This window comes from Strigops habroptila, chromosome 1, assembly GCF_004027225.2.
Source record: "Strigops habroptila isolate Jane chromosome 1, bStrHab1.2.pri, whole genome shotgun sequence".
In the NCBI taxonomy this organism is placed as follows: domain Eukaryota; kingdom Metazoa; phylum Chordata; class Aves; order Psittaciformes; family Psittacidae; genus Strigops; species Strigops habroptila.
In genome coordinates, this window is record NC_044277.2 from 43,536,845 (window position 1) to 43,766,791 (window position 229,947).

General features: G+C 40.1%; 1 protein-coding gene across 3 annotated transcripts; it reads left to right on the forward strand.

Annotated features, from left to right (window-relative positions):
* Positions 1 to 10,053: 10,053 nt before the first annotated feature.
* Positions 10,054 to 199,873, forward strand: NOL4 (nucleolar protein 4). Of its 3 annotated transcripts, XM_030494457.1 has the most exons (12): positions 10,121 to 12,112; positions 46,479 to 46,628; positions 57,997 to 58,108; positions 58,621 to 58,733; positions 62,647 to 62,779; positions 121,504 to 121,787; positions 154,174 to 154,353; positions 155,098 to 155,289; positions 167,237 to 167,350; positions 188,077 to 188,257; positions 191,779 to 191,859; positions 197,929 to 199,873. In XM_030494457.1, exons 1-12 carry the CDS (start codon positions 11,846 to 11,848, stop codon positions 198,120 to 198,122), a joined length of 2,001 nt encoding a protein of 666 aa, XP_030350317.1. In that variant the 5' UTR covers positions 10,121 to 11,845; the 3' UTR covers positions 198,123 to 199,873. The 3 variants fall into 3 exon arrangements, with proteins under 3 accessions (XP_030350324.1, XP_030350317.1, XP_030350334.1); XM_030494464.1 differs by lacking the exon at positions 155,098 to 155,289 and having other exon boundaries at positions 10,054 to 12,112; XM_030494474.1 differs by lacking the exons at positions 10,121 to 12,112; positions 46,479 to 46,628; positions 57,997 to 58,108; positions 58,621 to 58,733; positions 62,647 to 62,779 and adding an exon at positions 100,967 to 101,266.
* The last annotated feature ends 30,074 nt before the right edge of the window (positions 199,874 to 229,947 follow it).

The following is a 229,947-nucleotide window of genomic DNA, read 5'->3' on the forward strand; positions in this document are numbered from 1 at the left end:
GCATTAGCTATTTGGTGCAAGTTTATAGATCACAAAGTTGGAAAGACAATTTGTGATCATCTGTTTTTTTCCCATATTACACAGATTACAGGACTTTCTTAAATTAACTCCTGTAGGAACAAGGGCATTTCTCTGAGGAACTAAATCATTTTCAACTTCAAAATACCTAGTGATGGACAATCCATTCAATCCTTGGTAAATTGTTCTAATAATTTATTACTTTCCATGTTCAAATGTGTCTAGTTTCAAATTTCACTGGTTCTTGTCAGACTTTTCCCCATTTAACTGAAATGCCATATATTATTAAATTCCTACTCTTCTATTTCTACAGGGAGATGGGAAATTTATAAATTACAACCAACTCTCCTCTTAACCTTGTCTTTGTTAAGCTAAATAGATTGATCTACATAAGCCTCTCATTGAAAGACATCCCTTCTCCTTGTTCTTATACCCCTTCTCTGAACCCATGTCTGTTGACCACCAGTCCCTGATGGTGGACCCTAGAAGTGAATGCTGCTTCAGTCACCACTGCACCTCTGTCAATACAGAGGCAGCACAGCTTTACTCTAAGAAATCCTGCACCAGAAACGAGGTGCTGACCCTTTGATTTACATCCTTGGATTGAAAATTTATATTTAGCAGATTATTCACCATCAGTGACATTAGTCACTATTAGTCTTCATTCATTCATTCATTCATTCATTCATTCATTCATTCATTCATTCATTTAGAGAGCCTTTATACATATGGACCAGACCTCAATGTATGTACTGAGCCCTGATGTGAGTCTGGAGATCCTAAGCATATTTATGCTGAGTCTGAAATGGGGCTGATGTGGCAGAAATTGTGTTTAACAGAGAAATGGATCTCTTTGAAGAAGGGGGGCATGTCAACTGTTTCTCTAGATACACTAAACTGTGCCTCAGACATGGAGAACAAAACACAGCAACCCCATTAACAGACTATTTTTTATGTACTCCAAGATCTGTGACAATTGCTTTGTTTCCCAGTCAGAATTTAAGATACTGGGATTTTTCTACAAGACTCCACATCGTCTTTTGGGATGTGTTTCTTTTCCTCTTTGGGAATGGTACCTACCATGGCCAGGACACCCAGCAGTACCAGAGAGTTACAGAGAGAGTGATATCTGGAAAGGTCTTCTACATTTAGTTATCCTTTAAAATACATTTCGAGCTCACCCTTTAAAATGGACCAGTCAGAGAACTTCTTCTGTTATATCTGTGATTTGGGAAGAATTTGAGAAGTGATAGAGTTTGTCTTCAACACACCACGATTATTTCCTGCAGTATGCTTCCAAACCTGCTGTCTGCTTTCTAGGGATACTGCATCTACAGGTGGATTTATTGTATTTTAATTAATTCTCGGAGGCCTGTAGCTAGTGGTGGGCTAAGGGATCACCTTTTTCATGAATCCAGATGCGTAAATCAAAATGATAGAAAAAGCAAGGGAAACAATTGGGCCAGCCAGCAAGAGCCAATATATGATGGACAAGTTTTGGTCTAGCCTGGGGTTATTTTTCAGTTTCCTCTGATTAATTAGCAAAATGAATGCATGAATCAGAAAGTCACTAATATGCCAACAGGGAGCTTTCTGCCCATGCTAAGCACAACAACAGAGTGGGTGGTTACAGAGAGGGGATCTTGCAAGTTTGGAGGCAAAGGCTGAAATAGTCTTTTCCTTCCTATTAGAGACTGGGAAGCACTGTTGCAGTACTTGAACATACAGAGAGAGTACATATCTTTTTAAAAACTCAAACAAACCCCAAAACACAGCAGAAACAGCAGGATAGCAACCTAAGCTACCCTGCCTATGGTCATGCCCACCTCTACCTCCCCAGTCTCTGGCAGGACTAAGAGTAGTGAAGGCAAGGTGTTGCTTATGAAGCTGAGTGCATTACACGATGAGTAAAATTCCCCTACTGAATCACTATTTCTCTAGCATGTAGTATCTGTACAACAAGTTGGTCAGAATTTTAACACTGCATATGGCTTTTTCACACATCAACACATTTTTTATCACATATTTGCTTGAATGGGGATACCTATTTCAGAAAACAAAGTACACCTCTGGTTCAAAAAAATGGCTGTGGGAAGCATAAGGAGCTCCAGTTTTACTTTCTTTCATAAGAACCATTATGCAAGGTTCAGTTGGCAATAAATGAAGATATATAGAGCTTAATGCTGCAAAATTCGGTATGTGTTAAACAGAGTGAGGACTTTGCTAAGGCAGCATTGTTCTCTTTAGGCTACTGGTCATAAATACAAATATTCACTCCATCCTTCAGATTTCAGGCATACTGCTGTCACTATTGAGGTTCTTCGCTAAGCATTTTTTTTCTGTTTCAGAGCCTTGAAGCATTATCCAATGGGATGTTTTCTTCAGATGGTCTTTTCCTTTGGGGAAGAGAGAAATCAAAAATATGTAAGAGAGTATACTGATTCAAGTGAATCATTCAGGTTTTAGCAGCAATGGACAAGCTTCGGAGGTACCTTGGAGACGTGTAAGCATCCAGAAGATAAGACACCAGGATCATTTTTGTTACAGTCATTTTTGCACTGCTTTATATACCAGAGAGTGGTCATTAAATGGCTGGGGACAGCAGATGGAGAAATGCCACCCCTGAAAAAAACCAGGCATTTTTGCTGCCTCATGCTCCATCTCTACCTTTCTTTCCATATCCCATCTCAGAGTTAGGGGCTGTACCACTAATGATGTGGTCCTGATGATGTCCAGCTCCATCTAAAACTTCACTGTCATAGGACTCCTGATTGTGGCTTTTGTTCTGAGTAACAGGAATATGGGATTAAGGAAACACACAGGCACATTGAGGTCTAGATAAACCTGCTTCTAACAGCAAATAACCCACAAGGTCTTGGTATATATAAGTAAGTCCTGCGAGTCTCGCAGATCTCCAGAGACGGAGCACAGAGGGGCAGTCCTGGGCTCATTCCTTCTTTAATTCCTCAGTGTTGGTATCTTTCACACTTAGTGCCTCCTTCCTGCACTGCTTGTGGTAGGACACAGCTGGTTAGAAATCAGAGCGTCACAACTGTTTTCCTGTTGTTGCAAACTACTGCAGACTTTTGTCTCTTTTTGCACATTTCCAGATTGATTGACATAAAGGGAGAGCCCTAGAGCATAGGGGAAATACGGTATATGTGTTTTGTAGACTTGATGACTTAGAGCAGGTGGGACCTGTGAGGAGGTCCTTTTCAGGCCTGCATTGCCAAACTGGGAGACCTGCAGGACACAATGACAACTATCTCCAGCTCCCTATGCTGGGCATTTTATATGTATGCTTGGAAATTTTCTACTTACTTGATTTGTAGCAGTGTCCCGCTGCCCTACAGGTAGCAGGGACCATTCTTGCTTAGGGGTCCTCTCCTCACTCCTGAGGGTGAGGGATAACCCAGTCAGGCATAGCACACAGAGAGTAGCAGACCAACAAACTAACCAACCCAACCAGCCAGGAGAACCCTAAACTAAACCCAAACAGCTTCTCGTGCCTGAACCAATCTCACTTGCTGTAAATTCATGGAGAACTGCACCCCAATTCTATTTATAAACCCCTAGTTGTTTTGAGAATTCTTTTAATTTAATCAGTGTGGTTGGTTGTGTTCACTTTTTGAAATTGATGATCTTTCTTCTGTTGCTATGGTTTGGAATGGGGTTATACTGAGTAAAACTTATTCAGTAGTTTAACAGGAACAGAGAGCAATGTTAGGAGTGTGCAATAGATAGGCTGCATTTGGGGAGCAGGGAAACATCCCATGAAGGCAGATACTATTTATACTGTTCTGACGCTTAAAGTTGACGCTAATGGCCCTGACTTGGTGTTTTGATGAAAACTTAATTCAGGACATTGAAATGGCCTATAAATGTCATCAAGCCAAATGCTATCAGTAATGACAGCTTCTGAAAGGGCATTTTCTTAATGACCATTCTGGGACTCTACACATATAAACCACAAGATGCAAACGATGGTTTAATTTAAAGAGTATGGCTAGCTTGTAGTAAAACCACATTGGCAAAAATTTGGGAAGTACTTTGAGCAGATTTCACCTGTGAAGCAAGGTCAGTGAGGTTAAGGAGATGAAACCCATGAAATAGTGAAGCAAGCAGTATCTGCAATGAGAGTTGACACTCATTTCTTCTGCTTCGGTCCTTAGCTAGCAATCTCTTTAATGTCGTGAAGTATCAGAAGGACCCCATGCTGCTGATGCAGAAGTAAAATTTGGATTTTACATCAGACGCAAAGGAAAAATTTCAATGGTATTTTATGCCAGGGAGAGATTAATGTTGTATTTTGCCACATATTTCAGATTGAGTAATTCTCTTCTTCTTGTTTCCTCCACAGTTTCCTCCTGTTGTAAGCAGAACAGTACCAGCTGCTTAACCATACTCCAGTCCACTGTTGGCTTTGTCTAGTAGTGCCTGACACAGTGACTGCAGAGCTGTATCTGGAACTTTCTGGAAAGATTTCCAATTAGCACATCTTCCTCCATGGCAGTAAAGTTGAGAATGCTAACAGAGATAGGCTGCTAGCATTTTCAGTGCTGCCTTATTAGTCCTGGCTTGGTTTAGACAACAGACTGGGTGATACTCCAGTAGCTAGTGTTGCTCTAGCTGAGAAAGATACTTTACCTGTAGAAAGAATAAAAGATCCTACATGAAAATCAGAAATCCTTTATGCACACCTTCTCTGTTAGGATAAAAGCAAGCAAAGTTGAATGTAAGGCATCATTATAACATTAAAAGGCATTCAATGCCCATATACAAACCTTAACATATTTGAAACATTCTTTTTTTCCGCTGTATGTTAGATCTCTGTTTCCTTTTCCTTTCTTTATTAGTAAGGAAATGAGGACATTTGCATGAAAACAAGTGCTTAGAGTCTAAAAAGTTTGTCTACTCCTGCTTATATTTTCCAGCTCTGAAGGGAGCGGAGCCTTATGTAGAGGGCACCATAATTGCTTCCAACCCAACGAGCTGTGATGAATAAGAAGCAGGAACTTTTTAAACAAAAAGACCCTGGTTTCATACAAGTATTCTCAGTAATAGAGCATACAGTACAAGAAATACGTGAAGTTATGTTTTGCAGAACTGCTACTTAAAGCAAAGCAGCTTTGTAGAATGAAGCCGAGTCTGAATTTTTCTAACTGCAGGAAGGGAAAGTGAGTTTGAATATTTTCCATAAGAGATTCCAAAATGTCTTCAAACAAGATTGTTAGAAGGCAAAGAAGGAATATATCCCAATATTATTCTCATCAGCGTCATCAACATCACTCTATGCGAAAAGATCCTAATCAGAATCATAGCACTATTCTCCTGTTTCTAGAAGAACATAACAAGCTCCTTTCCCCCCAAGATTTAGCAATCTAGTATGCTTTTATAATCCATCTCTGAGTCATTGCCTTGGTCTACCTCCTCTTAATTTTCCAAACTCAGCAGTAACTGATTGAAACCTATTGAAAAAATATAGAGAAGAAAATTGGAATCATAAACAATAGAGAGTTTGTAGGGAACATTTATATTAAACAATAATTAATAGTTTAGGCTTTGCTTCATAATAGCTCACTCAGCAGATAAATCATAACCCAGAAAGCATTCATTTGCTTGCAGTTTTCATACATTAGTACCATCAAGTATCCACTGCTCTAGTTTCTGATCTTCTAAGCAGCAAACACCTTGGAGTGATCATTAAGAACAACTTCCTAGAGCGGTCCTTTGCCAGAAATGTTGGCAGGCGTGACAAAGACTATTTCCTCCTCCCTGAATCTGTGTCACAGCAGAGTCCTACCTCCCCAAATGTGACGGGGTGCTGATTATCCAGCCGCTCAGATGATTTTGTCACGTACCCAAGACCAAAGGAACACAGCACAGACAAGCCCATGCAGTGCATGAACACCGACTTTGGCCTCCACAGGCACTAGGGCTGGCTACGCTCATTGATGCTGCCATCACTGGGCTGTAAAGGACGTGACAAGAGACTTCCACTGAAATTCTCTCCAGAAGAGAGCAAAAGTGCTAGTAGATACACAGTTCGAAGTAAACCACTTGGAGATGCGGTTTCTTTATTCCTCAGTGCATCTTCTCTGAGTTCAGAAAGGATGACTTTCTGTCTGCACAGAAAGCACACTTTCCATCATAACTCATGGACATGGCCAAGTTAGAAGTGTCAAAACATTTTTTTTAACTATGCTGGTGAACAAAAAAACCCAAAAGACTGAAAATTCTTACCTTCAAAGGCTACCCTCAACCATCCAATAATTCCATATCTAGCACCGTGCTGAATTGTGGTGCATGTTTTCTAAATACTCCCCTTTGGCAGAGGTTGGATGATAGATTTCAGTCAAAAATCCTCCCTCTTTTTTTCCAGCAAGTTTCAAAAACTTGACTGTGTCTTCTCAGCTTTTTCTATAGACTCAGTGCTACGTCACCGCAACACTGCAATTTCATCTAGAAGCATTGGTAACTTTAATGGGAGACAGTTTGGCTTATTCAGCCTGGAGAAGAGAAGGCTCAGGGGAGACTTACAGCAGCCTTTCAGTACCTAAAAGGGACCTACAAGAAAGCTGGAGAGGCACTTTTTACACGGGCATGTACTGACAGGACAAGGGGGAATGGCTTTAAGCTGACAGAGGGGAGATTTAGATTAGACATTAGGAAAAAATTCTTCCCTGTGAGGGTGGTGAGGCACTGGCACAGGTTGCCCAGAGAAGTTGTGGCTGCCCCATCCCTGGCAGTGTTCAAGGCCAGGCTGGACGGTCTTTGATCAACCTGGTCTAGTGGAAGGTGTCCCTGCCTGTGGCAGGGAGGATGGAACTAGATGAGCTTTAAGGTCCCTTCCAACCTAAACCATTCTGTGATTATTCTACAATTCTGCCTGAGACATCACTTTCTATTGCCAGTGGACTTGTTAGAGTTGATAATTCAAAAATACAATATTTATAACTTATTCATGATTTATTTTAAACCTCTTTCACAGCCTGATGCACATGAGGCAATTTAAAATCGCCAAAACTCTGTTTTGCAACTAACACTTCATTACAACTGAATGGAAAAGTTCACGCATCTGTTGGTGTTATATTGTTTCGGGCTGGCTGCAGAGCAAACAATCCAGTGAAACGCAGATTTGCCGTAGGAAGGCTGTCTACAAACTGGAGGACAGAAACTTTTGTTTTCTGAAGCAGGCAAGCAAGTTCTGCAGAATGCAGAAGAGCCTCAGCCCATGGCATCGAAGGACGAGCACAGCCCCTCTACCCAAGGATGCTAAGGGAGTTCCATCAGTTCAGCTGAGCGATGAGGTGTCACTAGAAGACTTGATAGGAGAAGGATCTGTGCAAGCCCTTTTCCTTCCAATGAGATTCTAGTCTGTGTTATTAAGCCTTGTTAATTCTGATACCAAAAGAACAGAGTGGTGAACCCAGTCTCATGTAATTTTCTTTATTTAAATATAAAGGACTAATTTCATAGTCTCAGATGATTTAAATCTCAGGTGATTTGAAAATTGGAGATTAAAAATCTGCATTCCAAACTCACCGTGTAAATTCTGCTGAAATTGCTACAGACATGTAATGAGTATAGGTTATGCAAATATATTCCACAATGTATATCAATATGAAAGTGAAGTCATGGGCCATGCAATTGACCTTATTTAGACCACCAGTTTTTTATAGTAAGCATAATTTCTGCATCCTGTGCTAGTCCACTGCCCGGCAAAGTGGGGTTCCGGGATGCTTCTAGGACTTCTGGCCAAAGGATTAATGGAAGCAGTAGTAAAGCGTCCATACCTTCCACTAATGCGAATCAAACCCCCTAACTGTAAAACAAAGAAACAAAGACAGTTGAGTTAGATATTATGTTGGTTTCTGCTCTCCATCCCCACTCCACACCACAGTAGGTTTTCATCCTTTTTTTTTTTTCTCTCTCCCGTCATTAAACAGTTTGAAAACATAATGAATATTTCTGGGGGGTTTTAAGGCATGGTCCAAACTCGACTGAATTTAGGAATTTGTCTCTGCTGAGAAGGCATATTGCTCTTTGCATGATCCAAAGCAGTACTCCCAGCTACGGAATTATTTTCTGATATGCTAACGCACTCCTACTTCTCTCAAGCATTTCACTCATCTATGCCCTAACTGCCTGGATCACCACCCCTGGCTACCTCACATCTTCCTTTCCCCCCTTGCTTTGAGAGCTTAGTTTGGATTCAGGCATAGCACAGTATCAGTGTGACATGGAAGTTGCCGAGACCCTCAGCAGGAGCTGGGTTTGAGAACAATTATCTGACAGGCTTGTTTAGCAGTGTAGCCCAATCTGTGTTATGACCCTTTTTCTAAATGTAGATATAACGGCACATTAAAGCAATGTTACATCTCATACAGCCTGCTGGGTGAGGGTTCAGCGAGGTTCCCCTCGCTTCCCTTCTGCACAGCAGTTCCTTTGTTACCGCCTCTCCTCCAGATCCTGTGATGGACGGGAGTCCCGCGCTCCTCTAACACTAAAATGGGGCTGCCAAGATAATTTACGGGCCCTGCGGCCAACAAAAAGTCTCAGGCCTCCTTGGGTTATCTCTTAAGTCCTGCTTTTCTCCGCCCATTGTGCCAGCTTGTCCTCTCAGATTTTACAGGTGCCAGGAAAGGTTTGGCAACACAAACATCCCTTCAGCGCGCTGCTTTTAAACAACAGCCTTCTCCCGGCTTTGCCTGTGTGTCTGCAGCTGTGTTTCTAGACAGAAAGCAGAAAAGCAAACACAGGACTGGGGGGAGAGAAGAGAAGAGAGGAAAGGAGAGGAGAGGTGATGGTGCCTGCAAGTTGGGTCTGGAGAGAAGATGGAGACTATGTTGAGGTGCCCATGCATGGGGCTGGCCCATCGTGGTCAGGCTGCAGTAGGAAGACCTACTCCTGGCTCTCTCAGCACCTTCCCTTTTTGCACTAGAAATCCAGGCTCAGTGTTAACAGTTTTGCTGGCACTGCAGCCCATGGCAGCCTTTCCCTGTGCGGTGCAAGGTGGTGAAAGTGGAGGACACTCCTCACTGCCCAAGCCTGGGCAGGAAAAATCCACCGCCGCCTTTGCACTGAGTCCTTCCAGGCCCCGCGTGTCTGGAAACCCAGCCACAGGCAGCATTTCTGCAGAGGACACCGAGGGAACGCCTGGGGCACCCCATGGCCCCTTTCCGTTCAGAGCCACTGACGAGAAATGGGCATGTGCCGGGATGCCCTTCGGTTTCGGCCTCCCCCCCCACGCAGCAGCCGCACAAACGCTGACCGAGCCGGGAGGCGGCCGCTCGCTGCGAGGACCCACGGCGCGGTGCCCGCCGCAGCCCCGGGTGCGATGATGCTGCCGCTCCGGCCAGCCGAGCCCCCGCCCTCCCGCGGGGCTCCAACGCGCGGCTGCGCGCCGCGGAGCCGGACTGCGCGGAGGGTCCCGAAGGCGACTGGAGATGCGCTGGGGATGGGAGCAGGGGGGTGCCCGAGGGCAGCGCGGCCCCTCCGCTCCGCGGAGCGGGGCCCGGGCCGGGGGGAGGCGGCTTCGCTCTCCGTTTCCAAAGGGAAGCCCGGCCTGGCGGCGGCCACGTGTCCCCACGGGCCGGTGCGGCGCAAAGTGCGCGGGGCCGCCGCTCCTCCCCCGTTCCGCGGAGGGGCCAACCGGACCGGGGTGAGGGGGGAGGTCCGCCGGGGGGCACGGAGGCCGCCAGCCCCCCGCCGCGGCCCTGCGCGCGTTTCTTGCTCCAATAAGCAATAATTAGGTCCTAAGCTAATGATGTGTCAGCTGATCCGCTCGCTCCGTCTGCGCACGGGAGGTGGGGGGGGGCTGCGCCCGGAGCCATCGCCATGGAAACACTGCCCTTGCCTCTCCCCCCCACCTTCCTCCTCCCCGCGGCCCGCGGCCGGCTCCGCGCCCCTCCGCGCCCGCGGAGGCGGGTGCGCCGCGCGCGCCATCCCGACATGGGACAGCGCTGCCCGTCACCGCGCCGCGCCGCCGTCGCCACAGAAACTTTTGTCCCGGCGGCCAATCAGGGCGCGGGGGGGGGCGCGGAGCGGCGCTGGGCCCGGCCCGGTGCGCCGCCGCCGCCGCCAGCCCGCCGCGGAGCGCAGCGCAGCGCAGCGCGGGGAGCGGCGCAGCCGAGCGGAGCCGAGCGGAGCGGCGGCGACCGGCGGCCGGGCCCGGGTCGGACGAGTGCCCCAGCCGCGGAGGTGCCGGCTGCGGGCGGGGGCGCGGAACCGGGCGCTGGATGGCGGAGGCGCGGGCGGGCGCGGCCGCGGAGAGGCGACGAGAGGAAGCGCCGCGGCGGAGCCTTCCCCCTGCGGAGGGGGTGTCCTGCTCGGCGCGGCGGGGGAGAGCGCGGAAATCTCCGGCGTGAACTGGAACTGTGGCAAAGGGAGGGGGGAAAAATCCAGACTGCTTTATTTTTCCTTCTTCTGCTCCCCCCTTTATAAAAAGGGGCTTCGCTGAGCATCCGCACGCAAACTTACTTGAATGCCTTGTAGCCAGTTTAGCCCAGAGACCAAAGGATACCCCGCGGATGCCCGAGGAGTCCTACATGTGTGAGCACCATCATTACACTGGCAGAGCAACCGAGAGCCGCCTCCTTTCCTTTACCAACATCCTCCTGGGACTGATCTCTCCCTCCTCTGGTCCAATATCCGAGCCTAGCTCCTCGTGTATCTCTGGTCTGGCTTGTTATTTATTTTTTTTTTTCCCTTTTTCTTTTTCTCTCCTCCGTCTGCTGGGATTGCCAAGTAAATAAATAGAGGAAAATTCCTAAAAGGGCATCTGAAAATTCACGGTGGGACTCAATATGAGGAAGTGAAATGCTGACAGACCATTTTCTTTTTTTTTTTTTAATTCTGCTTATTTTGAATTTTAAAATATGTATTTAAAACGCGGATCGGATGTATTAAGCTTAGAAAATAGCAGGTAAGAACTTTCTTTCTTTCCAGTACCTTCATGCCCGGAGCGGGGATATCTAAAGCCAAGCCGCCCAGCCCTGGAATAAAGGGGGAGCAGAGAGCGCAGCTTGCCCTTCAGTGGTTCCTCCATCCTGCGCGGCCAGGCGGCCTCAGGGAGAGGCACAGCCCGCCAGGACAGAGACAGAAAGAGCCTTTCCAGAAGGCAGCCGGGGCGGAGGAGGGTGGGCTCTTTTTTCTTCTTTTTTCTCCCCACCTCCACCTGCACTATCCAGGGTGAATCCGGGTGCAGCTGATGTATGGAAAAGAAGGATACGAGTCGGTATTTTTTTTTTTTTTGTCTCTTCGCTAAGCCGAGGGATAGGATTTTAATTATTTATCCACCCGAACCCTCTCCGGGTAAGACGCTGCTGGAGCCAGTGGGATAGTCCTGCCTTGCACAATTATTAAAGAGACTGATCACGTACAGTGGAAGGATAAGAGGAGCCTCCACCAGACCCGGTTTGCCTCCTGTGAAAATAATCATAATCATAATAATAATGAAGGAGAACATTGCCATACTATTGAATTGATTGCTGCCCCCCCCCCACCCATCCCCCTCCCGGTCGTTCCCCCCCCCCCCCCCCCTCCAACCACCACCACAACAACAACAAAAAATCCGCTGGGATCTGCCTGCACCGGGACCTCCCTCGCTCCGGCTCGGAGGTGGATGCATTTTTCATGAGCGCTGGGTGAACAGGTGCAAAGTGCGGCGGGGCGGCCCGGCCCCGCATCCCGCATCATCCCGCACCCCGCACCCCGGCCCGCTGCGGGCGGCGTGTGCGCGCCTGTGTGTGTCCGTGTGTCCGTCCGTGTGTGTGAGTGTGTGCGCCCCGGCGTGTGCATGTGTGCGTGTTTGTACTAGGAGATTATGGAGAGCAGCGACCGGGACATGTACCGCCAGTTTCAAGACTGGTGTCTCAGGACTTACGGGGACTCAGGAAAAACCAAGACGGTGACCCGTAAAAAATACGACCGGATCGTCCAGCTCCTGAACGGCTCCGAGTCGAGCTCCACGGATAATGCCAAATTCAAATTCTGGGTCAAATCTAAAGGCTTCCAGCTCGGCAACTCGGACGAGGTCAGTGGTGGTGCTGGAGGAGGGAAGCAAGTGCTGTACGTGCCAGTCAAAACCACGGTTAGTAGAGAATTGTCTTCCTTGTTCTATGTCGGCCGCTGCAGCCCGCTCCGGGAGCGAGAGGCACGGGGGGAGCCGCCGCCACAGTTGGCTCCTTCTTCCCTCTTCCCCCAAGTCATCATCACCATGTTGCGTTTGCCTGTCACATTATACACCGCCGGGCTCTTTGTGGGGCCCTTTTATTTAAAGCGATCGTGCGCACAACACACCCAGCCGGGGCCGTGTCGTTCTCCTCCTCGTCCTCCCCGTCCTCCCCCCGTCCTCCTCGGGCCGCCGCGCCGGGTTTGGGGTGGGCTATTGTCCCGCTGCAGCCGCTCCGGCCATTGTGCCGGGCCCCGCCGCCCCGGGCAGCGGCCCCCCGCCGCCGGCGGGGCCGGTCGGGAGCGCCCGGGGGTAGCCTGCCTGGCGCGGAGCCAAGCGCGGCACCGGGCGGCGATCTGGGGCGGGGGGGGTTCCCCGGGATATCATTATATTTCTCCTTTTCCCCCCCATTTTTCTTTATCGTTAGCCCGCAGCCCTTGAGCCGCCGCGACCGTGCCTGCCTGGCTGCGAAGCGCCGGCTGCGATAGAGTACCGGCGGCGGATGGGGAGTGGGGGGGGGGGGGAGGAGGAGAAGGATGCTCAACAAAGGGAGAAAGGGTTCCGCAGGACCGGAGGGAGGGTGGGTTGGGTGACTCTCGCGGAGGTCGCACCGAGTCTCGCAGCCCATAAGGTTTAAAACTCAATGTTAAGGCTGGCGTGGCATCCCCCGGCAGGCGACGGAGCTGCCGAGCCGGGCGCGGGGCTGACAGCCGGGTGGCTGTTCTGCCGGGTGCTGGCAGCAGCGGCAGACCCGCTGCCTGGGTAAGAAGATGGGGACTGTTGGCTGCAAGTAGGTTTCGCCTATTGAACTCTCTTCATGTATCATTATTCTTACTTCTTGTGCTCTGGGTCATGCAAGCTAAGCCTCTTTTGTCTGTGCGCGGGGCGGGTGGGGAGGGGGAGCTCAGAAAGGAAACCCCGCAATTAAGACTATTCCTGCCTGGGCATTGGGCTTGGATGAGGAATATTCTCTCTTATTTTTCATTTCTATCTTTTATTTTTTATTTTGGAGTGGCAGCTCGTTCTGACCTAACGGGAGGATCGCTGGGTGGTGCAGCAAAGGGGGCTTCTTGGAAAGTATTCTGGGCTGGGTTGTGACGTAGGCTGCCAGGGAAATCTGCCACTCTCTGCCTCGCTGAAGTCATAAACCTGGGCATTCCCAGGGGCCGGCTCGTATTTGCCCCCCTTGTCATCAGCACCGTCATGGCTGTGAGGAGACAGAGGTGGGAAATTAATTTTAAAGGAGTTGACAAATAGGAAGATTGAAAGTGAAAGAGAAGCTTTGGACGGAGTTTGTTCCCTCTCTATGGTTTTTATTCACCAAAGCGTTCTAGGTCTGCCTATAGATTCAGGTTATTTGGCAGATGTCTGTTCTAACATCAGGCGACTGACTGCTAATCTCTGACCCCAGAGGGTACTGTAGATGCAATTTATAACAAAAAGGTTGTCTAAAGGAGAAGTCTCCAATTAGGTTGGTATTTTTAAATATCTCTTCTGCTTACCGAAATAGTAATTTTGGAGACCCAGTAGGCAAGATCGTTTATTCCTGAGACTATCCCCTTCTCTGCAAGTTCAATACTGTAACAATATGAGTATTTTTAAAAATTACATTGACTATGCTACTAAATAAAAAGACTAAACTATATTTTACATGATGGAATTTAAAAATTAAGTGCTGTTCTGGGCCTCTGAAACACAAGACTCCATGATGATCAGCTTGTCTGTTTTCTCTCACCTTTTTCAGGCCATGAAAGCCTTCAGTCCCACCCTGCATCCCCTCTTCCATTTTATTTTCAGATAAATAATCAAAATTCTTTCTTTTTTTTTTTTTTTTTCCCCTCAGACATTTCAGTCAGAGGTCGAGCACCTTGCTGGTCTTACCTTTGTTCATTTGGGGGAATCTTACCCTCAATTGTGAATGTCTCTGTATGTCCCTATATGTGTATTTATACTCATGTGGAAGTAGCTATCTTTAGGTAGCTTAAGCAACCAAGCAGGCATCCTGATTTTATTAGGATAAATCAAACAAAATCAAGAAAGGAAAGTTAGCATGACCTAGCTGTGTGCAATTCCTGAATACGTGTGCATTATTTGAACAATGACACATAAACCCTTTCAGAAAAGCCCTTGCACGCAGGTAAAATTTTCTCCCACTCGCCAACATGAATCTGCTGTCCAGCATAAATGAGAAAAGGTGATACTCAGCACTCTCATACAACAGTCAGCTCTGAGAAACAGATGCTGCCCCCCTCCTAAACCCACGAATCTGGGGTCACCATCCCAACACAAAAGGCAGAAGAATAAGTACACCCATAGGGTGGCAATGGTTTGTATGAGCTATTGCCAGGGCAGGGGCAGCGCCTGCCAGGTGGTGAAGGCTCAGAAACAGCCCATTTGAGAGAACAGGGATGCAGCCCTTGGCCTGGAGAAAGCCAGTGGCAGAGCTCCTATTGACTTCAAGAGGCCTGGGATTTCACCCAGCCAGGAATGATAAGTTACAGGGGGAAAGATTGGATTTTCATCAGACAGTAATTGTTGGTAAGCCTTAAAAGCTCATTCTCTTGTTTCTTTAATTCTTACTAATTATTTAAGAGTTTATTAATTTACGACCATTTAGAAACATCCCCACTGTTTTGTTTGTTGGTTGGTTGTTGGCTTGGTTTTGTTTTTTAAATCTCTTGTTGTTATCCCATACATTTGAGCCTGTCCAGTCCACAGAGAGAGCCACAAACAGTAACAGATCCCCAAACTGTGAATCTCCCCCTCATCCTCTCCCTCTTCTTGTCCATCACTTGATCTCACCACAGGTAAAAGTAATTCCAATTTAAAATTAATCACTGCTGGCAGCATGAGCGCTCCAGACTCCATTACTACTCCATTACTACTCTGCAGTAACAGGATGGATGAAATTACAAGTTGGACTCTACACTCACAAGCTGGTCAAAAATAAGCAAATATTCAAATGCTTCATTAGGAATTATTCTCTCCTTGAAGCTTTAAGATTTGCTGCTCAGCTTTGCTGTCAGCCAGAGAGATTTACTCCTGATGGTGCTGTAATCCACTGCTGCTGGTAATTAGACATCATTACTGCTGCGTTAAAGGGAAAGAGAGAAGGAGAGAGGACAGGCTGGGGCTAATTAACTACTTGATTCTAATGAAAGAAAGAGAGCCTGATAGCAACTGGGAGGTTGCACCGGAACAGGCTAGATGTACAACACAGACTTAATTGAAGCAGGGGTGTCTTGCAGCCTCACAGTAGCTAAGGCTTGGTCTACTTTCATATTCTGTGGGCAGTAGCACATGAGGTATTATTCTGTTTTTCCCTTGCCTGGTTGGTAAGGAGCTCAGAATTGCAGGCCTATCTTCGATACCAAGTTTAAGCATGCCTGCTCAAGGAGAATGCATAGATGATTATGTGCTAGCTTAATCTATTTTACGGGTATGGTCTCCTCAAGAGCAACAGGAACAAATCAATTTCTGAATGTTCACATCCTTCTGTGGCCTAGGAGATGCACTTTTGGTCACCAGGCAACAACATCCCCTGCAAAACAGCCATTTTAGGTTCAGAGTGGGACAACACATAGTAAGGTATTCCTATATGCAACCCAGTGAGTATCTCGCTTTTGCAACTTTTCAGATTGCTGCTGCTGTCATCATACTGCTGTCACTTTCTTTCATTAAGCCCAAGCTGTACTTTATGAAAGTAGTGAAATTATGCCTAGCCTAGACACACTGTATGAACATGTTAGGCCAACAAATACGCCAAATGGCTGACAGTATCGACTCTTAATAGTTGGTACTCACAATCCGTAAGGAGGAACTAATATTTCTAGTACAGTATCTTTTCTAACTGTATATGTGATTTTTATGGTGGAGTTTCCTTTTGGTGTATTTTCAGCATAGTTCTTTAACTGGAACTATTTATCGATTGGCAACTTGAAACCAAATTTCTTTTCACCACTTTTCTTTCTCTTGCTTGATGTGTCAGCCATAGACACAAACATGGCTCCTAAAATATGTCTTGATTTAAAAGCAAGTTATAAAATAATGGCCTAAGCTAAATCAGCATATTCTAAGCAGACCTTTCCTTTAAGAAAGAAGGGCCAATATGACTGCAGGATTCCTCTCAAATATAGAATTTACACAGTATTAGCAAACTAATAGAATATAACCTCAAAGGCCAAGTTCAGATCGCTTTTATGTCATTATTAATTTGAAATGACTCCACTGACTTTAATGAAATCACAAGCCTAATGTACGATTTTTCCTGTGCCTTCTTTTATATTTTCCAACTATAAGCATAGAATGAACTTGTATTCAGAAACCAAATTTTATTCAGTTTAGTTATATCTTTAGATCCTCCAGGATGCCAGTACCTCTTGGGTTACTGCTAGCAGACCAGAGAGGCTCTCTGCAGGTGCAGAGCTGTACTACTGAACCTGATTACAGGATTTAGGGCTTAAAATTAAAGGCCAGTCAGTTCCATGGAACAGGCTGTATTCCAGCCCACCTCTTGTTCTGTTAGTGATGAAGAATAGTAGATGGACGTATGAGTTTATGGTTTGTTTGATTTTATATAAATGACTTTGTTTATGAATATGAGAAGAAACAGATCACAGTATAAATAGCTTGTATGTCAAAATATGGTGCTTTATCTTAAATTTTAAATTGTTCATTATTTTAAGCCATTTTACAGTAATCTGAAAATACGCAGCTTTGCTTCATTGCGTTTCTCCCCATTTTTGTAGCCATCAGTATAAAAAAAATGAATAAAAGTGTTTGTCAAATATATATTGGTAGCTCTGTAGCCTACTGAACTGCCAAAACATAATGGTGGTTAGTACCACAGAAAGGTGATACTGAGGGTGAGCTATAATTTATCCCAAGGTACAATTCTGCAGGAGTTTACAGTCCTGTTAAATGCACCTCGGAAGGCTCGGAAGCAGTATTTGAGCTCTGCTGTATCCATCCCATTTTAACTGCCCACCACATGTTCCTTAACCCCTGTTCAGATCTGGAGAGCTTCATCTCCTCCTATTACCCGCAGCCTCTGCCCTGCCATTTGCAGACCTCGCGATGGACTTGGAGAGGCGGGATGCTGGTGAATCAAACAAGCAGTGCTGGAAAATGGTCATAGCAGATGGAACAAAACCTATTTAGCTGGCAACTCCTAACACAGGCATTCAGAGAAATGTTCATAGATAAAGAGAATAACTCTGTCCTGAAATTTAGAAATGTTAAAGCAGCCGTACGTAAGATGCCAACTCCACATGTGTGTGTGAGCGAAAGGCAAAAGGAGAGAAGGATCTGAGATTTCTTGGTAACAATGTTGAGCTAGAATTTTCCAAAGAAACAAGTGCCAAAGACAGCAAATTTTTTAAAAAACTGAACGTTTTAAAGTGGTCCTTCTATAAAACTTGAAAATGTTAATGTTACTTTAGAAACATCAAATAGGGTGCAGCAGTACCCTAACAAAAAGTACTATGGATGTATCCACCCCATATATACACACATGTCATGAGAGACAGGATAACAGATTCAGTGCTATTACCTGGTAAAGGCCAGGCTTGTAGCTCAAAAGGCCAAATCTTCCCAGTGATCCACAATAAAAACTCCCAGTTTAATTTTCATGCTGCTGCGAACCTTTGCTGAGAAGACTGAGGTGACAGTGAACTTGTTTCTTTGCTGTCTTACCCTCAGCCCCTTGTCAGTGACACTGCACTGGATTCACTCACGATGCAGCATGGTAGGGATTCCAGCTCAGACACTTCAGCTCTGATTTTCGTTAGACATACCGGCTGTTGTTTCTGTGGCTACACAGCTATGTGATCTGTGGGAAATAGGCAGGCATTTTCTAGCAGGTTAGTGCTAAAATGGGGTGACAGGCATCAGTACAGCATAATGGGACTTCTTCTGATCTTTGTACAGATCCCTAACTTCTGGGATCACCACCTTAGTCTTGTTCAATGCTCTAAACAGAAAGGAGACACAATCCAGAGAGACTACACACAGATACGCACAGAGAAGCTCCATGTAGAGAGGGCTTATCGTGAACACAGGCCCCTGGGGGAAGAAGGCTAGTGCCAGTGCAGGATGAATGTGGGAGTTCATGATTCAGATTTCATTTTATGCTACAGAAATAAATCAAAATTGGCTGACATTGAACCATGAGTTTTGGTCTGCTGTTGAAAGGAGGCAATGAGCAGCTGTTGCTTTTGGTCTGAAGGAAGCTGTCTGGGTCCTGATCTTTCCCTCCCTGTATGCAGGATACACCTGTTGAGAGTTTGCTGGTAAAAGAGGCATGAAACAAATGAAGTAGATATGGAGAAAGATCACGAGATAGCATGGCAGGAAACACCCTCCAGGAGGATCATACCAGATTCTCTAGCCTCCCATGCACTGCAGAGCATCATAAGGATCTTTTGTTCCTTGTTGAGTAGGTTGACCCTGGTCAACACAGACTCCAAAATAAGTTGAGCTTTGCAGGATGTAAAAGATGTTTTTATCTAGTATATGTCATTTTAAACCTGCCGGCAGACTCTCTCTGACTTTAGAAAACCCAGGAGGTATAAGCTGGTGCATGAGAGTTGTTTGCATTGTCCTGCAGCAGCACTGAAAGTGATCCCTAGCTTTCTTAAATTACCTTTTTGTTCTAGTTAAATAGATGAGCCTCAAAACCTTACATTTCCACTAGTAAGATATTTTTAAATGGTTTATAAACATAAAATATCCAGGTAGGCATTGCCAATATCCATGAAAGACTTGCTACAAGTTATGGCATTGAGCATTCTTTGGGATGCAAATGGATTTTCTTAGCGATGATCAACTTTATCACAGTTGTACAGGCTTCTAACTGCTTATCCAATAACTCTGCAAGCTGCAAAACCTGACAGTTACTGTGTGCCTCTGCAGGGATTACAGCTAGCTGTTGAAATTGAATTGTAGGGTTTGAACCTTTTAGTTGTGTATGTGGATACTCTTCAACTTAAGAGGCTATCTGTAGTGAACATTTTACTTAATAAATCTGATCTATGTTAGAATTAACCTCAAGTAAAGGCTTTTTTCAGAAATAAATATTCTGTGTAGACTTGGAAGGACAATTTTTATTAAATGACCTATTTGAGCCTAGGATGAAACTCATTCAACCTTTCTCACTTGAGAGCCTGTAATTAAACTCTGGGAAATATGAGGTTTTATATATTATATTGCCAGTAAGGTCTGTGTGTTTGAAAGTTTTGTAAATTTTGTTATATTGGAGTCTTTTATACCAGAAGAGATGGATGCTTTAACACTTTGACTGTATTTAGGAAAATTTAAGAGGTGAGATCACTTGCACTTAAATGACTTATGCCTCTAACCGACCATACAATTTTTAAATGAGTATGTCTTGTGATTGCTCTCTTTGTTGCCTCTGGACTTATACAGACCAGTATCAATGCTGCCGCGTGGATTTTGTAGAAAATCTTGTTGAAGGCAGACCCAGAGCTGAAGTAGCTGCCACTAAATCATGACCGATCTGTAGGGTAAAGCAGTATTGTGTTGGCATATGGGAAATCTAACTTGTAAATGGACTAGTGCTCGCTACCCTGAGCTGACAGAAGATGAGTTACAAGCAAGTAATCGTACAAGTGTTTAGCTACAATAAGAGAACAGCTTAAGGTACGGCCAGAGGTTTCAGCAGACAGGAAAGACAAGGGGTGGTGGGCAATGAGATAAAACCCATCCTGGGTTTACATTTTTCAGGTGATAAAACTGAAGAATGGCTAGAAATAGAGAAATAGGAAAAAAAAGCTGATGTTAAATTGCAGTGCATCACTGGGTCTAAGAACACTAAAGAATTTAAGAATAAAGTAACTAAAATATTATCAACAGTTATCGTTTGCAACTATGTATGGCAATGATACTGGAGGATGGCCAAAAATGTACTGGGAAGAGAAAAAACAACGTGGTCAACAGTTAATAGAAAAGACAGACTAGTGAACCGAATTTCAACACCAGAAAAAAAAAATCAGTAATAAAATAATTCAAAATTATTTAAGTTTTTAGGTGTCAGTATGAACTGTACCTGGTTGGTGCAGCTAGTCTGGATTTTCTAAGAGTTAATAATGTTCCTCTAACGTGTCGTGTTCAGAAGAAACCAGAATTGGTTTTCTTTTAAAACCAATTTTCAGGTGAAGCTTTGATCCTGGCTTCCTTCTGAAAGGAAACCAACCTGATACTGACTTTATTAAAGCAGGGTTGGAACTTTGGCTATGATGACAAATTAATGACAAAGGTGAAGAGTTGGGAAACCATAGGAAGTGTTTGAGAACTATACAAATGCAGTCCAATGTGTGTATATACATACACATGCACACCTAAACCTCAGACAAATGAAGGGCTTCAACACTGTATGGGAATACAAATTAGTTAAGTTAAAGAAGAATTGGGAGGCAAAATAGAAATATCATATCAAAGGAAAAAGGAGAAATCATGGCAGGCAGGATTCCCTACAGACCATTGCCAGATAATTTACATTTTATGCCATTGTGACATTAGCTTTTTGAAAAGAAATGAAGAATTCAAGATTTTCAATCCCATTTAAAATGTATAGAATTAGTATAACATTTCGAAAGAAATATTTAGGAATAATTTCAAACAAATCAATAAGCATATGTTCAACAACCATGGCAGGTGTAACAAAAAACAGCATTTGGAAAAGTATAGAGGATAATACTGAAAACTTATTCTTCTCATTAATTAAATAGTACTTCCTTGCCTTTAATAACATGCTTAGTCTATTTTTCTCATCTCTAAAAGGTCATGACAAATGAAAGGGAAGGTAAGTAATTAAAGAAAAGGGATACTTGTAAGAGAAATAGTTTTTAATGGTTATATCACCCAGCAAGATGAGCATTGAGAGAAAATGCACTGCAGAAAACAAACATGTCAAAATGTAGAAAGAAGCTGAGATAACTGGTGTGGTGTAAATAGGGATGACCAGCAGAGAGAGAAAATTCAGCAGCCACCCTTTTAAACCCAATTCCATCTTCTAGGACTCTTTTGACAACCATGTGAAAAGGTAAATTCAAAGCTAGGCCATTGTTTTATAACCTGTACTGTTGAGAATGGGAAGTCTGCATTGTAGCCCCTACAGAAACTGGTAGTTTCAGCTCTCGTAAGGATGTGGTATGCTCCACATCAGTTCAGCTTTGCTGGCTGGACCAGAAATGAGGACAAAGTCACGTTCCTGCCCTTTCTGCTCTGTGCCCTTGGGAGCATGGGCATTGATGATGGCACTTACCTGCTATTGTGCTGTTACCTGGTGTCTTGCAGCATCTCCCCAGGTGTTTTCCTATAGAACGTCTATAAGGGTCAGTCGTGTTCCAGCCCATACAGTCCACACAAGGAAAGACTTGTGGAGCATAGTGAAATACCAGCATCTTCCCATTCCCCTCCCCTTTGTACTGAATTTTAATATTGCTGGTGGTCTCAGCCCCTGTGTTCTTCTTTCAAGAATAGATTATTAAGTTTTAGGTACACATTCTTAGGTTGGCTGAAGCTAGCAGAGGAAAATAATTTGGTCATTACTGCATGATGCACCTGTATGCACTGTATTTTGTTTAGGGATTTATTTACTTATTTAATAATTACTGAGCTGTGAAACATCTATTGCAGACTCCCTTGCAGACTGGGACTAGATGGTTCTTCAGTCAGTTTGACTGTAGGTGTTTCTGTGGCTTGTTGCTGTAGTGGTTTTACTAGCCTGGGAGAAGACTATCAAAGTTTTTGAGCACCAGCACTATGCTGTGTGGACCAGTGCATGAGATGAGTGTGATTTACACAGAACATTTGCAATGAACCGCCTCCGTTTTCCAATTTACTCATGCTGTTTTCACCTCTGTAGTTTTGTCTACTTGTGCTAGATTATTTTTGGTGTATATTTGTTGTAACTATTACCAAACTCTTACTACGGTAGGAAGAGAAAAAACAACAGTATTGTTGAAGAATTAATTACAGATATGAGAGGAAATCAGCTCATTCAAATGATGACAATTTCGGGAAGACTTTGCTTTTGACCAGTCTGACCAGCAAGAGTGGCCATATATGTAATCAAATGACTCGTCCCATTGCATTTCTTAAGAAACTGCAGCAGAAAAGAAAAAAGAATGTAACTCATTCTGTTTTCCCCTCATCTAGACATAGTCATAAATTTTTTTTATGGTGTCTTTTGATAACCTTCATCTTTTTATATTCTGAGACTTCAGCAGAGCCCCACAACCATGGTTGTCATAATACTGAATTTCATTCATAATGAGCAAACAGCCCAGCTTTCTTTTAATGAGTGCTATATTCCAATTCCAGGCATCCGTCTAAACCCTGTAGTTCACACAGACCACATCTATTTACCCTTTTTGTTTCAATTTGGGCTTCTCCCACAAGGAGATTGGACAGTTAAATTCCGTACGGATGCAGCAGCAAAATCCAGAACTTCTTAAAAAGAAGTACGTCGTAAACACATTGCACTTTGACCCTGTGGTTTTCAGAGGACCTACACAAATCCTCTGCTGTGTTTTATCAGTGAACAAGGCCTGGTTATCATTGTTTTGGTGTACCTGAGAGTTGAGTTGGGCATGTGATGAGCTTTCAATGAGTTAAATTTGCACTGAAACAAATTATAAAGCAATATAAATAAAGCTAGGTCTAGAGCTGAATAAAAAATAAGACTTAAAATTAAGACTACTTTATTCCTTTTTAATTGCCCTTCTGCATAGCAAATTCTAGCAGTATTCTTTTCAAATCAGCCCAATTTTGGCAAGATATGTCAGACTTCGAGGAAACTGTGGAACTGAAAAGATTCTTTGAGCTGTATTCCTAATTGAACTTCGTATTTGCAACTTGAACCAAAAGGACTGCTTTCAAAAACCAAGTAGGAAAAAGCATTCCTAAATAGGTGAAAGCGGGTCAAATTTTGTTAATATTACTAAGTAGAACATTTTAATTAACGGAATTCTAATGAACTATGTCTTTTCTCCTACTTATTGAATTTGAGTGAATTTATAGGTAATTACAAGTTATTTTGTTTTTTATTTAATTGTTAATAAAGTCAGGAGCATTTTCACATATAGGCTTCAAAAAATTTAAAAAATCTGGATTATCATGCTTGCTGTAATTTGAAAGCAGGCAAATAAACAAAGTACAATGTAGCTGTAGAAAGCTGGAAGGAGTCAAGCCGGTGAAATCCACGAGGCTTTGAAGGACCAGTGCTGTCATTCTAAACTGCACTGGATGAAATGCCCTCCTGGGACAGTACCAGCAGAAGGTCTGTGAATCATTTTTCAGGCACAAAGATTATGGCCGTGTTTTGAAGACATAATGTAGTCCTTGGGTGATGCTTTAGGCTTTGTAATGGCCAGTGCCCAAGGGAGGAGTCCACCCACAAAGGTTCTGCCATGTGCACTCAGCACCCTGATCAGTTGGTATCAATTGACTGGGTGGCAGTGACTGAATCCTCAGTAGGCTATATTCAGATAAAGTTTTTCTATTTGTAAAGAATAATTTACCTGTAACTGCTATCTGTTTTTGCCACAGTATATTCCAATGTGCTAGACCAGTGTCTAAGAAAGTCTATAGATATGTTTATAAACTGATTGTTTAGGGAGAGAAAAAACAAACTGGAGAACAAGCTTGATTTGAGTCCTTTAAACTCTCTATATATTTAAATCAATTAAAAGTGCATCTCTCATCCTGTCCCCTTCCCAACTAAATGTACACGCACCTTCAGTTACACTGTGGAGGTTGGTTCTTTGCTTGTTTTTAAGTATTCTCCTTTTTTTATGGATATTGCATTAGGACATCTGCTATGGGGAGAATCCAGATCTTTCCCTTTTCCCTATCTTTCTGAACTAGATTTGTGTTAGAGTAATCCTGCTTCAAACAATAGTGGAAGAAAAGTGAAATGAGGGAATAAATGGAGAAAAGTGTTAAAGCCAATCAAGTATAAACAAACTTTGGCTTAATAGCTCCCTACAAGCTCATCCTAAAGCAAGAAAGTCAGCTTTGGGAGAGGTGGAGGCTGGGGGAAGTAAAATAGGCCCCAAACCCACATATTACACATTTCACAACAATAGTAATAATAAAGCTAATGAAGTAAACCAGGTAAAAGAAGGCTGATGCTTCTCGTTAATATGGTAATAAAACTGTTGTTGGTCTTCCAAACCAGTATTTAAGCAGCTAAGCATACCGGTTGGCTACCTATAGGCACAGAACAACGTTAAGATACTAACTACCTAACAATTAAAACTACCTGGAAAATGTGAGGAAGATAAAACACGATGTTTGGGCAGGCATGTTTCACATAAATTTGATTTCAGCAGAATTTGGAATAAATTCTATGTCTATTCCCCAGCATTTATTTCAAATTGGAGTTTATTAGTCAACATTTAATTTAATGAGTATCACAGCATGATATAGCAGAAAGTAGCTAAGCAGAATATTGCTAGATGCTAAAAAGCTCATCGTCATACAAATATGCAAATAATTAATATAGGTACCAGATACACCTCGCAGTTGAATTTGAATGTGTTCGCCATTGTGCCATAGCCCAAATATCTATTTGATGTCTGCAGCACTACGTGTTTTCCTCCATCCTTGTCATTTGTCTTTGCTGCTGCAGATTATTATTTACTAATAAGCAGAGAACAGTTCTTTCTCCTTGTGCTGCCTTTATTTCCAGACCTCGAGGCCTGCTGTTTCTCATTTTGAATTCCAATCCAACGGCAGGTGCCAAGATTCAAATGTACATTATCTACGGGCAGTAGGATCAGCCCGCTTGTGTAACATCAGTTGAAGCGAACCACTCACTGTGCTGGCTGCATTTTAATATTTTTAATTTCTCTTTGGAAGACATGCTATTTTGGGGAGCAAGCAAATGCAGTGTAAGCTGCACACAAGGGGAGATCTACAAATGGGTTTCTAAATCTAGGCTTCTGTAAATTAAAAAAAAAACAAAACCAGAAACAAACCAAAACAAGGAAACTTAGAAGCATGTAACTGGAGAATCTATTAGGCCCAATCCACCCACAACCATCTGGAGCAATAAGTTATCTATCTAATTTATCTAAACAAAACTTTGGACATGACATGAGCAGAAATGAGGTGAGTAAGTTGAGCTGAAATAATTTGTACATTAATCTTTTTAAATGTCCAAAAGGCCAGGAAGGCTGATTTTAAGAATTGCTGAATGAGATTACCATAATAATGTGAAATAGACCATTTTAAAGGGAAAAAAACTGCTCCCACTAAAGTCAATAGCAAAATCTCACTTACTACAATAGTAGTGGGATTGGTCTGCTAAGTAGCAAACCATGCTTTAGAAAAATCAATACTTCAATTTTACAAGGTAATACGGATAGCAGTATACTTGCCTATCATCAGACCTCGTAGTCTGTGGATTTTCTCTCTCTAATAACACGGAGGTTCAGCGCCTATCTTATGAATCATTGAGGGGAAAGACATGAGCCATTTCAAAGCGTTTCCCCTGCCCTAGCCGGGAAAGCTCTCCAGGGGCAGGACGCGCGGTGCGGAGCGGGCCTCCATCAGCGCCGCGCACCGAATGACTGTCTCGCTCAAGGCACAAAATAGCATTAATCGCTGTGCATCTGGCTGTAGCGTTTGATGCCCAGAACTTGAAACCCAACTCCTACTACGTGTCAGCAATAACCAGAAATGCCCGGAAACGGGTCAGGTGCTCATCCCAGACCACACCGCAAAAAAATACCGGTGACATTTTTATTTTGTGTTTTCCTTTTGCCTTTCAAGCGTTGCAGTGAGGTTGTGATTCAAAGCAGAGCTGTATCCCATGCGTTCGTCTTGACACAAAGGATATACATAGATTTTAACAGAGACAGACCATGGGGAAGGGGCTGAGCTTTCCCTCACCGACCCCACAAGGGCTGCCAGACCGCTGTGGTTTTATTCCCTGGAGCTCAAACCAGGGAGTTTCTGGGTCCCTCCGCTCCGCGGCACGCCGTACCCCAGGCATCGGCGTGAGCTGCGGCGGGGAGGGCGGGTGTGCGTGTGTGTCCGTCCCCCGGGGCAACGGGGAGGGAGAGCGGCGGCCGTTTGCCGGCGGGAGCCGCGCTGACCGTGACTCCATGGGACATAATGAGCGCAGCGGCTCCGCAGCCGGCAGACACCGCCGCCACCCCTCCCCCTGCAGCCATATGGTGCCGTAAACAACCGCCGCGCCGTGCGGGGTCCGCGGCTTCTTCTTCTTGTTGTTTCCCCTGCCCGCGTCCCCCGGGGGTGCCGGCCGGTGCTCCGGGGCGCACCTTGACGGGGACGGGGCGGGGGGGAAGCGGAAGGGCCATCTGCCGGGGACACCCCTCGGGGGCCGCGACGCCAGCTGGGTGCAGGGGGTGCCCTGAGGGGCGAGGAGGGGGCCCTCTCCCCTCGCCTCGCCTCCCTCTCCGCGCGGTGCCGGCCCCGCCGCCGCGGCTCTATGAATTGATTCAGGGCCCGGGCTGGCATTGAGGGCACGGGGGAGGGGAGCGGGCGAGGGTGCGGCTGTGCCGCCATGGCCTCCCCCCGCCGGTTCCTATGGTAACAGTGGAATACCTCCGGGACACACACACACACACACACACACACGCACACCCGCTCCTCACTCCCACTCGTGACGGGGGGGGCCCGGCCACCGCGCCCTCGGCACCGCCTTCCCCCCCCGCGCCGCGCCGTTCCCATGGCGACGCGCTGCGGCAGCACCTGTGCGGCCGCCGCCGCCGCCGAGGCGGTGCAGAGAGGCTCCCGCCCGGGCAGCGCCGCCCCCCCCCGCGGCCCGGCCCGGCTCCCGCGGGGCCCGCAGCGGGGCTGAGCCCGCCCGACCTCCGCAGAAAGGGCTGCGCTGGGCAGGGCCGAGCGGGATCCGCCACCCGGCGGGCCGCCGCGGCTCGGCGGATGCCCGCGGCCCCGCTAGGCAGCACCCACGCTGTGAAACATGCGGGCGGAGGATAACGCGAGGTAAAACAGTAGTCCCGGTGGATTCTCAGTGCAACGAATGCCCCGTGCCAGCCCGGTGCGGTGGTTACTGGTTACCCAGAGTAGTGCTGTCGCTGGAGTCGGGTGGGTGATACCGTCCTTTGTCCGGCACAGTGGACGAGGCAGCCCTGGGTGGGTTCCTGTGCCCGCCTGCTCTGTTCCCAGCAGAGGATGGGTGCTGGTGTGGCTATGCAGTGATATACGGCTTGTACCTATTTCATCAGGGCGCTCCTAATGCCCACAGCACACTTGCACTGTGGCCATATGCCCTGCAGACATCACAGGCCTCTGGGAACCAGCGGATTGACTCAGGGAAGCCCTTGTCGTTGGAAACAACCCCCAAATGTCTTAAATAAATGCACCATACTATGATGTGATGCCACATGAAACCCTGCTGGCAGATGTAGGGCAGCCCAGCGGCACGGCAGCTACAAATAGTTGCTGTAAATAGTGACATGTTGTGGTTGGCATGACTTGAAATGCAGGGAATGGAAATAAAACCTTGTGCCACTGTCACTGCTGGTGTTCACCCTCGTGCCCTGCTTTTGCTGGAACCCAGCACTTAAGACACCGCTTGCTCAGCAGCCCTCACGCTGTATTACCGTGTGTATGTAACGATATGGTATGTAGTATAGTATAGTGTATAAAATCATAGAGTCAGAGAATGGTTTGGGTTGGAAAGGAACTTAAAGATCATCTAGTTCCAACCCCCTGCCATGGGCAGGGACACTTTCCGCTAGACCAGGTTGCTCAAAGCCCTGTCCCGACTTTTTTTGTCTCCTTGTTTCCACTTGTAGCTTATAGCCATTCCTTCTCCATTCAGTGTATCTGTTTCAGCTCTGCATATTCACTGAAACAATGAGATCTGTTACGATGACAGTATCCAGATCTCCAGAGGTCCCTTCCAACCCTAATGATTCTGTGATTCTACTGTTTGCATTCATCCTTACCAGGCCTCAGTTGTGCTGGGTATCATGAGTTACAGAGACAGACGCATAAACTCATAGAATCATAGAATTACAGAATGCTTTGGGTTGGAAGGAACCTTCAAGATCATCTAGTTCCAACCCCCTTGCCCTGGGCAGGGAGACTTTCGACTAGACCATGTTGCTCCAAGCCCCTTCCAACCTGTCCTTGAACACTGCCGGGGATGGGGCAGCCACAGCTTCTCTGGGCAACCTGTGCCAGTGTCTCACCACCCTCACAATAAAGGCTTTCTTCCTAGTATCCAGTCTAAATCTACCTTCTTTCAGCTAAGCCATTTATAGGTAACACTGAAAAGTAGTGTTACTCAGCTTTTGGCCCTCGAGGTACTAAATAGGCAATAAAAATGTTGCATATAGTAATGATACAAAAATGTGGTCTTGGGTCCCTAATAAGCAAATATTAATCTGCTGTATTTTGAAGGCAGGTCAGTCCCTCTGAAGAAGACTCCTGAGTGCCTTCCTCCATGTAGCTGAATGGGGCATTCCAGGAATTGGGAAGACAGGGTGGATAGGAGGCATATCCTTAGCCCAGGTACTAGAAGAGGTTTCTCTTTTAGCTGTAATATGGGGAAATTACTTTTTATCAGCTTGCCTAAGTGCTGGGTTGCGTGTCATCGAATACAGCTGGAGGGCTCCCAGTCTTCAGTAGAACACAGCCGAGACCTAAAAGTAGTAAAATACTTTACCAATAACAGCATCACCCATGAAAATAAAAATTGAATGCCTTTGTGAAAAACTAACCAGAAAACCACATCTCTATCCTAAAGATGTTAACGTAAAAAAGAGCAGGAAGCTTTCTCTTTCTTTATAGATGTTAAAATAGCTTCAAAATGGCATGTTATCAACTGTTACAATTTCATTGTGAGTCCCATGGTGTTTGTAATTTTTTCTTAAACAATCCCATCTCCAGTCAAATGCTTGTGATAATTCTACTTTTGTGTTCAAAAAATCAGGCAAAATTCCTTCAGTAATCCCCATAGAAGAGATTGTCAGGCTTAGCAACAACTCCCTGTCAATTCACAGAATCTCTCAAGGCCCATGGGTATTTCATTATTGGCCTTTGGACTGACGAGTGTATAAAATGCTAGTGGTTAGTGTGGTTCTAGACACTGATACTGTTGATTTATAAACCATGAACGGTCTTGCAAGTTGCTGTTTGAGAACTTTTGCCTTGAACTCTGAACGTGTTCCAAGTGGACCTTGTAGACTTAGGAACCAGGAAACAAAATGAGTGTGTTTTTTTGCCTAAATTGTAAGATTTTTCAGGCCAATGCAATGATTTCCGTGCCCTATTTCATTAATTCAAACATCAGCTAAATAATTAATATTAAAACAAAGGCCATAAATGTGAAAGATGAGAAAACAAAGGATATAATTTCAGCAGAATCCTTTCAACAAAATGCATAGTAAGCTCTTTGAAAAAAATTCAGAAGGTGCTCCAAGTAACACAACCAGACTAAAATTTAATTATGGAGATAGGAACACTCAATACATCTTAAATTATATAAAGCTCAGCTTCATTATAGGGGAGTCTAGAAGCTTCAGCTTCTGAAGTTTGCAAATCAGAGTGTAAAAGCTTCATATGAAAAAACGTGTGTGTGTATGCTGCACCATAAAACAAGCTCTGGAGAAGGAGAGCGTTCTAGCACATGGCTTGCTGAAGACCATATTTCCCAGGTGCTTTCTCACCACAACTGGGAGGCATCCCTGCTGCTACAGCACAGGAGCACATGAGGATCGAATGTGAAAGCAATGTCATGCAATTGCAATGGCAATGCCTTTTTGGCCCCGTAATTCAAATAGGTTGACTTCTGTGGGACCAAAAATTGCAAAATAAATTGCCACAATACCTACAGCATCAATAACTTGCAAGAAGTAGTTCAGAGAGTTTATAGTTTGTGTTATACATACCGTCAGTTGAGTTGATCATAATGGTTCCTTCTAAACTGTTATGATCATCAGTACTGTGAAAAGGAGCATGGCCAGCAGGTCGAGGGAGGTGATTCTCCCCCTTTACACCACTGTTGTGAGACCCCACCTACAGTACTGTGCCCAGCTCTGCGGCCACCAACACAAGAGGGCTGTAGACCTACTTGAGTGAGGCCAGAGGAGGCCATGAAGATGCTCAGAGGGCTGGAGCACCTCTCCTATGAACACAGGCTGAGAGAGTTGGGCTTGTTCAGCCTGGAGAAGAGAAGGCTCTGGGGAGACCATTTTGTGGCCTTTCAGTACTTAAAGGGGACTTATAAGAAAGATGGAGAGAGACTTTGTAGCAGGGCCCATACTGACAGGACAAGAGGCAATAAAATTAAACTGGAAGAGGATAGACTTGGATTAGACATTAGGAAGAAACTCTTTACTGTGAGAATAGTGAGTCACTGGCACAGGTTACCCAGAGAAGTTGTGGCTGCCCCATCCCTGGCAGTGTTCAAGGCCAGGTTGGAAGGGGCTTGGAGCAACCTGGTCTAGTGGAAGGTGTCCCTGCCCGTGGCAAGGGGGTTGGAACTAGGTGATCTTGAAGGTCCCTTCCAACCCAAAGCATTCTGTGATTCTATGATTCTAAGGGTCTGTCTCTGTAACTCATGATACCCAGCATAACTGAGGCTGGTAAGGATGAATGCAAACAGTAGAATCACAGAATCATTAGGGTTGGAAGGGACCTCTGGAGATCTAGATACTGTCATCGTAGTAGATCTCATTGCTTCAGTGAATATGCAGAGCTGAAACAGATACACTGAATGGAGAAGGAATGGCTATAAGCTACAAGTGGAAACAAGGAGACAAAAAAAAAAAAGGATAAAAATAAAAATAGCATCTGAGCAGAAAATCTTATAGGAAAAAATGAAATGGAGCAATACTTTTTGCTTCAGCATCCAAAATCTGAAGGTGTTTCAGAAAGACTTTTATCTGTATCATCAGAAATCATAAAACGTGTTTGTGAAAAAGCCTGAAGAAAAAGTATTCCTGACCCCTGGAGGAGAATGCAATGATGGCATTGTGTTGTGAAGTACCCTCAGGTGTCAGGTTACTGTTAAAAATGACTGAACAAGATGGGAAGTGGGCTGTAGTTGTGAATAGATGGATGGGATAAAACCCCAGACACAGAATGAAACCCCATCCTAAATGCATTGTACCAGCTGGTGACAGCTACCTCAAGAGCCTAGTCTTTTTTCTTAAGCAACGTGTAGCCAGCTTGCCATGCCAGTGAAATATTATTGAATCAAATTGAATTTAATTTCACACACCCCCATACATGAAAACCAAACACACACATTCAGCAGACATGCAGCTGTGCCTGATGTCTCCCCAGAAAGCAAATTCCAGGATATATGCAGAATACCCCCAATGAAAACTTATGCTAGAAATGATTTGATTTGATGGGAAATTACTGTGTCATTTCCTTTTAAAGACTGTAGCACTCAAAACACAGTACCATAATAGGCTATTTGCACAGAACAGAACAGGGCTTGTCCTCATGGGCTTTTTAACATCTTCCTGGTGATCCATGCTGATTTGGCAGTTGTAGATGTAGGATTTTGAATTCAGAGCTTTCCTAGTGAGGAGGAATTGGCCTTGTGTGTGGTTTAGGCATCAGGTGTGATTCATCAGTAAAGTAATAGCATATTTCTCATAGAGCAGACAAGGCTTAAATGATGTAGATAAAGTACATATTCGGTCCACATAGCTGACTCCATCTGTTGGTGCAAGTGCTGCAAAGCCTTTTAGGTTTTTTGGAGATAGTGGTTGCTATAAAGTGCAAACAAATGAGTGGGTGCAATGTATTTACAGAAAGATGTGATACAAGAATTCCTACTACACTGGTGTCCTTGATTTTACTAAATGTGTCACGATACACATGATCTCCTTCTGCAGTGTGACTCGGGAAATGTTGTCCGGAAAGAATCAAGCCTCAGGTAATGAAAAGGTGAAGATTTGAGAAAAGCAAATTGCAGCTTCCTGTGGGCACAGCAGCATCTCAGAAGGTGCAGTTTAATGTTGAATTGTTGCAGAAAGAAGCAATATACTGCATTTGCAAATTCAGTCCTTGTTTTGTTCGGCTGAATAAAAATGTTGTTTGTGTTGTCAGCAAGATGCGACTAGATGTTGGCCCTCTTTGTTACATAGATTTGAAGCTTTATACCCCTAGCCATGTCTAACATGTATGTGAAACTGTGGTGTCTGTACCTGTGTCAGCTTTGCTGAGGAACTGAAACTGATGATGGTGCGTCCTGGTCCTTTGCAGGCAGAGCATTGTTTTAGGGAGAATAGGATGATTTGGGAGGCTGAGCCATAGTTTATTAAAATCGATGTGAGTCTTCAATGGGCTTTTTAATTATGTTATTATTTGTGAAGAAAGAATACCCTGGACCTCTTGCAAGGGAAGCTGTTTTTGGCAGGAGCAGAGCAGGAATTGAGAGCTCTGCTGGAAACAAGGCAGTGATATGGCAAAGCCTTAGGGAGGCGATCACCTATTTCTCACTGCCACTGAGAGGCCCTTGCTAACTCTTTCTCAGCAGATATGATCTATTATGGCAGAGAAACTCTATTCCCCAAATGAGTCCTACAGAGTGCTAGTATTGTGTCTTCTCTTCCAAGTGAACATAACTAAGGAACAGCAGCACAGCAGTCTGCAAACCTTTTGTAACAGGTGGTTGGCTTGAGCTCATCCAAAGGTTCTGTATTTACCTCTATTAGTCTGTAAAATAGTCTCTCAGAGGCAGTGATGATAGCTACCTCAGAAGAGTCATTTAAGATGAGACACAAGAAAGTACATCATAAGCCACAGAAGGCAGTCCCTTTTCTGTCAGGGGATGGGCTAAGTGACCATTTGTTTTCTCTTTCATGTCCCTGATTTTGTGCAGTGCTACTCATCTCAAGAGATCCCCCAGCACATTGCAAGTATGTAATGCACATAACTGTGAATTACAGCCAGCTCTGGGTTGGCTGGCTATAGCCATCAGTCAAGCTGCACACAGCATGTGTACGTAATGAGAGGAAGGGAAACATTATTGTCATTATTATTATTACTAAAGACATCTGAGTGCTGTGTCCTGTTATCTTACTACAGGCAGTGTACACAAAGGAGCGAGAAAATGGGCAGGTCACTTCCTATTGGCAAATTATGGTTTTGCTACAGTTTGAACACAGCAGTTTTAACTAAGATTTCGGGAGGCAGAGCCTCAAATTCTGGTAAACCTGATGAATAATATAGTCATTATAGTCCATTTAATACATAATTGAATTCTAATGCTGTGTTTCAGCTTTTCTTCCTGTTCTGCTAAACAGCTGAGAAATTTAAAACTTTGTTCTTTTTATATAAGGCGAGCAAGTGCAAGTAAGGATACATACTCAAAAACATGTTAATATAGTGCTTAGTTCATATTTTGAGCACATGATTGTACTAATAATTACAAAAATTTGTATAGTTTGCACATTAACTGTTGCATATATGAAAGAATAATCATGAACTTTAATTATAGAGAGCAGACTATTTCATCTGCATCTTTCCTTTTCTTTCATCAACTGTGCTTTACGTATACTAACATTAGCATGCGAAGCAAGACTGTATGGTGGTAAATTTATGGGCATGCCTAGATTAAGGCACAGACTTGCAAACATCTGATTAATAGTGAGTCTTCAACTTGCAAATACCCTGATTTCCTGTCTTCTATAATGCATCAGGTGTTGGGTAAATCTGTGTGCCTACTTATTCAAAACACCTATTTTTGCAGTACTGTGGGGGAAATAAGATGTTTTCCTTCATTATTTGACTGTTCCTTTAATTCTGCTAAGAGAAGTGATAGTGGACAGCATCATTGCTGATCAGAACTGGGGTGTACTTCTGATCTTCACTAAAAAAATTAAGAAGCTGGTATTTGTAAAAGCTAGGAAGACAAATTTACCTGATAAAACAGCATTTGCTGTGTTGTGAGTTGTAATTACCATTGTTTTGAACTGTTTGCTGTTTAGGGCATGGTCCAGATTTGATGCAGGAAATGTTCTGAATAAAATTCACATAGCTGCAACTCTAACCCCTTTCTACCAGGAATTTACAGTCCAGACATCTATATCTGTTTTAGTTTCAAAGCAACATAATAAAGGAAAGTAGTTCCATTCACTGTTCTGTTTTATAATCAGTGATACATGTACATGTTAGATGAGACTGCAAAACGTTTATAAGGAAATTCATACAGAGGCATATCTTAAGTACACGCTTTCGAAGAAGGCGACTACTATGAGTAAAGGTCTGAATGAAGGACGCAATAATTGTGAGCCCACTGGATTTCACTGCCAGTGACAGTACAGACAAAGATACTGATTCCCAGCCCTCTACTCCCAGATGAGTAGTGCCTGAGCATGCCTGAGAGGGAACATGCTTACTGTCCCTATGGAAATTGCTAATCATAAATCTATTTAAGCCCTGAAAAAAGTGTTTGGACTGCATGAGGAGCTGCAGATGGACTGACAGAGGAGCAAGGGGGAGAAAAAGTAAAAGGTAACTGTGAAAATGCATTGTATTTTACTTCTTATGTAAGAAGAACCACTATCACTCCCACAGGCATTTAAGCAGAGTATTCTCACTGCTTTCAGAAGGGCATTAAATAAGGCAAGAAAGACTTATGTGCTTATAGTGCTTATTGAAGGAAAGGTTGATAGAGTTTATTCAGAGAAAAACTGAGTTTACTGGGTTTTTAAAGAAGTTCAGGAGACTGTTTTAGATGGTCATATTCTCTTAGTGCATAACCTTGTAGGCCAAATAAGAGTTTGGTGGGCTTTTATAAAGGTTCGTCATGTGTAATATTACCAAGTGTTTTCTGTCACACAAGCAGCTTTAGTGTAATATTTGATACAGAGGAATTTTCCTTCTAAAGGAGATTACCCAAAGGATTCATAAAGGCCCCGTCTTTCCATCGCTGCCACCATTTTCCTCTTAGATTCTTTTTAGATATATATTTCATTTACATCACTGTAGCAAAAAATAATTGGCAAGGTGAAACTGTAGATCAGCATTGAAAATTTCTCCTAAGTAAAATCTGGCTAATATTGACTTCAGTGTACAGTAGGAGCATGTTTGTGCTGAATGGGGATATGAACTCTCCATCTGCAGATGTCAGCCTCATAACTATCGCTCTGGTCAGGACTGAACATATGGTTGAGCAGTGTTTTTCAAAACTTGGATTGGCCTCTTCATGCTGTGGACTTTGTTTATGGTTGAGGAAGGGAGGAAGAAGAAAATGAGAGAAAAATAATGGTGTAAATGATCTGACTATCTGCAACAGTGCTTCCTCACAGAAACACAGGTTTTTGCATCTGGCACTTGTTCTTGCCTAGGTTACCCAGGAGAGAAGAGCGCTGTGGTAGTGCTGAGGTCATTTCATTTTGTAAAACCTGGTCTGTGCACATGCACACAAGCATTTACAGAATCATAGAACGGTTCTATGAATATTAACAAATGCTAACAAATGTAATAAAAAACTCCAATATTCTTTATTTACTTATTTAGTTTAATGATACTTTTGAGTGCACAAAAAGGTGCACTCAAGGTCTGAGATAGAATAAAAAAACTTTTTGGGTTTTTTAATGTATTTTGGAAGGATAACTTCTGCATCTTTCATAATGAATTTTCCTGAAGAACATGTTTAGATGTTTGGTTCATGGCATTTTCTGGCTACACTGAAAGCTTATTGCCAGTATCTGACATGACATTTGCTGCTCTGTTTCAAACCTGGTGGGGAGATTGTGTATGGAATGTTTTGCGTGATTTTTCTAGGTACTGTGCTGCTTCATCTGAAACCAGGCCCTAATTCTCCCTACAGTTCCTACTCATCAGGAATGTAACACCACTACTGCTAAAACCACCTGCAGGCAGAAGTCACTGTGCCAAGCACAGACCTGTGCATTCAGTTTTTTACTGATCTGGCCACTGAGTCCCCAGTGGCCTGTATCCCTCACCAGGTAACATTACCTTTGCAGTTACAACGACCCCCTTCATCATCCCTGCCTGTTTGTCCTTGCAGAAATCTAGAGAGACCTCCATTAGAGGCTCTTAAGTCTGTACACTAGGAGTATTTAGTCTTGGAAATACCTCTTTGCTCCCTGCAACAGCTTTCTTCTAGTGTGGGAGGTATGTTGGTAATGTGGTCGGAGAACCAAGCCATGCATGGAACATGAGGTGCCCTGGAGACTCCTGTCCCCTTTGGCTCTGGAGCTGAGGATAGTTGTCATTCAAACAAGGTTGCAGAACCGGTGCCTGGGTTATAACAGCACCAAGGTTTTGTGTGGGTGATGCAAGGCCACTAACGTTTTCTCATCTGTCCCTGCCATAAACTGCCTATACAGCACCAGTGCAGCTTAAAATCTGATCCCCAGTGTCTTTACTGATGTTACTAATGAGGTTACCAATTAATGGCACCTAATGGCCTGTTGTAGCAGTGGTTTTGGTGACAGAGACAGCTGTCCTCTGGGAACTGTGCTGAGACTGTGAACTCATTTTGTATGAGCAAGTGAACAGCTGTTGCAGAAACATCGAGGGGAGGGATTAGGTCACTCCATCTCCCTTACACCCCAGGGCTATTCCTTGCAGTAGGCAGCAGGTGGAAGGTGTAAGCAACTTTAAGGGACAAAAGCCTTTTCTGGAGTGGCACCCAGAGATCTAGACACAAAGCCACTGTGTCCCATTAGCAGTCTTCTGATTCATCCTGTTCCCCTGACTTTCTGAAGTATTTTACCAATTAATTAAGACTTTGAAGCAATTTATTATTTGTTTGGAAGTCTTGTCACTGAGCTGTGTTGATCTGTGGTGTGGTATCCTCTTAGCACCCAATTGCAGTATGTCACTCTTGGCATGTGCATATCATGACGTTTATTGGAAAAGCTCCCCCTGTGAACACCCTTGCATCAGAGGCTTGTGAGCGTTTGGAATATAATTTTAAAACATACATTTCATTTCTCAGGCAGCACTTTGGGGTGCTGAGTTCTCATTATTTAAGTTTCACTTTAGTCTTAGGTTAGTTTTGGCGTACAGTAGTTGCATTTCATCAGTCTGAAAAAAGGTGGCATTATAGATCTACATTGCATTCCCCTAGTGCTTGAATACCTGTAAAGTATAGCACACTTTATATTTATGTAATTGTTCATTTTTGGAACATGACAGGAATGTCAAGGGTTAACATTTAGTTAGGAGCTTGCCCATTTCTTTTTGCTGAACTGATGAAAATACCAGATATTATAACTTAGAAAAAAAGCCAAAACATACAAAACAGGACTGCTCTAGGAGTCATACTCACTCATTTTAAAATCCTCTACAGTCAAAAATATTTGAAGAGAATTAGTTGTTTTGTCCTGGTAATCTGATTTGGGAAAAGCAAATCTTTTCATGCTCACCAAAGTGTTATACAGATACAGAGAGCTGTCTGTTTTGAGATGAAAGTAAACCGGTATCCTCATTGCTGGTAATGTTGAGAAACAAAGTTTCTGAGTGCTGAGCTGTCAGAGTGGGCAGCTGAAGTCCCTTCTTTTCAGAGTACTCACCAGGAGTAGCTGACCCTTCCAGATTACCTGGGAGACTGAAAAGGCAGTTCCCCAGCTAAGCAGTTAGCTTGGCATTGTAATCTCTGGAAAAGTCTTGCAGTGAGTGTTTATGGCTTGGCAGATAGATACAATTATCCGATAAAATGTATGGAGAGTAGAAAGACATGAAGAAGTGTTTAAGGGGAATGTCATTTCAGTGTTTGTACACTTAGCGGTCACTTGTGCTTCACCGAGTTGTCATCCTTCTATTTTTTGGCTTAGCTTTGTGGTGTATTTACAATTTTTTGAACAACCAAGGAGATCTGTACGCAGAAAGATTACCACCAGCCTCAGAATCACTTCTTTGAAGTTTTGTTGCTGTTTCAGTTAGGAGAAATCCTATTTTATAGCTATCCTAATACTTACCTCTATGTTCAGTTTTACTTTCAGTAAAAGAATAACTTGACTTTAATGGGATGAATTTTCACACACTTTCATCCTGTTTCATGGTAAAACTTGAAGTTCTTGGCAGTTTCTTAAGCTTAAAAACTGCAATTTCTTAGAATTCATGCAATTACAGAAGTCTGGTAGAAGTTCCTCATACCTAGATGAATCATCTAATGAGTCATCAAGAAGGAATAAACACTTTAAAACTTTGATCATGAATGTGAGCTTAAACAAAAACTTCAGTTAAATTTGGCAATGTTACACTCCTTCCCTCTTCAGTTATCCTTAATATCCTACCTGGGCTTATTAGCTTTCAGCTGCTTACCAAATAGAGTTTGAAGTGGGCGAGTGAAATATGCTGGAGATTTCCAGAACTGTAGTGAGCATTTAAAAACAAAAAACAGACTGCAAAGTCAAAACTTACTTGTTTCTAATAGAAAACTAAGCCACTAGAAAAGAGACAGCATCCTTCAGGGAACAGGGTTACAATCTGGTTACCAAAAAAGAAGAGAAACAATTATTGCTTCTTTTAAAATACAGACTTCTGAACAAACTATTTTGAAATAACCTAAGGTCAGAAATTATTTTAGAGATTATTTTTTAAAATTATGAATTCTTTGATAAATTATAGTTAAGTTCAATTTAATTAAAAAGAATTGCAATTTGCTGAATTAATTTTTTGTTGTTCTTGTTAGAAATTGACCAAAATTGTGCACTTTTGATATGTGAACTGCTGTCTCCCCATAGATGCTATATGTGCTCTTCCTCTCTTTCTGTCCGGTTTTAGCTTTGGTTTGATTGGAATTGTCCCATAGTTTTCACTGAATATGCATTTAATTCCTGGGTTAATTGTTTCTATATTAAATATACCAGCTAAACATATTTTTGCAGACAGCATACAGCATTAATTTGCATTCTCTATTGAAAAATAAAGAAAAGGAAAACAGGCCAGCTGTAAAAAGACTGCATCTAATGATAGAAGAATCATCTGTTGTTTTAACAGGCTGAGGAGGCAGGTATTTGGACAGAGCCTTGGACCACATGGTTTAGTGTGAGGTGTCCCTGCCCATGGCAGGGGGGTTGGAACTAGATGATCTTAAGGTCCTTTCCAACTCTTACTATTCTATGATTCTATGATTCTATGATTTGCTGGAGAGGGAGGCAGGTAGAGGGAGTAATGTGGCAAGTGTGGTCTTCATGTAAGAACACGTTTTTGTTTGGTTTCTTTCTGCTCTTCCCAGTCATACCAGGGCCATGTGTGTCCCTGAGCATATTCCTCATTGGTTTGAGTAATGTTCACCACAGTGTGCATGCATGAAAATTCCTATCTTCTTGTCTTGCTAAGGTAGCTATGGCTGCATCTTCAGTGGCATTTAAGTTTGGAGAATGAATGTGCCTTTGAAACAAAGCTCCTGACCATGCTTGCTGTGCTTCATTTCACACTGCAGTGTTTTTTCAGTGTATGAACTAGATTCCTTTCAGTGAAAGAAAGTAGCATTTGTTCCAGGCATGCACTTACTGGGTTGCAACCAGAGGTGGGTGTCCAGTGCAGGGGATCAGGTGGAATCAGCTCCTAGGTGTCAACTGCTTTGCTCTGTAGACCTGATGCTCCTTTGGTGCCCCACTTGCTCAAGGAGATACAGCTCATGGTGTTTGGTTAGCTTGCAGCAACAGACTTCACAAATAACAAAATGTGACCTGTCTTGTGACCGTTTTTGTTCAGAATGGTTGTAAAAATGTTTAAACACCTGAGGAAAAATATAATCAGGTGTTAGTGTGCTGAGGAAAAAGAGCGTTCAGGCCTCAGTTAAGAAGTAACTATGAAGAGTAAACTGTAAGCAGGGCTCTGCCTGTCCTGTATTCCTCACTGGGGTCCTCTCTGGCATTCCTTCAGGGCTCTGATCTTAAGGCAGCTGTTTGAAATTGCCTCTTGCTTCCCATGTCCATGTTTATTTTCAGTAGGAGACACAAGAGTCAGTAGTCCATACTTCTGAAGAAAGATGAAAAAGAAAAGTTTCTGCCCTTTTCTGGTATGGAAAGAGCTTTAAATATTTATCTCAGAGACCACTGGCCAGGTTATTATCCTGTTCATGCTAAAGTGGCCTCTGAAGATACCTTTGAAGATGCCTTGTCTATGATGAAATAATCTTTAGTCCCATTTTACTACACTTCAAGGAAAGAAAGGTGACAGACCTTCTCTTTGCAGTTTGGCAAGTTGGATTTCACAACCCATTCTTTCCAATTGCTAGATCTTAATTTAATAGAGCTAGTGATTCACACCAGGTGGTTACCTCACCTGAAAGGACCCAGTAGGATAGTCCTTTTAGGTAAGGTCTTTTAGACTTATATAGCACTCAGCATTCACTGTTATTGTTTATGGACAGAGATTTGGCTTTGGTGCTTTCCCATCATCTGGACTGGTCCAAGAGGTAAAGAAGAAAGGGACTTCTGCTCCGTATTGATTTGGCCTCTCTAGCTGTTTATTAGGTCTCTTGGACTCCTCTATCAAGACAGTTAGGGGACTTTTCCTCACCTACAGCTTTCCTAACATCCCCAAACTTTGTTGCTTAGTTTTAGTCCCTTATCTCAAATGACATATTGATTTGCCATTTTACTTCACTTTATTATCTTTATTTTCATGATGTATTTCCGCAATTAGTTTGACTCGTTGCTGCCATATCCTAACTTACTGGTTTAGTCCTTGTAGGGTTTGTTGTTCTAAATGTTCGAGAGAGAGGACTTAGCTGGAAATGGTTCTGGTGTGTGTATATTAAGATATCTGCCTTGATATAACTCTGATTTTTCCTGTCTCCATCTGCTGGTAAAAGATGAGATTTGCTGTTCAAACATATAATGAGGAACAGAAACTATAAATTTCAAATAATAAATATCCTTTTCACTGTTACAGACACTTTCCATTAGGAACTGGATAGAAAAGATCAATTTATTTATTTTTAGACTGCTTAATAGTAGCTATCAAATGCTAATAGCTTTTGATCTGTTTTGGATTTGGATTTATACTGCACTGGCAGGAATGAGTTTGTTATTCAAATGGATGTACTGATAACCTGGGGATTCAAATCAGTGTGCTGATGAAATTAGATTTGCTCATTTCTATAGGAGTAAGAGACATTCTGAAATGGTCATCCCTCTTTTTGAATATTAATATTTTTGCAGTTATTGAGCAGGCAGATAATGGAAATAATATATAACCAGATTTTCAATCTGATCATTGATTTTGACTTATTTCTGCGGACAGGTACATAAGGCTCAAGTTATACATAAATTACCATTGGTTCCTCCTAACAGTCACAATACAAAGTTTTCCTGTGTTGAATCCAAAGGAAGTAAAACACCTACATACAATCATGTTAGGAGCTCATGCAGTATGAGCTAACAAAGTGGGGGGTTATGTACAAAATGTTTTGTTCATTTGGAGCACAATGTTTAAGTCATCTTCCCATCCAGGGGAAATGCTTCTTCCAGGCTGCAATAGGTGACACTAGTCAGCAGAGGTGTGGTAACACAAAGGTGCTTTAACTTTGCTGTCGTCTGAACTGGTTGTACAAGAAAAATGTTATGTTCCATATTTTCGCATTAGAAGCAATCTTACATTTGTATGTGATTTATGTTATGTAATGAAATATTTAGGTTGATTGTTATTTCCATCTACTCCTAATGTTTTGTGGCTTTGATGCTTTTACAACAGAGGTTTTTATATATATGACATTTTCCATAAAACCACCAACCAAGCCTTTACTTTTATTTTATATTTCAGTCTATCATGTGTTTATAGGAGTATTCTTCAAACACTGTAAAGATGCTGATAGTTATATTCATTCACGAAGCAAGAGGCTGTTTTATGAGACCTATTTCCCCCAAGAAATTTCAACATGAGATGGTGCAGGTATCCTCAAGCAAGGAATTGCAAGCACTTTTGTTTCAGTGGCTTTAATTTTAAAGGCTTGTATTAGATTTTTTTCTTCTTTGGAAAGTAACTATAAAAATGACAGCCTTTCATTTAATAGATGTTTTCACTGTCTTGACTAAGAGTTTGATCTGTTCACTTCACTGGCAAACTTGTTTCCCTCCTTTACTCCCACAAACCCTGTAGATTCCACCTCGATGCAAGAGACTCTCTCCCCAAGCATCCTTGTTCAAAGGGATCCTTAGCCCTTTCTGAGAGGTGCAGAACTCTCTGTAGAAATCACTTGTGTCCAGAAATTTATTTTTTTTTGTGTAGATATCTAAAAACTAACAATCAACTTTAATCTCAGAGTGCACATGGAATTTGTAGGGCTGATAATGAAAATAAACATTGATTTATTTGCATTCTAAGAACATAGGAAGATCTCTGAATAAGCATGAAACCAAGAGTACACAGGACACCCTGCAATGCAAAGGATAAAATTAAGTAACTGCTCACTGGTAGAGATTGAAACCATTCCAGCAGCTGTAAGGATGAATTGTGTTTTGGCAGTGCCCATCTTTCTCCGGGCCAGAGAGGATCAGTGAAACTGGTTTACGGTGGGGGTATGTCTCAGTGGTGGCTGAAATGAGCAGCATGAAGCTTGGTCTAGGAGATTTAAGAGTCTAGGTCCAATTTTTGAAGTGAAACATTCAGTGAGGCTTCCATTCCTAAGTCATTTTTGAACATGAGGCTTGGACTCTTGCCATGATGAATAAAAGTCCTAAAAATACCTCAGTGATTTATAAATATCCTCCTTGCTATTCCAGAGTTGTTAGAGCCCAAGTCACTTTGAAAGTGGCATTTAAGCTTCTCAGTCCTAGAGTTATCAAGAAGGAACTCAGTTAATATCTAGTCTGTTCGAGACAGGATTTACTGAAACTATTCCTGGCAGATATTTGCCTAACCTGGTCTCAAAATCCTCCTGTGACATACATCCCACAGCCTCCTCAGGCAAACTGTTAATGTACTTGACTATCCACATGAATACTAAGTTTTTCCTAATGTCTAATGTAAATCTCCCATGATGTGGTTTAAGCCTATAACTTGTCCTGTCCCTTGTGGACATTTCATAGCCTTTCAGACATCTGAATAGCATTATTATGTATTCCCTCATTCTCCTCTTTTTAGCCTTAGTTGAGGCTAAAAAAAAGTCCCCTTAGGCACTGTGAAAATTTTTACCCCAAGCCAGCTTATAAAGTAGAGCTGCTTTGTTAATGCCTTTATCAAATAGCAATTTCAGGATAAAAGTGTAGTGTAATGGCATATGGCAGGAAAGCTTGATACAACTGTGTCCACTTCAAAGACTTTATGGTTTAAATGGAGATTTGAGGTTGTATCATTTGCCCAGCTTTTACTTATTGGGATGTCAGTACTGGGATATCAAAAGCCTCAGTACGTAGCTACCTTATTCACATTACTCAGCTGGTGTGTTGCTTCTGCAGCTAAGGCTTACGTCTCTGCACAGCACTGCATGTTGCCAGATGGGCTGAACAGCTTACTCACAGCAACTCAGCACCTTCTGCAGCACTGCAGACTTTCTGAAACAAGGTCTACCTTATTGCCTTATGCAGCACCAAGCAGAACGAAGCTTGTCCTAGTCACGTCCAGGCACCACCAAATAAAGTTATGATGAGGTTAGAAGCATAGATGTTAAATAATAGTACTGTCTTCCCCAAAACCAGTTTGCAGTCTGTGTAAACTATTTTTTTTCCCCTACCCTTTTTGACTGGCAAGATTTGGAAAGTTTATATTCATTTTCTGGCACTTCAATTAGGAGGCATGACAGAGACTTTGTACAGATTTTTCTGCCTTGTATTTTTAGAAGTAGTAGCAATGCTTACTGTTTTATTCAGCTGGATGGAGAAATGCAGCTTCAAGAGCACACCCACATCATGCCTACCTGCCTTTGGGTATCGGTGTTTGGGAAGGGAGGTAGGAGGACCATCAAAAAAGAGTGCTCCACACTATGGCCACCGAAAGCAGCAAAATGAATTCTATTTTTGAGTTTCTTCTCTGAATGTATTCCTAATGTTTGCATGTGTCAGCTCTGCTGAGGTGACATCTCAGGTTTTAAATTAATATTGTTGTAATGTATTTCTCTTTAATTAAAAAAGAGAGCTCCCCCATAGGGAATTTCCTAAAACAAAACTCATTGGTAATAAACGGATTAAATCTTTATCAGTTAATCAACACTATAAACTTCTGAGTGTTTGGAGAGCGATGTGAGATAACACTGTCGTCATAATAGGAGTGTTTGAAATCATTAGGGATCCCACCGTGCCATTTGGGTGCTGAGAAAATAATGATTGAAGATGGGCCCCCTTACAGAGTCACATGTGAATTACTCCAAAGATTAAAGCTGCAAAGATCTGGATTTTATGTTGGAGCCACCTTTAAGGCACTTTTTTTTAATAGTGGGAGTAGTGGTGGGCCATGCCAGACAAATTCTTAATGATGCCAATACCAGAACCTGTCACAATGCTACAGAATTTTTTGAGCTGGTGGTTAGTGAAATTTTAGAGACTGTTCATGGGATGAGTGCTTTGCCACCTTCTCAGAGCAACTGTTCCCAGCTGATCCCTCTGAGGCTTTGACCTGTGATAGAGATCGCACTGCAAATTCCTCATCTTCCTCCACCCTGAATCCTCCACACTGTCAGGACTGTGGCAATCCTCTCATCACACACGTGCAGGAGTTCTGCTCTGGTCCAACTGTCTCCTGGGGATAAAGAGCACAATGTGCTGTGCAGATGGAAGGGACCATGTAGCCTTGGGCAGTGGGCCTCTCTGAAGAGGTTGGGCATACTGGAGCAGGACAAGGTAAAACTTGTCTGGCTGGTAGCATAGCAACACCTCCTAACCTGATATCATTCGGAGCACTGCACATTTAAGAAGTTGTGCTACAGAGGCACTGACATTTTCTCCATCACTGCTGGGAATGTGTCAGATCTCCTCTGTGTCACCCTGGGGGGTTCTTTGGAGTCATTTGGATTATTTAGGTTCTTTCTATGAACTCTATGAAAAATACAAGTAAGTGGGCTGGAATAAAAATAGGGGCAGTGAGAAAAATAAATCGTGTTTGTCCACATCCAGCAAACTTACTGGAATGGGTTAGCAAGAAGTTAGGGGCAGAGGGACAACAACTGGGAGTCATACATAATTATTGACTTTTAATTTCTTATCTTTTGCCTTTATTTGGTCATTGAATCAATAACTGCGTGTGTTTTGTCACAAAAGGATCAATGTAAATCAGTTTTGTTGTGGTATGAATTACAGCAGCAGTAATGGTATTATCAAATGTGTTCAGTTTGGAGTGCCCTTATTGCTTAAAATACACATTGAAGGTCAGGTAACACTGCAGGCTCCAGAGGTCTAAATTAAAATCCTGTGTTGGAGTACATGTGAATTGACCATTTTTATTTCATTCTTTATACACTTAAGATTGTGCTACAAAACGCAGCCTGCTTGATAGATGCCTGCTTGGGGGGAAAAAAAAAGTCCCAATTCCTGCCCCTTCCTTAGAATTGAATCCATAGACAGTTGTAAAACAAACAAAATCCCTCCTTTGGATAGTCCTATTTAAAAGGCAAGAACTGAATTGCACTGATTAATTTCAGTGACACTGGGGACTGTTTCTGTTTAGAACTCTAGCTGCCGTAGCACTATCACTTTTGAAAATCAGATGGTAGGTGTCCTCACTTTTCTGTCACGTGTTCCAACCAGACATCTGTGTGCAAAAATCATAAGTTTTAAAAACATCCCTTTCTTTTCTTCATATTGTGATATGTCTTCATGTAGTATGTTTTCAAGCAAGTTTTGCAGGGGTAAATTGTTTGTAACAACTTCCTTTGTATTCATAATTACAGTCAGCTCTGTCACCTGCGAATTATAACCTTTTAAAAATACCTTTATGAAATGCTAGATGATACAGATTTACTGGGAGGGGAATGAGGCAATAAAAGAGCTGTTGCATTGTTATTAAGAGCCACATAATGCATTTCTGTGACAAGTGTTTGGGACTGCTTCTGCCTTTGAATCTTGTTTGTGCATTTGGGGAAAGAAGCACACCACTTTCTGTTTTTTTTTTTTCAAACACTGGAGTGAAAGATCACTTTCTATCGAGAGGCCAAATGCTCTGGTTTGTCAAAATGGACTGCTTGCAAGGGTCCATATGATCCTCCTGGCCATACGGCTTTCCTACAATACTGTTTCTATCATTCACAGGGTGGGTGACCTTCAGATCTCAGTGGAAGGGTCTTTAACTCCCTGCTAAAAAAGGAAAACACATCCCTTGATTATCATAATTTATGTATTCATCCTGTCCTCCTTACTTTTCTCTTTTTATTTCTTTTCAGGATGGAGTAGGTGTAGATGAGAAGCTGTCTTTACGGCGGGTAGCCGTCGTAGAAGATTTCTTTGACATTATCTATTCCATGCATGTTGAAACTGGGCCTAATGGAGAACAAATCAGAAAACATGCTGGACAAAAGAGAACGTATAAAGCAGTAAGTAAAACAACTAAAACTGAACATCAGTTCTAAAAGCATGAATTGTTTGGGCTTAGTCACATGCCATGTGATTTGTATTTCCAGCTGGATTAGAACTGTAGCCCTCACCCTCAAATTTATTTCAGAGATCTTTCAATAATGCATGAAAACATCGTTTAGAAATCACGTTTTATATGTAATAAGGGGTAGATCTGTTGACTTCAATAGAGATTTTATCATTGGTACAAGCAGAGAATTTATCCTTTCTATGCCGGTTTGACTATTTCTTTAATAACTGTATTAATAGTTATTAAATGGATGAAGTCTTAAAGAAGGCTTAGGAGGTATTGCCACAACTTTGCTAAATGAGGTGCTGTACTTCAGCAGATGAATGAAGTTGCCTGATATAGTTTATTGCTGCAGACTATTTATACTTAATGGTTTAATGGTATGAAAAACTTGTAAGCATCCTGAATTCAAGAGGCCAGAAAGCTACTAGGTACAATGAGAGCAGTATTGCGAGGGCAGCTCTCACACCTGTATAAACTGGCAGAGTAGAGAGATATGATTATTTCTAAGATTTTTAATTGCATGTTGTTGCTTGACCTAACCAGTTCAGCCACTGCCTTAAAATAGCTATAAATAGCTTTGTGGTTACTGGCATAAATAGAACACTTCCTTTTCTTACAGACAGCCAACGAAACATTTACTGCACTTTCCCAAGGTGCTTAAAATGTATGTGCTTGCCAAGATTTGGATGGCCAAACTTCCATGCACTGTGATAGTGCCAGGCACACTCATGGTTGATCCTGATCCTCGTGCCCAGCTGTTTCCAGCTGCTGAAGCACCAGGAGCTCCCCCAGGGCAGCAGGGCAGGGGCTCCCAGCCAGACCCCATCTCACAGCCCTGGCCAGGGTGCAGGCCATCTGAGGCATCTCTCCCCACGGCCCCAGCGGGATGAGGGTGGTGTGGGGCTGTGCGCAGGGCCCTGAGGTGACCTGTCATCCTCAATACAATGTTCTTCACCTTATAAACAACCTGCAGTCATGTCAGTGGTTTTTCGTTAGAGGTCACCAAAATGTGGGGGAAGTCCAGGTTTCTGATTCACATTTTCACTTTTAGCTATAATAGCTATTTTTCCATTACTGTATTTTTCAGGTATATAACAATCTTCACTGTGTATCTATGAATCCCTTCACACATGTTTTATTTATAGGCTATTTCAGATGGTTTTTGTGGGATAAGCTCTCGGCAAAATTTCTTATAATTTGTTCCCAGTGGTATTGACCTTAAGATAGGTATATGAAGACATCAGTCAGCTGGGTGTGCTTCTGTAAGGCTTGGAGTGTTATTTCAGGGTGAACAAACACAAACTGTCTAAATTAATTTTCATCTGTCACCTCGGCCATTTGATGCTTGGTCTTCACTTTTAGAAAGCATTAGAAAAGTAATGCTTTCATTGACCTTTCGCTTTCTATTTTGTTTTACCTCAGTAAGCTGTTTAAAGCTATAGGTCACAAACGTTGTAGAATAATATACAAGTATAAGGAATGTGGCCAACTATAAATACATTACTTCAAGTCATCATCTTATAAATACATGCCAAGTATAATATTTACTACCTTAAGAATCCAATGATTCCAGGTCAGATAAAAAATTTTTCATCACAAACAGCATGAAAGAGAAGTGTATCTTCAAGGAGAACTATTTGTGCAGATTCAATAGCCTACACAGTAGTTTCATTTGATGTCAACTTTTATTGCAATTGAGATCTGAGCTTATTATATTGTTATGAACAGAGGATAAGGATGCCCAAATGTAAGTTTGTGTCATTACCAGACTTTGTGCAATCTTTGTGCACTCATTTCATTGTATATTAGTTTACTAAGGGCATTGAGTCATAGTTCCCAAGGACAGGATTCACATATCCAATTTTTAAAGACTTTGATTGATTAAAAAAAGGAAAGAAGAGTCCAGAACAAACTAGTGTCAACTCTTGATCTCTATCCTGACATGAGAATTAGGTTAAGTAAACAGGCCTCTATCAGAGTAACTGGTAAATCCACGCTCCTTTACTGGACCTGCCCATGAAAATGCCTTCACTAAAAATTATGAGCTGGAGTGTCAATCTGTTCCAGAAAGCCATGCAATCTCTGTGGCATTGAAGGAGAAAAGAGGTGGTATCTTGGGTAACTGTCTCACAGAACATTAGACCCTAAAAGCTTTATAAATCAAACTGAAGTACTTTGGCGGGGTTTAATTTTATTAAGTGAATTGGGAACAAGATTAATTCAGTCTTATTTCTTTATTCACATGTCAAAAGTGAATCATCCTTGAGATCTGTGAATGTATTTATCATACATAAGTATTCACCAAATAGTTTGAGTGAGGAATTTTTACAGGAAGGATGGTTCACGAACTGTGTGCTACAACCGCTATTTGTTATTCATGATTCGTGACATGCTTCACATTGCTTCTGCTCTCTGACTGGATAACTGAAACATTTTAACGTAGAAATGATGGGGAAAAACCACCACAATTTTGGTATAAAATTGCCAAACTTCTGAAGTTTGTAAAATATTGTCATGGATTTTCAGTACCTGAGTATTTCTAAAAAAATTATGGCACAGCCCTAAGAATTGCAACATACTGATTTCAAGTAATTAATTTGCTTATATATGAGTGAGTCTCTGTTTTCAATAGTGAACCTCCTTCCATTCAACATAAGAACAACATTGAACTGTTGGAGCAGGTCCATAGGGGGGTCACACGGTTGATAAGGGGCCTGGAGCACCTCCCGTATGAAGACAGGCTGATAAAGTTGGGGCTGTTCGGCCTGGAGAAGAGAAGGCTGCGTGGAGACCTCATAGCAGCCTTCCAGTATCTGAAGGGGGCCTATAAGGATGCCAGAGAGGGACTCTTCATCAGGGACTGCAGTAAGAGGACAAGGGGTAATGGCTTCAAACTTAAACAGGGGAAGTTCAGGTTAGATATAAGGAAGAAGTTCTTCACTGGGAGGGTGGTGAGGCACTGGAATGGGTTGCCCCAAGAAGTGGTGAGTGCTCCATCCCTGGCGGTGTTCAAGGCCAGGTTGGACAGAGCCTTGGGTGACATGGTCTCGTGTGAGGCATCCCTGCGGTGTGAGGCAGGGGGGTTGGAACTAGATGATCTTTAGGTCCTTTTCAACCCAAACCATTCTGTGATTCTAGGATTCTAGGATTCTAGGATTAGAAGGGTAATGAAATTGTCAAAGGTGACTTAATTAATTACAGTGCATTTATATTGAGTAACAACTTGGAATAGGTAGAGTCTTTTTAATTTTTGTTAGAGTTATCCCAGATCCTGGAGTGCTAAAATACATCAGTAGGTCTCTCTGAAAGTGTGTTCGGAACAGTTTACAAACTCAATTAGTAAATCTGTAATCTGCACTGACTTGTTTATGTTAACTACGTGGAAAGGAATGGCATTTTTACAACTGATTGATTTCTGTGGGACTTCCTATAGTGGTGCTGTACAGGAAGATAAATAGGATGTGGTGCTTGGTAGCTCTAAAAGAGCAGCTTATTGGAAGGGAGTCTTTATATTTTAATTGGGGCAGCAACGTACCAAACTCAAACTTTATGATTTCTTGGCAGAAACCCTATGGATTAATTAGGAAAGCATCTGTACTTCAATATTTAAGTTTAGAATAACGTCCCATTTTCTTCTTTTCACACTAATAAATGAGAAGGGAGTTGTAGAAAGTCCATGTAGACGATGTGGAAGAGTAACCTTGAAAATACGCAAAAAAGAGTGAGCTCCCATTTAACTGGCAGGTTTTGTGCTCCTTTCTGGTGCCCAGCTTGTATACGGCATAAGATTGATGGGCTGTGTTCCTTGCCAGCATAACTGTAGGTAGATCTATACCAGCAAAAAAAAAGTCCTTTTTTATATATATAAAATGAAACCAAGAACTTTAAATCAAGTCTGGAGTACGCCAGATTGAAGGCATATTTAATGTGATGTTTATAATCTCAGCTAGTTTCCCAGTTCCCAGGGAAGTTTACAAACAGGGAAAACACTGAGGACCTTGATCTAGGAGATAACTCCTTCACGAATGCAGGGTATGTGACACAAGGCCTGGCCAAGTCAGTTGTTCAGCAGCGGCACAGGTGACTAGGAAGGTGTGGAAGTGAAAAGAACATGTTCCTTGGTGCCAGGGAAAGTAGTGGTGCCCAAACAGGTCCCTGCTTGTCCTGGATTCCCCCGAGGTCCTTTGCCCTGCTCCACAGAAGGTGTGGTGAAATGTGCTGATGCAAGAATTGGTTAAGTGGTTGGGAGAAAGTACTGAGGATCTTCATAAGGGTTACTCTGCTAGCACTCACTGCTACAGCTCAGTGTCCTAGAGGAATTGCATTGCTTGGGGAGAGTACTTTTCACTCTCTGCCCTCAAGGACTCATTTTTGTATAGGCATCCCACCCTGAAAGGAGAACTGTGGTGTCAAAGTGAAGACGGGGACACACAGGCGAGAAGTATTCAGGAAAAGAATCCATCTGTTGTACTAGGAAAGGTGTGCAACAAGTGCATAGTGGGCTTCCTGTGCCTTTGTAGAGTTGCATGTTTTGATGTAAACTATTCGTCTGTGAGTAAAATTTAAATTCAAGTGCTGAGGGGCATATCAGAGGTGGGAGTAAGTGGGAAAAGTTGTGGCTACAGCAGCAGCATAATGCAACAGGCTCAAGCTGTTAGGACAACTCTTTGTGATTCAGTGCAAACCAGGAAAAAAAACAACCTTATTACATTTTTCCAGAAACTAAAATGGTCTGTGGTGAGACTGAAGATGGAAAACATCTCTGCCTCCTCTCAGGCTTAGCTATGGGCACAGTTAGGCCTGATTTAGTGATCAAGCCCTATGTTACAGAGTAGATTTTATTTTCTTTATTTTCTTTAACATTTTTTAAAAAGATGTTATATTTTCATTCATTTAAACAACAGAGTAAGTGTCTCACCTTTGTGTGTTATGTCTGGACAAAGTTTCCCAGAACTTAGTGCATCATTTACCTGAGAACGGTTTGTGTGAGTCTCACAGCCACTTTAAGCATCTTAAATTCTGTGTGCATATTCATTGAGTATTTTTACCTGTGAAGAATAATCTAATATCTGCCTGTTGAGCCTGTGTAGCTGCCGTGCAAAGCCTTGAAACATTACAGCAGTGAACTTGAGCTGTGAGTGAGGCTTGTGACGTCTGAGCAGGAGAAATGGGTCAGTTAATAAAACTCCCAACCCATGAATGAAAAAAGAGCACTGGGCTGATGAGCTGGAAGAGAAGCAGGCTTGTAAAACATGGGGGAGATATTGATGTGTCAAAGGAAAGTAGCTTGAGGCAAGACTCTGATCAGATAGGTAGTACATAAATATAGAGCATCTGAGGCATCACAGGAGTCTGTTAGATGTGGGGCAATATCTGGGGTCCTGTGCCTCATCCAGCTGTTGCAGTAATAAATGTCTCTTGGTTTGGGACCAGGCTGTTGAGTAGGCTCCCTCTTTCCTGTCACCGTAAGAAAAATCTTTGTCTGATTATGAAACATGGCGTGACTTTTCCCTTCCTAAAACAGGACTGTGCTTGTAAGTCCCCCCTGAGTATCACGGTGAACATGTTTTCCTTGGGAAAGAATTTTTTGACAGGTCTCACTCTGAAATAACATCATCTTCCAGTACAACTTCCCTGATCAAACAGGGTTAAAGCAGGTTTGGGGCCTGGCTGGTTTCCATCCAGGGCACACCTTGTCCTTGGGGAAGCAGAAGAATACAAGGTTTGTGCAGGGTTTTAACACACTTAAATCCTTGCGTCCGCACTATGCCTGTGTGCACGTCAAAACAGCCAAGCCCCATGCACTTTTACTCTCTGAACTTGTTCTTGCTTCTTTGCAAAGGGCGAGTGCTGAGTGTCCTGGCAGTGGTCCCGCTAGCAGGTGTTCCCCATCGCATCCCTCACAGAAAGAGGCTTCTGCAGCTTGGGGAGGGAAGGAAAGGGAGCTGTGAAACAAGTTTAGCATGAGAAGGAACAGCATTTTCCCCAGTATAGCAGGGTAGCAAGCTCTTGATAAAACTCCCAGCAGTAAGATGTCTGCTTTCCTATGTCAGCCTTCTATTCTGACCTCTTGCTGAGGAAAAGAGAGGACTTTCCTTGGCTGGCTTGCCCTTCTGTCATCAAGAAACCAATTTCTGCCACCTGGTTTGATGGCTGTGGGCCCAGGACAGATTACCATCTTCATTTTCTCTCCCTGTCTCTCTCTCTCTCTCCTCTTGGAAGTCTTCTTTGGATCATCTTCCCCCCCCCTTAATTAAAAAAATATACGCACAACAACAGAAAAAAATCTCTATTCTGACACATCATATCTTCCAGACTACACATATATTCTCCATGTTAATTCTTTAGGGGTTAATAGGTTCACTTGCAAAATTTCACTCCCTCTCCTCACACTTGTCTTTCCTGCTCTGCCATATGTGTCCTAAAATCTGCCTTTCAGTTTAGAGCTTGTTAATTTTCCAAATAAAAATGTAGCTCTGAAAGCTACATCATCACAACATCCTGTACTTAAATCATCTGAATACCGGAGAGTGTAAAGGAGACTTTGCCCGTGTTCTCTGCCTGCAGCGCTGGAGTAGGAATGCAATACGCTTCTCACAGACAGCTAGGGCACGCAACACTTAGCTCCAGTGTGAATCACATTACATGCCCAGGTACTGCATTACTTGTCTTGTAGTAGTTGCGCTCTTCATGGGATCCAGTGAAGCCTTTGTTGTTGGGCAATGTTTTGGATGGGTTGATATATGTCAAAATCTATTATATCATAGACTTGTGAAATAAGATCATAAAAGTTTTGACTCTGAAACGCTGAAGTCAACTCTTTATTTTCCTCTGAGTTCATAGTTAAAATGAAATATGTGTAGGTGTGCATGTGACTGTATTCCTAGGAAATGTTTGCTTCTTATCCTATAACTTCTGAAGCTAAAACAAACCCCGTAGGATTTTTGCACGCTTTGCTTAATGCTCCATCTGTCTAGTTTCTTCTTCATATAACTTTTTCCCCTTTACAATGTAAAACACATTCAGCTGTAAGAGCTATACCTAGTACACAATACCTAAATACCAACCTGCTAGAATCTGCTTATTTTCCAATTTGTCTGTTATACAGAATACAGCCAGATATAAGGTAACATGTTTCTATACAACCTCATAGCAGCCTTCCAATATCTGAAGGGGGCCTACAAGGATGCTGGGAAGGGACTCTTCATCAGCGACTGTAGTGCTAGGACAAGGGGGAATGGGTTTAAACTGAAGCAGGGGAAGTTCAGGTTAGATATAAGGAAGAAGTTCCTTACTGTGAGGGTGGTGAGGCACTGGAATGGGTTGCCCCAAGAAGTGGTAAATGCTCCATCCCTGGCGGTGTTCAAGGCCAGGCTGGACAGAGCCTTGGGCCACATGGTCTAGTGTGAGGTGTCCCTGCCCATGGCAGGGAGGTTGGAACTAGATGATCTTAAGGTCCTCTCCAACCCTAACTATTCTATGATTCTATAAGCGACAGAAGACATGCTAATGTGCAATAAAAGCACTAGTAAGAATAAGGAATCTCATACTTACAATGCTTCATATTTGAAACAAGTATACTTTTTTGTTTTTAAAGCAGTCCAAGTAATTTTATCGTTCTGGTAAATCAGCACTGATTGTTCTTTGATTGGTGCAGGCATGTGCATGAGCAGTTTCTTGTAATTCATGCCAAAATTATGCTGGTTTGCATTGTCAACGTGTGGATGTAAATAATGCAATTTTCCCCACTTCAATTCACTTTTCTGGCTTTATTTTTTTCTTAAAACATAGGACTGTGTGCGTTGTTTGGGGCTTTTTGGTGGGTTTTATTTGTGGGGTGTTTTTTGTTTTTTTTTTTTTTTGAATTGCAGTAAAACAATGTTCTTTTATTGCAGCACATTGCTGAATGAAATGGTCTGGCTATATTTTTTGTTAGCTAACAGCCTCGAGAAGAGAGCTAGGAGCAGGGCTGCTGAAGGCAGTGAGAATATATAGCATCATTGAGGACTGAGTCATTATTGCTTTCTTTCAGAGAGAGTAGAGGACAGAAACAATTTTCCCTGATGAAGTCAGACCACTGTCTAAGGTATTTCTGTGTAGTTACATAGAAAGTGTCATAGGTCTCCAGCTTGTGCTCTGAAGTACCCACATGCAAGCCAACTCCATGAGCTACATCAGCCCAACCTTGTGCAGAATCTGGTAAACTGAACTGAGGGGTGAAATGCAGGATTTCGTGTTCAGCCTTGTGCTAATTTGGTTAGAGCACTTCCTGGCTACAGCTGGTGCTAAGCCAGCGGGTTCAAAGCATCACCATAGTGAGCAAGGGGCTGTCTGCATCTTATAAAATAGATGTGCCTTTCTTTAATCAGAAAGGCAAACAGGCATCTGCACTGCTGGGGACATGAGGTTTGGGGGGGTGGTGTTTGTAAGCTTTCTGGCATTGAAAATTAGAAAGAGCTTTTTGTGTATATTTGAGCAGCAAGAATAAGGAAAGCTGAGGATTATGTCCTCTACATATCTCCTTTAATGTCATACCTATTGCTTTATGCCAATTTATACTGGCTAAAGTCTTGAAATGGAAGTGATTGATTCAACTTACAAAGTAAACAAGGGAGGAAGTTGGTGAAAACTGGTGTTATTTAGGGAAGGGCATCCTTAAAACTGTGTTGCAGTGGGAGTTTGGAGACACAAGCATCTGCTATGTGGATGAATTTAGTTATAAAACCCAGTTCCCATATAGTCACTGGAACATACCTATCAAATCTGGGCCTTAGCTTACTTGCTTTCCATGGAGGATTTTCATCTTGTTTGAGCAGAACTGGAATTTTGACAGAGATGCTTGATTAGAATAAATGGAGCATTCCTATCAAATGCAGTCAACTAATGAATCCATGGGTAAGCTCCATTAATTTCAATACAGTGCTAAATGTGTTAAATGTTAAGAGAAAGAAGTTGCTGTGTATGTGCGCTTACCAATTTTCCTAATGCTAAATTCTAGCTGATTTTAAATACTTTTTTTAGATTCCATAAAGCATGAGTATAACCAATGTTTTCATATTTAGAAAGGTAAGTAAGCATCTGTTCTGTGGTATAAAAACCAGGAAAAATATGAAAATGCTTTTTTTTTTTTTTTGGTAGGATCTCCCATTCATAAGTGGCTTCATTTAGTGTCTTCATTTTCAGACAAATTGCTTCAGGCCCAGAGAAAATCTTTTCCAATTTTCATCACAGAACAAATTTTGCTTTTATACTAATCCCCTTCTCCTCCCCAAAATAACATTTCTGTTCTATAGGTAAACAACAACAATAAAGCCTGAACAACAGTACCATAAACAGGATGGTATAATTTGCGTTCTTATTTTATGATGCATCATTTCTATATATTTCCATGATTCACATCACATCAACAAACATGAATTTAAACTCTACCTATTTTCCAAAATACTGCCACTGATAAACTTGGTCCATGGAGTTTTAGGAAATGTAAGTTTCAACACAGGTTAAGTAGGTGACAAGCCAAGGAGAAGAGTGTAAGAGAGTTAAAACTGGCCATTCCTCCTCCTCCTAGCACCTATGTAAGGAGCACAAGTGATTTGTACAGTGTATAATCCCAATTACATCCAATTAAAGTTATCTTGTCCTTGCTGTATGCACACTTTCATACACCCCACCTCCGTCCTTCTGCACTTCCTACAGAGACATGCATCAGTGTAGTGCTTTATAGGAAATGAAATCCTACTGTAGGGTTTACAGTAAGGGGATACAAGCAGATATGAGTTGAGTCTTTTTTTTAGTCTCTCTTGCTGGAACTTTGTCTTTCTTAAAGGATTATCTCCATTGTGAGACAATCACCTCAGTTGGGAAAAGAAAGGCTTTTTTCTTCCTTACAACACTTGCACTGTTCAGTGTATATACAATGTATATAACGAATCACAGAAAAGCCATGGCTTTGTCTTGTAATGTTGTTAAAACATTCAAGTTTGGAGATTCTTCCACCCGTCTGGTAAAGCTGCTCCAGTGCACTGGCCTCTTAGTGAAGAAGTTTTTGCTGATGTCCAGTTTGTATGTCCCAAGCCCCAGTTGATGGCTGTTGTCTCTGGTTATACCCTCTGAAGAGTTTCTCTCCACAGTTTTTTAACTCCCCTTCAGAGAGTCATGGACTGTAATTAGATCTCTCTCTGCCTCATAACCCACATGAAACAAATCCAGCTCCCTCAAACCTTTCTTTCCAAGGTTTCCTTTAGGTTCCAGCTGCCATGGTGGCTGGCCACAGAGCCCTCTTCTGCTTCTCAGCAGTCTTCTTGAACTGCGGAGGGGCAGCGTGGGCACATTATTCCAGCTGCTGTCTTACCAGAACTGAGTAGAGAGGGATAATAACTGTTCTTGATTTGCTGGCCACACACTTGATGCAGCCAGTATGAGGTGTGCTTTATCTGTGATCGAAGAGTATACTGTTGGCTCATTTTCAGCTTGGTACCAACCTTCAGGTCCTTTTCAGCAAGGCAAAATGTCTATAAAGACATATGCATCCTTGCGAGTGGAGGGAACACAATCTTTAAAACCAGCAATAACTGCTTCATTCTCTCCCCTTTCATAAAAGAAAAAAAAATAAATCCCTGTGATGCCTGCTTGAGAATAGGTGGTTGGAAAGAATGATAATGTCAAAATGAGGAAACAACTGAAATCTGTTGTTTCAAGGTATCTCCAGGTAAAGCTGTCTTTAAAATCAAGCAATTCCCAAATTCTATAGCTATTAGTAAAAAGAACATATTTACTCTATAGTATTAAATCACAAGCTTTCCAAGAGTATTTTTACCAAACATTCAAATACAAAGTTAAAATAGTAAGGATACTGTCATTGCTGCTAATATACTGAGTCATCTATCTGTCTATGTATTGTTACAATAAAAATCAATAGAACACGTAAGCCAAACGCTTCCTTTTTTTGGTATTGGTTATAAGAAAAGAGGTCTCTTTTCAGCTTTTTTGAAAAACGTTCCTCAGTGAGGTGCCTGTTATGGGTCAATCTTTTTACTGATAGGAATTTGAAAAAAGCCACCTGTAAACAGAAAACAACCCCCTTTTTGGTGTAAGTGGGATTTTGTTCAGTGTTAACTGTTACTGGCCATTAGATGGTAAGCGGGCAGACTGGATAGATGTTTCTTGAAATCTTACATAGTATGCAGAACATGCTTTCATTGTGCTTCCTGGCATTATAAGATAGTATGCCTTATTTGGAAATCTAATGATCAGTTCTGTTAAATTGTGTTCAATCAGCTTATATAATAACACCTATATTTTGCTATTCATTTCAGATTTCAGAGACCTATGCCTTCCTACCGAGAGAAGCGGTGACACGATTTCTAATGAGCTGCTCAGAGTGCCAGAAAAGAATGCATTTAAACCCAGATGGAGCAGATCATAAAGGTAGTTTTAGTGTCAAATAGTGGGATGTAAAGTCATTTTATTCCTAATACCCATATTATATTTTCCTAGCTAAAGTGAGGGTTCATAAAAATTTGGTAGACTGGAACAGTTCAATAAGTCAGATAATCTCATTTACTTAAGCTGGAAGGTAGTGAATCTTCTGCTTTCACTTAAGGATGGAGTATAGTACCATATGCACCCTCAACAGAAAGATAATTTTATCTGGAGGAAATAATTTATTGTGCTATGGAAATGTTTATATGGGAGCTTAAACATAAGGAATAGAGAGGGTGCATATGCTGTAGTCATTTAGGGTAGAAGAACTCATCAGTTTTCAGGGTTTGAACTTGATTTTCATTTTTCTTTGGGAGACTTCCATCTGTACATCTTACAATCAATCAAAAATGCCAAAGTTAGGACTAAAAGACATAACTGTCTGACTTTGACTGCAGAGTAGGCTGAAGTAGCCTCCACAATTAACATATAATGCATAATAAATATTTTTATTGCAGATAATGGAAAACCTCCAACTTTGGTGACCAGTATGATTGATTACAACATGCCAATTACTATGGCTTATATGAAACACATGAAGCTGCAGCTACTAAATTCACAGCAAGATGAGGTAAAACCTGAAATCTTTTGTGTTTCTGTTCTGTGTTCTTTTGGTACTTGCCTTTGTGATAGCCAGGAAACCAAACATAAGATGATTGTTGATCCCATCTTTACAATTTCGCTGCTAAAATAGTGAGTCTGAAACCAAACCAAGGCTGTTTGCAAGTAATCAGGATGAGAGAAAATGTCATGACTTACCACCCTTCCATGGTTGGGGGTAATATGCTCTACTGCTTCAAATTATCTGAAGGTGCCCTTTTACGGTCTGGACCAGTGGAAGGGGTAATGGGAGCAGCGTGTTCACCTGAGGCTTAGTGTTGTGCTCAGCAGTGACTTTCATTGTCTACTAGAAAGCAATACCATCAACAGCTGAAATGAATGCCATGGTGTTTCTCAAGGTTAGCAGTCAGGTTGCAACACATTATAGTGAGATAGATGGAAGCCCTGGCAACATCAGTTGAAATTTTTAGGGCAAAAAGCCTGATAAATAAGAGTAGAGGTTGCTTTTGAAACTTTGAATAAAAAAAAGGAAGAGAAGTAGGCTGAGAATCAAGCTTCATCAGAGAGAATTGGAGTTGAATGGTATGATTTTCTTCTCAAAAATTATTTTCTTTCTATAATTTATTTTAAGTTTTTCCAGGTCTTAAGAAGTGCTTCATCAGTTGGATGGCACCTACCAAATTATTTGTAATAAACTAATTTTGCTAGAAGTATGTTCATTTACTGCTTGAGCAGCCAGATATTTAGAAGCTCAGCTATGTGCCAACTAAGAAGCAGTCCTGCATGCTGTGTCCTTTTGCCTGACTGCAGGATACTTCTTTAATAAATAAAACCTTCAAAAAAAACCTTAGCAGCTGGATTATGTCAAAGACCCTGACTGACTCCTGACTTCTGTGGAATCAGCCAGATTTGGCTTCTTAATACGTAGATATGGGCTATTGGTGGAGATTTATGAATTATTAACACCCCATAGAGTGGGGATTTCATCACTCTTCTAGAAATATCAGGATTCTTGTTTTGCTTTTGTTTCTGTTTTATTTTGTGGAGAGTGTGGGAAGAGATCCTGGACTCAGACTTCTTCCCGCACAAACACAGCCTGGTCATGTTTCCCTCCTATTGAGTATCTCCTCTGTGTGCTGCCCTTTTTCAGGCATCTGGCAGCAGGGTTTCAAGTAGCAGGAGTGAAGAGGCTTTATCCCTGCAGTAGCCTTTGGAGTTAAAGGATTCCTTGGGTTTTCCACTTCTTCCCTTGAGGATCACTCCTTCCACAACAGGGTCAAACACATGCTGGATCAGGGCCACCTGCCACAGTGCTTCTATAGCCTAAATGTTTTGGTGTAGTCTTTCTGGTCTGATGACTGAAATTTTTGTTAAACCAGCTTTTCATCTAGACGAACCAGTGGCAATGATATGGTAGCACCAGGAAGCACCATTGCTTGGTATTTCCAAGCAATGGCCAACTTGGTTTTGCAGTTCTAATATTACTGTGCCTGAAATGTCTGCAGCAGTGGTTTTATGAAGAGAAACTAATTTCTTGTATGTTTTAGTAATGATGTCTTTGCCAGGGCAGGGTGAGCACAAGGTAAGTTCTCAAGATAATCTTTATGTTTCTCAAGATAATCTTTTCTCAAAGTAGATTTTTTTCCAAGAATTTCTTTTTTTCTCTGGGCTGTACATTTGTTGTGCTAAGAACAAAATGACAATGAAAATGTTGTAGTACAAAGCAGCAAGATTGCTGGTGCATATATTCAAACTATTTCATGCACTTAAAAAACATGCTTGGCTTTGTAGGAAGGCTCTGTTTCCAAGGATTCATCAATCATATCTGTGTTCTTGTGGAGTGGGTGGAATTGAGACACGAGTAAACTTGGATCCCACAACTAGCTAGCACAGTGACTGAAAGCCTCTTAATTGTTATCCTCAATTTGTCATTTTTAAGCTAAGGCCATTGATGAAAGGGAAAGGGCTTCATCTAAAAGGAGAGCTCATCGCTGTGTGATAGACAAGATGCCAGTGGCTCCCAGCTCCTCTCCCTGTGCGTATGTGTCCACACAGATTCAAACAAATGTTTACACAGTTTGGAGAGTGAGGTGAAGATATTCCACAGAGTGCTGTAGGCAAACACAGGCTGCCCATGTGTGTTGTTTTATACCCAGGCAAGTGTTGGATAGCCAGAGCTCCCCTTCTGGGAGCCCATACAGATTGCCTAACCTCAGAATTGGAAAATGTAGGCTGCTGCTGCTTGCTGGTTCCTGCAGGATTCAGTGAGAAATACCACTGCATCTTAACAGAGACACAGCCTTCTAGAAGGTCTGCAGGAGACTGTGTTATGATCTTGCTCTTTGAACAAGCAGTATGTGTTTTCCGTAAACCTCAGAACCATTTTGACATGTGTCTTGGCCCTATCTGTCTGGGTGAGGAGGTAGCATGCACCATGGTCTTGTGTGAGGGCAGTGTTTGAGTATTTGCTGGTGCTGTAACTGTGGTGCTCCTGCCCTGTCTGGGCAAGGCAGACAGATGCCTGCTAGAGAAGCCCTCACTTTTCCATTTCTTATTTTACTAAACTTTGAGAACAAGGTATGTTTGTTTCATTAGTTGTCAATGTCCTGGTGCCACGGTGCTGTACAGCATCGCCTTGCGTGTTGTCCCACTCTCACTTCTAAACAACATTTGGCAGTACTCCATCCTAGTTTAACAAGAGTCATGACTGCAGGGAACTTGCCTTCTGAAAATGAGAGAGACACCCATGCAAGCTGGAAACATCACTGAGACCCAAAAGAGGAACTGATTTAAGGGCCAAGCACTCAGAAAGAAGAAAACAGATACTGTAGTAGTATCTGTGGTAGAAACCAGTTCACAACAGGTGCACAGTAACCCAGAAAAATGGTCAGAATCCTGTCAGTTCTGGTTTTGTTAAAAAAAAAAAAAAAATTAGGAGAGTATTTTAAACTGATCTTCATGGGAAGCAAAATTATTTGCTGTATTTTCCTCTAAAATTCTTTAAAATGCTTTTCTTCATAACAGGAGTAATTATCTCAGGAAAGTTGTTACTGAAAGTATATCACCCTAGGTTGGTATGTTGCCTCAGAAGCTTACAGAGCAAGACTTGTAGGCACTTGATTTTTAATCCATGAGTGGATGCATGAACTTCAGTTGGACTGAAACAAGTGAAGTTTTAAACATGTATGTGAACATATGCTGGACTAGGTCCGAAACTGTTTTGCTTTTATAAATAGGAACAAAACATTTGATTGGGACTTTTACTTTTTGTCCTCTGCTGACATCCTTAGTAAATACTCTAGTTAGACTTGAGGAATAGATCATATTGAAAATGCATGAGATGATAGAATAAATTTGAAGTGATTCTTGTGGTTATATTACTTTAGTTTGCCATTGACTATCATTTGAACATGCTCAGAACTTTAAGCTTTATCATTTTCACTGATGCTTCCTTAAATACAGGAGCAGTGTAAGGGCGACATCGTGTCAAGGGAATTTGATCATGGATTCTTGTTAGGTCAAGTTGCCATTTGGAAATATCTTATTGTGAGTGGTCATCATGGGGTTACCAGCCTTGCTTGGGAAAGGTAGAGGATTCAGGCAGGGAATGTGGAGAGCTCTCCCCAACCAAATTTGAAGAACAAGGACTTACTATGGGGTCTCTAGGTACTAGCCCTCTTTTGCAAAATACTATGGAAACTGTTAAGAGACTGCAGTAATGGAGTATCCTCATGCACTTGTCAGATTATCATACCACATAAACAGTGTCTTTTCCTTGCTCTTCTTTATGTACTCTGTTTGTTTGCTTATATACACAAAGATTTCGCATGATTACACTCCACACCAGGTGTGAGTGAAACAAATGGGAACGAGTGAACTGCACGTGTAATGTGAACAGCGTCTTCTGACACTTTTATTTGCAGGATGAAAGCTCTATAGAAAGTGATGAGTTTGATATGAGTGACTCAACCAGGATGTCAGCTGTGAACTCTGACCTCAGCTCAAATCTGGAAGAGAGAATGCAAAGTCCTCAGAACCTCCAGGGCCAGCAGGATGGTAAGGCTCTCGTTTCATACAGCAAATGCGGTGTTGCCTTGTCTTTATTCCATTCTGTGCCTTCATTTAGTACCTGCTGTGCCTTTTTCTTCATAGGTAATCATTAGGTAATTTGAAATATATGTTCCCTATATCTCAGCATGAAGAGGATGAAGTTGGGGTTTTTTTGGAGGTTAATTTTTCTGTTGCTTAGGTAACAAGTGAGTGCTTAGACCATTCTATGTTAACTATTATTATTTTACTATTTTTATTTGTTTAGTGTGACCATACACAGGCATAAAAGGAGATGAAACAGAAATCTTTTTGAGGCAACCCGGGAGGCTGGGAAAGTTGTTTTCACTCATCGAAATGAGGGAGGGGAGTGACAGAAGTATGGCTTTTTAAGAGCTAGGAACTGAGATGTTTTCAGAAGAAAAGATGAAAAACACAAACTGTGATAGGGAAATAGGGGTAAAAGAAGAGAAAACAGAGTGAGGTGCATTGTAAATTTGAATGTTAATGATTTCTAGGTTAGTTACAACACAAAGTTAATCTGCTGTTGAAAAAGGTGGAAGATTTACTTTGCATAGAAGATGCATAGATGTGAACTCTTTGATTTCAGCCCTTGTTATAGAACAAGCTAGATGAGCCTGGTTAAGAATGAACTTTCTCCTTGGCTATGGAGCTCACAAAGAGCCTGTCCACTACAGACTGCGACAGTGGCTCATAAGCAGCACGTGAAAGTGCAAGACCCAAAATGCAGGTCTATTCTATTGCTATTAGAAACAACACATTGGTATTCTGTACTTGTTACTCCACAGTTTTGTGATCATGTGTGCCAATTCAGAAGTGCTTCTTATATTTCTCCTGAACACTAAATATATGGGATTTGGCAGTTAAGCTGAATTCTTTCCTCTTTATGCATTGTGGTCGATTGCTAGCTGGTAAGCTATTTAGGTGAGGATGGGTGTGCTATGTAGTAGGTGATAGCATCTAGTGATGGGTAGGACCTTTAGCTGTGTTGCTTTCCAGACATTTGTCTGGAAGTGAGGGGAGGGGGATGTCTATGATAATTTGGTAGGCCAGATTCTAACCACAGCTGCCCTTTGTCTGAATGTCCTCAAGCTATCACAAAATTTATGCAACTTTTGAATTCATTTCTATCTAGGTATCTACACTAAAGGAAGATTTCTTATGCACAAGATATAGGAAAAGCCAGTTCACTTTCCTGTGGAAGTTTGACTTTTCAGGACTAATATATTATAATAATACTGCTAAGTTAGCGGTTTCAGGGATATTTTGGCAAGTGCCATTTTTATGTACCTGTCTTTCAGTGCAAAACTGTGCTTTAGAGGTTTTTTGCTTACCTGTGTACTCAATCTGTTTCACATATATAGAGTATTTCATAATAGTAATTGTGTGCATGTATATGTCTGAAATAAAAATTATAGCTCAGGACAGTAACCTGTGAAGAAATGCCTGTCATACATGTCTGAATTCCTGCCACAACCAGATTCATGTGCCACATCTAAGCATATTAGAACATAAATAAAAATGATAAAATGCTGCAAATCTGTTACTTGCTATTTAAAACGCCTGGGAAATAAATGCACTGTGGTCTTTAAACTGCAGGTAGTGTGAGCTTACAGGATTGCTTTATGTCTCTCAGCTTTCCTTCCCTTCCTCCCAGATGGTACTTGCTTACCTTCCTAAGGCAATCCTATTTTTTGCTGCATCTTCTAGCTAAAGCATCTGCTGATGCTTTGAGAGATTTGAAATAGCAGCTCTTCCTGCTTCATGGCTTTCCTGTGCTAGCTGTTGTCAGGTACAAAACCTGAGTGTGGCTAGTTATAGCAACGCTGCTTTTTCAGCTGTGGGAGAAGAGGTTGAAGGAGGAACTGAAAGACATTAGAGAAGCGGGAGGGAGGGAGAAAAAATGATAGGAGACAGTAGGAAAAAAGAAGATTGGAAGAAAATAATGAACACAGGGATAGAGGGATGGAAGCAGGAACAGGAAGGGGAGAAGACAGAAGGGAACCTAAATGAACTTAACAGTACAATCACTTTTGTTGTCACAGTTTTCACTGTAAAATGTTACAAATTTAATACTTAATGATAGCGTGCACACACCAAAATCCTTACCAAAGCATTAATTTGTGTGTCTAAAGTGATTTCTTCCACCTTCCCTCGAACATTCTATATGTCCATGACAGTTTATGTCAGTCACCACATTCAGTCTACAGGTAAAGACACTTGGCATTTCACTCATCTGAAATGTCTTTGCTGAATTCTGGCAGGTGAAAACTTACTGCTGTGTGAGGTTGGGAATGGTGTCTGTGGTGGAAGGGGACAGTACAGGTCTGCTGCTGCCCTCATTGGGAGAGTGACTTGCTAATAAGAATCATTAGGAAAACTGCTGCCTAGGGTGGATTAGTGACAGCTCCAGTGTACCAAAGGTGATGTGTTCTATCACTTTGCTTACCTGGCTTTCCATGTGAGGTGGCATGAGCCTATTTTGGGACATTTATTGGTTGGTGGGTTTTTTTTTTTTGTTTGTTTGTTTTGGGGTTTTTTTTTGTGTGTGTGTGGTTTTGGGTTGTTTTTTTTTCCCTGTGGATTTCAGCTGATGTGGTACTAGGATATAAACAGAGTCTGTGCCCTAGAGGAATGTAATAGTGAGCTGGGCCATTTCAGTGAGGGAGAGATGAAGGCTCCTGTTCCAGTTCAGCTGACCAGAGCATAGTGAAATGCTGACACTATCTATGTAAAAGGAGTACGATGCTTTTCCCTTGGGGGAACTCTCTTCCCTTGGGGCTATACTTGATTGGTATTCAGACAGGCATTTGGCTTTGGGACTTCATTGCAGAGCTCATATTTGGAAATTTGACCTGAGATTTCTCAATGTCTTCCAGTCTAGTACTGTGTGTTCTGTTTCTCATAGTTAGGTTGTTTAAACCTAAATAGAATAAAAGTAAATATGAGAGCAGCACACAATATCAGCGGAAAGCAATGGATTTCTTCACCCAGAAATGTCACAGTAGGTAGGAAAAATGCTGAGAAGGAGGGCATAGAGAGGGAAGGTGTGTGGTTGCTTGCAGTAGAGGGGTGCTGGTACTTCATAGAAGTCCTGTGCTCTGAAAATCTACTGAAGTTTAATGACATTCTTTCTATAAAGCATATTAGGTTGAAAAGGAACAGGGAATTGAGGAAGAAATGAAAAGTGGGGAGGGTGGGTGAATTGTATCCATAGTACTGAAGTTGCCACAATACTACGAAGGACAGTTCCCACTTTAAATTAGCCTTTGTATGCTTTTAAATAACAGGACCTTGAGTCACACCTGCTGGTGAATGGCTGAAAATAGCATCCTGAGCACCTGCAGGGCTGCAGCAATGGGGGAGGAATTGGAAAAGAGTTGCTGCTCTTCCCTGGGGAGTTTGAAAAGGAAAGCAGCTCTAATTTGAATCAGTTCATTCCACAGCTGGGAATGGGCTACAGCTATCTGCTTACCAGTGCCTCAGAGGTGCTTTCCCTAGCAGCCAGGGGATAATTGGGCTGCAAATTGCTGGCGTGTTCCTCTCTTTTGCACCCTCTCCCCTTGCTTGCCCCTATTTTCTTGCTTCCCTATATATGCTACAGCTCCCTTGTCTTAAACTGGTTCATTGGAGCCCTGCTGCATACCACTCATCTGCGAGCAAAGCTCTCACTTGAAAGCTGTCTTTAATTCTTTCTCTTAATAACGCTCTAGGGACTCTGATGTTGCTGGATCAAACCCTTTTGCCCTTGTCTCAGACCACAGACCGCAAGCAAGGTTGGCAAACTGAGCTGGAAATAAAGGAGCTTGTCTTTTCTTTTTAATTAGTGCTTCAACCTGTACGAAACTGATCTTTGTAGTAAAAACTGACCTCTAGATAGGTCTGTCAGAGAGGCAACAAACAAGAGCTTCTACCCTGAGGGAAAATGGGACTCTTGTTGCCCTTGCCTGTTAGCTGGCGCCCTGTGCAGAAGAGCTGAATGTGTTTGCTCCCTCGCTGTGTTGGTTCATTAGTTACCAAGACACCAGAGAGGTGTAGGGAGATGCTCTGATTAGACGAAATTAAGAACATGCACAGCTCGAGAAGTAACAAGATTTAGATATAAATTTTATGGTTTAGATATAAATTTTTTTTTTGTTCTTTTCACTATGTGAGCTGTCAAATAAAAACCAGGGATGAGACTGTTTGACTCTAACTCCGTGCAAGATGCAGAATTCATTTATTTTCAGTATCTCTCACCGTACTGAGGTACACCAAAATATAGCAAAGCTTTGTCTGGGTTTTGGTGGGGATACTATGTTCTCTTCAATCTAGTTTTTAGAAAATGATAGTTACATGTTTATACATATTTATATAGAACTCCCCCTCACAGGCACTGCATGGGGACTGTGATTATAGCAGCTATCTATGACAAAATATGTCATGATTCAACTCTTACGGGGTTTGTGCTATTATCTTAGAGGTGGAGTTTATGAATAAGCTTTTCGTGGTTGTATTTTTTTTCAATTTATAGAAAATCGAGCAATAGTACTGTAATGCAATGGAAGATTATGCCTTCAAATAGTTTGTGGTCATTTGGATGGTGCCAGTTTCTCCTTCCACAGCACATTCGAGTTGCCAGGCTTTTCACAATATAGATGGTCATGTTAACTATTCCCTTCTCTCATTTGGTGTTTGTGGTAGATACAAGTATTGGAGTCAGTCATCTAAATACCTGTTTTCTGCATCTAAGCTACAGTATTTACTCAACAGCTTCACCTGAAACAAGTAAGAGTAGCTGATTAAGTTGTCAAAACTGTGTCTGTGCAAGGGTGCAATTTGCTGTATCCATGCTTGCCATTGGTTTATTCCTGCTGAACTGAGTCTAAGCCAAGTGTTTAATCCATTTTACCATTCTCAACTGGTTGAACTATCATACTTCTTCTGCTTTTGTCTTTATTTCACTAAAACCTGCACTCCCTGTCTTAAAACACTGACTTTTCTTTTCCCACAAAGTAATTTAAGTGTATCAGTTTGAACACCGACTGCAGGCCAAAGTGAAGACAGATTGCTGAAGGAGCATATTGGAGTAAATCATCTCTGCTGTTGCCTATGTTTTGGCCCTGCTCTTGATGTTGAGTAAAGCGAGTGGTAACAAAGCCAGCATAAGAGCAGATGATTCCCAGCGCTAAACCCATGGCAACCTTTTTGCTGCTAATTAAGAATTTTCATTGGAAACGTTATTTTACATTCGTTTACAAAATTAATTTACATTAATGGGTATAGTGCCTTTAATTTCTGTTCAAGCACTGAAAGGTTTTACAAATAAGCTTGTTTTGTAAGAGATCTAAGTCCTTTCAGCTTCAGTAAAGGCAAACCAAAGATTAGCTGAAATGTTTGCAGAGTTTGGGTTTCTTTTCCTTAAAAGCTTGACTTCTTTAGGCTTCAAAATAAAGTAGCTGATGTTTCTGTGGTATATGAGATGGAGTAAAATTACCACATGAAGTCATAAAGCTTTAATAACGATACTAAAAATAAAATAAAAAGCAGCCTGCCAGTATTCCTACATGCAACCTCAGGTACTTTTAGAAAGTCTTTTCATTTTGGGGACCTTCTGTGGCTTGACTGCTTTTATTTGCAATTTGTTGGTTCGTATTAACACAGCCATAATGCCATAAAATTTGCATATTATGTTTATACACTATACAGGGCATTGGACATGCAAAGTTAATAAGCATTTTACTCTAAAGCAAAAGGTAAGTTTTGCTTAAGGAGGGTTTGGGCTGATTAAGAATGAAGGGGGTGGTGCTGTCAGCTTATGAAGAGTGTAGAAAAGCAATTGCTATTTTATTTTTTTTTTTTTTTTTTTTTTCTGGTGAAATGGCAAACTCAAGCCAGGGCCAGGAGAGCTGCCTGAATTTGGTGATATATTCAGACCTTCCAGTCTTGCTCGAGCCAGTGAAACTTGCAACATTTTGGGCAGTAACTTCACTTCTTATGACTAAGGATGAAATGATAAATACTAGTCTTCTGAAAGAGCTCTAAGATACCTGCCTGTTCATGGCAGCGGAAAAGAAGAGAGGAGCACAGTAACAGCCAGGCAACACTAGCAATACATCACGTTATGCACAGCCTTTTGTGATCTTGCTCTAATTTCCCTGAAGAGGAAAGCTCACCTGTGTGGACAGATTTTACATTTCCCCTATTCTGGGAGATAAAGCAGAGGCATCAGAGGCTGAATGAGGGTAACAACCACGTCCCAGAGACGAGGGCTGAGACAAGCTGCAAGAGAGCATGAGGAAGGTCTCTGCTTCAGCTGCCTGACAATCTGTTCTGAGGATAAGTGAAGGTCTCCTGTCTCTGCAGCTGTCGATCTGCCACCTTTTGCAAGCACCAGCTTCATTACTGAATAAAGCAAAAGACAGCACAGTTATATAGGCATGTTTCTGAGTAGGTCTCTGGGCTGCACTGAAGTGTTATCTTACACATGTCAAAATCCCAAAGGTTTCTTTAGACAGGGAGATAGTTATCATACATTGCCCTGAGAAATTAGTGTCCTTTTCACCTAAGCAGAAGTGGATCTGAGAACCTGGCATATAGTACTAGTATTATTTTGCTTCACTGGAGCTACACCTGGGGTGATTTGGCCCATCGCACTGGCTTTGATGTAATATTATTTGCGTAAACCAACATAGTTAAGAAAGGGGAGGACAATGGTGAAACGAGCAGAAAGACAGTTGCAGAACTCTAGTTTCAGTGGCATTTTAATGGCTTCTTTAGACATGATACCTTATAAATGCAAAAGGCACCGTGAGTGATGCTGTAATGACACTTGGGCAGTGTTACTATGTCAGTGATGATGCATTGTGCTGAGCCTGGGCAAGAGCTTGAAATGTTGGTGCAGCTGCATTAGAAACTTTCAATCCTTAACACCATTAAGGAGAGCTGGGTGGGATTTTCAGTAAATCAAGTATTCTAATGTACTGGCTGCTGACAAGGCAGCTGGTATGTGCATTGTCATCAGAATACTGAGCTGATAGATGAGGCTCTTCTATTGTGTGATAGATGAAAATCTTCCTTTGACTCTATACAACACAAATTTGGTAAGAATTAAACATCAGTGTCTCTCCATGGAGAGCACTCCTTCCTTTCTCCAGATTAATGGAAGGATCTTCCAGAACTCTGTGGACCTGCCTAATCAGGCAAGGGTATCAAACCAGGATTTGGACATGAGCACCCCACTCACTGAAGCATAGCAAATTGATTAATTTTATAACTGACTCCTTCATGATGTAGAGTTACTGTATTTTCATTTGCTAGTTGCAAAAATCTTGTGAGTTGGCTATGCTGAATGTCTCCCCCCTCCTCCATTTTACTACTGTGTGGCTTTTCTCATCTCGTAATAACTTGTGGTTTTTTTTTTGACATGTCTTTGTTTGTTTTTTATCTTATACTGTAATTTGCTTTAGAGACTAAAATATTATTAAACATGAATTATGCATTGAGCAGACTCTCTGCTAGAGTCTCACTGGTCTCTTGCAACCAGAGAACAATCCTGTTTCCCGCACCACCCTCCCAGCTGCACAACTGTCACTTTCTATTACGCTCGCCTTGAACAATTGAGTGTGGCTTGTAATGGCAATAATTGCCTCAAAATTGTTTGTCATGTTTGCCTTGTTAGCAACAAACTACTAACTGTTGGTTACAATCAAGTTCTCGGCTATTTCTCCTTAATTACATCGGGGAATACTCACAGCCAATAATAGCTGAGAAATTAGAATTATCTTTTCACAAGTAATGCTTAAAATGCTTGCAGACCATTCACTCTGTTCACAGCCATTCTTTTTTATATCAGCAACCTAGTGGTAAGTGAAGCCTACCCCTGTGTAAATGGCTAGCAGCAGACCTGTATCCTTTTGCACCTTCAAAACAGGTCTGTGGGTTGCATTGGTGGTGTACAGATCCTATCACTTTGGCAATAATGCTGACCAACCAAGCAATTTCTTCCTTACACAGCTACTGAAGAAAGCCAATTTGCTTTCAGTTTTAGTATGCAAGCCCTTGTAACTAAGCTTAGCAGGATTCCTGAAAGTGTTGGTTTGTTTTGGGTTGATTTTCTTTGCTCTTTTCCTTTATCTTAGCATCTCTCAGGCTTTTCCCTTCCTGTTTCTCTGTAGCATTAAAATTAAGGAGGAGTGTTCCAGTATAGGAATTTAGTTTTGCTTTACAGTACAGACCTTTTACCCGGTTTATCCTTGCTTATGTACCAGTTGACTTTAGCAGGGGCTATGTGCATGGATTGCTGATTTAATTTGATCTAATTCCTTACAGTATAGGTAGAGGTTTTTTCATAACTACAGTTAAAAAGCCTGCTAGGCATTGACTCTCCTTTTTTTTTTTTTCCTATCACATTTAACATAGAATAATGTAATAGAGCATTTTTATTTCAGTAAAAGAAATGTAAAACAATGTGCTTTAAAGAAAATTAAATTTAGCCATTAATTTTTCACTGTGTTATATTTTAATTAAGGAAGCTATTAATTTTGTGCTGAACAGGAAATTCCCTGGAGACATTGAGCTGTCTTGGGAAAGATATTTTTTAAATGGAGATTTCTTTAAAGTGTTTCTTGTTCGATAAAACATTTGTAATGCTGAGTGTTTAAAATTAGTAGTAATTTTTTAACCAAATGCAAAATACTTTGATTACAAAAAGAGAGTAGTACTTTTTCAGCATTATAGAGTTTTGTAATATTAACACATAGGAAGTGGTTATATATATTTTCCCGAGATCTGTGAAGTCGCATTTCAAGTAATTGGTTTAATGTTGCCAAGTAGTAACCACATTCGTCATTCTTAGACAGGGGAGCACACTACCGCTGACACTTCTCAATAACAGGACGGAAGAAATGATATAATCATTCTGAAAGTTTCAGGATAGGCTGAAGTCCAATGGTGTCTTCCAAGTATTTGTGAATGCTGATAGCCTGGTTATTGTGAGAAAGATAGAAGTGATGCTTTGAAGGTTGACTGGAGACAGAAAGTTACAAGAGTGGTTGCATTTAGCATCAGCACAGATTAAAATACAGCCTGGCTCTTTTACAAGTTTATTTAGCACTTGCTGACTGGTTAACAGCTTGCTGGGAGATGTGTGAGGTCAAGCAGTCTCTCCACTGCTCCATGCCAGGTGGACACTGAGCAGCCCTGGTCAATAAATGAGCGCCCTTACAGACAGACAGACTTTAGTAGCTACTCAAATCCACTCTGGGAAAAGATGTGGAGGAGCACACCCTATCTGGTTGCCTTTGTGGGCTGTACTGTGTGTGACGCTCAGAAACCAATCCAGAACCTCAATTGTAAGGGCTGAAATTATCATTAGAATAAATTCAGATAAAAGCTAACATCAAGAAAGTATCCAAATTTATATAATTTACAATTTTCAGACTTAGGTGCACAGAAATGAAGAGAAATTGGTGCCTTAAGTCAGCTCAAAGAAGCTTTTCTCCATTTCCGTCAGACAACAACTCATTAGTGTACTGTCTTGCAGGTGGAATGTGGTTTTCCATCAGAAATATGGCCCTGAGACCAGAAGTTCCTGGTTATGGGGATAGTTTCGTCTTTGTATCTTAAGTCCTTCCTCAGTGCTTCAGTTTAATTTCAGAGTATTTACAAGGCTGCTTTCTGGTGAAATGAATCAAGATGTCAGCTTAATGCATCTTTGAGAGAATTAGTGACTGCTTCTACTGAACTTCCAGCAGTCCTGGTGTCCTGTGTGCTTTACTGGGTAGAGCTGGTCCCTAAGCAGAAGGTAGAGTGATCCTTGTTAATAACTGTCCCTGATCTCTGCTACAAACAAAGTGTTAAACTTGTATAAAATGAGTAATTACTTCTGACTGGAAGGTGGAGTTCAAACCTCTGTGTTTAGCTTTTCGTACTCTGAAACTTGGATTTCACGTAAGCATAGACATTGGCAAGGAGATTCAAATGAGATCATAAACCAGAATAAAGCACATGGTTCACTGGCAGCTTTTAGATAAGGCAACAGTCATAGGTACTTTGTCCAATAATTGATTAGGAAATGTTATTTTGTGCTTTGAGAAACAGTGGGATAAAACCATGATATCAACAGACTAGTCTAAATTCCTGGGAGCAATAATTGCTATTACTGGTTTGATGGGAAAAGAAATTAGGAGATACAGACAGAGTTGGTATTTTTTCCCTGCAAAACCAAAATAGAGTGATGACTTTTCAGTCACACAAAGTTACAGTTCCAAAAAGAACCAACATACGAAGCATACTAAAATTTTAATTACTTAATTGGCAAAGACATGCAGGGAATTTGTTAGGTCGCACTGTTTAAGTGTCTCTTGGATGATTATTCTAAGGGAGCTGATGCTGCAGCCTGACAAAGAGACGAGGAAGAGACAGAACTACAGGATGTGGGAACTTTTAATGTGAATTACCTACAACGGGAGAAATAGGCCCACTTCAGCAGGAGGTGGTACAAATAGTGAGAGCAGCCAGGTGGTCTGGAGAGGTAGGAAGTAAACTGAAACAACCAGTGCTGTGAAATCCCTTTTAAAAAGGATGCCCTGTATGTGTATAACCTATATATAATCTTTGAATACTTCACAGGTCTGCATACATTTTCTAAGATTTCTGTCTATCTAAAACCAGATATTATTGTTAATATAATAATACTAATGTAAATTAGTAACTTTTCAAAAATACCCCTGAGTTAACTGTCCAAGGACTGTGTTTTTATCAAAAGTTTGAAAGAACTTCGGCTTTTAGTGATTTGGCGTTTAGAAATTGTATCCAGCATGATCATGTCCAAAATATATGGGTACAATTAAAATCCTGCCAGAATCAATAATAAGAATTTTTGCAAACTCCAGTAGAGACAAAGTTTCATCTTTCATGTTTTCGTAATAGGTCTGGGCGGTTGAACAGATCCTGCAGTAGTTGATGTGGGTGCTGAAATTGCTGCTGGTTCCTTAATTAAACCATCAGTGAAGTTTATGCAGAGATGATAAGCTTTAATTTGGTGAGTTAGCCAAGATCTCTCTGTGTTCCTGTATCTTCCTGTCTTCTTTCTGCTACATTTCTGCAATTCTGTATTAGTTATGTGTGCTCTCTAACCACTGTGCATCTTAGGTTCCTGGGGCAGACTATAATCCCTGGTCATTTCTGATTGTCTGTAGTCAGACTTGCAGTTGCACATATTGTTATATCTTCTTCAGATATGCCCTATTTTAATTAAAAGCGTGGTTGTTACTAAGCCTGTAAGCAAGGACAAAATACTTCCATTCTCTGAATCAGCTACTCGGCAGCATGCTTCCATTTACTCCTTGGGGAAAAAAGGGCCTAAAATGATTGCTTGCTTAAGAAGATGGGGGAAATGGTGGTGACAGCATTAAAAGGCACGCGGCATGGGTAGATTTCAAAGAGTAAGCTGACAGCCTGGCCAGGTTTTCCACAGTAATCTAAAAAAGAGGGTTCAGTGCTAGTTCTTCAATTTATTTTTTTTCTGTTGGCGTTGTGAAGTGCTGATTTCAGGAAAAGCTTATTTAAATGCAGCTTTGTAAAGGAGAGGGTAGACATGGTAAAACTATTATTTTTATGAGAAATAATTCTTCACCACCTAGGAAACAGCATACACTTCTAGCCTTACAGGCAGCTCCAACACTGCCATGGCCATGCAGAAGAACAGGTTCTTTTTAGAAGAGCTTTTACTTCATGGATAATTTATTTGGGTAGGTAGTGGTAGCCCATTAGTCTTTTCTGTTTCTTGGATCCCCTTCCAGTGTGCTATGCAGTTTTGAGTACTCCTGTTGGTAGTCTGTGGGGCAGTACTGTTCAATCTCTGGCTTTTTTTTAGGAAGGCTTTGGTGCTTTCTAGGGCATCTGCTGTTTTTCGTATGAGCCTCTGTGGTAGAAGAGGATACTGCAATATGCCTTCAGTGAGGAGGACAACAGGGGTGTTCCAAATAAGACACTTTGTCCACCAAACTAGCATACTGTAGTAGAACAATAGCCCATTGCTTCTTAGCTGAAGTAGGCTGTAGGGCCTTGTGTTACATGTGATCTGGCTAACAGCTGAGCATTAACAGACTGGCTAGTAAGACCCCAAACTTAACTGATCATCAAGTGCATACGTATGGTGGAGGGACCAGATGTTAGCAGTACTGATATCAGGGATTTTTAATTTGTATATAGATAGAAGGGAAATAATTATTTGGTTTTTAAACTGTTCCTGCCTTGCAGAATGAATTTCTCTGAATAATAATGAGTTTCTTTAAAGATATTCCTGTCTTGTGGGTCAGGAAGCAATCTAGTCTCCCATGCTGTCTGACTACCTCTTGGGAACACTGCAATTAGCTACACTTTGAACCCGAATGAAAAAAATGAAGAGAAAACCACTTTCCTGACTCCTCCATTATTCCTGCTCAGAGTGAAAACTGTCTCCCTTCAGCACCCTTCAAGGCAGGAAAATTTTACTTATTCTGCTTTTCTACATGAGTATGTAGTGGATGCTTTTAGAATTTTGTTTCTGCCTGGCTATACACAGAGATTGTCAACAGAAATCAGTTCTGAGGAAAAATCAGGAGAGTAGAGAGTTAGGAAGGCTGGTTAGGGAGTAGCAAAGATTGAGCTTGCCAGCATGACAAGGTAATTTTTTCCAGCAGCATTTATTAAAATAAAGTTAGCATTGAGTTGTATGTTGGCTCTATTTTATATTTCATTACACAATATGGAACAAGCACAAAGCTAATTCAAGTGTACACAGAAGTATCTATTACAATGAATAGATTTTCTATTTGTAGGCTTTGTAACCATGTTTATAAATCTATATTTCTCTTATCACATATGTCTCTTTCTATAGTCATCTATTCCTAAGTGAACTGAATTGATCACTGAAGAGAGGTAAAGCTTTATGGCATGGGAATCTGTTATTAAGCAGATGATACGTTTTCCTGTGCTCTAATTAGAGACCATCTCAGAGAGTTCAGAAATACCGTGGGCCTGAATTTCTAAAGAGGCAGTTCTGTGAAGGCTAAATCCAACCAGAGCAGTACGTATTCCAATACCCCTTGAAGCTCTGGGGCAGAAAAAAGAGTTTGCATCTCTCACTTTCTTGTTGTTTTGGTGTGGGTGAAAAAGATTTGGTTGAATGTGTTTCAAATAAATCACAAGGTGTGTGCCATCTGAGCCAGCTTGTGTTTTCCTGTTCAATGGGAACAATAGCAAGAAGCAGTGAATGTCGGTGTCTGTAGCTCCTATCAAAATATTATATCTGATGGGCAGCCTTAGATACAACAGCTTAGCAGCACATTCTTCCAGGGAAGCAACATCAAAAAGAAGGTTCCATATATGTATGTATGAATGAAGCCATAGTGAAGTTCTTTCCTCCTTCAAAGTGTTTTCTTGGTACAGGACAGTGCCAATCTTAGGGGCTTCCTCTCAGAGACATTTCCAGACTTTGCAGGACATGTCAGAGACTGAGTAGAGACCATAAGACTGGTATGTACTTGACAGTTGATATTGATGAGTAAATGGTCTTCTGAGGGCTATTCTTTAGGTGGTTTCATTCTTAAGTACAATGATTGGCCATGTCCAAAGAGTTACAGTCCGTGGCTCGATGTCCAAGTGGAAACTAGTAATAAGTGGTGTCCCTCAAGGGTCCATAACGGGACCAATACTATTGAGTACCTTTATCAACAACATAGCGGGATCGAGTGCACCCTCAGCAGATTTGCAGATGACATCAAGCTGAGTGGTACAATTGATTATGCTAGAGGAAAGGGTGCCATCCAGGCTTAAGAAGTGGGCCATGCAAGCCTCATGAACTTCAACAAGGTCAAGTCAAGGTCCTGCACATGGGCTGGGACAATTAGCAACATCAATATAGTCTGGGGGATGAATTAATTGAGAGTGGGAGAAGGACTTGGGGATAATGGTGAATGAAAATTGTGCATGAGCTGGCAATGTTGTGATGGCAACCAGAAAGCCAACTGTGTCCGAGTCTGCATCTCCAGCAGTGTGACCAGTTAGGTTGAGGGAGGTGATTCTCCCCCTCTCCTCTGCTCTCGTGAGACCCCACCTGAAGTACTGTGTTCAGCTGTGGAGCCTCCAGTACAAGAGAGACCTGGACCTGTTGGGGTGGGGTCCAGAGGAGGGCCACAAAGATGGTCAGAAGGATGGAACACTCTCCTGTGAGGAAAGGCAGAGAGAGCTGGGGTCGTTCAGTCTGGAGAAGACCAGGCTCTGAAGAGATCTTAATGCACCTTCCAGTACTTAAACAGAGGTATAAGAAAAGATGGGGGCAAACTTTTCAGAAGGGGCTGTTGTGATACGACAAGGGTGATGGTTTTATATTAAAAGAAGATAGATTCAGACTAGATATAAGGACGAAATTTTTTTACAATGAGGGTGGTGAAACACTGGACACGCTGCCCCAAGAGATTGTAGATGCCTCATCTCTGGAAAGATTCAAGGTCAGTTTGAACAGGGCAACCTGATCTAGTTGAAGATGTCCCTGCTCATTGCAGGGGATTGGACTGGTCCCTTCCAACCCAAACCACCCTATGATTCTGTGATTGCAATAATCAAGGTGAGAACTCCTACACTCCAGCTTATAAGGTCTGTTTTCTTATAAGAAAAGATATTTCTGGGTCATTAGAGTTGGAAGATTATTTATTTTTGCTGCCATGGCAGTTTGGGCAGCCAATAACGTAGCATCTTGAAAGGTTCCAAATTGAAAGTGGGTTGAATAATTTAAGGCTGGATGTTCTTGTTACTGGAAGATGATCAGGAGGCACTTCCTTCCTCCTACCACCTTTCATTTGTCCGCCTTCATTGTTAAAAGTTTTTTTTTTTTATGCTATCATCTAAACATGAAGACGGCTGGAGAAAGGAATGGATTGTGGAGTGAAAAGCTTTGTGCATTGTTGGCAAGGGACAAGGAACAGGTTATTTTCACAGGTTCCTGTACTTGTTGGAGAAGAACACCAAGGCTTTTTTTGGCCTCCACGGTGTGAACATTGCCAGGAGAGGACAGTTTTCATAACAATCCTTAGTTCTCAGTCTAAGGAAGTCTGCACTATTTCTCCTCAATACTTCATATTTGGTTATTTGCCAGCTGAATCTAGGTTGTATCAGAGGAGAATGGTAGTAAAGGAAGGTGTGCTGGTGGTTGAAAGGCACCTAGTTCTGTGAGAACAGACTGGAATAGAACAAATAAAAAGGTAAGTTATCTTCATGCTGATTTCTGGCTTGGATTCTGAGTATGAGAAGAGAAAGTCAGTTTTAGCAGCAAGAAAAACAGTTTTCCAAAGAGTTGTCTGGCAGACAGGAAGAGAGGCAGTAGCGAGGGGCTTGACAGAGGCATAAGTGGTAGTTAGACCTCTAACTCCTGCAGAGACGTAGCAGGAGAGAGAGCCCTCTTCTGCCATTTGTGCCTTTGAAACTGCTGCTCTTGGTGAAGGTTTGCAAGTTCTCTTCTAGTCGCTCTGCAAAGAAGCTGTTTAAAAGAGTATTACTTGCCGGTGTGTGAAAGGAAAATGTCAGTGCTGGCAAATTTAGATGTCTTGCATCACACTCTCAGTGGGCCTACACTGGTTTACAGCAAATGAGGTTGTGACCTTGTTTAAAAACAGCTAGTATTTTCTGTCTGTAATATTGATTTCAGTGACAGTTGATAGTTGTCAGTACATCTCTGTACTGACAATAATATAATCTGGAAATATAATCCTGACTTCATTAATTATTAGGCATAATTTATAAGTCCAAAGTGCAGTGGTAATAAAGAAAACCTGCTGATGTCCGCCTGCTATCCGTTCTTATCTTCAAATGGTGATGTAACTACATAGATGTTGGTGGTAAACACCTGCCTGATTTCAGTACAACAAAATCTGTTTTGGAAAACCAGCAAGTCAGTAACATGGCATAAGTGGTGTGCCATATTATGTTGTCTGTGTTCCAGAAGAGACGCTGTCACCTCTTCCACCCACCCTCTGCATGTGGAGTATCTTTTCAAAGCAATCTGAGGGGTGTTTGCCTGTTGCATTTAAATTGAAGGCTTGATTCACTAGTTTTATTGTTTGAAGTAGGAATACCTAAAGGAAGCGTTTTCAATTGAGAGCATTTGGGGGAATATAACTATCTTTGTTGAGTGTGCCCATCCATACAAGAGTGACAGCCATGTCCGATGACCCAGAGCATCATTAATCCAGAATGTTTAGAGCTATTAGCCAGGATAGCAAAGCTCAGAAAGGTTGCTCTCCCATCTCCGTAGTTAAATTAAAGATGGTGGAACTGGGGAAATGAGGCAAGTACAGTCCTTTGAAAGAAGGATAAGAATGTCTATTGCCTTGAGTCACAGCAATATGTATTATTTAGAAGCTGAAGGTATCAGAAAATATGACCAAAGACCAGAACATAGCTTTCAGACTATGAAAATAAAGAAAACAATATAGTCCAAAAGATATGGTTTAATAAAATGGAGTTATGAATTTGGTGATTGCTGAAATTTATTGATGACTGTAAGTATGTGTCCAGGAACTCTGGTGAATGGGTAAAAAAGAGGGAGGACATTACTGTTATATTGCTCTCATGAGAGTGAACAGATGTGATGGGAGGGTTTTAGCAACTACAAGCTCTAATGGGAGAGAGATCTGTAGAGTAGTGGAAAAAATTCCACCTTAAGTTGAATCTGCACTACTCTTTAATGAAATGTGACCAGCTTTTGGAAGGAAAGGATGTTTTTGGCCCTGAACACTGAAAATGATTTGTATTTGGTTTTTTTTCCTGGATGTTCACACTGATTCAGCACTGACTATATATAGATTTTTTTTTTTTTTTTCTTTTAACAAATCCACTCCTTTCATATAAAAGAGGAGCAGCTTTTACACTAAGCTAGAAATCTGAAGGGAGGGTATTTTAGGATCCACCTACCTCTTGTGAGATAGTCTTTACTACTCTAAATTAGATTCCCTGAACATGCCAGATATGAGTAGAACATATGGATTGGCCAAAGGTATCTGAAATAGGAGCCTTTTTTCTCCGTGCTACAGCTCAGCTCAGCCTGAAGTGTGACAGGCACTTTCAGTGACACTTCCATACAGGAAAGAAGAGGATAGCTGTGAAGACAGGCCAGAAGCTTTCTCTGTGGTAAGAGCTCTGCTGGTTGCATGACATGATTACATAAAAAGCCATAGGGAAGCTGTGAGGTGCTAATGTTTTCAAGGTAGGGCTGTGGCCTTGCTTCTGGATTTTGGATCGTGACATATTTCTCCTTATACCTATATCGATCCTGTGCAGGCAAGCTTTGCCAAAAACTCAAAATGCCAGTAAGTTCCTCTGGTTTGCTTTCAACATGATCATCAATGAACCCTTTAATGTCCTCATTTATTAATTAGTGTTGGAGTGTCATGGATTGCACATCCACATCTTTAGCCCAAATAATTTTTATATAGTTGAAAAGTACTGATGAACCCTGCAACACACAGAGGATTTTGGTAGCAGAATCAGTAGTGGATAGTTTCACTGATTACTCTGATTCCAGATCTTCAATCTGCTGCATGGTCTGCCTTGGACTGGTGTGCCCTGAGGATCACCTGAGCCCAGAGAATGCCTTGAACACACAGCTTTTCATTATTAGTTCTCAAATGGGAGCTGCTAATGCTCTGACACTTGTTTATTTTGGTACAAATTCAAATACTTACGGAAGGGGGTTCAAACTTATTCCATTTCCATTGAGTTTGTCACTCCGTATTGACTTCACACTGAGGTAGAGGCAATCGTGTGCTTAGTTGCTATGAGAGAAGCTCAGTTAAATGAAGCTGTTCCCTATTGTGCAGCTTCCCCCTGCTCTGTTTCCAAAGAGACTGTAACCAGAAACATACAGGAAGAGCTGAAGGTTGTCCAGAAGGGCTGGCTTTCCCCAGCTTCTGGCTCTGAGAAAGCTTTGGATGAGCAGGATAAGGAACAGGAATTTTAGCTGTTTGGTTGAATGTTTGCCTTGGCAGGATGTGTCAAGAATCATCTGAGCTGTAAGCTCATTTCATTTACACATAGTATACTTTCTGGGTTTGGAGAAGAAAGGAAAATACTGTTTTAATAGAGATTAAAGAATGATAAACTGTGTACTTCCACGGTATGTTCAGATCCTGAGAAGTGTTAAATACTGGGAACTAACATACTTTTAGTTTTCAATTTGTAGCTGTTTGCTCAGCAATGCGAAGAATCCTCATAAATAAATTAAACAAATCACCTGGGGTTCGTTTTTGTATTAGGAAAAAAACCCCAAAACATATAACTTTTCTTTGTATTGCTCAACCAACCTTGCAATGGCAGGTTATCTCTGCTGGCACACAGCAGAAAGTTTCTGCAGAGCAATATTGCTTCCAGTGTTATCCAGGTTGCTCAGCCAAATTTATCATTAACAGGTTTGCCAAGACCCTCAGGCAAAGAGATGATTTGATAATGAACAGCCGTCATCCTATCTGAATAGACAGCTATTGGACACAGACTGCCAAGAGATCATCTGCTGAATTCTTTGGAAGTATGAATACCTAGCTGCAAATGTTTTAAACTCTATCTTTTTGAGCTGCTCAGCCTACCATGATCAGTCAAGAATAGCTTCAATGAGTGTGTGCTGGAAGTTCTTCCTCGAGGGAGAGATTTTGCTCTGGCACATACATTTTACATCACTGAGCTCCCCTGTGTGTGCTCAGATCTCTTTGGACTAATTTCCACAGTGTTTCTTTCATTCAAATGATCTTTCTTTGGCCCTGTAGGCCTTCAATTCTTTTTTAAAATCCTGTGGCACAGTAAAGATTCAACCCTTTGAGAGTGTTGTTTTTCTGTTTCATGTACAGAAAATATGTGCAAGGTGTGGAAGGTATTTTCTAGATACCATTTAGGTTATGAACTTACAAAGGTGCTGAGAATTACATTTTTGTGACTAGTTTAGGTCGTGAAAGTTACCTTGGCACAAAGGTCCATCAAAAGGCAACAGATTTCATGCATCAGGTGCACATGATGTCCCTTAAATAAGAATTGACTTTTCTGATTGTACAGTTGATTAATCATTTTTTCACTAGCATATGAGGGATGTCACACCCAAAAATCTGTTGAACATTTTGACTTAGCAGAGTTCTTTTTGATTTAGTAGTTTTGTGAAGATGCAACTTCACAACTATGTTGAGGAAGACAAAGTGATAGCCACTCAACCTAATATCTATCTATCTGAAATAATAGTATGTGTAAGCCAACTAAAATGGAGCCTCTTAATGGGGCAAATGGGATGCCCTTGGGCAATGAGAATTTAATTTTCTTACTGTTTTCTTACTAATGCTGTATGATTTCCAAGCATATCTCCTTAGGAGATAAACCCCCCTCAATTCCCCCTTGGATTCCCTGAGAGAAAAAGATGGTAAATACTATCTGAAAAAGCCATTAAGTAATTTTTAGGCTAAATATCACCAAAGCCTTTGAACTAGTCATGTGGCAAGAGTAAAATAGTCATGACAAAAACTCCAAATATAATGAGCAAAGGGCTTAAACCATTTACAGTTGAGTGTCCCCGTATTCAGGCCTCAAATCTATGTCTTTGATATTTCATTAAGCTAACTTAGCCTGGTTTTTCAGAGGCCATCAAGGCCTGCCCTTTACTACATTGCAGGAAATGTTACCTGTTTTTACACTTGCTGATAAGCTCTGAAATGTGATGGTTTAGCCAAAATGAATGAAGAATCATTAAAATGGTGTTTTTACAGATACCAACAGTGGCTGACTTCTAGGTATGGCTAGCTTAGAGTCATGGCGTAGCTACACCGCACTGTCCCACAGCTCCCCAGTCAGGACTGGGACTGTCCGAGCCATCTGCAGAGTGCTCTGCCTTGCAGGTCTGAGGCCTTCCTACAGCGAGCAGAGTGAGGAGGGATGGTGTGTGGGCGGGTGAGGGCATGGTGCCCCAACTGGGGAAGCAAGGACATGCTTTCCTATCCGTTTTAAGACTTCAGCTGTAAATAGCTCCGTCAAAGTGTTTGGCAAATGTTTGTGAATTAATCTCAGGACATTTTAAAACTGCTTACTCAGATTTGGGGTTTGAATGGCTAGATTTGTAAGCTTATTTGAAGGTGTGGTAGTTTTATGAAAACCAAGGAGAACTGGGTCTCTAAATACTTACATACAGAGTTGTGAAGTAAGATATTTATTACGGCTTTTGTACTGTAATAACATTTTGCTGCAGCTTTGCCCCTGTGTTTTTTTTTCCCTGTTTTGTTTTCTGAAGAGAATATTTAAAACAAAACAAAAAGGAGTAATGTAATCATCAATTACTGTAATAGCCAGAGGTCTACTGATATCAGAATTCTGCCAACATCAATTATTTCTGCAAGTATTAAAAATGTTCATCCAAAAGAAAGTGCTTCTTATTAAACATTGTTTGCTTCGTGAGGTGTATCATTTTAATTCTCTGATTTTAACCTCTTAATGTTGTTTTAATGAAGTACTATTGACTGAAGTAGGGAAGAGTTGCAATGTAGAACTCACAGCTGAAAGAGAAGTGATTTAAAAGATTGCCAACTATATTCACTAAGTAAGTATATTATAATGTAATTCACTGGATAAATATGTTTCTTAGTGGTTAAACCTTGCAGCAAACAATTTTTTAATGAAATTGTTCTACAATTAATGGTTTTTATGGCATTATTGAATTCCATCTGCCCTTGAGGATTATTTTTATATCTCAAAATATAAAACAATCTTCAAACCCTCTTTTTAAATGACCTTAGTAATGATGCTTTTTAAAATTTATAACAACAAGTTGGAAATTAGATTACTGTATTTCCTCTAGGCCTAGTTATTACCACAAGAAAAGGAATGTATTTGTTGGAGAAAAGGGGAACATGTTGCATTAATTACTTTTTCCCAGAGACTTCTCTGCAGTCAGGTGACAAATACTGCTTCTCAGTCAAAACAAACGTAAAATGAACCCACCAAACACAGTGAGTAAGTATAGTCAGCAGTTGTTCTGTGATTCATGGGTTCCTTACGCTAGAGTTTGTACAGAATCAGGCTGGGGGCATGAGAAGATCCATTTGAGACCTGGCTGATGGTTAAACATGGCTTTATCTATTCCCTGCTTGAAAAGTGTTTTTACGTCTTCTTTGTAGTGGCCTAACAAGTCACGGAACAGTAGCCTGTAAAAAGTATCAGGCCCTGCATATTTCATCTGGTGGTGCGCCCCCTATTTGGTATATGACAAGTGGGGATACCTTTTTTAATTCGTTTTTTGAAAGAAGGTAGTATCACATGTAGCTGAAATCAGCTGCTGTGCTACGGATATAAACGAAGCACAGTTCGCACACTTACCAAACTTTTCTGATGCGTACTTAGCTGAAGTGGGTGCTTAGTTGAATTGGGATGGATCTCCAGTGGAAATGATGGTGTGTATTGTGTTGGGTCTCCTAATGTTGTCTGTGTACTGACTACATTTTGACTGCTGTACTGCCCCTGTTCTTAGGCCTAGCACTAGTTGTTACCTCGTGTGTAGTTTCTTCACTCACTGAAGGATGAGGACTGTGATAGTGTGCGGTGACTTCCAGTTAGTTGTGTGTGTGATGTCAGATGACTGGCAGCTAAAGAATGGAAAAATCTATACAGTCTGTCTTTTTCAGGCTGTGTAGTATAACAGAAAAAAATCTCATGGCCACATCTGCCCAACCTTAATATTTATGAAGGTATCCAGAACTGCTTCTTCCTGGTCAGAGTGCTTGGTATGAGTATACATCTTTAATAAGAAGGAAATCATTAGTATGAGAGCAGAACAACTCAGGCTAAATCGTTACACTAAGGGATTTTGGTAAACCCATGTATAAATGGCCACTGTGTACATAAGTCATGCCCAAGATAGCTCTCACTTACTGCCTATATGGATATATTTCTTTTCTCTCCTTCTTCACTCTAAAGAGGGAAATACCACATGAAGAGGGCAATGCTTTCCTTAAGAAAGACCTGTGAAATCAGCTTTTTTAAGAATATCATTGCTTTCTTCATTGAATGGTCAGAGAATCACTCCAGTCCTTTTGTGGCAAATGGAGAAATGGAATATTCAGTCAAGGTGGTGCAGGGAGTGTGTAATCACATGTCCCTGCGCTGGTCTGGATCCAGCATCCCAGCAGGGATTCCCTCCAGGGAGAGCAGGTGGTGGAGCTTCTATGCCCTCCCTGGGGTTTGCAGGGGAAGAGTAATTCTAAGCTGCTGTCAGGGCTCCAAAGAAGTCTTGCCAGTGAAGCTGCATAGAGCAAAAACAGATATACCCAGAGTTGCTGGGAAAAGCAATGACAAAGGGTGCATTCTCCAGACATTTGTCTATCCTATTCATTAGCATCCATTCACCGACCTCATACCTCAGCTCCTGAATGAAGAATTCTATATCTGTTTTTCATCTAGTGTTGAAAGACTTGATTGTGAAAAGCTGGTAGATTGTTATGTTAATTAGTCTTACCATCATTACCATCATCATCTCTCTCTTACTAGTCTCCAGAAAATTGTTCTGATCCCTCATACCAACTTTCGATGACTGTAGCTTTTTGTACCAAACCAACAGTTGCTTCCGTACGGCACTGGGCAACAGGCAAAAATATTGGGACAGTCTGGCTTTCCTCCTGAACATCCCATACTTGAGAGGGAATGAATGCTGAAAATGACTAGTGCGAGGGACAGAAAAGATACAAGACATATCATGAGCATGGCCTATTATGTTTTTCGTTATTTAAGTAAAAGCAGATGTAAGCTATGTGAGGCTAATGGGGCATTACTTACAGGGTCTCAATGTAGCAAACTAATGGAAACATTTTTCTTTTTAGCTCTAAAATGTAGTGTTTAAATGGAATTACATGGCAGAAGGGGTGGAGCCAGCATGGCATTTTTTCCAGATGTTTGAATTCCTAGTTATCCTTGCCCCAGAACTGGTGATTCACCTCTTCAAACCCCTATTCCCTGTATCTGTCAGCAGCATGTGAACACCTTTCACAGCTTCTTTTTTTTTTTTTTTTTTTGTTTTCTGCAAGTAGTTCGTTTGAGGGGAAAGGAAATATCTGGACTAGGAAAAGGCACCTTTACTTCCTTTTTGCCTTGGCTAGAATGTGGCAAATTACCATCCTCTGCCTTCCTTTGCCTCCGAGGAGAGGATGAGAACTCAAATGACAGTTTATTAGCACTCGCTATGCTCACCACTGTCTCAGGGTGGGACCTCAGCCAGAAACACGATTCAGGCATTAGGAGTAAGTGAGAGAGAGATTGTTCACTGCAAGATTCCCAACTCTTTCTCAGTGTCGCAGATATACCCAACAGATTTGACTGGATTCCCAGTGAAAGCACCCTTAGAAACAGAAAAGATTTTTTTTGTTTCATTTTTTGTTTCAGTTCTCCAGAAAATGTGTTTGATTTGTAGGAGAGCTGTAAGCAGAAATGCTTATTCAGGCAAGACCCACAGAAATACCTAAATGAAATACAAAGATCCATTTTGCTAAACAAAATGCAGATTTCAGGATACATCTATACCTATGTGTATTTGTATGATTGCTCTAATAATTTTGAGGATTTTGGGCTTCTAATTTGGGGCACTTTCATATCATGAAAGTGAAACTTATGGATAAATAACTCAAGTTTCTGGAGGTATTTTCACTGTATGTGTGAGATCAGAAATCTTGGCAATATATTTAGCTGCTGTGTTCATATTAAATGTGTTAATTAACTACCAGAGAATCAGTGAACTGGATGTGGACATAATGCTGGAGAAAGCCATCTATGGTACTGGTTTTAATTAACTGAATTGACATTCTGTGTATTTCACTGAAGGCTGGGGGGTCTTTAAATAGAAATGGCCTCAGGCCTGAGCTTAGAGACAGGACGTGGGTTCGTGTGCTGTGAGTTGGGCGAAAGCAAGCCTTGGAAAGGGTTTCGCTCTGGTATTGGAGTAATATAAATATGTGCAGGGAGAAGATGGCTTTTATATATACCGTAGATTCAGTGGCTGGAATATTAATATCCCTGTATCTGAACCTTTACTTCCTATGGCAGCCTAATAAGACACTGACAGTGGCTGTCTGCTTTGTCCTGCGTGAATGTCCTGCATTATGTTGTTTGTGTTGTGCTGGAGGATGCTGAAGTGAGGTTGTCTGACTGCTGTTCCCTTGGGAAGCTCAGGAAGAGATGTACTGATTCTCCCATGAGGCTATCCTCCAGAAACCGTTTTCTACCTAAGTAAATGCCGTCTTCCCGGGGATCTTCTAGAATAGTAACCACTGTATGACTGCCGGTATCTTTTCAATGCTGTGAAAATTGAAAGCCTGAGCTACCGCATCTGTAACATGGAGACACAGTTAGATGCATCCCCTTTTTGATGCTTTATCATTTACTGACTGAACAGCATTGGCTTCCTACCCATTTCTATGTGTAACTTCAGTTGTATACATTTCATACTGATTGGGACTAAGCTTTCTTAGGGACTTTGGTTCTCCTTATTCACCATTAAAAAAAGCTGAGGTCATCTATAAATTATTCTCTGATATTTCTTAGAGATGTGTGCTAAACAGGGGAGGGAAGAGTTTAAGGTATACTGCTGTATTCCTGTGTGGGATTTCTTGCTGGAATACGTATGTGTATCCTAGAAGTCTGTAGTGACTCCAGCACGTCAGATCCATTGATGTGAGCTTTACAAACAGCTTTGTACATTCTTCTGCAGAGAATCTTCATAGAAACCCCTTGTGGTTTGATATCTTGATATGGAAGAGTAGCAGATTTGAACTTCCTGAATCTACAGTTCCTAAATCTTTATATACATAAATTGATCTCATATTTGTACACTTATGGAAAAACGTGAGCTAAAAATCTGTGCTGCTTCTTCAAACTCTGTTCAAACACTAGAAGAAAATTTATGTGCAGAATATGAACTCATTATCACGTTACGTTCTGTGTGCTTCCTTGAACTTTGTTTCATTATTGCACCTTGAAAACTTGCGTTATAAAGCAAATACTAGCACAATATGCTCTAGGTTTAGAGAAGACACAATGAGGAAAGACTAGAATAGAAAGTAATGTGGAATGAAGAGACATTGAAATACACTCTTGGACTCTTCAGTTTTGGAAAAAAAGATGTCTGAGAGAGGGAGATCGACATGGGTCTGTACAGTTGTAAGCAGTATATAGTGGCAAACATGGTATTATTGTATATGTTTCTCACAGTGTAGAAAATTGGGACACTTAAAATGATTGGGCAATGAGATCATAAGAATCGAAACCCATTTTCTGCACACCAGGCATCATTTATTTGTGGTATTATTGCCACAGAATGTTGCAGAAACTGAAAAAAATGAACAGTTCAGGAGTGAACATAGTCCTGAAGCATAGATCAACTGATGGCAATTCAATACAGTTTTTAAAAATCTTTACTCAGAGAAGATCACAAAGTATTGATTGCTGAAAGCTGCAAGGATGCACTAGAAGAAAGATCATTCATATTTTAACTGTTCCTATGGTCCTTTTTGCTTAACATGTGCTTAGAACTTGGATACTTGGCAAGATGAATCTTTGCTTGACCCACTGTGATATTTGTGCTTGTTTTTAGATTTCCTGGCATCACATCTATAGTCAAATACTTGGTGGTATAGACTTAATAGTGCCAAGCAAGCAAAATCCTACAGATGAAGGCAGTGAGGGAATTCTCTTCACCTAACAGAGCATCAGAGGCAATCTGTAGCAAAACAGGGAGAAAAGGCAGCGTTCAGTTGCATGCTATATCGCAGGCCTGCTGTTTGATTTTCATATATAGTGTGCTAATTATCATCATGACCAACATAAACGCTGACTGTAACCTGAATCTCTCTCTTACTTCCCTCAGTTGCCTAATATTCTTTTTGCCATCAGGTGAAGTAGAATTCTTCACTGAGAAGTGTCTGATCATTTTGTAGAAACAGCCCAGTTTCAACCATCCTGAGGCTTTTAGAGTTTTTTACTGCTGACAATTTGCTACTCTTTTTTTTAAGGACAATATTTTATTAAGAAATTAATAAGGTAGGCAAAAATGAAGTAACCTCTGAAAAATAACCTTTTGAGTTGGTAGAAGACAATGGCAAGGCAGCAAAAACTAGCACTACGGAACCAACCAGTTCCAGTGCAAGCCCTGCTCTGGTCATGGGGCAAGGTTCGGGCTGCAGAACTGGGATTCAGTGGGCTTGTGTTTTTTTTCCTAGTTACTTTTGCCCTGGTCAAGTGTCTTGATTTCTCTTTGTCTTGTTTTCCTGTCTGGAGAGTGGAGGTGATAATACTTGCTTTTAAATCCATCTATTTTCTGTCTTGCTTGATAAGCAGTAAGCTTTTAGGCTGGGATTTATTTACTATGTATGGGTACAATGCCTGGCATAATGGTGACCTGATACAAGCCAAGGCATATAAGTGCTAAAGCACTTACATGTGTATGTACATTAAGCAGAAGTAATAGAAAAAAACAAACTAACCAACCAAAGAAAAACTACTTGAGGACAAAGAATAGGGAAGTTCCTGGCTCTTCTGTCCTTTTCTCTCTCTTTACTTCCCCTCTTGTAGTCTGCTGACTCTCACTTTCTTTTCCTTAACCTTTCTCAGATGGCAAGAAGAATCTCTTTAAAACAAAAGCCTGACTCTGGTGGTGTTCTTTAAAAGAAAAAGTTAACTATGAGGGAATCACGGCTTGAACTGCATGTGCCTGCCTCTTCCAAATGCACACTTGGGTGCTCAGGTGTGCTGGACCCACCAGCTTGGCTGCTTGTGCCACCCTCATCTCCCTCGTCTGTGCAAAGAGTGACATGCTTTGACATGTCTTGGAGGCAGAGCTGAGGGGACACCGAGGTGTTACAGGCAGCCCTGCAAGACATGCCTACTGGCAACGTCAAACCACTGTACCAGCTGAGCAAGAACAAACCAGAAGCACACATCCATCATTCTTACCAGGGAACCAGTACCCCAGGACTCTGGCTCTAGGAAGTGATTCTCTGTGCATTCATGACCTTTTAGTGATTTGGTTTCAGGAAATGTGAACAAAAATTAAAAAACGAAATAAAAGGGACTTCATTCTTTCAGTGAAAATCTTTAAGCCAGAGATGTAGGGGGAAAATGTTACCATTCTTATTTCAATGTAATCAAAGCCTTTATGTAATCTGAGCGTTGGTGGGGATCAGTCTTCCTGAATCGTGTTTACTAGTGGGAGTTTCAGAAGTGATGGGTAGGTGGGAACTAACAATAATAGCCCACATATCTCACTGGTACTCTGCATGGATGGGGCTAGGCTGGTGCCAAGACTAGCCATTAATGGTAAACCTCACCAATTTTGTCTTGCATAAGGGACATTAGACTTCCTAGCATTTCTGATTTAGAGGCACCAGCCATGTGATTAGGATGGAAGTAACAATTGAATTCGTCAAGCTTTGGCTAGGACCCCCATCCTACATTCAGTATAACTTTGCATATTTTTCATTTCTTAAATTGGAATGTCGCAGTACCGTTAAAGTCACCCACTGGAGACAGATAAATTATGTGGGACCCACACAAGCTGCTGTGTCTGACTGGGATTCCAGCCCCAGTCCTGGCCATGCACTTCTCACTGAAATCAGTTTTGCACCATGGGACCCTCAAATGGTTTTGTCATTGCGTGGTTAGGCCTTTGATGTTGTTTGTCCAAACTCCTAGTGCAGTCTGTAAATCTCAGCCCAGCTATTCTTTACAGCGAATGTCAATTCATTGGCCCACTCTATCTGAAGCACTTGGACCCTAATGCAAACCTTCATGACATCAGCGAGCAGTGGATTAGATTTTCAGTAAGCAAGGTTAATCAAGGTATTTGGAGGTCACATACGTAGAACTTCTTGGTGTGGTTGTGACTAGAGAATACAATTAAAAGTGTGTCTTTGTCTTTTTTGTGGGGAGCAAACTGTTGCCAGTTAAAGCATTGGTGTTGCGATGTTGCAAGATGTACCATATCCATAGATTGCTGAAATCACTGCAGTAATTCCCACATTTTAAATGGATTTTGCTATATGACTTCTCCTTATTATAAAAGTAGTGTTTAATCTGATAGTGTACTGCAGACCAATTGTGCATCATCACTGGGGAGAAGCAATAGGGGCATTTTCACTTAGGCTGAGACTTAAAGACTATTTAATTTTTTTATTTGATGTCTTAGTGTAGACAGTCCATAGAAGTTCATTCAGATAGTGCTACTCCTTCCTTTTGTGTGACACATGGGAGTTTGATTTTCACAAATTCACTGATGAGATGCTTGTTTTTCTCAAAGCAGAGAGGCAAAAAGATATCAATCACTGTCTTGACATGGTAGTTTTTTCTGCTAACCTCTCTATCCCGCATGGAGAATGCTTTGCTTTGAGCATTAGAATACCCTGTGGATGTGATACCCCTTCCCCTCCCCTCCTACAGTGAATCCTCTTAGATCAGTTTTATGGTGCTATCTCCATTTAGTCCCTATTAGATGTTCCTCAACTATAATATCTATCTGTGAGAATTAGCTAGCAGATGGAGTAAGCAGCCTTTTGTTTATTTGTTTTTCTTATCTGCAGTGCATAAATGATTTACTGCAGGGTAGGTGTCCTTGGAATATTTTCTTCAACTGCCATCTCTTCTGGTGAGAATGTAAGATAACAGTTTAAATGACAAGTTCATAATTCCCTTCTGGAAACTGAGTTTAGCTGTTGCTCCTACCAGGGCCAAAGAATTATTCTTTATATACCTACTGGTGAAACTTAACAGAGCTTTAGAGGTAGGTAGAAACAATGAGAGGAAGTAAAGTTTTCTTCATACTCTTCCTCATGTCCTTTTGACATGCTATTGCTGTAATGTGTCATACAAATCTTCAGAGATGCACCTCGCAGCAAAGCAAAGAACTGATGTGGGTACTCAGGTACAGATCAGCTATGCTTAAACGTCTCAGATCTACCTGTCTAACTGGCTGTTTGAAAAGCATCTGCGTTACAGCTTGCACTTTCTTTAGCTCCACCTTATTCTCCTCCTTAGTTTTCATTCAAGCATCTATGGGTTAATATGAGTAAATTTCTTAGAAATATACTGATGTATACTGAACCAGAATGAAAATTTGAGTATTCAACTCTTTTCCCATATTGTATGTTCCTTGATTATGATGCTTTGTCAAGCCAGAGCTGGCTAGCATATCTTTCTTGCCTCTTTTTATAGTTATGCAAAGAAAAAGAACATAAACTGCTTCACTTTTGATTTTGGTACTACTCTTGGTCTTACGCCAAATATTCATCCTTAGATTTTAAAAGTTAAATAGCTGGGATGCATTTTTGTCACTTTGCTGGGCCATTAGCATGCTATCAGTTTTCTTGTTCCCTCATCTTGATTTCTCTGTGTGTCTCTCAACAAATGGCAGCTCCTAGAAAACATCATCAGCCAATATGGTTTATGAAACTTTGTTATTTACTGAGATCTTTAAGATAGAAATTACTTAAAATATTTTCTCCTGCTCTGAATTCATAAAGCTATTCAGGGAGCATTAACTAGAACTTCCTGCCTGGCATGATTTGGAAACAGGCATTTTGGTCTTTCAAAGCTGCTTGTTTACAGAACTTTCAGTCATCTCATTATGTGTTATTGCATCCTCTTGCCAGCTTTTTTTAATATCAGTATCTTTCTCCTCAACAGTAACTTAAATTGATATATATGGGAAAAGAAGCTGAAAATTCCAAAAAGACCAAATGTTACATCAGGGAAAATCAGACTTCCTGTCACATTGAAACAGACTTAAATGCATGCAAACACAGAAATACACAGTAGGTCATCCGAAGTACTGTAGTGACATGATTTGGTTGTAATAGGAAGGAAATTTGATGCCTTCTAAAATTAAATTTCATTGTTGAAACCATGAGCACTATAAAAAAGCATTTATCATATTGATAATATCTATTGCAAGTTGCATTATGCTGGTTTGGGTTTGGTTTTGGGTTTGGGTATTTTTCTTTGAGGTAGTGGGAGAAGAATTTATTGCATTTAGAAGACATGTTCCAGTAGACTATTTTCTGCTCCTGGACCAGGAAAAAGCAGGTGGGAAAGATATGCACAGACGAGCGAGGACAGCACAAAGTAAGCCCTATGCGCATTTACTGGGTAATCCTTAAAATTAATCAATATCCTGTAATACCATAAATATCAGCAATGAAGCAGAAATTACTTCAAGAAAGCTTATTTAGATTAGGTTTTCTTTTCTTAACTAAAGGTAGTATTTGAATTTCTTCAATGCTTGAACAATAAACACTTGGATTTCCTGGATTTTTAAAATAAGCTGAAAAAGCCAGACTGAATGATGTGGCCAAGAGATGCTGCTTTCTGACCGAAATTATGAACACTAAAAGAATAAATCGACAAACACACTGGTCATCTTAATTTTATTAAGTTTTTTTCCTGTCTGACAAGCCCAACCTGATGCTAGCCTGCCTCATTTGGATAGCTTATGCACGAAGACACGAGGTTGCAGAGCAAAATTCACATGAATAAACAGAAATCAATTAGCTGCTTTAATAGCTGATGTAAATACTACAAGTAACAGATACCGAAAGGAAGTAAATTTAAAGTATATAATTTAACACTATATAACAGGAATAGCACTGAGCTTGGAAAACATAGATTTGGAAATGAGCTCTATTATCTCAGAGTGTGAATAGGTTTTACATTACGGAACATTTTAATTTGTCCAAATTTACATGGTGCTAAATGCAACCTTTTTGTGATAATACCCAGATCATATTTAATTTAAATATTTTAAATGCCTGTGCCTTGAATTTCCTGATTGGGAATATATAGTTTAATGCTCACACTTTTATTCAGGTAGATAAAAATGATCTGACCTTCAAAGCATCTCGCATTGAAATGGAAGAAAGCAAATGTGAATCTTGTAATGTTGCAGCTGGTATCCAGGGAACTGCAAATGAAAAATCAGAGGTCTTCACTGGTCACATCAGTAGAAACTGCCCTAAAGAACAGATTTCTGTATAGAAACGTAACAACACAATGTAGAAATACAACATACTGAGGAAGAGTCAGGAGCTCAAACCCGTTAAGAGTCAAAACTATTAGTCACTGAACTTGTGGCTGGTGTAGGGTACATCTACGTGCTGTTCAGAAAAGGGTCAGGGTCTGCAAGCTTGAGCACTGGAATGCCCAGACAGTCACTCAATTTAATTGTTAGCTCTCTCCCAGGTCTGTGCTGGGCCATTTCAGCTTGCTTGCTCCAGTGCAAATCTGTTGTAAAGGAAGGTAGCCCTTGGCAATGGGGATGAAAATGTAATCCATCTGGGTTTCCTAAAGGCTTTTAACAAAGCCCTTCCTAAAGGCTTTGTAGTATCTAAGTGGTTGAAAAATCAGAAATGGAGAATATGAATAAATGTTTAGTTCTGTCAGTGGAGAGAGGTCACCAGTGGAGTCTGAATGGATTTGCAGTAGGGCTCTTACTGTTCAAAATGTTCATAAATAGTTCAGAAACAGGCTGGAGAGCAAGGTGACGTGTCATTGACAAGACAAAGTTACTGAAGTTCAGAAAACAAATCTTGATTGTAAAGAGTTACAGAATAATCTTATGGTACTGGATGATAAAATGGCACAAGAAATGCAGCTGTGGTGAATTTAAAACAAAAATAATGAAGAAAGACAATCCTCAATTTATATACAGTCTACAAAGGTTGTGAATGGCTGTTACCACCTTGGAAGAGGACCTTAGGGGGACAGTAAATAGATCTATGAAAACATCAGCTCAGAGCTCTGTAATGGTTTACAAACAGATGGAGAGTTAATACTTTTTTGAAGTAGCACTGAAAATACAGGTTAAACAGGATTTGTACATACATGTTAGACCAGCAGTTGGAAAACACAGTGTTATGGATTGGTAGAAGTAGTGCTAAAGATTGGGTTTAACAGGATTTGTACATAGATGTTAAATCAGCTAGGGCAGTTGGAAAAAGTGGACAAGCTTTTTGGCACACAAACCTTGATGAGATTGCAGATTGAAGGAGGACTCTTCAGAGCTTAATATAGAGGTTGGTACTGGATCCACCAGGAAATAAATAGACAACAAACCAGTGAACAGTAGCACCCCCTCTTCATCCCCATCAAGGACAGGATATTAGGATAAATGGACTTTCTCTGACCCTGCATAGCAATTCTTACATTTCTGTCACATCCCTGTGTAAATTTATGCACCTAGAGTGTCATTCTGCCCTCCCTTTCCCAAAAATTGTATAGAAGAAAAGGTACAGGGAAGGGTGATAAGGAAAATCAAACATGAAAATGTCTCCCTGAGAGAAGAAACTACATTGACTATGACTCTTTAACCTGATTTAAGAGGACATGACCGACATTTGTGAAGTCACGAGTGGCATGGAGAAGATTAAGGACAAATTATTTGTTGTCTTTCATAATACAGAATGTATGGGCCATCAGATGGAATTTACAGAGGTTATGATCAGAATAAGTAAAAGAGATTTTTTGTGCATCACGAAGGATGTGGTAGATGCGAAATGCTTATTATAGGTTAAAAAAAAGCTACAAAAATTAATGGAGGGAAAATCCTTGAAGAGCTTTAAAAAGCAAGAATGAGTCTTTAAGCTATTTATTGGCTTTTTGCATTTTTCAGGCCCAGCTGTGGTTCCCAGATCATACACACCATACCTATGCAGTTCACATTCAGGCTTCTCATGGGAACAAGACAACCAAGTCCCTTCAAGTTCTTGGAGATCATGATGCAATGTCATTGTTGTGCTTCTACAGCCACTGCTGTGGAGGATTGCGCTATGTGTGTCTCATCAAGTGGTTAATTTGGGGTTGCCATTCAGATGAGATGGTTAAGTGTTATGAATGTGGACAAAAGTCAGTCTGCTCTTGTTGGTCCAAAGGCCAGAGCCCATTTCCTAGTGTGGTCCACAAGGCTGGTAGGGTAGCCGAAATATATGAAGTCTGGTCTTCAAGGTGTCTGACCTGAAAGTAGCTGGATGGTGGGAGGGTAGGGGGAGGGTAGGCCAGGGTAACATGCTCATTCTGTTCTCCTGCCTGTCACTGTTGGCTGTAGCTGTAGCATGGTGTCAGGGGCAGAAGGGTGTATCTATTCTTACCCTCTTGCAGGAGAGTGATGTCGTGATTTAAGCCCAGCTGGTAACTCAGTACCACGCAGCTGTTTGCTTGCCTCCCCTCCCTGGGAGGGATGGGGAGGAGAATGGGAAGAACATAAATCCCACGGGTTGAGATAAGAACAGTCCAGTATCTAAGGTATAATACAAAACTACTACTGCTACCACCAATAATAATAATGATAAGGGGAATAACAAGGGGAGAGAATATAAAACTAAAAGGGGAAAGGAAAAACAATAGACACACGTGATGCACAATACAATTCCTCACCACTTGCGGAACGATACCCAGCCCAACAGGAGCAGCGATCTGGGCCTTCTGGGAAACTCCCCCCAGTTCATATACTGGGCATGACGTGCTGTGGTATGGAATACCCCTTTGGCTAGTTTGGGTCAGGTGTCCTGTCTCTGATTCCTCCCGGCTTCTTGTGCCCCTCCTCACTGGCAGAGCATGAGACTGAAAAGTCCTTGATTGGGGTAAGCATTACTTAGCAACAACTAAAACATCGGTGTGTTATCAGCATTGTTCTCAGACTAAAGCTGAAAACACAGCACTGCACCAGCTACTAGGAAGAAAATTAACTCTCTCCCATCTGAAACCAGGACAAGTGGTCAGGGCTTCTGCTGGAAATAACAACATGTATTTCAAAGTCATTGTTGTTTTCTGTATATCCTCTTTTTTGAACGAGAATGTCTATCAGTCATAAGTATGGTATAATTTCTTGTTGGTCTCACTCACCAGAGACTGTACTGCCACAAAGGAGCCTGTGTAACTCAGAGTAGTTGAATTTGGAAGGGACCTCTGGAGATTACTCAGTCCCACCCTGTTGCCTGTTTAAGAAAGTTATGAAATTCATTTTTTAGAAGATGTATAAGCAACAGACATTTGAAAGAACATTTTTATCTTTGCGATGCCTCTGCACCACTCCCAATCTCATAAACTAATCTTAAAGATCTAGAAAAAAGAACATCTTGCTGAGAACATCTGACCATATCTTGCGTTTATGATTTCAGTGTAGAAATAATTTAGTTTAATGTTTATATTGCCCATGTCTCACAATGGGGTAGCTTATCTCTTCAATGAGTACTTTTCTAGATTTGGTACCGCATTCCCAAAATGCAAAGCATTTGCTTAAGAAAACAAAATTATATTACAATTTTACATGGACAGGCTGTTTTATTTTTTCTGTATAAATTACATTGGTTATTGGAATGAAATCACAGTCATTTTTATCATTTTGCACATTAAAAAAAATCATATCTCCTGAAATGTGTCATTACTTAAAAAATAATTTGATTCAAAATTCCTGAACACTGATTCTGCTAATGCCTGCTCCTGTTTGTAAGCCTTAAGTAAAGTCAGTGAACTGAAAGGAACCACAGGTACAAAAAGCAATCATCTCAGAGGCAGAAATGCCTACATGATCCAGTGGATAAAATTACAGGAGGAAAATGCTTAATTATATGTTACATTTCCAAAAATAAAATAAGATTGTGTGTAAGAACAATTTTGTTACACTCCTGAAGTGCAAAAGCAAAAATTTTTTTTTCATTTACACATTTAGGTGTATTCTGATTAGTAGCTCTGTGCCATTAGTTCTGTGCTTAGAATATGAAAACTGAGTGTTTGCTGTCAGAAGGTGGTGGTACAGCTTGCACTGGTGTAGGCTTCTTCTTGACTTATCGCTGCACTAGGACTGAAGGTCACTTAGTGTTTTGCATATGGAGTTCATCTGACAAAAGCAGGATCTGAGCTACCAAGATATATTTAAAAAGAGAAAGGAAACGATAGGGAATTAGGGGTTTAAAAACCCCAAATCACAGGTTTGATACTGTAAAATACTGGGCACTGTTGCTCTATTTCAGCAAGACTTACATGTGCTTAAACCTTTTGTTCAGGGCTCAGCATTTAGCACTGTTTAATCTCAAATGAATAGTTCTTAAAAAGAAGATTGATATTTCCTTTCATCCGCAGATTTCAAAGGACTCTGTGAACAGCTATGTACAGAAACTATATAATAAAAATGGGAATTCAGTGGAGATTTCAGAGCTAAGCATAGTAAAGAAAAAGACAGGAAATCGAAACAGAAACCTTCACTTTCTCATGTCAACTTTTCATGTTGGACCTATGCATGGTTTTATTTTCCTCTCTTTTTCCTGTTGTTTATTTTTAATGTGAAATCCTCAGACTCCTCATTTGTGGCCAAAGCTGTGAATTCATGCAGAAATGTAGGATAGGATGTGTCTTCTGAGCTCCCACATGTTGTCTTTAAACTGTGGGTGTCCTGTTGAGAGGAAAAGTGGCTCTTGTGTATTCGCTTCTCATCCCCCTCCCAAGCAAGAGGGTAGATGAAGGGCAAAATTCAGACTCCAACCTTGATAAAGGTAGACTCTACCTTCGAAAAAGGTGGAGCAGGCCAATGAGAGCAGTGGGAGCTGCTTGTTTTTGCTAAGGACCTAGAGCTGGTTACACGAACCTCAGAAGAGTGCTTCTTTGCTCCTAGTGTGTTACATACACACATTGTTCCTTGATTAGAGTAGATTGCTTTAATGCATGTCATCGCCTTTCATTTTAGCTTGTTCCTTGTTCTGGCAAGCTTCACCTGGGTTCACTGAAACAGCTGCCTTTCCCTGGATATACCCAGGGATATGCATATGTAATATGTATGCATATGTAATAGGGTGCTACTTGTTCAGGGTGCTGGCAGGGGAATCCATTCCCTATCCAACAACTAAAGGAACATAGTACTTGTTTTTGGTTGAAAGACTGAAATTCCAGAAACAGTAGATCGGTGTTTATTATTAAATGGAAGTTTTGCACATTAAGAAATAAATGTTTGCCTTTCTAAGGCCAATATTTACTGATTTCTACAGTCATAGTTTGTGAAACAAAAAAAAAGAAACAGAACTTCACTTTCATTAACCATAATAGTGGTTTAGCTATTTTCACAGCATTCATCTTGCTGTTAACTGTTCTTTTCACATTGTGAGGAGACAGCATATGACAGGAAAAATCTGTACCATCATTCAACAGCTGATTATATGCCCCTTTTTCTTAAAACCGATTTGCATGCCTACAAATATCAGCGTTTCCCAGTGGAATTCAAGGTGTAAAATATTGAGTCTTGAGCTGAAAATTATTTAGCTGAAGGTTTTTCCAGTATTTGGGGGTTCTGGTGGGATGTTTTCAAAAGCAAAACCATATGTCGCTTACATGATTTGGCATTTCTCCAGTTGCATAGAACATGAGTGGAAAAGTGGAGAAGAAAAAGGGAAAACCTAACACTAATTAGATGATAACAAATACAGGTGCTTTACTGTGTGCAGCATCTGTGGGACAAGTCAGAGCCAGCAGATTCTGAGGGATACTGTTTCATGCATGTATATTCCCAACACATGCTAAGATCCAAATTAAAGTAAAACTGAATGGGTTGTGTAACACTGAGGTACTTTCCAAGTTACAGAAGTGCAATGCTGCCATAGAAAAGAACTTGTGTGCTTTTGTGTGGTTGGGTTTTGCCTGTGGTCTTCTCACTGTAAATGCAATTAGTGTAGTGTCAGGGAAAAAAACAGTGATTTGATGATAATTTGGAGATCCTGACCCAGGCTTCCTCATGCCACCATTTCCCCGGAGTTCCCAACAATTTGCTTATCCATTCCAGGCAGCAAGGTGCTTCCCTGAGAAGGCATCTTTCCTCTCCAACCAAAGCCTTATTCTCAGCTTTATAAGGCTCCCAGGTTTACTGAGACTAAGTTAGTTGGGACTAACCTGCCAACTATCCTGTATAACTTGCTTCACAGAGAAAGCTGTTACAGAGCTGCATGCTGTTTTGCCCGTCCCCCTGACTTCCCCTACCCGTAGGAGTTCTGGCTACATGCAGCCTCCGGGCTCTTTCTCTTTCATGTGTCAGAGAGCATCATGGAGGTTCTTTTCTATTAAAATTTCCAGAGAGGGAAGTCCTTTTAGATGATGTAGATTTGACTCATCTGCAGCTCTTTTAGTATTCAGATAGGTGAAGCCATTACAGGTACCGAGGGGACTGGTGTATCTTACCTGCTGATGGAGTGTCCTATATGTAGCCATACGTTCTACATGCTCAAGAGCAAAGACGCAAAGGAGGAAGGAGTCTGTTCTGTGCAAACAGACAGTTAAAAGCATGATTAGAGAATGGCCTTACATTCTCAGTTGCTGCCCCTTTAATGTGAAAGCTCACTGAGACATGCTTGTGTCTGAAATAACAGGAGAAGACACAGTCATGCTCCAGCCTCCAGGAATTTACCACAATAATATGTTGTGTGGTTTTGTAAGAGATATTAAAACACAAAGAAAAACCCTTTGCCTGAAAATTTGACGGAACTATTAAAAATGTGTAAATAATTGAAATGCAGGAACTATAAAAGCTTTCTATTATTGTCATTGAGAAATAAAAGTGTTTAAAGCATAAGATCCAAGCATTATTCTGGGGCAGTAAATAGCTGATGTTTACAGTGTGGATCACTCAATTTTCTTTTGCCTGATGAACAGAGCTCCCAAAGCTTATTGTGGCTGTTTTGTCGTTTATGTAAGACACGTGGCTGCTGTGATTTGCTTTTCTCGGTATCCCCTCCCCCACCAGCAGAAACCTTTGAGCTTCAAACACAGACGTTGTGCTGTGCTCTTTGTGTGCATGTATGTGTACGAGTATAAAAACATTAAAGAAAGACCACATGCCTAATATGCTGGGAAAACAAAGCTGAAGCGTGGGGCTCGGCTTGTGACTTACTTTCTTTATTACAGTGAGATGGTAGTGTGGACTAAGCGTAGGACTAATGTGTACGAACAAGTAGTGCTTTAAAAGCAGCCACACTGCTTATAAAATCAGCAATTTAACATAAGCAGGAATGGCATTTTCATTAAATAATGCTATGATCTCTCAACCATATTCTTAAATAGGAATCTCCCCCTAGCAAAATACAGAGCTAATCAACCTCCTATCCTGTCAGTAAACTTGCAGGGGAATTAAATCCTGGAGGAAGAAGCCCATAGCCCTGGAGGAAGGCTGAGTGCATGTTTCACTGTCGTCTTTTCAGCTCATCTCAGTGGTCCCACTGCTAGAATGTGCTCTGTTGTCATGGCAACCCCATCTCCTGCTTCCTACAGGAAAGATTAGCTCGTACTGTGCACTGGAGAGAATTTAGGGGAAGTCAAGCTAATCCCTGGGTGCACTGCAAGAGAAAGGTTGGACCTCGCCTGAGGGATGCTGTATCTGCAATGATAGAATTGGCCTGCCACAGACACTGGTATTTAAGTTGAAGAGCAGAATTCACAGTAAGTGTCAGATCCTCCAGAGAGGAATATTGAATGAGGTTTTCTAAGTCTTGGTGAAGACTGTCCCATGCCAACAGTGGAATGACAGCAGGAGGCTGTGTGTGGAATACCAATATGTTTCACCCATTCAGGTGGTATTTCAAATATAGATTCAAAGCCTCAGTTCCCTGGAAACTAGGTGATAAAATTTTAAAACATCATCGTGAGATGCGCACCTAGAAACCTGAAGCATGTCTCATTTGGTGCATAAAGCTGAACAAGTGACGATGGGCATGCCTTACAAATTGTGTATGCACTGTGCAGCGTGCTTAAGAATTCCTGTGTGCTGAAAAATAAGCGGGAAAGCGTGAGGAAACCGATCTGTGTGTGCTGCAAACTCAACTGCAAAAGTGCTGAACTATCAAATTAAGCATGAAAATTTAAAACTCCTGATTCAACCTTGTTTTTTCTTCATATTAAAACACAAACAGAGAAAACATGAGATTTTTAAAGGTATAGTCATAATACAAGCTTTTCTTTGAGGACAACTCATTTTAATGTAGCTAAATTAAGGTGGTGTGTGACATGATGCAGCGTGTGAAATGTGTGTTTGTTTTCTTGCTGGTAGAGTTAAACAGAGGGTATTCTAGCTGTTCCAGTTCTGGTGATTTTAATGTTATTTTAATGCTCTGGCTTTCTTTGATATGGTCCTGTGTATAGATGCTCAAGACTCCCAGATTTAAACTAGACTGTTTGCAGTAAGATTTCAACTGTCTGCTTTTTATTACTGTCAGCTTCTCCTAAACTTATTTTTTTCTTTCAGCAGTTTATATGTTCAGCCTATGTATTTTTACATTTTTAGTATGCATGCTTTTTCTGTTGAGTTCTTCATGAAAAAAATAACATAATTTTTTAATGATTGTTTAAGATATGACAGTATTCTCTAACTCAGATCTATTATGCATATATGTGTTTGACATGTATAAAATATATGCGTGCTTGTGTGTTTCTGCAATGCATACATGCATATAGATATGCAGATGAATGGGGTCTTTGTTTTAATGAGGCCCTTTGGTGATTCATGATAATATAACACCGAGGAAGTTAAAGACCTGTTTTCACCTTGAAGGATAGGTATTTTTCTCCTATCTATAATGTCCATTGTTGCAAAACCCTAATAAACACAGTCAGTCTGCTTAAAGAAACAGCATATGTTGTTTTTCCGTGTTTGTCTATAGAGTAAAAAGGGAAAGCATCTTGACTGAAATGATGAAAGAGCACTGTGTTGCTTTTGCAGAGACCTAGGTCCATGCAATAGGTAGTGAAAGGGCAGTTGTTTTTTACCCTCCCTCCCAGGGCAGTTCTGAAAGAGTCACACATAAGCTCCAGATTGGTTAGTATAAGAGCAGCCTTCCCTGAAAACTTCCTTTTTTTTTGGCTGGTTTACCAAATAGTAAGTGTGTTGATAGTCAAAGATAATGCCTGTCTTCTTTGTAGTTAAAAAACCCAGTAGCCAGTTAAAAAACCCAGTATATCAATTCTATGGAGGACTATAGAAATAAACACAAAATATATGGAAGCTTTAAGCCATTATTTAGGCTGGCCCTTCAATCTATGGTAGACATATGGGTGACAAGGAATCCACACAAGTGTTAAGCAAAGAGGGGATCGGAGTAAGAGAAAATTCATCAAATAAATGCTTTTAAAAAAGAGCACTAAAAAATTATTCTTTATTAACTGTCAAATTAAATACTGATTAAAAAGTCCCTTCTACAACAAAACAACAGAAGGAAACATTTGTCAGAGGATTCATTGTATCTTTTCACTGCCTCTGTGAGGTTGTGTTCTTGAGGGACACCTTTTAACATAGCTCTTTATACCTTTTAAAAAATTTTGATGGTTATCGGCACACATTTTCTACCTTGTGTTTCCTTTTATTAAATTAAATAACCAAGAAGCTGGATTTTTTTTTTTTTTTTTTTTTTTTTTAATCTGAATGTCAAGATTTGTTTCCTTTTTTTTTTTATCTCCATCGTGTAACTTTTGTGTGGAATAATGTTGGCTGGTCAAACATTGTCTCAGCTTAATTTGTCTCCTGCAAAATGTGTGATTTTAGGAAGTTGGTCCAAGTTTTCTTAGGACTGCATTTTCACAAAGGGACTCGAATTCCTTATCTGCACTTCTAGACAGCTTTAAGCACCAACTGTAAAGAGGACTCACTACCTATGAGGAAGTGCAGTGAGGTTTAAACATGCACCCAAACCTATAACCTGTGTTGCGCTCTCTCCTGAGAAAAGCATGTGAATGCTCCTTGTAGCAGTGGGACTGTATTACACATAGAATCATAGAATCATAGAATAGTTAGGGTTGGAAAGGACCTTAAGATCATCTAGTTCCAACCCCCCTGCCATCGGCAAGTACAACTGGTAGAGACTGCTCTCTCTCAGAAGCCCAGGCCTTGAAACTTGAGGGAGTTCCTGTGTAAGCTCTGTTTTGATTAATTAAAATTGTTTTCCTTGAGCTACCAAAAACTAAAAAGCAGAGGTGACTTTAGTTGCTGTGTACGAAAAAGTTAGAGTTCCCAAGCTCTTAAAGCTAATGGATGTAGCATGTTCTGCCAGGGCTTCTCTACGGCAAGCTCCTGTGGTGAGAACGGTTGGCTTCCCCACAGCAGTGGGTCACTACTGTGCTCAGGCTTTTCTCTTCATTCCATTTCTGCCCAGCTTCCCTGCTCCCTACAGGTATTGCCCTCTTCCTAAACTGCCTTCTCCCTGTGCCACTGTGTCCTAGTGTTGAGGCTTTCTGCTGGCGAGATGTTGAACTGAGTAAAATATTGCTTTCTGATGTATCTTTCCTATGCATAAAAGTAGGATGATTTAATGTATATACTGATTCACCAGATCAAGGTTTTGAATTATGACACCAATCAGAAAAAATATTGTTACTAGTGTGTCTTTCCTTGAAACATTTTTCACTATTGGAAAAATACCCTCCAAAACTTGTACAGAACAGCTTCTGCCTACAACCTCCATTTGGAATTCATGACTAACAATTTGTCCCTCTTTCATTGAGACACTCATTCAAGGAAAAATAGATAAGATGTTCAGCACTTCCTAGGTGGTACACCCCACCTCGCAGAACCTGTCTGTCTTCGAACATTCACAAATATGATAAAATCGTAAACTCAATTCTGTCCCAGCAAGGAGCATGCTGCTTGTATTCTTATTAAATTAATAGCAGAAATCACAAATTTATGCTACATACAATGTATGTATTTCCATATTGGAGATTTATCCTTCACATTTTAGAAGAAAACAGTAATAATGATGATATTTTTTCTTGGTAGCAAGGCATTTTGTTCCCTGAGGCATCTCTGCCTCTTTAATTCCTTTAAAATGTATGTATATATGTCATGTTTCCAAAGAGACTACAAATGGCCAATTTGAAGGTAGCAGAAGTGGCCCTCAATGAAAGAAGTGTATCTTCAGTTGAAACAGGAGGTTTAAATCTGCTAAGATTTTGTTTCTCTTTAAACATAAGCTCAAATATTTTGATTAATATTTGTCTTTTTCTTTTGTTTAAACAAATCTGCAAAGATTTAAAAGATATCTTTCAAGTTGTCAGTTTGCCCTAATTTAAACAGTAATAGCCAGCCACACAGGACTATTTTGATTATTTTAAACCTCCTTTATCTTTGTTTTCTCTTCAAAAGTAAAACTCTGAAGCCACTCATTGTATGTAAATTGCATGAATTTAATGGACTAATTATTTCCCAGGCTGCACACGCTAGCTCTTGTTGATTCTAGTAAGATTAAGATCATATGCATCCAAAGGTAGATTTCAGCCGTGTGTATAATGTTCTCTTGGCCAGCTTTGTACCAGTTAATTAAAAAGTGCTTTCTCACTGCTGTGCTGCTGGCTTTGTGGCTTTCTGTGTAATAAGTTCTTTATATTAGCTGAAGAGCAAACCATCACTGTTAATTTTCAGTAGGGCTGAATACAAAGGGAGAGAGACCAGGATTTCCTCGGCAAGTTCTCTCTTTCTTGTGGTAGTTCAAATACTACATGCTATCTGGCTGACTGCCTTAATTCCAAAAGGGGTGTAATTGTTCTTATTGCAGCTCCATTTTTCTATGCTGTTAGCCATAGCAGACTGAATTTTTTAATCTTCTCAAGGTCTTTTGTGAGGCCATGTCAACAAGTGGCTACAAGGAGCATGAGGGCCGAACATGCATCCTCTGGGGCAATGCTGAGGTTTATTTTGGATTCCAAATATCAAAATATCAGATGTTAATAATATCAATAATATCAAAATTGTAACTGTAGTAGAAAGTAATGCAATGGGAATCCAGGGTTTCTGTTGTTCTGTTGCCAGAAGAGTCCACTTGGATTTTTACAGGCCATACGAGAATGAATGTGAGCTCAAGATTTGAGTGATGAATCTTTTCACACGTAATGCATTTTAATTTCTCATTGCAAATTTATCTTCACAATCGATTAGTTATTGTATTCTGGTGTGGACTGTCTTAACAGTCTGTCTTTAGGTGGATAATTAGTCATTTTGAGTTTGTCATTTCTCTAGTTATTATGGTTGAAATTGTTTTCTGAAACATGCTGAGGAGAAGACAACTACTGTATGTGTGGGTTGATGGCAACAACTGCGGCAATCCTGATTGCATCTGTGATTTGTGAATGCTTTCACCCAGTAGCAAACCAAATGGGACCTGATCAAAACTATGTTTTGGATTCTCAAGTCCAAGGTCAAGAATGCCGTGATAGTCACTAATGTCCTTCCATTCTGCTCTTTGCTACTACATAAACTACTGAAGATTGTTTTTATTGGCTCATATTGTGGTTACCACACAATGTAGAAATAGCATTTAACAGTCTCAGTCCTTTTACTGTCTGCAAATGTGCTGTCAGCATAAGCCCACTTCCAATAGAAAAGCTCAACCTCTGCTCCTCGTGTTTTGTCTTGATTTCCTGCAGCAGCAGCTGCCGTGTGGAGCTTGGCAGGGACTCGTAGTGCAGAAAACTCCAGAAACTGCAGGTCTTAGTGCGGAAGTTAAAAAGAAATGCATTTTGGGAAAACAAAGTGCTTGCGAATTGGGTGATGAGATTTACATAAAAGGGCCTCCACACCAGTGATTTTCACCACATTTGTCAGGTGGCTTTTGCCATTTGTTGGAGATATTTCAAATTAGAGCTGTTTCAGGTGTTCTTCAGCAGAAGAAGATAATGTTGAAATTAAGGCCATTCTGACAAAATTTTAATCTTCAAAGGCTTCTCAAGTTCAGCCTAGGACATTTTTCCTAGGGTCGAGAGATTCAGGTTCAAACCTCTGAATCAAGTAGTGCAGTGACTTAAATTTAGGTATTTTCTGCAGCATTGGTAACTGCTCTGTCTCCATTTATGTGTGGTTTTCTCTTTGCTCTGCTGATAATGTGTATACAACAGGAGAGGCACTGACTCTGTATCCCACTGATCTGAGACTTCAGCTAACATTGGGGAGATGGATCCCATCTCCCCAACTTGAAAAGCTGTATTTATCTGTTTGCATAAAGGGGAATGCCAAGAATGCTCTGTATCACAAACTTTTCTAAAGAGGAAGACAATTTCCTTAGCCTGCCTTCTAAATGCTTCTCTATTGGAGATGCTATACTTGGCACAAGGTAATAAAAAGAGGGTTTTTCTTCTAGAAAGACTGTCCTTTGAGTCTTGCAAAATATTTTCGTTCATGTGTTGGAGAATCAAAGGTGGTTCTTTGTTTAGACAGCTGAAATTTCTTTAAGTACCTGAACTGACATATATGGTATGATCAGTCAGTTTGTATCAATATTTTCCTGTGTGTAGATGAGGCCCTTAATGACATGGTTTAGTGGTGTACTTGGCAGTCCTGGGGTAATGGTCGGACTTGATGATCCTAAAGGTCTTTTCCAACCTAGTTGATTCTATGATTCTATTCTATGTTAGAGCCTGTCACACTCACTAAATAAGGAGTAGTAAAATTATGCTTTCTCCAGATTGTTTTGTAGTTTTTTGACCAATTCAGTGTCTAGCTTATGAATCCTATATGCAGAATAAGGAACAGTCTCAGAAGCTGTCATACCTTGCACACCTCTAGGTGCCATCAGCAGCAAACTTTCCAACCTAAATTTGTGTTTGAAGTGCGATTAATAGGTTTGATCACAGTGTGTTTACCACTGCCAGCTTTCTTTTAGGTTATTGTGGTGGTGTTGGTGTTGCATTCGTTGTATCATTTCTTCTGGTGGCAGCTATTTGCATTTGCAGAAAGGGAAAAATCTGCTGGTGTTCATGAAAAAGGACACACTAGGCATTTCACGCTGTTGGGTACTGGTATTATTGTTTGCTTTTACACTGGATATAAAAGATAACAGCCCACCAGAATTGTAAGAGTTATTATTAATAACATTCTGTTCATGATCAAGATTGGTACCATGTGTTTCCCTTTGAAGCATGCGTAACTTTTCTGCTTGATCCAACGGTAACAACTTTCCACCCAGAAGTAATAAGCTTATTCTATTCTCAAACCCATTATCAGATCCAGGTTCTACTTTTAAAAATTTTAAGCTAAGCTTCGGGCAAAGACATTTCCTTCAGAATGGGTACATCTTTCTTATTTAGGAAGGGAGGTGATCAGTTTCTGAAGATGGTGATAGGAATTGTAAAGCAATGATCTGGGATTGGAAAGAACTTCCCAGCATTCTCTTGTTTTGACAGACAGTTACAGTTTATTTAAGCAGGAGAAAGGCTATCAGCAAGTGTTTGCTTTTTTTCTTCATTGTTTTTTGCATTGTTTATGTTCTGACTTCTCTGGAAGCTTGGGAACAGGTTTGCCATACAGCTGTTTGTTGTACATCTGTTTCTGTTTCTAATGTGCATTTCAATTAGATTAAAGTAGCTATGCAATGATGATCCCTTCAAAATACAAAGTGTATTGTAGGCCAAATAATCTTGTTTACAGATTTTAAAGGGAAAACAAATTATGTGGCAGATTTTGCAATATAATTGTCCTTCACTTTGTTAACTAAAATGACACCAAGCATTTCTGTGCTCTAGGCTCCCACTTCCAGCGTAGCTAGCTATGCAACAGACATCATCACCTGTGGGCAGGATCCTCTGTTTACCAGGAGCAGCCTGTTGCTTTCCACACACAGCACTGTTGGGCCAGCTCAGCAATTGGTTTTATGCTGCTCTTCAGCTTGGGCTTGTTCAGCCTGGAGATGAGAAGGCTCAGAGGACACCTCATAACAGTCTTCCAATACCTAAAGGAGGCCTACAATAAATCTGGAGAGAGACTTTTTACAAGGGCATATAGGGATAGGACAAGGGGGAATGGCTTTAAATCGAAAAAGCATAGATTTAGATTAGACATTATGAAGAAATTCTTTACTCTGAGGATGATGAGATACTGGCACAGGTTGCCCAAAGAAGCTGTGGCTGCCCCGTCCCTGGAAGTGTTCAAGACCAGGTTGGACAGGGCTTTGAGTGGAAGATGGAAGCCCATGTGGAAGGTGTCCCTGCCCATGGCAGGGATGTTGGAACTGGATGATCTCTAAGGTCCCCTCCATCCCAAACCATTCAGTGATTCTATGATTCATTCTCAGCCAGTACCATATTATAAGGAGGCCAAGTATGTATTACAGTTGGATTCTTTGGTATGGTTTTATTCTTTCCCCTTCTAGTGCTCTGACCTTTAACAACAATCTGTACATAAATAGTTGTTGGAATTCTAGTGAGAATAGGGCTGATTCACTGTGATTAAAATATTCTTAAGTTTCATTGGTAATGGTACCTTATAAATACTGTAAAGCACAGGAAAAGCATGTACTGGAAATACGGTGTGTGTGGACTGTCCCATTGCTGGGCTAAGAGGGGTCTTTAAGTGAATTAGAAACATGGACCAGTTTCTTTATTTCTTAAAAAAATTTCTAGTCTGCAAAAAACTGCAGTACAGTTCATGGCTTCTCTCTGGAGAGTGGTATTCTGTTTACTTTCTGGCCTTGTTAAGGAATCTGGTTTTGAGACTAGCTCTCAGTGATGTTTCAGCAAGGGCAAACTGATTGCCTTGACTGAGAAGTAAATTTTTGAAAGTTGTTAAAACAGCATCATGTCCAAGAACCCATAGTGTTCCTCTTGGCATTAACTTCTCAGAAAGGGACTGTAAAATGGTGGTCTTCATGCAAAAGTTTTCAAGCCCGAAGAGTTTTCAAGTTTTCCCATCTTTCAGGTACCCTTTTGTTCAACTCACCCTCTCATACTTGCTCTGTTCTCCACCCAAGCTCAGACCTCTGCATTGCAGTGGGAGAGAGAGTTTGAAACAAGAGATGCATTGCTTAGTCGGGTGGCTTGGCAGTGAAAACTTCAAGTCCACAGCTCTGGTGAGGAAGAACAGTGGATATGCCAGAACTATCTATCAGATCCTCTGGGCTGTGTGAAGTTTCCGGGCATTGAATCTTAGTTACTTGGCTTGCCTGAGATGTTGTGCTGACAGACCATCTAGCAAAATCATTCTTTTTTGTCTTCAGATACCTCTTATTCTAGTTCATTTTTAGATGATGTGTTACCAAATGCTCAGCTGTATTTTGGGAACTGTAAAAAAAATTGTTGCCTTTGATGTCTGTGCTGAAAATAATTTCTGAAAAGGAAAGAGCATGTTTTAATTTTGCCAGTCAGATTGAAGTCAACATGTCTATCTGTAGTGTTATGAGGCAGTTGGGTTTTAAAAGTGGTGGCTTTAATGAAGGCAGAAGAGACCTTGCTGTAGCATTAATAACTCGGGTTGTCTCTGTCTTCTGCATGAAGATAGTGGCAAAGACCTCAAATCATGGATGTTTGTGGACAGAGATTGCAAATCTGCCATTTTTCAAGCAAGGTTATGCTATGTGATTCAGGATTCTGCTGTCTCGGGCCATGTGATTTTTTAGTAGGAAAATATATTACCTGCTGTAAACTTCCAGGCTGATTCTAACGCCTTGTGTATGAAAATGCTGGTACATCTCTCAGTTTTGGCATTCACTACATGAGAGAAACTTTTCAGACCGATCAAACGGAGGCCAGTCATCAGCACTGTTTATTTTCTCCCTTTTTTGGATGCTTATAATTGTAATCAACCTGCTAGGGAGACTCCTGATATGCTTACATCCTTTACCGCTGTGGTAATATTTTTATGTTCGGGTGTTGTCACCTTTTGCATTCTTTTGCTGGTGTTTGGGCTGGTGCTTAGCCTTTGTAGATCCTGAATATTTTTAACTTTCACTTGATACAGTGAAAAAAAATTAGGAAAATGTAATGGATGTAACATTCAAAAATGATTGCTTGACAGATGGAGAAAGGCCATCAAGTCTGTTTTCAAGTGTTGCCTTGTGTGACCAGAATACTGTTGTTACTTGAGCAGTGAGGAGACCACTTACTGTAGTTACCAAAGGCGTGTTCAAATCAGGAAATAGTAGTGTACATGCTGCCATGGCCATCCATAAGCATTTTAAAGTGACAGAATAAAAAGCAAACTGAATTGAAAAGGGACATGTAATTTATATCCCTTGAACATGCTTATTTGCTCAAGTTTGTAATAGCAGCTTTGCAAGCTCTGGAATGCTTTATTGAATTTCTAAACTTATAGTTTATCTGTAACCGAATGGTATGCTTGACTCACTGAGATTCTGTCTCAGCAAAAACATTAATTACATTACAGTCATCAAATAAAGAAACAGCAACTGTAATGGAGTCCTAAACTTGGATATTTAGTGATCTGACTTCTCAGATTCACTAACATTAGAAAAGTGGACGTATCAAGGAAGCTTTAGTTCATCGCTGGTAATGTTAGAACTGCGGTGAAGTACAAAGACTGCAAGTTCCTACTTCGTATTTCACATACTTTTCTTCTAGTTCTTCTCAATTACATGTTTATTACTTATTTTTAAACTCAATTTCAGTATGTGACTATTAGAGGAACTTATTTAACTCTCTGCTCAGTTAAGAATTTTTCCTGAAAGCCTATATGTTAATATGAGTGGGGAGAAGTGATTGGAAAGGATGTGACAGAGCATTCTAGAGTGAAAACCAAATCATTTGAAAAAAAAAACCAGTTGATTTTGCCAACATTATCAAATGAAAACTAGGAAAAAGACTATGAAGATGGTAGGAAATGTTTTCACTTCTAGTTATGAAGCATTTTTCATGACCTAGCTTTTAGTATGCAGTTGTAAATAACAATAAAATGGCTTTAATTTACTTGATACATGTCTTTAAACTATACTTTTCTGTGTAAAAAAAACCAAACCAAAAATAGATTGCATTTTGAAATCCTGAGCTATAGAGCTACAAACCTGATGATGAAGGGTCTAATGCAGGAGAACTATTTGTAGAGATATTGTTTCTGGGAGTTATGCAGTCAACTCAAATTATTGTCATTATTATAGAGGTACCCAAAATATTGGACTGTCAGGGCATTTTGAACTTAGTTTGGGGGCCCAAGTCACAGTTTGGGTTAAAAGTTGCTAAGGACATGTGAAGCTCAAAGCAGTAATTTCTGGTTTCTCTTAAGACTTCTCCCTGCCTCCTCTCCCAGTTTTACTGGCAGAGGGGGTATAACCAGCATTTCTATAGCCTGGCTTGCCTTTATGGAAGAGCAGGCAGCAGTTTGCTGAAGGGCTGCAGAGCTGTCAAACGATCATTTATCTTGTACTCAGGGCCTTAACCTTCCAGAAGGAAGTCCAGAGTGATATCACTGTGTGACCCCACTCAACACACTAAAGCTGGTAGGCTATGTTTTAGACTTTAAAGGGCTTTATGAAAAATGCCAGTATCTGGGGCATCCAGTGTACAGAGAATTTCCTTTGCTGACTCCAACTTGATTTTTTGCTTTTGCCTTCTGGCAGATCCTGATGAAGTAGAATACAACATCACACACATGCACTAGGTCCAGATAAGTTTAAAATTAATTCCTTTCAGCCCCACTTGGGTTTATGTTTAGGTACCAAACAAGCACCTATGTGTTATTCTGTTGTCTGTTGCTGGCATAGCACCAGATTCTTCTTACTGCCAGGAATGGCAGCAGCTGCTCACAGCAGCCTTTAGCTACAGCAGCATAAGCCTCTTCCATGCTGGGCAAGAAAGAGGAGAGGGTAAGATCTTCTAGGTTACCTCTTCTTACTTTAAGGAAAAGGCTTTGTATTTCTCCTTTTCTTAATGTGTTGCAGTCTCAAATGTCTTTGTTGCTGATACGTGATGTACATAGTCGGAATTTTAGTGAACCTCAAAAGTCAGAGTTAGTCTGTCCTGATCCCTGCTCACCTATCTATCTCCCAGCCTTCCTCAGTTCCTAGATTGTATCAATAAAGAGCTCTGAAGTGTGGAGTCCTGTTTGAGATGAGTCTAAGGCAATACCTCTGGCATCACTCATGTTATCAGGCTGAGAACTTGTTCCTGCAATGTTTGAAGTGGAGCTCTAGGCTACATTCTCAATGCCAGATAACATCTTTCCTGCCAGATATGATCCTATATGCAGCATAAAAACTTTAAGAAGAATTGCAGGTTTTCTGTATTAAGGACTGCTTGGTAGAGCCTTTGCCACAAAAAGTGCCCTAGAGGTTTCTCCAGAGTAAAGGGGAAACCAGAGATTTTTTCTCCCCAGAGGCAGTGAGGGCTTTGTGTTTTGAAGTGGAAATGTCAAAGCACAAGTACAAACTAGATGCATAGTGAGATAAGACTATTGTGCACCCAGTGAGCTATTCAGTTGGTTATTTACATGTGCAGTACCCTCCTAATAGCCATTCTGCTTCATCTCCTTGTTGTGTATATGCAGGGACAGTAGCTCTGCAGGCTAAGTAAGCATGCAGTCACTCATGAAGCTTTATAAACGAGCCCTTCTATAACACTGTGACTGACAGGGCAGTATTATTTTGCTGATAGTTGCTGATGTCATGGGGTGGCAGTTGTTCACTGTTCTGTTACTTAATGTTATAACTGAGTAAAATATCTGCCTGTTTTGTGCCTCCAACAAAAGGAGATGTTTATCCAAGGAAAAACTGCAAATTACTTAGGGGTTTGTTCAATAATGAAATAAGATTTACAGCCTGGCTAATGCTGATTCCACTGTGTATGTGCATGTGCATATCAAATTTACTGTACTGTTGTTGACAATGCTACAGATTAGTTTTGTAGTTTGCTTTGTTCCTTTTATTTTTTTTTTCCATAAATGCATACAATGGGTGATCGTATGAAGTAGCTCCTGACCTATTCCTCCACCACCGAAAACAATGAGAGATTCTTTGATTGGCATTGCACTGAAACTGATGGACATTCCAGGTTCAAATTTCAGTGCAGTGAGCTCCAGAGCTGAATTCACAAAAGCCAATCACATCAGGACAGCTACATGTATCAAAAGGAGAAAAAAATGTTAACATTAGTGAGGTTGGCTGAAGAGGACAATTATTATGTATTCTTGTAACGGAGCAAATGCAATCTCATTGCGAATGAAGGGTCTGAGCTCTGTGCACATTGACCTGTCCTGTTCTCTGGAAAGGCTCTTGCCCTCCTCTTAATTCCTGTTCCTTGTTTCCTTGTCAGAGTACTGACATTTTAGTGGAAACTGAAATAGAGGCAGTAACTTTTTGGAGGAGCAGAGATGGATACTTGAGGTTTATACAGGTTCAAAGAGAGACTGGATATTTGCATGGAAAAGAAATCTGTTGAGTGTCAGTATGTTACTAAAAACCACATGCAGATCAGAAAGACCTTGAGCTGAAAATTATTAAGGGCTCAGCAAGCCATCGGTGGAAAAATTGTATTTGCTTGCCTTATTCTCTTCCCTAAACATCTCCTAATAGCCACTCCTGGAGATAGGATATTGGACTAAATGGATTTTTGATCTGACCAACTATGGCTATTCTTATGCTTTATGAAATGGGGAATAATAGAAGCTCTGAAATCACCTTTGTACCGCCATTAATTCAATCCCTGTTCTTTATCATATTGTGAAAGGGAATGGAGAAGATGAATAGATACAGTTGATTTTGACTGGCTTTAAAGTTATGTATTGAACTTGTGCTTGAAACATGACTTGTGATGTAAATGAAGCATAACCAAATACATAACTGTGGCAAATTCGTATTAAACGGTCCTTGTGAAAAATGGTGGGAGTGAAATGTGACCTCGCCTTTTTATCAGTTCATTTAGAAAAGTCTCTATAATTATTTCATACTACAGAAGTTCTATGAGTCAGCACTCTGCACAACCTTTTGTCTGATTCATGGTGTTCCTCTCCTGAAACAGCCTGCTGTCAGTTGCCACCAGGAGAGAGCATTTTTTTCAGTAGCTCTTGCTAGGAAGGTTTACTAGCGTGCCTTGGGTATATGGGGTTAAGAAGGAATGTAACTAACTTAGTTTTAAATATTTGCTTATGTAGCATATTATTTTCATTAAAGTATTTTAATATATCAAAAAACCCCAAAGCAACCAAAACCAACCCACATGCAATATTGAAGCCAAAGGTTAAAGAGGACATCATTGTAACTCAAAACTGGTCTGCAGTCTATCACTCTTCGGTCTGCAAGTGATCCTGTTCAAATGAATCAGATTGCTAAGGGTGTAAGGTGGCATTTAGCAAGACCTGGGCTAGTGGTGTCTGCCCCAAACTGATGAAAGCAAACTTCATGACACAGGACTTTGACAGACAAACTTTATGAGTGGGTTTTATGACAGCCTGCATTTGCGCAGCCAGCAGCTTCAGTCTCACTCATCCCACTCAGCTCATTCACATCTAATCTCCTCCTTTTAGAAAGAACAGTTACCCCACCTTACAGTAACTGCTGCTCTCAGAGATGCTCTGTCAACAGGCAACCCACTCAAAGTGTCATTTAACCTGGGTGCATTGCTGCCTTGGAGTCTGCAGGCATCAATGTCTGTTTTGGGCCCTCTCCATCTTCACTTCTTAGAGCAGAATGAACAAAGTTGCCCCAGCAATTGCCTTGTTCATTTGGTGTGATTAATCAGACTCATTATAATCAGGAATGATTTTGGCTTGTGGGATGCCCTCATGTAGTCAGAATGTCTCAAAAGAGCCAAAGGTGCTCTAAGGTTAATTGCCTTTCCCTCAGCAGGCTATCATCTGCCTTGCTTCATGACAAAAAACAGGAGCTGTGTTAGAGCTGCTTTGGTATCATGTGGCTCTTGCTTCATTCTTAGTGTTGATGAGGGGTTCCTTAGCTCCCTGACTCATCCCCACATCTGTCCTTTCAGCACATCAGAACTTCCATGTGGCTGTATGGTTGTAGGACTGTGCCACACTACTGCTGTAGTGTAGAGCTAAAGGCCAACACTGTGGATTGCTGGCTAGTTAAATATGCAGTAAGTTTCAGGTAGCTGAAATCTCAGCTGTATAAACTATTTAAACATACTCTAAATATTAATTCAATTCTTGCCTGAAAATTAATTGAGAGAGGGAGAGGATTTATTCAGAGATCTGTCTTTATGTAGAATGGCTTGTTGACTCCTTCCCAACTTACCTGCAAGGAATATGAAAAGTCTATGTGATTTATAGCATGAAATTGATTTCTCAGAGTAATGCAAGAGATCCTTTAAAACATCTGGAGATTTTTCTCTCAAGGAGACAAGTGAGAGTTATATATATGTAACTGCATTTGAGATTCACAGTATTTCAATGACACTTATATCAGAGTTCAGATCTTAAATTTGTTCTCTCAGAAAACTGGTGTTTGAGAGACTTGCTATTCCAGCCAGATTTGGTTCACACTTCAACTCACTTTCCTTTAAAAAACCATTCTTATTGAGAATGGTGTTGAGCATTTGACATATCTGGTCTGAAGACAATTCTCTCTGGGCGGAGGAACTCTGTTTTAACTCGTAACAGAAGAATCTCTAATTCGAGCTATATATGTATGCCCATTCATAAATCTATTGTTTGGTAAGAGAATGTAACCTATGAGTTAAGAACTGGCTTCCTGGTCTAAATCGAAATGTTCTTAACTATCAACTGTCATGGAAATCGCCTTGCAGAATCCAAGGTATTAAATACAAAGAAACAGGGTTTTGGCAGAAGTTAAGGGCGTGATAATGCAAATGTCTGTGGCAGAAAATTGAAGTGAAGGATACAACAGTTCTGAGAATCAAAACTCATATTCAGAGCATCTGTTTGCTTGGGCTTTCTTTGGCATTGTCTTTTCTTCTACCATTTCCAAGTTTCCTTCAAAAGGAAACTTCGAAAGGGGGAAAAGCTAACACAGTGGTGACTGCCATGCGCCTGGAGAGTTCTCAGGCAGGAGCCTGGTCTTCTCAAGTGTGCAAAACCAAATCTGGAGTCTCTTTGTGTCCAGCTGGCCTCAAGGGGATCTAGAACCATGAGCTGGAATCTCTAATGGAATGGGATGAATAGTAACAAATTAACTTGAAGTAGAAAACCTACTGCAGTTCTTGTTTTGAGAAATATCCCTAGCACAGAAAGTACTTGGACGGAAGGTGCCCAAAGGGTGTTGGTCAGAGCAGAGTATCAGTGTGGAGCTCTGTGAAAGGCATGAGAAGGAGGTGTTGGCATCAGGATGTTTAAGAAATATTGGTCCATGAGTGGGAATTCCATGCCTAAGCCTTCAGCAAAAGGCAGCTGCTGCCTGATCAAAGGTACCTTCCCTCTGCCTCTTGAGTCTTTCTCTGAGGGGCGATGCTCTTTAATCCCCAGAGGAGGATCTCTGCGTAGGTGAGGCACCAGCTGACTGTTCTCGAGAAGTGAAACGCGTACATGTTTTGCAGTCAGGCTCTCCCTTTTCATGCTTAAGTAAGAAAACCAACTGTAGATGTTCTCCAGTCATCCAGTGTCCTGGGGTAAAGGTTTAAAAAACTGCACGGTTCCAAAGACGTGTCCTGCCCTAAGCAAGCAGCAGCATTTGATGAGGCCATTATTAGCTGCTATAGCTGTTGCATCGATAGTGGCAGCCCTGGGAAGTGAAGAAGATCTGAGGTCATTCCACAGCATCTTTCGTGACTGCCCCAATGCAGGGCAGGGAAGCCCTCTGCTCCTCCCTTCTCTGCTCCCAGCACTTGTGGCATGCTTCCCTGGGGAAATTCCCATAAAACCCACCTTACGGTGGTGATTCAGACAAGAAGTGTGTTTTGAAAAGCACGCTGTCCTTGCACCAGTGGTGCAGTCGGTACCAAGTTCCCAGATGCAGGCTGATCATGTGGAGTTCTATTTTTCCCCTCATCAGGCAGCTGTGGGAAGGGAGCCAGGAGGGACTGCTGACTGATGGCTGTGCTGCAGCAATGCCCAGGGATGGCCGCTGCAGTATGGTCAGCCCCCTGGGTCGGCAGCAGGTTGATGGCTGCTGCCCCACATGCACTGGTATGGGGTGGAGCTGGCCTCCATGGGGTCTCTGGCAAGGATAGGGGCCGAGCTGGGCCCAGGAAGCCCCAAACTGCCACCATGATGTCAGCAGTCCTAAGGGTGCCACCATATTCCCCAGCTGTGCTCCTGCAGCCTCTCCACTGCCCCAGGGGAAGAGCCCCTGGCCTCTTTCCCTCAGTGACTGCCATTAGTGGTGTCCTTGTCACGAAGGAGGAGCTGTTGGCAAACTGCACCAGAGAAGCAGTCACCGGCAGCCATAGCTGGGCAAAGCCTCGGTGCCCCTGGGCCTGTGCACAGCTCTCCTCAAGCTGCCTCTGCAGGCTGGAGGAAAACGTGCTTGCTAAGAGAACAGGCTTTCAGCATTAGTGCTTTATTGTTGCAGAGGTGGTGTGATAAATAAAGGTGAGAAAGCTGCAAGCAAACTGCTGGTCCCTGCCCAGCCAGCACAAGTGCAGCACCGCCGTGCTGGGCGCAGGGAGGAGGTGAGGTTTCACCTCCTGCCCTGGAGAGGCAGTTGCTACAGGGGAGGATGGTCTGAGAGACAGGTCAGACCAGCCGTGCCCCTTGGCAGCCCTGTGGTGACCCTTGCAGTCACTGCGGGCCTAAGAGCAGGATAGCTTGGCCCAGCAGCCAGAAGCAGGACCGGGAGACACTGCAGCCATGGCTGCCCATATCCAAGGGTGAACATGCCTTTCCTCTCCTGGGCCAGACCCTCCTGCCTTTTTCCCCCAGATCAGTAATTCCCGTTGTGGTCTGTGTTTCTCGTACCTCAGAAACTCTTGCTTTAGAGTAGCCTTATTCTTGTCAAAAATAGACCAGCTACCCAGGGATGAGAAACGTACTAAACCTTGTAATTTAGTTACCTTGGTAACATCTGTAAGGAACTACTAGCGCTAAACCACTCTTTTTTTTTTTTTTTTTCCTGATGTCTTTTATGGCAATACATGTTTATATTTACTTGGCAAAAGTGTGATTTATAGCCATTGTAGCTGTTTTCCTGAACATTATCTTGACAGACGATAGTTCTCATTTCTAACAAGCAAGGTTAAATGGCTGTAAAAGCAAGTATTTGTCATCAAGTAGCTAAGCTTTTGCTAAGTAAAGCCAAAGTCATGTAAATACTATATTATTGTTTCAAAGTGTTACGTTTTGATCACATTTACTCAGCATAGGATTTTTTTCAAGGGTTGTATTTTATAGAACAAATTATTAAAAATGTGTTTTGTTTTGTTTTTCTCTTTTGCATTGTAACATTCTCACGCATTTTTAGCTGTCAACCAGTCATCATATGGAGGGGTGGGAGAGGGAGTGGGAAGAAGCATTATTGCTTATGATTACAAATCAAAACTAGCAGCCTTGCTTTGGACTTGGGTTGTTCCTGGATCTGCTCCAAGCACGGGTCTCTTCCCACTCCATTATTCCTATAAAGCCATCTGCATCCTGGTAGCAGCTCCTCATCACTGCACAACCCAAGACACTCAGGTGCCAGCACACAGAAGCTCCCTAGGGATCAGACTTGTGTGCTGCAGGGCAAGCAATGCCCCCAGATTTTAGGTGGCTCTTTGCATCCTCTGGTTACTCACTTGTTTCTCTCTTTGCTCCCAACAGCAGGAATTTTCTGAGCCCTTCAAAGGGAGGGGCATCCCTCAACTCTCTGACCCATTCAGTAACTGATTTAATTAATTGAAACTGACTGTCACTTGTTAAACTGATAATCAAGAAACCAATTATCTGTTAACAGTTCTAAATACAAATCAGCAGTAGCCAAAACGCTTTTCTCTAACTAAAGAATTCTGAATTTCTTTCTGATATCTCAGAACTTTTAAAATGAGTTGTAGATATGGCTATTTTCTTTTTGTGTCTTTTTCTTTGTTTTTTTTTTTTTAAACAGGGCCCTATATTAGAATGCCATTTTCTAGTTCAGAATAATAAACCTGCATATTTATTTCTAGAACTGCTTTTAGAATTTTACCCTTTTAATGTGTTATACTTGTAAAACATGTTTGGGGCATGATAGAATGTTTATTAAGGGTAAATTCTTCTCACCTCATTCATTTATGTCAAAATTCTCAAGCAGCTCCAGGTTTTTAAATCAGAACTTTTCCATAGCTTTATTGCAAGTTGAGTTGGTGTACACGTTTAAAAATCTTATTCTAGGAATGTTTATGTCATTTATTGTATATGAACTTGTAAGAGGTGACGTAAAAGTGGCACATACCAAATATAGCTTTATTTTTTTATTGCAGACAATAATTATAAAGCATTTTATAAAACAACAACAACAACAAAAACGTTCCTTAAATAAAAGCATTCAATTTTTATTATGTATTTTCATGAAACTAGGTTGGTTTTTTTTTACAGGTTTTTAAAACAAAGCAATAAAAAAGAAATGTTCATAATGTGTGCCCAGTCCTGTATATTTTGTGACATAAAAGTGTTGGATGAGTACAGCAGCAAGCCACTGATATATGATGGCTTGTCTATGGCTCTCTAATACTTAATTGAATTAGATCGTTACCCATTTCTACAATATATTCTTCCCTTTTAAAATTCTGATCTGAGGGTGGTGAATAGTTGGTTTTTACTGTATTAATGATGGAGAGTCAACAATTTGATTAATCATGTAGTTTCGAGCGTGGGTATTTCTGAGCACATCCTTTAAAGAGTGTGTCCTGATGTTTTTTGAAATTCCAAGTATGTATAAATGTGTTTGTTTCTTTTCCATGGAATTTGTTTAGAAGGGCCCAAAAGCAGATGGTATATTAAGGTACTAATCTATTAGGGTCCATCGCATCCCATATCTTCAGTTTCAATCTGTACACATTCCTGGCTTCTAACCCCCCAGTTTTGTTTCCAGCTTCACTGTCTGTGACAAGCATAGGCTTGGTAGAGCCCTGGCAGGTGTTTGCACCATTAGCAAACCATGTAGGCTGCCAAAAAAGAGGTCCTATAGAGAACAAGAAGTAGGTAATAAATTGAGGGCCAAATTCTGCTGCCATTTAATCCATTGAAGGATGAATTGTTTTACTACATAGTCTGCTGGCCAAAAGATTATTTAGAAGTAAAGAAGGGCTGAGTAGTAGCACAGGTGGCAAATTCTAGTGCTGACAAACAGGATCCATGAACCCATAAGCATGTGAAGACACATATTAATCCCACATTTCAGCTGTAAAATCTTAGGGTTAACAACAAGACATCCAGGGTTTACAGATGTAAGTTTCAGGTTGATAATTTAATCATTTATTGAGAAGTATTTTAAAATATATTATGATACATGATGAATGAGCAAAGTGAATGAGCATCTGAACTAAATGAAGAGAGGATCTTTGTTTCTGGAGTCAGCTTTTCCAGTGTAATCTCTGCTGCCAGCAGTGAATACATCAGATGTATTTACATCGTATCTGTGCAAGAGGATGTTTATGGATATGACATATGCTTCTCTGCACCCTTAAAACCTGAGAACTAGACTCTCTCTCAGTACCATGTGCATCTCTGTTGATTTCAGAAATATGCAATACTGCAGCATGCTATAAGAATCTAAATAGATCCATAGACATATGGGCAGGCAGATGGATTAAGGCAGACTTTGTCACTTTGTCCCTAAAAATCCTTTGTGATACTTATCTTTTGTGTACACAGTGACACTAAGGTGTCAGCCCAGATAATTTCCCTTAAGTTAGTAATATTTTATGAATTTACATAAAGTTTTTACTTGAAAATGTGGAGGAGTATGTGTGCACATTTTGCAGAAATGTACTGATGCTAGTAATATAAACCATTTTCATTCTATTTTGAAAAACATTGTGAAGGTATAAATGATGTTTGAACTGGACAGAGATGATGATGTGGCGTGTGACTGAAAATATATATTTTTTAATAGATGATTCAGCCGCAGAGAGTTTTAATGGCAATGAGACCGTGGGACACAGTTCCAATGCTTCAGGGGGAACACACTGCAGGGAGATGGCAGAAACCAACAGTAATGGCAAAACAAATCTGGAGCAGGATGAGCAGCCTCTGAACCTGAGTGACAGTCCCCTCTCTGCTCAGCTGACTTCAGAATACAGACTAGATGATCACAGCAGTAATGGAAAGAACAAATACAAGACTCTCCTAATTTCTGATCTCAAGATGGAACGGGAGGCAAGAGAAAATGGAAGCAAGGTAAGATGCTTCCACATGCTCCAGATATAAGTGTGTAGCTTAGAAAAGGAAAAGATTTGTGAGGCCAAACCAAAGGTTATTCCCAGCTAAGCACTTAATGCAATGTGTGTAATGTTTGTCACATCATTACTCTGATGCTATACATAGATTTGTATGCTCTGTTACACATATATGATGCATACGTACATAAAGTGTATGTGGTTGTACATGGGTGAATACATATATATAGGCATGTGTAGCGTGCTGGCACGCTGACAAAAATCAGTGCAGTTCTCCATCAGGCATGAATTTATTGAGAACTGTCTACATTACCCATTTGAAATATATATATATTAAAATATGTATATGATGTGATACATATATATATGTATAATACACTGAGATACATATATCTATGTATAGTTATAGATGACCATCTCATTACATGTATTACATATCAGTAGAATGAATCGTTATGAATGCCAAGTATGTATGCCCAAGCAAATTACTACATGTGAATTATCAGCATCCAAAAGGAACTGATTTGGTTCCTTCCTGATTGTTTATGTTATGCAGGCACCTAACCTGAATTAAAACTGACAAGTTTGCTTTAAGAAGCTGTAATCCCCTGAGGGCTTTTCTCTGTAGTTTCCATTATGTGGCTAAGGAGACGTGAGGGTGTTTATATTGTAGATAAAGACAGATCCCATAGATTGGGCAGCTAGCTTTCTAGGAGGGTGTTTGTCCTGAAGGCATACTGTAAGGAGGGTGGAGAAATGGCCTGTGTCCATGATACATTGATACAGTCCATTGATTTTATTGGTGACAAGTTCCTGTTTTGTATCTGATAACTGCCGACTGGATTACCACTTTTACAGCAGCAATAATAGGATGTTAGTATTGGATCCAAACAGTATTAAGCCTAGTCACTAGCTTCAGGTAGCCCACTACGAAATAACCTGATAACATAGATATACTTTGAATGGCCACTTTTTTTGCAGGGCTTTGAGACAGAAGTGACGAGGAAAAACACTTTTTCACGTTAGGTATATTTTTAGGAATATGCAGAAAGGGATTGTACACGACTCACATGTAGAGAACATTTATTTATGCTAAAGTTTTAACTCCTGTCTTCATTGCCTGTGGAGAAAAAATAAAACCTTGAAATGCTTTTTTAACTGAAGTATCTGGTTGTGATGGGTAGAAGAAAGGGAGACCAAATGAGAGATTGTTAGTGTTTCTTGGCCATTCCAGCTTAGCAAATCATTTATCCCAAAACTTTCTCCATAAAATCTTTATGAAAATCTGTTTATCTGCATGGAATATTTTTGTTTCTACAAATTTTCATTTTACTGAAAATGTTCTCAGAGTATGTATGCACTCCAGTGCTGGGTTTACTCTGTACTTTGGCTGTTACACAGCGAGTCTCAAATTGGCTAGTATGAATGGTATCGTCATTTGCTTAAGGGCACATTGTTCCAATGAACCTTTTATAAGCCAGTCACCCAAATATTGATAGACACACAGGCTCTTTTGCCTGAGGTACATTGCTTCTGCCATTACTTTTGCAAATACACAAATAAGCTTGGTGAAGAAAGTAAGGAGCCTTAATGTGGAACTCATAGATAGCTAAGACAAGAACATAACCTAATGTTACATTTCCAATTTTAATCAGTTCCAAATCAGATGCAAAAAAAAAAAAGTATTAAAAAGTGTTAAAAATCTGTTAAAAATTCATAAAAATGAATTGAGATGACAATCAAAGACATCTCATCTTTGTTATTCTACAAATTTTAAGAGGCCTGAATCATATCCCGAAGTGATACATTCTTTCATCACTCATTGTCATCCTACCCACTCTATACTGCCAACAATATGCAGATTTGTTTCCCCTTTTTGTCCCAGTGAAAACTCATGTTGATGTTTACAGCTCAGTTAAGTGTATGATTTATTAGGTATGCAGTAGATTTTATTAAATATGGAGTGAAGACTTTAGGAAGAACACACTCCTGGGATAATCAAAAATTTGTCAGAGACTTGTAAGATAAGTGTAATGTAAAAGAGTGTTTTTGTGGCCGATTTTGTATTAATTATACACACTTTTTAAATTAAAAAGAAAAAGTTTTAACACAGTTTTAGAAGGAACAAAACCTTTTGATGTATTAGAAGAGAATGGGACTGTAAAGCATCTCAGTGTTCCGTATGCATACATATACACACATATAAATCGTTACTACTGTTTTACCTTAAATGGTATCTTGCATTCTAAAGAGTCAGAGAATGTTTTACAAGCCCTAGGAGGTACTGTTGCCTTCCCCTGGTGGTTCAGGTTACTGGGCCCCTCCAGAGGAGTGTTCTGGAGGTGATTTTGAGCAATGCAGGAGATCAAACTCCTACTTGTGTGCAGTGCTTGCTGGATGCACTTGGGAAAGGCGATCACAAGGAACTAGCCAGGACTCTAACTCTCTGCAAAAAGGAGACACAATAAAGAACAAGTAAGGCTAACAGAGTACTATAGTTTACTGGGAGCCACATCTCACATATCTTTTTTACCCAGAATGCACCAAATATGTGGGTTGTTTTTTGAAGTCATCTTCGTGCTCTCACAGCATCTAACCTCCAGCCATTCACAGTTATAGCATTATTAGACATGATTCGACCTGAATAATGGCATAATTGTTAGTGATGGGTAAGAAAATATGTTTGGCATAAACTCTAATCATGTTTTCATGAGAAGAATAATCTGCAGTGTTCACTGAGTATCAAATTGATGTGCCACTTCTTATAATGTAGTATTCTTACAGTAAGTATCTTTACTGGCAAAGAATTGTGAAAGGTTAAGTGAGAAATCAGTGAAGAAAATATCTGGTTTCTCATTGAAGGGAAATATATTGTAATTACTGGGCTAGCGTTGCAGGAAGCATACATTATGCTTCCTCTAGCTTCTACAATGGCCCATTTAGCCTGCAGAAGATGTTACTTGCTTGAGATGGCCGGGACTCTGTGAAATCCAGAGGCAAAGGGCTGCAGTTGGGAAGATGTGTTGGCTGTCATGTTCCCTCCCTGCTTTGTCTGAGCCTCCTTTTTGGATACTGCATCATATATGTTTTATTAAATTTGAAGCCATAGTTTCTCTGGTCAAGTTGTAGCTATTCTGATCTGTCACTAGGGTTAAAGATATCACATCAGAGCTGAATCTAGCCACAACAAAAGCTTTTTTGGTTTTGTTTTTTTTTTTTTTTGTTGAAAATTGTCAATATAGTAGATCTCTTCCACCAAATCACAGATTTTTAAAGGAGTTTATATTTTCTGGAAACAAGCAGTTTTGTTAAACTATATTATAGGTTTTTGCCTGTACAACACTGTTTACAAGAACAACACTTCATGTGTGTAGTGGTGGGCTCTGCCATTTGACAATACAATTGTGATTGATGATTTTGTACATGCTGCAGAAATAAGATCAGAAGAAGCAGTTGAGATAAAAATGGTAGTTTTCCCATCATATTTTCTTTGTGAATCTGACAGCTAATAGGTAAATGTTTTTTGAAAATGGTTACTTCTTTGTGGAAGTTCAATTTTTAGAATATTCATCCTGTCAATACCTATTTGAAGCAATTATATGCTTATGCTGTATCGAAAGTTTGCTAGATAGTGGCCTCATTCTGTGAGAGAGTCCTGAATATCCAAACAAGGATACTTAACATTTTCCTAAAATCAGGTCTTCCTACACAGAGGAAGTCATTAGGAATTTGTAAGAAATGTATGCTTTTGAGGGAATAATAAATCAAGTTTTCTTGTCTGAAAAGCCTCTGATGAATAACTGGAGGTTAGCTATGGTTATGTGAACAAATTTTAATTCAACTTCTCAAACTACTAGGGTATATTATTTAAAAGAATGTTCAGTTCAGCTACTTTAGAATATGACTTTTAAAATTGATGTTGATAACACTCTTTAAACAAGAATGAAGTTTCAGTGGACAGTGTAACTTTACTCTTTGAATCCTCAGTTTCAAGCAGTGACAATGTGTGGTAACCTCATCTTTGTGTAAAATCACATGTTGGGTGCAGCAGAGGAAGTTGCCAAATTGGAACATAACCTTAAAATCTGGTCCAAAATGTTTTACCATTAACTGAAAAAATGGTATGCGAGAAATAAATGAGTTTTTATAGTCTTAAATACATATATGTAAGTATGTATGTATATGCATATGTATCTATGCATGTGTATATATATATATATGCTTTTTATATATATACTTTTATTAAGCTGATATTAGGGAACAGACCAGTAAGACTCAGATGTTCACAGCAGTAGAACTTCCTACAATTATTCAGGGCTGAAGCCAGTGAAATTGTGTATAGCTGCAAAAATATATACATAAACTTACCTTAACAGGGCTGGGTCTTTGTGCTACAAAAGGCTTATACAATATTCATCTGTAAATTCTCTGCAAATGCAGGTCTATGAATTCAAATAGCTTAGCGCACGTATAAATTATTTTAGATCATTATATACTTATGTGTGAGACTGCCGGGTTTCTCTATGACCATAGTGATGTCTTCTTAGCACTCAGATTTTGATTTCTGATTCTTGTGTTATTGCTTTTTTCCTAGACCATATATTTATTTTGAAAACTCATTATGTAGCCTTATCTCTTCCACATCATTTATTTCATGAAGTATAGCGAGTCCACTCCTTTTAAATGATTTTGTCTCTTATGCATTTGGATAACAAGGTTATTGTCATTCAGTATGGGAAAACAGGTTTTTTGAGCTAACCAGCCATGCTTACAGTATGCCATGCATTTTACCTGGATTAATAAAATGTTCATTATGTCTGTATTGCAAAGGACATTCCTAATATGCAAAACTTCTCTTTGGGATTTCCCAGATAGAATCATGTGCTACTGATCATGAATGCCTAGGAGATACATTAAAGTGAGGTAATAAGGAGGGCACACACCATGAGTCCATTGTGTCCAGATACCTAATAATTTTGGACAATTGGTTAATGTCTTCTTCCTTTCTACCAGACAAAATTTCTGATTGATAGAAAAATTGGACACCTTCAGGCCCTCTGGATGTGTGGTAGGCTAACTTAATATGCATTATGTTTAGCTCAAGTGTGTAATTGGCTGCATGGAGAAGTGCACAAGATAAGTAATTTTTCTCTAAGTCTGAAAAGAAAAGCACAGTTTTAAAGGAGAGAACAGTAAATAATGATTGTTGCACACAGTGACCTTTAATTATAACACTGCATTCTAATGTGCATGTCATTATAGTTTCAGTGGTTCCCAACAAGGCAGAGCTTTCATGTAGTTTCTAAAAGGAAGATCTTTCTGTCACTCCTTCAATGCAGGGCTTTTGAAGTGTTTCTCAAGCTTTTTAATTCAGCCTAATGTAAACAGTGCTATTGTCATGGGCCACTGCCGGGGTCTGTTTACTCCCAACTGTTGCAACTTCAAACTGGTGTTGTAATGGATGCATTTACACTACCACAGGTTAGCCTGGCAGGCTGTCCACTTTTAAGACAAGTCCTGCTCTAAGAAAGTATTTAAAGGCTGTAACCCTTCATGGATCTGAAAACCAGAGCATATGTGAAATCCTGGGTGTTCTAGTTAAAAAGTTAGTCATCTTTGGTGGTTAGTCCAGCTGTAGAATCTTGTAACATTTGCTTTGCTGGAGCTCATCATTACTGAAGGAAATTGTGCACAACTGTCCAAGCATCCTGACCTGAATATACAAATATATGGATAAGCCTCTTGTTATCTGCTGGTGCATCATGAATCCAGTTGGTTTCCAAAAATGCACATGAATTTAGCCATAGACAGACTCCATCTCTGAGGAGTGAGGTGGAGTTTCAATGTGTTTCTTTCTCTCTCTCTCTCCTTTTTAAATATATGATTGTATCTTAGTAAAATATGAAAGGTCATTCCTAATATCACATCTGACATGGTGTCTCTGAGGCATGTGAAGTCCCTGTCTGTCTCGTTCCCCTCTGCCTGAATATTTGTCTGCAGGTTTGCTTGGGGAAATGGTCAGAATACAAGGGAACATATAGCTTCTTCCAAAGCAAGTGGAGTCCTTGGGAATTACAGCAGGCTTTTATATGAATCGATAGTAGCTTACTGAGTCACTTAGGGAGTAATTTCTAAAAAAAGTTCTTAATGAAATGTGTAATGGGTGCACATCTACTTGAAGAAAGAGGTAAAATGCAGACTATAGGTATTTGACATGTTAAAGAACAGTGTTGGAGACACTTATTTGTTCATTGTTTTCTTTTTTTTTTTTTAAATTTCATAACTAAATAATTTCTCATTTCTTTTTTTCTTTCATCTGTTCAAGTGGCATAGATAGGTTTTAGTTGAATTGGAGCATTGTCATATGGTGCTTATATGACATGGTTACCTCCATGAGAGGTAATACACTTCTCCATAAGAGAAGTATGTCCTCCTCTTTTGAGCATACCATTAAACTCTGCATATTTTTTGTCTTTTTTGGTAAAAAGAAAATACCCTTTTGCCCTTTTAGTTGATGCTGCCAAGTACCAAAGTTACAGATAATGAATCTGGATTAGGAGTTAGTTAAGCCTTTCAGAAAGCAACTAATCCTATCCACAGAGCTTGTAACTCATCTCTCTTGCTTGAAGTTGGATTTCACTACGTAGATATGGCATAAGGGGAAACTAGATATATTGGGGGTTTGTTTCAATTTTATATTTTATTTCATTCCATAGTCAAAAAGTGTTAAAACAATGCCATATTTTGTTGACTGCTATTTTGTTAGTGCAAGTATCTTAAGAGTCTGCAGTCCAGGTGTTTGGCAGCCTTATGTTATGGCTTTAATTGTTAAGACTAGGAAGAAGCTTAGCATGAAATTCTATTTGCTACTGTAATGAATAACCTAGGAGGAGGGAAGCAAAATCTGGTGAAAGGTACAGGCAGGACAAGTTACAACAGTTAGCAACATACTAGATTTTGAGCAAACAACAACATAAGAGTGGGGCAGGATGCAAAGCCAACATGATATGCGCCCTGTGGAGCAGCAAGGCATCAGCACAGACTGAACCTGCAGCTCTACCAGGGTTCAGCCTGCTTCCACTGTTCCAACCACAGCACCAAGGAGAGGACAGTGACTTCTTCCAGCCATGCCTGAATTGTTACCTGATGAATTCCATCATTGCTACTTTTCATTAAATCCTTAGAAATAGTTTTTTTTCTGAGGTTCAAAAGTGAAAATGGTTAAAGAAGTGAACTAAAGGTGAAATCCACCACTGCCACCATCATGTGTAGGTGACACAAGGCTACAACATCTTTTGGCTTTCATCTCACACCTTGGGTGTGTGAAGGCAGGCTCAAATGTTCTTTTGAAGTATGTCTCTTTTCTTTCACTGCTGTACTCAGCTTTGTGCAAAGGTAGCAGGCATGCCAGTGTTTTTCACAGCTCTTTGGCAGGTAAATAAAGTACAATGGAAAGAGATAAGCCCCTTCTATGTATGGAGAACATTAATGAAAGGAGAACAATAAGTGTATGCAAGGAGTTTTGTGATCTCCTCATTTTTTCCTACTCACTTACTTATAGAAGTGACACAAACTACCTTGTTTTCTCTTTCCCTACTTCATACATAATTTTTTTTATAGGTTGGTCTCATTGTAAAGAGGTAAAAATGGTATTTTGCTTAACCATTTTATCAAACACCTTGGCTTTACTTTTCCCGGCTTTTGGAAAATGAGAAAACTGAGAAGAGCACAATTTTCTAGCTCCGAAAGTCAGTTTATTGGTTCTTTGGAGAAAGCAGCATAGTTCTATGAAGAATAAAAGGTATTTCTTCTTTTTTTGCTGCTCTTTGATAGGGGAATTGTTATAGGCCACTATGAAGCTTTTTGGTATCAAAAAATTGATGTTAGTTTAATGGTTTAATAAGCCTTTTCCTTGAAAATGAGTTGAATTTATAAAGCACTGTTTTTTCCAGACTTGAATCTTCTGATGTTGCGGGTTACCCATAATAGATGGCTAAATAGAACTTTGTTATGAAAAGAGGCAACTACAGGTGCATGAAAAAATCAGTGCAGTGTTTATCAGAAAATATGAATGCTCTAGCGTTCTCTAACAGTCACATTCATTAAAGTCCTTTGTCTATGATAACATGAGTTCTATGTCTAATTCCTCCCATTGGAAGTACATTTAGTAGCAGGTTTTCATGTTCAGTGAAAGCTCTTGAAAATGAAATTGGTTTCCTGCAGGGCATTCATTACAATGATGTAAATCCAGATCAATTAAATTGAAGTTGATGATGCTACTCCAGATTTACATATCTGTAATGGAGAATACAGTCTGGCTCCATATGCGTATGAAATCCCAACTAATGTAAAACTGGCATGGAAGAGAACAACTTTTAATGTGACTTTTTATAAATGTTGTCAGAAGCTTTTTTTTTAAAGGAACAAGTGCACATTGGACAAGTATCAGACAGTGGTGCTGTTGATTCCAGATTGCATGTGTATAGCTCACAGATCCAGCTGTCTATCCTCATTTACATTCACCTTTGGAGTCATTGGTCCCTCATACTGAAACAGAAGCAGTCATAACTGGAGGAGATGCAGGACTTTGTCCAACTTGATTTTAGTGGCTGGACATCTGTTCAGACAAGAGAGAAAGCTGTCAAGTGCCTCTGCAATCAGTGAGGTAAGGTGTATTAAATGCTATGAAATACTACTTCCCTTCCTGTTTACAGCCCAGAACTTCTTATAACTCAACAGGTTGGTAATCCAAGTCTGTACCTTTCAGGCAAATTCCTGTTGGCTTCAACCAGAGTCTGTTCCTGTCAGACACCTTCAAGGCTGTGCCTTGTTCTCTAACTCTTGCTTTTGTGATGTTGGGTTGTTTTGTTTTGTTTTGGTTTTTTTTTTTTGTCCTTAGGAAGGAAACTGAATTTGTACTGAAGTCCTACCAGACCAAATGGTTCACTGCAGCTTTTTCTTCTACTTCTTTTCTCACCTATGCAGCTCCTCTACCAAATAGAAAAAGACTGAGAGCAAATCTTGCTCTCAGAAGATTAAATACTATTTGATGGTAAATTGAGCAAGATATAATGGGGCAGCAGTGATTGCTACCTACTGCAGTTGTGGTTAGTCTTAATATTATTTACAGCTAATGAACTGTCATTTTTTATTTTTCAGATGCAGAGTTTGAAGACCTGATCCTCAAATCTAATCTGTGATGAATGGCTTGATAATAGGCCACTTTCTATACGTGTTACACTCCTCCAAACCTATATTGTTATTCAAGAAGTTGATGATCCTGAAACGTTACCCCTAATTTTTTCTTCTGGTATTAAATTATTTTCCATATACCAAATCAGCTCCTGAAGAAAGGGAGGAAAGAAGTCAAGATGTTTTTCTTTAATGACTTTTATAACAACATATTGCTGACATTTTAAAATAAATATGATTTTTATTAGTTGTCTTACAGACATCTCACTTTCTAATCTTGTTTTTTGTTGAATGAATACCAGTAGTCAAATGTCTTGCTGAATGCTTGATCCGGTTTCAAACTGTGCTTTTGTGTGCTCTCCATTTTCCCTCTACAGCAGTTGCTGGGAATAATTAGGTACAATAGAACACTGAATGCTTGCTTATTCACATAACTGGATTTGCGAGGTGTTGTGAGAAGTGAATAGGTCAATTTTTTAATGAAGGAAAAAAGAAGTAAAATTCAACTTTAAAACTATTTAGCCATTTTTTTCCCTTTGATCTTTCTTTTTATTTCTAGTCTTTTAACCCTTCTTTTGCTGCTTCAACATTTTCTGTTAATTCTCCTCTGTTCTCCTCCAATTGCTTCCAAAGACTCCTATGAAGACTTATCTGAGTTTTCATTTTTTGGAACAAATAGTTGAGGTAGATAATAATATCAGTTACCAGAAAGAGAACTGTAAGGAATCACCTGAATTACTGAGTCCAGTCCTCTAGAAATGGCAACCTAGGTAATAGACGTTTACTTCAAGAGGATCTGCAACAGTTCAGCTCACTAAACATCACAATGTCCATGAAGTTCCAATTAATAACATTCAGCCTTATATGAAACAACAGTGGTGCAGCTGTAATATGCCACAGGAAAAAAGTGAGGTACTGGAATAATTGTTGGTGTCCTAAATCCCTGCCACAACCAGGGATTTGCTAGGTGGATTTCCCAGATGGTCTCTAGCAGTATCTTATTCCCCGCAGAATAGGGAGTAAAAAAGAACAGCCTCCAATAATCCCTATCGGTCTGCTGAGGTTTTGTCTGCCATATGTTTCATTAAAACATCCTGCCTTATATTTTGCCTCTAAGAGTGACTCATTTTGAATACTTCAAAGAAACAATTAAAAAAGCAGCATCTATATTAGTTATTGAGACAGGGAGGGGATGGTGATCTAGGTAAGCATTGAAAGTTGTGAAATGTGTGCTATGTTTATTAAACATAAAAGACAGCGATCAAATAATTTTGCAAAATGTGTGGTAATGAATAATCCACTGAGTGTTACAAGTATTACAGAACAGTTTCTTGTGCAATCAGCAAAAGATCCTGGAAACTGATATCTGAGAACTATGTAAACAGTCAACACTTACTTTTCACTGGGCACTAATGAAAGAGCATGAAAACATGAGCAAATATGAAAAAATGCAGCCAAAGGTAGGAGTCTGTAACTGGTGTGAGCTTTAATTCCGCCCATGTAAATATGGCATATCATGAAACATTTTAATACTGGATGAATTCCATATGCATCTGTAGCGTTTCTACTAAGCTGCTGCTTACTGAAGCTCACAGTGTTTCTATGAAATACTGCAGCTGCTGCTTGGATCTTGGCATGGTACAACTGAATATTTCTCATATAGATGCTGCTTCTTATCAGCTGCTTTGGTCACAGACTGTCATCTGCAGTGTCCATTCGTACCTATTCAGTCTGTGCCTTCTTAACTCTTCTTATCATGAATATGCCACGAGGTGCTCCCTGGAATCATACAAAGAGTCAGGAGCATATGAAGAACTCACATCTCTTGTTCATGCACATGCGATGACACACACCTAACCTCTGTGTACAGGTCTTCCAGCAGACAAGAAAGTGTGATTGTCTTTCACGTGTATTTTAATTAAAATCAGGATGATATCTTGTTTGTTGCTTCTGACTACATTTTATGTTTGGGTAGAAGTCATGAAGTAATGTTTCCTCCTCTTGTGTTTCCCATGGCATTTGGGAATTGTCTGACTCCATTGGGAAGATCCCTTGAGGAACTGTTCAGAATTTCTGCCCTATACCTTCTGTCATTGAGCCCCTGGGCTGTGCGGTCTCAGGATGGGTAGAAGAATCTGCATGAAAAACAGAGAAAGGTGAGTTGATTTCCTTGGGTGTTACCATGAATGGCCCCAATGTGTCCTGTCCTCAGTCCCCAACTTTATACTACAATCTATATATCAGCTCTCAGAAAGACACATGAATATTCTTTGGGCCTTTTTTACTGAATCAGTGATATATAAGGGGGTTTTCGTCCCCTCTGAATGCATGTATGTTTGTCTCACTTTGTAAAGTTAGTCATATGCTCTTAAAAAATCTTTTACAGGTGGAACCCCGTGGGACTGGACCCGTATCAAAAAATGTATTAGATGATTACTAAAATAAAGGTTTTTAAAATTCCTATTTCACCTAGTGTGTTGCATGTGTGTCACCTCGTACCCCCGTGGCTTCAACGGGACATGTAGGGATGGAGGAATGAGATACAGGCATCTTTTGGAATATGCTTTTTGGGTCATTTGTGCCTTAAAGATGACCGTCTCACCAGGTTGATGCTTCTGTGGTTCATTAGATGCTTTTTAAAATCCACCTCTATACATAATCATTAAGTGGCAATTAAGTACCCACCCTGCCTTCAGGTAACATATAATATTCAGGGTTCTGTAATATTGAAAAAAGATATTGGAAGCCATAGTGGATTTGAACAAGTGACAAAACACTAAGGAGCTGAAAAACTTGCTGTGCAGAGAGGGAATTACCTTGTTAGAGATAAAGCAGTGGCAACTTCATCAGAAATCTCAGTGGCTCTTACCAATTCATAAATTAACTGTTATTTTAGAAGACAAAGTTGTTCAAAGACTCAGAATATAAAACTTTTTTTTTTTAAGTTAGGTTGGAATTGAGATAAAACATTTTTACAATGATTGTAACCAACCATTTGTATTTAAGTAGTTAATTATAACACAAACATTTCTACATAAGGTAGTTGTTCTTTGTATAGATATTTTTTCTAATTAACCTGCAAGTTACTTGGCATGATGTATTATTTAGGAAAACGGTGACAAGTTCCTGTTCAAGAGTTACCAGGTGAAGTTCTCCAGGCATTCTCTTCTGAGCTTAAAATCTATTGATCTATAGAATGTCTTGAATTCTTAAAGAGCCAAAAAGGCTTTTAGCCCCTCAGACTACCAGTACCCTGGCATAAGTTTTGAAAAACCTGGCCTAGATGTCTATATTTCATAGCCATTAGTACTTAGCCCTGCATACATCTGCTTTGGGGTATAAAACCCAGGACAAGACATTTATTTTTACTGCACTAACTATGCCAATTCAAGATCATTCTTTTTAGTATGAGGTAAGTATTTTTTTAAGAATATCTCTAAACTCTGTTGGAATAACTTCTTATCTTTCTTACCATTTCATTTTCTTAATAGGAAATTGGCAGCGAGTGTGCTGCTTTGCTTTTACTCCCTTTCTCCATTGCTATGTTTAGATTTGGACTATTTGTTGGGGTTTTTTTGTTTGTTTGTATTTTCTTTTATGCTCATTTTATAATGATGTTTACAGTGCCAAGAGCTTATATCTAGGGCTATATATGCCAAATAGCAAATAATTAAAAAAAGAAGAATTTAGGCTGTGTGAATCCACTGTTCAACTGTGAGACACTCAGTTATCCCTACTTGGACTATTCTGCCCATGTGAGGTAGGCACTGTCAGTGGTGGCAGGATCTTCAAAACTTTTGCTCCACCTTTTATTGTCTGATCCTAGCTGAAAGTTATGATGTCCTTTAACTGTATATGGTGCTGCAGTGTTAATTATTACATTTGTCATTTGACATCTATAATTCATGACATTAATTTTAGGATATACTATTTCTAATAAGATAATTCTATGCATAATAACTTTCTACAACACAAATGAGTTATTTATACCTTCACCAATATGTTTATTGCCAGAGGTTCCTGTATCTTAATTCTTTGGATTTACATAGCACATTTAGGATTCTGAAAACATCAATAAAAATAACTCAGCTTAACATTGGATCTGTCCCTTGAGGCAAGCATATTCCGTCACCGTCTATTGATTAGTAAATACAGGCGTGTCATAATTTATTGACTTTCCCAAAGCCAAAAGAATCCATAGGAAAGCTGGAGAAGTCATCTGTTTCCTGCATGCTATACCTGAACGTTAACCACAGTACTAATCCTTATCTCCAGACATTACTGTTCAGTTAGAATGAAGAGGCAGAGTCAAGTTCAATTGAATAGCCATTGGAAAGTTTCCTCTGGTTTTATTGGCATAGTTAAAATTCAAAGACCTTAAAAAAAAAAAAATGTTTGTTTTCATTTCTGCTTTGATGGAACCATGATGATGACATTTTTATTGATTGTTGTGATAAATCTATCATGAAAACATATATATATATGCATACACAAGAGATCCTAAGAACTACATTGTTAATACTTATGTGAATAAACCTTAGTTGCCTCAAAGTTAGATGCTTTCCTTAAATTTAAAGCTTCCCTGCGTAGTGTATTTACATAATACAGAAGTTAGCAGCCGTGGCAGTTCATCCTAGTTTTAGATAGTAGAATGGGATGCAGTTGCATAGAGATGGGCATTTGGTACTCTTGTAGAGACCCTTGGATAATCTGTGCCCAGCACACGCCTCTTTGTAAGGATGTGTCTCTCACACTGGCCTTGTGTCATGTTTGCCAGCATTGTACAGTGCTACTATTCCATCCTAAAGTAGCAGTGGGGCTCAATTGCCTTTCACCTAGTCATCAGGTTCCATCTGTATAGGCTTCTCTCTTGACAGTCAGGTAAGTTCGGAGTACTGATGCTGTAGTCCTTTTTATATTCCTGAGGATAGGAGACCAACAGTTGGTCTCTGACTTCTTTAAATGTGTCTCAGAATGCAGCTCTGGCGTTGTAGGCTTGGAATGGATACAGCCATTAATTTGCTGATTGGATCATGGATTGAACTAAGTAATGAGTATGTAGCCGAAACTGAGAGAATTGCAGGATGATGAGGCTATAGAAGTATCAGAGTAATTGTCTAAAGGTATACAGCAGTGTGATTTCTTCTGCTTGATTATGAAAAGTCAAAATTTTCAAATCACTGAAGCACTGGACTTTAAATCTAAGGTTTTCAATTTATGTACAAAACATGCATGTGTGTGTATGCCTCTGTGTACCAGTATCAAGCAAGTTCAACTTCCTCCTTAAATATTACTTTTCACCATATAATCCTTGCTTCACAATGCTTGACTGAGTGCTCTCCCAACCACTAAATTTATGTGCTGCTTAATAGGCCTACGTAATTTCCATGTGTTTCTGGCAAGTGCTTTTGATGGTGTACCTTTATACACACCTTTAAATCACAGATTCTTTTTCCAGCAGCCTGTTTTCTAAAACTGACATGCTTCAGCCCCCAAAGCCATATAACTAATGTTGACACCAACAGATCCTGCAGTAGCTTACACATACCACTCACTGGTGTTACATCAGCTGCGTAATGTGTTTACAATTTACTGGTTTTTTTAAAAAGTGGTTTTTTAAGTGTTAAATGAAACATATAACATAGATAACATAAAAAGATTAAAAAAATTAAGAGCTTTTTTACTTTAAATAGCAAGGAATATACAGAGCTGAGGGCGAAAAGAACATCTGCTAGTGCTCCATCTCCTGCAGTGCTCTGCAAAATCCTTCTGCTGCAGGTCAGAGGCTGGGTGTGCAATAGCCTTCCTCTTCCTTCCTTCTTCTTTGAAATGGGTTTGTCACCAGAAAATGAATTTTCCACCACTGTGCAGCCATTTCACTTCATCTGCCTGTTCATCTCAAATGGCATAGATGACTTCTTTTTATGTTATTACCTCCTGTCTTCTGTGTTAATGGGAACTCTTCCTCAATTAGCTATACAGGTTAATCCAAGACAACTGTGCTGTGATCTGCTACATAATTACTTATAAGGAGAATTCAGCTCAAAAAGTGGATCCACTCTGTGTGGTGGTCTTCTCTTCATACAGGATTATCCCAACAGATGATCTTATAACTTTCAATATCTTTCCTTTTGCTTGTGCCAGAAGCAGGTTTCCCCTGTTGCCTTTGCTGCAATATATAAAGGTAAACACTAACAGAGGAGTCAGAAAAGCTGTCCATTCAAAACACAGTTCACAGTCAGAGTTTTTCGTTACTACTACCTTAGTTCCCTGACCTTTTCTTGTCATTTTTGGTTTCAACAAAGACTCAGAAAGACAATTTATTGACTAGAACAAGTGGTAAGATTGGAAAGAATAAAAGACATTCCCTATCTGATCTCAGGACCACGCATTTTGGGTCATTGCTTTACTTTTAATAAAGTTTCAAATTCTGAAACTGGGAGAAACTGTGGAGAAACTGCTATAATGTTATGGAGACTTAATTTAGCAAATGGCATGCAAAATGAAAAAAGTAGTATTTCCACAAAGCAGATTTGCTGAAGATTTTGTTGATTATGGGACTAGATTGGATGCAATAATATGTTTAAATGTTACTTTTGAAGAAGCTATTCCAAAAGTTTTTCTAAGAAGAGAACAAGGAAGGAAATGATCCTGTGCGAAGCAGTTCAAAAGCGAGACTGGCAGCAGAGCACTGAAGGGAATTATTTCTGCAAATGGCATGTCAGTACTTAGAGCGGCTCTTCCATGAGGGAAGTCAGTCAGGGAGCTGAGGGTGACCATGACCCACGGACAGTGCCCTCTCTGGTGCAGATAGCCAGCCCCACAGCCTACAGGGCAGGGCTGCTGACACTAGCAGGTCCAACGGACAGCCCAGTGACTAGCAGACAAGCAGGAGGGGATGGGCAGGTCCCAGCTCAGTGCAGCAAGGGCAGGCAGAAAGCCAGGAGCAGCTTGAGCAGCCCATGGCATAGCTCAGCAACAGTGGGGCTCCTGGAAAGGGGCACAGATGTGGAAGTCCCAGGAGAGGAAGCTAGGAAAAAATAAGGCCCGGTGCGGCACTCAAGATCCTGACAAGGGTAAGAATTAATGACAGGAAATGTATGAGGCTTTTAAGTGGCAGTGGTAAAAAATGAAATGTTAACTTCAGTGCCCCTTCCTATCTCACATGGGAGGACTTGTATTAACTCTGAAAGGGCAAATTTCCATGGGCTGTGCTCAGGCTACAGCCAGGTATCTTACACAGTAGAGATGTTTACTTCTGTCTGGTAGAAATGCAGAATCCAAGATGTGGGAAAGCAAATGGACAGCATTTAATTTCGAAAATTAATGGGCCTCACTAATCCTATCCTAAAGCCTTTCATCCTTCCAGAAAAAAACCACATGTTCTTAACCTTGAATTAGTTAATTGAGGACAATGTAATTTTCGGTGATCAGATCAACTGAAGCACTAACCAAGGTAAACACCATTTTTGGTGCACAAAGTTAAGGCATAAAGAGTGTTACCATAGCTCCAGTTATGTAAAGCCTGAGAAACATGATCTCTGCAAAACATAAGGCAGCAAAGCCTCAAGTTTGGTCCCATGACCCTCCTGTCAGATGAATATCTTTATAGAGATGTGCCAAACCATGGATTTGCCTGTGGTCATTAGGACTGACCAGTGCTGGTTTTTTTAAGATCAAAAAATTAAAAAATACAAAAATACATTGTAGAAACATTACTCAGGAACTGTCAAGTTGAGACTGATTTATTTGCACACAAACAATAGAAGATAAATAGTCTTCAGGTTTATTTCAAGGCTTTTTATAAAACAGGTATTGAAATACTGACCTTGGAAATAGTAAGTGTAGTCCACAAAGCAAAACCAAGTGATGTAGTGTTTCTTCTTGAGAGTTTTCCAACACTTCAACACCTTTTGTGGTGTGTGTGCAATTACACTATATTCACTTCTTAATTTTGACAAGATTATAAATAAGGATTATTTTCTTATTTAAGATATTAGCATGAACATGTTAGAAAATGTTTTGGGAGAGGTGGTAGAGGAAATGATTCCTTGTGGTTAGTTACTAATGATAAACCTTTGGCGAGGAGTAGTGACAGATCAAAATAGAAGCTTCTCCAGGTCTTTAAAGCCCTGCAACTTCAAGCAATGACTTCGCTCCATCTTCTTTACAAGGTAGAAAATAGACCTGCCAGACTCCAGTGATACTTTTTGTAATGTCACTTTTGGCAAAGCCTCATGAAGAGGAAGGTTGAAGAAAAAATAGCTTCCCTCATCCTCCCTCTGAAGTTTGTCTGAGGGATGGCTTGCAGAGAATTCTTTTGCAAATCAAGAAGTCTGAGGTAGTAAAAAAGGAATGGTCTGGGAAAAAAAGGTTGAAAACTCTCCTGTAGTTTTCTCACACTGATAATGCTATTAAGGAGCATAGTTTATGTGTCCTTTTCCTTGACTTTTGAAAAGCTGAAAGGTAAAAGGTAGAAATTTTTGCTTTCCGCTTTTAAACTTGTGGTTTTGTGGTTTTAAAGAAAGCTATGGTTGTCCTAAAATTCATGTGGAACTTCAGTTAAGCATATCATGCACAATTTATTACCAATTAAAAACTACTGGATGGTACATTTGTCACAGATAACATCTTAAGAGCAGAGCCTTGAAAGGCAGTGCGTTAAAAGGAACATTGCTGTGCGCAGGCTTATTACTTCATCTATTAGTTAACATCACACAGCTTTGTTAAATAAAAGTAGTTACTTGGAAAGTTGAAGCTTTTTAAGAACATCATCTTATCAAATCATTTTCATGAATGTTATTTCATGCCTTCAACAGATTTTGTATAACCATCACTTTCTTGCCTTCTGTCAAGGTGTGAGGTTAAATTATATTAAATAAAAGAAAGCTTATCTCCCAGCCTTATTCAGCATTGTGAATGACATAGTAATGCCACAGAACATATTCATACTCGTACATATATCCAGAAAAATAATAGTACATGCTCAAAGTGCTATGGAAGTGACTAATAAATATGGGATTCTTATCTGTGTGGATACTTCCCACACACCACTTTTTGAATTCATTCTACCTAAAGCAAGAATTTGCAAGATACTTGTTAGATCTTTTCAAAGTCTGACTTTCCATAAAAATACATTTAGATGCTAATTGTTATTCAGAGATTTGATGCCAGACTGTTCCTGTTTTACTCATGTCCCAGGTGAGAAATGTTTTTCTTAAAAACTTGATTACAAAGAAAGCTTTATCAAAAAAAAAAAAAAAAAAACAAACCAAAAAAACCTGGTTTCCTATCCATAGAGTGCAGTTGATTCTATCAGCGTGAAAAGATGTTTGTTGTGCTGATCATTGTCTTGATTTTGTTTCCTAAGGAAGTGGGTTTTGCTCTGTCAGTTTGTCTGTCCCTACATAACTTTTGAAACTGTTGTCCAATTTCAATCTAATTTGGTAAGGTAGGAATCCTGACAATGTTAAGTTGCTACAAGTTCTGTGAAAATCTGCATTCATCTCAAGTAGAAAGGCCCGGGTTACTGCCTTCATGAGGGCCTTTCATTTTGAGAACCAAAAGCTGCTTGGGCAATGAGTAATCTCCAAATGAGTAAGCCCTCAACAAGCCCCTCAGCTCTTGCCCTTTAAGAAGTGGGAGAGATGGGAGTTGAAATGGAGAAGGCACACTGGTGAGGTCTTGGGGATCTAGGGCATATGTCAATAGAATATCAGGTTTATTCAGTTCTACGTTTTCAAGATAAACCTGTATAATATACTGGATATTTCTGTGTAGGAATCACTGAGCAAATGTTAAAGCTACTCCTTTACAGAACTCATAGAGAGGAGCTGTGGCTGCCAGAGTGAGTCACATTGCTGTATTTTGTTTGTTGTTTATGCCACTGTTGAAAGCACTTACTGCATAGAAAAATTCAATCACTTGAACCAATATTATTGCATTAATTTAAAACCAGTAGTACTGAAGTTTCAGAATTTCTTGACATGACTGAAGAGGTCATGTATATCAGAGAAAACAAATTTCTATATCCTTTCATTGCCCGCATGGTGTTACTTTTTAATAATGAAAAACAAAGTTATCAGTGTCCTATGCCACACGTGTATAGATACTTGTGTGCAAATAGAGGCCTACTAGAGTGTTTGTAGGCCCAGGGTCTACAAAAGGAAATTCTGTTGTATTTACTTTGTTGACTAGAAGATTGACATGTAGTTTATCAAATTGGAATGGAAAACAAAACATGCAAAGTAATAGCACAGATGTTGCTGTACCATTACCAACTAGCAAACATTGCTGGTTTATAAATTCTGGCATTGCAAAGCTTGACAGTGTATATACCTTTAAAAATTGCACTGGTACATACGTGTTTCAAGAACCCTTCTATCTGCGGACCATTTTCTGAGTCATAAAGTTTTTGTTTGGATTGTAGCTACAAAATTGATACATTGTAGCCTTTTCAGACTCCCTACAAATTCCTTCTGGTGAGCTCAATCACAGTTTCATTGAGAAATCTTACATTTAGACACTCGTGTCTCCTAATGTCCAGTACCTACCTAGGTAACCAGCTGAGATGCTTTCTAGATGCACATCGGGGGATCTCAAACTCTTGCATGCAAAAATCAGTAAGACAGGAAGAACAGATGAGTTTGTTTACTTTGTGCAGCTATCTTTAAATCCACTGAATTTAGATTGTACCCTAACCCTTAGCACACGCACTGTTAACTTAATCTTAAGGAACCAGGAAAGATCTTGGGATAAAAAGATGTTTTCTTGGTACACAGTGCAAATCCTGGCAGCTAAACCAGCTTCAGGTGTATGAGTACTTATTTGACCCCACATGATCTTCTGCTCTATGTTACCAGCTCTGAGCTGTCCCTGATGTAGCTCACTAGGCAGAAAGCAAGTTTTGTGCAGCAAAGTACCAAGAACTGTGGGGATACCAGCGCCAGCTGCTGATGCTGGATGCAGGCAGCAGGTCTGGCACACTAAGGGAAAGGCTGCACAGATAGTGCAAAAGAGACTATTAGCCTTAGGTTCATTAAATCTGGTGACTCACTAGGGAAGGGGAACTTTTACTAAAGTTATCCTTGCCATTCAGAGTTTAAAATTCCTGCTTGCTGGATTTCTGATCCGTGGCCTGGCTGCACAACAGGGGACAGACAATGCCACTTCCAGTGACAATGACAGAGGGTGTTCAGAGAAAACTCTTCTGTCCCTCACATTCTGTGCATCTTGTATTTGGGTTTAGTAAAATACAACAAATGAGAGGTGTGTGCCCCATTCATACTCCAAAAGGATCTCAGCCTGTAGATCACAGCACTGCGTGTCTTGAACTCAGGTAGAGGTCTGTGGAAGAGGAGAATGGGTGAGCACACGGTGTAGACAGCGGCACCATGAGAAGGGGCCACTTTCACAAAACAGATATATGGAAAACTTATTTTTATTTTATAAATATGTTCTATTTTGTTTTCCTCTTTGTTCTTTCAATTTCATCTATGGAAGCTGTGGATAAAGTAGTAGTCATATAAAATAAGAAAGCAAACACAAACGGACACAAACTTTTAAAGCTTTAGGCCAGTTCAGATCCAGATCTGAACTCTTCAGTTCTCTTCCTGTGATAATCTGACAATATAGGATCAAATCCCTTTTCCCTGAGATTGGGGCTGACAGGAAGATTAAATCATTTAGGTTGGAGCAAGATACAAAGCAGGTTTTATAGCTGTTCCTTGCTCCATAGTCAGATATTGAGTTGTGATATCAATATGAGAAAATGTACTGCCTGCTCTGATTTATTCCATTTCTCTATTATACTTCTAGCTGGTTTTCCTCGCAGAACTCTTCCTCTACAACAATGTGGATTGAATGTGTTTTTTGGAGGAAGTGGAGTTTTGCCAAATAGGGAATTCTTTATTGCTGTATCATGATAAGATCTGAGCCTTGTGCACTGATTTTAGTGAGGTAAAGTGAACGCATGTAACAAAGCGGTCCCTAGAATGTACAATTTAAAATATTTCTCCTAATAGAAGCTAAAAATACTGTTTGTTGTAAATGACTTTAAGCTTTTACAGACCAGGTTTCTTAGATCATCTTGGAAACTTCTTTGCTGCTTGATAACTGCATGGTTCCCTATAGCAGAGCTTTAAGTACCAATGTGACACAAACGTTTTGCAGTAAATAAAGATTATGCAACTATAGGAAATCACAGAGAGTAGTGGGGCATGGAGTCAAGTTCAGAGGAGCAATTTCCTTTCCAAACAGCAGCTGTTCTGGGAGCTATCCTGGAGGAAGCAGGATGATTCTCCTTTCAGAAGCCTGAGAGTTTAACAGGCTGAATGTTAAATCCCAGGGCTCATTTATAACCAGGCCACTCAAAAGTTCTAGCTCACTTTTGTATCAAATATATACTAATGTTTCTACAAGTTAGAAAGTACTGTACCATCTCTAAATTTATGGATTACAATAAGAATTTGATTTCTTCAGGGTGGTATCATGAAAGCTATGGTCCCACAAAGGTACTTAATAATATTTGTAGAGATTTAGGAGGCTACTGTGATCTCTCAGGTTCTTCTGGGAAAGAGCATTTGCTCTTCCACACAGTCTGTTTTTTGCTAGAATTGGTTCACTGAATGGTTTGATCAGGATTTACCTTTCCTTTCGGGAGACATGCTTAATGCTTTTTATAATACTGCCCTCCACCCCTACCCCCAAAATGTCAGACTGTCTTTAGCAGGAGCACAGCCAGCATAGCTTTAAGACTGAAAGGCTCTTTTGGTATTTCTGTTTCCTGGTGCTCTTTTTGTATCAATCCTAAGGATGGTTTGGTCTGGACAACTAATGGCTAGAGATTGCCTTTACAAGGAATTCTTCTGCAGTATTCTCATGGTTGCTGTCATGTGCTAACCTCAAGCAATATGTCTGGCTTACTCATATCATAAATGTTTTATTTCTCCTTCTCTAAATAAGGAGGGTCAAATCAAACCACACACATTTCTTACAAATCAGTCTGAAGATTTATTTGTGGTAGATAAGTAGGGAACTAATCAGTAATCTATTCCATCCAGCTTCAGCTGCTGACATCTCAGCTGCTCTCCTGTCACCTAGACTATTGCAGGCTAGGAAAAGTTCCCCCACCCCTGCCCCAGTTCAGGAGTCCTGCATTCATCTGTGCCCTTTTGATTGGTCTCAAGTTCTAAATCTCCCCACCTGGCCCTTAAGCAATAATTAAGGCAATTAGCCTTTGTCTCCCAGGGCTAGTTGCTAACACTATCCAGCTGATTTACCCCCACAGACATTTTATAAAGCTCAGCAAAGACAGAAAAGGTTGCTACTAAAAACAGATAGTGGTAAGAGGTAGAAAGAAGCAAGAATGAGGTACTCCTTCATTCTCTACTTGTGCCCTATACTGCTCTGTAAGCAATGTGACCGTGCCTCGCAAATGCAACAAATTTATGTTGTGCTTCTTTTGCATTCTTAGCTTTCCCACAGAGCAATCTATCCTTAATATGTGATCTTATTACCAGGATCAGTTGTAAATGGATGTTCATTACCGAACATATTAATTTAGGTTACATACATGTTGTTAATCAATTGGCTTTGTTTTTTTGCAGGAGTCTGTTGTTCAATATGTTACCATTACTATCTTTTTTCCTCTAATTTATACTTCTGAAGATGTAAATGATTGATCAGTCAGACTCATGATCAGAAGAGGGACAGTGACAGGATTGTGTTCTCTCTCCTGTTCTGGCATATGACTGTAGTGACTGAGCAACACAAACTGAAGGAGGGGGGAGCCTAAATTTGTCTCAAACAGTGGAGAGAGGGGAGTTGGAGTTGCTTCTGCCAACTGATTTTTAATCTCCTTCCCAAACGTTTGCACTCTGTCATGCTCAGGCTGGAAAGGAGAAAGGTGGGAGAACCTCTGAAATGTCATTTTGTAGGAACGAAGAGGAAACCAGCACAGGGAATAACTCATGATAAATTCAGAAAGAGCACACCAAGAAAAGTCCATTGTTAAACCATTCTCCTCTCTCATCCTGATCATCATTTTTAGTCCCTCATTATTTCCCACTTTTGTTCTGTTCATTGCATTCTTCTTACTTGTATGAGTTGGAATAAAAAATGCAGCTCATCCTTCCTTATTAGCAAATACAGGTCCACAGCTCAACATATAACCATGTGTTTAAGAAGTCCAGCTGCTATGTAGCCTTAGACAGACTTTATAGAGAGCTGCTGGGTTCCTGAACCTCAAATAGCACTGTTTCGCCAAAGTCTCCTGCAAGGATGGGACAGAGCATGCTTTGTCTCTGTTTCTTTCTCTTTACCTAGTAAAAACAAATGGTCCTCTCCTTTGCTGCTGCTGCTGCTCTTCCAACACACAAACCCTGCCATTGTGATGTATTATTATCCCTACACCTGTCTCTGTTGTTACTCTCTGGAAGTTTCTTTTGAAAATTTGTACAACCTGGAAACCTCTTGCATAGCTTCCATCTCCAGCTTTTCTGGGATACACAGAAACAGGGGAGCATGGCGAAAGTAAGCGTCAAAAAAACCCAGTAATTCTTATCTTCTGGCTTCCTGATATAACTTGTACTCTTTTGCCTCTGAATGTGTTTGCTCCTTGGGAACATTGCTCTGGAGATGAGATAGAAAAAGCATATACCTGAGCTGGTATGGAGGAGGAGAAAACTATCATAGTAAAGAGTGAGAAGAGAAAGGCAGTGGAGTAAAGGGGCAGGTATAAAGTGTTTAGATTGCCTGTGGTTGTAGTTCCCTTAGCAAGGACTTTGCCTGTAACTGACAGTCATAGATTCAAGGGATGTTGTTCACAAATAAGCACATAATTTCCCAATGTAGATTCATGCTTTGAGACTTGAGAAAATAGCCTTATGTTTCATGTTTGTAATTGAAGAAGAAAACAGGTTATTGAACCATTTTGGTGTCACAGCTTAAATTTACAGCAAGAGGGAACAGAGAGCGATTTAGGGAGGAAGATGTGATGGAAATAGTATGAGAGTAAAGAGAACAATGGAAGACAAGAATGAATCAATAAAAGCTAAAAGTATAATGAGTTCAAAGAGAAAGAAAAGAATGAAAGATTTTAGGGGAAAGCAGCCTGGAATAAAATGGTTTAAACTGAACAAAGAGGCATGAACAGAAGGAATAGCAAAGGAGGAAAAAGAACAAAGATTGTGGCAGTTTTCTAATTCATTGTAGATGTGTGGCAAGGGGTCCATGACTAAACTAGTAAATTGCACTGGTTTGTATTCCCTATTTTGTATTCCTCACTGCTAAAGTGAGAAGGGGGATTCTTCTACTCAGGTTGTCCAGTAGCAATATGGTTGGATTAAAACAGAACATCTGATGTTGCCATATTGACAAGAGACCCTACTCTTCTGTATTTACAATAACATTATTTTCCTGCATACAGATACCCTAAGAATCTTGTCAAAAGGACAAAATTTCACCAAAAATAGAAATGGTAGTTTTCTAGTAGAAGTTTTGTTGATACGTTTTGACAAAAGCACAGGAACTACGTGGGGCACTTGCAGGGTTTTGGCTTCGCAGAGCTATGGTAGTACCTGCAAAATACGCTAATGCTGTCATTAAGACACCACTCATGAAGTTTCCTTACCTTTGATAATAAGGTAGATTTTACGTTTTTTTGTAAGGTAGGCTCTTACAAGTGTGTAACATCTTCATTCAGATCCTCTGGTTTCATTATGGGTGTAATGTAGGAAATGTTCATGTCCTCTATTGGCTCATGGTTTGCAGAAATCCAGACGTTTGTGATGATTTCCTGTATAGGAGCCTCTGTTTCTTAAATTCACAGAAACTCTGTCAGATCCTTTTGAAACTTCAAAATAGCGTTGTATGATGCCAAAAATAATTTATGCTTTTATTTGAGTCTGTTGACATTTAGCTTTGACTTTTCAACCGCCACAAAGGATGCTATGTTTTTGGCAAAACCACAGCAGCCACATTTTGCAATATGACTAGTTATTTGGGGTTATATAACTAGGGGGGGTTTCAGTATTTGGTTGAAAATAGCTGTCTTCCTACATCAGTGACAGGAGTTCTAGAAGTCATTAATAAAACAACTTTGTAAAATAATAGCTGTGAGAAGTAGGTAAGTCTCCTGCTCTGTTAGATCAACTCTGCCTTGGTACTCTCGAAAATGGTGGGTTAGGGAGGTTTGGACACACTTACTCTGACCCTCCAAGAATTACCCCCCTCCAGAACAGCGGGGGAAAGGAGCAGGAGCCTTCCTGAAGGTGCTGAATCAGGCAATAGGAGATTGGCTGTGGTCAAATTAGAAAGAAGCTCATTAAACTATTGCCTCTAAATATACTTAATTCTTCTGTTTAATTGAGAATTCTCAGTTGCCTCTCTGTTTTTACTGTCAACTTAATTTCTGAGGTTGTTTCTATTAGGACAAGGTGATGTATTTCAATAATGTTGGTCAAAACCGCTGGGAATAGTCCAAGGGCAGACTATATTTTAACTAAAAGGAGAAAATACACTGCAGGATATGTGTTTTCAGGGGGTCTTTCAATTATCCAAACTTTAATCTATCCAGATAAATCCTGCTGGACTGAAAATGTCTACTTACTGCTAATAATTGTGCTTCTGTTGAAAGGTATATTACTGGCAAACAGATAATATGATATAGACTGACTAATTACTGAGAAAGAATGAGTAGGTAGTCTTAGGAACAGCCACTGTTCTCAGTGACTCTGGAGAAAAGACCATGTCAAAGATACCTCAGGAGAAAAAGCTTTTTATTTCCTAGTTCCTATTGTAAATAACAGTTGTCTTTTTGGAGCTCACATTGTTAACACAGAGCAAACAGAAAAGATCTTTTAATATTTCAGTGTCATACAAGTGTTGTGTAAAAATGTCTTATACAATCTACTCCACAACACTTTACATGTTAGAAAACACACTTCTAAAGTCAAACCTAGGAAACCTTAGATTTCAGCTCTCCATTCTTCCCATAAAAATGCTGCTATCCTTATGCTCCAAATAGCAGAATTATATTCAATGACACCTTCTCATTATCAAAGGTGAAATTTTATGAGGGAGCTGGAATGGCCAATTGTGGTGTAACAATGGGTGGAAACTGGTCATAGTCAGAGACACAGATATGGGTAAGATGAGAAAATGTGAGACAAGTTTATAAAAATGAGGTTAATTGGATCTTTAAATAAATGGTGAAATGCTGGAATTGTATTTGAGACTTCACAGTCTTTTCTGTAATGAGAAAAAGATGATGGGCAGGAAAGTTCCACACACGTGACAGCAGGAAGATTTAAAGGGGCTGTATAAAAAGGATAATGACAGTAAAGTCTGGAAGAGAGAAAGACATAGGAATTAAGAGGGATTGTGGGGAAAAATATGGCTTGTTAATGAAAAATAATAGAAAGCTGAACTTCTGTCTATAAAAACTGAATGAGGATTGCTTAGGGTAATAGCTGAACCTTAGTTTTACAGTTATGCCTACTGCTTTACTGTTTGAACTGTAGGAGAAAAAGATACGAATGTTCGAATTAATAGTTTCATTTCTTTTAATACCAAAAGAGCACATATATGCCAATGTATTTTATCTTTTGTAATGTTATTTATATTACATATGTTACAGATTTAATGTAAAAACCCCCCCTTACTTCCTGTAGGCAAGTTCTGTACAATATGGAAAACTCAGTTTGCTCAGGAAATAAAGTGGGACTCTAAGAAATCAATATTCATTTCAAATATAATTTTAAGGGGAAGTGATAGGACATATATTTTCTCCTAACCTTAAAGGTTTAACCTTTCAAATTTGTTTATATGTCAAGTAAAATGCATGCTTATTACTCACAGTTGGTTCACCAAAATCCAATGTGTTCCACTTGCTTCAACAACCTTCTCGTATGTTGAATCACTTAAAAATGTAAATGTTAAATAAAAAAAAAAATTTTAAAAAATCTAATTTAATTGAAAATTCTGGAAAGAAATGTTTCAATGCATTCAAACCTGTTGTCACCAGAATATTCTAATCCCTTTCTGTATCATAGGCATGCTTTCTAAAAATCTGTATACACAATAGCAGAAAAGCACACCTAATTTGCAGGAGTAATTGCTGGAATTGTAGACTTTTGCTTGTTCAGTGGTACAGGGGAAAAGACTGAGATGTAGAAAGAGAAGGCAGAAAGGGTTGGAGGTGCAACTGAGGGGATGAGCAGAACTCTGTCCACCTTAGATCATTCTTTTATATACTCATTAAAAAAAAAAAAAATTTAATAACTTATAGATGTGGAGGTAGATTTCTGGAGGAGAATCATGTATAGCCAGTAGAATGTTTGTTTCTGCCTACCTCACAACTCTTTCCTTTCCATGCAGTATGGAAACTTGTGCTACTGTCTTGCCAACTCTTCAAGTCTCCCAGCCCACAGGAGTGCTGTGATTTAGGAGCGTCTAATGTAACAACTGAACAAATTACACATTATCCAACTAAATGTAAATGTAAACTGTAATTTAAAGGTGAAAAAAGAAGCTTCATTTAAAAAAAAAAAAAATCTGCTATGTGTCCTTCACAAGCTTTTTTCCCTAAAAAGTGGCGTCTTTTGTCCTCTTTCGGCATTAAAAAAAAATCACTGAGCCAGGATTTTTCCAAGAATCGGTCATTATAAATAACCAGCCTCAGTAATTAACTTTCTGTCACTGAATAATTTTTGGTCCAGTAATCAACAGCCTTGTTTGTACACTTGCTGAGATAGCCAAGAGTCTCTTGCTGTCAGTTGCTTGGAGAAGCCTCCTGCAATGAGCTCATATGGCACCATCCTCCAAACTATGTCTGATGGCCATAAGCGAGTGTCTGAGTCTACCAGGCACTGGGGCACTATGGTAGATTTATATTTATATGTTCTGGATTACTTCTGCTTTATTGCTTACAAAATAACAGCGTGACTTCTGTTGGCAGCTGTAGGGTTTCTGCATTACTGTCTTTTGCATGTATGGGGTATTCTTTTATCTTGCAAATAAACTAATAACCTTTCTCTGCTGTAAGCATAGTAGAAAGCAGTCAAGCAATAAATGAATATGCTTTCCACAGAAAGGCCTTGAATGGAATATGATTTGGAGTTTTGGAAGTTGGTTTTTGAGAAAGTTTCAGACCAAATAAAGAACATCTAGAGCAGGCCAGTAAGAACGATTGTGAAATCAGTACTATGAATCATACATTTCATAGTATGAATTAATTTACTAGGAAGAGAAGATTGAAGCTAGGGGACATGATAACAGTCTTCAAATGTCTGAAAGATTCTTTTAAAAAGGGAACAGAATGCTTTATTCTCCATGTATACCTGTTCTCTATTGTGATACATGGTAGATAGCTGAAAAAGAAACGGCTTAGTATTGTTTGTGAAAGTCAGAGGTGGGTGTTAAGAATATTTTAGTAATTCTGAAATCAGTGAAATTTTGATGCAAATTGTCTGGGCGATGCATGGCATCTCTGTCATAGGAAGTCTTAAGACAACAACCAGACAGACAGTGGTCAGGAATGACCTTCTGACCTTGTTCTGTGGCAGCAAGATGAACTACATGAGACTGTGATGTCTTCCCAGGTCTTTTATTGTATGATTTGACCCTTACCTTACTTCAGGTGACTTTTGTTGCTGACTTGTAATGTATTGGTAAGATGCTGATATTTCATGTCACAAGCTCCTGAAAGCAGATTGTTAGGCAAGAACATTTACTTTCTTTGTTTATAAAGCAGAAGTGTCTAGTATTATTGCAAGGAAGAGATCAGAATAATGAACTCAGAACCTTCAGAAAAAGGCAAGGACAAAGTGGCCAAAATATATCTATCAACATCTCAGTACTTTTTAGACAACTTTATAATCATCTAAGTGTTTGGCGAGGCAATACTCTTGGCCTTAGCCTTGGCCTCATTTGTTCTCCTAGAATAATTTCTTATTTTACATTGCTGTCACTTTCTTTTCCAACACACATTTGTTAAGCACAAAGGTTTCACCCGCGTTCTGTCTACTAATGCTTCCACTCCATGAGTGCTTAAATCTTGCATTGCTGTCAACAGAGACATGTATGCTCCCTCTATCCATTCTGTGTTCATACTCTCCTGTCAGCACAAGGGTTTTCAGGTGGTGAACTGGAGCCAAGGACTGATCCTGGTCTTACCCAGACTGGCAAAATTAAGAAAATCAAACCAAACTCTAACCATTTTAACCAGGCTCACTTCTCCAGTCTGCAAGACCATAAAAATGTATGTGTCAAGGGTTGTACAGGAATCTGAATGATCTGGTTTCTGCCTTTTGAAAGGGAAGTGCAAGACCTAAAATTGGGGAACAGGTACCAAGGAAAAGTTGTCCTCTACTGTCCTACTCCATGTTTGTTTAGCACTGCAGCTGCTTAATAGAGTACCAAAAGAAAATGCTTATCAGCTTTTGCAAAAGTGCAGAGTCAGCATAAGTGAAAGTCTGTTGCTTCTCTGACTCTATATTCATCTATGTAGAAATACAAAAAAGGTAGAAATTTTATTCCGAACAGATTTTGTAACCTCTTTCCTCAGTTTGCTGGCACAACGGCTAGGAAAAAACCCACCTTTTTTCCTGATACTGTACACAGTCTTCAAATCCATGACGATCAAACATGGATTCCTGCCATGCAACTTCCTCAGAGTATGTTGTTCTCCATGGCTCACTTAAGATGCTAAAGTTGTTCTTCAAATAAATATTTCGGAGAAGACTTTGGACAAGCCTCTCTATGCAATGCTTTCTTTGAAAAAAATTACTATTGCATTTTTGAGAGACATAGCTAATCCATTTTGGCCTGAATTTCTTCCCCTCACAAAAGCAGATCTCAATCCTGGTGCGTAATTTATGATCTTGGCATCCAGCCCAAACATATGTACATACTGAAGTCAGTTTTGCATCTGTTTAACTTTATGCACATGAGTAGTCTAATTGGATTTAGTCTGATGAAATTACTCATGAGAAATCAAGTGTTTGCAGAACAAGGGTTTCAGACAGTAGGGTTCTCCAGGGCAGTAGCTTCTAGAGCTTTATATTGTGCCTAGCTCGTGAAATGGCTTTTTGATTATGTAGAACCGCCATGCATGCTGTATAGCTGTAGAACGATGTGAAATGAAGAAGTACAAAAGCACAAGTCTTGCAGTCTAGGTCAGGTCTTCTACTGCATAACACTTGGGCACAAGTACAATGATTGTAACAATTAATTAATTGTAACTTATTAAAAAAAAAGAAAAAATTCTTCTGGGAATCTTTTCAGGATCAAGGAGAATAACTTTTCTCATTCCATTATAACAGGCTACCAAGCTGCAGCTGTTGGCCTTCTGGTAGCCATTGGCCAGATTATATACTGTCGCTTATATATATGCTAGACACTCTGATAAGTTATAACCATCATCTCCTATCAGGATGGAAACATATTCTTTTGGAGCCTGACAATTCAATGGATTCAACACCTCCTGCAAGGAAGAGTTATTTGAATAGGCAGCAGTGTAGATATTCATCATCTTCCCACAACAAAATATCTGTGTCAAGAAAAGGAACAGGGTTTTAAGATGCTCTCCCATGTCTTATCTTCCCGTGCCATCATATGTCTGCCATCCTGAACCCTGGCTAATTTCTTGCCTCCTAACTGTGCTGTCATAGGCTGTAGCAAGAGAAGAGGTGATGCTGAAGTTTGTATCCAGAAGCTGGCTCTTTTCTTTTGATGTTTTCTCATTCTCCCAATGTCTACTATAAGGGTCCAGAGAATGGAGAGTGATCTACAGAGCGAAGAGACTCAAAGGGATAAGAGAGGCAAAAAGATCTGATGTTAGGAGCATTAGAAAAAAAGTGGAACTCCAGGGAAATTGTACTGTGAGAAGACAGTCTGGGGAGGATAGATAAAGAAGGAAGGCTTGGAGTATCAGTGCTGTTAAGGCAAGGCAAGGAAATTTATGGGAGTGACTTTCACAACTGATGGTGTAATGAAGACCAACATAAGATGGAAATTAAAATAGTGAAAGAAAAACTTTGGAGAAAGCATATAAAGCAAGAAGTATACCTGAAAGACAAATAGTTTTGTTGGCCTTTCCCTCCTATCTCACTGTCCAGTGACATTCTGTGATTGGTGAAAACACCCTGAAATAAAGACAATTTTAGGAAGCTCAGTGTGTATGTGAAGTTAATGTTGCACCTAATTCGGAACCCTCTGAAGTTAATAGACTACAGTGTGCTTTAAAGCAATAGAGGAAAATACTGAAATGTTACAGGATTAAAATATTATAAAAGTAAAACTGCTCGGAATTACCTAAATGTGAATCTGATGGCTCTGGAAAAGCTACTCTCTGATACTTTTGCATGATTAGGGGAAAGCTTTGATCTTGAAGTGCTAAGTTGTAGAAGGCTTTTTATAACTGAAGTCTTTTTGTGGCGGGCAGTTTGAAGTGTATGCAGAGGAAACAGGTACCTGAAGTCTTGATGTTGCAAGGAAAAATGCACAGTATTGATTTTTGGTAATTGAAAATTTTTTGGTCCTACAAATGGATACACTTTAATGAGATGGTCATCTGTTTTATCCAGCAAGCTGATTTTCTGCTTAGGGTAAAGTTTGGAGTGCTGATATGCTAAGAGAAAAATGGTTTTATTATATGATTTTCAGAAAAGCATTCAAAATGTTAACATCTCTAATTCATTCTGAGGTTTTGCAAGTGAAACTAGAACATAGCTCTTGATAATATTTCGTATTGATCAGACTAATATCAATGTTTCCTACTTAAATCCTCTTTGCTTTAAAATGTGTAATTTTTAATCCTTTACGGTTTTGTGCAAATCAGCTGCCCCTTATTTACATATTGGCTAATACAAAAAAGTTGGTTTTTGTAAGAAATTCCTGCATGCAGTACTTAAATAAGGCTGTATGGCAAAGATCTCATGTTAATTGTAATTATTGTAGGTAATTCATTTGTTAATTGATTTACAGAATTTGCAGCTGGTCAGGACTTTTTTTTAAAGTCCTGAAATGAATATTATTGTGAATGTTTGCTTTTACAAGGATTATGAGCACTTCGTGTTGAACAAAGAATAAAAGGAAATAATGGAATTCTTTAAATATTTATAAAGCATTTTTGATGAGTAGACCTTATTTCCATGGTGAATTTTTACGAACATACCCTTTTTGTCTATTTTCAGTCCCCTGCACATAGCTATTCAAGCTATGACTCTGGGAAGAATGAGAGTGTAGGCAGAGGTGCTGAAGATCTGTCTCTGAATCGAGGAGATGAGGATGAAGATGACCATGATGAGCAGGAAGATCCTGAGAAGGTTAATGAATCAGATGGGGTAGAAGCTGAGCGACTGAAAGCTTTTAATGTAAGTCCTGTTGCACTCATTGTCTTGTTTAGTTCTACTATTCCTTTGACATTGCTATTTATGGGTAAGTTTGACAATATTAAAGGCACATTAACTGAATTTGCAGGATTTATTTTAATTATTATTTTAATGCACATTAAACTCTTGCCAACAGATGACAGATTTACTGTGTTTTATTTAGACTGTTAAGGCAAAATGCCATCTTTACCAGTGAGGAAAACAAAGCTTTGTTCTGTATGTATGTGTGTGCACACGTGTGTGTGGATGTGTGTGTGTGCATGTTCACCCATTGAATGGAAAGGGGCTGTAGCTAGTATATTAGAAGACCATCCAGTGGTCAACTGTTCTCTATTGCCTTCCCCATATATGTAATTATGCATGAAAACACAAGCAATTGTTCAAACAAACAAAAAGTGAGAGTCAGTTCAATAAAATGATTAGCAATCACAGCTTATTGTTAATAATGAAACTTAAGTAGTGCCTATTTTCACAATCTGTTCTGGTTTATCTCGCAAATTCTGTATCCTATAGACTATTCTTTTCCTGTCTTTTTTTTTTTTTAATCACCCCCCCCCCCCGAAATAACCCTTTATAGAACTGCTTGCTTAATATTTCTGGCTTCCCATTACAAAGCTCTTCAGTGGATAGAAAAAATGTCTTCCTATCAGTAATCAAGACAGGAAGCTAGGAAGAGAAGAGAGCTGCCCTCCAAACCCATCTCCTCTGTCTCCCTCTTGCCAACAGATGTTTGTCAGGCTGTTTGTAGATGAAAACTTGGACCGAATGGTCCCAATCTCTAAGCAGCCCAAAGAAAAGATCCAGGCTATCATTGACTCATGCAGGCGACAATTCCCTGAGTATCAAGAGCGTGCCAGAAAACGCATACGTACTTACCTCAAGTCCTGCAGGCGGATGAAAAGAAGTGGTTTTGAGATGGTGAGTTTTGATTTAAAACCCAGCCCTAGTTTCCATCAAAACCCCATATGTAAATCCATGGCACTATTTTGTTTTCATCTTAGTGTCTTTTTTTTGTTTGTTTATTTTTTCGGTAATACCAGGTCAGAGGTTTCTTTTTCCTTCCTTCATTCTACCTGAATTTATTCCCTTTGTTCACTGGTTTAAAATGCTTTGAGACACTATAGTTCACAAGATGAACTAGTATGGATGTATAGGAAAAGAAGAAGAAAGCCAGGTGTAAGGAAGGAAACCAAATTTTGGCGTATATAGTGACTTATTTTGTGCTTTAGGTTACAGTTAGAGATTTTTGCCTGGAGAAGTCTTTCAGTAGGATGGATTTTTCTTTAAAATGCCTCTGCTAACCGGATTTCTGTGAACTCTGTAAAAATTAGATCCTGCTAGAGAGATGCTATGCTCAAGAGAATGCCCAGTGTAGTAACATCACACTGGCAATGGTTTTGGCTTTAGGTTTTTTTCTTGCTCATGTTAGCCTATTATTTCTCAGTGAAAATTACTTCTTTGAAATCTTTCAGTTGATCATAGGTGTGCAAAACACATTAAATGGTTTTAAAACACAGACATTAAGCTTTCAGTATGAGCATCTCAATGGTTTGGTAATTTTAATTGAACCAAACCCCATGAAAATTATAATAGTATTCAACTGTCATTGTTTTCAGACATTAATATTTTCATATTAGTAGCACAAGAATGGGTAAATAATAAGTCTTCGCATTAATTTGTAGCTTCGTTATCTCTAAACCCCTTTTGTATTTCCCAAAACCCAGGAAAGTCAGAAGAAATTAGGTAGCTACACACCTTATGTTTGATATGTCTTAGCTATAACTCTGGCCTTTAGATTACAGTAAAACCACCTCATCATTACAAATAGACATCATTTAGTGATTAAACATATCATTATTTTTTTTTAATGAATCATCTGCAAACCCATTGATTATACTAAAAAATTACTGGAGATGATTGAATTTTGCTGTTTCTCTCTTTCTCTCTGTCTTTCTCTTTCCTGCAGTCTTTGCAGAATACTTATGATTTCCATATGTTGTTTAAGATGTTAGCTGGCAGTCTTAAGAACAAAGTAGCAGGTTTATTTGTAGGATAAGACTGGATAACACAAAAGAAAAGACAGAAACTAAATTCTTGTATGTGTTTGTGATTCTAATCAACTGCATGGTTTTATTATTTGAAACATTGGGATAACACTGTTTCTAAGCAATGGAAACACAGGTGAAGAGAGACAGGTAGAATAAAGGACATCTGTATAGATAGAAGTGCCAAAGATTGACTGGTGGTGTACATGTCAGATTGTATAGCCTTCCAAAATGAAGGAAGGAAAAACAGAAAGTAAATATTTTCTATGATACACTAAGTAGCATCAAATTGCATCTACTCACTCTAGCTGAAAATAATCCAGCAGTATCAAGTTCAGCTTTCATGATGCCAAATATTTTTATTTTGCTGTACTTCCAATTGAAAATAAAAAAAAAAAAAAGAAAGCTGATGCATGCAAGTCTCCTCACTGTTCCAGTTTATGGCCTCATTACTGTCATTATTCACACCGATGAGCAGTTATGTAAACTGGCTCATTTTTTGTCGTCTGAAAGACTTGCACAACTGTTTTGCAATATGAATAAGGGGCTTACGGTCTGACCCATAAGAGTTAGGTTGGCTTGACTTCAGTTCACATTTGCAAATGTTACTTTCATACTAATAAAGGTTGCAGGAACAAATTTATTCCTGGGAAGGGAAAAGAAGAAGAGATCTAAATAGACAGTCTTTATAGTTCAGAAATATTCCCTGTTTTTATAATGTTCCATGACAGTTTATGATGGGCTTTATTTCCTTTTAAACAAACAAATTACCCTCTAAAAGACTGACTTTGCTGCCCATGAATGGAAGTGACAAGGCACTGGAGCTCATGCCAAAGATTTCAGCCCTCTTGGGCCTGAAGGGAAATCTGTACTGCTTCCTCATTTGAGCCAAAGACTGTCCAAAGCCTTTGTGGCAGCTCCCATTAACTTCCTAAGAGAATAAGTGGTGTTTTATCTGTATGTCTTGAACAATTCTGAAATTAAATATGTATCCATTTGTTGGTGTTAATTATTTTCTGATTTATAAATTACTGTATCAGCATCTCCTGATTATAAGCACTTTTAAAAAATGCTACCATGGACAGAGGCACTTAATTGTATGATTATTTTAATGTACTTACTATTTTGACAGTGGAAAAGAATCACTTTGTCTGGATAATAACGTTTGTTCAAAACAATCATGAAGGGATATGCTGGTGTTGATTTGAATAAGATGCTACCCTCAAATATAGCAAAACAGGATAATGATCTCCTCAGGAGCAATAGTGCTACTGTTGTTATATTGAATAGGATGTCAAATAATAATCTCCACAGGAGATGTCTTTTACTGTAGACATATTAAACACAAGTTCTTCATTTTGTTCAGGTTTAGAATGCTACATTTTGAGCACCTAGTTGCAAGAGAAAAAGAGAATAATCTCATAGCGTATGACAGTTCAGACTGTGTGTGGAACAGTGCAGCTATCTACAGCATCATTGTAAAGTGAAGAGAAAATGTAAACACTAAGTTAAATTAGTGTAAGACAGCATGGTAAAGATGAAAAAAACCATGCCTGAAGCCTGCTTCTGTCAGTTATTTGCCATCTGTAATCCAAATGACAGTTCTTGCGGTATAACAGGCCAATTCCAGCTCTGAGGCAATGAGAAAGGCTCAGTCTCACGAGTGTTCATATTGTTAATTAATGTGTTTCTTAGTATTAATATTTTTAAGAGATTGCTTGTAGTTATTCTGGTTCTAGTTATGACAGATAGTTGTCCATGGACTCCAAGGCAGCTGGCATAGCTTCCTGTTACAAATATTCCTTTGAGGACTTCCCTTTCTACGTTGGAAATGCTTTCCCCATTTGACTGTTCAGCTTTTAATTGTGCCATTTTCCTTCTGACACAAACATATCCCTCAACAAGGCACTGTCAAAATTTTTCTCATGAATTGTAAGATTGTTTTTCTCCTCCCATTGTCTCTTGCTTATGGACTGTTGAGAATGATCTCTTACTAAGTTCTATGATCTTGCTCGGAATCTTTCATTGTGAGGGATCTCTAGGTTGTGCTTCCACCTGTGCTATGCTGTAGCACTTTGTGAATTTCTTATGATGTTCTTAAAGAAATTCTTTCTTTTTCTCTTCATTAGCCCATAAGCCAGAAAAAAAAAAAAAAAAAAAAATTACTTCTTCTTTCTCAAGGACTGATATTAATGAGAATTCTTTTATATACAGTTAGAGTTTTGTGACCTAGATATGCAATACAGGAGAAGTTTTCTCCCTAAAAAGGTCCACTGACCTGTTTCACCAATGTTTTTATAAACCATCCTTTACACTTGTCCCAGCCTCTGTATTTATTGAAAACTGTCAATTAAGAAAAAGATAGTCAACAGCTGCTGAGGATATGTGGTGTGTATCTATTTAGTTATAGTCCAGAAAAAAATTTAGATGCTAGAAATAATCAAATGTGATTGAATTGACTTAATTACATTTTCTTTCTGCTATCTACTTCCTCCCATCTTCGTGATCTCCTATCATCAGTCTCACAGCATTCAGTGTGAAACTGCATCTTACAGTACCTTTTTCTATGGGCATCCCAATTCAAGAGCAAGGTCTTAAACACTGATTCACAAAGAGATTCTTCCTTTTCTAAAGCAAAAGGAAATCCTTCTTCCTAGGCACTATTGTAATACAAAGCAATAGTATCAAAGTGTTCTTATTCATTGGAGAGAAAAGGCTAGTCATAAATGCTTTTCATTGTCCCAAGACCAGTTTGGATATGTCAGAGAAGAAGAATCACACTATGCCTGAAGACAGTTCCTCAGATAAATCCCAGTGTTCGTCCCAGCTCCTTCTGTCCTATTGTCAGCCTCAGTAACAAATAACTAAACTCTTTCACCACTTTTATTATTTGGTTGTGCCAACTGGCTGTAAAAGGTGTTTTAGCAATTTGCAACTGTGGACATGTTAATCAAGGTGTTTTAAATGTGTATAGTGGCTTGGAGTGCTTCTGTGTTGTGATTGTGTAACTTTCAGTGGGGACTGGTTTTCAGAAGGTCATATGTTTTCTGAAATGTTCTTAAGATAGGTATCTAGCCTCTGTTTTTAAGTTTTAGCTTTAGAGAGAGGAGGCTTTCATTATTTACTGAATTTAGTGCTTAATAGTCCAGCTGCCCTTGCAGTCACATGGCTTTTCAATCCTCCAGGCCTTTTATGCCTGGAAAGGTCATGAGCATTTTCAGGAAGATGAAGGTCTGTGAATCCAGGGATGCATACCTGATCTTGGTTTATAAGCTGGGAAGCATTAAGAAAATTATCATAAGAACAGTTATATGAAGATCTACAAATAATAATAGAGTTGTTGCTTTGTACTATACCCCAAAATCTGTTGATCAGTCACTTACCTTTAAGTATTTCACTGTTGTTTGGCAGTGGTTAGCTTCTGTAAGTCTGATGGGCAACTTGACTGAAAAGGGTAAAGCTACTTTCTGACAAACTTTGAGTTTTCCCATTATGTCTCAGATATCCTTAAAAATAAATAAATTCTTGAAACAAGTTTCCCTAAGGCTCTGAAATATCCTTCTGCCTTCCCCCTGAATACTCATGTGATTTTTAAGAACTGCTTTTTAAATCTGTCTCACGTACCGTTTGCTTTTCAATAACTAATAAGTATAGGCAATTTTGGAAAAGTGACTGGTGGAAGAAGTTACTTTTTTTTCCAGTAACCTCAAAAAAAGTGATGAAGCTAGCTTTGAAGAAAGCATGATATTTGGGAAAAGAGTAAAAACTAAAAAATGAAAAATACCTAACAACCTGAGACTAAGGAGTCTTCTACATTCTGTGACAGAGGAGAAGGGGGAATGCATTTTAAAATTGAAATTAGAAAAAAACCAATCCCCTCCAAAATGACAATAAGTTCTGATATAGAAAAAATCCACCTTCATTATGGAAAAAACCCCACCAAACCCTGGGGTAACATATGTTCACCCTGATTACTTGTAAGCTTGAAATCAGGAAAAATGTAGTAAATATGTAATTTTTTTTTTCTTATGCTTTAATTCTGACTTAGACTGAAACCTCTGCTGCAGTGTTGCTTGATTAGCTGGTTTGTGCCAGTAGCTTCAGGATATGGAGCCAGTTCAATGTATTTGGGGGAAACAGGAAGTACTGTTAAATCAGACTCAGTTTTTCCTAGTCATCTGGAGTTTTTCTAGTAAACTGTTTGCTATTGGAGTGTCCAATTCAATCCCCACCTAATTCAGAAAGAGTTAGATCAGCATGAACTGGGGTTCTCTGTCCCTCTGAAATACCAGATAAATTTGGGATAGAGGTAATGTTACCCAAGTTTGCTAGAGAGATTAGGTGACTTGAGTTCCCTCAGCAATCAGTGCCTCATAGGTTGGTACAGCGGCAGCAGCAGAAAGGTGATTCATAGGAATGTGTCACTTGCTTAACTTTTAGACAGGAATATGGATATATTAAGACATACGTGGATATATTTGGGTGTTGTCATAATCAAGGTGCAACACACAATGTTTCAATTAGATGTACTTTAAAGCTGAAAATTTTAGAAGGTGCTGTGAACATCACTGAACATTTTTAAAAGCCTCTTCTGTCATTTAAAAAAAAACATTTCTAGTTATTTCTTTGAATTCCTTAGTAGGTGTTACAATTCAGTTTTTATCATAAGACTGCAAGACTGAGCAAAAATACATCAAAACCCAGAATGAAATACACTGCTACAAGCATTAAAATGCCAGTGTGGTTGCTGAGAGTTCACGATGCTGTACTAACAATTATAAAAGTACATCCAATAGAGTGCAGTACTGTACTTCAGTCTGTACATTTAAAAATACTTCGTGGAAAGGTTTCTGAATCCTTTGGAAATGCAGCATAGGACAGTTCTGTGTCATACATTTCAATGCAGTATACTGAGTAAAAAATCTCATTTGAAGACAATGCGTACCATATCTTGTAATGTATTTTGGATGATTTCTGTGAAAAAATTACTATTTAGGTATTGTATGCTGTTATAAATATGTTTGGGGTTTTAATTCACTGTGTTAGATCTTAATAAGTTATTATAAAAGTGATGGATGTGGCATATTTGTGATATTTCATTTTGGAAATGAACTGGTCTTATGACACCTGAGGAAAAAGCTGACATGCAGGAGAGCACTAGGGAGTATCACTTTGTTAGGAGCCCAGCATGAAAAGAAATACTTAGTGATACCTCTGGAAAAACTCAGTTACTGACAGTGAGGCATCTTAGGCATTCATCTTCAGATGCCCAGTCACTTTGGAAAACTTGAAACTATTTTTTTTCAAGTTTGAGTAATAGTTAAAATATGTTCTCATTCACACATTTATATTAGAGTTCATCTATTTTCTCCCAAGTAACAAGCGTTAGGACAAAAGGAAATGGCCTCAAGTTGCACCAGCTGAGGTTTAGATTTGATATCAGGAAAGATTTCTTCACCAAAATGGTTGTCAGGCATTGGAACAGGCTGGGCAGGGAAGTGGTTGAGTGCCCAGACTGGAGGTATTTAAAAGACGTGTAGATGTGGCAATTAGTGGCAATTAGTGGTGGGTTAGTGACAGTGCTGGGTTAATGGTTAGACTGGATGATCTTAAAGGTCTTTTCCAACCTAAATGATTCTATGATTTCTATTAGCATCTCTATGAACCAAATGAAGTAACTTGTACTTTTATGTGCAACTGCATTATACCAGAAGATCTCATTTTCAGTGTTAACTGGCCTAAACTGAAGGTGGTATTTATGCACAAATGTCAGGTTACAAAATTTGGCATTTTAACAGGTGTGCATGTGTGCCCATTATCTGGCATAATAGCTAGCTATATTTTCAGAACCAAGCCAGACTGGTGTACGTTGTGTAACAGCACCGAGACCATAGAGTCCTGTATGACAACTTTGGCCTTTATTTATAAGTAAATACTGGATCTCACAGAAAATGCCAAGGTAGTAACTTTAGAGGCAACAGATCTCTAACTACAGGACAGCATGTACAGCAGATTGTAAACTTCTTTTTGGTGAATATACTGCTCCTAGTGGTTTAGACTGAAATATAATCCATCTATTCTATCAATAATCAGTATATTTATACCAGAAATGTACATTTGGAATTAGAACATAGCAGTTTTTTAGAAATACCATATAGAAATACAGAAATTGTGTGAGTATGCCAAAAAGGGTATTTTATGTTTTCCATGAAGATGCTGCAAAGGTACCTCACTTTAAACAGAGGACCAGATGGTACTGTATACAGCTGCTGTGCTGCAAGTGGGTATTTTACAGCATATTGAAAGCACTATTCTCTTATGTTGAGGAATCAGAGATTGTACTAATAGAGATAACTTCTAGAGAATCCAGGCAAAGGATTTATTTCTCATTTCAACTACTAAAAACTCAGCAAACTTGCAGCGGCCTTGCAGGACTACTCCGTAACTCCAGAAAGGCTTGTTGTAAGATGCTTTGACTGTTGAGAGCTGGATCCAAAGACCACCAAAGTCATGGAAGGATCTTCATTAGCTTTAATGTTCGTTAAAGCAGACCAACAGTATTTGACTACAAAGAAGTATTGGCTAATTTGGTTTTTCATTAAGAAATCTGCAGAAGTATATCTGTCAGTAATTCATACACTCTTCAGAGAGTGATAAGGAGATGAGTGTATAAAGTCTTCATATCAATTTTCACAAAATGATTTATCTTAAAACCATGCAAAAGATCCTGTCCAGTAGGGTGGTTAAATGTGCTTGTTGCTTTGCCATCATCGTCATCTACATGCTCTCTGGTGGTCTCAAGAATCAGGCTTAAATTACCTTGAAATGCAGTTTCAAATATGAGAGGACTGGAGCTGGTTGGTCATCTCCCTTGGGCTACCAAGGGAATTTCAACCACTTCCTGAATGTCAGTCACTTCAAAAGATGTTAAAAACAGAGGCATCTGCATGTGCATGATGAAATCTAGCAGGTTTCCCTTACATCTTTTGTAGAAATGCTCTTTGCCTACGTCATGTTAGAGGCTGAATGTTAGTTGTGTGTCAGCTGAAGAGATGTACAAAACCAAAACCAACGTGTGTTCAAATCGTGGTTGCTGTTTGAGTGCAGTCACAAGCAGTATCATGTTTCCAAGTGAATACGAAGGGATTCTGTATACTGCTGCTGTGTGAGGGACAAGGCATGTAGTCTTCTCAGAAAGTCTGTGTTAAGCTGTTTACCAAATTCCCTAGAAGTTTTATTCATCTCTTCACCTGAAAGTTACTATAAAACTTTCAAAGTTACTAAAAAACTTTTCTATCTGTCATTGATTCAAAATCACAAAAATGTTTTTCCTGCCTTCTAATTTTGCCATGTGAGTCACTTGTTTTGGTAGTCTAAAGTTTAGAGGCTTGCTTCTTTTCTGTTGTTTTACACGTGGGTAATTCCAGTATAGTTATTTCCTGACTGACATCACAGTGAAGCGAAAGAAATACCAGATTTCGGCTGTGAATGTTATGTATCAAACAACACTAGGTGTATTATGCCAGTTAAAGATGGTTGGGAATTTTTTGATGACACCTTTTCTTTTTTCCCCTCTATGAAATGTTAGTCGGAGGCTTTCTGTTTCGACATACTCCAGTAAAATGAAAACTGGTTTCCTGTTAGTCCAGTGGGCAGGTTGTGGATCCAGGGATTGTGTAGGAGCCTGGGAGCCATTGGCAATAAGGACTTCTTGGTTCCCGCGTTTCCTGCCATAGTCTCAAACATGCAGGAACTGGCTCTCAGCTCCCAGCTCTACAGAGGGGAGCCTGGGAACCTAGAAAATGCTGATTTGGCTGAGATCTGCAGGCTCCCTTCTGCAGAATTGAATGAGGTTGCTTTAGCCATGTTTCCCCTGGCCTTTGTGTCTCACCCTTGGATAAGGAGTTGAGAAATATTCAGAACCCCACAAGGACTAGGATGCTTGAGCTTCTTACAGAAGGGGGTTTGTAGCTGGTAGTCATGACAGAGATAATGAATAATCAGAAGTACAGAATATGAGGAAGTTAAGCTAAGCCAGAAGGGGCCTCTGAGCTTAGAAGATGGGGCTACTAATTCAGTTTATTTAAAAACATTTTTAAAAGTGGTTATTTCAAAATAATTTTTCCTCTTAAATGAAGCTTTTCAAAATTGATCTTTTTGACATTTCACAAATACGGTGTATCATGGAACAGAAAATCCTCTTTTTAGCAGCTCTACTTTTAGTGACAGAGGACTGTGTTCATCATCTTGGTCAATGCCAGACTGATGTTCTGCCTGAGCTAAGTTGATAGAGCCTGAACATTAATTCAATGATTTTTCTTCTGTGCTTTGTGACAGTATTTTACTGTGGCTCAACCCTGCATTCATTACATTCTCCCTAAGGTTCACTCTAGTTCTTGACATGAACATATCAACAGCCAGCTGCAGTGACAAATAAGAGAAATTATGGGTTAAACCATATTTCAAGAGGAAGATACTCCACTACCTGGAGATTTCCTCTAACTTTAATGTTTCAACAGTGAACACAGTGACTGCACTCCTTTTCAGAGAAAAGTGCATGACTACTTGATTCGTATGGTACCTCTTTATTTTTTATTTTATAAAATACTTCAATAAACCCATTCTCTCCCATGAACAAATAAGCTGGGGGAACTTGGGTTCATTTTACTTTTTGATCAGAACATAAAGTTTTTGGCTCATATGTCACCTTCTAAAAATCCACTGATGTATAAGTGTAGTTATAGGTCTAATTAAAGACCTGAGGTGGAGGAATTAACCTGATGTTCTTTTCAAGAATGCCACTGTGTGGCCACTGCCACAGGACCACACTGAGACTTCCATGCAGCCATCATCAGTGTACCTTGAACATATATTAAATAGTCATGTGTACAGTAATACTGGACAACCAAATACGGGGAGGGATCTAGTGTGGCTAAGTGATTCAATAGTGAATTCAGAGTAGCATCATTATTTTAGGAAAGGCAGAATAATAAATATAACGCTTTGTCAGTGAAAACCTTTCGCAAAGACTTACTCCCTCCTCTGGAGCTCTGAGGAAGGTGTCTGCTTGTACTGTAATGACATTACTTCTGTAATGACACACCAGTGTCCCTCATCTCTTAGACTGATTTATTTTCAAAACTGGAAACAAGTTCAATAGTTTGTTATGTCAAATCAATCCAACTATATTTTGTTGTAGTATTGTAGCCTCTGTTTGTCTTTCTTACGCAGCTGTTACGCTTATGCCAGAGAGCTTGTTCTTGTATGAGGGAGACCCATAAACCTCTGTCTATTTCTAAAAGCTGGTTTGGCTTCTTATCCTAGATAGACTGTGGTCCCATGCACTAGAGAAAGTACAGTGTCAAATTAAAAACTAGCATTCTGAAGAGCACATCCAAAGTCAATAAATGGACTTTAATTTTTAAAGGTAAAAATGTAATGTTAGTAATGGTTGGCTCCTCTGGGATGTTATGAAAACCATAAAATTGGTTAAGCCGATATAAAGAATCTATTCTAAGACTGTCTAAGAACTGACTGGGAAAACTTGCTGCCAAAACTCAGTGACACTTCATAGCAGGTTCATATTTATGCTTTTGTGAGAAAGAAGGTAAAACTCTTAAAACAAACAAAAAAAACAAACCACCAACCCCAAACCCCCAACCAAACAAAAAACCAACAGCAAACAAAAAATCTCCCCACAACCTCCCCTCCTCCCACACATAGCCAGCTCCTCAGTAGGTATAAAATTATATAGTACTTTAGAGTTCAATGAAGCTTTGAAAATTTATGAGTGTTTAGAACCTGGTTCAATAAATTGCTGTCTCTGGAATGGGTTCTATGTATATCAGTATCTGTAGTGTTATCCCCATTTTCTTTGTTTTCTTGGTAGTTCAGATATATCTTTGTATGTTACTGAAGACCAGTTTCATTGTGAGCTTCCTCTTTCAGAACCATTGTTTTGCATGTAATTAAGAAAAAAGGGTGTATAAGTTTTATATATGTGTACAGCGTATCTAATTCTTAATGGAATGATAGGGAAGATCATATTGGAGTTCATAATGAACAATGGATCTAAAAAGATTCTAGCATTCCCTTGTTTTGGGATTCATTGCACCTTTAAACTAAAATATGTAAATGCTATGAAATTAGTAATGTGAGGTTTTAAAGCCAAAAAATTAACCACATCTAGCTGAACCACAAAATATCGACAGTGTTGGAAGGCTGGCATTATCCAAAGAAAAACAGGGCTTTTTGTAAAGTCATTTTAATCACATCAGTCATGTTGCAGCAAGGAATGCAAATATTCATATACTACAGATTGAGACTGCTCTGAAATGTTCTGACAATCTGTTATGTTTTGAGTGATGTTTCAACCCTATCACTCGAGGTTTTTTGTTTTGGGTTTTGTTTTTTTTTTTTTTTATGACTATAAAAAAACACTACTCATCTCTGTCACATGCTGTACAGGATAAAAAGCCTTTCAGTTTTCTTAACAAGAATCAGACGGCCAGGGTGTTGCTGGAACACAGAGAATATGCCACTGTCTGTTCAAAGTACAGCTTAATGAGCCAGACTAAACACTCTGGACAATAGAGCTGTGGGGGGAAAGGGCTTCTCGTGGATCTATGGATCAGCTGCAGCTTTAACATCTAACTAGTTTCATTTTTCATCTTTACAAGTTCCATTTCCTTGTTTTGTTGGTATAAACTGCATTTCTATGACTGGACTTTCTTGCTTAGGTGATGGTATTGTATGCTTTGAAAAAGGATATCGTGGATTATGCCAGAAATTATTTCTGTGTTTCTTTTTTTCTCTCATAGTCACGACCTATTCCCTCACACCTTACTTCAGCAGTTGCAGAGAGTATCCTGGCTTCCGCCTGTGAGAGTGAAAGCAGAAATGCTGCAAAAAGGATGCGGTTGGATAGACAGCAGGTACTGTGTTGTTTGGGGGTCTGCCACATCCGTATTTCTAAATGCACTGGACTCATTTACATAGGATGCCATGCAGAAGGGTGGTGCAATCCCTTATACGCTTCTTGCTAGCAAGAATGATTAAAATACAAAAGCTGTAATTCCTTCTTTAAATGAATACACAAGCATGTCTTTGTCTATATTTACATAAGCTGTATGAGGGTGTCTAGTATATTTATAATGTCCAGCTGGATAAAGCTATATGTTTGCTTTTTAATGGTTGTAGGTTTCGAGGGCGTAGTGTGTAATCAGCATACTAGAATTAAAAGGAACAGAACATGCAGTATATATAATTCACATAAATAACAGAAATGGTGCATGTATCCATGAGTCAGTGTATTTGTCTGTGCGCATACTCTCTTTCAAAATGTGTATGCAGTGTAAATGTAAGGTGAAATAGTGTAAGTTTCTGAAAATACCTATTTGCCTGAAACAGAAAAGTTATTGTGATATATAGCAAAATGCTGTCAATTAACTTATTAGTGACTTTTTAAAGCTCATATCAATATTTATTTTATTTTTTCTAATGTGATTATTCACCTGTTATAGTACATGTCAGGATTTTATTATTTTTAATTTGTTGAAAACTACATGTTTTCTTTCATTTATTTTTTTTTTTAAATCGAACTGGTAGCTCATTCCAGACTTTGATTATTTAATTACTGCACTGATACAGTTGAATGCCTAACATTCTTATCGCAAAGACTATTATGCTTTATTTCTCTTCATGATTATCACAAAGTCAAATCTTAGTAATCTCTCAGTTGTTCCAAAATATGCTTCTCTCATGGTAGGTGACCTTTTTTTTGTTATGGAAAAGAACATTTTGTAAAAGAACTTTCTCATTTTATGTATAGTTCATCGAGTTCTTTCAGGTTGTGCCCTAACTGAATAAGAGATTCCTACTGCTGTCCCTGGAACGTTGATAGTTTAGGACGTGAGAATGGATATTGCTATTTCTTTTTGCTGTTATATTTTTTGCTAGTATTTTCATTCTTCCAGGAAGTTTGCCTTAAGATTTACAAATCACATGAGATGTCAAAGCACCATAATGTTAATTATGGCTTAGTTTAGAAGTAGTGCTCATTCAGATTCTGCAGGTTTTCTATTCTCTTATTCTCTGATTTTTCAGTGAAAGTTAAAAAAAAAACCAACAAACAAACCAAGCTGCAAAGTCGATGTGCTTTCTCCAAGGAGAACTAGAATAGACTTGTGCAAACATCAATTACTTTCATTGCGCAGAACTGTGGGTCAATTCCTTGGTCCAGCCAGGGTGAGGCAGAGTTTTCAAGTGATTTAAATGAGAATCCCATAATACTCTCCAGGAAGCCAGAGAGCTGTTGAAACAAAGACCATTTTAAAACTGCAGACAGAACTCAAAAAGCATATTAATAGGATTTTTTTTCTTTTTAATTGTGGTATTACTATCACAGAAGGGTTTTGTAACTAGATGATCTTAAGGTCCTTTCCAGCTCTAACTATTCTATGATTCTCTGATTATTCAATGGTGAGGTATTTCTTTACTTTTCATTACAGAATTAAAAGTCTGTAGGCAGAATGGCTCCCAACTGATCACCTTAATTGCAATTATAATGTTAAAGTAGAAAAGCTGCTATGAAGGACAGGTGTTGGGTTCTGCTTCCTTCATCTCTGCCCTCTTTTTGGCAGTGAGTTCTGGGAACACTGTGGAGATGGTTGCAAATAGCACCATCCATTTAATTCAGTAAGCATTAAATTAGCTGGGTTGATGTAGCTTTGGTGCTTGCAAAACTATTTGTGAATTCAGGATAGATTTGCTGAATAGTTTCGGCTGGCAAAAAAATATGGGAATGTGTGTTAGGTAGCTTCATAAAACTTATAATGAGAAATTTACCCTGCAGGGTGGAATAGCTAAGACATTAAAGTAGTAAACCTTGGTTCTAGCCCCAGTTCCATTGAAATGTAATTATTTGAGTATGTGACTTTAACAAAGTAAACTGAGAGCAAAACGTTCCGGAATATTTCTGAGTGGAATATTTTACACACACTACCCTGCTCGGTTCTTATGCTGAGATGAGAAGTAAAACGGTTCCATCCTTCTCCTCTGCCTATATTTTTTCTTTTACTTATTTTTAAATTTCCTTCACTTTTCTTACATATATCCAAAATAAAATATTTTCATTGGATTTTTTTTTCCCAAACAGAGTAAGGTTGAAAAAGTTCAGTTCAGCATGTTGTTTTTACTCTTCCATAGCTCTAAAAACCCCCCAAAGCCGTGTTTTCTTGTTAATATATCTCTGCTTCTCCTTTTTAAATGTGAATTTCCAAAATTTGGCATTATACCAATGGGTGGACTCAGGCTTTGAGGACCCTTCAGTGGAAATTTGGGAGAAGGAAATGGGAAATAAGATTTGGATAATGAAAACAGACATTTCATAAATTATATCAAGAGATCTAATGGAGGACAAGCATTAGACAGTCCTGGAAAGTAGATTTTTAAGAGGATCTGGTAAGAGCACTCATTCACCACTTCCCCTCACAGCTGAATGGAAGTGTTGTATTAAAGCTGCTTTATTCTTACACATAGAATCATAGAATCATAGAATAGTTAGGGTTGGAAAGGACCTTAAGATCATCTAGTTCCAACCCCCCTGCCATGAACAGGGACACCTCGCACTAAACCATGTGGCCCAAGGCTCCATCCAGCCTGGCCTTGAACACTGCCAGGGATGGAGCATTCACAACTTCTTTGGGCAACCCATTCCAGTGCCTCACCACCCTCACTGTAAAGAACTTCTTCCTTATATCTAACCTAAACTTCCCCTGTTTAAGTTTGAGCCCATTCCCCTTTGTCCTGTTGCTACAGTCCCTGATGAAGAGTCACTCTCCAGCATCCTTATAGACCCCCTTCAGATACTGGAAGGCTGCTCTGAGGTCTCCATGCAGCCTTCTCTTCTCCAGGCTGAACAGCCCCAACTTTCTCAGCCTGTCTTCATACATAGCACAGTGAAGGTCTGCCTTATTCTCCAAAGGGGTGATCTGCCTTAAAGCGAGATGTAATTTGCATCCCCACCACAAACTTTTTCAGAATATTACCTGTAAAATGTGAATGCATTAAGATCACAATGAGTGTTATGCCCAGTGCTGAAGCTAAGACAAAACTTCAGCAGCTTCCTCAACTCCTTTTCTTGTCTTGTTTATGCTCTTTCCTCCTCTTCTCCATTTCTCTTCCTCTACCTGGCACAACACTGTTCCTGAGCAGGAAGTTCTGAGCATGTTGCAGGTACATCCCTAATAGAAGTCTGCACTTTGGTAAAAAAATATGAATTACCGCAGCAAATATGTTTCTGCCTGCAGTGTTAATTTTACCAGTGCTTTGATGAATAAACATCTCGGGCATTGCTCAGCAAAAAGAACCAGTTTAAAAGTCAAAACTACGGAAACTTCTAAAAGCTCATTTTTCCTTTTGGAGAGATAGAGTATTTGCCATAGAAATATAGAATCATAGAATAGTTGGGTTGGAAGGAACCTTCAAAGGTCATCTAGTCCAACCCCCTTATAAGTATTAGCTTTTTTTTTCACAAGTAATAAGTTTGAAGGATTGGCTTTATATACCTATAATCCTGTGCACAGATTGCTATCTCTTCAGAAGAAACCTCTCCAAAGTGTGTCTGCATCTGTGCACACACAAATACTGAATTTTATGAATTGCTTTCTACAATTCTTTCTGATAGCTGCAGTGCTTAATATAGCACTGATCTGGGGATATTGTTAAGTCTGATAAAGTCTGAAGCAGGAAAAGCCATCCTTCTACCTATATGCTTTAAATTCCACTCAAGGCTGAAAAAATCCAATTTTAAAAATAAGTTAATGAAAACTGGTCTCACTGGCATCAATTACTTATTTTCACTGGTTTTTTTCATGGCAATGCTTTATTTCATAATGGGAAAATCAATGTGATCTTGTCTGTCAGGAAGCTAGTAACTTCCCATAGGTTTTGAGCCTGTAACAATAAAAGCTTTGTCAGTTTCTGAGACTTCTCTGTAAGGAATATAAATCTGTTTACTAGATCATGGTAGCTTGGACTATAATGCTTTGGCTGTCTGACTGTGTTAGATGTTACTCAAGTGCTCTCTTTAGCTTCACTGCATTTTCATTATCTTGAGATCAAACTCTGTTCGTTGGCCAGAAGCTTAAGTGCCAAGAAGTTATATATTTGATAGATATTACCCGACTGAAGAGTTCTGTCGCTTCCAATTTTTAATTCTGTCATGTAGTAAAAATAATTTATTCCCTTTCACAAATTTTATGGATTTATATATTGAAATTGTATATGTTCACTGATGCTACTGCCAGATGGCAAAATGCTTATGACAGTAGGCTGGTTTTGATTGATCTTTCCCAGTCCAGATCAGCCAGTGGGTACAGAAGCAATACAGAGCTTTTGTGTTGCACTCCAGATCATCTCTGATGAATCTGGATACTGAAAAAGGGCAACTCCAGTCTTTAATTTTGAGAAATTTTTTCATCACAGTTGAGAAGAAATGTAAAAACTGTAATTGGATTAACTTTCCATGGCTTGCTTCAGTCAGAGAAAGAAGAGGCATTACCTGAATCCTTAAGATTTCATGTGCTTGTGAGTGATATCTTGGGATGATTTGCTAGGATAATCCTTCAAAATCCTTATTACTTCTCTAGCAATAGTCAGTGTGAAACAGTTGCATGGGAGGTTCTGGACTACTGTCAACAAAGGTGTCATGAAACAAATAAAGTAGAGCTAAAATACAGCCCTTTTTACATGCATTCATTACATATGGTGAACAGGATTAAGGTTCCCCTCCCCCAGCAGCTTTACTTTAAAGCCTTTTTCACCATCTTGGCAAGCCTGTGACCAATGGCCTATGCTGACTTACTTTAATTCTTCACATGAGATCGTATTTGGAGATGGCTGCAAGACAACTTTGCAGTTGCAAGAATATTACTTACTTAATCTTTATCTCTGCTTCAGTTATTTCACTCTCTATTAGGCATCTCAAAAAAGCTCCCTCAATATAAACATTAAATGTCTCTTAATCATAAGGTTAAAAGATATGATTAGGATAAATAAGATTAGGATAAATGTTCTGGTTATATTTCTGAGTCTTGTGGAAGCTACCAGTTTCTTTAATTATGAAACCTAAACTCGATTTAAAAAACCTTTAATTATTTGAGCTTTTCAAGTTGATAAGAGCAAGTCTATGCACTGTGCAGACTATCAGGCACTATGATGCTATGAGGCAGTTCTTTATGATAAATACTAACTGCATTTTTTAAAAAACCTCTCATCAAGATGACAGCTGTAATTTTTTTCCATGCTGTGATTTGTAAGCAGGCAAATTAAGTATCAATAATCATCACGGTGGGATGAAGGATAATATCTAACCCCCAAGGAAGAGAAAGTTTAATGGTCCCAGGTTTACACTGAAACATAAATGAATATAAATTTGCAAATAAGCACTTTAAACACATTCTTCACCTCCGTTCTAGTTTGGGGGATAAAAGGTAGGCAAATCTAAAGTTTGCAGTGCTTTAGTAACGTATGAATAGGGTGTTAAGAATATTGCAATATTTAGTAATTTTAATAATATTGCTTTTAGCTGTTAGAGGAGTAGGAGTAGGTGGCTATTAGGTTTCTGACAAAGCAATTATGGCCTAGACACATATGCTGGGAGCTGACCTGACATTTGCCTCTGGATAGTTGTCATAGCAGCAACCTGAATAGAGCAGCTTGATACAAGCGCCAGTTGCAGATTGGATACAGGTTTTGTGCTAATGTAGTCTATTTGAATATTAATAAGAGTGTACATGTACCACCACTTGGACATCACCACTACTGTGTTTCCTTCCATTTATATCTGATTCCTAAATGTTCATTTTTAAAGAAATTGAGTTTTGTAAGGAGATGTTAGTGACCTGCCTCCATACAATTCCTGATGCCATTTCTCTGCATGTAACAAGGGGGTTGACCTAAAGAAAGACTCTTAAGCACAGTTTTATTAACAAAAAAAAAAAATAACGTCTGACTGTTGCAGGCCAGGAGCCGTTTGTGTCTTGATTAAGAAGGAAGGAAATTACTGGTGGACAAATTACAGGTAATTGTAAAACTGTTTTGGAAGAAACTAAAAATCTGAATTGCAGTGAGGGCATAGATCTCCACTGCAGGATCACCGTATCTGGCTTTCAGCAGTGAGGGGGAAGAGGAGACCTTTAAACTTTCATATTTTGAGGACAGCGAATTTGTGTTTCAGCTATGCCACAAATGCACAGCTTCTAAATCCTGACACTAAGCAGTTATTTCCTGTATTACCCTTCAGGTAGCAGGGAAGAAGGATATATACCTGTGTCCCCCCGTATGTATGTTGTTCCCTTCCCTAATCAATGCATTCTGCAGCTCCCAGGAGCTCTTTTTATTTATATAGGTGGTTTGTTTGTTTGGTTTTTTCAATCAAGGGCAGATTTGGACAACACTGGTTACAGAAAAGGGAGTTATGCAAAAATATCTCCCAGTGGGTGCTGGAGAATGCCCTGCTGAGGCAGTGCTTCTGTGGCAGAAAGCTGCAAATTCAGAGGGAGCATGAAGAAGTGGTTTTGTTTCAGCGAGATGGAGACCTTGCCACAGCTATTCAGTATGCAGGAAGAGCACATCAATTGTACATCCTTGTTAGATGTGAAGGAGAAAGCATCAGGAGTTCCCTTCCTCTTGGGTTTCACAGAGCTTAATTTGCTTTAGAGGATGGCAAAGAAAAGACACTTCATCCATGCTGACCATAAGTGGCAGCAGCGCGGAGGGATGGGCTATGTCCTCTCTCTGCTGTATATTTACTTAAGACTTGAAAAATTCCAGCTCAAAGTGATGTTCACTTCAGAATGGGAGGCTTGCAGAGTCTTAGATAATAGAAAAAAAGCAAATGGAAGCAGATAGTTCACTTAAATTAAGCAAACAAACAGAAACTGGAATCCCCAAAACCACAAGAGGCAAAAGTCACTCAATGCCTCTTATACTACAGAAGCTTTATTAATAATAGCTTTTTGTATTCAGACATCTCTTTGTGATTTGGTATTTAGTAGGGATCAGTGTGATTTCTCTACTTCAGTATTTTATCCTTTTTTACCAGTGTTCAAAAAGATCACTAGGACTGTAACATCCTTGGATATCCACATGCTAGTTTGCATTTCAGACCTTGTTCGCTTCCATCATTTCCCCACCTAATGATTATTTTACTTCTGAGTTGGTCTTTGGTTTGCTTTTGTGGTTCCAAATGATATGCTTTAACCACCGAGGCACAAAATGTTATGCAGGCACCGTTTAGCTGCATGTGGATTATTGCCAAGAGATCAAATTATGTACTAGTATTGGGAAACTTAGCTTCCTACCCAGAATTCACTGGCCATATTGTCAAGGGGAAGAAAATAAGTGGTATGCATTGTAATTTTAAATCCTGCTGCCTTTCAAGTCGGTGGCAAAATTCCTGATTTCAGCAGTGCTGGATAGGGTTCTGTCATTAACAGATGCAGCTGGAAGGGACTGCTGAGTATCATAGGGCAACCCCCTTCCCTCCATGCTCCAGCCCAACCTACATTAAATTTGCCACGTGTATTGGAAAGGAATAATATGCAAGGCATGCAATTGCAAATAATTTCATGCCGTGGATTTACAGTGAGGCCCTAAGGTTAGCAGCTGATTTTTCACCTCAACACAGAGACCATTACATTAGAAAATGCTTTATTTTTCCAGGCTCTTTGTGCTGAGCATATATGGTTGAATTTCAAGCTGCTTATTTCAGAGAACACTTTCAAAACCCAAAGCTGCAATAAGATCTTGAATGTGAAGTAAAATTGATGCCAGTGTAAGTTTTCTATTCTGGAGTTTGATAAAGCTGAAAGCTCAGAAATGGAGGGTTGGGTTGTTCCTTGGACGGGAACTTTCAAATAACCTTATCCCCATTCCTAGCATATGTGAGTGAAAATGGACAGGGACTGGAACAGCCTTCTTTCTTCTGTCTTTAATACCCAGCTCCTGTCAAAGAGGCTGAAGAGGAAAGGCTGGTGAAAATGTAGGTATAAAAGTTCTCTCCTCAGGCCCGAAGGTAGAGGTTTTGGAGTCACGGCTTTTGTTCTTCCTGCTTCTGTGTTGAAATCCAGGAATAGAGAGCTTTTTATTTATCCTTCCCTTTCATATGGCAAGAAGATATTAAATGTGAAGCATTTTCTTGCCTGTCAGATGTTTCTAGCATAGAGACAAGTACGTTAAAAGCATGATTTTGTCTTTCATTTCCTCTGTTTAGCTAATGACTTCATTGCACACACCCTCCTGCTTACAGCACAGGCAGGGAATAATGTTTCTGATGAGTAAATCCTTGTTATCACACAGAGTTTGAGCCAGTTTAATGAAATCAATGCAAACCCAGTGTGCATGTACAAACGCTTTATTTTCAAGAGTGGCCTGTTTTGGTTAATGAATTAGTAGATTTAGAAGACTTTAAACAGTCATAAATTACTCCTAAATTCAAAGCATCAATTGCACAATGGATTCAGATGTGTTCGTCAGTTAGAACAGTGCAATTCTTCATGCAGAAGAATATATGTAGAAATGTACGCACAGACTGCTTATGTTTGGTAGCAGGAACATGTTTGTGATTCAACAACTGGCTTGATGTCCCTAAACTAAATTTAGAAACATATTTTTCTAAGAAAAAAATAAAAACCATAATAAGCTGTGGGAGTGCATTGCCTGGGAGCAGCACCAGCTGCTAAAGAGGCTGGGCACAGGGCAAAGTAGCCAAGCAGGCTATGGCCAGCAGCCCAGGCATCATGCCAGAAGAATCCTCCCCTGAAATGAGAATATTTGGGGAACAGATTTGTACTGCAGTGCACAGATTTCATGCTTATTACTCATGGTATTTCATAGTAAGCTTCAGTTTTACTGTCTCCATTAATGAAGCAAATCCAAAAATGCATCTTCCAAAGGCTGGTTCATTTCTTTGTTTCTTATGCTACTCTGGTTTGATGATTGTGGAATCAAAAAGGCCATACCCCAAAAGCATCACTTCTTATCTACTGAATCTTTTCAAATACAGAACCTCCACCATACTGAAGTTAAAGGATGTGCACCAAGTTCTGTCAAAAATTTACTGCAGGTCATCTTCAGCAGCAAAACATTTTCTTCTACTAAATACTTTGATACAGAGTGAGGAGGTCAGTTGATTTTTTAAAAAATGCCTTTTATTTGTAAAAGATTTTTTTCTTTTTTCTTTTTTTTAAACTATAAAAGTCAAGTTGTACCTGAGGCAGTTTCAAAACCAGACAACCTGCATTGAATTCACAGAAAGAATGTTTTCACAAACACGCAGTTCAAGTTTTAATGTGGATTTGAAATAAAATCATTAGCAAGCCAATGTGTCAAATACAGGTTAAAATATCTTTAAAATATTGAACCTACTCTTGAAAACAAGACTCAGTCACTAAGTGCATGCAAAAAAGTAATTTCTCAGTCTCTAACAGACAAGAAAACTGGTTTTTAGAAGACACCTATCTATAACTCCCACTAGAATTTACCTGTGGAGGAGACAGCATACTGTAAATACAGCAATATGCTAGAATCTCCAGCGAGCTTTGTGTTTTTTTCCTTTCCAAAGCAGAACATGCAGACATTTTCAATTTGTTGAAGCTGAAGAAGCTAATTCAGCATTGACCTCAAATGCTTTGTGTCTAGGCTGTCATCTTCTGTTTCTAAATGAAGAAGAATTTCATTTAGAATCTAATATAAAGTGCTTTGGTCCGTCCCCCCTGCCACACACTCCAACATATGTAGTATTAAAAGAATGTGGGGCAGAAGAGAAATAGGAAAAACACTCAACAGTCCAAATCATAGTTCTGCAATAAAGCCTTTTTCAGTAGTTGCATCTGCATACCCCAGAGCTAGCAGGTGTATGGAAAGCTGTTTTGTGTCAAAAAAATATGCTGTCAGTGGTGGGAGTGATACCAGTTGTAATGCAGTAGTCTGAGAGACCTATAGTGGGAGGTTTAATTATGTTGACCGTGATGATATTGTAGTAATAAATCTGCAAAGCTGGCACAAGCATTGCTCCAGTACTCCCACACACTTTCCCCTGCATGCTCCCTAACATTTGATTCACGAGTTTAAACATTTTTTCTGTTGGTGCTCTGGTGCCATAGTCCTTTTGCACTGAATGGAGTAATGCTGGTCTATCCCAGCTGAAAGTGTTGCCCATTACAGTCACTAAAACATGGCATGTTGGCAAGGGCGGAGAGAAACATCTCTCCCTATAGGAGTGCCTCACAGAGATAATTTTTTGAGGATAGTGCACATAAGTATGAAAAATGCAGAGAAGAGTGCTTGATTGTGATCATAAAAGTGGAGCTGCCTGAGGCATAGCAAGGCTTGTTCTGAATGTGAGGAATATGCCGCAAAGGAGGAATTTCTCTCATTTTGCATCCTTCTTGTTCAGCAGTAAGTACTGCTACGCCTTTGTCATCATGCATCAGTTTTCAGTAATACATTGATTCATACAGCACCATTACCTGCAGGCAAAACTGCTCTTGGGATGGGAAAAGATGGCGTTGTTTTCTTGTTGTTTATGTTGTTTCTGTTTGGAAGAAAGGTCAGATATTCAGACTCCTCCATTTGTACTGCCTGTCAATGAAGAAGTGGCAAAAATGATAAGTAGCCATAAGGTGCTGGCCTCTTCAAAGAAATTGGCTTTGAAAGGACTAGAGGGGATATGCAGAAACATAAGAATAAACATGACATAACCTGTGCTTCATTTCCCCTGAAGTTTTACCTTTATTTTCTTCAGTTTTTCAGCTAATCTGATTTCAGTAGGGGCACCCTAGGCCCTGGAGTTCATTATGCAGTGTTTCACTTTGGGATCGGGCATGTACGAATTGAACTCTCCCATGGTCCTGTGTCTTGAGCTATATTGGGCTGAGAGATCTATGGAGGGGGCACAGGGAAGGAAAGGATCCTTTCATATTGTCTCTGGTCCCATCCTCTGTGGCAGGCTGAAGGAGTTGGTGATGCAGTCTCCCATGGGAAACTGGCTTTCCTTTGAAGGAAAATGTGGGCTTGAGATTGGGTGGAGAGGTGCAAATAGAGGAGGTGGGCATTCTCAAGTAGTTTCATTTAGGTGGACAGTTTAGTAGTCATACTGAAACAAGGCGTAAATCAGTAGCTTATGATAAAGCCCAAGGCAAGGGACATGTTGTGCTATTCTTTAGGTCAGAGTGAAAAACTGCCTTTGTTTTCTGCCTATCCTGAGAGGAAGGAATTCTGTGTAAGGCTTTGACCCTAACAAATCTCTTCTCTCTGCTGGTACAATGTGGAGGAGCAAAAGTTCTCCTCTGGTGTTCTTCTGCAAAGCAGAAAATGGTGGCCCCAAAGACTCTTCTGCTCTTTGCATGGCACCTTTGCCCCTTTGTCTGAAACTGTACCTCTTTCTCTGTGGGAAATGTCACATGCATTTTGTGAAATACGCCGTGAACACATAGGAGTTTTGCCAAAACTCAAAGGCGTTGGCACAATTCATGTATTCAAGCCAGGTCCAGTTCCAGTTCTGCCTCTTACATGCCTGTAGCTGTTTGTAATCCATTCTGGCCATCACTGGACACATTCTTGAGAACCACACTGAGGAAGTCATTGCTGTGCATACCGTGCAGTGCACTATGCAGTCCCGCACCATGCACCTGTCTTGTATGTTGAGACGACTTGCAATTAGTAGTGGTCAAGCTATTAGCTAACTAAATTTTTTCATACATTAAAATTCTCTAGAAAAATAAAGAGCATGACCACGTCCAACATAACTTATGAAATAGCTTATGAAGGGTTATAACTGTAACCTAAGACATGAACAGCAGGAGCTATAAAGTTTACTTGCAGGACTCTTTCTGTCATTAGTCCATCTCAAATGTCATTGCTACCTTGAGTTATGCTTTTCAACATTCCTTTGTCCCTGATAGAAAAAAGCATACCAGGGAAAGCACATTCAAAAGTCGACTATCTAAAACTTCACTAAAGGACACGAAGTTTATCTCAAGCACCACAGAAAAAAGATAAATGCTGTCCTTTTCCATTTGGATAGAGCGAGACGTGGTCCTTTAGAAGAACCCTGTTTTTGCAGTGACTTTGCATCACAGTTATCAAAACTATAGGAATAGCTCATCCATGTGTCTGTGCTCAGCCAGCAGCACTGGTGACCTCGGAAAGCTCATGTTGCTATTCTGCTATCACAGTGCATAATCAACTGGTTAATGCTAACAGGCTATGAAAAATGACCTCTCTGCTTTGCTGTTGCTCCAACAGAAGTGATTCTCCGACAACTTCTTGCAACAGCCATACTAGTACCTCTTCCAAAAAATTTTTCTGTTCTGCAGGTGAGGTGGCAGTGGTGAAAATCTCAAACACTGGAATGTGAAAACACTAACCTTTTACTTAAGGTTAGCATACCCATTCCAGTCTATAAATAACATGTCATTCTATCAGAAATGCAGAAGGCTGAGGTTCATTTTTCTCTCTTCTACACAATAGCACATTTTTATTTTGATCTTTCTTTTCTCTGTCAGTCTTATACTTTCATTTCTTGTTGAACACTGGCTTGTGTCAATTTTGATGCCTGGTGACAATAACTGGTGCTGGCAGCTCATTTCAGTGGTAGTAACCTGAAAGGAAAAGGAACTTACTGCCCTCCTAATCTGAAACTGAAGCATGGTGCTTTCTTTTCTTGGCTCTCTACCCTGTGTCAGGAGGACAGTTTAGAGGTCCTTGAACTTTTGGCAGCTAACTTAATATTTTGATAGACACTCTTTGAATTCCTACATCACATACATCACCATTGCATTACAGGGAGCTTAGATGCCAAATTGGACACTGTATCAGTACTATATCAATATTTCCTCACCATCTAAAAAAATATATTTGTCATTGTCTAAAACATGAAAACCGATTTGATACTGAAGTTCACATCAAAATCATCATTAATACTAGACTTCTGGCAGCAACATGTTCAATACAATTGCATCTGCATGGTTGGAGCACCTTTTCGTACAATGTTACATCTATGCCACTAAATTATGCACTGACACTGATGTGGTCTCCATGCAATGATGAGATGATAGACGGAAGCAAGGAGAGTGGGACACAGGGTATGCACTTCTGGGTCACAGGCAAGCGAAAGGCAACAATCTCTGAGTGTTTAAGAAAACAACGACTTCCAGACCCCACAATGGGAACCGAGAATCCCATGGCTCATCTTCCTTTAAAAGCCCTGCTTTGTGGAGATGATGATGACCACTTCCAGCAGCTGCTTCTCTTTGCAGGAGACAGAAAACTCTAAGCTGATACTCATGTCTCTCCGTGTAATGGTGAGATGATAGACTCACAGCTAAAGCATGAATGTTCAGCTTAGCTGGAATACCCAGCTCCAACTGAGCTACAAATTGACTATTATGTCACACATGAACAGGCCTTCTCATTTTTTTACATACTTGATTTAAGTAGAAAAAGTGAAGAAAATAATGCAGGGAGAAGGATGGTACAGAAAAAAATGTTCTAGACCTGATTCTACCTTCTAGAGGGTAGAAAGTTGAAAGCTGTGCAGTCCCCCAGCTACTCCTTTCAAGAGGAGAAATAGTGTGCCTGCCTGAGGACAGCAGTTACAGCCCTCTTGATTTCACTGCTAAGTCCACCTCTAAAATAAACACTTCCCAATCTAAAGAATATCTGGCATCAGTTCTGTGATAGTATTTGAACTTGACTTCATCTTTTATTTTAGCCAGCTTGTACAAATTTACTCTTACCACCTCTGGGAAAAAACTCAGGGATCTTTTCTGCTGTTTGCACATGGACCTCATCCATAATTCTAGTGCCTAATCCTCTGACGAAGACCTGGAATGCTATTTGTGAAGGACAACTAAACTTAAAGGGGAAGAAATCTGTCTAGAGGTGCAATTATTTTTTAAATCTCTCCAGCCTGATGATTTTGGACCACAGCTTATGGCACTGTCAATGGATGCCTTGTTTTAAAGAATGATGTGACTAGCCTGACAGATGTGGAGAAATACCCCAGTATAGAGATATATATGTAAAAATATAGATATATAGGTACCTGTCTTCGGAAGTTATCAGAGAATAACCTTGCTCATCAGATAAGACATAACTGTGGTATATTTTAAAGGTTTTTCTAAACAGGCTATAAAGAGTCTAGCAATTCAGTTTTCAGGTTTCAGCTATGGGCTCAGAAGTTCTTCTGGTCTAGGAAAAGGTTTTACCTTTTTCCACAAACCTTACCTTGCCTCCATGCTTAGATCACAGATGCAAGAGCACCACCTATTAAAAGATGTCCTTTTAAAGGACAATAAATATTCAGTTCTTTAAACACAAAGGCCGGCGAATGCAAAGGACTACTGTGAACCTTCATTTGGATTTCAAACTCAGCGAATTATGTAGGTCTGTTTCATTTTCTTCAGGCCCCCCTAATCTTGAAGAGGTTTTATTTAGTGAGTAGTAATCCCAGTGGTAGTAGTTTTCTGTTGAAACCTTAGCAACTGGAGAGGGGAGAAAGAATGTGCAACGGAAATCAAAACTAAAGCGAAAACTCACATCCATCATTTGCAGAAATTCTGTTTCCACCATTGCTAAGCACACTGAGCCAACAACCTCACTGCAATGTTAAGGGAAAATTTTGCCTACTGTGATGTGCTAAAATAATGTTTAGCTGTCTAGGCTTCCAGGATATTGGTCATAAAATTAAAAGCTGGGTCAAACACTAGAGAATAAATTTAATGTGATTAAAGGTAATAAAGGATCCAGTGTTCTGTTAGAGCAATGTATGTCATCCAAGCAGTTGGTAATATCATCACTTATTAATATTACCTGCCACTTCCCTTTATAATAGTAGGTATGCAATTTGGTGATAACTTCATGACCTTCAGCCCCTAGGGATTACAGTTGCTGTTCTGTATATCTTCCTTTCTGAATGTCTTCCATCTGTTCAACTCTTTCAGAGAAAACAGCAGCCCTTTTTCAAGAATAAGAAAAATTTTGTCCTGTAAGGGTAGTTAAATCCTTAAATGTATTTAGCATTCCTTAAAAAAAACCAAAAAACCAAACAACAAATATTACTAGTGAAAATAATGTGGGTTGAAAACAGGAGCTACCCCAGCGAATTGTGGAAGAACCTGGGTTTGTTCCCTGTGGAATGGGATTAGGAGACTGACAGGAGTCTGAGGACAAAGAGAAAATCTCAGATAGCACTATCAGTGGATGTGACACTGATTAAATACAAACTAGGAACAAAAGGGCTTGAGCTGCTGAAGCTGCTTAGGCATCCGTGTTTCGAAAGGAGAGATTAGGATTTGCTAGGCAAGAAGTCTGAAACTGAAATGGAGGGTAGAAGATGAAACTGGAGAAGCATGGAGGATGGACGAGATGACGTGTAAGGGATTTTGAAGAGACGGTGTAAAGTAAGTTTTAAGAGACAGAACACATGGTATAAGTGATCAGACCATGGGGAGGGAAACGACAGCTACTACAAGCTATTGAGGAAATAAAAAAAAAAAATCAAGCACATGAAAGCATGCTTTGTTTTTTCATGTGAATGAATTTTGTTTTTCCTATGCTGAAAAAATGGAACACTGCATGCAAATATTCGGTCCCTGGCTTGCCTGTTTGTCTGAAGACTCTGCGTTTGAGTTTTCCTAACCTCAAAGTGCTATTCTAAGAGAAGTGCTTATTGGCAAGAACAACAGGCAATCCACATTTTTTGGTTTCACATGTTAAAAAAAGTAAGTATAGAGAACGATAAGGGAAAAATGTGTTTGCCTTTTTGTCTCTTTTCTAATTGAGTGGGGAAAAATCACCTTGACATAGGGGCAGTTAAAAGCCATCATTCTCAGAGCTGTTAATTTGTCAGTCTGGTGGACACTGCATTTCATGAAAGCAGCAGGTAAATACATATCACCATCTATGACATTTTTGGATCATTATTTATATTCTTGTTGCAGAAGTTTAGTTAGCTTGATGGTCAACTAGCATTGTCCATGTGAGTTGGTCTGCATACACATTCCCTCTTGGGTATCACATTTACACATTAGCAATGCCTATTGCAAACAGTGGAGCCAAGGCAATAGCACTACTCTCTTAATGAGAAAACACAGATTTGCTGACACTTCCGTATATATGGGATGAAAAATCAATGTAGCCCAGATTTGCCAGGGCTTTTTATTTTAACCAGCCGTTACTTTTTTATATTCTTTTTGGTGGTGGCGAAGGAGATGGGGAACAGAAAGGAGCAATGGCATTGTTAGAGTTGCTTCCATAAAAGAGAGGCTTTTTGGAAAGAAATGTGTATGCTGTGCCTCTGCTGGCATGAGGAACAGGAGGCTGGGACACTGCCAGGGACCCTCAGTCTTTGTACCGCAGTCATGACATTCTGCACTAGCGTCTGTGGTGTTGTGGGTGGTATTTCCTTTTAAACTATTCATTAGCTACTCAGAATATCAGTCAGAGCAGAGCAGGGTTTCATCAATGAACAGGTTATGCAATAGATCATGAAATCTTCTCCTATTATGCACTGTCCTTAGAGGGTTACTTAGTGGCTTCTCTTTGACTAAAAAAAAAATCAAATAAATTGTAGCTATATATCTGCCTTTTTTAAGGAGAAAATTGTGTTCTAGTAAAGACCTGAACATAAAACTGAGACATAGGTATCTCTGGTGTATACCAAGTTGTGGATCACAGTATTTACTTTATACTTCCATTTTTCAAGTGAACAGATAACTTTGTATTTTAGCATGGTTTTGCACCTAAGAGGTGTTTTTGCATTTCTGTGATTTCCATCATTTTCCAGATGATATGCTCAAGTTACTTCTCCAAAACAAATTCAGAAAAGAAATATTGTTAGAAGAATGACTTATTTCCATTGCCGTATACAAAATGAAGATGGTATAAGTCAAATTCTAGGTGAACAAATGTTTTATTTGCATCTTCTTCATACTTCTTATTAAAGGTAAATTATAAATAGTTTAAAAATGGTTAGTTAGTACTTCACAGGTTGTATAAATTTGTTATGAATTACAACTGCTTGTGTTGCAGGTAGTTAGGTCAAACACATTAATAAATGTTTAGCTGTTACTGATTATGGTGAAATTAAAATGTATTATTTTAAAATAACATCTTAAATAAATTAATAAGCCTTTCAAGTGTAAACATAATATGGGGAAAACAAGAAGTGTTGAATGACTAACACAGATATTAAAAAAAAATCTCAGTTCTGGAACAACACTATGTTTAGTTTCTGCATTAGTTTAAAAGCAAAGGCAATTGGGATAAAATGAAAGAAAAGGATGCATCTCTGCAGAATAGATCTCAGGTATACAAAATGAATATGATATTCACGTTCTTCCTCCCCAAGAAAAAGAGAGCCTGGCTGCTTTATCTGTGGTGTGGCTGCAAGGAAAAAGGACAGTTTTGCCTTTTGAAGTACAAAACCTTTCTGAAAACTGCTTAAATCCCAGGGGAATGAATGAAAGGTAACACCTAACCCCTCTGGACCAGTCTAATGGTTCATAATCCTACCAGTAAGGCTGACACCTGAGCCTGCTCAAAAAATGCTCACCAAAAATCCTGCCCTGCTTCTGCACCTAGTCAACCTGAAACAGTAAGCTAAGCACTTAAAGGAGGCCCAGATTTCAGGTGAAATGCATGGTAACTTATTCATCATTTAGGTACAGGTAATTGGACTGCTCTTTAAAAGTATATGTAATATTTAGAGGAAGCCACCTTTTGTATAGTGGCCGAGAGATTAGAGCTTATACACAGATCCAGGAGTCCTGAGCTCAGCACATCCTCCTCAACCTCTTTCATCGCCCCGAGTAGTGCCTTCCCCACCAGGAAGCCTGGGCTCCACCTCAAGCTCCAGCACATGGCACACCACGGTTCACAGGGCTGCTGTTAGTTCCTTACCAAGTTCCCTCTTTGCCAGTGCAGGCCCAGTCTTGGACTCCTGACATCAGAGCAGCTTGTGAGTTTTTCATTAGGGAGTAGCTGGCACGGGGCAGGGCTGGAAGCCTCCCAGGACAGCACTTCTCTGAAAGAGAACTGAGTCATACACCCTGTCTGTTTGCTGTCTCTGTAGCCCTACGAATCGTGCGTTTCTTTCCACAGAGTGGCACAGCTTCAGCTACAACTCCCACTGTAGTTTTTCTTTGAGCCTGGTTGCTAGGAGATGGCAGCTCTGAGTTCAGATACCCTCCTCACCATAGCTAGCAAAGACCTGCCATCCCAAATTTTCTGCCTCTTCACTGTGCATTGCAACAAGGAGCCAGAACTCAGGTCTCCCACTTGTTGGCCATTCGCTCTGACACAAGGGCTGGCGCACCAAGATGCACCAAGTGCGCTTGCTGTGCCCTCTGGACAGGCTCTGCTTGCTGTGTCCTCTGCTAGAAGCTCAGTGCATCGGCTCTGCAAGGAACTCACTGTTAGCTCTTCAGTGCACTGACTTTGGAGGACATATAGATTCAGGGACAGCAAGTTTGTGGGTTCCAGGCAGTCAGGATAAGGAGACAGCCCCCCGAGATACTCTGCTCAGCCATAAGAGTTAGTCCCCTTTGCACTGCACTCCTTGAGCACAGTCCAATCCTTGATAAATTTGCAGAAGATCCCTTACTGCTCTTGGTGAGAATGAGGCTCTGAGTGAGTCTGTGGCAGGAGGTATCATTTAGTTTTAGACATAAGGATACAGAACATGTCAGCCTTCAGAATGTTAAAGTTTTGGACAATGAACTAAGCTTTGTTGCCAAGATAGAACTTTACTGTATAGCTTATGAATATTTTCTCAGAGAGTATAATATATTTTCTCTTATAAGAGACAGCAATGGCCTTCGGAGATAAAAGGTAAATTACGTTAAAGTTGAACCCCTGACAAAAATGCATTGCAATTTTGGCTCTTTGTTTAAGCCTATTATTACTTGAGAAAATGCATAGGAGACCAGTTTGGCCAGCTTTTTTAACAATACAAAGCTTTGCCTCACGTCCTATTAATGCCCAAGAGGCCCCGTTCTGATTGTTTATGGAATTAATTATCTGATGGTTCAGTGTTCTGTATTAAATATTAAAATATCTGTTAATAACGTATATAACTTCTCCTGAGTCATCTCAGTTGTGCCCAATTCTCTTTCACCAATAAATATCTACAAGACAGGGATGTCTTAATCTCAGAAACTGGTAGTGTCTTGTTTGAGAGGTGGAATTGGCAACTGCTTCTAATGCAAACAGGAAAGCTGCTTCAGAACCCTTTTTGCTTCAACACACAGACTGGGCACTGTTTGAACTATTTGATTGCTCTGTGCTGGTATACACATTCTTATTTTTAAGTAAGCATTGTAAAAAAGGGTTTGAGATATTTTAGAGCATTCTTAATAAGTTTGGTATATTTAGCAACCGCAGAAGAATTGTGCAGACGAGAGAGGCATGAAATGGAAAAAGTCTTACATAAAGGGGAGATAATTCTGACAGGTCATTTTTCAGTTAACTACTCTGAAAATATCGGCAAACATTCTCACCTTTGTTTTTCAAATACTGATCTTCTGTAGATCCATTTCATTTGAAATCACTGAAATATATTTTCCTTAGATAAGAGTATAAAATCAGGCCCATGAAAAAAGTCTACAACTTAAAAGAAACAAAGAAAGTGTTCAAGCATGTTTGCAGACTAAATCAGAAGGTCTGGCACCCAGGCCCCTGTGGTGGGTTGAGCAGTCACACACTGATAGTTTTCCTAGTTTCCAACTACTAAAACACATTAAATCTTCTCTTGATGCTTTTCTTTTCACCTGTGTCATTACTAAAGTTGCCACAGGGGCATTCTGTGACGATGTGTGGAGGTGAAGTGCTCTAAGCAGTAGCTACAGTAAGTGCAGAAGGGGAAAAATACACCTAAAACATGGTCTTCTTTAGGGGAAAATTGGAGGGCTGTTGTGCTAAATCCTGTTAAATATTATGCAGATATCTAAGAGGCAAACAGGGAACACTGAAGGCAACTCATGGTGTACAAACTGCAATTGCTCATACACAGAAAACAAATGCTTTCAAGTCACATTTGTAGACACATGCTTACCACTTGGCCCTTGTATGGATGAACGCTTACTCAGCCCTCTGCAAACACAGGAAATGCTGCTTTATTCCATTCCTCTATTTCTTCTGTCATTTCTGAGGCTGATATGTCAAAAGAAGTGGTTAGTGCATTCTGTATGGGTTTGTCTTGTCAGGAAAGATGTGATTCGCTGGCTTGGAAGAATTATTCTTGTACTCAGAAAGTAATGGCTTTTTTCTATCCTTTCCATGCTGTTTCTGGGCAGAGTTGGGTTTTGCAGGAGACTGTGACCTCTTCAGGGTGAGAGGATGCATCTTCTCCTTTGAGAAACAGTGTGGCTGGCTTGTGGAGCACAAATAAATATTCTCAGATTTGTAGGAAACCTGTATTCGTGTTTATTTATTTCTGAAAAGAAACAATGATCAATCAAAAACTCATCTGTGCTTGTTTAACGTGTATTATATTTTTCTGAAAGCAATAGATGTGGAGTCTTAACAATGGGAAAGACCCTCTTGTGCAAGGATAAATGTAACAATAATTCAAAACTTGTCCTTGTTTTTGCAGGATGAGGCTGCTCCGGCTGACAAGCAGTACAAACAGGAGGCAGCCCAGGTCACTTACTCAACATCAGCTGTTTCCAGCACACAGGAGGTGTTGTACATCAATGGCAATGGGACCTACAGTTACCATAGTTACAGAGGGCTCGGAGGTGGGCTGCTAAATCTCAACGATGCTTCTAGCAGTGGTAAGTTTCCTTACAAAATGTGCCTGTGTGTATATGTGCTCATGTGTACGTTTCCCCCTGCTGCACAGAAAGCTAGTCCAAGGAGTTCAATATCCATAGGCTATTATCCCATAATGAGCAGGAACACAATCCCACAAACAGCTACTGCTGAGCAAGATACTTGCTCACTGCATGCTAGTCTCCTTTCAGTTTCAAGGGACTAATTCACAATACGGCAAGACTGAGCATGAAGTCTCTAACAAAGCTGAGTAGAAAAATGCCGGGTTAGATCTTCAGTCAATTCACATAACTTTGTGAGAACCTACCCTGTCATTATTGCCCTTGCCTATACTGATCACAAACTGAGGCCATCACTATCTTTGTGGCTGGAGTTTGAAAACACTGAACTCTGTATTTTGTAACATAAATGAATTGACCTAGATTTCTCACATGGCCTTTCCAGTTACTTTAATACTTTCCTTCAGATAAGGATCTGGCATGCCAAGTGTTAAATGAGAAATCAGCATATCCTTCTGTAATCTAAACTAAAAATGATGCAGGTAATTGTGTGTCACCATGAGGTTGTATGCCCCTCTGAAAAAAAACCCAGTGGTGTCATTTATTTAGGCAACATTCCTTTCTTCTTACGTTAGCAAGCTTTTGTAATGGACAAATGTAAGTGAATTGTATTATTTGCTTGAAATAGTCCCCCACATTGATTTCATACAAATTTAGAGCAAAGGACAAGGTTTGCCTATTCTGATAACAAGGGTATTGTCTGTCTGTCAGCAAAAAGGGATTACTCTGGAAGCCCGATGGTCTCTTGCTTCCAAAAACCATGTTTAAAATATGTCTCAGAGGACAGGGAAATCCCTGGGGGTTTGTCCTGGCTGATCCGTCTCTGGCTGAGGAGAGTGCTGCTTCAGTATGTGGGCTGACATAGGCAAGATGGTTATTGTTCAGCTACAGCCTCTATATTCAACATGCTAAGCAATTTTCAAAATGTTATCAGGGCTGCAGCCTGTGTGGAGTTATTGGTATGTGGTGTCCTAGTGACCTTCAGTTGTGCCTGCTTCCTCACCTTCCTCCCGCCCCAAAATCCTCAAAGGTCTGTGAATGATTTGCATTAAGTTTTCAGAAGGCTTTAAAAAGATAATATTTTAGTTGTCAAAAGTCGTTGACTTAAAGAGTGAATGATGATTACAATGGTTTCCATATGCATGAAAAACATATGAGGTACTGAATATGATCTCTGATCAAATATTTTCATAAGAGTAAGACAGGCTGTGGAAATATGATTTCTTGCAAAAATGAACAAGAACTTTAAAATTTTCTTTTACATTGTGTCAGAGAAGATCTGAGCCAGATCTTCTGAAAACAGTTGGCATTAGCTCTTTTACGCAGCTAAGGGTAGCATTAAACTCCCCATGTGTTATTTGTCAGCAGAAACCGTCAGATTTGTCCTGTTTTACATAATCTTAAACTGTGAGGAATCACAACTGTTTTGTGTATTTGTTCTTCCCTTCAATCCTCTTGTAATAGGATACATTTTTGCAACTCCCATTTTTCAGTGAATTGTGGGGTTTAGGCAAAAGTATTCTATGTCACTTCAACATGCAATTTTAAAAAATGAGGTACAAATTCAACATCATAAATTAGTGTTGCTTTCTGATTAGAAGCAACATTTTCTTTGTACCTTTTAACGTGGAGGACTTCAGTGTTTTTTCACAATTAAAGCTCAAGATGGGTTTTGCAGGACAAACAGTGGTTATTCGGATGTGCCAGATGCTGCACAGCTAACGCAGCCAGGGAACTGTGCAGTGCACTGCATTTCCCTGGATAGCATTGCTGGGGTGAAGGGACCAGTGGATGCTTACAGTTTGCATACTGACATAGGCTCAAACATTTCTTCTTCCTTGCCTTTCCCTACTTGCATCAGAAAATTTCATTGCCCTCTTGACAGACCTCACAGGACAGTTGCTTGCAGTTGTTATGCTGTTTCAAGGACTCTTGTTCCAAACATATGCAAGGCTGTTATGATGGTTAATGAGTTCCCTTTCTGAAGGACAGGATATTTGCTTGTGAATTGTTTTCAGGACATAAGAGAAAATTTAAGAATGCATTTCCTTTTCAATTTAGTAACCCATGAAATGTTCTTGCCATGTTTACAAATGTTCTCCTAGAGTGAAAACAAATATGCACCTCAGTCAGGATGTGTGTATAAACAAATACAGTCCGGTTTTGTGTATCTGGCAAAGCAGGAAAAAAGGAAAAGTTGCAAAAGACAGCTAAAACTCAATGCTTGAATACCTATTTCTGGGCCTTCCCTAACAGTAATGTAATGGCTGTGTCTAGTTAGCTCTCCTATTTAGTAGTCCAACTGATGCGTGTATTTTGTGTACTGTGACTCAATGAATTTGCTTATTTCTTCCCCCATAAAGTTCATCCCTACTCTGATCCCATCTTAGCTACCTGCTTGCCCAGCTGTTTTGGTAGCTCTGGCTCAGGGACCTCTCTGCACCTGCTGTTGCAGTGTTTCTCTCCTCAGCCTGTCCTTTCACATGGCTAATTACAGAACCATAATTAGCTCCTTACACAACTGTATGGGGCAAGCCTTCATGCAACTGCTCAATATGAGCAAGCAGAATGCAACAGCTTGTACAGTGATTCCTGCTTTATTGTAGATAGGAAAAAAAGCACAGCAGGAAAAGGCTTGGGCTTATAGCTCCAAGTCTCTTTTTTCCCCTGCTTTTAAACCCTTTAGGCCAAGCCAGCTTGGCTGGAAACCTTCACCCCATCACCAAGAAATCTGTGGGTTGGGGAGAAGCCTGTGGGCATGTTGTCCTTGATTCTTATAAATCTTAAAAGAGAGCTGTTCTTTGAGAAGGGTGTATTTCCATGACTCTCTTTTTAAGGCTAATGCTATTCCTGCTACAGAACTGAATGGAGAATCTACAAGGTGGGGTAGCCCAGTGGGTGCAAACAAAACTTGCTTGCCAGCCTGTAGCCAGCCACCAAGGCTTCAGCTGGCCCCACTCCATCACACCTGGACCAAGCTTAGAGGGATGGCCCAGCTTGAGGGCAGAAGGGTGAGGATGGGAGGCAGGCTGCTGTGTTAGGAGAAAAATCTCTTGCTGATGCCAGAAGCTGTTGAAGTCCCTGCATGATGCCTAAGCCTCTCCTGACAGAGTGAGATCACCCCACCTCCCCATGTGTTTCTGTCCAGTGGGTTGCCATCCACCATCTCCTGCTGACTGTCAGCTGTCATTACTCTGAAGTCAGGGCAGGCTTGTCAGAGCCTTGCTCTCCACAACCACTTTTCCTGAAGTCTGTTTTCCCTAAGAGGTGTGGACAGTGCTTGTGATGTGAGGTTGTTTCTTCTGCATCATTACCTGGTTTTCTAGGTAGAAATGTCAGTTATTTCCCTTTGTGTATGTAAAAAGAAAGGATGTTTCAGACTCAGCGGCAGATGGGCCGTGCAGAACAAGCCCTCATGTCATGGTAAGAGAAAGCAGCTGTTGTGTCTCTGTTTTTCTACACAGATCTGCAGCCTACCTCCACCACAGCCGCAACTCAGCACTGCATCGCAGGCACCACAAACGTCCAGTCCCCTTCCAGCTCAGGTGAGTCCTCCCACCGAAACTGAGTATGTTCACACCACAAGCCCTGGTAGGCTTCTCTTTCAGCCTCCTCACCCACAGGCGGGCCTGCAGACCATGACCAGTTCCCACAGTCCAGCTGGAAGCTGTCAGACTCTGACCACACTGTTCACATCTCCCTGATAATCCCTTGTAGAGGCCCAGAAGGGCTGAGCTCTCCCAGCCATTTCCTGCTTTAACCAGGTCTCTTACACAAGTGCAAATCAGCCTTCCTGGTCCTTCTGCCTCCTGAACCTTCAGGTGGTGCAGCCTCGCTGAAGATGAACTGGGGGAAGCTCCCGAAGTTCATACTGCTGTGCAATGCTGCTTCACTTTTGTATGTGACAGTGGGGAGGGTGCCTATCCAGTATATAGCTAATTCTTAAAGTGCTGACTGGGTTACCCACAGCATGGCTAGCCATGATGTAGGGGTTGAATGTTTTTTGCTGTGGTTGATCTCTCTGGCTCTTTTTTATACCTCTACTGTTGCACAGTCTTCTGTGTTCTCAGTGCTACCCTAATGACGTCAAAGTGGAAAGAGATAAGAGATGAAACAGCTTGTCTCTAACACAGCTGGTGCCTGGGGCATGAAGGGGTGCAGAACAAGGGTGATAGAGTTAGGAACCTAGGAGAGTGTGTTTGGTCCCATTTTAAAAAAGCAAAATGTAGGCTTGGAAGAAGCTGAATGGTTTGACCATTGTTGTGGCGAAGGTGGGAATTTCTTGCTGGGAAATGCTGGCTGAATTCTGTAATAAAATCATCCTCACATTCCTCATCCCCTTTCCTCCTCCTCTTCAAATTATCAGACACATGGCATATGCAAGTATTAATCTGCTCCCACCGTAGGAATAGAGATGGGATGTCTGTGGGTATATTGGGCAGTATCCTACTTTTCTAGCATTGCACAAAGCTCAGGAGAGAGCCATTAAGACAAGGCAGGCACCTGATTAATCTCCTATGGTGGATAGGAAACATTACTGGAGAACCTCACATAATCATTTCATCACAAACCAGTGTGTTTGATGATTGTTGAAAATGCATGATGATCAGGGGCTATAGGCATTTCTGTTTTCATATCTCTTTCCTTAGTCAACCCAGCATTTTTTTCTGCTAAGCTAGCTGAAGAAATGTTTTCCAGAGGGAAAAGTGTAGAAGGGAGAAGGAAACTTAGAAGATCCAATTCATTAGTCCCTGTTTTCTTGATCTGAGATCTCCTGGCACTTCAAACAATAGTGTTACTCACATCTGCTCTGTGTTTGAAGGCAGGAGGCAAAGCAACATTGACAGATGTGTAATATCACAATAAAACATTCTTGCAGTAATAAATATATCTGATTTGGAAAAAGTAGCATACTTTGATAGCTGTTTCTATTTACTTTTATTGGAGTATGTAAGACTCTAGTACATACTTTTGAAACCATTCATGAGGAAAAAGGGGAGAGGTATAATAGAAAAGATAGGCAAGAAAGATTTCAAGGCATGGACAAATGTATTTTTCTATAAATAAGTGCCACTGCTTTTTACATCTTCACTGATGAAAAAGGCTGCGTAACTATTAATGAAAATGTAGAAGCATGGCTGCTTAAGCACATATAGCTTTTTAAAATTATTTTGTTATTCTAAATTAATATCTGCAATAGTGATAACCATTTTGAGAGTCATTGACACATTTATTATTCTCTCAGTAGCTGTTAATTGTAAGATTGGTAGCTACCCAATGACAACATACAATTCTTAAGGGATTTTTGCTGAGACAGTTGATTCTGTCTAAGCAATCAGTAACAGCATGTCTACGTCTGACCCATATTTTGGAATTTGATATAAATCATGTTGCTAATGTGTAGTGCATGAGGCAATAACTAGTTCCATTTAAGTCTTGCAATTTACAGAAAAGCCATTTGTCCTGCAGTGTATTTAATGGCAGATATTCCTAGCAGCTAATTTGATAAATGATTGCCTAGCACATTAAGAGTAGGTTTTCAGAGTTCTCATATTCAGCTTGATGTGGTTCCAAAAAGAACAATTTCGTTTCACAGGGGAAATTAGGTCTGTGTAACTGGACTGAGGTAAATTGAAAATATTGCCATGTTAAAGTGTCAATCAGGTGGCCTTCACGAGAGGCAGAGGACAATACTTCAGTCTTCTGAAAGAGTATAAAAGAAAGGATCTGCCTCAGCAACTTGTTAAAACCACTGCTTAAGAGAATGTTGTGCTGTTATAAAAACATGGGAGGTGACAATTGTGAGTTATGATAGTATGCACTAAGAGAAATAAATAAAGTATCCTGTCTTCATCTCTATGATATACTCTTAATCTTTGCTTGCATACAGACACTGTGGAACCTAATAATGTTTGCAGTCATGATTTTTAATTGTCCTGAAGTACTCCAGGATAGGAAGCTGTATGCTAAAATGTGCAGTGTCACCTTGGAGGAACCCGACACTGCAAAATTCGTTGCAAAAATACTTAAATTTCCCTCTGTATGAGGATACACTTCCTTGTTCCTGTGAAGACTGGCAGCTTACTAAATAATGTCAAATAAACTAAGGAAATAGTTCTATTAAGAGTAGGAATAGTTATTAAAAGAAATGATGACAAAGCTGTTTGGCTTTCTCCAGGTTTAGTCATCCATAGTGATGGCTTCTGGAGATAGAGGTACATGAAGTGTCTACCTTCACCAGCTATTTTAAGCCTTGAAGAATATCCAGAATCAGCTGGGTTTATTTGTCTAGGTAAAAAAATGTGGTAGATATTTATGAGCAATATTTAGGTTCCAACATTTCAATAGCTGATTTGCATAAAATTACACAGGAAAAATCTACACTCTAAGAATAAGATGTATTTATTCCTAATTTTCTGAATGACCAGGTATGACTGATGAAGTTACAGATAACTGATAGAATTTTTAGCATATAGCAGCTTGGACAACCTTTAAGAATTGATAGCACTGGCAATGAGTGTCTATCACAGCAATTAAAAGCTGAGACCAGTACAATACATCCAGGGGCTAGTCTGTGAGTGAGGGTATTCTTCCAGATATAAAGCCTGAGTTGTCATAGACAAACTTTGGAAGTGAGGTGTAGGGGGTCACATAACATAATTAAAAGAACTAAAATCCTTATCCTGACATCAAGCATGGCTTGTTCTCTTTCTGTTCAGCGTTCTGCCAGCACGCGCAGCTTCCCTTCCTGAAAAGGCACAGGTGTACTGACTGTCCTGAAACCATAGCCATGAGCACTCTTCTCTGTGTGTGGATTTCTTTGCTTTTTTGCTCAGGGGCTTTTCTTTGAGGGGAAGGAGGACAGCACTGTGACTTTTTAAGTACCAGACAGGAGCTGGGGAGTAAGGTAAAATCCTATTTTCCTAGTAGATAGAAAGAAAAAAAATCAAGTAGTTTGAAGGAGCTGGGGTAAGTTAAAATCCAAGATTTCTTATTTCCTTTGTGTATAAGAATGCCGTATACGAAAGAAGTCCCCCAGACGAACAGGAGTCCTGAGTCCTGATGGTTCCTTGTGTATGCAGACTGCAGATTTGCACTTCCACAATCTTTATTTCCAGTATCTTCAGGGATTCAAAGATACATATGCAGAAATGTTAAAAAACTTCTCTCATGACATTCAATCCAGACATCTAGGAATATAGAGCCAGATCTTCTGTTTGTGTAAACCACTGTGACCCTATGGACTTGTGAGGAGTTACACTGATTTATGTGTGCTGGACATCTGGTCTTCTCCTAGTTTTCCTTTCAGAGTGGTGCTTTTACTTTGTGTCATCATTTTTTGTAAGGAAAACCTCAGAGATGTAAGCAAGCACATTTCTATGTATTTTCCTTTTATGAGTGAAATAGACTTAATATTATTATACAAACTTTATTCAGTCACTTTAAAATCCGGATTACCAATGAGAAAAGGCCTTTGGTTTTGTCTCAGAAAAAGACATGCTCTTGCTGCAGAAGCTCTGTTCTGCCATATATTGTGTGTGTGGTTTTGGCTGTGATATGAATGAGAGTCAAGGAAAGAACATAAAAGTTAAAGTAGGTTCTTATGGAGCACAATTCCCTCAATATGTCAGTGGTAGATTTTTCACTACCACCTCAATAAATATAGAAGTCTTTAATGGCTTCTTACAACCATTCAATCCAGCTGGCTTTATGATTTGTATACCCTTCTTCTCTGTGCTTGGTTAAGATTTTACTTGGAAATATCCTCTGAGCTTCTTTACACTGTGATTGTTTCCCTGCAGCGTGAGGTCACAGTGAAACAAATTCACTGAACTAATTGTGCTTTTATTTATGCTTTGTACACTAGAAGTCATTTAAAAGTCAGTTCATTTATGCCTGTGTAAAACTGGATAATACGGTTGTAAGGCTAAGTGCTGTTCATGCTAGTTGCATAGTAGGAAATAAGATCTAATAGGACCCTGTCCGTGTGAGAATTTTCTTTTCATAGTCCCAGCTCCGCTTTCATTCACTCAAGAGGAGATTTTCATTAACTTCAGCGAGTGTGGGGACATGGCAATCTCCACATTCTTTGTCATCTGAGCCACATCTCTACATAAACATAAAAGACAGAAAAAGGTTTATGACCAGATCTTTAGCTTCTGGAAATCAGTACATCTCTTCCCATTAGTGCTTAAAATAGTGAGTCTGTTTTTGAATCTTGTGATTCTGATGGGATTATTTAGGAGAACCTCTAAAGTATGAATTGGTGTGTTCTGTATTCTGCAGTTGAATATGCTAAATTTTAAAATTATTCCAGTCTTCTTAGGAAGCAAGGTCCATCCAGTGAAACTCTTGTCATCGACATACATTGTCAGGTGAAATTGAACAGTGACATTTTTCTCATTGGAAAGCAAGATACATTGCTTTGGATAACTTGATCCTAATTTCCAGGAGAGTATTAAGATGAATATCAGGCTAGTCTGATCTTCTGCCTGCCAGAAGTATAGATTTGCTACACTGTCAAATGAATGAGTCATATTTTTCATGATTTGCACATAATAAGTTTCTTGATACACACACTTGCTATCTGTATCCTTCTATGTTTAAAAAAGTCCGCAGTCCAATTTACCTGTCCAAATGTACTCTACAGGAAGAAAAAAATGTATTGCGTTGAGTGGAAAACTCAAACATCTCATCAAATCACCATACATCTCCAGCTGATTAATAACGGTCAAATATGGTCAAATAGGGAAATTCCAAACAAAGCCAAACTCCATGATGGCAGATGTTTTTGCCAATCGCAGTAACCTGCAGACTGCCCTCAGGAGTGCTGTCTTCTGCAGCTCTCGAGAATATTCTTTGATGAAGTGTTCTAAGCATATCGGTATAAGCTGCCAATGCAACATGGTGATTGCTGCAGATTCTCTTGTCAGTGTTCAGGCCTTACAAGATCCTTGCAACATATTGCTGGCTGTGTGCAGCCCCAGCACGTTGATAGTGTAGCCCTCACTGAGGCAGCCAGATTGTCGCCAGCCTAATCTCATTCATGCCCAGCTATTTATATAAGCAATCACATGGTGTCAGGGCCAGTCAAGTGAATGACCATTTATCTGCATCTGTAAGGGATTCATGATCTGGCTGCATGCTGATTGAAGCACAAAATGTGAGAATAGATATCAAGAGAACATAAGTTTGATATTCTGTGATAAAAAACTGCAAGTGTGCAGCTTGCCATGAAGGCTACAATGGCAGCTGGAGCTGGGGGAGACACAGGAGGTGAACCTTCTGCCTGCTCACCAGGCATCAGATCCCAGGGGAGTGTTGGACTGCAAGTGGCTTACACTGTTGGGATACCCCCCAGAGGGTAATTTTCTGCGGGCAGTGGACTTGCCCCTCGTGTTATGTAAATTAAACTTAGAGGGTTCTGTCATATATAAGTATAAATCACTGTGATTCCTGTCAAGGCAACAAGGCAGTTTTTGCTTGTTTTTGCTACTTCTCACTGGCACCCAGCAGAGAGCAGATTTTGCTACTCTGCATTTGTAGCTACAAACCTGTGAAACGTCTCTGGCAGCAAATCTGAAACTTCTTTTCTTTTCCTTTGTTATCTGCAGGTCCAACAGATCTCAGTATGAAGAGGCAGTTAGCAACCAGCTCTGGATCCTCCAGTAGTTCGAGCTCTAGACCCCAGCTGAGTCCAACTGAAATAAATGCAGTGAGGCAGCTTGTGGCAGGGTATCGAGAATCAGCCGCATTTTTATTGCGTTCTGCAGATGAACTGGAAAACCTTATTTTGCAGCAGAACTGAGTCATGTGACCTTCACACTGGCCTGGTCTTATCTCAGAGTTTCCACTAATGACATTTTGATTTCCCAGAGCACACACTTCAGTTACTGCACAGTCTTTTAGGAGAGTTAATTACCATAATGCCACACTGTTCTTGATCCATAAAGTGATGTGTTAAGGTGCTTCAAGTGAACTTCGACCTCTGGTATTTCAGAGGTACTTTACTGTGTCCAGCCTATTGCTTTTGTTTTAGTGTGTCAGCATAAATATCGAAAAAGTGGCTAGAAATTAACTCATTCTAACAAGTGGAGGAAACAGAAGATGCTGTGATGGCTTAAAAAAATATGGTTCAAGATCCAAGTGCAATATTAGTGGAATGTGATACTGACTCATTGGACTTAAAGCTGCAGTATATTGCAAGACGTTGCCAAATGTCCTGTTGCTACAGGGCACAATTACAGTTAAAAGGATCTTGTATTTTAAAAAAATGTAATTTTTATAAAAAACAAAACGAAAGATTTTTGTTTTCATTCAAGATTTTTCATTTTTACTTTGGTAAACTTTTTCACTGGTCCTGAAAATGTTTTGAGGAGCTATTTTAAGTCCCCCCTTCCTCTCTTGAACCCCTGACTGTGCCCTTCTCCCCAACTTCATATTCTTTCTACAACAAGTAACTCTTGATGCTGGATAATTCTTCCCCCGTGTACTGTAAATTGTCATCTATGGAATACCTTCCAAAGGAAGCATGCATTTCCTGCATTCATACCATTCTCAACTCCATTCTGTAATATATTGCAGCTTTATTAGCAATTAATAAAGAGTTGAGGGTTTTTTAAAAAAAGACATATCATTGAGAAATAAAAAAGATAAATTGATTTCTTACGGTAAGCTCATCTAACTCCATGATCACTGCTGCTGTCCTATACAAGTCCCTCTAGTTGTGATTGGATGTAGATGATGAATGTTAAGAGGTTGCAAGTGACAATCTGAAAATTTGCACTCTTGTGTGTATTTATTTTCTTTTCCTTAATTTAAACAAAATTCTTACCAAGGAAGGTCATTGACACTTCTGGTACGATTTGTATAATTCCCAGGCCTAGCTAAAACATGTACAAAACTGTAAATGGATGCAGCTGCAACTATAATAAAACTCTTCTCTCCCCTTCCCCACTCTTCCCAACCCCTCTATTTCTTATTTTATAATATTGATTACACATTAATGGTGTTTTCTTTGTGCACTACGGCAGGCTTATTTTTAAGTATATAGAAAAAGTACTTTAGTTTATGCTTACTGTACTATCTGTTCTGTTGTTTAGCTTTTGTTGAATAACAAGTTTCTTGTGCATTCCTAAATTTGCCTTATTTCATGTACAAAATTTTATGTAATTCCGTTTTTGACAATGAGTTTAAGGCATCAGTGATATTTTATATCTACTTGTTACATATAGTTTTCCAAGTAATGACTGTGATTGTGACCAAGTAATGTGCACTTTTTCTTGTAACTGTGGACATTGCTATGCTTTTTTTTCTCTAGTGTTTCTAGAATTACTGTTGCTTACAGTTATGTAAAAGAAAAAGAACTTTTGTGATACTGTTGGTGAATATTAATGTGAAAAAGCCTATGAAATATGAGTATTTTGGAGGTACATAGATACACAAACATCTCTAAGTTGTGAACTGATGTTCACATATTTAAATGAGAATTCAAAACCTGAGGGCTGGAATCATTTCCTCTGTTTTGTTTGGGTAAATAAACAGATTTCTGTGTTTAAATACGTGATTGTGAAACATTATAACATTTAAATTGACATAGCATTTAAAGCTCTAAATGTTATTGTCTTTAAACAGGAAGAAGGGCCTTCCAGCCCAATTCATGCAGACACGCAGACTTCATTTCTCAAAATCATTGAGTAAACCCAGTAGACTAGATTTAGCTAGTCTAGCTGCAGCTTTAAATTAATGAAGAATTTGATCAGTAAGAGCAGAAGCAGATAGTCCATAAACTATGAGATCCAAGTCAATAGCATTTTATAATTGGAGGCAAAACATTTTGCCGCTCTCCATTTATTCTTAAAAATCCAGTGGATGTCTTTCTAAAGGCACTTCTTCTTGGATATGAGAATATTGTTGCAAATTCTTACTAGTTGCTGCTGTCACTTGAGAGATGCATTTGCTCCTAACATCTTCTCACCATCTTCTCGCTGTTGTGAAAGCCTGCATCTTGTCACTACCATAGATGTGTGGTTGTCTCAGCTTTTGTGTCATGAGGCACTCAAAAGCCTGTTAGGAGCCAAGTGCCTTTTTGTCCTCCCCTCCACTTTCAACTACCTACAGCTTCTATTTCTTGCATGCTAGGAGAGGATGAAGCAGGTCACTTGTGCCAGGTCACAGTGACTTGTGCCAGGTCACTATCTTGGCCGTATCCAAAGAAAAACTCTGGCATGCATCTTCCACAGAGAACAAGAGAGATAACTGCCTAGGTTTCAAAGTTTCTTTAGTCCTGTTGTGCAGGGCAGTGTGCCTCAAACTGCTAGCTAAGCAGCAACCAGCCCTTTGTGTAAGAGGCTATTTGTCAGCCAGGAATGATTCTCAGCTAGGCAGCCTTTTCAAGCTGTTTTGCTAAATTCAGATAAGGACAAAAGGCTAGGGGATGAGGAGTTTAAAACGATTTACTTCAGTGTTCTACCTTCTGGCTCCTCTTTTGTCTTCCCCAATTACTCCTCTTGAGGGAGAAGTAGGAAAGTTGGGGGTCACTATATGATCTTCAAGGCCTATGGCTAGTCTCCTGGTTTTCCTGCTCCACCCCCAGCCTACTCTGATAGTTCTCCAAGTATGTCTTCTACAGCACAAATATCCTCTTCTTCTGGCTGCCTTCTCTGAAATATTTAGGGCCGCCTTCAATTATAGGAGCACCAGACATCCTTCTCTAAAGGCTCATACAGATGCTTAGCTTTCAGTGGTTTATGTGTTCCAAATACCAGGATACTGATGGGGTTTTTAACCTATAGTTGTTTCCACCTCTAAGTACTGGACTTCTTCAACTTTTCTTTGGAATGGATCATAGATTCAACTGTAGTTTTAACTTCTTTTTTTCCTAAAAGGGTACTGAAATTCAGACTTACTGGTGAAGGAGAGACCATAAGTCTCAGGCTATCTTTGTGTATGCAAATCTAGATCCAAGCATCACAAATAAACTTGCCTTCTTGGATGCAGTATAGGTCTCAGGGCCACCTACTCTCTGCCTGCTTTGAACCTGCTAGGGAAGTACAGGCACAGGTGGAGAAGATCTTGCACCAGCTACAGATGGAGTCAGGTATCCAGAAATAACTTCGAAGTTATTTCTTTCTCCTATCCACATCTTCAGTAATCAGTGCCTGGTCACCTCAGCCTAAACATTGCTGTTAAGGTAAGGCTGTATTAAGGCTGAGTATGACCACTAAAGGCTGCCTTCAGAAAAGCATTATCCTTATATCCAGTATCTTCATTAAACTAGTACTTAGGTTGATGGATGTCTCCTACAGAACCTTATCAGTGCAGACTGGTAGGTGCTGGTCTTCCTTGAGACAGCCTCATGTCTTCCCACAATGCTGGAGTTTCCTTGAGAATGGCCCTGGAAGACCTTCAGATTTCAGTGGGTTTCTGGAAAGAGAGGGATGGTGGGGGAATGTCATATAATGTCGCCACATTCCCACCCAGACTGAAGTACCAAGCTTGACGATGGTCTCAGTGACTTGTGCCTCTTTAGGCTTACATCCACACTGGGAAGAGGAGGCATTTATCCATTCTTCTCTCTCCTGTCCATGATTTCCAGGGTAGATGTTATTGTTAGGGCAAGGAACTTTGAGTAATATCTTTAAACGGAGCGTTAGGCTGTGGGAGTGGAAATTACAGCCAGTTAAGCAACTAACAAGATTCGTTTACTGCTTTTCATGCCAGCTGGGAAACTGGAGTCAGAACACGTCAAAAGAGATTTGGAGTCAAAAGTTTTTATTCAGATTGGCACCTTGCTGCCTGTCATCGAAGGAGAGCACCTCTGTGTCAGCCATGATGAGGATCTAAAGCTACAGAAGGACAATGCATAGGTTAGCAGGTATTTGACAGTTCAAAAGCTCTGTGGAGCTGTATGGAGAATGAATTTTCTGAATGAGGAGAAGCAGACGAACATGTACATGACCAAGGCTATAAAACTAATTGGAAACCAGAGTTATACTGAAGGGGTTGGATATTTTTTGCTGTAATGTCCTGATTCCCTGCTGAACACAGTTGAAGTGCAGGTAAGTTTTGTTGGTAAAACTCCATGGAAATGAGGAACAATCTGATTTCTTTCAAGTTCCTAGCACTGTGTTAAAAACTTCCCATACATTTGTTAAAACTCCTCTGAATTTGGCTTTGAATGGCTTGTAAGGCATTCATAAGGAAGACATATGTTTTTCTATATAAAGAAAAGCTGATCTCAGTTGATCCTGGAATCAGGGTCTGGCCCTGACTGCAACTGCTATTGGAAAACAGTTACCAGCACATGAGAAAGAGTTGCGAAATAACAGCAGAAATCAAGCAATGCTGCACTGGAGCACTGGTTACTGGGGTAAGTTTTAGTAATGTAAGAATATGAAATGGCTGTACTGGACAAGACCAATTGTTCACAGCCTGGTATTCTGTCTCTGATGATAAACAAACCAGCTAAAGAGGTAGCAGGTATAGCAGAGCAGGAGAGTAGAACAGGCACATAGCAACGCTCTCTAAATGCGCATCCAGGGCCGACAACCATTTGAGGCTGTGGTGGGTTGTCCCTGGCTGGCAGATAACCCCCACCCTGTCACTCACCCACTCCCCACAGTGGCATAGGGGGAGGACTGGAAGGGCAAAAGTGAGGAATAGTTTAATAAGTGGAGAATGAACAAAGAAATGCCCTGCCCCAGTAAAGTGCACTCCAGATGTGCCAAAAAACAGGTTCTCTTTTTCTGCTAAGCTGTCCTCAGGACTGGATCAAACGTTGGTGCAGAAATGGCTTTTTGCTCTAACCCAAATAATCTGCTTCAGTCTCTTTTCACCACTGAAAAAAGGAGCACAGAGGGGCTGTAAAGGCTGTAAAATTAATAACTGCTTTATGAATAGAAACTTTGTCTTGTGCCACCTAATTCAGTTCATTTCTCTGAGCGTGGAGAAAGATATTTTATGCAAAGTTTTTTGTTCTGTTTCCTAATAATGTCTGGAAACACAATGGAAAAGCATTCTAATTATTGTAACTATATGTATATAATTTGTTTTGTAAGTACACCTTTGCTGCAGTAAGCCAACTATAAAATTACAGTATAAGGAGAGCTGGGAGAAGGATCCAGTCTACACTTGCACATAGATAGGATTGTCCTTGTTTTCCCTGAGAGTCAAGGCAACCGTTGACTCAGCAGCAGGGTAGACCACAGGAACCAATTAGAAATAAATGGTGTTTCCATGTTTTCAAGGTTTTCTAGAAAATAATTTTAAGTTTTTCCTAATGCTCCACTGGAAACTTAAATCAGACCATTTTTCCCACAAGGCAGCTGTTTTGTTGTTGTAGGGTTGCTAATCAGTTCTTCGTGTTGGTTTGGGTTTTTACACTCACTCACAACACAATGAAGCACTCATAGCAGGAAAAGCACTAGGAAAAACTGGGAAAAAAGTAGAAAGGATAAGTAGTATTAGTTTTTCAGACGTGTCTCTGTTTAACTGTTTTAATTTAATTTATTTACAGATGCACACTCAGAGGGCTTTAGCACCGCAAGCTTGACCTATTTATTTCTTCTCATATTCTGTAGTGGGGAGGGAAGGATTTGCTGTGTGGAGAAATCGCTTCTAGCTGAGAAAAGCTCTTACTGCCCTAGCCAGCAGGCAGCCTTATCAGTGTTCATTTGCTGCCCCTGATACTTGAAAATTACAAGCTACAGGCATGCTTCACTTGCAGATCTGTCCTCTAACAATTAAAGGCACAGGCTACTTTTTTTTCAATGTCTTTTTCCAATTTTATTCTTATCTTTTCACATTAAACCATAAAGAAAAAACAAACAAACAGAAAATTATAGATTTAGTATAAATCTTTAATATCCAGCAACCTGTTGAGGTCCACATTGGAAAACTTTAATAGTCTCACTGTAAAAAATCATAGGATTGCTCCTTTTCAAAAACTTATTAATAGTGTTTGTTTACAGTATATGGAGGCCAGATTTCTTCTGCTATGTGTGGAAATTTCCATAGTGGAAATCCACCCTCTTCTTTAGACTAAGGTATCAAAGAAGGCAGCACACCCCATGTATTCTCCCTGCCAATTACTTTGTCACTCTGTTACCTTAAAATATTGCTGGTGAAGGGCTTGAAAACATGCTCAATTAAAAAAAATTCCCCCATGATTAAAACCACAGTTTAGTTGTTTAAACACCAAATCATTTAGATCCTAGTAGAATCCTGGAATCAAAGAATGGTTTGGGTTGGAGAGGACCTTCAAGATCATCTAGTTCCAACCCCCTGCCACAGGCAGGGGCACCTCCCACTAGACCAGGTTGCTCAAAGCCCCATCCAACCTGGCCTTGGACACTGCCAGGGATGGGGCATCCAGTCCTTCTTGGGGTAACCTGTTCCAGTGTCTTGCCAACTGTATTGTAAAAAAATTCTGCCTTATATCCTATCTAAATTTACCCTCTTTCAGTTTAAACCCACTGCCCCATGTCCTGTCACTACAGGCCTTGGTAAAAAGTCGCTTTCTGTCTTTAGGTATTGAAAGGCTGCGTTAAAGTCTCCACAGAGTCTTCTCAGGCTGAACAAGCCCAACTCTCCCAGCCTGTCTTAACACGAGAGGTGCTCCAGCCCTCTGAGCATCTTTGTGGCCCTCTTCTGAACTCGCCCAAGCAGGTCCACATCCCTCTTGTGTTGGGAGCCCTGGAGCTGAACGCAGTTCTGCAGGTGGGGTCTCATGAGAGTGGAGTAGAGGGGGAGAATCACCTCCCTTGACTTGCTGGTCACGCTGCCTTTGATGCAGCTCAGGATACGGTTGGCTTTCTGGGCTGCAAGTGCACACTGCCGGCTCATGTTCAATTTTTCATCCACTGGTACCTCCAAGTTCTTATCCACTCTCAATCCATTCATTTCCCAGTTTGTTGGGGATTGCCCCGGCCCAGCCGCAGGACACCGCGCTTAACCTTGTTGAACTTCATGAGGTTCATATTGGTCCACTCCTCAAGATTACCAAAATCCCTCTGGATGGCATCCCAGAGTTATCAATGTCTTGATCCATTACTACAGCATGCATAGGAGTGGGCTGTTATGATTACCATATCATGCTATAGAAAAGTTTTCATTCCCAGTGGCCTTTTGGCTGGTCATTGCACTCCCAATATTTTTGGGCTGAAGAGTTTGTGGAAAATCTCTGTGAAATGCTATAGCTCAGGTATTGTGGGCAGTTTGAGGTGTTTCAGTAGTAGTTTAGAAAACCTTCCAGTGGCAGTTTCTTGTATCACTGCCACTGGGAGCTCAGACTGATATTTTAGAACTTGAAAGAGAATTCCATTGTCAAGAAGTTGAAAGAGAAATGTGATTATTAGCTGTCACTCTGTACATCATGATAGCTAGTACTTTTTACGATGTAAAGAAGTGAAAATTAATCTTCTTTGCTTAAAAAAGGGCCGTCTGCCCATCCTAGTCACTATAAAAGGCCGTTTCCTTCTCTTTTTTTCTGTAAGGGAGAATGAGAATACTAACAGGGATACTGATTTTTCATTAGCTTTCTATTGCTCCTCACCAATAAGAGGATGTCATTGTTATGTTAATACAGTGTCAGTGACACAATACAAGGAAAGAAATCAGTAAGGCAATTAGGTGCCCTGATGAGCACCAGGGAAAGGACTGAAAGGACTCTGCAGATCCAGATCTGTTTGAGTTACTAAAGTCAAGACTTGACACGTTTTGAGTGGACACTGTTTACTTGTCAACATTTGTTCATTATATTTATGCTAGTGAACTATTAGAAAGACTTACGTAGAGTTCAAAAGTTGCAGATCTTGTCCCAGGCTGTGAATAGCAGCTATCAGGGCTGTTCTTGAATGGGGAAATGGATGGCACTTGTTGAACAGTAGAGCTCAGGCTAAGAGGTTAGAAAATCTGCATAAAAAATGAGAAGCTTTCACCTAAGCTGTAGCTTTACCTGGCTCAGGCTTTGGCAAACCTCATGAACAGGACGCCCTTGTGACAAGTTGCAATTTCAGTTGTAACTGCAACAAAAACAGTAAGAAAGATATTCAGCTAAAACAATCCCATCATATTCCTGGATGCAGTGCAGAGTTGATGTTGTGGTGTAGTGTGAGAAGATGAAAAGACCTCGACCAGTGCTTAGCAACAACTAAAACATCAATGTGTTATCAACATTATTCTCATTCTAAATCCAAAACTTTACAAGCTACTGGGAAGAAAATTAACTCTATCCCAGCCAAGATCAGGACAGTTGATTAAGCATCTCTCACTATCATAGTTCTAGTGATCACAGCTGAGCTGTGAGGCCTTTACCAAATGTTCAGACTATATGTTGTTTTCTAGAAAGCTCAGAAGGTAAAAAGTTTTTTTATCACTGACTGATTCTCCTCCAATCAAAAAAGGGTAAGCATTTGGTTTGGGTGCCAGAGACTCTGTGTTCATCCACTGAAACCTGCTAGCTAATTTGCTAATGTTCACCTGTAATATTTAGTGGCCGAGTAGTAGACTCAGCCTAGATACTAATAAATGGTAAAGCTTCCTGAAGTGGTCATTATTTGTGACAAGAAGATACACTGTGGTAGCTTCTTCTCATGAGTATTTTGCTGTTGAATTCAACAGAGACCGGACTTCTTCATAAAGTATTTTGAGATACCAAAATAAGGTAGTGATCTTGTCTCATTTCCTTCAAGAATGATGATATGACATGCTGGAGATACGCTGTGTAAAACCCACGCTTGTCAAACTAAAGAAGTTTTATTAACAACTGAGCAGTTTTGATTCTGTTCCGCAGATGGCAGTGCTTATTGCTGTGTTGTGTTACATCCAACAGTCAAGTGAGACCCAGGTGATTGGCCCCTCCAAGTCAGAGGTGCAGAAGAGTTTCTGTGTGGGCTCTTGGTGAGTCTGAGCTAGAGAGCTCTGTCAAATCTTGCCTGACTAGTCATCACCCACAGGCTTCTCATGGTTAACCCTGTATGCTCCCATGATTCTTTCTTAACCTCATGCTGTATTTGTTCTTATGCTCTTGTTTGGCTTCTTTATTGGATTTGTAGGGTTGGGGTTTCCACTTTATTCCTAAATTGCAATATACCTCCACAGTCAAAGGCTTGAAAACAGAACACCCTGTCTGGTATTTGTACCCTCAGCTTGCATGGACATCTGTGAGAGCAGAGTGTGCCTGCTGCTCTGCAGGCTTGGTATGGGGAAGGTGAAAGAAAGCTCATGTCACATCATAGTTTGCAGCAGCCTGTGAATACAGGTTTGCCTGTGCTAAAACATTTCACCTCCCTCCCTGGTAATTTACCCTATTCTGGCATGTGGATATCAATATGACATTCTTTCACACTTATTTATTGTATTTTTCTTTTTCCTAGCAGGAGGGAAGAGCAGGGGAAAAGTGTGACACGGAGTTACAGTCATACTTTGCTATGATGTTTTTACATTTAGAACTGAAACTTCAGTGGGGCACAGCGACGTTGCTGAACGGGGGTGATCTTAGTTAGCCCAAACTCCTGATGGACTACCTGACATAATACCTTTACTTTTAATTAATCTCTCAGACTAGACAGCTTTTAGGTTTTTTTTCTTTTCACAGAAGGATTAAGACCAGGATCATCACAAGAATGTCCATGGCTGTGAGTGTGCTTTGATGTGTGGCAAAAATGTCTAAGCAGACTGCTCTTAGATGCAGCAAATGCATGTGGCATTCGTTTTGAATTTCTTCCTTCAAAAGGAAGAGGTTATCATTAATTTCTTCAGAGGATGCCACTCCTCAGCCCTTTACCAACCCCATTATTAGTGTGTCCCACCAAAGGGCAGATACCGTTCCTGGAACAAGGGAAATGGGTACATTACATGGGCATCTAAAAGAACATTTTGGGGCAGTGATGGAGATTTTACAAAAGAAAGAGACTAATGTCTGGGTGGAAGCATCTAGCAAAATTAACTACCCTTTTAGCCACTGACATCCAATAATTGAAATGAAATTCCTTAATTATTAGTGTTTATTTAATCACTTTATCTCTTGCTACACCAAGAATTTTCACAGGTTGCTGTATCATGACACCTACTGGTAGAGATAACCAAAATAAATAGATGCAGCTCTTTCTGAATGATGAAATAGATGTTTCTGTCTACGTTGGGATTTTTGTTTCATGTAGAAGTGATTACTGATGTGTGTGCATTCACATGGGCAGCACAGTCACTGCAGCTGAAAGGGGATGAGGAGGAAAGGGAGGTGGTGTGTGGAAACACAAAGGTGTCTGCAAGGGGTGGGTGCACCCCAGATTGGTGTGACCCAGGTAAGTATTGCATACTCAGCTCCTGTGCCATGGAGTCCAGACAAGCCGCTTCATTTGGGGTTGTAGCTTCAGTTGAATCTATAATACACTTCTGTTTTTTCCTAGTTAGGAAAGCACCATCCCTACCTGACAAGAATAGCTGCTGGTTTAGCCTAGGTGTTTGGAAAGCAATAGCTCATCCCTGAGAAGCAGCTTTATCAGGCATAGTCCACATGGGCAGCAGTAGGTAAGCTTGAATTTCTTTTAATTGAGGTCATGTAACAGTTGATATTGTAACTATTCTTAAGACACATGGGATGAAGGCACTGGCAAGAGAAGCAGTAAAACTTAGCTTTAGACCCTTCAGTATGGTTGTCGTCATTGGCGGGGTTTTTTCACTTGTAGACCTTCCCACCTTATATCACAGGTCCTTTGCTGGGGCAAAAATACCCATCTGAACAAATACAGGAGACAGATTCGTATGAACTGTAACCAGGCACTGGTGGGTTGAAATAAAAATACTGTATTATACCATACCCCTCCATCAATGGGTCCAGAATTTACCAAAATGTTTCTAAAACAAGCAACTTTCTGGCATGTTCACAAAAAAAAAGCATCTTTCCATCATCCCTCAGTGATAACTCCATTGGACTCTGACCCTTTCAACCATTTTATTCCAGCTCAGACCCACACTCATACGGCTTGAAAGCCACCTGCTTCCCTGATGTGTCTTTTTTCATTTATGAATAGAATTTCCTGATTTGACAGCACGCTGGCAGCACTTTCGTTCCTCAGGATATGGTTTACCAGGGAGGTATTATCTACATCTACTCGAGCTTTTGAGATCTGGTCTAGGTTTTCTCCTCTTATTAAATTACTGTAACAATGTCAGTTATCAAATTGTCATCCCTGTTAAGTTCTTCCACTGTGCATAAATCCATTTTCACACTGCAGCACAACGCAGAATCAAGCAGCTTTTCCATCAGTTTACAAGTCATATGTCTGGCCAGTACTTCAGCTGCATAAATCATCTTATGTCACACAAATATGAGTGAGAGCTTAGGTACATTTAGAGAGAGAGGAGTAAAAGACAGTATGCCAGCATTTCTCACTTGTTGTTTGGTATTTCCTTCTAGGAAGAAGGAGCACAACAAAAGGAACTTTGTCCTATTGCAGCTTCCAAAGCAGTAAAACAGATGGCAGCTTCCCAGTAGGAAAAGTAGCTTTTGCTTCAACCATTTTTGAAAATTCCAATTTGAGATGTCAAAATCTTTTCTCCCTCATGACCATCCCTTTAACAGCTGTGATTGTATCTTGGCTGCATTAAGTTGGATTTCACCTGGAACAATTTCTCAGTGTGTGTTTTCCTATCAGCTAGAGCGGCTCCTCAGCAGACACGCCACAGTTTAGTCGGGGAGGACAGTGCAGATCTGAATTTTGTGGTTAGATTCCTTTTTACTGCAGCCATGTTGCTTCACTGGTTTGTGTATGACAAAAAAAAAAAAACCCAAACCACTTTCTTCATTGTAATTTCATTTTGCAAATGAGGACTTGCTCTTGGATGTTCCTTTCAACAGCAAATTGCCTGTCACTTGAGATAAGTCAGTGGTAGGAGCCTTCTTGTTAGACCAACCTCCCCTGAGACCTTTAACTGATGTATTTACTGTGCGTTGCGGCCAACAGAGGCTGAGCCAGGAAATTTGTCTCCTAAATCTTTGCAGAAAAAGTCTGGGTTTTTTCATTCATTTACACCAGATAAGGTGATATTTAAGACATGTTTTTCCTTGAAAAAAGCTCAGTTGGGTAATTATAGCTGCAATACCACTTCCACTGTCATCTTTCCTCCTGGGTAAGATTTTGTGCCAATTCACACAGAAAAGTTACTTAAAAGGGAGTACTCTCCAAGAACCAGCTTTTCATCTATTTTGCAGTTATGAGGAATCCTTTCCCAGCACCATCCCCTATAGTAGAGCTATTTACAGGCTCAAAGGATGGCTTGCAAGTTCAGTGAACTGACCATCAACATCCCCGTGCACTGGCATTGCATCCCTAAGCCTCAGCAAAAAAGACAGCTGCCACTTTGGATCTCCTGAAGGTCTTCTGAGCAAGGAGCAAAGCACCTGCCTGGGCTTGGGGTGGAAACAGATCTAGGTACTAGCAACCACTATGTTAAAACAAAACAAAGCAAATTCTGTTTGCACATATGCATTTAACTCTGTAAAGAGTATAAAGACTGCAGGCTGCATGTCTATTTGATTCACTAATTCTCCTTTTTCTTGCTTTTCCCTTTAGAAGGTTGGTGACTTAGTGGCCCAAATCCAACCAAACACATGCTATTACTGTGCTGCCATTGCCCATCCTTCCTGGGGCAACAGGGAAGGGAAGGGGACGTTAGGAGGGAAGCTTAGTTCTGGGCTCCCAAACTCAGAACACTCCCACCTGCTTTTGCTAGGCATGCAGAAACTGTGTCCTTAAGAATCCCAGACTCCCAATACAGCAACCAATTTTTCACCTCTGTTCAGGCAATCAAAATCTTAAGCTTATCCTGAACACACAAAATCTGGCGTTTCTTTTCTTCATGTGCCATTGTGTGTGTAAGAGGAAAGAGTGTGGATCAACAGCTGCCTTTAGTCAACACAGTCAATCGGCTTAAGAATGTAATCATCTAGAAAAAGGAAGGGAGGCTAAACTGCTGTCACTTGCTGCTAATAAAAGTTACAGCATTAAGCAACAGCGGGAGACAGGCTTTTGTTCACTCTAAGTGAGCATTTGGCTCTCTGTGTGCCTTATACTGTGGCAACACTTTACATTGAGAAGGGCTCTTACAATGGAGCAAACTTGGAGGAGACATTTATTCAACATGCTACTTACTCTGCCATTCATTTCCAGTGTCCCTGCTAGTTCGGTGAACATTAGCACTTGCATAAAGCTTCCCTGTCCTCCACCATCTAATTCTGCATTGTTAGGCACAATCCAGTGGTTTTGTTTCTTGAATTTTGGGGGGTTTCTTTTTTAAACAGCAGCTGGTTGGGCTTGGCACAGTAATTACTGTTGTGTCATAAATTCAGCACAATGGCTGCACTGCAGGACCAAGCAGACAGGCTGTGAGGCAGCAAGGCCTTGCTTAAACAAAAGAGAGCTTTGATAAATAATAATGTTGCCCAGCAAAACTATTAAAAAATATTTGCAACAAAGTATAGGCTCAGTTACCTGACAGGCACCGTATTTTAACATGCCCTTCCCTTTAAATATATTATTTCTCTTGGCTTCTTTGGGATCCTGTTTTTTTCTGGAGGTTAGCTGAGTCTACTTCTCGTGTAACAAACAATAGGAAGGATCCTAGAGTCCTGTTCACCCACAGAAGAGAGGAACATTAATTCAGATTTCTGCATTGCCGATTGTGACGAAGGACTGATATGGGAAATAGGACACCTTGGAGTTAGTACATACTGAATGATTCAGGTCTTTGTGTCCTTCCTGAGACCTTCAGTCTCAGGAAGCTGCCAGCAACTGGGATGTCCACTGTAAACTGCAAGAAGGGAGTAAAATCACTTTAGACAGATATACACTGAATAGTTACCTGAAAGTTATTTTCTTTTTCAGTATTGCTAATGTGCTGGGATGAAGCAAGAAAACCAAGACTAAGACAACTGATCAAGCCATGACAAAAAGAAGTGTTCAATATCCAAATACAAGACCAAAGCCAACATGCAAAAATGAAATATATTCCTAACTAAAACAACTCTGGTTGATCTACTGGCTGCTACTAATTGTTTCTAGGAAGAATTCCAAATCTGAGGAGTTTTCTACATACTTTACAAACTAAGTAAATATGAAAATAGTGTCATAGCTGTCCACATTGTAGCAATGATGGCTGCACCAAAACACTTGAACTGAGAGCAAAAAGGCTGCCTTTCCTATACAGGATGTAAAAAAAGGACCATTTTAGCCTTTCAGTGGACAAAGCAGGACTCCTAGACTTCATTTTATCACTTCTTCTTTCTCTTATACTATTGTTTCTAACATCATCAATATTTGGGGAGCTTGGGATGACAATCTATTAAGATTCAGTTAAGCATTTGTTTTGCTGCTCCTCTGAACCAGCTCTTGCACTCCACTTTGCACTTGGGTTTGTTAAAAGCATTTAACAAGTGTTTAATGTAAGGCAGCATTAAGCATATCCAAGATGCTGGGATCAGCCCTTGAGAGAAAGCTAAGTGTAGTATTTCTGGTAACGTCAGATGCTAATACACACAGAATTTAACTGTACTCAGTGGGTAAACACAGACTTTAACTGTAACTAACCACAGTTTGCTGTCCTTTGTGGTGAGAAACTCTTGTCTATGCAGGTCAGAAGCCACAGCATGCCTCGAATGCCCAAAGGGTGTTTGCAAAAGCAGCAACCAAAAACTTCCCATTTGAGTTATTGCTCACCACTCAGTGCTGCCCAGGTTAACACTACCAGAGGCCTTTCCACCAGTAGAGAAAGACAGGCAAGGCACCCACCGAAAACACTGTACTGGAGCTCATCCCATGAGGGACACAGCAAATCTGATGGCCCATGGAAGCTTCGGGAAGGGGTAATGGCATCAGTGTTTCCCTTGTGAGGTCTGGAGTTTTCTGACCTGAGCAGTAGATTGCTAATGTCTCGGTGGGTAAGGTACAAGTTAAGGGGTTCAGTGGCAGTCGTGGGTAAGGTGTTGTTCAGCCCAGAAGTTTGGCACTGAACTGGAAGTGGCAGCCTGAGCCCACAGAGCCATTCAAGGAAGGAAAGAAGAGCAGCTTTTAAGCCTGACAGTTCTGCGCCTCCCTGGTACAGTAATGCCAGAAACATGTCATGGGAAGATTTAAATAGAAAGTGTTCCATTTAATGGGATTTTGGTCACAGTACTGTGGATCTCTTTCGCAGCATAAAATGTATATTTGAAGCACTGCTCCTTTGCCTTAAACTTCTGGCTCATTTTATTTTGCTAGTGCCTTAATGGTGGGCACCTTTTTTTTTCCCAAAGGGAAAAATGATCTGCAGCACATAGACAATTCAATGACTGAACATGCACTGCCAACTGCTGAATATATATACAATTCTTCTACCACCAGGAATACACAGTTCTTGATCAAGTCCCACCTACTATCTAGAGCTTCTTGGAGGCCCTTCCACCCCTAAGGTAGAAGTGGTGCACTCCCTCCCCACATAGAAATCTCTGACAGTGTATCCATTTCCACTCTTTGGGCTGGTCATCATCCTCATAAGCAGAAATAAAGCTTCATTACCCTACTGCACTACCTGTTTCCCCTTCAGGGGTTAAAAGGTGTTTTTATAGATGCTAGTAGTTAATAAACGTTTAATATTTGCTTATAGCTATAACATCTGAAATTTTTAAATGCAGGAGGAAAACTAAGTGGGATTGGTAATGTGAATAAGTAATATAATGCAAATGTGATATGCAAAACACACTGTCTTTATAAAAACTATGGAATTGCCCCATCGATACTTTGCACAAATACAGACATTTGAGGGCAGCAGAGAGGATGGGCCATTCTGTAAAATCAGAGTTATACTTTTATAGGCACAGGCCTCCACATGGCATAGAACTGTATTGCTAAATAACTGAAATAAACATTATTACTTTAGGTTGAAATAAAGTTAGATTTCTGGATTCTGCTCACTGAGCAAGTGATTGTGCACTAACAACCTTGGAGCAGGCATATTTGCAGCACCTTCCGCTTAGATGTGCTCATAGCCCTCCTATCTTCCCATCCCTTTTGATATCTCTCTCTGCAAGCCACCAGACATGACCATACACCAAAGCATTTCATGTGCTTCTGATGAGCCGTCTTACGTACCTCCTCATCTCCCCACTGGAGCCCCACCACCCTCTGACAATGGCATATCTGGAAAAAGGGGGTTCCCATGAGCCATGCACAACTGAGCTGCATGTGCTTTGTGTTGGTAACAGTTTTCCAGCTCTTCTTTGTGACCAGCAAAACCCCAGCAGGTGACACTTGCCATTTCCAGTGGTGAGGCTGCTGAGGCTCTTTGTAGACCCAGTTTTGCATCTGTTGAAAGACTTGTACTCATTTTAGTGGAAGCAGTTTTGACCGTCGGAAAAGGCATGACTACACCAGGTGTATTTAAAGATTCAAAGACTTCCTTCTCGGCAACATGTAGTTTACCCTTCAACAGCTTTCACTTGAGACCTCCTCTGATTACTTTTTCTATTCTACTTTAATCTTCTTCCTCATCGACTGATGTTATTATTTGCTTTGACACATCATCTACTTCCAAAGTTTCTTTGTCCTGTTACCCATTTTATTTTTGCCTTTTATCTTATGCCAGCAGCAGCATTTCCTTGGCCTTTACACAGAAGTTCACCTGATGGCTCTATTTCAGAATGCCACTTTGAACTTTAAAGAAAAATAAATTAAAATAAACAATACAAGTCACAATTCACAGCATTCGCCAACAGCTGTGCTACTATTTGTTAACAGGTACTACTATGTGGTACCTAAAGTAACATTTTCTCCCTTTAAAAAGAGCTACCGGCAATGGACCAGAGCATCCCACTGAGTTATTCACTTTTTATAGGTTAGCTTTTTTGATCCATCTTAATTTACGTGTGCCCCGCCTTTCAGTTGAAATCTTGTCTTATTCCTTATCTTCTGCTACAACAAACGAAGAGATCATGTGTTAGAGGACAATTATTAGCATGACTTTTCTTGATTAAAAATAAAAAAGTGATTCAAAAAGACTTTTTTATTATTTTAAGGGGCTTTTTTGAACTCCAGAAATCTGAATTTCATGCATGAATGACAGTATTTCTGAAGTGTAGTAATCTGCACATTATCCTGTGCTGGTCCTGTAAGAGCTACCTTAATCACAAATGGTGCATATTAATGAAGATCCTCACCAGATGAAAGAGAATGCTAAAAAGCAGATGAAGCTTGATGGAATTAATACAACGAACTTTGAGTCGTGCTCAGATTGAGTCAAACAGCTTCCAGCTTCACTTCTGCAAGAGAGGGAGGGGGAAATCCCAAGATGACAGATGCCGTGCAGAGCAAAGCACTGTCTAAAGAAAGAAATAAATCATTTATGTACAGTATTCACTAAAAACTGCAGGGGGCAAAAGACTGCAGGTTTTCCTTTCAATAAGGAAGAAAAAAGCACATATAATAATTGCTGTTGCAAACATACACAGTACACAGAAAGTCAGGCTGGGTAAGAATCATTCCCTTCCCCATGCAGGAATGTGGCTAAGTTACTCCTGGGATACTCCTGTACTAATAGTGTTGGGATTGCCTTTCTGCAAAACAAAAGGAATTTCTAGCTGTTTCTTTTAAATTTGTGAATTTCTATCATTCAGTTCAACAGTCCAAAATCCACAATTACCTACACTAACAGGCATGTGCACACAGTCCATCTGCCTAAACATGAGAAGCAGTCACAGAACATACACAGAGTAGCAGACAGAAGTGGTTGGGTGGGATTTGCAGGAAGGGGGTAGGTAGCTGTGCTGCAGCATTCTCACTGTTGGACTCATTCGTTCAGCAATGTCAGTGATTTAAGCAACTGTTGCCACAACCACATTCTGAGTAAGTTTTCTGCTTTTCCTTTCAATACAAAACACAGTTCAGAACAACAATCTGCTGACCGTCAAAGTTCATAAAGCAGACACCCATTTATGCGCTTAAGCACACAGGAAAAACAGTTAGGGTCTAACACTGGATAGCCAGGTCAAGGCCAGCTTGGATGGGGCTTTGAGCAACCTGATCTAGTGGAAGGTGTCGCTGCCCTTGGCAGGGGGGTTGGAACTAGGTGAGCTTTAAGGTCCCTTCCGAACCAAAGCATTCTATGATTCTATGAACATACAGCAATGGATTGAAAGGCATTCTATGTGTTGGTTCCCCCTCCTCATGTTTTGATTGTTATTACTTGTAGTATTCCTGTAAGCTGCAGGACCCTTTCCACAGCCAGAGAAACCTCCAAGTGCAGGGACACGAAGGCAAGAGGGCAGGGGCAGGCTGCCAATGATCAAGCCATTTCTGGCTGGTTGATGGTTCCTTGGGGGCTATTAGCCACAGTAAAGGATCTCTGAGAGAGTACTACTGATCTCTGGCAGAGTCACCTCAAAGAAGGAACAGCCTGTAACTTTTTGGCCTCTTTCCCTGCGTTATGGTCTCAGAGAACAACTGCAGCAGAATATCTGGGTGTCTCATACACCGAAGTAACAGAAGCACTATGCACCACATGCATTCTTAGAAGTGTATTAATCATTGTTAAGATATGCTTTTACATATTTCAAAGATCTGATCTTTTCAGTAGTAGCATCTGTTCTTTTCAGTGGGAAGTTTGTGACTAATGTATTTGTACCAATCTCAGTTAACAGAGCGCACACCATAAACGCTTGCAAATCAATGAAGTGACTAATGTATAAGCCTGCCTGCCATGTACATGAAGGCAAGAAAACCCACCCAAAACCCAGGTTCCCGGGGAAAAACGACCCTATGTTGAAACATTAGGCTGTGGTTGGCAGGTGTTGTCCCTCTTAGAGCTTGGTCACGCACGTTTCTCCTGCTGTCAGCAGCACAGCACCAGTTTACCCCACTTAGGGACTGGGCCCTGCATATTTGAGAGGGTAAAGTCTGAAGTGGTTGTTGGTGTTCCTCAAATAGCCTGGCCTTGCATCTGTTGGAGGTAAGGAAACGCTGGCATATCTTATCTCTTTGAGCCCTTGCTGCAATAGCTGGAGCGCATATGTTGCTATCAGCTAAACCCACAAATGGCTTAATGGCAGGTACATAATAGCCAGTTAGTAGAGGTTTGCCTGGGATGCTGGCAGGTGTTTACATGAAATTTTGCCCTGCTTGTCACAGCATATAGGACAGCCAGCACCTGGCAACCTCCTGCTGAGCAGCACATTCTTTAATTGCTTCGAAGCAGCAGCAGCAGCTGTCACCAACCTTGTTAAATAAACAACAGGTTCTGCACCTGCCTGAGCAGAATCCTGACCCAGCTCCCAGCCAGCCGTTGGGCACACAGGTAACCCTGCCTTCCCCGGCACCACGGCCTCGGGGATTAGTAGGAGTCTATCAGTACTGATTTGTCCTTCAGCTGCAGAGTTTTGCTCTGCCCTTCTCTTGGGAGTATTTTATGGAGCCAGGAGACGTGAAAATCTCCTTAATTAGATTTCTGGTTTGTGGATGGTTCTTGTCTCACACACACATACATACACATACACATATACATACACATGCACAGTCCCCAAAAAACATACAGGCACAATGGTAATGAAAGAAAATGTCTGGCACAAGAGCCAACTGTCAGTGTCTTGTGGAGCACTTTGATATAGCACAGAACAATTCTGAGTAGTTTCTGAGGATCCAAAGGCTTGGTGTAGGACAGGGCTTTTTATTCTTCAAGGAGTGTAGCTGTGCAAAAAGCCTGATTTTTGTTAGGTATAGCCAGAAAAGACAAGAGAATGTATCCTGGCTTGTAACATGTGAGCTTGTACTCTCAAAGCCATAGATGATTGTTTTTTCATTCTCCTTTCTATCAGGTTTAATTAAATTTTGGCATCTTCTTAGAGTCTACAGTAAATACACCTGCCTGGATCCACAAACTTAGCAAATCAGAAGGGATTGTGAAGAGGAGGAGGAGAAGCGACTGACCCTCTGCCAGGATACCTCCCTTCTGTTTTTTTCTCCCCTCCCTCTCACGTTGTTGAAGAAGACATGCTCTGATGGACATCATGCGTCTCTTCCAGCTTCCAGCCAGTGGCTGGTGCCTGAAGAGGCTGAATGTGAAGCACAAATGAGTAAAAAGGAATAAATGTGAAGGCCCTTGCCATTCATGCATAAAAACAAAATCCACTGAAGGAGACGAAGTGATTACAGCTAATGTAAGATAGTGGAATTCCAGGTGAATGCTAGAAAAAAATGCAAATAAAATACACCACCACTGCCCCAAAAGGTGACAAAATATCAAGATGGGCCATTTAAGAGCAGTATGGGGCTTAGTTTGGGGCAGCACGCCAAGATCAGGCTGCCATGCTAATTGGGCTCCCTTCTTTTGATCCGTAGAGGAAGATTTCCTCCATTTACATGTTTTCTCGAAAATTAAAAGGCAGAAAATACTTAGTGGCAGCTCTTATACAGAGTTCTAACACAGAGGGACAGAAAAGACCATCTGTTGGGTCTCTCAGCTACAAGAGAGATAAAAAGGAAAAGGTGAAACAGGAGCACTGCATCTATTTTGTAGTTGTATATCCATCCAGACATATGGCTATAATAACTATGCTTTGGGAGCATTAAATTCCTGACAGGTACAAGTTATTTACTACTAATGGTTCACAAAAGCAAGCTGGCACAGCAAATCCCCTTCACACAGTCATACAGAGATTCAGGCCTAAGAAACCGGTAATGATCATCAAGAGATTATTATTTGCATTTAACTATTTTCCAATAAATTGCCATCAGCCTGCTTTCCAAACATAGCTGATTATAAATACAGTAACTGCTATTGAAGCAGGAAACTGAAATGCCTGCGTGCCAGCAGTGACCACAGTCTCTTCTCATGCTCTGCCTTTGAAATTCCATGGTGCTGCAATCACAGCCCAAGTAAAATGCTGTATTTTTAATAGATCCCCTACTAATTACACATACAAGCAACAAAAGTGATTTTATTGAGTAGAAGTGCAGGTTTCAGCTTAAGTAGCTCTGAGGGAATACTACCTTTGGCTGTTTGTGGGATCACGTTGCCTTCTAGTGGCTGGCCCCAGCTCCCTCGTACCAGAAAAGTTTCAGGATACTCTTCCATAAACTTATCCAGAGGGCAGGATATTTTCTTAATTCCTTCTAGGGGAGAAACAGCTGTCCAGCAAGGCTCATGCTCTGTATTGCTTAGGAGGCAAGAAAGAACAGACATAAGAAAAGTCATGCATGTAAAAACATTTTCATCTCAAGAGGCTGCACTTCAAACGCATTGGCTGCTTCAGCAAAATACTTCCTATGGTCTTCATGTTGGTGGTTCATGTTACCTTCAGGATCACTTGCAGGGCTGGTTTCGACAATGCTTATCTGCAAATGCAAGAAAAGTCATTACAAGAAGAGGAATTAGGAATGACTGCAAGAAAACAGTGACTAAAGCACATCACTGAAAGAGGGAGACACGTGAAAATGGCCAAGGCTGTGGACTATTTAAAGAAACACAGATATGGAAGAAAATTTTTTCCTCCTTTGATGTACAAAACTAAGGCTGGGGGGAAAATAGAGGTTGGACACAAAGAACAGAGGGAGAGGAAACAGAATTACAGTTGAAAATTAGAAGCAGAAACCAAATCATTGGAGGAACAAAGACTAGATCACTGGATTCAGAGAGTGAAAGAAAATGTGACAGTAAGTAAAATGCAAGAAGCATGTTACAACAGAGTTGAAGAAAATGAAAACAAAATGGCAAGAAAATTAAAGAAAAGACTTCCAATTGCACAGACTACAAACAGCAAGTGGTCAAGGACAGATGCATGGGTGTGGAGAGGAATCCAGTCAGTGATTCAGCACTCCATCACCACCCTCCTGCTTCAATAAATAAAGAGTTTATTATCTCAGGAGAAATAAAGTCTTTGGTATTTGCGATTACTGATTAACATAGCTAAGGAAATAAATGTTTAAATCAAAATGAGATGTTTCCCCTCAAACTATTTTATGTGTGTATGGAACAGCATTATATAATAAGTCAGATTAGACTGTTGCAGTCCTCCCTCTTGGCTCCGTAATCTATGAATATACTTGCAACACATGGCTGTGTCATTCCCACCTGTTCTACAAAACTCTGCTCATGCACACATTGCATACATAATATTGAAAAAAGCAATGCATACGTGAGCAGCAACTGCCTTCAATGCAATCTGCACCAGATAAATGTGACAGAGATGAGTTATACACATGAATATACCATGAAAAATCCAAGTCTGTTTCTTCTGTTCCAAGCTCTGAGTACTGACTCTTGGGGATCTGCCAATCTGAAGAACGTAGCTCATCTTCTTTGAATATCCAAGCAGCAGGATTGGTGGAAATACAGGTTTCCTGTCCTCCAATGTATTCATTATATAACTGAAACTCTGAAACTCCTGCAAAGTATGGGATATTAATTGGTAGACATTGGTATACCTTTGTTTTTAAAGTCAATGATAAAAAATTAGAGGGTCCTCATAGCTGTGGATTTATAAATAGTAAGATTGCATGACTTATTACGATGCCTTTCCCAAAGAGATTGCCATCCAGGTAAGTGATGTGCTTTGCAGAATATTCCTTTCTGTTGGTCCAGCGAAGGAGCAGATGCATATAAGACTGAATTTAACCTACTAATTGCCATTACTTTTACACCAAAGGCCATTGGTCACCTTTTTTTCTGTCTTGTTAGGATCTTGGGTGATATCTTACCACATGATAATTGCAGAATGACTTAAAACACACAAATACAGTCTTCCAAATTGTCACCTGAAAACTCAGGTCACAGAAGGAGAAGGAGAAATGTTAAAAAAAAAATTATACTAGTAACTTCCTTATTGTTCTGGTGCTTTGAGACAGTTGTGGCTCAAAACTTAACACCATTTTCTAATGAAGTGTCACCTAAAGTATTCAGAGGGCTACCTCTTGGAAAAAGAAAATGCCCCAGACTACTGTAATCACTGTGGGCTATCTAATGGGATGATCTTGAAGGTAATGTGGACCATCAAAACATCAAGCCTGTATGAAGTATTTTGTTGAAGAAGTCCACATTTTTTAAGTGTAGCCACTTTAGATGGAATTGTTTTTACATGCAGATAAAAAGGGTTTGGCTGGGGCAAACAAAGGAATGCATTTCGTACATGGTAACTAATCACTGTAACCAGTTAGTTTGCCACGAACTGGAATAGCACCTCACTCTAAAAACAATAAACTTACCCCTAAACTTGAGAAAACTATCCAACTTTAAAAAGAGCAATACCTTTTCCTTCATGAATGAAAAGCTCCCTTTCCAATATGTTGATAAACCCGATAAGGCAAAGGTGTTTATATTGAATAATTCTCCAATATGATCTTTCAAGAAAGTCATAATGTAGGTCAAATGAATTGTAGTTGTGAGACAGATTGAAAGCAGAAAAGAAAGCGGAGTTCAGGTTTTACATATAAAATAATTGTAATTCTGTTAGATGAAGTAGTGCCAAGGGAGAATTCAAAATTTCTTCAATATTCTTCAGGTTCATCATAGCACATTGAATAAAAATCAAAATGTCCGTTCCTTAATCTTCCAGAAAGCATTAATAACCAAGGTAGGCAACGTGGAACAATATTACTGTTCGCGTCTATGAATTTAGATATTCGCACCACTATTCTGCATTTCTATCTTCATTTATTTAATGAGAGACAAAAATAAAGGCTGGTAGCCCTTATGTCAACATCCCCAGCTATGCTTCAGAGGGGCAAGGTTCCGTCCCCTTGTGGCAAAAGTTTTTTGTTCCCAAGCAGGCAGTTCTTATTTTCTAGTGTAGACTGAGCTGCAGCACTATGCAGCTCACTGTATATATAGCACTTCATTATTATTCTTCCCATATTGCCATCAAGGAAAAAAAAATCAGTCCCCTGGTACCCTGTGCCTGGAACCACATTAGCCTCTCTATTTGCAAGCAGTAGGAAGTTCATCTCAAGATGGTAAAATGCCATCTTGGATTCAGAAAAAATGACAGCATGTGGATGGCTGATTTCATATGAGGAACTCTAAAATATAAACCAAGCAGCTTTGCTAGGAGGAATCCCATTCTAAACATGGAGAGTTGATTCATCAGATTGCTTCCTTTTAACTTAATCACTCACTCTCAAATTGAAGTGTTAAAAGAACATCATGTTTTTTAAAACCATGAGGAACACAGTGATGTCTACATGCCATTTTCTGTAGTCATTATGTTTTTCTGCCCACACTTGGAGTTAGCTAGAAGCAAGCGAGCTCTGAATGAATGCTAGATAGCTGTGCTTGCATAAAACTGGGCCCAAGCTAATAAGCTTTGCTAAGGATCAATTTTCTGTTGTTGATGTAGGTTGGAGACACATTAACATGGCTATGTGGCTCCAGTAAGGCTCTAGCATCAGTGAAGTAAGCTCATGTCTGCTCAGGGTATGTGTAGACATATTCACAGACTGAGAGAATAAAAGAAGCAAAGCAGAGGGTTTGATATGCTACAAACAATAGACTTAGCGCCTGTGCTGCAGTCATCCCCATCACCCCCACCAGCACAGTCAATCTGCTGTTAGTAAGGAGGCACCAACTAATCCTTCTGCCTCACATCTCAGGGAGCATAGAGCCATATGACAGCTTCCAGAGTCACAGCTCCATCCCCGGTCTGCTCCTGAGACAGCCCAGCTGTACCTCATGGCTGCTGCAGGGGCCAGGTTATAAAGCTAACAATTGGCTTATGGTCAGTTTTAATTTTCAGCCACAGATTTGGTCTCTTCTTCTACAAATATTGTAATTAAGGTGATGTGAATGCTTAGTAATCCTGATTTACAATAATGACATATTATCCATTCCTAATTGCTATTCAATACTAATTGTCTCCTTGGAACACCTGATTAGAACAAGTCTTAAAAGCAAGACAGAGCAACTACGTGGGATCTCAGACCACTGAGGACAGGACAGGAGAAGGTCCACCGGAGTTAGAAGAGGTAGCAGAGCAAGCCAGTAGAAGAGAGGCTCCGCTGTGCCTCTACTTCTTGCTGGAAACTCCATAGCTGTAACACCAGCTCTGCATCTGATGCATCACTCTGGAGTGTGAGACACCACATGTCAGAAGTGTGCTGTGAAACATATGTTCATGTTTTCCCTTTAAGACAGAGTATTTCACATTTCATTTTTTATATATACTTTAGATTACAGATGAATCTATTGTACCAAAATATTGGCAGCTGCTTTCCAACATGGGAGACTGCCTTCCATGTTCAGCAAACTCTCCGTGCTTTTGACTATAAAACATTTCAGCAGGGTCTTGTATATTGATATTCATTACCTGTACAGTTTGCATAACAGACATTCAAACAGCCCAATCTATAATATCAGCTCATATTGACTAACTATTTCTACCCTGAAATAGGAATGTCAAGCTTCAATTGATTTATATTTATGCACTGTGTGAACATAATTTAAAATTAACATGTACAAGATAAAACATATACATATATTATTCCTATGTGGAGTAACCTGGGGATGTAACATAGCACAAGGCTGGTGTACTAGGCAGAACTAGTCAATAAAATGCAAGGTATAACTTGGCATCTGACTATCCCATAAACTCCAACTGTTGCTGGCTGCTACAAAGCTGTAGTACATTCTTGTGCTAGCACCACTAGCTCTCTGCAAGCCACAGGATGGCCAGTGAGAGAGGGTACAAAACATGGCTGACAAACCCAGGGCTGCCTAGGAGGAGGAGAAATCCAAGAAAGGATGGTGACTGGGTCAAAGGGATGCTCTGGGTACCAAACTACCTCTTTCTTTCCTCTATAGTATACTGAAGAAACAGACTCCCACCTACCTTGCACAACTATTAGAAAATAAAGCTTAGCTCACATGACATGGTCTACATATTTCATAGAATCATAGAATAGCTCAAATTGGAAGGGACTCATGAGGACCATCAAGCTCAACTCCCTGCTCCTCACAGGGCTATCTAAAACTAAACCATATGACTAAGAGTGTCATCCAGATGCTCCTTGAACTCTGACAGGCTTGATGCCATAACCATTTTTCCCTGGGGAGCCTGTTCTAGTGACTGACCACCCTTTCAGTGAAGAAGCTTTTTCTAGTGTCCAACCCGAGGTCCCCCTGGTGCAGCTTCACCAGCTTCCTGTCGCTGGTCACCAGACAAAGAAGATCAGCACCTCCCCCTCTGCTCCCCACCATGAGGAAGATGTAAACTGTGATGAGGTCACCCCTTGGCCTTCTCTTCTCCAAGCTGGACAAGCCAAGTGACTTCAGCTGCTCCTTGTAAGTATTGCCCTCGAGTCCTTTCACCATCTTTGTCGCCCTCCTCTGGACATACTCTAATAGTTTCATGTCCCTCGTATATTGAGGTGCCCAAAACTGCACACGATATTTGAGGTGGGGCTGCATCAGTGCAGACTGGGACAATCACTCCTTTGAACAGCTAGTTATGCTGTGCTTGATGCACTCCAGGACACAGTTGGCCCCTTTGGCTGCCACGGCACACTGTTGACTCACGCTCAACTTTCCATCAACCCAAACCCCCAGAGCTCTTTCCACTGGGCTGCTCTCCAGCCTCTTGTACCCCAGATTGTACATATAACCAGGATTACCATGTCCCAGGTGGAGAATCTGGCACTTACTCTTGTTAAATTTCACACAGGTGGTGACTGCCCAGCTTTCTAGTCTATCCAGATCTCTCTGTAAGGCCTCTTTAACCCTGAGGGAGTCCACAGCTCCTCCTGGTTTAGTATCATTGTCAAACTTACTGTGCACTGGATTCCTGCATCCAGTTCATTTATAAAAACATTAAAGAACATGTTGGGCAAGTTCCAGTTAAAACAAACAAGCTCTGAAGACCCAGGAAGACCCCACTTGCTCTCTCTCTGAGGACCACTTGTACCATCCTCACTCTTTCCTCCCTGGGTGCCTGCTGCTGTCTTGTGCCTTTGTTCTTTGACCACCTTAAGGGGAGAGAGAGAGCAGTATGTGATCCCTTCTTTACTTATGGTCAACTGAGGCATAGCAAATTCCCCAACACACAGAGGACAAACATGGCTGAGTAGTGCAGTCCTGAGTTAACTAAGCCTGGTACTCCTTAAACACGTACATGCATTTCTGAACATCCCCAGCACTTCTTTCAGTGCCTGTGCTGTCCAGTGATTCATGGCTCACCCTTTGCAAGGCTTTGATGTTCTTGTCTCAGTAACCAGGGCTGAACAAAACACCCAAAAGATGTTTTTTTCACCACTTTATATCCTTGCCTGTTACACAGGCAGCATAGAGTTGGCTATCCTGTCCCTCACATCACTTCATCCTTTCTCTGCTGCCTTGGCAGTGAGCTCCCCAACTTCTGCATTCAAAGGTGAAGCAAGGAAGGATATGCAGACCAGTCAATGTTTAGTTATATGTGTGGGTAAAAAGGTCCAAGATAATTCTCTTTTAACTAAGCTACTATCAATTAACTGTGGGGAGGAGAGGGAGAGGGGCAAAAATCTTAAGCTCTAGAAATAATAAAATAGATAAACTCTCTCTACAAGGGGTCTCTAAAACCTATTTGATACTGAAACACATTGCAAATCACGGGACAGTTGCTAAGAGCGGTAGGAAGAATAGCTTTTTCCCTAGTCCTGGGGAATAACAACAACAACAACAACAACAATTAAAACCACAGGACAGTATTCACAAACTTGACTAGATTTTTCTGGCACCAGAAAACGTCTGACAAGATTTTCCAGCTATTTTCTCACCTGGGTTTGCTTGCTTTTTAACTAAATATACCCCATTAAATCCAAAAGAAAATGGCTCAACACAAACACTACCATTATAACGACGTCTGAATGAAAACAATCAAAAAGGCCATAGAGCTAAGTAGTTTGTTTTACAAAAGAAAAGGAGTTCCTTGGGCAGAAGAGAAAAAGGCACTTCAGCTGCTGTCTTGTCAAGTCAGGCCTAGACCCTGGTTCTGCAGCTCTCCAGTTCCACAATTTTCACTGACACTCTCCACTGGCGATAACAGGGACCATATTTTATCCACCAGCACCCTGATGCTGTAAGAACTTTGTGCCCTACATTTTTATCTATTGAGGGCTCATCATCTAATGTGTTCAAGGAAAAAAAAAAAAGAAGCTCAATGATGAGAAGAAAAAGATATCGTAGAGCAGCTGCAGCTGTAATTGGCTGAAGGGCTAACAAATGACCTAATATTCTACTAGGTAGGATTTATCCAGCTGCTCACTGTTCTGATTAAATAGGACTAATCCATCAGATGAAAATTGCTTTGCTGGTTCAAGAAATAAACTTACCTGTTTCTTAATTTTTCTTTAATTTTATTATGGGAAGATAAAGCTCCACTTCTCTAAACCTAATGTTTGTCCTAAATTATTCATGGGTAATTGTGTAAATTAACACATAAACCTACTCTTATGGAGCTTTCACGAAGCTGCTGTTTCTGATCTTTATTTAAAGCTGTGAATTAAAACGAAGCACTGGAAGTCACAGACTTCTCTATCAGTGAATGTATTTCATACCAGCTACAGGGTTTTTTGCAGTATTTGACCTCTGAAATAGGAAGCTACCACAGCTATAATTAGCATTTGATTGATCACGATATATACATATCATTGTTCCACTTCTGATAAATGCTTTGCTTTCTAAGATAAATATGGCCAATTAAATTGTAATCAGTATGAATTTTTTGAAGTAATTTGGTCCCTGTCATTAAAAATAATATAAAAGGAATGCTAAAAATGATTGAACCTTTGACAGTCCTAGCCTTATTTGTGTTCTGTTTCCTGATTCAACATCTCAGAATCCTGCCTTTAAATCCTGGCTGGCATACAGACTCCCTTTTCCCCTGACCACCTCAGTGTGAACGTGCCAGCCGCAGACCACCATTGTTTGGGTTTCTGCTACTGTAGTAACGGAGTATTTTCCATCTCATCACCATCTTTGCCTTAGCATTCCTCATACTGAGGAAAGTGTGATTCAAAGCCTTGAATGTACCGCTATGAAAAGAACTAAAACTTTTAGTATCAGATAGTGTACTGCAGTAAATTATACATCTTTGGCTAATCTCGCAGTGCTTCAGCAAACAATACAGGTCTAGTGCTAGTAAACATCACTTGATCTGCTACTAATTCCTGCCAGCAGAACACATATATGCAAAAAATAAATTAAAAGGAGAGAGAGAGAAAAAAAGCAGGAAAACTGAACAGTCCAGGAGCTTCCACTTAGAGGAGGAACTTGTTATGAATCCATTTAATGAGCAGAATGTTCCTTTTCCAGTGACATTTGTAAAAGCCAATTTCCAACACAGCATGTCTTTTTGCACTGAAATACACGACAAATCTTCCCTATTAAGCCATTCAAGAGCTTAGCATCCATACAAACAAACAAAAAATATTCACTATGGCAGCATTTTCTTTCCCCCATTGCTCAGGTGACCTTCATCAATATCGTCTTTCACTTCTGTTCCATATGGCTGAGGTCATGTTTCAGGATCTTGCTCCTGGAGATTGCTATAGCTTCAGTTCTGGGACAGCTTCACTACTGAAACCATGAATTATAATGGAAATGCTGGAAGGTTCTTCAGCAGGGATTGCTGGAACGGACCCTTAAAAGAAATAGGAGATCAAAGACTGAAGAGTTTATGAATGTAAGATCCAGCTTCCAAGTCTCTCTTCATTTTCAATACACAATGTAATGTAGTTTAGCTACCAGAGATATGGAACAGCAACCGAAGCTGTAACTTGACTTGTATTTCCCCAGATGGCAATATCAGAAACAGCCTTTATAAGATCTAACTGGCCAGATGATAAAAGATCAGATTTTGGTGAAGCACTGTTTTCTGGATCTGACAGACTACCTTTTACAAGGTGCATGTCTCAGCATTAGAAGAATTCACTGGTTTACCTTGTTCAAATCAATAATAGCCAGCTTACTACAAACTGATTGTTTGTAAGCATACAAATAATTAAAAGAATCAAAGAGTATAAATATGTTTAGTATTTACTCTTAAATTTAATTTACATTTCTGTTAATGAATCAAAAGTGCGTTTTAGAAGAAAAATCTGCAACCTTGCTTGGTCTGATTTCCCATCTGCTCAAAAGTGAAGGCAAAAAATAGAAGAAAACATTAGCAAAAGGTGCTATTTATGTTAAGTGCAAGTGAATATTATTACTGAAAGAGCTGTGTATAGATCTGGTCCTTCAGCAAGAAACTTTGACTTAAGCAACCGTCTTGCCCGAGGGACCCAATCACCAGCCATGGGTTCATTTCAGTGTTCCTGACATTTGGTCCTTAACTCCCTCTGACATCTGGGAGCCCCCTGGGACCAAGCCCTCCTGGCAGAACAGGACAGATGGCAGCAGTTCCAGGGAACTGGTTTCTCCTGGGTAGAGCGAGTATTTTCCAGTGCTAAAATTGGTGGTAGTCAGCTTCGTGCTATGATCACTCCCCACATCCCATCTTCATCTTGAAGCTTACATGAAACCCGTGCTCTGTGTAAGGGTTTGAAAAGCTGATCTAAAAAGACATGTCAAGGCTTTTACTGTCATAAGAAACAGAGGCTCATAAAATTGTAATTGTTAAGCCTCCTCAGTCAAGTGAAGCAGAGGAAAAAATATATATCTAAAGGTTTTAGTAAACACATCTGAATTTGCCATCTTGGATAACTGAGTACTGCAATAAAATGCCAAGGAGAGACTAATACATACTTACACGCTACTAATTTCCCGGTTTCAATAAATCCAATATAATAAAATTGACAGATGCTGTTTTACCTACTCAAGTGATTCATGAAGGGCCTGAAACTGTAATGCTGCAACAAGATATGCCATCTGTGCTAGGGTTTGGGGTTTTATTTAAATAAAAAGAACTGACTGGCCAAAAACTGATGACAGCACATGATTTGCCTAGCACAAAATGAGAAGCTTGCCATCTTTACCCATAGAGGTAATAAAATTACTGGACTTGTCTATTATTTTTCTATCCATTGTCTACCCGGACTATTACTTTGCAAATGCTGAAAAGAAAGAAAAATAAATCAAAGAACTAATTGAAATTTAAAGCAAAATCAGTTATTTTTTCATGTCTCCTTTTAAAATTATGTTAATTGGCATGCATTTTTAATGACAACATTAGCAGCAAGTAATAAAAAGTCAGCAGGATCTACACATGGATAAATAACAACACACTAATGATAATTACATAAACCTTCTGTGTAGTGACATGTAGGTCAGGAACTGAATTTGCACTCTCAAACTAAATCATCTATCAGGTCCCCACATCATCAGTAACAAACATCACTGGTAGATTTCATTCTTCTTTATCCAGAGTGCTCTCACAGTTCTATTTGTTGACATCCACTAAAAGATTATGTTTCAAGGCCAAATCTCAACATCTAAAAGTACTCAATGGGAGTATTGACTGCAAAAGGGTAGCAACATTTGTGTTTCAGAAAAGAGCTTATTTCAGAAACGTAGAGAATGAAATTTCCAATTTATATTTAGGCATTTAGACAATCATTTCTGATAAAAAAGGTTCAACTTAAATGCATGTGTTTATAGTTATATACTGGCATAACTGCCTTTATGAAATAGGACCTTTTTTCAAGTGGGTG

Excerpts from the sequence above, each read along its gene's own strand:
- NOL4 (XM_030494457.1), top strand. The coding sequence starts at position 11,846 with ATGGAGAGCAGCGACCGGGACATGTACCGCCAGTTTCAAGACTGGTGT. Across the intron at positions 12,113-46,478 it reads ACGTGCCAGTCAAAACCACG|GATGGAGTAGGTGTAGATGA; the intron begins GTTAGTAGAGAA and ends ATTTCTTTTCAG. Across the intron at positions 58,109-58,620 it reads AGATGGAGCAGATCATAAAG|ATAATGGAAAACCTCCAACT; the intron begins GTAGTTTTAGTG and ends TTTTTATTGCAG.